Genomic DNA, 265096 nt, shown 5'->3' with positions numbered 1-265096 from the left:
CCCAGCCCCTCCCCTGCTGTCCCCCCTCCCCCGCAGCCACACCGCCACGCGGTGCAGTGCTCTGGGCAGCAGGGCTGCAGAACCCAGCCTGACCCGTGCTCTGCGCTGCGCGGCGCGGCTGCCTGGCCTGGTGCAGCCATGCTGCCAGCCACCGGTGCTCCAGGCAGTGCGGTAAGGGAGCCAGGAGTTGAATAGAGGCAGGGGAGTTCGGGGGGGTGGTCAGGGGTGTGGATAGGGGTCGGGGCAGTCAGGGGGGGGGGGCAGGGGGGTTGAATGGGGGCAGGAGTCCCGGGTGGGGGCAGTCAGGAAGGAGAAGAGGGGTTGGATGGGATGGTGGAGGGCAGTTAGGTGTGGGGGGCAGTTAGGGGCAAGGGATCTGGGGTCGGTCAAGGAGAAGGGGTGGTTGGATGGGGCAGAGGTCCTGGGGGGCAGTCAGGAAGGAGAGGGGGAGCTGGATGGGGCAGCGGGAGGCATTTAGGGGTGGTGGGTCCGGGGGCAGTCAGGGGACCAAGAGCAGGAGGGGTTGGATGGGGCAGGAGTTCCCAGGGGGCCGTATGGGGACGAGAAGCAGGGGGGGTTGGAAAGGGGGTAGGGGCCTGGCCAAGCCTGGCTGTTTGGGGAGGCACAGCCTCCCCTAATCAGCCCGCCATACAATTTCAGAAACCCGATGCGGCCATCAGGCCAAAAAGTTTGCCCACTCCTGAGTTAAACCAACCTAATTTTGTGACGTAGAGCAGCCCTTAATAAGTGAGTTGTCCAGAATTAAAACAAGTGCCACTCTGTCGTATCAACAACATAAAATGCTTTCTCCCATTTAATTTCTGGATTTATGAACTTCTACAGAGATAGGCCACTGCAGGTGACTGCCTCCCACCAATTCCCCAGTAAAGAAGAATGGATTTTTTCCAGAGAGGTCACTCCCCTTTATTCCCCCCCCCCCCCCACTATACTCTAAGGGGGCACCTTTTAGCAACTATCTCTCCAACCAAAGAGGGGTGAAGGTAGGATCCCTAACCACAATTCTACGTGTTAGCTATAAAAGAGGTATTATTCAAAAAATATGTGAGATTCTCCCTCCTCAGGGACTGCCTAACATCCTGCCTCTGCAGTGGCAGACTCTCAGCCCAGAAAGGAGGTACTAGAACACAGATTGTGCATGTCAGAGTGTATTCTGCGGCTCATGAGTCAGTGAAGCTGACCCCTGGAAGGGTAATTTCTCCAGGGTACATATAACAGCTGCTGTATTCAGACTAACCATCACCTATTCTTTAAAAGTCTTTATACTGAGGTCTCGAATGAAAAATATAATGAACTTCACTTAAATGGATCATATTCCAGGATAAATTTGAGGTTACATGGAGCCAACTAAAGACAACTTTAAGGTTTAGATATATAACATAAGAAATGGAAGAAGAATAACCCATAAAACTTCAGCAAATAGGAAGAGCAGAGAGGGGGGAAGTTTTGCCTTTAAGAAGGAGTGGTGACACTAATGATCCAAAACTCCAGTTTTGGGTGCAGTAGGGTAGAAGTAATCAGAGCAGCTCTTATTTCCACAGGCAGTTCCGTAACTATGAGCAGCTCAATGTATTGTGTTCATTAGCGTAAATTTCTGGTTAGTGTGTAGTATTCTTTGCCTTCATAATGTTTTTATGGCTATGTTCACATGTGCAAATATGCGTGTAAATAAATCTTCCTTTTTATGTTGCACTGTCTGAGAGTTGCTTAATTGGGAGGTGTTAGGGAAGCAGATTTAGTTACAGCATGCTACAGGATTAGTGAGAAGTGCAAGAGAACTTCCCTCACTGACCTGAATAATTATATAACAGTGAATCAACTAAACATCTTCCAAAAGAATGTGTTAAACACCCATAATACTAAAAAGAACTATGAGAATGGGCCCAATCCTCCTGCCATTGAAATCAATTACAGAACTTTTATTGACTGCAGTGGGAGTGAGGTTTGGGTACCTAAACAACCTAAGAGCCTGAATCCCATTTTCAGAAGTGATTTAGGAGCCTACAACGCAGTGGGATGTAGGCTATAGCTTTCAGAAGAAGGATTGGAGAACTCAGAGAAGCAGGATAATGGATTTTTTTTCAGAGCAGCTCTTATCTCATTAGGTAGTTAGGACTTAGGAGCTAAGTTTCTAAATCACTTTTGAAAATAGGACTGAGGCTCCTAAGTCACTTTTGGATATGCTTCTATTGCATAGTATATCCAACCTCTGACACATGTGTAATCCCAGGTACGATTGCAGCTCAGGTAGAGAGACTGGAGCTAGCTTTAATCTAATTAACTTGAGTCCTGGGAGCACGTGCTTCAGCATAGGATAGCCCTGTGAATAGTTATCCAGAGTTTGAGGCGAGTTTGCATAGCCTGCGCTGAAGTGCACGCTCCCGTGGCTTCAGGATTGCAGGATCAGATCTAGCTAGATTCAAACTAGCTTGGGTATATGTACAGAACCTGCAGTTGCACTCTGTGATTGCAGTATAAATATAGCTATAGGGACTTTTGACATTTTTATCCTGGGTACAGACCAATTCCAACGGAAGTCAAATGGGAAGTTTCCCAATTGATTTAAATGAGAGCTAGATCAGGCCTTGAAAGAATTAACAACAAATCTGAGCAACAGCCAAATGTTTCCTTGGGTTACATGTTTTATAACTCTGGATTTATTTTCTTTACATTAGTTTACTTTACAAAAAGTAACCAGACTACCATTCTCAACCCCGCCCCCACCCTAAAAGAACTATACCTGAAGCAAGGCCCCATAACCAGGGAAGAGTGAAGAGTAGAAGACTCAATGGAGTCCATCAATGACCTTGCATTGCCAGTCTAATAACATGGCAGGCACTTAGGCTCAGGTTGTCAAAGGTATTCAGGTGCCCAATTCCAATTGATTTCAAAAGGAGTCGGGTGCCTTAATACCTCTGAGGAGCGGGTGCTAGTAAAAAATAATCTTAAGTATATAAATAAATAGGATGACTACATTTGATTTTAAATGGTTTATATAAAGAATACAGAATTGCACCAGATTTTGCATGTTCTTGCACTACAGCCTTTTTACAGACATGTATGTAGAGGCAACATGTACAAATCTCTAAACAATTTTAAGTCCTCGATGCGTATATTTCCTTAACACAAATTCCATGACTGTAGATTAAATGCGGAGACAATAAATGGCCAAAACAAAATGTAAAAAGATTACAAACTGTTTTCACAACACCACATAGAAACTCCAGTGTTTTCAGCTTTCTGGGAAATTTAGGAGTCTAATCCTGCAAATGTAATGGGATCAGACTGTTATAGTGGACCCATTACTGGCTCAGTCTTGACAGACCTTTTCTAGCATTTTAATGCTGTTTTCAAATTAAACCAAAATATCAGTTGCTGATTTTCGTCGAGAGGCCATTCAAGGTAGGTCTTTGTGTTCATTATTTTCCTCAGTTTACAGAATCTTTTGGGAATTGTTTGCTCCTGAATGGGCTCCAAAAGGATCAAAATTGCTGAATCATTATTCTCATCAAAGAGGCGGAAGTGCGAGAACTCCAGCTCATACTTGCACCACTCGCTCTGCACAAAGTGCTCTGACAGCACAAACAGAGTTTTATGACTTTTTTCAATGGAGTCAATGATGTTGTCAATGATCCACTTCCCAGGCACAAAGTCCCGTTTATGAAGGCACAGTTTAAATGGGGGGATAGCGTTCTCAAGTTCCTGTACCATTAAGTTTTCAACCCATTCTGAGTCTCTTTCACTGTAGGAAACAAAAGCATCATAGCAGAAGTCCTGATTGTATGCTCTCTTGGGTTTCCTTTTTGCTTGAAGCCAAGCCCAGGTCATTTTCATGTACCAGATCACATGAAGTTTGTAGCCCAGGATCACAATAAGCAGGTTTACCAAGATCACCAGAATGCAAATTAAGGACACGGCCAAAGTTCTGTGACATTCAAACAGCGAAAGCCGAGCAGCTTTTACCTGCTGTCCTCTCACAGAAGACGGAGAGTCACAGATGTAGTTTTCTGGCCAGTTAGCCAAGACATTAGCTATTCCCTCCTGGTATTGAATGAAGGAGAGAAATTCACAAGAACAGATGAAATTATTGTCACCAGCATCCAGTGTCTCCATTTTCCTAAATGATCCAAACTCTTCCTTAGAAAAACTGGTTAATTTGTTTCTGCTGATTCTCAGGGCTACTACGTTAGGAATAAATGGAGCATCTGGCAAGGTCTTTAATTTGTTTTTTGCAATGTAGAGTTCTTTAAGATGTGGTAGCTTTAATCTAAAATCATTGAGGTTATTACTACTAACATCCAAAACTTCAAGAGTTTGAGGAATGCAGGTTGTTACTTTGGGTATTTGAGTGCCTGAGATATTTAAATATTTCAGGTTTTCTGGCCATTGACACGATTCTGGAATCTCACCAAAATTGTTTTGGCTAATATCTAGGTGAGTAAGGTGTTTTAGATGAGATAGACTTCGACCTGTCATTTCTAAATCACCCAATGAATTTTGACTTAAATTGAAAGTTTGCAGCAAGGGCCATGCACCCTCACAGGATGAATGTCCTAAATTTGGATCTGCAAGCAAATTTTCACTGAGATCAAGATAAAGGAGTGAGGAAAAATGTCTTGAAATGCTGCAAGGCACCAAGAAGACTTTGGTATTTACAACTGTGATTTTGGTAATGTTACCTATAAGATTTTTCAAACTGCTAAGATCTGAAAACAAATAAAATTTTTCTATAGTTAATCTCCGTATTGTCACGACTTCCATGGGGCTTTTTCTCTTTATTTTAATTGGGTCTTGCCAGCGTCCCGTTCCCTGCAGTACACAATTGTCCAGCTCCAGCTCCAACAATTGCTCAGCGTGCACCAAGATGTTTAACATTTTGCCAGTGCTTGCGTCTGTAAACAAAACATTTTTAAACACAAGTTTCTCCATGACAGAACGACTCATTGGCTCCAGTAATGAAGATTCAGAAGCTGTATTGAAGGCTATATGTCTCAGTTCTACACATATTGCAGAATTTGTAAGATCCTCTAACATCCCTGATAACACCTGAACATCATTTATGTTCATGATGACATGATTTATGCTGTTAACTGTTGTCAAACTCCCTGACTCGTATTGCTTGAGCCTTTGACCGTCAATCTCAAGTTGCTCAAGAACTGTAATTCCATCAAAGTCTTGCTTCTGTATAGCAGAAAAGGATTGGTTATTCCCCAGGTGCAGATATCTCAAATTTTTGAGATTAGAAAACAAGGGATTCTCCCCCAATGTTGTATATAAATTACCCCGTATGTTTATGATTTGTAAGGAAAAAAGATGTCTAAACCAAATGGGTGACAAGTGAGTCAACTTATTATTTGATAAATCCAAATGCTCCAATTTTCCAAGGAAAATAAATGATTCCTTATCTATTGTCCAAATTTGATTAGATTGCAGCAGCAGCACTCTCAGATTCACACCTAGCAGCAGATCAGTTTCTCTGATATATTTTATGCTGTTGCAGGAGAGATTTAGCCCCGTGATATCAGTTGTTAGCCCTGAAGGAATGGTGCTTAAATTCATTGAAGAACAGTCACAGAAATGAGTGCCGTCACAGGAAGGACACACCTGCGTTGTGGCTTTTTCTTCAGAAAGATTTGCCGTTATGACCAGGTAGATGATCCACTCTTTCCAGAGTTGGTTAGGCATGATTTTACCTAAAATTTAAGAGAGACAGAATAAGCATAACATGAATGATTAGTGTTAAAAAAGCCAAACTTGAAAAATAGTCTCTACTGGCCTATCTTCAATAAGGTGTTATGGATAGTTATTGTTTGTAAAGCCCTTGGAACATGAAAAATATATCAAGTGTTTAAAATATTACATCAAGAAAATCAGATTGTACATAAATGTGCTAGAATGATTTCCTGTTTGGCTTTCAGTTCCTTTTTCTGTTCCTGCTGTGTTTAACTTTGGAATGAAAAACATCAAATTAATTACTACCTGAACCAGTCTTTCACAGATCAGTGAATACTTTAGTCAAACATTCATAAACCTAATAACAATGTAATATTTACTGGCCTTGTCCTTTTTATGCTCAATAAATAGCTAGGTACCAACAAATTGCTTTTTAAAAAAACACCCTCTATTCCCCCCCACACCACAAATCTGCAGATTTCATTTTGTGTACACATTTTGAGCTGTAGGGTGCTTACACTTTCTGTGCACTTCAGCTCCCATTGAAGTCAATGAGAGCTGGGGACAATTAATATCTTGTAGAAATAGCTTATTGAATAGTAAAATTATTTTCAAGATATGTCACTATTTCTGCATAATGTTTCTTTGAAAATGAAGAAAAGGCATTGTGTGTGTTGTAATCCTTTCCCTCAACCTTCAGCTGGCTTTTGACTTTTTAGCTTGTGAAGTCTTGGGCACAGGGACTGCCTTTTCCTAGGTGTCTGTGCAGGGCCTTCATTACCATATTGTATATGGACAGTGATGACAAACCAATATTTGTAACTATTGACAATAAATCCCTGAGAGGAGGGTTCAGCACTGATGCAGCACTGGTTCCTACAGACCCTCAGCAGAGAGAAGGCTATGGTGACTTTATGCTGCCAGCACCTCTTCCTCTGGTGGATGTTCTGGTTAGCACCGCTGACAGCCGCTCTTCCTTGTTCATTGTCTGCCCCACTTAGGCTCTCATTTTTCAGCTTTTTTACAGGAAATGACCAGCATTGCAAAATGAGAGTGTTTGTGGGTCAGGAGTGGCATGGCTAATGTACTGCTAGCCCAGCCTACTGTAGGCCCTGTCTGAGCAGGTAGAAAGAACACTGGTAAATTCTTCGCCGTCAACAGAGTCCTTTGTTCTGCCTTCCCCAGCTCCACAGTGCAGATGGCTATGTCCCCCATTCTTCTTTCCTTCTCCCCCATCTAAGGCTTGTCAGCGGCTACATAGCAGAACACCAGCCATAGACCAAAAAGAAACTAGGATAGGGTGCTTGGAAAGAGGCTACCTCCACGTTTTCCCATAGCCCTTGTGAGTACAACAAGAGCAGAGAAAAGGTTACCAGGGGATTAAGAAAGCAGCTGCCTAAACCTTCACCTGTGCTGTTCCTAAATAGTGCTAGTCTTATGGTTATTTAAAGGGATAGAATCATCAGTGTTTGTGCATTTATTTTATATATTGGGGGAGGGTACATTTCTTCAACCCCTCCCTTCAACCACCACATCCTGGCCCCACACTAGGACACTCTCCCCACCCACGAGGCCCCCCACCACTCTCACCCATCCCTCCTTTTTTCCTATTATTGCTGCTTGCTAGAACTTTGGCCACAGAGTGGAAATCATGGGGGGAGAGTCCCGAGATATGACCAGTGGTGAGCTGGAGCCGGTTCGCACCGGTTCACGCGAACCGGTTGTTAAATTTTGAAGCTGGTTTAGAACCGGTTGTTAAAGGGGTGGGGAAACTCAGGCAGGACGGACAGGATGTGGCCTGCGGGACCGTCCTGTCCGTCCCACCTGAGCTCTTGGCTGGGGAGGCTCCCATGTGAATTTTTACTGACCCGGCGGCGCTCCGAGCCTTCGGCGGCACTTCAACGGCGGGTCCTTCACTCGATCCGGATCTTCAGTGGCGGGTCCTTCACTCGCTCCGGGTCTTCGGCAGCATTTCAGCGGTGGGTCCATCAGTGCCACCAAAGACCCGGAGGAACTGAAGGACGTGCCACCGAAGTGCCAAAGACCCGGAGCGAGTGAAGGAACCGGTTCTTGAGCTTCTGGAGCTCATCACTGGATATGACTACATCATTCACGCTTCTCTAGGCTCAGCTATGCTCCTGATACAGCCATGGAAGTCACAACAGCAAAGAATACATAGGGCCAACAAGCTGGGGGGTATCACAGGAGCCGCTTTCCCCTTTAACTTTTCCCCTGTTCTCAGCCCAGTTGTCTAGTACTTCTGGAAAAGGAGCAGGTCAGCACTGGGGCTTCCAGCTTTCCCTACCCTCTGCTGTGACTATGGGCTTATCTCAATGATATTAGGTTGCTCAGTCACTACAGTGATGGGGAAGGGGCATAAAATTAAAAAGCTGGATTACAATCAGACCCTCAATTTCATGAATCCCAAATGTACCCAGTTTATAAAATGCAGAAAGAACCCTCTTTGCCTCTTAAATGGCTGAGGAAATTCAAAAGAAAACACTGAGTAATGTGGCAAATATGGGCAGTTATTCACATGTAGAAAATTCTGGACAAAAAAAAGTAAGGAAATGGCTAGCTACTAGGTGGTAATCTCTAGTTGACTCAACTACAGACACCATGCTCCACAGTCACCAGCATTTCTTTGGTCAGTAGCCTAAACTGAAACTTCACTTGGATGCACTGTGGAGCAAATTGCATGGAGGGGAAAGAATTATTGAGTTACTTCTCATGTATTTGAAACAATCAAGCTTTTCTTTAACATGCATTATGCTGGGCACTTTTCCCAGTCTTCTGCTCTCGGCTGTGTTATTGTGTGAAATGCCAGGGAAAATCCCATTCTCATTTGTGTTCAATTTTTGCCACTACCCTCACTTTCGTATTTCTGGCTAGTAATTAAATTTAAGATCTTGACCATAGTCATGGCTTTTTTAATGGTTTTTCCCGGTCAAGGTAACAATGTTATCTTGCCCCTACACAGCATCATTGTTTTGGAAAGAAATCCATGCCATTAAAAAGAACTGTCAGGTAGAAATTCAGAAACAACTAGCAGCAATCAAATATTTGCAGGGAGAGACACATTAATGTCTGTACTGTAAACTTGGTATGAACTAACTTTGCAATTTGCAAGCTGTTGTACAGACTCAAGACCTGATTCTGCAGACATGATTATCTTCACTCACTCAGTCTAACTGTAATTATTGTGTGATTCTTCTTTCATACGGCAACTTGTGTGAATAAAGTTAAGCAAGTGCATGAGTGTTTACAGGTTTGAATATCAATGACATCATAGCAGAATTTTCAGAAGCCTGCACAATCCATCACTAACTTAGGACACTCAGCAGATGACCACCCAGTGATCTGCCACACACCATCCATGCATCTCCTTAGTGGTCGTCCCCTACTACAAACACCACCACTATTCCTTCCTTAATAACTTTCTCAAGATGATTTCCATCTCTACACCTAATGTGACCAATGTGCATACATTTGCATCTGCCGATTTCCAACATCAAGGTCTGCTTCTCTCCACCCATACCTCCAACACAGGACATTCATCTTTTTTTTTTCCATCCAGGAGATGTGCAAGAGTCTTCACCAGCACCCACATTTCAAAAGCTTCAGTTTTTTCTTATCAGGAGTATTAATTTCACATCCATAAATGGCTAAAAAAAAATTAGGCTTTTCACCATTTGCACCTTCTTACATTTCAAGATGCTATAGCTTTTCCATAGTTTCGAAGGGGGTCATAGCTAAGCACACCATCCCTACTCTTCTTCTTGTTTCTTTGGAACAGCCTCCTTTGCTGGCTATATAGGATCCCCTATAATTCAACTCCCTCTACAGCTTGTCCGTTGGTCGCAATGTCTGCTTACATCCTGGTTTTGTTAGCTGCGTCAAGATACATTCATTATGTTTTCACCACATTCAGGAATAGTCCATACCCCTCACTAACCATGTCTTCGGGGCCCTATAAGTGCTCATATCAATTAATAACTATTACAATAAAAATGAAATGTGCCGACGTTCCGCAAACTAAATATAGTACAGGAAACTATTATTAACCTAAACGTTTAAAAATAAATGTTAACCGTTCTATTAGGGACCCTGAAGCACTGAGGTCAATGGAAATTTTGACATTGATTTCACAGACACAAGATCAGGTCCTAAAAGGGCTAGTATAAATTGTTACTATTCAACTAGAGCATCTACACTAAAGTTGTATGGAGGAGAACTGCTGACATACTTAATACGGTTACATTCATCATACAAACATGCAAAGGCCTGAACCAGTTGGGTCTGACCACGATGGGCACGGCAGGAAAAACGTCAGATAAATAAAGAGATGCCCCAGGGCCCAACCCGAGAGAGATTATTATTTCTACCTTACCTAGGCAGGCGTGTGATTCACGCGGCACCTCTCCTCAACTCCGGGCTTCTCCGGGCGGTGATCAGAGGTCTAATAAACCAATATCCCGCAGAACAACGAGCTCCTACAAACCAGGTGCCCATCAACCAATAAGCCAGGGCTGTAAACTGTCCAATATGGCCCGCGGGGAGCCCGTTTTGTGGGACCCAGCAAGGCCGGGACCAGACTCAACCCCAGGGCAGAGGCTGCTTTACTCTTTCCCTCTCTGACCGCTCCTCCCGCCTGGGGGCTGCAAGCCCTGGGGACCCGGGACCCGCCTGCGGCCGCACTGGGTGGGTAGCGGGGGCGAAGTCGTCGCGCTGGCTCCCTCCTCGCCCTCAGCCTCCTCCGCGCCGGCCGGCCGCGAGCGCCCCAGACGGCGCCCGCTCGCGCTCTGGCTTGTCCCCGCGGGAGGGCAGGTGCAGCGGCGGGGCCGCTCGGGCGCCGCAGGGCTCCGGGAAAGCCCCGCCCGCGCGCAGAGAAGCCGCCTGTCCGGTCGGAGGGCCCCGAGCGGCGGGGGGTGGGGGGGTTGGTTCGGCAGCGAGCCCGGGGACATTCGTTAGGAGGGCAGAGGAGACAGTCATGGCCACCAGCACCTCCCCCGCTCGCTGCCTGCATCTTCCCTCCCCGTTCCCGGCATCTCCTCCCGCCTTCGCTCGCCCCCTCTCCCTTTTCTGACAGTCTGCCAGGCGAAGTCAACTGTGGCCAGGCACTGGTTGTCCTCCCACCCAGCCCGTCATCACTCTGCTTCCCGTGTAGGTGGCCCCGAACCCTGCTTTTCACGGGGACTGCACTCAGGGGAAAGGCTTCGCTGTATCTATTTCTGTGTCTCCCCTTTCACTCGCCCCATGCTCTTCTTTACCTCCCGGAAGCAGCCATGGGCTAAGAGGGAAGGTGCTCTCAGGGACCGAAAGCTCATGCTCAAATAAATTGGTTAGTCTCTAAGGTGCCACAAGTCCTCCTTTTCTTTTTGCGAATACAAACTAACACGGCTGTTACTCTGAAACCTGTAAAGATAGGAAACAAAGCCGAGGAATAAATGGTCAGTTTTCAGAATGACAAGAGGTAAAGAGTGGGGTTCCCCCAAGGATCTGTGCTGGGAATAGTGCTGTTCAGTTCAACATATTCATAAATGAGCTGGGGAAAGGGATAAATGGTGAGGTAGCAGAGTTTACAGACAATACAAAATTTCTCCAGCTAGTTAAGTCCAAAGCTGACTGCAAAAAGTTACAAAGAGGTCTCACAAAGCTGGGTGACTGAGCAACAAAATGGCAGATGAGATTCAATGTTAATAAATGCAGAGTAATTCAGAGTAATGCACATTGGAAAACATAACCCAAACTGTACATATAAAATGGTGGGATCTAAATTAGCTGTTATCACTCAAAAAAGAGATCTTGGAGTCATTGTGGATAGTTCTCTGAAAAGATCTGCTCAATGTGCAGCAGCAGTCAAAGAGCTAACAATGTTAGGACCCCCCAGGAAAGGGATAGATAATTAGACAGTAAATATGATAATGCCATTATATAAATCCAGGGTACACACACACCTTGAATACTGGATGCAGTTCTGGTCAACCCATCTAAAAAAAAAGATATATTATAATTGGAAAAGATACAGAGAAGGGCAACAGAAATGATTAAGGGTATGGAACAGCTTCCATATGAGGAGAGATTAAAAAGACTGGGACTGTTCATCTAGGAAAAGAGACGACTAAGGGGGAATATGATTGAGGGCTATAAAATCATGATTGGTGTGGAGAAAGTGAATAAGTGTTATTTACTCCTTCACACAACACAAGAACCAAGGGTCACCCAATGAAATTAATAGGCAGTAGGTTTTAAACAAACAAAGGGAAGTATGTCTTCACACAACACACAGTCAACCTGTGGAACTTGTTACCAGGGGATGTTGTGAAGGCCAAAAATATAATAGGGTTCAAAAAAGAACTAGCCAAGAAGGTCAGGGATGAATCCCCCATGCTCTGGGTGTTCCTAGCCTGTTTGTCAGAAGCTGGGAGTGGATGACAGGGGATGAATCACTTGAATGATCGCCATGTTGTGTTCATTCCCCCTGAAGAACCTGGCATTGGCCACTATCGGAAGAGAAGATACTTAGTTAAATGGACCATTGGTCTGACCCAGTATTGCCATTCTTGTGTTCCCTTACCACATGCTCCCACTCCTGGTCTCTTTTCTCATCCCAATTTTCTTCCTTGCAAAGAAAATACCTTTTTAAGCATTAGATAATTAACCTGTCTAATTCATTATCCAGGGGTATAATTGATGAAGATTTTAGTTTAATAAAATTCCAGAAGGAATTAACACACATGAATGAGAGGAGCTTCTCTAGTTACGCTGGCTATGCTAAAAATATCACTCCTCTGCTTTAGAGCATAAGTTCATCAGCTGGAGTTACTAAAGATTTGCCCCAGTTTCCTTCCACAGTACCCTGCTCAGGTGAAAGTTTGATCATGATTAGCTGCTATGATGGGGAACATGATTTATCCTGGTCTACAGCGACTGCTTAATCATGTTCAACATTATGTTAATTAACACCATTGTTCACAACCACAGGAAAACATGGTACATTTATCAGGGGCAGCGGGTTTGTATAATTTTTGGTGGTGCCCAGAGCAGGTCCAAGTCCAGCCCCACACACACACCGGCCTTGTAAGCCAATATACAGCAACTCCTCACTTAAAGTCGTCCGGTTAACAGTGTTTTGTTGTTATGTTGCTGATCAGTTAGAGCTGTGGCTCTAAAACGTTTTTTTCCGTGGACCACTTGAAAATTGCTGAGTGTCTCGGCGCACCACTTAATGATCTTTCCAATTGTTGTTTGTATCATTAGCTAACTATAGTAAAGCGCTTTGGATAAAAGTGCTATATATATAAAAAAGCCTTAATAATAATTAACTTTGTTTGTTCTGCACATAGAAGCACACAACTCATATTTTAATATCAGTAGTCTTAACCTTTCTAATGCGATGGATGTGCCCTCTCCCCCCACCGCAGCGGCCCCCAAGCTGGGGCTGGGAAGAAGGGGGGTTCTCTCCTTCTCTCCCCCACCGCAGCAGTCCCTGAGCTCGGGCTGGAAAGGAGGGGGTCTCTCCCTTGCCACAGCAGCCAGAGAGCTGAAGCTAGGAAGGAAGGGGGTCTCTCCCCAGCAGCCGCAGCCCTGGAGCCTCTTTCTCTGGCCACCATAACCCTGCACATCCCAAATTCCCCCACCCCCTCTTCTCACACCACTGCCCCCTCATACCTACCCCCTACTCCCCCCAAGGCCACCACCTCACCTTACATGTGAGTCTTCTCCAGGGTCCAGGCACCTAATTAGTGGAGCCACACCTGCACGGCTCCACTAATTAGGTGGGTGGCCCTTCATTCTCTCATGTGCGGCCGCCCAGGAGTGCACCGTAGAGGGAACTATCCGCGGACCACCTGAATAGAGCTCATGGACCACTGGTGGTCTGTGGACCAGAGTTTGAGAACCTCTGAATTAGAGAACATGCTCATTTAAAGTTGCACTATGCTCCCTTATAGTGTTGTTTGGCAGCCACCTGCTTTGTCCACTGCTTGCAGAAAGAGCAGCCCATTGGAGCACTAGTGGTGGGGGCTTGGAACCAGGGTGGGCCGACAGCCCCCCATCAGCTCCCGGTTCCCCTAAGTTCCCTGTGCAGCAGCTGCCCAGCTGGCTATCAATTGCTGGCAGTTCAGCTGTTCCTCCCCCCACTGCCATGTGCTGCTCCTGCCCTCTGCCTTGGAGCTGCTCCCATGAACCTCCTGCTTGCTGTGCAGGGGCGGAGGGAAAAGAGGGGTGCTGATGTCAGGGTGTCCCCCTCCCTCGTTCCTGCTCCATCTCCACAGAGCAGGGGGAGACACGACAGGGCTCACAATGGAGGGAGTTTGCTGGCAGCAGCAGCTGTCTCAAAGTCTCTCTCTCACACACAGGGTGTGTGTCTCCATCTCTCCCCCCCCCCCCTCCGACCCCCCATTCGTGCTGCCTTATAGAGTGTGAGGCTGCATTAACAAGTGTTAACCCTTAAGGGCTCAGCCGAGTGCTAGTTTATAAGTTAGCAGTAAGGCATCCCTTGGGAAATATCCCACCCTCTGACTTCACCACCTCAACCAAGCTTCACAATCATCATTGCTGTGTAACAGTATTAAATTGTTTGTTTAAAACTTATATTGTGTGTATATATAAAATATAGTCTTTTGTCTGGCAAAAAAAAATTCCCTGGAACCTAACCCCCCTATTTACATTAATTCTTATGTGGAAATTGGATTCACTTAACATCACTTCACTTAAAGTAGCATTTTTCAGGAACATAACTACAACGTTAAGCAAATACTGTATAGTTTTAAAAATAATGTAAAAATGTGAAGGTTCTGGGGTGGGGCTGGTGATGAGGGGTTTGGGGTGTGAGGGGCTCAGGCAGAAGGCTGAGGTGCAGGGGTGAGGGCTGTGGATGAGGGGTTTGGGGTGTGGGAAGAGCTCAGGGCTAGGGCAGAGGGTTGGGGTGTGGGTTCTGGGGTGGGGTGGGGCTGGGGATGAAGAGTTGGGAGGGGCTCAGGACTGGGGCAGAGGGTTGGGGTGCAGGGGGTGCGGGCTCTGGGGTGGGACAGGGCTGGGGATGAGGAGTTTGGGGTGCAGAGAGGCTGTCCTGGGGCAAGGACCATAGAAGAGGATTCCCCCCAGCCCTTTCCCTGCAGGCAGCAGCAAGCTCCGGGGGAGGGTCCCCCCACTTTCCCACACTCACCTTGCACCACTGTCACTGCACATGCTCCTAGAGCTCCTCTCCGGTACAGGAAGCCCCCTCACCTCCCCTGTGGTGGGTGCCAGGGGGGCTGCCATCACATGTGCGCCTCCTCCCCTGTTGCTGCCCCACACTGTAGCCTCACTAGGGGTGGAGGGTGGGGCTTCCCCTTGTCCAGTGTGGGGCAGGAGCAGTGACTGCGGGGGAGGGGGCGGGGGGGGAGCCTCTTGTGCTGGTGGAGGGTCCTGCTGGAAAATGAAAGATTCTGAGGGGGAAGGGCAGGCTCAGGGTCAGCCTGCCCTGGCAGTAGTGGATGGCGGGCACTAGGGCCCTGCGGCAGCAGTTGATGCAGGGAGGCAGCATGGAGCTGCAGGGGAGAGACAGGGATGCTCTGCTCCAGGAAGGCCAGCATTAAGTGGGAAGGGGCATTAAGTGGGGGCCTGGGGACACTTGCGGCAGGCGGGGCCAGGGGAAAGACCTGGCCCCGAACATTGGTGGAGCTGGGCGCCCAGGCCCTGAATATTGCTGGAGCCCGGACATCACGGGCCCATAAAACTCGCTGCCCCTGTACATTTTAGTGTATACCAGGCTCAAGACTACTGCAGATGTCAGCAGAAACTGTGTAGTAGGGTTAAAGCCCATTCACCAAATTCCTTTGAATCACCCAATTCTAAACAGACTGTGACCTATAATCCACGACCAGTACAGATAAAGTTGCTGGCACATGGGCATTCCAAAAAGCAGGTTGGTTTCTTCTGAAAACCCAAATCATTCTAACTATTCAAGAGTATTTTTAAAATGCTGTTTTTCTGGTGCAGTCCCGTAGTAATCTGTTACAGCTGTCTACACAGGATACCTGGAATTCCTTCTAGAAAGCTTATGTGAAGCCTGAGGTGGAGTTCCCTTCAAATCCAGATCTTTGAATTGGGTGCAAGAGCCCATTTCTTTCTATTTCTAGTCTACTTTAGAATTCTCATATCTGTTGCTTCTTCAAAGGAAATTGTACGGGGAAATCCCCCCATGGATTTCCAGAGTGGAACCTAAACAGGGTATCTCAAGCTGTGACAAAGGCACATAATATTAAAGTTCTGAAGTCAAGCACTTAAAAGTTAGGTGATGAGTGAGTAAAGGTTGTTCATCAAATGAGCAACTCTTCAATATTTCTTTTCTACCTCATAATTCAATGTGAGGCCTTGTGCCTAATTTACTGTACACCATTTAATCCCTGCACTGAATACAAAATTATTCATTTCCTCATAGGATTTTCCATGGTGCTTGTCATCAAGGTATTTGGTGCCTTACAAACATTAATGAATTTATCTTCACAACTTCTCTGGGAGATGCTACTATTGTCCCCATTTTACAAATGGGGAACTAAGGCACAGAAAGATTATGGCCAATCTTTGCAATAATGTTTACTAATTTGAGGTGCCTCAGTTATGCAAAATGACAAACTACAGTGGGTGCAACTCACTTTTTTACAACAATGTGGTGTCTGCCCATGAGGTTTGCACTGGTGCCACTACATAGGTGTGACTACATCCATGCAACAAATCCCATTGTAAAAAACCATGAATCTACTATACCTATATCTCAGTGGGATAGGTAGAAAGAAAGAAGGGTAATATTGGGACAGCGATTGTGAAACAGATTAGCTGGGGCACATGGGAAGAGGGAGAGGAAACCTAACAAAGACGCATACTTAACATCACACACAAGCATTTTGTCTGTTGTTTAACTATTTTAGGGTAAGCTACTCGGGACAGGGATTGTGACTTCAGTGTTTTTATAGTGCCTACAACAACATAAGTAATAAACACATAGAAATTATAAAGTACATAGACCATTAAAATGTACACATAGCAATCCTGTGACTTTTGAGATTGGACACATCTCAAAGTTCTCACACCAAGTATCTGACATATTTGTCAAGCTGCTTCATTCTTAAATTGCTGGGCCACAAACAATCCTGGTATAAATCCACTGATTCCCCTGGAGTTACATATTTAGTCTATTCTCTTTGAAAGGTATTACCTGTGGGAAGATCTGGCTTCAGAGATCTTATTTTTATCTAACTGGGCAATTTCTACTTTTCCACTGCATTTTTGTTGAATGACTCTAAATAGTGTGATGGTATCTAAAACAAACAAGACTATGTAATCAATGGATCCTGTGGTATGTTTCAGCATGTTGGCTCTCTTTTTTATGAGAAAGAAAGAGAGAGAGCGCTCTAACTGCATTTGTTTTGGAATGGTTAAGAGACTACAAAAGCATACCAGATTCAGTAGAATCTCTTCCCAAAAGCATTTTTACAGACAGGGATGCTTGGGTACTTATTAACAAAAAGGTCAGAAGACCAAATAATGTCTAAAACAGTTGGATGTTCTCAGTTGGTATCCTTCATTTAACAAAGCTATAATTAGTTTAGTGTGCAGTCCAGTCAAGCCTCCACAACGCTGACATAAAACTCAGCATAACAAAATATTTCTTAACAGGAAAAAGGCTTAGCAAATGTTCTGCTTGGAAACGTAGTGTGGCTGAGTTACTGGTTCAGCCTTAAAAGTCATCATAGGATTTTAATGCTGTTTTCAAGTTATTCCAAAATATTTGCTGCTGATTTTCGTCAAGAGGCCATTCAAGGTAGGTCTTTGTGTTCATTATTTTCCTCAGTTTACAGAATCTTTTGGGAATTGTTTGCTCCTGAATGGGCTCCAAAAGGATCAAAATTGCTGAATCATTATTCTCATCAAAGAGGCGGAAGTGCGAGAACTCCAGCTCATACTTGCACCACTCGCTCTGCACAAAGTGCTCTGACAGCACAAACAGAGTTTTATGACTTTTTTCAATGGAGTCAATGATGTTGTCAATGATCCACTTCCCAGGCACAAAGTCCCGTTTATGAAGGCACAGTTTAAATGGGGGGATAGCGTTCTCAAGTTCCTGTACCATTAAGTTTTCAACCCATTCTGAGTCTCTTTCACTGTAGGAAACAAAAGCATCATAGCAGAAGTCCTGATTGTATGCTTTCTTGGGTTTCCTTTTTGCTTGAAGCCAAGCCCAGGTCATTTTCATGTACCAGATCACATGAAGTTTGTAGCCCAGGATCACAATAAGCAGGATTACCAAGACCACCAGAATGCAAATTAAGGACACGACCAAAGTTCTGTGACATTCAAACAGCGAAAGCTGAGCAGCTTTTACCTGCTGTCCTCTCACAGAAGATGGAGAGTCACAGATGTAGTTTTCTGGCCAGTTAGCTATTCCCTCCTGGTATTGAATGAAGGAGAGAAATTCACAAGAACAGATGAAATTATTGTCACCTGCATCCAGTGTTTTCATTTTGCTAAATGATCCAAATTCTTCCTTAGAAAAACTGGTTAATTTGTTTCTGCTGATTCTCAGGGCTACTACGTTAGGAATAAATGGAGCATCTGGCAAGGTCTTTAATTTGTTTTTTGCAATGTAGAGTTCTTTAAGATGTGGTAGCTTTAATCTAAAATCATTGAGGTTATTACTACTAACATCCAAAACTTCAAGAGTTTGAGGAATGCAGGTTGTTACTTTGGGTATTTGAGTGCCTGAGATATTTAAATATTTCAGGTTTTCTGGCCATTGACACGATTCTGGAATCTCACCAAAATTGTTTCGGCTAATATCTAGGTGAGTAAGGTGATTTAGATGAGATAGGCTTCGCCCTGTCATTTCTAAATCACCCAGTGAATTTTGACTTAAATTGAAAGTTTGCAGCAAGGGCCATGCACCCTCACAGGATGAATGTCCTAAATTTGGATCTGCAAGCAAATTTTCACTGAGATCAAGATAAAGGAGTGAGACAAAATGTTTTGAAATGCTGCAAGGCACCAAGAACACATTGGTATTTACAATTGTGGCTTTGGTAATGTTACCTAGAAGATTTTCCACACCACGAAGATCTGAAAACAAATAAAATTGTTCGATAGCTAATCTCTGTACTGTGATTACCTTAAAGGCGCTTTCTCTGTTTACTTTAATTTGCTCATGCCATTGGCCAGTCCCCTGTAGTACAGAATTGTCCACTTCCAGCTCCAAAAATTGTTTAGCATGCCTCAAGATGTTTACAACTCTGATAACACTTGCATCTGTAAACAAAACATTTTTAAACACAAGTTTCTCCATGACAGAACGACTCATTGGCTCCAGTAATGAAGATTCAGAAGCTGTATTGAAGGCTATATGTCTCAGTTCTACACATATTGCAGAATTTGTAAGATCCTCTAACATTCCTGATAACACCTGAACATCATTTATGTTCATGATGGCATGATTTATGCTGTTAACTGTTGTCAAACTCCCTGACTCGTATTGCTTGAGCCTTTGACCGTCAATCTCAAGTTGCTCAAGAACTGTAATTCCATCGAAGTCTTGCTTCCGTATAGCAGAAAAGGATTGGTTATTCCCCAGGCGCAGATATCTCAAATTTTTGAGATTAGAAAACAAGGGATTCTCCCCTAATGTTGTATATAAATTACTCCGTATGTTTAGGTGCTGTAAGGAAAAAAGATGTCTAAACCAAATGGGTGACAAGTGAGTCAACTTATTATTTGATAAATCCAAATGCTCCAATTTTCCAAGGAAAATAAATGATTCCTTATCTATTGTCCTAATTTGATTGGATTCCAGCAGCAGCACTCTCAGATTCACACCCAGCTTCAGATCAGTTTCTCTGACATGTTCTATGCTGTTGTAGGAGAGATTTAGCCCCGTGATATCAGTTGTTAGCCCTGAAGGAATGGTGCTTAGATCCATTGAAGAACAGTCACAGAAATGAGTGCCGTCACATGAAGGACACACCTGCGTCATGGCTTTTTCTTCAGAGCGATTTGCAGTTATGACCATGTAGAAGATCCATACTCGCCAGATCTGCTTAGTCATTGTGTTTGGTTTTCTTTGGTTCAACATCTTAAGAGAGAGAGAGAGAGAGAACTGAATATAAGGGAATTGAAATCCAGTGTAAGTTTAGTTCTGAAGGAATTCACATTCTGAATTTTTTCTTGTAGTGATTTCTGTTGGATTTTTTCTCCCATTCCCGCTGCTTTATTTTGGAAGTATGAGAAGTCTTTGAAGTGAATTTATACTATAAATTAAATATTCATAAAATTCACAGGTGACAGACCTGGTCCAATTTTTTAACAGACATACCTCTGGATGTTTGAAAATTCTGGTTTAAGTCAGGGAGGGATTTTAATAGCCTTTAACTTTGTTAGAAGTTTTAACATGATCAAATGATGCTAATGGTATATTCCTAAAATTCTGAGACCTCCCCCACTTCATTAACTATAAGGTGCAATTACAAAAAGAAAAAGTGCTTATATGTATATCATAACACTATATATATATCCTTGTCTCCCCAATGTCCTCCTCTATTTTTGTACAACAGCTAACACAATGGGACCCTGATGTTGCTCAGAATGTCTAGTGTAACGGTATAAGCAATAAAGGAAAGGATGAGACACATCTGTAAATTCTGCAAAAGGCAATTTAGTTTATTTTTTGAAGTTAGAGTCTGATATCCAAACAAGTCCTTTCTGCATTCTACATGTACACAATATAGGTACAAGTAATACATTGCAATGCTATACATTACATTCCCCCTGCCAGAACAGCAGTTTAATTCACACAGGATCTGATCCTGCTGCCACTGAAGTCATTTGCCCTTGACTTCAATGGAAATAAGAACAGGCCCACAGTTATTAAAGTTCACAAAAATATCTTATAGGAATCCTAGGTAGCCAGACATGAAGTACTTATCTTTCTTACTGAGGCTTACAGCTCTGGTGCCAGTGTTTTGTGTTGGTCTCATGCATTAGGATCCATGGTGTCTTCTCATCTGCAACATGTCAACAGAAGTTGGAAATCTTTTGGCTGATAAACAATGGAAGGACGCAGGTCTGATGCTATGCCAGCTCTCAGGCTGGCAAATACTTTGATCTGTCCTGCTTAGTCAAAGCTTCACGCTAACAATTTCCAAATGTTCCTTAACTCTTGCACTCACTCTACAAATTCACTGATTTTGGAATGAGTAGGATTGTTCAATATTCCCACTGTACAGCTAGCTACTCTGCACTATACCATCCTTTGTAGTCAAACCTCTGCCACATTTATTTTTGTGCTAGAAAACGGATACAGAAGTTACTGTTTATTCTTGAAGTATCTTCTCTGTATGCTGCAATTCAGCAGTAGGTCTCTTTTCTTTTGCTCGGTCAGCTCTCATTGGTGCAACCACTGACGCAATGCTTTTGTGCAAATTTTTCTTTCACAATCAGTGACTGCAGCACTAACAGGAATAGTAGTTTCAGTACTTTTCTATTCCCAGGCCTTCCATTTAAATCTATGCCCTATTATTTTTGGATTAGGAGTTGGGTAATTTTTGTCTTAGTTTACTCTTTTGAGAATGGAGCATCTCAGCTCACATAAAGTATTTTTTATATAGGTCCCCCTGAGTTGAAAGTCTTCTGTTCTATAAACCACTGTTTATATATATAAACTATTTTTCTGGGTCAAGTTGTTTAGTCTGGAAAAAAAAAGGGAAATGTTATTTAGAGTTTTTTCATTTCCCAAGACACTGTATTCAAAGACATTGTCTGAAGTGGACTTTTATTATCAACGAAGATTAAGTTAATAGGCAACAGTTCTGAAAACTGGATCAAGATCCTGTATCCAAGACAGAGAATTTTAATGAAAAGGAATTTCCAGTTCTCACTGAAAAGGTGCATCTAAGTAAAAGTCAGCATGGAATTTGTATTAGGAAAAAAGAAATTGTAAATTTTGCATTCATGCCACTTCTGAAGGAGAGGATGGACTAAAAGTGTTTGTTCCTCACCACATTACCTGACCAAAAAGATGTTACACAGCTGCATAAATGAAAAAGGTAGAAGTGGGTTTTTTTTTACCAGACCTGAAAGAGGAATCTTTTGGATCCTAAGCACCAAACTTTTAAAATATGCTGTGCATTTTTCTGTACACATCTTTGCATGTACACTTTTCCAGGTCAACCACCTATGAGTATATGTGATAAAATTTACATATATGGAAAAAAATGAGGTTCATACACTAAAATTCTTATCATCTCCATTTGCATGTGGCAGAATGTGTGTGCAAATATTTGTGCTCCCAAGGTTGCACAAACAGAAGAGGCCTGGCTGCAATTTGATCCTATTATGTTGAAATTAATAATTTATATCAACATGGCAGCTAGACATTTTCCAGAAATGATTTAAACGTATTATACCTGCTTAAATTCCCAGCTGATCACATTTTGTTCATACTTGAAACTGATTATACAGGGGAAAGAGGGAAGCTCTTTTTTCATGAAGTTCTGTCATATGCATACAGCAACAAGCTAGAAAAAAAAAGAGATTTTCCCCTCTAATTCCTTTCAACTGTAGCAATGTTAGACAAAATATTTTTAGACAGACAATGAAAAACAATGCAGGATTACTAGGTTTTTTTATTTTATTTTTTTACCCTTTAATAGCTTTTTTGTAATCAAGAGGAAAACTGCTTCACAAAGCTAGAATTAAGTTTGTAGAGCACTTTGAAAATGAAAAAGTATGAGATAAGCATTGTATTTACTATTTAATTCTTTTGCTATTGTTTTGTTTTTTCAGATTATCCACCGCTCTTTTGATAATTACATTTGTGTATCATCTGGAACTGGCGTGATCTGTATCGGGGCATTTAATGAAATATTGACTCTGTCCTGACATCCAGGACCAGCCCACTATCTAAGAACACACCTTTGTTACACATAGCAGTCATATTCCCTCAATCAGAAGGGCCAAAATAAGTTACATCAACGCTTCTGACTGCTTCTCCAACCCACCAACATTGTCTCAATCTTGTCTGGATTAAGTTGCAGCCAACTAGCCTTCATCCAAACCCCACATTCGTATAGACAACAGATTATTGGTTCCATTGTTCTGGCTGAGTCAGAGGTGATGGAGATATACAGCAGGATGTTATCAATATACTGAATGCCTCACAGCCCATGTTTCCTCATCAATACACTCTTCAGCCTCATATGCAAGTTGAACAGAAAGGTTGCTAGGATAAACACTATGGGATCAGGCAAGACAGTACCCTTGGGTATAAGAACAATTGTCCACAATTGTCTTTTGGGTTCTCTCTAAAAGATCAGAATGGAGTCACGCAAGAACAGCTCCATTCACCCTTACTAAGGTCCACAAGTGAGTCAATTCAATTCAAGAAACTGCTGACAGATCTAGAGAATCAACACAAACACTTTATTTTCATCCATCAGTAGGCAGAAATCATAAGCTAACACAAGCAGCATAGTTTCTATTTCATTCCTATAGCCCAGTGGTTCCCAAACTTGTTCCGCCGCTTGTGCAGGGAAAGCCCCTGGAGGGCCGGGCCGGTTTGTTTACCTGCCGCGTCCGCAGGTTCGGCCGATCGCAACTCCCAGTGGCTGCAGTTCACTGCTCCAGGCCATTGGGGGCTGGGGGAAGCAGTGTGGGCTGAGGGATGTGCTGGCTGCCACTTTCCACATCCCCCATTGGCCTGGAGCGGCAAACTGCAGCCACTGGGAGCTGCGATCAGCCGAACCTGCGGACGCGGCAGGTAAACAAACCGGCCCGGCCCGCCAGGGACTTTCCTTGCACAAGCGGCAGAACAAGTTTGGGAACCACTGCTCTAGCCCAATCAACAGAGGTCAAGAAAATCTTGGGGACTGAGACAAAAGCCACAATTGCCCTGCAACAATCTCCTTGGTAACTTTTTCCTAAAGACAGAGATTGAGTCCTGGTCAATGGGTTAGACAGATTGTCAATATCTAGAGTTGGTTTCTTGGGGACTGGCTCAAATGCCATCCTTTGGAACCATCTAGCTTTAATAAAGAATCATACTCAGTCTGAATGTGTATTTTTGAAAAGCAACAAAATACTTACTCTAATTTCTAGCTAGGAGAAGCTGATGTTTAGTATTTATCAAAACAGATATGCCAATATGTCCAGTAAGTGTATGTGCCCTTTAGTGTAAAGCAATGCTCTTTCTTCCTCTTTTGTAAAGCTTAAAAAAAAAGGAGGTGGTGGAGGGGTACATTATATTTCTTCTTTCCAGCATAAGAGCACAAAAGTAAATCCAGCCTCTGCTTGTGAAACCCTAGCTTTCCCAAGCATTTACGTCAAGCTACAAATTATTGCACACATGGCAATGTTTTCAGCAGGAAGTGAGCAGAAATACAGAAATGCAAGATAGCAAGATGTGTGGCGATATTTGTGGGGTTTGGTTGTATTACATGTCACACGCCTGGGTGCCCAACTTTCTTTCTTCTTGCTCACTGTGGGCCCTGGCCTACCCCCATGTGCAGACTGAGTAGCATTTATTCTTAAATTGGCTCACTGCAGCCATAGGCACTAATCATGTAAGTGCTGCACAGCATGAGCAATATCACCAACTCTCATCATTCTATCATGAGACTTGTGATATTGAGTATTTTTCTTAAAGCCCCAGCTCCTGGAATCATTTGAATATATGAGAATCTCAGCTTTTTTTTTTTTTTTTTTTAAGAGTAAGTTTCTAGGTCTCATCATTGTGTAGTAAAACATTACCCCTAAAGGTTCAATACACAGAAGGCAAATTAAAAGTATCCAATATTTGTTTGTCTTAAAAATAATGAGATTTTAAAATCTCTCTCTTGATTTTTTGGAGACAGAATACTGAAGTAAATGGACCACTGGGCTCTGATCCGGTATGGCTATATCTATGTTTCTATGCAGGACAAAATTCCAGAGAAACAGACATCAAGATTTTTAAAAAAATTAAATCAATATTGTTTGTCTATATTGGTTTGCCCACCATAGTTAATGATGCTGCTCCATCAGTTAGGTCTCTCCTGTCTCTGCATTCTGCTGCTGCCCTTTACTCTTTTAGGCCAGATCTACACTAAAAAATTGGGCTGATCGAGCTACATTGCTCAGGGTGTGAAAAAACGACATCCCTGAGAGATGTAATTAAGCTGACCTAACCCCTGGTGTAGACAGTGTTAGAATCCTTCTGTCGACCTAGCTACTGCCTCTCAGGGAAATGGACTGACTCCAGAGACAGGAGAACCCCTCCCATTGCTATAGTGAATGTCTATAGTGAAATGCTACAGCTGCAGCACTGCAGCTGTGCCACTGTAGCAGTTTAAGTGTAGACGTAGCCTCAGGTTTATTTCCTCTTTCCATTTCTCTCTCTCCCTCCCTCCTTTATCCTAGCCTTTCAAACACTATTTGTCACTAGCCAAACAGCATGGAATACCATGGAGGAGTCCCATTATCCTTCTCTGAACTCATTCTGAGCAGTGTGTTCATGCTAAAAGTGACACTGTACTGCTTCTGTCTTTCAGACCTCCAGTAGCAACATATTCTGTTCTGGTTTCCAGGCCCTTATGGAATTTTCTCTCTGCTGAAGAAATTGTCACTGATGCAATACTGAGGTGCCTTGATATAAGGCATTCCAACTATATTGTTATGTGGTAATTACACCAGGTGGCTGCAGTAGGGTTGCCAATTCTCCAGGATTGTCCTGGAGTCTCCAGGAATTAAAGATTAATCTTAATTAAAGATTATGTCATGTGAGGAAACCACCAGGAATATGTCCAGCCAAAATTAGCAACCCTAGCTGCAGGGCCAGAGAAAAGCAATCTGGAACTCTAGGCACACCACTGAACACTTAGGCTCTGCCGGGGCTTGTCCCTCCCACCCCCAAATGTGGTGACAGGGACCACTCGAGCCCCCTGCTGGACTATGAGTTTTCTTGACTGGACACCAGCCTCCACCCACCTGAGCAGTGAACTTTGGGGAGGGGGTGGGGACGGGACGTGGTACAAGAAGTTTCCACTGCCACCATCCTAACAGAAAGAAAAGGAGTACTTGTGGCACCTTAGAGACTAACAAATTTATTCGAGCATAAGCTTTCGTGAGCTACAGCTCAGATCCGATGAAGTGAGCTGTAGCTCATGAAAGCTTATGCTCAAAAAAATTTGTTAGTCTCTAAGGTGCCACAAGTCCTCATTTTCTTGTTGAGAATACAGACTAACACGGCTGCTACTCTGAAACCCATGCTAGCAGACAGTCCTATGAGGTGGGAGCTGCCAACACCACCAGACCTGACCCAGAATGGGATGGCAGCAATGAGGGCAGTCCTTTTGTGTCTTTCTCTACCCCCTCTTTCCTTCGGTCTATCCCTTCATCATTCCCTCTCCTTCATTCCTCCTCCTTCCTGCTACACTCTGCATTCATTATTGCTTCCACTGCCCCACTCACTCTGGAGTGAGAGAGACTGAAAGGGTCAGAGGTGAGAGTACGTGGTGGAGAGAAGGGAAGACAGACCAGAGTGATCAGAGAAGGCACTTCATCCCAAATGAGAGGTAGGAATACCTGGGGTTTCCCTCCATCCCCTGGTGAGCGTGGAGCAGCAGCAGGAGATACCTGCTGACAGATCTAGAGAATCAACACAAACACTTTATTTTCATCCGTCAGTAGGTAGAAATCATAAGCTAACACAAGCAGCATAGTTTCTATTTCATTCCTATAGCCCAGTGGTTCCCAAACTTGTTCCGCCGCTTGTGCAGGGAAAGTCCCTGGAGGGCCTGTTTGTTTACCTGCCGCGTCCGCAGGTTCAGCCGATCGCAGCTCCCAGTGGCCGCGGTTCACTGCTCCAGGCCAATGGGAGCTGCTGGAAGCAGCGCGGGCCGAGGGACGTAATAACAAATTTATTTATTACGAGGGACGTAATAACAAATTTATTTGAGCATAAGCTTTCATGAGCTACAGCTCACCTCATCTGGCCCACCTTGATTATCATTACAAAAGGTTCCCCTCCCCCCTCTCACCCTCCCTCCCCCGCTCTCCTGCTGGTAATGTCTCACCTTAAGTGATCACTCTCATTACAGTGTGTATGGTAACACCCATTGTTTCATGTTCTCTATGTATATAAATCTCCCCACTGTATTTTCCACTGAATGCATCCGATGAAGTGAGCTGTAGCTCACAAAAGCCTATGCTCAAATAAATTTGTTAGTCTCTAAGGTGCCACAAGTACTCCTTTTCTTTTTAATAAAATAATGTCTTTGTTTCAGTGAGTTAAATATGTAGTAATCTGGAATGATTACTTTATGAAGGCTTAAGAGTACATTTAAGATATAAAATCAGCTTAGAAATACTGATTAAGAAAATGTAAAACAGAGAAGAGCTGCATCATGTCTTCCATAATATTTAATATTGTATTCAGCAAGACAGCTGACTCGCCCTTACTACAAAGTTTTTGCAAATAAATTTCTGACAAACTTCAGGGCATATCAAAAAACCTGTGACTGACATTTTTTATTTCCAAGTTTAGTGCTTTTAATTAGGTACCTTCTGTATGTCCATTCTGCATGAGGGATGAGGGTACAGGGGTCTATGCAGGGAACTGTAACTCTCCGCCACCATGAGGCGGGCTGGGCATCTCGCTATCCTTTGCTGCCTCATCCCTCCCCCCACCCCCAGGGCTGCAAGCCCAGGCTGCCGTCGGGCATAGGGGCACCAGTTTAATAATACTGTGTAGGGCCCCATAAATCCTAAGGTCGGTCTGATTACTACATCTCTGTCATCCTTCTGGAATCATAGAATGAACTCATCTGTGAACATATGTTGCCTGCTTTAACCTGTAAATAATTCTCTCATTTATTAATTAGTTTACTATAGGATTGGCTACCAGCATTGTATTTGGTGTGAAATCTAAGGTACAAATTAGTCTCAGGTAAGTGACTGGGAACAACCTGAATATTTTATGATTTTTGATATAAGTGACCATTTATCACTAATTCCAGTTTGCTTGGGTGGCAGAACAAACTGGAGAGCCCAAGAAGACTGTCTGTGACTCCTTGGTAAGACTGTTACAGTGAGCCAAGTGTTCACATTTGTTACTGGGTTGGTGAAATCTAATTATAGAACATACCAGCAGTTTGGGGTGTCTGCCCTACTTTTGACTGTCTGCCATGACCCACTCCAGACAGTGTAACAATCCTTTTCAAGATTTATTGGTTCATAGAGGTCTGTGTGTATAGTTTATTTTTTCTCTAAGTAGAAACAAAGAATAAATCTCTTAATTAATAAAAACATTTTTAATGCCTGTTTAAAAAATAAAAAGTCTTTGGCCAACTTTCCTCATAGTATTCAGGTCCTCTTTCACTTCAAATCTCCTAGTCATTTTTGTTAAGTACTATATGCATTTAATCAGTCCTACTAAATTTCTCCTCCGGCCCTGTTTATTTTTCTTCCTCTTTTTTGACCTTCCTTCACTTTATCAATATCTTCCTTGTAATGAGGTGTTTGGGTCTGGACACAATATGCCAAGTGTAAGTGCATTGCAACCATATAGCGATGGACAACGGTATCCTTGTTCTGTAATGCACTGCCTCTGCATGTGTCTTTACTACTATATCTGCAAAAAACTAACTCAGGAGATCAACCCCCTGCAGAAAAGTACTTTCTGCTGCAGTTAAACACATACAGCTAGGTGTGCTTCAAGCTATGGTATATGGTAACAAAATAAAGTTACTAAGACAAGGAATATTTCAGCAACAGTGCAGACATGCTCAAAATGATCTGGAAATTTTTGAACCAAGTGCAGTAAATCTAAATGTTCACAATACTTCCTTGCAGCGCTCTATTTAATTTACACTATTTGCTTGTGGTGAATTATTTTTGCTCCTGGAAGCTTTCATGTTTCCAAGTTTTATTTCATTCTGTTCTTTTTTGTTAGGTTATTTGGGATGGGGGTGGGGAAAGGGGAAATAGGAGAGTTCCTGAGTGGGAAGTGAAAGGGAGACTAGTCAATTTTACTTCCACAAACTCCACTGTGATTTAAATGGAAAATATTGAGACAAATTACCCTGTATTTAAAGGAATAATTCTCATTTGCATCTTCCTACTGACTATGTCCTGGTTTAAACTATTTCTCTGTCCTTGATGTGCAAACCACCTCTCAGTTTAAAATAATCTGCAAATGTCTTTGAAATGTTGTTTTCATCCTTTTGCAAATCATTAATGAAGATGTTATATAAAATGGGACCAATCCTGGGTTTGGAGGAGGAGCGGAGTTTGTTGGTCTCCCTGTATTTAAGGAATCTAAACTTTCATTAAAAATTTTAAAAAAGTAAGGCTCTCAAGCAATTTAAAAAATGAATCACAATTAATCGCACTGTTAAACAATAATAGAATATTTATTTAAAGATTTGTTCTTGTTTTCTACATTTTCAAATATATTGATTTCAATTACAAACATAGACTACAAAGTGTACGGTGCTCAATTTGTATTTATTTTTGATTACAAGTATTTGCACTGTAAAAAAAACAAAATAGTATTTTTCAATTCACCTAATACAAATACTGTAGTGCAATCTCTTTATCGTGAAAGTTGATCAAATGTAGAATTATGTACAAAAAACTGCATTCAAAAATAAAACAATGTAAAATTTTAGAGTCTACAAGTCCACTCAGTCCTACTTCTTGTTCAGCAAATTGCTCAGACAAACAAGTTTGCTTACATTTGCAGGAGATAATGCTGCCCGCTTCTTGTTTACAATGTCACTTGAAAGCGAGAACAGGCATTCTCATGGCACTGTTGTAGCTGGCGTTGCAAGATATTTACATGCCGGATGTGCTAAAGATTCAAAAGACCCTTCATGCTTCAACCACCATTCCAGGGGACATGCGTCCATGCTGATGATGGGTTCTGCTCGATAACAATCCAAAGCAGTGTGGCCCAAAGCATGTTAATTTTCATTATCTAAGTCAGATGCCACCAGCAGAAGGTTGATTTTCTTTTTTGGTGGTTCGGGTTCTGTCATGTCCGCATTGGAGTGTTTCTCTTTTAAGACTTCTGAAAGCATGCGCCACACCTCTTCCCTCTCAGATTTTTGGAAGGCACTTCAGATTCTTAAACCTTGGGTCGAGTGCTGTAGCTATCTTTAGAAATCTCACATTGGTACCTTCTTTGCATTTTGTCAAATCGGTAGTGAACATGTTCTTAAAATGAACAGCATGTGCTGGGTAATCATCTGCTATAACATTAAATATATGGCAGAATGTGGGTAAAACAGAGCAGATGACATACAATTCTCCCCCAAAGAGTTCAGTCGCAAATTTAATTAACATTTTTTTAACGAGCGTCCTCTGGAATAGTGGCTGAAGCATGAAGGGGCATACAAATGTTTAGCATATCTAGCATGTAAATCAGACATGCCAAACCCTCGAAAAAAAAAAAAAAAAGGCAGAAATTAGGCTTGTTTTTGACTTAATTGGCTTGTGAGTTGCTTGTTGGCTAGTTTTTGGCTTGTAGCTTGCTGTAGCTTTGTTGCTTCTTTTTTTTTTGATCAGCTTCCGGCAAGCAGTGGCAAGGGACAAGCAGGGACAAAGGGAGGAGAGAGTCAGGGGTGCACAGTGATCCCAGACTGCATTCCCGGGGGGATCTAGTCACAGAGAGTGCTAGGGTTTTTAGGGGTTGGCTTGTTTTGGCCTTGTTTTGAAATGGAATTAGCTTGATTTTTGTCTTATTGTGAAAGTCAGGGTGCTTATTTACTGCGTGAAAGTTGGCAATTGTGACATAAATACCTTGCAATGATGGCTACAAAAGTAGCTTGTTCTCACACGTAAAATGCCTGTTCTCACTTTCTGGTGACATAAAGAAGAGGAGGGCAGCATTATCTCCTGTAAATGTAAACAAACTTGTTTGTCTTAGTGTGTGACTGAACAAGAAGTAGGACTGAGTGGACTTTTAGGCTCTGAAGTTTTACATTGTTTTGTTTGGGAGTGCAGTTATGTAACAAAAAAAATCTACATATGTAAGTTGCATTTTCACAACAAAGAGATTGCACTTCAGTACTTGTATGAGGTGAATTGAAAAATAGTGTTTCCTTTGTTTATCATTTTTGCAGTACAAATATTTGTAATAAAAATATACACTTTGATTTCAATTACAACACACAATACAATATATATGAAAATGTAGAAAAATATCCAAAATATTTAATACATTTCAATTGGTATTCTATTGTTTAACAGTACAATTAAAACTGCGATTAATCGTGATTAAATTTTTTAATCACAATTAATATTTTTGTTAATCGTGTGAGTTAACTGTGATTAATTGACAATCCTACAAAAAAGTTTTAATTCTAACCTTTATAGTTGCAATGATAACTTTCCAAATGGAACTGATGCGGATACAATTGTGTATCTTGCATGGGAGATAGGAACAGATTTAATTTATTTTAACTGGCTGCCCAGGTAAAACATAACAAATAACTGAAACCAGGAAATGCTAAAAAAAAAAAACAAGCTCATGCATGCAGTGAATTTCTCTCTCTCTTTCTCTCACTGAGAATCATTGGTTAGACTAGATCTGACAGTCTTCACACAAGCGAAAAGGCCATGGAGAACTATAATTGATTAAGCACATCGTTAGCAAGGAAATCAGCCACAGATCCATTAATCAGGGAATTGTTTTGTAATTTACAGCTGTATCATCTTTCCACTATCCGATTTCTACATTTAGTAACATCTCAGATTGTGCAACCACCAGTCATCCTGCCACGCCCTGTTGCTCAAATATTTGCCCCACAAGAAGACGAGAATCTTGTGGTTTATACTTTGTTTTTTTAACATTATATCTGCATTTCATGTTTCAGAATGTAGTTAACAGAATTTCTCTGCAATTTTGATTTTTATTGTTCACTGAAAAAAGTGTCAGGACAAAGAAGACTCTTTATGCACAAATGTTTGAATGTAGTGATGCTTGTACTTTGCACCTGGCACAAACACCAAATATACCTTTAGCCTGTGTTTACAAAGGAGTATCAAGGGGGTATGGTGACACTCCAACGTAAGCCCAGGGGTTAGTGAGCCTCAAGTCCATGGACAATGGGTTTGAAAACCCAGGGCTTGAGGGGCCAGAGTCATTGGTTATACTAGGTTACAAAATTTTGAGCCCACGCCCCACACCCAGGCTACAGTGCCCACACTGGGATGAGCAGCCCTGAGTCAAACTACCATATCCCAGGCTTCCTAGCAGCCTCCTGAAATGTGGCTGCTCTAGCCCTTTGTTCATAGGTGTGGGTGTGCCATGTGGGAAACCTTTACATGCAGCCCAAATGTTACATCCTGCCAAGCTATCTTTTGGGTCTGCATGCGCCTGGAAACCAGAGCCAGCAACCTGGCAGAATCACCGTTTGAAGAACTTCTCTTGCTCGGGCTTTCATACTGCTGTTTCCAAAAAAGAGCAGAGTTTCTATGAGACTCTGGTGGATATTTCAGCAGCTTTTTCTGCCCTCCTGAATGCATCTGACAGAAGAGGAAGACAATACAGGCGTGGACAATCAAACTGGGTGATGCTGCTCATGACTCTCAGTATAGACACTGATGTCCTTTACATAGACCAGCACTTCTAGAGCAAGGCCAAAAGCACAGACTGGGTGCGGGAATCATATCATCATGCAGAGCTGGGAGGAACAGCAGTAGGGCCAGAATTCTGGAGTTCTGTGAGCAGCTTGCCCCAGCCCCCCAGTGTCATGACACATGCATGAGGGTGGCCATACAGGTTCATAAGCAGATTGCTAAAACCATCTGGAGCTGGATACCCTGGACTGCTACAGTTCTGATTCTAACCAGATCGGTGTTGGAAAGTCAACTGTGGAGGTTTATGAGGCAATCAGGCATACGGCTTACCCCAAGGTGGTGAACATAAACAATATTCCCAAAGTAATTGCTGGCTTTGAGCAAATGGGATTTCCAAACTGGGCTGGGGACACTGATGGGACTCACATGAGCAAGGAGTACATAAACCTCAAAGGCAGGCCCTTATGGACAACAGAGGCTGATTTTTGCAAGCCAGTGTGGGCTGCAATGGAAAAGTTCATGATGCCAAGATTTTCTGCTGATCAGGAGTCTACATTCATGGACAGGCTGGGACAAAGAACATTCCCACCAAAGAACAGTCTCATAAATGTAGTTACTATCCACACTGTTATTCTGGTGGACCCCATTCTTCTTTAGCTTGTAACCAAATCCTGATCTCAGAAGGCCTGGCTAAAGAAAGTTTAATTACACTCTCAGCTGGTGCAGAATAGTGATTGAATGTTTGTTTGGCTGACTGAAATTCTGCTGGCGTTGTCTACAGAGCCATTTGGATTCCAGTGTCATCAGTGCTGTCTGCATTATTGTGGCTTTCTGTGCTCTTTATATCTTTGTGAAGCCAGAGGTGAGCCATTTGCCCCTGAATGGACCTATGACAGTAATGGATTGCTGAACCAGTACACTCAGCCAGAAAGTGCACCTATCACAGCTGGAGCAGAAAGCTCCCGCACAACAGAAATCAGGGATGCTGTGTGGACTTGTAGGGGCAAAGAATAGTATGATTTTGAATGTGTTTATACAGCAATGTTTACAGTAAATAAGGTTCTGCCACATCACACAACAAAATGGGGGTACTGTCACTGTCTGCAGAGAATGGTGGGGCAAATTGATTGTCACAAATTGTTATTATGGATGTGCTGACTGCTTATGAAATGGAGGGAACTGTGGCATATACTTGATGGATTCATGTACATGTATTGAGAAATTGTGTACAAATACAACTTACCAGTTGTGCCTTACCATGTGTTTCTCTTTAGTATTTGAAATATACATTATATGATGTGATGTAGAGATGGCAATAAACTTTCTTAATAAAATAAAAGCCCTTTATTTGTGAACATGGCTGTATTCCAAAAAACCAACCAACCAATATTAAGTATTGCTAGGCAGGCCAGCTGCCAATAGAACATCTCAACAACAGAAATAAACCAACACTAAAACCAGTAATAAAGTGCATAAACCAAACACTGAACATGCAAAAAGTGCCATAAAAAATCCCCTAATTTTGTGTGATGCCTGGTCCCCCCATTCTCCTTTCCCTTTCTTATGCCTTTAGCACGCACTTGATACCACTACATGATAGTGGAGACCTATCAGTTCCTTTGTCTATCCTGCTACTTGATCCCCTCACTTCAACCCCATCCCATAATACATATTAAAATATTAAGTAAAATCTCACCCCAAAATACAAAACTAACATGATGCTTGAGGGACGTCATGCTGATCACACTGCTAGTATGTCACGTCCCTTCATCCCTGCTCCCACCTTCCTCCAAACAGTTTGCCTGTGTTATTCATTTATATCCCAGTCCTCATAGTCAGAAGTCTCACTGTCTTTTTCAAAGCCCCTGATGGAGATACAAGGTAGCCCATCTAATTAATATATATCATATGCCCACAGAATAGCTCTGGGAATTTAAATGTTTCTTTATCTCTGTCCCCACTAAACTTATCTATCAGGTATTTTATGGAGCTCATTTCGGGGAAGGGACATTGGAAAAATTGCACATTGGAAAACATAATCCCAACTATACATATAAAATGATGAGGTCTAAATTAGCTATTACCTGTCAAGAAAGATCTTGGAGTCATTGTGGATAGTTCTCTGAAAACATTCACTCAATGTACAGCGGCAGTCAAAAAAGCAAAAAGAATGTTGGGAATCATTAGGAAAGAGATCGGTAATAAAATAGAAAATACCATATTTCCTCTTTATAAATCCATGTTATGCCCACATCTTGAATACTGAGTGCATATCTGGTTGCCCCATCTCCAAAAAGATATACTGGAATTGGAAAAGATTCAGAAAAGGCCAACAGAAATGTTTAGGGGTATGGAACAGCTTCCATGTGAGGCAAGATTAATAAGACTGGGACTTTTTAGCTTGGAAAAGAGATGAAGAAGGGGGGATATGATAGAGGTCTGTAAAATCATGACTGGTGTGGAGAAAGTAAATAAGGAAGTGTTATTTACTCCTCCTTATAACACAAGAACTAGGGGTCACCAAATGAAATTAATAGGCAGCCTGTTTAAAACAAACAAAAGGAAGTATTTCTTCACACATTGCACAGCCATCATGTGGAACTCATTGCCACTGGATAGTGTGAAGGCCAAGACTATAACAGGGTCCAAAAAAGTAGATAATAAATTCATGGAAGATAAGTCCATCAATGGCTAGTAGCCAGGATGGGTAGGGATAGTGTCCCGAGCCTCTGTTTGCCAGAAGCTGGGAATGGGTGACTGGGGATGGATCACTTGATGATTACCTGTTCTGTTCATTCCCTCTGAAGCACCTGGCATTGGCCACTGTCAGAAGACAGGATACTGGGCTTGATGGACCTTTGGTCTGACCCAGTATGGCTGTTCTTATGGACCATCTCTTTGTCCTGTGTTTGTACACCACCTAGCACACGACTAGGGCTCCTAAGCACTACAGTAGTACAAACAAGTAGTATCTGAGTGTTTCCTGATCTTTAATGTATTTATCCTCACAACACCCCTGTAAGGTGGGGCAGTGCTACTGAAATCAACAGGAATTAGGCATGGAGACATCTAGTGGGATCTTCAAAAGCTCCTATCTGTGTCTTTAGGCACCAACTACATTTGTAGGAAAGCTATTTTCTGTAAGAATGCAAGTTGAGCTGGGCAATTTTTTTGCACAAATTTGGTGAATAGTTTAATAAAAAAAATGGGGGTTAGGAATTTTGGAAATGTAAAATATTTCATTTCAACCTTTTTAAAATGAACCATTTCGACATTTCACTTCAAAACATTTTCAGAACAAACTGCCATTTTGAATCAATATTTTCAAAACATTTTGTTCAACTTGAATGATTTTTTCCCCCCATTTTTGTTTTGTTGGGGTGAGAACAACAAAAACAATTCAGTTTTGGTTGGAAACAAACCAATAGTTTTTCATGTTCAGACATCATACGGAAATAATTATTCACTCAGTTCTAAATGCAAAGTCATTAACACTGTCTAGAGACCTACTCAGAGTGCAACCTGGTCATACTAAGGGTTACAGAAGATTTTTGGCATCATCTGCCGTTTATATCAGAAAATAGATTCTATCTTTAGGCCCCATTGGAATTAGAGTAAACAGTTTAACCTGTACAGAGTCTCCTTCTTAAGGATTCCAAAGTACCTCACAAACAACATAAGCACAATACGCTACTATGTTGTATTTATGATTCAAAGAAAGCACCACACCCTCTGCTTTGGTTTCAGTTAGGCTTTTCTATTGATAGCATGAACTTCTAGCAACCCACATTGCAAGTTATACTTCCACTGTACACCTAGGTCAGCACATAAACAAATGCCAAATAGTTTAACCAAGCTAACCCCCTTTAACACCACTGATTTTACCTTTGAGAGCTCTTTCCCTGTAGGTCTGGTTGTCCTTCCTCCCCTCTTCTGAAAGAAGTTACTTCAAATCCCACTAGCACCCAGGTAATAAAGTTCACCTGCTCAATTGATTATGTAGGAGGCATCGCTCTGCTTCCGTTCCACAGCTTATGTGGTTTGCTCCAAAGGAGCAAGAGGGATGGTAGACGCCAGCCCACAGTTATTTCCTGGTAGTGCCCTAATGTCCTTGTACCACAGTCTGTTTATTGATTTTACACGCCTGAAATACTGTCACCCTTGTTAAAATCTGAACCTGTTCCAGAAAGTTTAGATAATCCAGATAGGATGCATAGACCACACCTCAACCTTATCTTTAGTACAAAAGAGGTGCGTCTTTACACTGAGGTACCTTCTCTTCATAATCCATACTAGAGACCACTTGGAGAATACTAAGAGGCTAAGATAAGCTTCTCTATGAGTAACGATCAGCCAGAGAAGTTTGCTTCTTTCCTACTAACATGGAATGCTCATTTTAAGAGTATCTTCCTGTTATACAGCAGAAAGCGTAATCAACCATATACAAAAGACATTTTTTAAAATAGGGGAAACCCATTATGGCCGAGGCCTTGTTATTAATATCATGTATCAGGACTTCTTCCAAATATCATGTGGTATGTAAAGCAACAAACATTTTTTTTCTCCATCTCCTAATGCTAGAGACAGGTTTGTGGCAACTTTAACTGTAAAAAATATAAACTTCAGGCCAAATTCACTGCTGGCATAAGTGGATGCATTTGACATTAGTGGATTGCACCCATTTATGTTGCAGGTAAATTTGATCTATCATCTATAAAAATGCATTATTCTGCTCTGCACTGAATGTTTTAAAGTTGGCCCTTTAGTCTTTATAAAGATCAAATATAGCTGTAACTTTTTTTGTAACATATAAGAATACTAGGTACAGTATTGCTTAAAGCTATTTCGTTTCTGAAGACATTGGGCACCTGTTTCCTGCTTCGGATTACAGAACTGACAGAACATTTTGTTTATTCTCTGGGGGCTTCGTTAATAAACCCACACTCCTGCATGTAGCTACCAACTTTATTGCATCTACCAAAACAGGTAAGAGGGGAGTGCCCTCCTGCATGAGAGGTTGATGGGAAGAACTGATACTGAGGAGGATGAACAACTGGAAAAGGGAAGGAGATAGAAGAGGAAATGGGAATGAAGGGAGCAAGAAGATAATTTAAGACTCTTCTCTTCCATGCTCCCCTTCAAGCAAAGCACTGTTTTGGTTAGTTTTTCAGATTTCACGATCTTGGGCATAAGATGTTTTAGATACTTGTAACAAAAAACAAAACCAACAAACACGTAGCACATCAGATTTCATTTGCTTAGGTCATGCTAAAGGAGACACATTTCAGAACACAGTGGGCCTGATTCTCATTTACACCACTCTGGCCACTTAAAGGGACCGCGGTGTAAATGAGAAACAAGCCCGGGATGTCACAAAGACTATACTCCGTGGTAAAGGAGTTTCCTTTGTATTATGTATTCCCAGGGCTGCATTTAACAAACAAGAATTAATAATTATTAATACTGATACTTTACACATTTAGCAACTTTCATTTAAGGCCCTGTAAGTTCTTTTACAAACAATTATTTGGGCCTTGACAGCCTTGTGAGGAAAATATTACTCACTCTACATTACATTTGCTTGCTGTGAATCATTAAAGTATATTCAAGGTGAACAGAAATATTTTTTAAGAGCCCAAATCAATACCCTTAAAAAACTACAGATGAATACATTTCAAATTATTTCCTTCTATATTTACCTGCCAAAAACCTGAGTGCAATGTTTAATGTTCTCCTGCAAACAGTGAGGTCACCTAAAAAAGTAAAAGCAATGCACTTCCCCCTCTATTTTGGATGTTAGTGAGGTGTTAAACTGGTACAAGAGAAACAAAGAACCTTGAATTTAAGTCTTGGCAGCAAGAAAATCTTCACACTTCATTTGAAAAACAGTTGTGAAAGGCAAAGGCAGACATGGGCTTAACCTCTCAGGCAATCCCTCTCCTGTATTGTCTTGCTGGTTAGGACTGTAAGAGACCTCAACAGTCATTTTCATATTATTATTTATTTGTATTATTATAACACCTAGGAGACATATACATTCTACTCAAGTTGTGCTTGAGATCAGGGATATCCTGAGCCATAGATGAAGTGGAAGGCATGCTTGAGCTGGCTGTGAAAGTGCACTAATCACTTTGGTATCACCAGGCATGCAGCAAGGATTCAGTGCAAGCCAATCTTGTGGTAGTGGCTTGTCTCATATCGGTCACAAGGCCCATCATCTGAGGGTGCTAATTGTTATGATAGCCAGGTTAGGGATAGAGTTGCCTTAGCAAGTACAGGAGTCTAGTAGCAGTGGGGATCGGGTGGAGAAGCTCCAGGAGGCAGTAGGAAACAAGGGGAAGAGAGTGAAGATGAACCCACAGAACTTGAGTGGTGGGGGGCTGTGCTGGCTAGTGCATTAGCAGCAGTGAGGGAGAGCCACAAAGGAGGCAATTCTGAAGTCATGGAGACAGAGAGAGCCCTGGCTAATTATTAGCAAAGGGTCTTCTGAAAGGGCTAGGCCTCAGGGCTACAGAGCACCTTAATTGGCTGGGTATGGAGGCATTGGGACTAGAAAAGAGTCATTTGCTTCTCCATTCAGTTGAAAACCCTTTAAAGGGCTGTATGCATGATTTAAGGATTGTTAGAAGATGCATGCTCTGTAAGGAGCAGTGACCCAGTATACCAGAGAGAGGCACTCTCAACCTGTTGAGGGGCTGCCATCTGAACTGGTGAGAGATCACTAGCCATTTCCTATAGAGAACGACCCATCCAGCCCTGCCATGAGGCAGCCTACAGCCTCAAAAGTTGTTTAAACAGCAATTTGTTGAAAAAATGGATTGTGGCCCCAGACAGCGGTGGCAGACACAGGAGTAAGTAACCGCACTGCAGGAGAGATAGGGCAGCGATGAGGTCATTCTTCAACTCTCTCACACACAATTTATTCCTCCCAAAGCCTCCATATGCAGTTGTGAGCCAAGCTTCATGAAGAGTAATTCACCCTGTGTGCAAATAAAAAGTTGGTAGGAGGAATATTGCAACAATCCCTCATCTCTGATTTGAGCTGTACTGAAAAGAAGATTTTAGCCTAACTGACCATGTCATCATACCATCTACTTGAGAAGACTGTTTGGAAGGAGATGGCATTTTTCTTCATCAGACTTTACTTTTATTTCACTCCCAAAAGGCTCCCTTGCCAATTTCAACATCTGGTTGGACTGGTTCTATTCTTTGGTATTTCCTTCTCTACACAGAAAAACACCTTTCCTTAACAAGCCAAGCGAATTATGTGAAACCATTTATTTCAGTAAATAATGGCCAGACATCATAACAGACCCATGTATAATGTCAATTGTGAAGTGTTTCACCGCTGCAGCCTGAATGGTTACATTCAGGGAAAGTGAATGAAGTATTTTAATTGTTTGGGGATGGTGGGAGGAAGAGAAATCAAGTGAATGTCTATCACCCTGCACAAAGTAATTTCTGGAAGCCAAATGAGACAACGAGAAAGCTTCCTGTACACCTGTGCTCACACAGAAGTGGGAAACCAACCACTTCCCTTCAAAAACTGTAAACTCAATAAAAATAAAATAAAATGAAAAAAAAACCCAGAAATCCAAATTTTGCCACTACTGGTTTGAGAAGCGAAGTCTTGCATAGCTTGTTATTTGGCATGAACTTCTCTAATATGTGCCCCCATGTTCCAGAAAAAGTGGGTACAACCACAGTATTTTCTGAAGTCTGAAATGGCAGTATAAAAGAAAAGAAGACTGCTGGAATCAGGGCTTGTTCTGCAACGGGGTTGCACCAGTTTAACTAAAGATGTGAAGTTAAAGCAGCGTAAACCCCAATATAGACATTCTTATTTTGGTTTAAGAGTGGCTGTTTGCAATGTAGCTTAAGTCAATTAGGAATAGATTCATGCTCGACTTTTTTGTGCTGATTTTAAATATAAATATATTATATATATATAAAATAGTTTTATATAAATATAAAAGTTATATATATATATAAAAAACTTTTCAATTTTTTTCTTATAAGAAACAGAACAAATTCTAGAAGCCAAAGTATGGAGCACATATAAAAATACCCTACACTAAAAACAAGGGAAGACCACACTATTTACATAATGTTTGGATTTCCATGTAGTAACTGCAGTATTTCCAGCCACACATTTTTATGGCACATAGCAAAACAAATTAAAAAAAAAAAAAAAAGAACAGCAGAGAGCTCCATGCAAAGAGAGAGATGGCAATAAGTAAGAAGCCAAGAGTGGTCACAATGAAATTCAAAAGTGTCTGAGTGGTGCTTTTTTAAGAAGCAGAAAAAAAATGAATTAAGTCTGATGCCGAAGGGGAGTCAGTTCCACAGCCAAAGTCCCACTGCAGCAAAAGGGTAATTTCTGTCAGCCAGGATGGTGGGGAACTTTTAAAGAGAACTACACTAAAGTGATCAGATGGGAGTAGGAAGAGCAGTACTAGTCAGTCTGTCACAGGAGGGCCTCTGCACCATTTACTAAGCTGTGGAGCAGAGACACACAAAATCTCCAAAGCTGCATCATGCTGCTGCTTTATAGCAATGTGACAATGATTCCTCATCTCCCTCCTGACTTCTCAATAAAGGGAGAAAGTAGAGATACCCACAACAGTGCTGTTCAGTGATCACTCAGTGCTTGCAAGAACTCTGCTTTATTCTATGTCTTTTTCTAACTGACTGTGTGCAACAAGAGCTTCCCCAAAACCCCTCCAGACTCTGTCTGGGTAACTCAGTGCTTACAGGCCAGTTCCCATCACATCGTCCCTGCCAAACAAATCTGAGTAACAGAAACATTACAGCCCCCAGGATTAATACAACACACAATTAACAACAAGACTTGGACCTGTGCGGCTCACCTAGAACAGCAGCACTCCTGCTTTCTGGAGGCAGTAAATCCACTTCTTCTTAACTTGTTCTTGGTGCCTGCCTGAGACGCTCCTGGGCAAAACGGCAGACTCCACGCCACTTATCTCCCTCCCTTCTGGGGTCATTCCTCTGTAGCTCATGTCCATCTGGGGTGACAGACGGCAACCTCTTGTGACACCACTTCCATTTTCAACCACTGTTTCCCATCAGAGAGATGCACTGTGTCATGTTCATGAAGTGACGGCAGCTCCCAGGTCCCCAAATCACACTGAGTTTTTGTTTTCCTTTATCTGTCCCTTTACCGTCTGCAAGTCCCCAGTGGCTCTGATACCAGTTTCCAACAGTGCAGGCATTCTTGTTTTCGGTTTTCTTTTGAACAAAGGGTCAGCAGCAGGGGCAGAGACCCACGTTGCATGCTTTTCTTCCTTAGTTCTCTTTTCTTGTTTTGGATTTTTTGTCATGTCCACCTCCACCTCCAGTAAGCTTCACTCTGAACTGGAGGATTTCATTTTCTTGGCAAATGCTTATTGCTTTGTCAAGGATTAACTCGACTCTCCCTGTCTCTGAAGTTTGTGTTTCAAATCTCAATCATACTTTGGTCTCTTCTCAGGAACTCAGACCCCCAAAATTTCAAGATTGGCTCTTCAGTCTTAGATCAGTCACAAACTCTTCTTTGGTTTCGTCTTCTTTTTGCACTCCGTTTAAAAACATCTCTCTTAGAGGTTTCATTTTTATGTGGAGTGCGGTACTCTTCAAATGTCTGTACTATAGTTTCATGTTTCAGAGTAGCAGCTGTGTTAGTCTGTATCTGCAAAAAGAAAAGGAGTACTTGTGGCACCTTAGAGACTAACGTTAGTCTCTAAGGTACCACGAGTACGCCTTTTCTTTTTACAGTTTCATGGCTGGCCTCCTCAGCCTGAGTTAACTGAAATCTATTATACACTTTGAGTGCATCGGAACCAGCTATTGCAAGCACTGTATGCACTGAGCAATCACCCCTACACAGTACCAGGAGCAAAATGAACTAAGAAAATACCCTGAGTGGAAGAATGAAGAAGTTCAAAGCCCCAGCAGAGTTGAAGCTCTCTGGAAATGTAAAAGACAATTCGAGAAGGTTTAAACAGCACTTCACTCTGTATGTGCAGAGGTAAGTGCCACATGTCTTCCTTTTTGGTGGGCTAAAAAGGCGCATGATACTACCACTATCCTCCTCCTCTTCTAGCCAGTTAGTGCCCAGTTCTCAACATGAGCTGAGTGTTGACCGGTAGCACTGACTGGGCAGCAGCTTTCACAGTCATCACTCTTGAGGTACCCAGATGGAAAGAAAAAGTCCAAACATTGGAGACAAGCTTCTGGTGCACGAGAGGTAGAGCCGCAGGACAAGAAAAAAGCATCGGGCAAAGTGCAAGATAACGCTCAGGGGAAACAGAATCTGAAAACACATACGCTACATCAGAGGAAAAAGACTGAGAGAAGCCCAGTGGTCACATAGCTGGGAAATTAGATGGAAGTTTACAAATGACATGGTTTCCAAAAAAAAAAAAAAAAAAGCCAACGCTGTTTTGGGTTGCAAATGCAAAGGCATTTCACTAATCAGGGCAGTATTAGTCTTTTTCTATATGGCTCTGAAGTGACCACAACTGGAGTACTATATTCAGTTCTGATCAGACTTACCAGCCTAAATACAGGCAAATGGAAAAAATTTAAAGTGTAACAAAAAATCTCAGGGGGATGAAGGACTGATTTAAGATGCAAGACAGAAAGAGCTAAGGATGTATAAGCTTGGCTAAAAGATGACTAATGAAGGGACATGGTAATGTGCTATAGCACTACTGGAAGGCTAAAATCACTTAGGACGGAGAAGAATTATGTAGAGTGGAACACAGTGCTGTCACGAGGAGTAATGCAGTGCAAGTAAAAAAAAATTTTAGGATGAATATCAGGAAAAACCTCCTGACAGTGAGATGTAGCCTGTGGAACAGTTTGCACTGGAGGTGTAATGGAGGTCATAGAAGCCGTAGGACTTTTAAAACTGGCTAAAACACTAAAAGACACTGCATGGGAACACGGGAAAATAGACTGAATTATCTAATAGGTTTTTCTAGTCTCAAACTTCTATGATTCCAGAATATATTCAAAAGAAATATAGAATTAATGTCCCTCTCTGCCCCCTTCAAATTTTTATCACTTCTTCCATCCAGTGCCCTACTGAACCCACTATGAATGTGTGCTACTGAAATCATCTCTTGCATTTACTGATGAGATTTCTCTAAAATAGGCTCTCTTCTCCTGTTGCAAACGCAAAAAATACATTTTCAAAATGGAAGACTAACTAGTGCAGGAGGTGGTTATTATAGTTAAAGACAACACTACAATACTTTTCACTGTGGGACTGAAATACCCACAACACGCATCTGGTCCAAATGCAATAACCACATATGTATGTTCATGATAACTGGTGAACTATTCTTCGCAATTTAGCTTGCATGTCGGCACTTTCTTGTTGTTTCTATGCAGGCTTAAATACAAGCTGGTAATAGCTTCATAGTGGTATGTGAAGAGCCTATTCCTATGAGCATAATTTCCTGATATGAGGCAAGAAATTACATATAATATTGCTCAACAGAAATGAGATTTCCTTATCATTAATTTGGACTTCTGACTCTTTCTTCTCACTGAAGTATAAAATCACTTGGGTATGAAGAACCAGTGGTAGGTCATCTACTCCACCCCCCATTGCAATAGGAGGAGTGATTTAACTGGCCATGACGACGACTCGTTGAGCCTTGAATGTCTTCTGGGGATGAAGATTCCTCAGTCTTTTTAGCAGCTTGTGTCATTACTAAACGGTTGTTACATTTGTAGTCATTTGTAATATTTAGGCTAATATTACCAACTTCCCACAAGAACTGCTTCTTTTTCAGCTCTCGTTTGACTAATGAATGTTCCCTTTTTTAATAACATTCTTTTATGTATTTGTAGTTTTGTATGACCTCTCAACTGTCTTGTCTTTGGCCAAAATATGGCCAGTGCTCGGTATCCTTTCCTTGGAGTCTTGTTTTCAAACACTGAAATTTTTGCTGCTGCCTCCTGAACTTTCTCTAATGGATTTGTTTTTTAGACTGTGCATGTGGTGCAGAATACATAACTCCAACTAGAACCTAAATAGGGCTGAGCAGAGACACCAAATCATCAGCGAGGGTTTCTATCTGCAGTTCAATGTGAGTGCAAGAAGGCCATCTGCCTAAAGCAGGGAGCAAAATCCTGGTGCCTGTATTCTAACTAAGCAAAAATTGCATTATAATACGTGTTATCGGGATAACCAAAGAGAAAACCAGGCCTCTCCAATCCCATGAACATCATTAAGTTAACAGAACTGGCTGCGTATAGCAAGAGAGTGTGGCTAGGCTTTTGCTAGATATCTCTGCTGACCGCATCTCTTTGCGGTTCAGCAAGGAATGAACATGGTATAAAACAAACAGCGTTATCTGGGAGATCAGGGACTTCACTGCATTAGAACCTATCAAACTAAATGATCACTGGTATTCTTCACGCATCTGTGTTCGTACTCACAATATACATCTTTCAAAATCTCTTGTCTTAACATGCTGTCACAGGCTACAAAGACACAAAGGAATGTTAAGGGTGACATCTATTTCTATAGGCCTGGCACTCATTTCTGGTATACCAGCAAAATTGAATTGAGAGAGTCCTATAAGCTATTACTTCTATGTCCACAGTCAGTGGGACAGTCCAGCAAAACACACCAGAAAAAAATAGCACAGCATGTGAGGGCTGGTTACCAGTATAATAAAACCATTAAACACAAAAGGTGGGATTTTCAAAAGTGCTCATCATTGGCCTAGCTTTGGTCTCATTGAAATCAATCTGAGTTTTACCACTGACTTTGGAGAAAAACATTTTAAAACAAAAAAGGTGAGCTGTAGACATCTCCTTAGATTTAGCAGAGCTTAATCAACTCCTGCCCACTTTGTGACATACCAAGGGGACAGGGAGAACTGTGTATGTCCATGCCTGAGGAGATGACTCTTTACAGATAGGCTGCTGACACAGCTTGCATGAAGGATACAATCAAGAAGGGGCTGGTTCCTTTCTTGGTAACCTTTCCAACTTTGAAGATTCAGCTTTCATAAAACAAACTGAAGTGTTGCTGTTCCGTTAATCCTGATTTGCAGAAAAGCATAAACTCACTGCTCAATGAAAAGTATGCCCCAATTTTAAACAAAGGAAATTAAATACACCAAAGAATGCTCATGTAACATGAAAGTAAAAAATGCATCCAAAAATGGTACTGCAACATGAAAGTTAAGACACAAAATATCAGGAGGTACAAAAAAGAAAAGCTTCTCAAAGAAGCATGGACTCTCACACGTTGCACAAATACATTATTATCAAATTACCAGTTAGGATTTTAAGGCCTGATATACAGCCAGGGCATAGCATCCACAAATAACTGCTTGTAGAAGCAGAATTTGGACATCTAAATATCTGCAACTGTAATTGCAAACAGTTAGATGGCCAAGTGTTACCATTTGCTGCAATTATTTATAAGTGCAATTTTGTGCCTGCAAATTTAGAGGCCATTGCTGAAAATCAAACTTTATATGAAATATGTGAAATGAGGGTGAATATATTGCTATGAGAATCTGATTTTTTTCCATCTTTTGAATATTGTGTTTTAATTTTTTAACCTTCACGTGATGTTAACATAACATTTTGTACAGAATATTTATTAATTCTTAAAAAGTACTTAATACACAGATTTCTGTAAAAAATTTTTATTGTCCATATAAAAGTGCCAAAATATCCACCAACACTGTAATCTAGTTCAACAGCCAGCTTAATCTAGTAATCAAAATTGCAAGCATCTTTATTCACATTTTTCAAATCAAATTCCTGTCACATGTTTCCACAGTAACCCGAGTCCCTAGAAAGTGGAAAATTTGCATTCCGGTTGGCTGTTGTAGTCCATATGTCCAAGTTCATATAGGCACGGAATGGGTTAAACCTTGGATAATACTCCTGCTTACACATAACAGCCTGGTTCTCAACATGAGCTGAGTGTTGACCGGTGGCACTGACTGGGCAGCAGCTTTCATAGACATCACTCTGTGGTGCCCAGATGGAACCAAAAAGTCCAGACATTGGAGACAAGCTTCTGGCACTTGAGAGGTAGGGCTGTAGGACAAGAAAAAAGCATCAGGGCAAAGTGCAAGCTAATATGTTGGGGAAAACAGAATCTGAAAACACACACACTACATGGGAGGAAGAAGCCCGGGGAGCAGAATTGCTGAGAGAAACCTAGGGATCATATAGCCAGGAAATTATAGACAGGAGTTTACAAATGACATGGTTGCAAGAAAAAGGCCAATGCAGTTTTGGGTTGCATATGCAAAGGCATTTCATAAAGCAGGGCAGTATTAGCCTTCTTCTATATGGTTCTGATGTGACCACAACTGGAGTACTATATTCAGTTCTGATCAGGCTTCCCAGCAAAAATATAGAGAAATGGAGAAAATTTAAAGAGTAACAAAGAATATCATGGGGATGAAGGACTGATTTAAGAGGCAAGACAAAAATAGCTAAAGCTGTATAAGCTTGGCTAAGAGATGACTAATGGAGGGATGTGGTAATGTGCTACAGCACTACTGGAAGAACAGAAAGGAACTATTTAGAATGGAACACACTGCTGTGAGAGGTTTCAGAGTAACAGCCGTGTTAGTCTGTATTCGCAAAAAGAAAAGGAGGACTTGTGGCACCTTAGAGACTAACCAATTTATTTGAGCATAAGCTTTCGTGAGCTACAGCTCACTTCATCGGATGCATACTGTGGAAACACAGTGAGAGTAATGGGGTCCAAGTAAAGAGAAATTTTAGAATGAATATCAGGACAAACTTCTTGAAAGTGAGATGTATTAGCCTGTGGAACAGTCTGCCAGTGGAGGTGACAGAAGCCTCAGGACTTTTAAAACCAGCTAAAACACTAAGAAATGTATTACAGGGAAAATCCTGTTCTTCAGGAAAATAGACTGAATTATCTAATAGGTTTTTCTAGTCTCAAACTTCTATGATTTCAGATTACATTCAAATAAAATATAGAATTAATGTCCCTCTGTGATCCTGCAAATTTCTATCACTTCTTCCACCCTGTGCCGTACTGAATCCACTATGAATATGTGCTGTTGAAATCATCTCTTGCTTTTACTGATGAGATTTGTCTATTAAACTCTCTTTTCCTATTGTAAACACAAAAAATACATTTTCAAAGTGGAAGATTTTCATCCCAGTGTAGGAGAAGGTGATTATATCTAAAGACAACACTACAACACATTGCACTGTGGGACTGAAATAAACATGGCCCATCCCTTCCTGTTCATCTGCAGGTGACAGGAATACTCACTGAAGAGTTGACGTAACTGGCTTGTTCCCAGGTAGGCGTCATGTTGGGTGGAGCGCTCCAGGTAGACTGACAATTGTGATCAAGGAAGGCGGTATTTTGCCCCTCTGCAGTACATGGGAAGCCATTGGGGTAATTCATATTTTCTGCAGTTGAGGAGAGATGGAGAACAAAATTAAGCTTTTGCATTATAAATTCTATTAAACTTTCTGCGGAGGGGGCAGGGGGGGACTGAACTGTCCCAGCATGAGAGACATTACAACTGCTAGCCGGCTTTCACCAATCCAAGGTGATTTCCTGGCAATACAGCAATCACCCCTTTGTAACATTTACATATTTCCGTGCATCTTTCAAACCTACAATGTAAACAGGATTATCGTTTCTTATTAGCTACTACTGGGGCCATTAGCCAATTGCTAGCAAGGGGATGGGTAAAGGCTACATAAAATCTTTTATCTCTGGATTGCTGGAGATTGAAATCCTCCACTAGCCACAAAACAGGTAGAGCGTGGACAACATTAAGACAAAACTTCCCCATCCTTCCCTGCCCACATGTCTCAGCCCTAAACTTCCAAGGGACTACTGGGATTCAAAATCCTGTGCTCTCGTAGGTTCATCTTTAAATATAGCCTACCTAGTAGTACAGGTTTCAGAGTAACAGCCGTGTTAGTCTGTATTCGTAAAAAGAAAAGGAGTACTTGTGGCACCTTAGAGACTAACCAGTTTATTTGAGCATGAGCTTTCGTGAGCTACAGCTCACTTCATCGGATGCATAGCATATCGTGGAAACTGCAGAAGACATTATATACACACAGTATTCCAGGTAACTGTGAACGTGCTCAATGTGCAAAATAAATCACATCCTGGGGGAAAAAATGGGCCACAAGAGACATTATGTTGCACACACTAGTATACTGAGCTCTGTCACAGGGTGCACAATCTGTTGGGATTTCTACTTTGAGAAACCTGGTCTTTGCATAGCACTTTTAAGTTGCCTTGTTATTTCCCACATGCACACACAACACAATACTGTATAGTACTTGGTGTCAAAAATTTAAATTTGAGTAAACAACAACTTCTCAAAAGTTTACAAACAAATACTTTTCAGGCTTTCTATTCATAGATTTGTTTCAGCTCCCTTACTCTCCACCAGTGAGTACCGACACAGTTGAGGTCTGAGATTCATGAGTGGGGTGCAGAGAAGGAATGGTAAAAAGAGCGCTCTGGGCCTGATAACTCTGCTGGAGTTAATGTAGTCCCACTCGTAGAAAACTGATGTACGTGAAATCAAAATCAGGCCTTTAGGAAGCTCGGCAAACCAGGTTTTGGGTGAGTGGGTCAAAAACCTCATTCGGGTTGTCCCAAGTCAGGAATTTAACTAAGGGTGTCTGAAAAACCTCATTCTAGAGAGGCGCGAGGACCACATGGTTAGGGCATTAGAACAGGAATCAGGAGACCTGGGTTGTTTCCCTAGATCTGCCACAGACGAAATTATTTAACCCCTCTGGGCTTTAGCTCCCTAACTGGAAAACAGACATAACTGCACTTTCCTTCTCCCATCCTTTGTCTGTCTTGTCCAATTAGATCATAAGTTCTTTGGGGTAGGGACTAACTCTTGTGTGTCTTCAGCACCTCGCACAATGGGCACCTCATATTACCTGGGGTCTCTAAGCACTACTGTAAATACACATACATGATGATAACTAATTTCTCCTCATTTATTTTACCCTAATTAAAAGAATTAGCAAGCTCAGCTCTCTAACAGTCTAGTGCTAGTGGTTTTAAAAGAAAAAATGATATTAATTACCTTGCTTTCCAAAGGAAGAGAGAAAAGAACATGCTTAGTGATATTCTGGAAGTTTAGCAGCACTCTTACCTTCTGGAAAAGCACTGTATTCATTCATCTCTAATGGGCAATACATGTTGGGAAACTGGCTATCGCAAGTTGCATTCCAATCAATGAAGCTATTACAACAAAACCAAACAACAAAAATCAAAATACAGTACAGGGTTTATGAAAATACTTTAAAAACACTAAGATACTGTAAAACTATTAGATGACAATTACCTGAAATAAGTGATCGCACTTCACACATGCTGATTACATAATAGTACAGAACAGTTATTAACAGCAATGGTGTGTGTTAAAATTAGGCTAATTCTTATACTGAGCGGGGTGTTGTGGAACAATTTTTACAATGGGGTGTGCTGAAAGCCATTGAATCAAACTGTAAACCCTGTATATGATGGGAACCACTTCAAGCCATGGGGTGCAGCACCCCATGCCCCCCTAGTTCCAGCATTTATGATACTGAGCATTTTTTAAAATCTTTTCCCCATAAGGTGGAAGAACAGACTAGTGGCTAAAGTACAGGACTGATAAGAAGATTATCTGAGTTCTGTTTCTGGATCTGCCACAAACTTCCTGTATTACTTAAGCAAATACAAACCTGCTGGGATTCAGTTTCCCCATCTGTAAAAAAGGAATTACAGTATGTTCCTACCACATAAGTGTCTAAGGAGGCTTTATTAATTAATGTTTACATTAAAAAAAAACCCCTCAGATTGCTTTAAGTGCTATGGAAATGTGAAATAGCATTTGATTGTGTTTAATTAATACAAATTTTTCCTAAATCCTAACCCTGGTGTTATAATCAAGGTTATCTAAATGTTTCTGTTCATAACTGCTAAAAATAGGGGTTTCTGCCTTAATCCCTTCAAATCACATTAGGCTCCTGGCAAACAAGTTGTCCTCTCGTATTTACTTGGATCTGTTATTGTATTAGTTTTCAAACTAAAATGATTTTAAATCTTTCAAAAAGGTTTTCTAAGAGTAGTTCTTAAAGATACATCAGAAATTAAACAAGCACTACTGATGAGTGAATCTGAAGAGCCCCAAGGACTCAGTCTGGATAGGCTAGAAGGGTAAAACAATTTTACTACTCTGAGGTTGTGTTAACCCTGTTATAACATCCAGGCAATAAGAAACCAACATGAGTTATTACAATTTAAAAGCAAATAATTGTACATAATTTTCATGTATAAATTTATGTCTAAATAATACCAAAATTATGACATGAGCCTTTCAAAGCAACGCAGTTTAGTATTAGAACTGCCACATATTACCATTAACTTGCTCTGCCTAAAAATTACAGCCTCAGAATACTAGTTACTGTTGCTTCCCATTAGGGCTGCAATTTTCGGACACACCAGGTTTAAAATCAGATTACTTGGCTGCTTTAATTCAAAATGTCATTGGTTGGGGACATCTGAGTCATCACTCTGATGTCATATTTGCCCATAGCTTGTGAAGGGAAGAGTCAGTGGTATTTTGCAGTTTGAAGAGGACACAGTAAGATGCAGTGTGTTTGTTCCTAGTCTTCAGGGCCACTGCACCATGCATTCTAAACTATTTTTTCCTGCAATTTACAGGATGGAGATACAGTTGTGGGGGGAAATGATCTTTCCTGCCTGAGGTTCACTGCTGTAGGAAAATCAGTGCCTCAAGTCTCGGGAAAGCCTGAGAAAGTGAACCCAGCCTGTATTTTTATACTATTTTCAACCTGTGAATATTTGATTTTATCTTTCATGTACCCTTTTATTTATTTATTATGCATTTAACATTTTTACCCAGGACTGGATTCATGACTATAACAATAGGAAAGCATACATAAAGAGGAGGCACCCATCTCCATCAGAGGGAAGAGAGAGAAATCAAAAGCTTTCCAAGAATGATTTGCTTAAATTTGTGAGAAATATGAAGTTTTGAAATACCTACATACGAGTGAGGAAGCTGGTCAATTTGTACTGACAATATTAATACCATGTGCTGAAAGCTAACAAACAGCTATAAACAGTATGTCTACAGTAAGATTTTTGCTTACTAGATCTTAACATGCAACCATAGCATAGAAACTGTTTAAATGGCACATGCTTAAACATTGCAAGATAAGCTCAGATACATTCATGCTGTTAAGGCCGTAGGCTGAACAATGCAATACCAAAAAGTTTAAGCAAAAAATAACTTGCCTATTTTGAACAGAAGGGGTTTCCTGGATCATGCACGGTACATTATTCTCAAGGTTATAGTTTAAGCTATTTGTCAAACAGACTGGTTGAGCAGGCCACAAGTCTCCTGTAGGATAAAGACCTAGAACGGCAAAGAGATCTTGATTGCAGTGTATGAAATGCAATAGTACAGAAATGAGGATCCACCAAATCTTAGTACTATGGTGAATCTGATTCTCAGATCCCCAGTAAAAAGGTTGTATGTAAGAGAGAGAATCCAGCCAGAGATCTCGCTTTATAGTTTTCACAAAGGACAGTACCTGTCCCTCCCTCCTATATTACTACTTGAACCCAAAAAGAAGGGCTGTCAGTATAAAAAGAAACCTCACTAAAAGACTCCAAGACAGACCAACTGTCAGGGCCAGATCCTACAGCTGATATAAACTGACTCAATGGAGCTAGGCTAATTTATACCAGCTGAGGATCTGTCCCTAAGAGTGTATGTCACTGGATGAAAATTCCTAGGGAAGAACTTATTGACAAATGTTTATGTTTGATGGAACTTGCTGTGCAGATGAAAACAAAATCAGACACTTTTCTATTGGTTAAAAAAAGATTGAAGCGGATTCTGAAATTCAACACAGCAAAAGGAAAGATTCCTGCAGAAAGTACATGTGATGTGGGAATGACATCAGTGATGAGAACTGGTACTTGTACCTTTCATCATGGGAGGATGGACTAAATGAAAATGAGTCCCTTCCCAAGACTGTTTTCACACTACATTTGAATACTGACTACATGTTTGTGTATTAAAACGTCTCCTCAGGAAGAGACTCTAGTTTTGAAGAGAAGAGCTCACGCTGCTAGACACATTAAAAACTGGAACAAACTATAAGTGCACATACTTCTTAAAGGAAAAAAGACATTAAAAAATGAGAGAGAGCAAGCTTCAGATTTCCTCTCTGATTCACAATTCTATTCTACAAGCTCTAATTTATCCTGTAATCTTTTACTTCACAATTTGTTAATCCCACCAAACAAATGAACATTATTTCCATTTGAAATGCAGACAAACGAAAACAACCACATACTTAAGAGCCCAAATCATCACATCATTCATTTTGGAGGGAGTAAGGTCAAAAAGGGCTGAGGACTTTTTCTCAGTCATGACTTAGGAAATTAGGAGAGAAATAGCTGATGGCATTAACTGTGTCTCAACTCCACTTAAGACAAGAAGTCAGTTCTTTTGACCTCTCAATCATGCTGGTAACTGTTTAAATGTTACTCTGCAGTCAGGGTGCTTAGTCTGTGCAAAGCATGACAACTGTCAGGAAAGAATACAGAAAGTGTGAAATGACACCTGAATCCTGCCTTTTTTCAGTGAGAATGCCATAAACAAAGTCTAGGTTATAACAAAGAGTAGTGATAGTAAAGGAAGTCTTCTCTGAGTCCTTTTATGTTGTCAGGAAGTTTAAAAAAAAAAAGTGAAGTCCTCAGCAACGCAGCCCAAACACAGCAGTCTGACAGTAAAGCCCTTGTGGGTTTATACATAAACGTAGTTAAGAAACATAATGTGTGGTACTTACGTGTACTACTGTACAAACAATAGCCCAAATCTGCTGTTGAAAAAGTAACTAACCTGTATTTTTGTCAGGATCTGCAGTTATGTCAGCGAAGTTGGGACATACGGTTTCTGGATACTGGGGGACAGTATTTATGTCTCTGCGGAATGAAGACAAAGGACTTTTTAAAATTTTGGATTATCAACATTAAAAAATGCCCTAGTGATTCTTCTCCTGGAAAAGAAAATTCAAGGAGTTTTATAGGTTTTTTTCATGTTGAAAATGTTTTGACGGATGTCTCCAGAGTGGAAGATACTAAACGGAGTGATGGAACGCTAAATAATAGCTGATACTGTAGGGAGCATGGAAATGGCATCCCTTTGCTCCACAAATTAAGTTTTTCCTTTGCCTATTCTCCTTACTCTGAGCTATCGCATACCTCACAATCTTATCATTTTAGTGCTTCTTACATGTGGAAAACACGTAAAATACTAATTATCTTAACTCTTTATTATCCATATTTCAGATGATCTGAAACTCATACAGGAGCCAAATTTCATATATCAAACATTCTGATTACCTGAAGGTTTCAGATGTCCCCCAAGCCATCCAGATAATCAGAGTTTACTTTAAGATAATATATATAACATATTCCATATTTTAATGTATGTGTATTCACATATTCCATATATATCTAATTTAACTGGAACACAGACTGTATTGAAACTAAATGAGAGCATAGTTCATAGGTTCAGACTGAGATTAAGTTTGTTTGGGATGAGCTTTAGCTATTAGTGATTGCTAAACATAAGAGGTCCTCCCACATCTTTAAAACCAATAGGTCAGCTTTCCATATACTGTACTACAGAAATTTATTTCTCAGAATAATGTCACCTGCACAAGAGGAAGAAAAAGCTCTGCTCACTGAGAGCCCAACTCTTCTTTTTGGGCACGACCTCTCTCCCCGTCTGTGACATTTTGGGCTGTATCTCTCTCCCTGCAAATATCAGAGATGGTTCCCAATTTGTTGTTGGAGATACAGGCTTTTGGCCATGGCTCTTATAGCCCTACACCAGATGAGTATTTCCAAAGCTGCACTGAAATACTCCGTTATCAGTAACCCCGGGGAAAAGATGTAATGGACTCTATCTAGTAGCTGAATCCGACTTGTCTCAAACTGGGAGTGAGATGAAGATCCAGATCACGAAAACTTTAGATGCGGCACATATTATAGTACGGGGGAGGATATGTCAGAGAAAGAAAAGGAACAATTTTCGAGTTGTCTCAGGACAGCATGATTCTCATAAAAAGAACCCCATCAACTTAAAAGTGACACATTTGTCTGATCTTTTGTTACCTAAAAATTAGCACTGAAAACTACTAGAATGGGAAGATAATACAGAAAAAATAACTTCCTTATTTTTCTTATGCATCCCATGTTTCCCCTGCATAACAAGCAAGGTTTCCCTATCATTTGGGTAGGTTTTTTCATAAAGCTACAGGGAAGAGAGAAACATTTTCAACACTAGGAAAACATGACTGTACTACCACAAAAATTAGCAGAGAGAATCACAAGCAGGTGTAGGACCTGCAACTGTTTTTATTTTAATTCATTTTAAAAAAACTAAAAATATTTCAAGTTGATGGAGTTCCTTTAATATTTTACTGGGGTAGACTTAACAAAAATTTACCTGGTATTGCAGATGTTATGAGACAGATTTAAAGTGATGGGAGTTTCAGTTGGAAAATCATTTTGTGAAATATTCTCCCCTAAATAAAACAATGATTGTGAATCAAAAAAGATTTTGAAAACAGGAACATACACAATACACTTACCAATGGTGTGTATGAACTTACTTCTCAGTGTGGAATGTCAGTACCAGCACTTACCATTTCAGAATGAATTTATTAAATATGCTTATTCATAAACCCGTCTGAAATCTATACAGGTGTCATGTATTATATGGACTCTCAACCTGGAGACCATGACCCCTTCTTTTTGACTAGCTAAGAGGAGGGCCCAGACATTTTTTTTCTTTTGCAATATGGGCCCAGGATTTGGAAAAAGATTGAGAACCACTATTCTACCAGAAGAATAAGTTCTTCTGTGGTGTCAGACTTTATGAAAAGAAAATACATTTATTTATGCATTGTTTTTTGTGCAGTGTTCACCTTAACAATTGTTACTGACATTTATAATGTTAATTATTCATTCCTACTTACTATCAGAATGACTCTATTTGAACAGAGTTACGCTACATTATGAATACATATGGTTGCCAACTTTCTAATCACACAAAACTGAACACTTTTGCCCTGCCCTGCTCCTGCTCACTCCATTCCCCCCACCCTCACTCACTGGCTGGTTCAGGGGGTTGGGGTGCAGGAGAAGTGTGGGCTCCAGGCTGGGGCCAGAAATGAGGGGTTCAGGTTGTGGGAAGGGGCTCCAGGCTGGGGCAGAGGGTTGGGGTGTGGGGGGGGGAAGTGAGGGCTCCAACTGGGGGTGCTGGCTCTGGTGTGGGGATGAGGGGTTTTCGGTACAGGAGGGGACTCTGGGCTGGAGCAGGGGGTTGGAGTGCAGGAGAGGGTGTGGATGGATGGAGTTTGGGTGTGTAAGAGGGCTCACAGCTGGGGCTGACCAGACCTGCCTGGGTCCCTTTTCGACCAGGTGTTCCGGTAAAAAACTAGACGCCTGGCACCCTATGAATACACAGAAAATTATTCCAAAGATAATTCATCTCATTAGGTCAGAGGCACAGCTAATCTTTCCTGACTCTGAAGCCAGGTCTGTTGATATGTTTTTACTCAGACACTAAATTATATTCATATTATTCAAAATAGCATTTAGAGACATGAAATCAATTTTTCCATCTCACTAGAGAACATTCAATATAAACTATTTTTAAATTCTGTTAATTATTAATGCTGCAACAAGCTACCTGTTACTAATATTATTGGTCTAAGGATTTTCACTGTTCTTTTTAATATGGCACAGCAATGAAGCATAATTGTGCCTTCTGGTGTTTGTGACATGCTTTGGGCTTATTGCCCTTTACAAGCGCATGATTCTGGGGTATTTTCTGTAATTTTTTGAGCTGTACATCTGTGCACTTTCTTAATTACCCACAAACAAAGATATCTTTTCACTATTTTGCCACTTACAGATGTAGATCATATATATTACAACACATAACATATCCATTGTTCCACATGTAACAATAATCTAAAGGTAAGGACTAAATTAAAATGTGAGCAGAGTTAGTAGCTCTCAGTTCTGCAGTCTTCCCAAAAGTGACTAATTGTACAGCTTCCTTAATTTCTGATGTGGTACTTTTTCAGTTCACTTCCTCATCCACATTTTCTCTTTCCCCTTTCGCTTTTAGTGTTGATGGCTATTTTCTCTACTTTCTAAGGTGCTTTTACTCTCATATGTTTTAGTTCACATTTGGATTTGTATTATTCCTGCCTAAACTAAGGTCTATGAAGCACTTGCAGGTAATCTGTGTAGAAGGGGCTGGTCACATGCTGTATACTCTTCTCCCATTATCAAGTTGCTTATACAAGTGCCCAATCCCTTCAAAATGAAGAAGAGCTGAGAGTTCTGTAGAAGAAGGTAGAAACAAAAAGGGGGGTGGGGGGGGGGGATGGGCAGACAAGCTGCCTCTACTAGGGGCTGCTGCTAAAGAAAAGGAGGGAAAACAGGAGCTGTCCTCAGGAATCAGAGCCACCAGTGAGATGGAGCTTCCAGATAGAGAGGAATGTCTGGGGGAGAAGGGAGAAGAAGAGAATGAATTGGCTGGGAAGCAGGGGGGTGGGACGAGACAGCACTAGGCTGCACAGAAGGCTGTTCAGGGAAAAAAGGAGGGGGACAGGGTTGAAAAGAGAGTGAACATGAGCAACCGAGCAGACAGAAGGAGACGAAATGAAAAGCAAAGTGGACAATGCGATTACACATTTCAGAAGGGACCCCACTCTTCATTGTCAACAACTTCAGTACATTCCTAATAATACTCCCTCATGTAGAAACACTAGGTAGTTGCCAGGGGTGGTTACCTGGGGAAGAGGTCCACAGGGCAATCTATTAAGACACTGCAGTGCTATAAAAAAGTTTGTGCCTGTGCATAAAACAGGAGTAGGCTTGGCCATACCCACACCAAAAGGCCGCTTTGTTCCCTCTCCACTGTACATTCTCGCTCTTTGACTCCTACTTCAGTTTTCATTTAAGAAGGGTTTCTCTCCTACATTCCCCCTCCCTCTACGCAGAGCCCTAAGCATTACGGCTGGAGCCCTTTCACTCCAACTCACCGTTCTGTTCCCCACAGGACGAGATCACCAGTGTCTGGCAATATCAGATACCTTTAACATAAATCCTGTGAGGCTCTTGTATAATTTGGTTTCAAGTCTCAGGGACTTTTCTTAGCAGGGAACCAAATCACTATGAGGTGGAATACAAAATTCCACAGCTAAGTCTGAACTGTGGCTTCAACAACATGGCCCTTCCACCCGCCAGCAAACCTCCCTAACAGAAAACAGCTACATCAAAAGAGAAAACCTGTGCATGTTATTTTTAATCTTTCCTTACTCACTTATGGTAATTAGAACTCCTATAGCAACTCTGCCTGCAGGCACCGCCCCCGGCCAATGGGAGCTGCGGGAGCCCTGTGTGGAGGTAGCACATGGAGCTGCCTGGCCATATCTCCGCCTAGCAGCTGAACGAGCGGGATGTCACCGCTTCCTGGGAGCCCCCCCCAGATAAGAGCCACCCAGAGTCTGCCTCACCCCGTCCCGTGCCCCAATCCCTTGCCCCCTCCCACACCCAAACTCTGCCGCGGGAGGTGTGGGTGGGGAGACTGCCCCAGCAGCGACCGGTATGACTGGCACAGGAGCCGTCTGAGCTGCCCCTGAGTCAGGTGCACCAGCCGCTGCAGAAGTCAGGGAATCCGTGACCTCCATGACAAAATCGCAGCCTTGATGATAATACATTGAAAATTTTGTACGTCACTTTCAATCATTGGATTATATATGTACAAAATACTATTATATTGCAACCAGGCATCTTGAAGTGCCTTGCTAACACAAACGAATGAATCCTAACAATACTCCTGAAGGTACAACAGTCAACGGTTGTTAGACATATTTTACAGAGGGAAAAACGGAGGCCCATGCTGGCCAACATCACACAGTGAATCAGTGGCAGAGCTAGAAAGAGGACGGGAGTGCTGACTCCCAGTTCCTTACTCTAATAACTAAAAGACACTGCCTTTCTACGTTAGAACCCAACTGAACTAAATACTACAGATTAGACTGCAAAAAGGGTCAAATCAGTTTGGAAAGGTTCAGACATGATGACAAGTTACTTCTTAACAGTATAGTCTTCTAGGCTCAAAACTAGGCTTTCCCTCCCAAATGTGATACCACATGTTCCTCCAGCCTTTCCCGGTATTCTTAAATGTATCTGAAGCATTTACGAAAAACTTACTTTTCCACCTATCTAGAGCACTAACCACAGTAGAAGAATGAGTATCATACTGCTGATCAGGCAGAAAGTAAGAGTTTTTCTAAGACTAGTATGACAACAAGAGGACAGAGGAAAGAAGTTCACATGGTTATTGAACATGGAAACAAAAATATATCCATGGTTAAGTAAGAAATTACTAGTGTACCTTGCTAGAACGGGGAAAAAACAAATATATTTTATAAAGTCATGTTTTACACTACAACCCAAATGTACAACAGACCTGCCTATTACAGAAGAGAAACGGGCAATTCCCTAGAGAAAACAGCATGAATTATCAATGTGTCCCAACAAAAGTAACTTAATAAAAGGTATTTATTCACCTGTGATCTGATGTGAAAATTCAGTGTTCAATGACTTTCAAAGACAGACTATTACCCCTGTATAATGTAATCCAGGAAGTTTTCGGAAAATGTAGGGGACAATTTCCTGGTGCAAGTCCTGGAGGAACCAACTAAGGGCAGAGCTCTTCTTGACCTGCTGCTCACAAACCGGGAAGAATTAGTAGGGGAAGCTAAAGTGGATGGGAACCTAGGAGGCAGTGACCATGAGATGGTCGAGTTTAGGATCCTGACACAGGGAAGAAAGGAGAGCAGCAGAATACGGACCCTGGACTTCAGAAAAGCAGACTTTGACTCCCTCAGGGAACTAATGGGCAGGATCCCCTGGGAGAATAACATGAGGGGGAAAGGAGTCCGGGAGAGCTGGCTGTATTTTAAAGAATCCTTATTGAGGTTACAGGGACAAACCACCCCGATGTGCAGAAAGAATAGTAAATATGGCAGGCGACCAGCTTGGCTTAAAAGTGAAATCCTTGCTGATCTTAAACACAAAAAAGAAGCTTACAAGAAGTGGAAGATTGGACAAATGACCAGGGAAGAGTATAAAAATATTGCTCGGGCATGCAGGAGTGAAATCAGGAAGGCCAAATCACATCTGGAGTTGCAGCTAGCAAGAGATGTTAAGAGTAACAAGAAGGGTTTCTTCAGGTATGTTAGCAACAAGAAGAAAGTCAAGGAAAGTGTGGGCCCCTTACTGAATGAGGGAGGCAACCTAGTGACAGAGGATAGGGAAAAAGCTAATGTACTCAATGCTTTTTTTGCCTCTGTCTTCACGAACAAGGTCAGCTCCCAGACTACTGCACTGGGCAGCACAGCATGGGGAGGAGGTGACCAGCCCTCTGTGGAGAAAGACGTGGTTCGGGACTATTTAGAAAAGCTGGACGAGCACAAGTCCATGGGGCCGGATGCGCTGCATCCGAGAGGGCTAAAGGAGCTGGCGGATGTGATTGCAGAGCCATTGGCCATTATCTTTGAAAACTCATGGCAATCGGGGGAAGTCCCGGACGACTGGAAAAAGGCTAATGTAGTGCCCACCTTTAAAAAAGGGAAGGAGGAGGATCCTGGGAACTACAGGCCAGTCAGCCTCACCTCAGTCCCTGGAAATATCATGGAGCAGGTCCTCAAGGAATCAATTCTGAAGCACTTAGAGGAGAGGAAAGTGATCAGGAACAGTCAGCATGGATTCACCAAGGGCAAGTCATGCCTGACTAATCTATTTGCCTTCTATGATGAGATAACTGGCTCTGTGGATGAGGGGAAAGCGGTGGATGTGTTGTTCCTTGACTTTAGCAAAGCTTTTGACACGGACTCCCACAGTATTCTTGCCAGTAAGTTAACGAAGTATGGGCTGGATGAATGAACTATAAGGTGGTCAGAAAGTTGGCTAGATTGTCGGGCTCCACGGGTAGTGATCAATGGCTCCATGTCTAGTTGGCAGCTGGTATCAAGTGGAGTGCCCCAAGGGTCGGTCCTCGGGCCGGTTTTGTTCAATATCTTCATAAACGATCTGGAGGATGGTGTGGATTGCACCCTCAGCAAGTTTGCAGATGACACTAAATTGGGAGGAGAGGTAGATACGCTGGAGGGTAGGGATAGGATACAGAGGGACCTAGACAAATTAGAGGATTGGGCCAAAAGAAATCTGATGAGGTTCAACAAGGACAAGTGCAGAGTCCTGCACTTAGGACGGAAGAATCCCATGCACCGCTACAGACTAGGGACCGAATGGCTAGGCAGCAGTTCTGCAGAAAAGAACCTAGGGGTTACAGTGGACGAGAAGCTGGATATGAGTCAACAGTGTGCCCTTGTTGCCAAGAAGGCCAATGGCATTTTGGGATGTATATGTAGGGGCACTGCCAGCAGATTGAGGGACGTGATTGTTCCCCTCTATTCGACATTGGTGAGGCCTCATCTGGAGTACTGTGTCCAGTTTTGGGCCCCACACTACAAGAAAGATGTGGAAAAATTGGAGAGAGTCCAGCGGAGGGCAACAAAAATGATTAGGGGACTGGAACACATGACTTATGAGGAGAGGCTGAGGGAACTGGGATTGTTTAGTCTGCGGAAGAGAAGAATGAGGGGGGATTTGATAGCTGCTTTCAACTACCTGACAGGGGGTTCCAAAGAGGATGGATCTAGACTGTTCTCAGTGGTAGCTGATGACAGAACAAGGAGTAATGGTCTCAAGTTGCAGTGGGGGAGATTTAGGTTGGATATTAGGAAAAACTTTTTCACTAGGAGGGTGGTGAAACACTGGAATGCGTTACCTAGGGAGGTAGTGGAATATCCTTCCTTAGATATTTTTAAGGTCAGGCTTGACAAAGCCCTGGCTGGGATGATTTAGTTGGGGATTGGTCCTGCTTTGAGCAGGGGGTTGGACTAGATGACCTCCTGAGGTCCCTTCCAACCCTGATATTCTATGATTCTAATGGTTTACTGCTAGTTCATGAGCTTTAATTAACACACAATAATACTGACTGGTTCACTGCCTGTATGAGTTCTTGGTTTGCCAGGTGTGTTTCTTTCTTTCCACATTTATAAGCAGCAGCATACCTGCAAACTTGAATTTGCTTTATGCTCAAGGACCCAACACTAGAATTACTGCCAATGCCACAGGCATTTATCACTAAAACAGGTCAAAGAAAGCACAGAGTTGGGTATGGTATCATGGCAACCTGAGTCACTAATGCATTCACCCTAAGATACTCTCGCAAAATGATTACATGTTTTAGACACATTTAATAAATAGGAGACCATTTTTCCCCATGAAGGAGCACAAAAGGTGTACAAATTAACTGGAGGCAACTAGATGCCTTGACTAGAGTATTAGGGAGCACTGAATGAATTTTGAGGTTTTCTAATGTTTACAAGGAATTTTCTAAATAATATGTTTTCATATTGAAACAGTCAAATAGCACATTTTCAGATGCAGGAAAGATCTCAGCTACTTCAGAGTGTGCACAGGTCAGATATTTGAGTCCTGGATCATTTCTAACCTACAATATTATAATGGTTATGGAACAACAAATACCGCAATTCTGCATCTTGGAGTCTTTTAACTCCATTGTTAGTTTTTAGATTTCCTGAATAAACCAGGTTAACCACGAGTGGATGAATACAAAACCCCTTTGTGTTTAGCAACTGGTAAAATACTTTCTGGTCCCTCACTCTGTAGAATTCTATCATGAAGACTCGATTCTATTAAGCCATGGCAGCTGGGCAGACTGCATAGGCTATACACACTCTCCTGGTCACTAACTATCCAAAAAGAAGATCTACATTCGGCATGTACTTGTGCGTATTCTATTTCCAACACTTACTTGATGGAAGAAAATGCCGGGTAGTAATCATGGGCTTTTTATCTCCATCGGAACTGCTTGTGCTACTCCAGCTGCCCCAGCTACCACGACTGGCACGTACACTTCCTGAAGAACTTCCACAGTCTGAGCTTGAATCAGAGCAAAACTTTTCCAAACAATTCTTCTTAGATCGTTGATAAAAGATTTCTGAAGGAAGTTGAAAAAAAAATTAAAAATATTACATTTAAACTCAAAATTAAATAAAAATTGTTTTTGAAATGTGTTATATTAATCCTTTAAACCTGCTGAGCAGAAACAGGAAGTATTATTTATAGATAGCGTCACTGGCATGTATGGCATTTTATGGGCATACAAGATGACAAAATCCCTGCCCTGGAGGAGCTTACCATCTAAGTTACACCTATAATACAATGGGGGTGACAACAAACCATGGCCTATAGGGGCTGAGACAGGTGGAAGAAATGGGAAGTGCATACTGCTCTTTAAGCAGCATAAATTTTATTGTAAACAGAGACCTTATATAAAAGACTTTGGGAACATGCACATTAAAAACAAGAACAAACCTAACTGATAACTCAGTAGTGAACTATGGACTTTCCCCTCCTCCTCATTTTAACGAGAATAAGAACCACCACTATATAAACTCATTTATCTTCCTAACATACCCTCTTCTCAAAAGCTGGGGAAAACAGACAGACTTTGAGGAAAAGTGAACAGGCCCTGGATCCGTGGACCAAGGCAGGAAACAAGGTTCAAAGTTGATGGTTATTCACTGAAAATGCCCTACCCATACCCCACCTGATGCTATTCTGGGGGCTGTCACTTTAACTGATCTCAAGTAGACATGATAGATAGGCATGTCCCAAACAGTTTAATGCAGTGTTGTTCCCAGGATATCAGAGACAAGGTGGGTGAGGTAACATCTTTTATTGGACCAAATTCTGTTGTGAGAGAGACAAGCTTTTGAGCTTATACAGAGCTGACCTAAAGAAAGCTCTGTGTAAGCTCAAAAGCCTCTCTCTCTCACCAACAGAATTTGGTCCAATAAAAGATATTACCTCACCCACCTTGTCCCCCAAACAGTTTAAGACATTACAGTTTCATGCTCTGACATGTCTTCTTACCTTGACTATGGGATATTGTGGAGGAAATGCGTTCAGCCCCTCAGAGAAGGAATACTTTTTGGTATTTCTTGGCATCTCAGCAACCATGCTGACTGGCTCCCAGAGGAGCTATAGCCCTCATTGGCCAGGATGGTCACATTAAGGGGCCCACGAGGGCAAGGGAAATAAAAGTCCCCAAGGGAAGGAATCAAAATATTGTGGTGTCAAAAAACTACACATTACTTTTTCCCAATGCAATCCCAATAATGATTACATACCTGTTTCTCCCTGTGTAGACAAGTGCCCAACTTTTTGGTCTGTTTTACAAGTTTCCCTTATGCCAATGTTAGTTCTTAGTTCAGGCCTTTCAAATTCATTGCACATACGCTTCAACTCATTCTGTTCAGGAACCCTGAAATAATCACAAACCAAAATGCATTTACATTTTAACTATCATTTTCCCCCTTCCAATTACTAAACATTTTATTAGAACTCTGTCAAGGCAAGATCTTGAGCTGGGAACAGCCTCAAAACTCTTGTTCCTCAGGTTGGCTGGGTCTGTGAGTGAGACAAAGGTGACAGATACCTTCAGAGCTCAGACTGGACAGTGTGGGTGCAAGAATTGGCCGCATATTTTCAACAACTTGGGAGCTCACCAGAACTACCACGTGCTTCTTTACAAACATTGTCACACCTTCCTCTCACTGCCCCCTACCTGTGAAGCACAAAGTGATCCACAAAGCCATTACCCTCTCCTCCAAGTTGTTCCTCAAAACACACTTCTCCTCTGATGCCTACAAGAAAGTATAGGTTGAGGGACAGTCTGGGATAGTTGAAGTATTGTCACCCTTTTTTTAAATATAAAGATTGTATATCTTCCAAACAATCTCTCCAATGCTATATATTGTTTGCCTTCCTAGACTCCAATCTTGCAATCAAATCCATTGAAATCAAAGTATTTCTGCAGAGCTGTAGAGTCTGCCAGGGGGATCTGACTGCAGGATCAGGGTCTAAAATTGTTAGTTCCTTGTGACAAGGACCTAGATTTCCAGCGCACCCTGAACCTGATTTGGGCTCCTGAACACTAACACAATAGATCATCATCATCAAAATAATAAGCAGAAGAAAACCCACAACTGATTCAGGAAATATTTTTCTCTTTTCAATTCTTAGCTAGTAGGAGCCAACATTTCTTGATCTAATACATTATCAGTCAGATCCATGTTAAGGGAAGCCCAAAACCAATCAGGTGGCAGGGTGAATGCAGAATAGAACTACCCTGTGGAAACATCAAAAATTTGTTATCTTTAGTATTATGTATTTCAGGACTAGTTTGACTAATATTGGAAATGACAAACATTTGAGTTATTATTTTTATGGAGAGTAGATGGCCACATTTTAACGCCTAGAAAGCAATGATTGTTGAAAAGTAAATAAATGAACAAGTAAGAGAAATAATACTAGACAAACATTTCCCTTCCATTTTTGTTTCTCTTATCTACACAGACCTTGATCCTGTGCTGAATTCTATGTATTGTGAGTAGACTGTGTTATGCAGGATTATCACAATGGTCCCTCGTGTTCTGGCTTTACAATTGGTTTTGTCTAGTTACACTATTTAAGAGTCCGTTAAGTCAATTTAAATCTTTTCAGGATTGTGGTCTGAAATCTAAGCTGTTTGGGGGGAAGCACTTTCTCTTATTGTATTTTTGAACATTGTCTAGCACAATGGGGCCCTGATTCCAAATGGCATCTTTAGAAGTATTGTAATAATAATTTAATAATGATAAACAACAACATGAAATAATAGGAAAAGCTTACAATTAATTGACTCTTAGAAATTATTGAAGTAAACTTATAAAAAAGTTTTTAAAATATTTCTCAGGATCTTTTCATATTTCTGTCTAATATTCTGATCTAACATTCCTTTAACTTACCACAACACTTGGCAACAAACCAAAAAGAAGTCATTTAGTCTGAATGTCCCAGGTATCCCAGACTTCCTCTTTTAAAAGTTTATTTTTAAATCACTACACTTCATTGGAGAAATGCTGGCTTCTTCATAAAAAAAAAAAATTCTTCTCTTCCTCTTTATACTGTATTAGAAGATAAAATTGCTTCCAACTAGTTAAGAGATGATCTGATTCACATGAAGTTGGAATCATTTCAAAAGATTTTTCTTTGCTGCAGACAATACATTCTGGATTTTATCCACTCGGAACAGAGTGGAAAGGAAACTAACCATCAGGAGTTTTAAAGCAGGCAAATTTCCAGTCTATAAGGAGAAGCAATTAAATACTGACCAGGTTGTAAATTCAAACTCACATTTCTCCATTGCTTGTTAGTTTAAAGTCTGTCTACAGAGGACATATGTGTTCACAAAAGTGCAGGTGTACCATATTTTGCAATTATAAAATTAGCATTATTTTATTTGTTATCAGGCATATAGGTTTCTGGGTGATTTGTTCCTTTAATCTGAAGTGCTCAGCAAGAAACATTTTACAACTCAAGAATAAATCAAAGAATTAAAGTAGTGACTTCCCCATGAAAATCCTCCCATTCTCTGCAATTGAATCCTAAACGTGGCTCTGATTCTGCAAAGAGATCCATCCAGGTGACCCTTTGCAACCACAACAGGTCCCACTGAAATCAACAGGGCACCTTACAGATTGTTTTGCAGAATGGGGAGTGTACCTATACACACGTGGGCACACACACATTTTCCTGTGTAATATAGTATAGTATGTATTAAATATGACAGTTTTAGCCCTGGATTATATTATCATACAACAACCTGCATACTGTACGACACAAAACCTAAAGAGAGACTAAAAACGCAGAAATGAAAGCATTTCCAGTTTCAACATGGCATAATAAAACTTGTGATTATCTGAGGATGCAGCACACACCTTGGAGATATATTGACATTCTTTTTCTTGTTTTTTCTAGATGTTCTATTTCTATTCCAATTTATATTTGATAAATTGCCTTCTCTTTTCTCCTGAGATCTCTTCTTCCTGAAAGCATCTTCTTGCTGAAAAGGTAAAAACATGAACTAGTGAGACAACGTGTCTATTATCAATGAAGTAACTTTGGTAAATTCATGTCAATGGTTTTATCTAGGCAAAGAACATTCATAAAATGACACTTTTAGTGGAAGATTTAGTGCCACTTTCCAAGATCACCACTTAATCTACCTACCCAAGATTCAGACCTTCATATCACCGGTAAATGTTGAGAGAGAAAAGTTTCTGAATCCCCATTGTGCTAGCATTTCCCCCCTTTCCTTCCCTGCCCTGCCCCTGAGCAAAGTAGGGAGTGCAGAGGATGATAGGGGAAAATGTCTATACAATTCTTAATGGACTAAAAACTAGAAACATCTGCCTGATTTGTGACCAGCTTGTGGGAGAGTTCAGCAGCAATAAATTCTCTCTTCCCTCACTTATTGGTGGTGTCCCCTCTGTTTATCTGACATACTACTGAAGAAATAATGGGGATAAGTAAAACAGAAAATATTAGTAAATTTAAGTTTTAATTTATATTGGACTTAAAACAAAATAGACCACCACCAGAAACGCATGAAAAGCGGCAGAACATGGCCACTTATAACTGCATTAACATTTTCTCAAAACAAGACTAGGATCCAGCAAATGTTTTCAATATGTGCTCCGGAAGTACGACATGTAATTTATTATAAAGCTTTTCATGAACAGATTAGATAGAACCCATTTCCGATTCTGCCCTCTGCTCTATCAGTGAATTTAGGAAGCCACTTAAACTCTCTGTAATGTAAATACAATACTTAGTGTTTGTAAAGCTTTTGAAATCTTTGGACAGAAGATGCTATCTTGCAGGTTTCTGGTTATTATTACTATTTAGCAATTTGTGTAAATGAATTCATCTTTTGTCATGCTCAAATTCAGTTTCTGGCACAGAGATTAGTCATAGGTTCCAAGGCTCCTGTATAACACAGGCCCCAGAACTTCCCCAAAATAACCAGAGTGAAAGATAGCAAGATAGCTCTCTAACAAGGGTTGGAGGAGGGAGTTTCCGCACAACACTACTGATGCTGACACTTGGTGTTAGATTTAAGTCAGATGGTGTGAGACTGTGTGTTTGTGCCTGCACTAATATTAATTACATGGAAACAAATGTGTTTGTGACATAGCCCACATTACATATAAAGCCTACTTGTGAACTCCACCAAAACATTTTGTATCCTTTTATAATCCAGTGTTAATACATAAAACTAGGACACGTAGAGTATCACAACCTGGGGGTTCTACTCATTCATTAGATGATCAGTAAAGTGATTTTAGGATTTATTCTTTACAGAATGTTTCTCTCTCTCTTTTATTTTAGGCATTTTAAATATGAAACTGAGAAGGATAATTTAATACAAACCTCAACTGAAGCAAGTTCCTGTTTTCCACAGCATGGTGTATCCTCCTTATGTCCTTTACTAATCTTTTTCTCAGTGGAAGGCTTTGTGTTAATCTGCTTTTTCAAAGTCTCACAGTTTTCTATTTCATTCCTGAGAGGCACTTGCTGGTTATTCCCTGGAGTGAAACAATACAAATAGTGTAACTTTGTACATGAGGCTCCCATTCCCTTCCCTGGTCACTCTACCTTGGCCAACATTTTCAAATTTGGATGCTTCGCAAAACACTACGATTATAAATCATTTTTGTTTTGCTGCTTATCCCAAAAAACCAAAAATACAGAAGTTAACACTGCTGTGTAACACTTCTAAAACCAGCTGCAAGAGGCAGTTTTATATATAGCAATACTAATATACACTTCCCCTACGTACCAACCTTGATATAATCACCCTACGTCAGTTGGTTCTTTAGTCCCTATGTACAGTTAGGGCCACACTGGAGGCACACTTAGCTAAAACTCTCAACCAGGCTCTCATCATCTTACATCTCAATTGCTACAACATCCTTTTCTCTGGCTTTAATAAATATAAGCTAGCCCCATTCACATTTATTCAGAATGCTACTGCAAACATCATTCTCTTAGTCCTCTTTTTACATCCAGCCACTGGCTCCCCCTTTCTCTATCACATCAAACATAAGCTACTTGTTTTACTTTCAAGGCTCTTCATAGCCTATCCCCACCCTACCTACCATCTCTCATTCACCATTGAGATGTCAGCTTCCACCGCCCACTGCCCCATCAGGCTTCCATAGACTACCTGTTACATTTTCAAACAAGCACACTGGTGCTCTCTCCCTTGCTGCCCCTCCCCACAAACATCCACAAAGCTAGCATCTTGTCTACAAAGGGAGTTACTCTGGAAAGGCTATGTCTGATTAGCTCCATTTGTGGATGCTCTTATTCCACTTCTAACACGGATTAAGAAAGTGGATTAAGATAATTCAGAATAATGCACTCTCATTCTGGAATAAGAGTGTTCACACATGGAGTTAATCTGAAATAGTAAATCCGCTTTAAATTCACATTCTGCCTTATTCCAGATTAACTTTCATATGTAGACAAGCCCTTATTCACTATCTTCCTTCAAAACCCTCCTTAAAACTCCCTCTGCTGTGATCCCTACAAAAAACTTGTCCATGGTTAGGCTGCTAGTGGGCTGAGATCACAGTCCATCATGCTGCCAATGTTGCCATTGCTTCCTTATGCTCCCATCTATTTGTCATTATCTGTATGTCGCACCATACTTAGATTGTAAGCTTTCTGAGACAGGGATCTTCTTCTTTTGTTCTGTGTTTGTACAGCAGCTAGCACAATGGGATTCTGGGCCATGACTGGGGTTCCTAGGTGATATGGCAATATAATTAGCAAATAAAAACAACAACAACAACAAGGATGGACTTGGGCGAGGATTTTTGGTTGTGCAACTCTCCCCTAGAAGTCAGCCAAGTTTCCCTCACTGGCCGCTTTTAGGTAACTTAAGGTTCATTTATTCTGTTTGACCTATTATCAGGCTGGCTGGATCTTTTATTTTTAATTTTAACGTTCTGCACTGATATTATTGTACAATACTTAATTGCATTATAAATGCTCTGAATTCTTCAGCTGCAAAATATTAAGAAATACAGACATTTGAGATTACCCTGCGACCTAATGACAAGGCTTTTGGCTGCACTGCACATGGCATGCAAAAGGAACAGGAATACTAAGGTCGTGACTATACCACCGATCAAACGGCAGTGCTGATCTTTGGTGGGAAGGGTACGCCCGTCCCAATCTCATTCTTCAGTGCTCCTTATTAGCCAGTTTACTAGCAGTGCCTGCAACCTCTGAGGAACTCAACCCTCCCTCCTTTGTGGCAGCATCACAGTGGCAGGGGCATGGATGAGCATGGAGGGGATAGGGAGGAGTAAAGAAGCATCAGAAAACAAAGCAATGAGCAAGATCAGAGACTGGAGCTGAAAAAACATGTTACTGGTCTTCTAAAAAATGTGTCACTGCTTTCCAAGATATAACACACAAAGTAAATTGTTTCCTGCTGACTTCTTGGTGCCACAAAGATTCTCTATAATTAACAGTCATGAATGTTTCAAACTGGTATGATTCAGATTTAATTTATAGTCCCAAACCATCTACAAATTAAACCACAGAACTTTGGACAGCCAGCAAACCCTGAGAATGCCAGGAGTCAAGAAATAACTGAAACAAACAGCTTGTTTGTTTCACTGTTTGCTCAATTTAATTCTTAAAAATTTGATAATTAAGCAACCATGAGAACTCTGGAAATGTTCTATGAAGGAGTTATATTCAAAACAACAGACTTTAAAAAACTCAGAGCTAGTAGGTAAGAAAGAAAATCTGGAAAGAAAATCAAAGGGAAAAAGGAGTTTCGGAGAGAAGTTTCTCAAAGAAACAATATTAAAGGTGCAACAACTGACTATCCCAATGTGAAGGAAAGATAGGAACAACTGTAAGAGGCCAATATGGCCCAATCAGGAGCTCTTTCATGACCATAAAATCAAAACGGAATTCTACAAAAATACATATGGTTAAGGATTTACAGTAGGAAACAGCTTGGTTTAGGTATAATGCATGATCTCTCTGAACTGTAACTAAAGATATTTTCCCATGTATTTGGTTATGTTTAAAAGTTTAATCAATGTTTTTCAACTTTATTTAGCAGCTTCTGAAAATATAAACAAGGTTAATAACAACACTGTACCTCTAGAGCGTATGAAGAATTTCAAAGAACTTTATAAATATTAATTAAATTAGTTTGTCAACATGTCTGAGATGAGTAAGTAGTAGTACCGTAAATCCATTTAACAGATGAGGGAATACACGGGGTAACTGACTGGGTCAGGGTTAAATAGTTAGTCTGTGGCAGAGCTAGGAACAGAACCCAGATCTCCTTATTCCCAATCCTATGTCTCAACCACCAGATAGCATAGAGTTATCAAGACTTCAACAAAAACAGACTTGTCAACTGCATATTTGGGATTCAATCAATGGATTTGCTTTTGCCACAGTCTCAGTGAAAACACATGTCCACAAGAAATATTCCTTTGACTTCCTAACCAACATTTCTCCTTAGTGTTCTTGTGCCTCTTCCCCAAGGCTAGTCTTTCAATCTAAAGTCATGAGCTAAATATCTCCTGAGTCTCTGATGGAAATGGCAACTTGTAACTCCTAATAATGTGAGAATTTCCAAATACCCTGGTGGCAGCTTCTGGCCCTTTCAGGTTACAATATTATTACAAAAGCCGGATGCCTAACTTTCAGAAATGCTAAGCACAACTCCAAATGAAGTCTTTTTTTTTTTTTTTTAAGATTTAAATAATTTGAATATCTGACCAAGGGCAAATTGTATTTTAATCATATCTGTGATGAAAACATGTCTCTTAACTTTGTTTTAACCTTTATAAATACTATGGTGTGAATTTACGCACGGAAGCAACTGTGAAGTCTAAAGTTTTATCATATCCATATGATATGAAACTTGCTTTCAGTTTCAAACTTTCCCTTGAAGTTGCATCTAAGCCGCAGCTTTGATTTACAACCCAAAGGAATTTTTCTGGCCAGATCCTCTTTCTTGCAAATCTGCATAAACATATCAAAATCAAGAGGCATGAGTAAAATATCATCACATAGAGGGTGAAATCCTATCCCCACTGAAGTGAAGGAATGTTTTGCCATTGACTTCAGTGGGCCAAGATTTTCACCCAAGACGACAAATTTCAAAATGAATTATGTAAATGGAGAGATTACCATTATGTTTCCTGGAAACGTCTTGCAATTCTGGCTGTTGCTGAGGTGAATTTGACAAGTGACTTTCGGGTAGCTTCTTAGATGTCTTCAGAGGACAGAACTCCTGTTCTTTGAGCTCAGTTATATCTTCTGAAGTTTTAAGGTTAGTTTCCTTAGGAAACATACATGCTTGAAGATCCTCCTTCAAATCACACTCTGAAGAAGTACTTTTCATGAGAACTGTGTTTTTCAGTGCACTTTCTTCTTTATCCAGAAAATTTCCTGGAAGAGTTAAATTCTTCTGCAGGTTTACATTTATGCTATTTGCATATTTTAGGTGTAGCCAGTTCTCACTAACAATATCAGTGCAAATGTCCTCTTTTGGTGCTGAGATTTGGTTCTCTACAGTCTGATTCTGCTTTTCATCAGTAGTTGTAATGGCACTGCCAGGTATTGTGTTTGCTTTTTGTTTACTGTAGTAAACTGAACATTTGTGTTTCTTCTGAGAGTGGCTATAGGTTGCTGGACTTCTCTTTGCAGCATTCTGGCTTCGGCTGGATGGAGTGCCTACAGAAAGGAAGCCTTTTCCTTTGCCTTTATCAGAGGTGCTACAGGAATCCATAAAGGTCTTGCAGCTGCCCCTGGATATGAAATAAAGAATTGTTAGGGTGTTTTTTAAATATTTATAAAGCCATCATTAAATTACACCTTTTAAAAAAGTATTCAATGAGAGGCAGAGAGAAATGTTAATGAAACATAAGAACTGGATTTCTACCTTCTTTCGGTATAAAACTCAGGAAGGGGCAATTTACCCGCTTCTGTCCTAACAGAAAGGAGTGCTCACAGTGTAAAGATTTCACTTAATGGCTATGGATTAAATTCTCACCCAAATTGCATACATGGCTCCTACTGTCTTCAAAGGCACCCACAAATGTGTTTCCAAGCGGAGTCAGCCCGAGGTATGTGCATCTTGTTTGGCCGCAGAGGGATTTGCATTTTTAATCACATCTAGATTTCAATAATAGCAATGATCCCTACACAAAGGCTCTGGGCACCCTGATATTTAATTAAATATTACAATTTCACTGTGATTTAAGCATGAGCTTAAGTGCTTCGACCAACTCCAATACACGCTCAAATGCTTGAATGAATTCGGACCTAGGTTCAGAGATTTGATGGCCAACAAAGTGCTTTCCATTTCTAACTTCTGTGACTGTTAAATATGAACATGTAATTCCCATCACACAGTAACAGTACAACAGCAGCTTGGTAGTGTGTTTACATTACCCACCTTACATTTCACTATCTACATATTACTAACAATACACAAAAGTAGTTATTCTGAGTTTTGTTCATCTGTCATCTGTACAGATTAAAACACCAGAGTGCACCTGATTTTGTCAGAATGCTGAAAACTCACTGAAACGAGGTTTCTTGGAACAGTATCTTCCTAAAGGAGTTCACAGTAATATCATAGTACAAAGATTTAGAAAAGGCTATTCTATGTTAAACAGAGTGCAGATGAGAGCACTTCAGAGGAAGAAGAATTCTTACTTGTAGGAATCAGAGCTGATTATATCCACAGGATTGCTGTTTTGCTGTGATGAAGAACTGGGATTTGGTCTCTGTCTTGATTTAATGAATTCTGCTAAAATGTACTGTGCTTGTTGGAAGGCTATTAGAATCACACCCAATAGGGACAAACTGCAAAAGAAAACAATAGGTTTCACTACATGCATGTCTTTAGACTAATGAACAAAACAGATCAATTCCATAGCAAGTATTGTTTTTCAGACTATGTGTTGGTAAATTCCAAATGCAAAGATACCTAACATTAAATTGGAGTAATGGGGTATGGTACAAACAAAAAGTTTCTAGAAGTAATAATTTTTACTCTTTTATTTTTAAGTTTCTGGAAGCTATGATTATTTTCTGACAAAACAATTAAACTATTCATTTTACAACAAAAACAAAATTCAAACCTAAAACAACAAGATAATTTGAAGATTGAAGCTAAACTGAGGACAGACATATTTTATTTTGCTTAGATATAGCAGAGATCTCAAAACAATGCAAGCTGAACAGGGCATATTGTAATAAACTACGTACTTCACATATATGGGATATGTACATGTATTTGCAGGAAGACAGACAGGATGATCTATTAGATCCCCTCTCACTCAAACGTCTATGATTCTGTGGTGTTATTATTTCATAAGCACTAATAATGCACTCACTGCTACACAAGAGACAAATAAAAAAAAGAGAGTCACTCCCCCAAGCAGCTAACGAGCTAAACTACAGACACCGATAAGACAAATTGCACTCTGGAGGCCCCAGAGGGGAAAAAAAAATCTCTTTAAAAAAAAAAATTCTCATGCCTTTCTAGAGTGGATGCTAACATAAAATTTATTAGAAATATCAACCTTCATTCTTCTGGGGTCAGTATTTGAAGTCAAAGGATTTTTTCTGTATGGTATATAATAGCATGGGTGAATTATGGGTAATTTTTTGCTACCTCCTGAAGTAGTCTATATACTATTATTATCAGGAAGCAAAATACGTAGACTAATGGAAAATGGCTCTATTCCTATGTTCTTGCAGCATCTGTTAATCAGGCTTTTTCACTAAAATACTTTTAGTTTGTATACAATGCAAACAGAATTAATTTGGATTTCCAGGCCACAGAATAAGCATGCACTGACATGTTATAGTATTAACATGACATTTACATTCACATCCTATCAATTCTGAAAACTAAGAGTGAAACTATTAGGATTTAAAGATTTGTATGAAAATGGCACCAGAAATCACCTATATTGAGAACAGTTTCTCACTTACATTATACAATATAAAAGGTAGAATAGTGTGCGTATGTGCACGCACGCACAAACACACACACAAACACAAATTACAGACCCAGAAGCTTATCTGTTGTAAACTGGCATAAGTCCACTCACTTCAACAGAGGTAAGCCAATTTAAACCCGCTGAGGATCTGACACACAAAATTAGCTAATGCACATACGCTGAGACACCTTTCCACCACAGCCTCTTCAACAGAATTTCTTAACAAAAATCCACATTAAACAAGAGTATGTTAAAAAACGAGGATCTGTTTATTTGTTTTAAAACAATGTCGTTAAAACCTATGTAAACCTACCAGAAATGCTTAGGGTAGATTATATGTCCATACAGCTCCTTTTGGTCTGCTCAGGTAGTGACAGAAACCACCCACATCTACTGCTGGGGATTTCCACAGCATGGAGGAGTGCTCAGTGGGATAAAGTGACTCCTGGGGCCAGAGGTGCTGGAACAATTTGTATAGTGTTGGGGGCTGAGAGCCACTGAACCAAACTGTAAACCCTGACTATGATGGAAATCACTTCAAGCCAAGGGGTGAGGTAGCACCCCCACACCCCGCATCCCTAGTTCCAGCACCTATGCCTGGGGCATACATGAGGCAGGAAGGGGAAACGGCTAACGCTTACTCTGCTCTAACTATCCCCAAGTGACATATGGTCCCATCGGGCTCATATTCACCTAGCACAAGTTAGAACATTTGGATGCAACAGAGAATCTGTCCATAAAATTTATGACTTTACTAATAGCTTAAACAACTTGTATTTGCATCCATGCTAACCATCTATAGTTATCTAATAAAATACTGCCATAGGTGTGTATAGCACTTTCCAGGCAGGAGAAGACATGTTCTTTCCCCAAGAAACTTAAAAGTTATAGGTCCAATCCTGTAAAATCCTGAGCATCCTCTATGTTCAGCACCTAGGTCTTTGAATCAGACCCTAATTACACATCATGACATTACACATTTCTCTAAAACTGACATTTTATATAAAGGTAGCAGCTGCTGACATGTAACTCAAAGAACCAAAAGCAACTATAAATCTTTGATAGATTGATTTTCTTTTCTTTTTAATTTGGGTGGGGAGTGCACAGCACAAGAAGCAAGTATATTACCTAACAAAGAGAACTGTGAGCCTCCAGAAAGACTCTTCCCAGCTAGGTCCTGGCACCACATCTGCACACAAGGGTAACAAATGGTGAGGAAGGGTCACGTTGAGTGTGAAGTGGAACTCTACATCAGCAGCAGTCACCAAAGTAAGCTCACGGATTACCCACGAAGAAGTAAAATCAGGCGTAAACCTGTCAACAAAATAAATGAGGCCAGTGTTATTTTTCTATAGTAAGATTTAGTTTTATTAAGATGTCATTGATTTAAAAATACTAAACAGTGATCATAAACAGCTTCTAATTTAATATGAAAAAAAGATGAGAGACAGCTGCTTGCTTCAAGATTGCCTCCTGCTGACCAGTTTATGTAGTGATGTTAACAATTACCTCAGAGAAGCACTTGCCTGCCTGCTTTACAACTGTAATTGTCTTGGCATTCTCTATGTGATACACTATAAGGTATTATTTAATTTTGATGTTTCCTCCTGGAAAAGGAGAATGGATAATCAACAAATACTAAATGAAATTCTTTGTACAATGCTAAAATGCACAGACAGTTGAGAGTGCACTGTATTTGCTGTACGCAGAAGCACAATTACTGCATTACAATCATACCCCTTTTTCCTTGTGTTTAAAATCTTGAGTTACACTTGCATGGACATTAGAAAAAATATTTAAAATATGTATTGGTAGAAGCACCTGACTAGCTGGTACTAATGACTGTGATACGCATAGAAAATCAGCAAACAAATGATAAAACCATGAAAAAAAAAAAAGAAAATATATGTTGTTCATTTGTCCTGACAACCATTCAACTTTAATTTAGTAATACTTCACAGTGTAGTAATAAAAATACCATAGTATGCTTTGTAAAAATAATCTAATTTTACTATAGTACTAGCTTTTAATGTAACATTACTGAAAAGAGGAGAGCTTTATATGTCTATTCAAAAGAGACTGAGCTTCTTCTGTGGACTAATGAGGTGAGGTTCTTCTGCCATTTCAAATTCACACTTACATTAACTAATTTCTTGGTTAACAATCAATGCTTACACAATGCTGATCTCCCGCGAAGAGTTCTGAGCCAGGAAAAATTCCTGACAGTCTAACACTTCAAACCCATATCCTTGGCAACTGTACCCATTAATCTTCATAGATGATACAGTTATAGGAAGAGGCCCAATATTCTCCACTTTGAAATTCTTTGTGATAGATAAAATTTGCTTGCTGTCTTTCAATTCTAAAGGAAACAAAATTAGCATTTAGTAACTACACAGCACAGAGAGTAATTTTACTTTTAATATTATTTTAGAAATTACTGCTTATAGTTCACATTATTTTAAAATGTTCCAAAACTGAGAGTTAGATTTTTCATTTGATAAATTGCATTTTGCAGTAACATACGACAGAATTTGTAAGATCATCAGGCTTGTGTTATGACAAAACAGAATCTGCATCTGTTTTACTACTGCGCTGTCCAGTTTTACTTTGACAAATTCTATTTCATTAAATGCTGTGGGAGTATTAATGATAGGAAAAAATTAACAAAAAACAAATTAATTTCTATGCTGCTCACATTCTTTTTACTGATACCAAAATATTGTCCAAAATGCTTTTTACTCAACGCATGAAGTGTTCTTTATCATTATGTCTACTGTCTGCACTAATATATATGGAGGTGATTTCTGAATTACAGGAAGGTAGTGGGGGGCATGCTTGATGGAAATGCTTTTAAAAGATGATTCTCTGACCATCTGGGCTTTTTTGTTGATGTCAATACATGTAACTTACAGAATCCATTTCAGCCATCACAGCTAATCAAGGTTATGATTTTTCCCCTTTATGCTATTTCTGTGTAACACCAGCATCACTATAGTCACAAGCTAAATGGAGCATAGTAATGCGTTGCTACAGGATCAGAGATCTGTTCTTTGTTACTCACGTCGTCTGCAGTCCATGAGTGTAGCTTCTGGTACCTTAAATCTAAGTGACCCTCCTGCACCTGGCAGTCTTCCACCTACTTTTAATAATTCTCTGGCTCCAAAGCCTTCTACATTGACCACATCCAGAACAGTCAAGTTATTTCTGTCATAACATGAAAACCATGTAATCAGCTTTTGATACAGAAAAGATAACTCAGCAAAACCATCCCACTTCTATTACAATCTTGGTGCAAGTCCGTCACAGTTCCCACCTCAGCAGCTGCAGAGGTCACACAGCAGCAGAATCAGTGTGCACATTGTGGATCAAATTCACACCCATTCAGCAGGTCAGCCCAAGGCCTGTGCACCACTGAAGTCCCACTTAGGCTTTCTGAGCAGAGGTGATTTTCACCCCCGTGCAGTGCAGAGCCAAATTCCCTGGAGACCTTCCCCAAGATAGTGCGCATGGAGCAGCTGGGAGCCAGAGGGTCTGCCACTGGATAGCAGCTGCCTCAACTGGTTAGAAGGGTGGGAAAAATTCCTCCCTTCTCTGCACTCTCTTCCTGCAGAGATCCCAGTACACAGCCTGCTATTTAGGCTGGGCTCTGGGTCCCTGGATTGGTCCCATAAGAGCCAATGTAGTCTACTTGATCACACTACTAACATTACTTGGATTCCTAACGTCAAGGAGTTAGATGAAAATCACGTTTTAGTGATAAGAGCAAAATTAATAAACCTCTTCTTCTATAGTCACAGGAACAAAACTGATGGGAAATCGAAGGTATTATTCAGCAATGTCAACCACTGGAACTGTACATTTTTGTGTGTTTTTTAATATGCTTATCACGTACAAAAAATCACTTCAATTAGAACTCTATTACAGTATCCACTTCCATAGGACACAAGTGCAAAGTGTAGATCAGATTCTGAAAATCTCTTAAAGTGAAATGGAGGTATTTAAAATGGAAATGTGGTGTATTTGTCTCTGCTGCAGTATTTGGCAAAATTATTTTCTTGAAGCTTATTTGTTTACTTATTGCTTACAAAAGCTAGGTTAAATTCAGAAGCTGGCCTACCTGATTAATATAAGGGAGGCTACTCTTTTGTAGTCAACTGGTGTAAAAACTACACCAACCCTTTGGGTTTCCAATGGTTGTAAATGTAACTGAAGCACCTCAGAACTGGATTTCGTGTTAGTAAGGTCCTCCTGATGTGCATCCTGATAAACAAACATGCATTTATTTATTTATTTGGCATAACACATTAAAAAAACCCCATCCCAGTAAAGCAGACATTACATCACTGCTCAGCACTGTGTAAAAACATCTCTGGGTAAGGCACAATTACTGCCATTTAGCTTATTTGTTTTATGAAAATTATTTCCCATCTGACAGCATAAACCCCATCAGATAAAGCTGTTATTTGATCAAAAGTTCACATGACAGCATTTCTTTTATTATGAGGAATGTATTATTTTATTTTTTTTTAATCAGATTTTACTTGCTAATATGGAAAAGTATTTATTTTTGTACAGTGGCTTTCATATTAAAGGAATCCCCAAATCACTTTACAAAGCAGAGAGAGTGGTAGTGCACTGACTGTACAGGAGAATGTGGCAACCATTATGCACATAGCACTGGACATTACAACTTGATTTAATTGATGGAGGGACTGTTGGCAATTAGTATGATCATTTGAGCCACTGGAAACACACCACAGAGAACTCCTTAACATCATACCACCACCACCACCTATACAGTAAGGCTGGAAATATGATCAAGTTAGGGGTTTTTTTGGAAGGTCATTTATTCTTTTTCACTATCTAAACAAAAAAACAAAACAAAACACACCCTAAAAGCTTTCTACGCCAGCACCGGGCCTCTCCTCTGACAAAGAGAAGAACATTTAGCCACCTATAGGACTAAAAGATACATAAACAATAGTAAGGAAATGGGCTTTTAGTTTAAAGATCGCACCTGGCCAATCTTTTTTTTTTTTTTTTGGTTCAAAGTGTTTTTACGCTTATAAACCGAAAGATAAAATTACAAACCACAAGACATACAATTAACAGCTAACATTTATGAGAAGAAAAACATATGGGGCACATTTGCAAACATAGCCTATAATTCTATACATGCAACTGTGTGCATGTAACCAGGTGTGATTATAACAACTGGTTACACAAACACAGTATTTAGGCACATTATGACACATTCAAAATTTGTGCGCACATAATTAATGACTGGGAAAAGGAAAAATTAAAATCTGCCCCCTAGTCTTATATAGAGAATAGCTGAGTGAAATTATCTGGCCTGCATCAGGCCATAGGTCACACTTCTGGCCTTAACATCTCTAGGTGAAATCCTGGCCATACTGAAGTCCATATGAGTTTTGCCATTGACTTCAGTGTGGCCAGGATTTCATGCTACGACTCTATCTGCAGTTTTAATAATAAATGCACTGTTACAGCTATGTTCTCTTTTTCAATACTTGCTTAATGACTAGGATATGAGAAATGTTCCTTCCACCCTTTCAAAAGTTACTTCTGAAGCATATGGGGAAAATCAACTCCTAAGTAAAAATGGAAACTAAGGCAGAGAAGTTAAATGATTTCTCCAAGGTCTCTCAGCAAGTTGGGGGCCTGAGATGAGGAATCAGAAATCCAGATTTCTGGTCCCCTGTTCCAATTACTAGACCAATTCAATTTTCTTTTATTATAAAATTATAGCCAGCTCTATAGGGCAGAACCCCATAAGTACATGGTCAACATTAAAGCTAAACACAAATTTAGTATATGATTTGAACCCAGTGCCTTTTTGAAAGCACAAAGATTCCAATTTAAAAAAACAAACCCTGAAAAGCAAACTCGGGAAAAAGATAGAATGTCAAACACAGAATCTAACGCAAGATGAAAAAACATGATTGAATTTCTATAAACAGCATTCAGCAGCAAATGTAAATATAATGCAGCTAGGAATATATGTTTATTTTTCTAATTTGTCAGAAATTTTTTCTGTAAAAATTAGACATCTTACCCTGTGTGCACACTCCTTCATGAGCCTAAATTCAGTGGTTGTGAAATTAATAGCTTGCACATTTGTGCCAAACCTAAATAAATCAAGACAAGAATTTAAGTATTTAAACCCAGTTTGTCAAACATCATTGCATACATTTTTGGAGAAATTACAGTATTGTAATATGTCGGCACTTATTCTTAGGGCAAGACTACTTCTACCATTGCATTTTGGCAGATGTGGAATATTACAGAAACAAAGAGATCTGCATATTAATGGACTCCATGAAACTTAGTTGTAATGCATATGCTGCTCCCTCACAGAACAAGGTGACCTTTTGGCAAGGTCAGATTTTTTCTCCCCACAATATAAAATATTATAATCAAAGATTATACAAGAATCAACAACTGAAATTCCTAAGCAAGATGTAACAACAAAAGCAGAACACCCTTGGCCACCCATATAACCTTTAGGAAACATTTAGTATCAGAGATCAGTGAAAAATTCAGAACGAATAATTTATTCAATAAATGTTGTCCCTCTTTCTCTTCATGAATTCCCCAGGAACAGATTTGGTTTTCTCTAATTTATTTTTAATTTGCAAAAAAATGTTGCAACTAATTTTTGATCTGTCTGTGAACAATTCAGTTGCAAGTATTTGATATTTGTCACTCAGGCTGTTTGGAAAGGACACATAACTTACGAAACAGATTTTTGTTCAATGAGGATAAACACTGCTCTCAGAAGCAAGCATCTCATGTTCAATATTCATAAATATGAATTCAAAACTCACTTTCAATGCAATTCTGCAATATTTGCTTAAATTAAATCACTTCAGGGAACATTACTTCCAGCACTTACTAGAAAATTTGTAGAGAGTAAATAAAAAAGGGTGCAAATGCAAAGAACATTTGTTAAAAAATTGGAATGAATATTTGTGGACATTCTTTTCTAGAATTCACACAAATATAGCTATTAGTTTGAATACATTTAAAAGAACTATGATGTTCAGGAAGCAATTACAGAAGGATCTGGGCCTTGACTCAGCAAGGTACTTAAATAAGTGCCCAACTTTAAGAATGTGAGTAATCCTAATGATTATAAGAATGTGAGTGAGTAGTCAAACTGACTCAAGTCGGTCCCTTTCTCCCATCTCTTCCCCCTCTCCACACAGCTTATACCAGACAAAGAACTCATATGTCATCCAGAGAGTTGGCTTAATTATACTGACAAAAGAACTCATTTTGCTGATATATGCAGCATCTTCATTTGGGGGCTCTGCCAATGCAGCTATACTAGCAAAACCTTTGAAGTGCAGACTAAACCAGAGAGTCTTTCTGTGTAGAGCAGTTCCCATAACCCTCCTACTCCTTTGAGTGTCCCTAAACTCTCCCTCACTGAATTCAGGCTGCCTTTATTTCTCCCAGAAGGCCGAATTCTGAGTCACATGCCCCCATTACAGACCCCTTGACTCCTAGCCTTCACCTGGGGAGGTAAGGCTATGTCCCAACCCCCTGAAAAGGCCAGCTCAGACTCTGGCAGGCATGTGTTTGTTGAATCCATGCCTTGGGGTTTATCATATAATAGCTGTATCCACAAATTCAGTCATATAACATACAACCAAGGTAGATTCGACGTGACGATTATACAGCATCAAAAATGGGATTTAAGATTATGGGGAACCATGCCTCCAGGTAACTTATGATTTTTTAAAAAAGTTAAAACAAGTGCTGAGTAACAACGCTAAGAGATAGAAATAGATCACTAATAAGGAATATCAGTATTCTGAGATAACATTATATTCATTACCATTTGCTGAGCAGACTCAGTGATGCTTGGGGATCAGGATAGTAAGACAGAGGCAGAAGTTGTAGCGTAACTGGGAAGGATGAGGGGTTTCTTAGCACAAAATATTTTACCTAAACAGTTTGGGGGGAAAAAAGTTAAAACTACATACTTGTGTGCTAGAATTTTAAAACAAGGTAAAATAATTCAGCATTGGTAATACTGGCCTCATTTTCAAAGGAGTCTCAACCCGACTTCTCTTTTTGCACATTAGAATTTTACATGCACAAAACTACATGCAAAAGCTGCGCATGTGTGTACAGTGTTTCTATGCGCAAAAGCAAATGATAGTGCTTGAAGAACTACACACGCAAAAAGGGAGGCTACCTTTTTATTTTCATTCAGTATCAGGTCACGCTGGTAGACAGGAATAAAATTTCCCCAAAGAAACAGGTGAAGTGTGTAAGACGCTATTCTTCCTCACTTAGAAATATGAATGATGGGGGACTACCTGGCTCATGCTATTGATTAATAATTTAACATACATAAATTGAATATTAAGATAATAAACAATATTTGCATATGAAGCCTTTCATCTCCATATGATAGGTTCTAACCAAGGCCAGGTTAGTAGTGACCAAAAGTTGCCCAATGAGAACTGAGTTGCTGGGGACAGTCTTGTTCCAAGATGACATACATCACCTGATAGTCCCAATCTGGGATATTTCACAAGCATAATATTCACTCTTAAAAGATGTATGCACGGTGTGATAAAGATTAACAGGAAATTATAAACATCACTAATAGTAAAGATCATCACAGCCGGGAGCAGCCCTAGATGTTTTGCTGGCCAGCATGGAAAATGTTTTCAGGCCCCACGAGCGGTCAAGAAAAACAAACAAACAGCTAATCGGGAGGGAAGGGGGAAAAAAAAATGAGTGGCACAGTTCAGTGTCCCCTGAAAGCTGGTGTCCAGGGTGACTGCCCTGTTTGCCAGCGCCTAGAACGAGCCCTGATCACGGAATAGCCAAACATACCGTTCCATGTTATTCATTAGTTTTATAATAAGCTACTCTACGCTAGCTGATGAAGGCTTCAACAAACATTTCAGAAGGTGAGATCTACTGTGTATTGTTTTAATCCTCAATGTATGTTAATGTATTAAACTAGATACTTCGACAATTTAAACTGTCCTAGAGCCAATCAGATTATAAGAAACTGGTGTTTTGAGATGTACTGGCATGGAGTTTTCCAAAAGCCTTTTTCAAAACCAGTTTGAAAACAATATAACACTGTGTATTAATAATGTTGAACTGGAATCTTAATAATTTAAACTAGCTAAAATTATACACATTTAGATAAAGCTTGAAAATAGTTATCATTACCATACTATTCTTAAGTGCAGTTGCACTGAAGTTTAACGTCAGGCCAGGCTCTGTAATCAAACGTGGCAAAAAGAAAGCAAATGACTCCTCTTCGGGCTTCTTTTGGTGAGCAATGCGAGACATTCCCAAAAAATTCCTCCTGTTTAATTGGTGAAAACAGAAAGCTTTGTTAAAACCAAAAGAAACTGAGTTTAGTCTCTGGACATGAATTTTCCAGGAGCACTTTGTTATGGTAGATAACCTTTTCTTGGGGAAAAAAAAAGTCTTTAACAAAGTAATGCCCATAAGACTGTGACCCTGCATTAACCATCAATTTAAATCTATTTGTCCCTTACTCCTCTGCTTTCATACCTGTGACATGACTCCCCCCTGCTTGTACAGCTCCATTTTCTCATGCTGGAAAGGGGCTGATGTCAATGCTTCACCAACTTGACAAGGATTGCTCATGCACAGACACACACTTTTCCCTTCCCCATGTCCCCAATATGTCGCATCCATTAGGCAAAGGAAAAAAGAGCTTAAAACCTATTGAAAACCCCTGACCCTGAAAAGGCTACTTTTCAACCTGTGGACAGAGAGGATTTGTGCAGCTACCATATCTGATCCTGTGACACACGCTTTGTCCTCTTTCAGAGTGAAGTAGCAGTGGTGAGGTTACTACAGTCAAAATGTTATTTACATCCAGTGTTCAGGTATTTAAGACAACTATTGACATTGAGTTAAAATGGGAGATGAGGTGCTTAGCTGCTCTGAATCTCGGAACACCTAATGAAAAGACTAACTTAAGGCACCAGAGTCTGAAAGTTTTTGCTCTTATTTTCAAGTATACTACTATAGCACAGCAAAATTTGTTTCTTATAATACAATATGAAGTTTACTACTAGCTGCTGGAATTAAGAACGTGAACAGTCTTTGTACAAACCTGCAGGCTTCCCCATGTTTTATTTTCTGCCATCTTTCATAAAGCTCACTTGCAAGTTCGGAATCCACATTCCACGTAGAATGGTCCAGAGACAAACTCCCTTTCCAAAACAGATTTGCTAAAATGATAATAGATTTCCCATATTTTACTACCTTTATCACTCTGCCCCATAACTTGAAGAACTGGTATCAATACAGAAAGCTATTAAAAAAAATAGGTACGTGTGTGTAAATAGGATATTTATACAACTAGTTGTGCATGCTTTTGAACACTCAAGTAGGACTTTTTTTTTGCTGTATCTTACATTTGGAATTTAAGGGCTATATTTCATCTCAGATTTTTATACAGAACTCTTAACTGATGTCAATGGGATATACGTATCATAGTTCAATATCTCTAACATGGTGCAAAATTATGTTATAGCACCTGCTAGTAGCCAATAATCATTTCCATTTTAGCTCCCCTCTTCCAATTGCTGATAATTTTCTCAAACAAACAAATTCCATTAAAGTCAAAAATATATTTTGAAAGTTAGAACTGGTCCAAGCATTTTTGAGTTCTGTGAGCAGGAATTAGAAATCTGGAATATTGTGTTTGCTACACATTACTAAAATCCATGCAGAGGAGCAACAATTTAAGAAATCAGGATATTCTTAAATGACATAAAACTTACTCGTACTAACCATATATATATTTGTACTACAAATCCAGCAACAAACACAAATATTTTTTAGCTACTTTTTCTACATTACCAAACTGCTAGTAGAGGCCTAAAAATAAAATAAACCTACCTGTATCAGACTTTCCCAAGTAACAGTGTATATCACAATGTGCTACGGCTTCAAAATGAAGATCCCCCTGCAGAAAAACAATGCTTGAATATCTGACAAAGCAACACTGTAAATAAAAGAAATCTAGATACATTTAACCAATGAACATTACAAACTCATCAATCAAATGTATTCAAGAACAGAAAGCCTGAAACGTTGTAGCCCTTGTTTTGGATGGATGATACACCGCTGTATGATTCTGCATGAATGGAGGTTGGATTGAGCTCCCTTTGAAAATCTCACTCAGTAGATCCTTCCCATCCCTTATTCCAGGGGTGGCCAACCTGTGGCTCCGGAGCCACATGTGGCTCTTCAGAAGTTAATATGCGGCTCCTTGTATAAGCACCGACGCCAGGACTGGAGCTACAGGCACCAACTTTCCAATGTACCGGCAGGTGCTCACTGCTCAACCCCTGGCTCTGCCACAGGCCCTGCCCCCACTCCCTCCCTCCTGCCCCCTCCCCTTCTATGCCCTCATTCCTCCCTCTCCGAGCCTTCTGCACACCACAAAACAGTTGATCGGGAGGGGAGGGGAGGCGCTGATCAGTGAGCAGGAGGTGCTGTGTCAAGGTTCCTTCCCCACTCTGAACTCTAGGGTACAGATGTGGGGACCTGCATGAAAGACCCCCTAAGCTTATTCTTACCAGCTTAGGTTAAAAACTTCCCCAAAGTACAAACTTTTCCTTGTCCTTGAACAGTATGCTGCCACCACCAAGCATTTTAAACAAACAACAGGGAAAGAGACCACTTGGAAAAGTCGTCCCCCAAAATATCCCCCCAAGCCCCTACACCCTCTTTCCCAGGGAAGGCTTGGTAAGAATCCTCACCAATTGCTACAGGTGAACACAGACCCAAACCCTTGGATCTTAAGAACAATGAAAAATCAATCACTTCTTAAAAGAAGAACTTTAACTAAAGAAAAGGTAAAAGAATCACCTCTGTAAAATCAGGATGGTAAATACCTTACAGGGTAATCAGATTCAAAACAGAGAGAATCCCTCTAGGCAAAACCTTAAGTTACAAAAAGACTCAAAAAGAGGAATATACATTCCCTCCAGCAAAGCTTATTTTACAAGCCATTAAACAAAAGAAAATCTAATGCATTTTCTAGCTAGATTACTTACTAACTTTACAGGAGTTGTAAGGCTGCATTCCTGATCTGTTCCCGGCAAAAGCATCACACAGACAGACCGACCCTTTGTTCCCCCCACCTCCAGATTTGAAAGAATCTTGTCCCCTCATTGGCCATTTTGGGTCAGATGCCAGTGGGGTTACCTTAGCTTCTTAACCCTTTACAGGTGAAAGGATTTTGCCTCTGGCCAGGAGGGATTTTATAGCGCTGTATACAGAAAGGTGGTTACCCTTCCCTTTATATTTATGACATACTGGGAGCTCCCGGGGGGCTGCTGACGTATTACTGTGGTTCTTTGGCAATGTACACTGGTAAATTCTGGCTCCTTCTCAGGCTCACGTTGGCCACCCCTGCCTTATTCTATGATTTACTATTCCCAAAAAATCTAATACCTATTAATGAAGATTACTAGGCTCTAGAAACAGTAAGATCTAAAAAATCCAGAACCTTAATTATGCTCCTTTGAGCATACACATGATACAATCTTTAATTACATAATCATCTACTATTTTCCATTGGGCCCCTACTTCAATCAGTGCATAGGATATGGACATACCAAGGGGAAGTATTAAGGTGGCATGGGCAACCATAAATCTGTCATTTCCCCACTTTTGAGCACCTGGTTTTGCCAGCTAAATAACGTTAACATAGTTTTTTGTATGCAATATACAAACAAGTCAGTGGAATACAATACCTTGGACAGAGTTGAATAAATCCGTAGAGGTATTGCAAACATCACTCCTACATTTGTAGCCAAAAATACGTTGGAAAATACATTTATTACAGTGTCTTTGACACTGAGCTTCAAAGAAAATACATTCCAACAGCCTGGAGGTAGAGTCAAGGGTTCAGCGAAGTTCAGAATCTAGAAGGAAACAATCAGATCATATTGGCCAAAAATTGTGGGGGTTTTTAAAATCAAAACTGCAAGAATTATTTAAGAGTACTTTTGGATATGAATTATATATTTCTAAAGGTGATATTTGCTCCTAATTGTTTTGCTTCTACTATCATGAAATTCTTAACTCCTACATACACATACGTAAAAAACATTGGTCATGAGGGTAAACTATCAGGACACTAAAATACCTTTTTAAATACAACTGCATTTGATTTTTAAAAATTCTAGGCACGTGCATTTGTACACCTAATTTATCTTTGAAACTATTGTGATTTTACAGATGAATCTGGGATCTGAGTGCACAAATGGCTAATTCTATGCCTAGTTTGTCATTTGAGCATGCACACATCAGCGTTGTTTGTTCTAATGAAGCAATTACATGAAAAATTTTGTCTAAACTTCTAAAAATATGGCCTCTCTTTTGTAAAATCTTTAATAACTTTGCACAAAGCTCATCCATTCACCAAAAGATTTCCAATATAGCCTATGAAGAGAGTTTCACCCCTAACATGTACCAATAGCATAAGCAGCAATTGTGAGAACATTTACTATGACAGGGCAAAATTCTGTACTTTAATGCACATGTACAACTGCCACTGCAGCCAGGATTCACTCTAACATATACTAAAACAATCACACCGAATAATGGACTGTAGTCTTCTGGAGCCTGATAAAGGCACACAGCACTTTTCACTAACTCCCACCAAATTCAATATGAATTGAGGACACTCAGTTCCCCAAAGAACTTGCTCAGCATTTTGAAGGACTGAACCCTTTTACATTAAGGAAAAGACATTTACAGGATTCTAAAATAAAACTTACCTTTAAAATGTTCTTAGTCTCTCTGGCTACAAAGACATCATTTAGTTCAATGCTAAAATCAAAATTGTTTGTAAACCATATAGACCAAAATCCTGAAGTATTATGATGTGGCTCTATGTGAAATAATGCTGCAGCAGGGTCAACTCCAAAATACCTATAGAAAAACACAGATTAAAAATGCATGGGTCCTTGAACATGGGAAGCCATTCAGACAGCCTGACAGATAAAAGTTTCACTGTTGGGAAATGAGTGTTTTTAAGGACTCTGGAGGAAGAACAAATTATTATTATATTAAAGATCAGAAGACAAAGTAACTCTAAGAGGGATGGATAGCTAGTCATACTTCTGTCTCGCTACTTTAGAGTACAATGCTGCCTAGTGCTTTCCCTCTTACAATGTGGTAGCTGTGATAACACTACTGAGTCAAGACTAGAAAAAATGTTCAATTTCCAGTTTTCCATTACAGTACTGTTCTTCTAAAGTAGGAAAAAGAGAGCTGTAAATTTATCTCAGATTCTAAATCAGGCCTATGTGACCGTAACTGTTTTGATTTCTTCTTACTGAATCTTGAAGGTTCACGTGTATGAAATACAAAACTATTATATGAAATGCCATGGGGTTTTATTTTGTTGAAAGACACAGCAACGATAGGCAGCAGTCTGTACACTTGTGCTTAGTACCATTAAGTGAGAAAGTTAGCTTGCTTTGACTCTACAGCATATATTTGAGCACATTTTACAGTTTCCTTACAATTCTAGCGAATGTTTAAAAAAATCCCACCAACAACCTACCCTTCCATCACAGGATGGGAAAGACATGCTTTTAGTGTTGTTGTGCCTTCTAATGGATTCATCTTCACATCACTAGTATAATGGCTTTCATTGTCACATGATGCAGCTTTATAAAGGAAAAGTAAACATATATATTTGAATAAAATCTCTGTAATAAAAATGCCTTTCATGTGAGGATTTCAAAGATCTGTACAAAGGAAAGTCTGTATCAACAGCTCTATTTTACAGAGGGCAAAATCAAGGGATGTGAACGTTAATATTCTGATTTTTAGATGTGCTGAGTATTGACTTAAGACATTCATGGGTGCTCAGCACTTCAGAAAATCAGACCATAAAACTGATTTGTCCAAGATCAAACAGGGAGTCAGTGGCAGAGCTCAAGTCTCCTGACTCCCCGTCCGCTAGCCTAGCTACTGAACCAAGCTGCTACCCTCAAGAAATAAAAGGCATGCCTGGGAAAATAAAAAACTCACTCTACTTCTCTACCACTTTCTTTGCCTGCTCTTTCTTAGAAGGATGAGTCCCACACTCATTATGAAGTAAACTCTTTGAGCAAATGTATTTTGTCGTCCCCATCACCACTCCCAAAACAGACAGACAAAAAGAAAAAACACATGTTTTTATAAGAAGCAGAGGAAAGAATTTGGAAGCACTGATCAGGAGGGCGAAAGCATAACAAAAATGTATAGAGCACTACAGAGTACATAAGTGACAAAGTTTGCATGACAACAGTGATCCGAGTCACAGAAACTAAATAAGAATTTCAGTAATAATGCAGGTTTCAGAGTAACAGCCGTGTTAGTCTGTATTCGTAAAAAGAAAAGGAGTACTTGTGGCACCTTAGAGACTAACCAGTTTATTTGAGCATGAGCTTTCGTGAGCTACAGCTCACTTCATCGGATGCATAGCATATCGTGGAAACTGCAGAAACGATATGCTATGCATCCGATGAAGTGAGCTGTAGCTCACGAAAGCTCATGCTCAAATAAACTGGTTAGTCTCTAAGGTGCCACAAGTACTCCTTTTCTTTTTAGTAATAATGCAGTAGATCAGCAGTTCTCAAACAGTGGGTCACGACCCTGTTTTAAAGAGGTCGCCAGGGCTGGCATTAGACTTGCTGGAGCCCAGGGTCAAAGCCAAAGCCCGAACCCCACCACCCAGGGTCAAAGCCAAACCTCAAGGGCTTCAGCCCTGGGTGGCGGGACTCAGGCTTCAGTCCCCCTTCCTGGGTCATGTAGTAATTGTGGTTGTCAGAAGGGGGTCACGGTGCAATGAGGTTTGAGAACCCCTGCAGTAGATCATCGACATGGTCTAGTGGTAAGAGCATGGGGCTGACTGGAAACAGCAACTTCTAAACGTTAACCCTAGCTCTTCCACAAACATGCTTTGTTGACTCAGGCAATTCTCTCAAACCATCCTTACAAAAACTGCCATAAAAATGTACCACCCAAGCACAAAGTGTACTATTTAAGATTTTTAAAATAAAAGAATCATCCAAATGATTAAAGGGAACCTAAAAGGTACATGCAACAAATGCTGACAATCAGCTGACAATCTTATTAGTCACCCACTCTCTCTTCCTGTTAATATGGCCTGTACTGAATCTATGATCAGGGGTGTGTGTATGTGGGGAGAGAGAGCGCACACGTGTGAGAGTTACAGAATGATACAAAATAGGACGGAAATAAAATAAGTACAAAGAATTCTTCCTCCTCCTAGCCCAATATGTTTTAAGAGAGCAACGCTGCACAGACAAGTTCGTCTTGAGCCTTTTCAGAGTACCTTATAAGTACCTCGATATGTACCTCATGTAATCATATTATATACATAAAATATACATACTGTACCTTTGCAAACAATGGAAGCAACTTTTGTAAAATTTGTGGTTGAAGAAGGAAGTTGTATTGGCTCAAACTGCACAGATGATGTATCCTTTTGTGAGAAACGCTGTATGTCCTGCATTAAAATGATGCATTACCAATCCCTGTAGCACTATTACCATTATTATTATATTTTTAGTATTTAATTCATCTTCTTGACAAACTTAGAAGGAACTGTCATTTATCGTATGTGATGAATAGTTTTGTGGCTTTTATTTAGGTTAACGGGTACATTAAAAATCATTATCTGAGCTGTCGTTTACAATCTACAAATGCTGCTGGACACGTATACAAACTTAAATGTGGTAAATGCGTCTTAAAATAAAGAAGTGTGCTATTTGGCGACAGCAAAAAAGTAAGTAGTAAAGCTAGTTAACATCCTAATTAAATTCAATACCTCCGAACAGGATTGCATGAAGAACGTAATTACCTGTATCTGTAAAACGCTGTTCCCTGAATGCAATACATACATGTTTACTGTGGAATCATCTGTCCAAAAAAATGAACATCCAGATAAGTACCAAAGATCAAAGTACTACTGCTTTGTCAGACAGTAATATGAGAAACAATATCAAACTTATTTAAATGAAAATTAGGAGATAGAATAAGTCTATGTGAAAAAATGTCTCTTGTAAAAATTAGAAGTTAATCACACATTGGGCCTGACTCTCCTCTCACACCATTTTATGCTGGTGTAAATCCACCATGCCATATCTTTGGCCCTAATTCTGGGGACAAAAATCAGCTAGAAAGCTGGCATTATTACCAGCTCCTAAATTCCCAGCTCGCACACAGCCCTATCCACAGAGCCAGCATAGCCTCCCTTTTTCCAGGCCATGGTATAGGGTAGCCCATAGGGATAGGTATTTGCCAAGTAAGACGGGGTATTAAGTTAAGGCAGAACCATTACAAGGCCTGTAAAACAATAACTTAGGTAACAAAGCATAAGGCCCAAAAGCCTTAGCATACGCAGTAACTAGGAGTAACCCTAGGTTATAAAAGAGACAAGACAGAATGCAGTAAGAACTAAACTGCTGACAGGTAACCACAAGATGCCAATTTATACCAGCTTGGGATATTTTAAGTAAGGTACATCAGCAGAGGTCTGACCACAAGAGTACCATGGTAATTAACAAGCTTGAAATAAACAGGCTAGTGACCTATGGGAGAAAGGCACCCCAACATTAGTAGGGCGAGGAAATACACATAAGGAAAAGAGGAGAAACCTCTACTGTGAATATGCATTAGGCATAGTGGCAGTTTAACACATTATAAAAGTTGCATCCTGACCTGTGTGGGAGACGTAACTCTTGGGAGACCCCAGGGTGGTGACCACTGGCAATGATGGTGAGTCTGATGATGAGGATGATAACAAACACTTCAGGTCCTTTTGCAAGGGACGGTCTGAATATATGGATGCTCAGAGACACATTCTGAATTATCTCTATCCACCTTGCTGGTCTGGAGTGTTTGTAACTTTTCTCACTATGTTAATAAAACTATTACAAACACAGAAGGTTCTTCCGATGTGTGAAAGTTGTAACCATGCACATCGGGGTTCCCAACTGAACAGTAATTTTAATAGTGGGCATGACCTTGGGACAATAACCTATCAAGTCTCAAAGTGCTGGGAATTCTTAAGTAATCAAAATAATTAATCCAAAATCAAAAGATCATCAAACAATAGGAAGTATGGCTGCTGGAGAGGGGTGTGGATAAAACTGCACTAAGTTACTGTAGGAGCCAAAGTGATCCCAAAATCAGGGAGCCACAAATGTGCTATAAAGCCTCCTTTGCGCACACACATACATGAACATACACCCCAAATTTGCAGGCCACAGAACACATGATCTGGCTTACTGACTTGAACAGAGTTACTCTCGATTCACATTGGTGTAGCGAGAAGAGATGCAGACTCCAAGTCTCTCTTACTTAAGCACATCAACATAAAGAAAACTAACAAACATTATTATCTGAAGTTGAAAAGCTGCCCACAGGAACCATCAAGGCAAAAGATCTATAACTTCCCACTGCCAGCATCATAAAGGAATTATGATGGGCCTTTACCCTAGTGTATAGGGATTTATGATTTGCATTATATTGAGGAAGTGTGTAGCTTTTTAAAATGCTCTTCTATCACCTGAATCCATTAAAAAGGATGTTACAGCCATACCCCTGGACATGACAGATGTGAACATTTATCCACAAGTGTAAGAATAAGTATGCTTCCACAAGTCAGTGCAGCAAAACACTGCTATCTCAGATGTGAGGGAAAATAGATTTACTGTGGACATATCAGCTCCATCAGTCAAATGTAAGTATCACTCCACTAAACTACCAACACTTCCAACCACATAGCAGGCTCTGGAAGAACAATAAATGCGTTTTGCACCCAGACCTTGAAATATGGTTAAAACGATAACTGAATCATTTATCTGTTTTCACAAGTTGTTTTTTCTTCTAGCAGACAGTACAACTGGTAGAAAACCTTATTTTTGTTCTAATGTCCCAAAAAACCTAAACAATTATAAAGGTGATGGTGTGCTATAAATTATTAAAAATCAAGGATATCTAATCCCTTGGATTTGGAGAAAAATTACCTATTTACCCAACAAACGTATGATGCAAAAAATGTATGTAGATGGTTACTTCGCTTGTGGAATTCTAGCCTCCAAAAATGATGTTATGAAGATCCTTTGTATTATATTATCACAGTAATTTCCACAATGCCTGCTCTTTCTAGGTCCTGATTTCTTTGCAAGTCTAGTTCTGTTAATCTAATTCCTTGGAAATTTGAATACTACAGTATTCATCAATTGCACTTTTGCTGAAAGGCGAAAACAAAAGCAAACACCACCACCACTACCCATTTTGTGCTATTTAAACAGACACCTAAGAAAAGGACATTTCTGTTCCATACACAAATCTTAAGGGAAAAAGAAAAGAATGTCACAGATGTAGTTTACAACTGCAGATGGATGCTACCTCTTTCATTAAGAAAGACCACCACAGTAATTCTACATTAAAACACAAAATGTCAAACCGTTTCATTTCACTAATCTGGCCTTCTCATTAAACAGCAAAATAAAGAGGATGTCACTGATATCAATATATTAGTGAATACCAGATTCTGAAGTGTATATAAAAGCAATTTCTATTAAAATTAATAGTCACGTCTTGGATTTACCTGAGGTCTCAGTTTTGTCCATTGCTACATAAACTACAAAAAGATTCTCCAGTAAGTACTGTCTGTGATCCACAAATTCTTGCTGGGAGTTTTCCATTCTTAGTACTAAGCTCATTTTTAGCAGCACTGGATCGTCAGACATAAAACAGCAACTCTGGAGTGACAAAGGAGGAAAAAAGCAGGGGAAATTTCATAAAATAATCCGATTAGAATAAAACATACTGAATTGATGGTCTCAGCCAATTTCTAATGGACAAACGTTCTATGCACATCAAAGGTACCAATCCCAGGGCAGTAATTAGAACTTTTGATGGAATTCTCAGTAGAGGCAGAGGACTGCACAAGTACAGAAAGCAAATTCCACTCGAACAGGCACTTTCGGGGGGCAACGTGGGGAAGCCTTCCCCAGCAACACTGCACCTCTTTCTGGATAAACAGAAGATTGCAGTCTGCAGGGTGCATTCAGCAAACACTCAGTTCATACACACACCTACACAAAAAAGTAAAACCAAAGCATAGCACAATGGGGTCCTGGTCCATGATTTGGACTCCGACGTGCCACAGTAATACAAGTGATAAATAATAAAAAAACATTAAAACGACATTAAGGGTTAAGCCTCAAAAGAATCCAGTTAACAGTAGTTTCAACTGGAAGGTCTGGCCTTAGGGACTGTAAAACATTTTCATTTGTAAAATCCTTCACTCTGAATAAGGTGTACTATAAACAGACTAGGGGAGTAAATTCCAAAGGTGGGGAACCTTCAAATGTGCAACAAAGAGTGTCCAAGTTCAGGGATTGAGAGAAAGAGCATCCAGTTGACCTTAAATAGTATGGTGAAGTATAAGGTAAGAGACGCAATCTGGATCCCAGACTTCTCACAGCTGTGAGATTCCAAAAGATAGAAGTGGAAAACATCCAAAATAGTTATATAAATAGTATTCTATTATTGTTTAATGGTGTGATTAATCGTGATTAATTTTTTTAATCGCTTGACAATACTTTGCATGCATGCAAACGTCTGTTCTCACTTTCAGGTGACATTGTAAATAAGAAGCGGGCAGCATTATCCCCTGCAAATGTAAACAAACTTGTTTCTCTTAGCAATTGGCTGAATAAGAAGTAGGACTGAGTCGACTTGTAGGCTCTAAAGTTTTACATGGTTTTGGTTTTGAGTGCAGTTATGTAACCAAAAAAAATAAATAAATAAAAATCTGCACTTGTAAATTGCGCTTTCATGATAAAGAGACTGAACTATGGTACTTGTATGAGGTGAACTGAAAAATACTATTTTTGTTTATCACTTTTTCAGTGCAAATATTTGTAATAAAAATAATATAATGTGAGCACTGTACACTTTGCATTCTGTGTTGTAATTGAAATCAACATATTTGAAAATGTGGAAAAATACCCAAAATATTGAATATATTTCAATTGGTATTTTATTGTTTAGTAGTGCAATTAAAATTGTGATTAATCGCGATTAATTTTTTTTTTAAGTTAATCACATGAGTTAACTGTGATTAATTGACAGCCCTAATTTTTATACCTAAAACCCTGGTCAATGTTCCATTACAATGAAATGTATATGTCATACCTTGAGTTGTTGGCACACACTGTTATGTAAACTGCATTCAAGATGAACTCGTAAGAGACTGGCATTCGTAGTTTCTGCCTAGAAAAGTAGAAACGAAGACAACAGTTCAAAGAGTTTGATTTAACAGATTCTATCCAGTGAAATTAGGCCCAAAGTTTACATTTTGTAACTTTTTGTAAGGCCAATTAAAAACTATTCCCATTACTTTTCTATTGAGATTCCAAAAGATACAGTGTTTTTTCTCCAAAATGTAGGCTTTTGAAAGCCAAGCTTTTACACAAAATCTAACATTTTCATTTGTTTTTAAAATCCATAAATCTAAATCACTGGTTTTATACACGTTTTTGTACAATACATGACACCCAAACATTGCATCACTGAGAACCTCCAGGTGAAAACTGACTATAAATGAGTGTGAAGTTGACTTCATTATTTTCATTGTACTAGCTGAAGGAAACGCAAAAGGCAAACCAACAAAATAGCAAAAAACAAATAGCAATGTTGTCAATTCTTTCAATTTCAATAAAATGTAATCCCGGACAGTAACATCAGCAAGGTGATAAGTTTAAAAAAAAAATTATTTTTTTTAATTTGACTATTATTTTAGCGTAACATGGCTGCCAACCGTCACTGCTCAATGAGAAACTGTATCATTTCCAGTCCTACTTCCATGTCAAACTATTATTATTATTAATAAACATTTTATACAGTAGCAACATATGATGAACTCTTATAAATCTTAAGCTCCTACTCGATTTTCTCCTATAATGCTTTTTTTACATACAATAAAGGCTTCCTTCCTTGTCTTCCTGCGTATTTTCTTTGCTGCTTGTAAAGCAGCATATTTGAAAACCTGCTGGGAGGCTAAATTTGTGGTTAGATTTCCTGGATGCAACCCTGACGTTCAGGCCTCACACCAAAGCAAAGAAATAAACTACCACGAAATGATTTTCTGTTGCTTCACCTTTTTATCCATTTGAAAGAAAAAAATGAATGTGTTTATTTTGCCAGCTTCTAAAATGTTCATGCAGGAGCACTGTCTAAAGCCAGACATAATGCATGCAAACCATGTAAAATATTGTAATACATAGTTTGTCATACCAACAATCCATAATAGTTCTGTGCTTCTCCTTATCAGTTATGGTCAATTATGCCAACTTACATGATGGTTTGGGGACTAATTTAAAATCACAGTCAGTCAATTTTTCAGTTTTGACCTCACTCAAATTTGAATCAAGGTCTCCAAAGGTGCAAGGAGCCAGTGTAATCTACTAGATCCTTCCCTTTAAAAAAAACTGAAATAATTTGAAGTTGAAAGAGGCAGAACTGTGAAAGAAATGTTAAAAGTTGCCAAAACCTATTGCATATTTTTGTCTCTGATGAGCTTTTGTATAAAAACCTCACAGGAAATCTATTACATTATTTGCTCAGGGAAGAGACATGCATTTAAAATCCTGAAAGAAATACAATCAGGAGGAGACACTTTGAAGCCTTTTTCTACTGATAAGGTGGTGGTTTTATCACACAGTAAATTCACCACATGCATAATGCTTCTTTTATAATGTAATATGTGACTGCGTAGAGCACAACAAAACAAAAAGTCAACATGCTTTCTTTGGTATTAACTCAGTTTATATAGCAAATATTGCAGAATCCCACAAGGGGGAGTTCTAACACCTCCAGAGTTTAATCATATAATTTAGTTTTAAAAAAAAACTCCTTTTCTAGCACAGCAGCACTCTTGAGGAATGGGAGTCTCAACCAATTCATCTCTTTTTGCAATTTCACTTTTTTTTGTCCTAATCAAATTATTCAAGTAGATCAAGCTCTCAAATCCAATATATGCACCATTAATTAACCTTCCACAGCTATTACTGGCAGTGGGGTTTCAACAAGACAATGGGCTTATGTGAGCAGACCACTTACAAGTCAGCTAATTGGTCTGATAAACCTTACCCAACTTAGATTTCCCTTCTGAACCTTCCTGGAAAGAACTATATTTTTTTCACTAGCCTATACATCACTACTTTATGTATTCTTTTCCTTTGCTCAAAGTGCTTAAGACTCCTTCAGATTTTCTCCAGATAAAGGTCATCTAAATGTAATACTCTGAGTCAAGTTTTTCTATAGCTTTCTTTGAACTACTTCTCTCTCTACTTGGAGTAAAGGCTATTCTGTCTCTTAGTCATATATCTGCTACTTTGGAGGCTTTTCATGTCATGTTCCATTTCTCATGCCTCCTCTCCAATTACGTATCAAATGTGATTTAACAACTTCTTATAGGATGAAGTTTATCCTAAACCCTTAAATCAGGGATTAGGTGATGAGGAAAGCCTTATGAAAGCCCTACGTGCTTTGAGAAAATTTCATTCTTAATAGGAGTAGGATTCACAAGATGATTTGCTGTTGTCCCAGATTTTTGGTCTGTAACAGGGTGCTGGCTAGGTGATCCAAGCCAGGCCCCTGTTAGCCCAACTCCAGTTAAAAAGGGAGTCAGTTAGGGCTGGCCAGGGAGGCCACGCCCTAATCACCTGAGCAGCTACACCTGCGGGCCTGAGCAGCCAGCCTGCTATATAAAGCTGGCTGGGAGGAAGCAAAGGGGAGACGGAAAGGGAGGAGCAAGAGGCTCTAGATCCCAGCTAGCAGGAGAAGCTAGCGGTCTCCCAGGGTGTTGGTCTGTAAGATACGTAAATAGTAGGTGGAGGGGACAGACACGAACAATAAAAGGACACTGGTGCATGTAATTTGGAGAGGTCTCCGACTGAGTTTGTGGAGGGGCCGAGGAAGGCACTGTTACACAGTCGTAATGACTTGACCTGTCAATGGAGTTTTATTCCCCCAACTTTTATGGTGATTACTATATTTCTGAATTTCACTCTGTCCAGTCTAGATTTTAAATGCCTTACAGCAGGGGATTCTGCCTTCCTTTTGTTGCCCACAATTGCTAGGAGCACAGTAGTCAAGTAGCCAATCTGGTGCACCAGTTGACCAATCCCAATCATAATGGTTTTGTTTTGAATGCCCCGGATGCTGTACTTTGGTATTTTAAAGGAGTGAAGCCACTAAAGGGAAAAAAAATTCCAACACACACCTGTATTTTATGTTCATCTGCTGTCTATAGGGATTTTTTAAATGTACAAAGATAACTTCAGAAAAGAAAAGGGTTCTTCATTCTGCTATGACAGACAATATACATCGCGTGTCAAGCCAAGTGTCTTACATAATTGACAGGATGCATATATCACAGAAGTGAGGACAAAATAAGGAATCTTAGAATCAGTACACTGTCAAAAGCAGAGCTTCCATGAAAAAAACCTTCACCACCTTCATCTGCAGTTCTTGATTGTGTAAGTATTCTGTCCTATAACACAGAAAACTGCTACGGCATATAAATCATAGCAGAATGTGAAATTATACAGTGCCTTGTTCTCATAAGAAGCAAAATGAAAAAGCAAAAACCCATGTCAAAAAGATCTAGAATGAGCCCTGTGTGACATGGATAATAGAACCAGTTTGGTTCCCTTCACAAATCTACAGTAGCTTTTCTATATATTTTATATTGAGAATACACACACACACACCCCTAAACAACTTCAGCTCAATGGTTTTTCATCAGGATTTGCCAAAGTCGAAAAATTCTGTGGATATGCTTCAATTTTGACAAAATTCTGTCAGACACCAGACAGGGTTCCAATGAAAACCTGTCTGGTTTCCTACCAGCATGCCATGCCTGCCTGGCTCCTGAGCAGCACACATGATGGGCTGATGGAACGCCCTGGGAGTCCCAGCTCCCAAGCTCTTAGGCTTACAGCTCTTCAGCAGCCCGGGATCATGGGCAGCCTGCCAGGTGAGGTGCCTCAGAGTCAGGACTTCCAGTAGGACTGGGTGGAAAATGGTAATTCCCTTTCAGGGAGAATTCTGAAACTTTTGGTTTGCTTTCTGAATTGAAAAGAAATCAAATCTTGAAATCTTCCCTGAAACAGAATTACCATTCTCCATTCATCTCTAAAACACACACGCAAACAAATATTAAAATCAACCTGGTCTTTAATACAGGGCCATTATACAATGTATACAATTATACATTATATTTGTATATTTTGGATATTCTAAGCTTCCCATCAGTCTGTAAAAATGTAACTAGAGACTATTTCATCTCATTAATTACTGTGGGTGAAAGGGTGAAATTACTGTGGCAATTATGAATGTTTGATTAAGTGGTTTGCTATTATGGACATTTTGTTTTGCTCTGAAAATTGTACTAAACATACAGGGATAGTAAATATAAAAAAGGGTAAAAATCGTCCTATAAGCAAGAAGCAGTTGGTTTGATAATAAAAATAATTTCCAAGAAAAACCTCAGTTTACTAAAAAGAACATTTTTAATGGCAAGATTAATGGGAAAGCAGGTGGGGGGACAGAGGGAGAGGAAGAGGTGTGCAGGGGTGGGAATAGAGGAAGAATGCTAATTTCTCAAAGGGAGAAAAGAACTGAGTAAGAGTCAAAATTACTACAAATCTTCAAGTCACTTCTTGGTTTGCACCAAGTAGAGATGGTACAGAGACAGAAACCTTCAAAGAAAGAACAAGAGATTGGACCAACTGACCTACTAGGCTCCCTTTCCAGCATAAAAGTTCAAGGATTCTACTTCACATTACTACATTCTGATAATTCATTAAAAACAAACAAAAAATCAGTCTGGTGGTTCTGAGTAACAATCATCATCAGCGAAGCATACTTTTACCCATCCAAACAGAGAAAACATCACAGACTGTTGGCTGGATTGTTTTCAAAATATTGTTCAACCAGCACCAGAGGGGTTGTGTGAAGCTTGAGAGTAATTTCCCTCTATGTCCACAACCAAGCCTAGATAGGGCCTCAATTAGACTGATTCTGCAAACATTTGCACAGAGGTGTGCTTGCTGGATCAGGGTTGTACTGTGCAAACTCTCTCCCTCTGAGGATTTTAGCTTTCATAGTAAATAAAACAACACTATACAATTAGCCTCCTCTGTGAGCCTGGCTGCAACTGGGACTTTCCTCCAGGATTTCCTCAGTCTTAAATCCCTAGTTCCCTATTCCTAAAGAGCTATTCCCTACACACACACACCCCTCTCCCCCTCTCACAGTGATTAAGGCAACGTTTTAATCATGCAAAAAGAAAAGGAGTACTTGTGGCACCTTAGAGACTAACAAATTTATTTGAGCATAAGCTTTTGTGAGCTACAGCTCACTTCATCGGATGCATTCAGTGACTTTCCACTTAGTCTCTAAGGTGCCACAAGTCCTCCTTTTCTTTTTGCGGATATAGACTAACACGGCTGCTACTCGGAAACCTGTTTTAATCATGGTTATTTTTAGTAAAAGTCAAGGACAGGTCACCGTAAACAAAAATTCACAGGCCTTTGACCTGTCCATGACTTTTATGAAAAATCTGCCCTGACTAAAACTTGGGAGGGGGCCACGGGTGCTCGGGGGGGCGGGGGGGGACACGGAAGAGGTCCAGGGGCGCCACTGGTACTGGGGGATAGGTGGGGGTTGGCGTGGCTTCCTATCCTGCTCCGTGTCCCTGCAGGTCCTAGGCACCGTCCCAGAATGATGTTTGCTTTTTGGCAACTGTGTTGCACTATTCACTCATATTTAACTTGTGATCCACTATGACCCCCAGATCCCTTTTGGCAGTACTCCTTCCGAGGCAGTCATTTCCCATTTGGTATGTGTGCAACTGATTGTTCCTTCCTAAGGGGAGTACTTTGCACTTGTCTTTATTGAACTGCATCCTACTTTCTTCAGATCATTTCTCCAGTTTGTCCAGATCATTTTCAATCTTAATCTTATCCTCCAAAGCACTTGCAACCCCTTCCGGCTTGGCATCATCCGAAAACTTTGTAAGCATACTCTCTATGCCATTATCTAAATCACTGATGAAGATACTGAACAGAACTGGACTCAGAACTGATCCCTGAGGAACCACACTTGATATGCCCTTCCAGCTTGACTGTGAACCACCGATAACTACTCTCTGGGAATGGCCTTCCAACCAGTTATGTACTCACCTTATAGTAGCTCCATCTAGGTTGTATTTCCCTAGTTTGTTTATGAGAAGGTCATACACGACAGTATCAAAAGCCTTACTAAAGTCAAGATATACCACATCCCACCACCCACAAGGCTTGTTACCCTGTCAAAGAAAGAACTAGGTTGGTCTGACACGATTTGTTCTTGACAAATCCATGCTGTTACTTATCACCTTATCTTCTAGGTGTTTGGAAATTGATTTATTAATTATTTAACTCCATTATCTATCTGGGTACTGAAGTTAAGCTGATTGGTCTGTAATTCCCCAGGTTGTCCTTATTTCCCTTTTTTACAGATGGACATCTACATAGCCTGAAAGAATTCCTAAGAAGGAAGAAGTTGTAAGGCCTCAGATTATTTTGGGACCTGTTAGAGAAGTTTAAGCTGCGTATGCTGCTTTGACTACTGTGAAATTCCAAAAAAAACTCCCTAAAAAATACACACACTGTGTATAAACTGGGGGGCAGGGGAGAACGGTGCAAGATGTAATATGACAAACCCAAGAGAGCATAGTGTCCCCTGCTCACTCAGTCATAGTAGTGGACTTGGCTCACTCTATGTCTGAACTAAGCAGAGTGAGTTGAATCCCACAGCTACCTGACCCTGCACATACATTCACTATTTAAAGTAAAACTGAGAATGAGGTGGACTGACTTCCTAAATTCAGAAGGGCCCTGCCCAAATCAGAAGACTGAAAGTCCAGAAGAAAAAGTCACAGGCACAAGCAAACCACAGAGGGAAAGTCACATTTTTAAACAAGAGGAGGGGGGAGAGGGAGGGGAGGGTTGGTTTTCTGTTTTTTTTTTTAAATTAAAAATACAGATTTGCTTTAAAATGGGGGATGAAGTATAGTTTTTTAAAAAAAAAAGGGGGGTGGGGACTTTATTAATGCCCAAACTGTCATGCCTCTTCCCCTGGAAGCTGCTAATCCCCCTCTCCCTTCTACACACCCTGCCTACAGGTTCCTGCTGACTTTCCTTTCCACCTTCCACCCTGGGAGTGTCCCCTTCCCTCCGTAGCTGCTGTCTCTGTTGACAGCTACTCCCATTCTCCTCTCTTTGGAAATGAATTATGCTAATCCAGCAAAACATATTCTGATTCCAGAATAAGAGTATCTACACATGGGAGTTTTTCTGGAATTGCTATTCTGCTTTAAATTCACACAGTTTTATTCTGGAATAACGGTCATGTGTACACAAGCTCTAAAGTAAGAGACAATGGGTCTGACTCTCGAATGCCTTGAATTCCTTCAAAGCAAGTGCAGTGTGTGTGCAAACGGTCACCATTCTGATACAGCAGCATTTTATTCAAACTTTGTGTAGGCACAAATAATTACACAAAGTTCAAAGCAGTGGCAAATAGGCCAGTAACTTTTTAAAATCTCTGTGGGCTTATTTTATACATTATTAACATGCAGAAAAGGTCACAAATACAATTTTTTGAACTCTGCAGGTCACCTTTAAATTAATAACTATTCTAGGGAGCTTTCACCCCAATAGTAGGCACCAGGGTTAAAAAAGAAGTTTAATCAAGCTGTAAACAAACAAACAAAGGTAACCATATAAACAACTGTTCATGCCAATTTTTTAATTTAAACTTTACCTCCTCCCATATTGTAATTCCTACCATAACATTACTATGCCACTGCACAAAAACCAGACAATGAGACTGTTAAGAGAAAGTAAGATTGACCAGTAAGATTCACCCTCATACAACGTGAAATGTAAAAATCTTTTAAAAAACGCATCTCAAGTGATGCAACTTGCAGTCAATTTTTGAAAAAAATTCGTTTGTTAAAAACATAAGTAAAGATTTTTAATGTGTTTTTATTTGCATACCTGAAAATAAAAATGTAAGTTCCTGTATTTCTAAGTTTATTAATGTTGTGTTTTTAAAAAAATGCATACTGTACCAGTGTTGGTGAAATCCAGATGTTTTGGATACTTGGAAGCAGTAAACAGGTATTCACTAGCTGCTTGTTAGAATCTTCTGGAGAGGTTCCCATAGATCCCATTCCAAATACCTGTTGTAAAAACAGTACATTACTCCAACATTTGATATTTAGGTAATTATCACAAACCATGAAACTTCATTTTGTTAGTAAGACTTCAAGAAATCAACTATTTTTTAAAATTACACTTTAAAAACAAAAGGTAACGCAGCATTTTGTGCAGAGAGTTCTACTCTAAAAAGTAATGACAGGTCTCTTTGTGCATTCATTCATTCAGACATTATGATGTACCCCTAATAAAAGGGCACCCATCAATGCAACATAAGTGTCTCCAAACAATTAAAAAAAAAGCAAATTCTCTGTCTTTCAGGCAATTTTAATCGACACACCATATACGTGGATGTTGCTGCTGCTTCTTGTGAACTGCACCATGATATCAGACACCTCCAGCCAACAACTCTTCTATCAAAAAGAACATTTGGGGAGAACACACATTTCATGCCTTCTTTACACAGAAAGCAGCAAAAGAGGGAACTTGTTTTAAAAATTCCATGTCATCTTTAAAATGTACCATGTAGACTCTGCTGTTCACAGACCACTGAGAAGAACGGCATGGGGAATGAGCGAATTCATACTTTTACTACTGATACTTGGCTGAACACAGTTTTCTTCAACGCTGCATTAGCAGAGCAGGAGCACACTGCATGCAATGTTGTATCTTCACAACAGAATAAGACTTTTTAAAACAAGCTTAACATCTGCAGAGAAATGCAGAATGGAATAAAAACATGAGGGGATCATACAGCTGCAAGAGTTGAATTTTTCTGCATCTGGGATAATCCTCTGCCCCTAATATTAAGTCAGGTTTTATTTAAAGATGAATTTGCTGATTGTGTTTCAATAAGGTATTTACAGTTTCCTTTATCCAGCCTGTACATCAGTGCCAGCCCATCAGCAGCCCCCAAACCGACACGGACCGTAGAAAGCAAAATGTGAAGTTCTCCTCACCCCCAGTGATGTCACAGGGAGGGCAGAGGGTTCATTAGTCTCTTCTAAAATCTTAGGTGCACACTGAACATGTTTTCAATCTCTTATATTGCTTTCTTATTCCTCACCCCCCAAAACTTTTTTCAGTGAAGAGCCACATGCTAACTTTGAAATGTATTTTGATTACTGGTGCAAAGAGATGTCTTTGCTATACACCTCTACCCCGATACAATGCAGTCCTCATGAGACAAAAAAATCTCACCGCATTATAGGTGACCGCGTTATATCGAACTTGCTTTGACCCCCCCGTTCTCTGTTCCATGACCGCCCCCTCCAGAGACCCCCGTCCCTAATCACCCCCAGAACCCCAACCCTCCTGCTCCCTGGCCCCTGACTGCTCTGACCCCTATCCACACCCCCCGCCCCCTGACAGGTACTCAGCGGCAGCAAGCGGGGCAACGCGGCCCCAGCCCGTTCCACTCCGCCACCTCCCAGCCACAGCCCTCTCTGCTTTCCTTGCCCCGGCCCCAGCCATGTCGTGGGGGGGGGGGGGGGGGGGGGGGGGGGGGGGGGGGAGAGGAGAGAGGTCCTGCATTCACCTGTGGCGGGAAGCGGAGCGCCGCAGCTGGGAGCTGGGGCAGGGCTGCTCCGCTTCCGGTGAGTGCGGGGGGGGATCCCTGAGCGACACGGCTGGGGCCGGGGCAAGGGAAGTGGAGCGGGCTGCTCTCAGCCCCCCGCTAATTCCCCGGGCCACTCTGGGACTGCAGAGCCCCCAAAAGTGCCCCTCCTAGAGCTCCTACCTCCCGAGACCCTCTGCCCCTTATCCAGTGCCCCGGCCCCCTTAACACGCTGCTCAGAGCAGCGTGTCGGAGCTTTACCACGTATGCAAACCCACGTTATATCGGGGTAGAGGTGTATTTTAAGGTTAAAAAAAGTATACTCATCCTCGTTTTCCCATAACTCAAAATCATAGTAATGGATTTTCCACAAGGAACATTAAAAAAATTTTTTTTTACATACTCACTGAAATATAAATAGGGTATAGGAACATCAAATGTGTTTTATATCCTTTATGCTGTCACAGTGCATCATAACGCCTCCTGCACCACAGAAGTTATGCCTACCCTAGTTGTGGCCCTGTTATAACTGGAGTTAAAGCTCTTACTTTATTCTCTTAAAGATGACGGCTGTAAAAATCTTTGCAGACTGGTAAAATCTTGCTGTAAGTTAGTAGCTCCACTGAAATTTGTATGTTACAACCAGGAATGAATTTCGTTTAATACATTCAGCCTCAGTGGTGAGTGAAATGACTGACCATTTTATAAAAACACCTTCCTACAACTTGTCCACAAAAGGACAAGGTGAAATGAGATGTATGAAGAACAACAAGCCAAATGAATGGGAAGAGAAGCTGGACAAAAAAGTGAGATGATAAAATCAGCATATAGTATATTGTTCTTCTAGTTTCCCAAAAAAAAAAAAAACCCCAGCCACAGTTCTGAGCCTCTACCCGAGCCACACACCAATAATGTGCATTATCAGGTATATTTTTCAAGTTAGTTGACCTACATCTCATTTTGAGACTTTTTTCCCATCGCAGTCTCAGGATGAGGGAGTGGGCAATGTGGTTCAAGTTGGTGTTCTTTTTTTAAATAATGGAAGAAAAGAATTTAAAAATTAATCAAAATGCAAAAAAAAACCCCCTGCAAATATGTAACTTCCCCTTTAAAATATTTTAATGTCAAATAAGTTAAGAAATTTGTGGTGAATTCTTCAGGTAACCAGATTAAGAAGAGCCTTCCGATCACCAACCATCGCTTACCCTTTTGTTTTATTTTTCAAGAAGCCTAAAACTGCTAAGACTTACCACTTCCACCCTGTGAGACTCCACTGCATCTATTTACAAAAGAACCCCAGTGTAGCTTGAAGACCACCTACACAGGACTCAGTAAGTCTGTTTCCTAAACACTTCTAATTTATGTTACATCCCAGCATAGTGCATGCTATGCTGCCACACGGTGCAGAAGCAGCTATCTGTGGCAGGTGGGCATGGACCCCAATCCTACAAACACACATGTGCTTAACTGTATTACTATGAGTAGCCCCAGTAATGAGAGTAACTGCATACAGTTGATAGTAACTGCCCAGTAAGTGCATACGTAAGTGTTTTTAGGACCAGGGCCTTAGTCAATGGCAAACTTTGCTCCCTTTTTCCTGGTTATGTCAGGAATTCAACATATTTTCAAAATTAGATTTTTAAGTTAATGTCTTTAGATGTCATTTTTGAAGCACGCATCAATTGAAAAGTTACCTGATATGAAAGTACTCCATGAGATGAGGTATTTATAAATAATGAACTTTCAATATTGCCTTCCTCTGTTGGCAGAAAGAGGACTCTGAAAGAAATTTTTCCCATTGCTGGAATCACCTAAAGAGACAACATAAAAGCCTGCTGCTCAATACAGCTAATTGCAGCTCCTTCCCTTTGACATCATCTATCATCAGACCTTTCTATATATGAATCCAGTTGCATGAACCCCACAAATGCTGGGCCCCATCCTGCCAGGTACTGAGCACACTCAACTCCCAATAAAGACAAGAACTGAGAGCACTCAGCAGCGTGCAGTGTTGAGCCCAGAATTTTTAGAATATCAAATGGTCAGTTTGGATTTTTTAACAGAACGCTCTAAAAGCTTGTCTACCTACACAATACCGATGTCCAAGAACTTTTCAGCCCAACAATCGGTTCTCTGTAGTTCAGTACGTACTGTGAAGTGAACCAATGCATGAGCTACATGATGCTTAATGAACTGAGTCACAGCTAAGGTTGGGCATACAGTTTGGCAACTAAATCTGAGCCTAATTCATAAAAACAGGATCAAGTTTATGTCTGGAAAATTCTAACTCGTCCCCATTTATGTGAGCCAAGTTCAAGCTTATTTGCTGAACCATTCATCCAGCCCTAGTCAAAATGCTGACTGTATATAAGCAAACGGGGGAAAAAATACCAGCATACCAGAAATCTGGGCTTTGTCAAATTGTGAGCACCGCAGTGTACTTTTTACATACTTTAAATGTTCTTAAGCTTCACAAAGAGTTTTAATTAAACAATTATCCTGAAGTTTGTTACTTTTATAACTGCAATCCAAGATCTTTAAAAAGCATTGTATTGTAAATCTCCTTTATAAGGAACATACAGGACTATACTCAAGAGATTGAGAATCCAAGGCTATAAACAGCTTCAGGCCTTTCAACTACTGAACTCCACAGAAGCACTATGGTACATACAGTAGAGTGGGATTTAACAAACCATCTTAACAATGACAAATTCTTTCCTTTCTCAGCCATCATAAAATGAGCCTCTCTTATTGTAGGAGGTTGGATTTCCCCCCCACATCTGTCCAGGTATAAAAGTGAAACAAAAACACAAGCTAACAAACACAGAGAAAGAATGAGTTGGGGTGGAGGTAGCATGGAAAAAGAGCACAGAACAAAAACTTTAGGCCAAAATAAACATGAAGTTTTGGCACACCGCCACTACATAGTTTCCAAGAGTACATCAACACTCACCCTGCTATGAACAGGAGATACATGAAAATGTCTAGTAGCTGTAAACACTGAATTCACTACAACTTCTCTATCCCTACTAGGGTTGTAAGCATACAGCATTTTAGATCTGGGCAGTCCCAGTAACCTAAGGGAAAAAAACAAAGTATTACTGATTTTATAAACATTGGTAATTTGCAAGAAAAATCAACACATTTTGGTGCTATTAAAACGTTTTGATATGTAACAATTTGTCAGCTTAACGTATTTGAAGATTACGCAACCCAGAATTTGACCCTTTAAAATATAAAGAAAAATAAATGACATTGAAACTTATCGGTTACACATAGCAAAAACCACATACAGTCACTAACAGTTTGTGAAACATTATATATAGAGTGGTCAGGCTGGGTTGTTTTTTACTTGCTGGGTACAGATTTTTGAGGAAACTAATAAATTATGTTTAAGAGAAGTAAAAGTCTTGCTTGGTCAGTTGACAAAATGATTCTTTTAGGCCATATATTTTTGGTAAGAAGTTTGAAAGCTGTTTCTGATGCAGACATTCTCTGCTTCTTCTAGAACATTCCTTTAGCTCACAAGGGGATTGTGCTTTTTGGTAACTGATGGGACAAAACTGCTAATCATTCTTTAAAAGCTTTCCTCTCGCCAAAACTTAAGCAGCACAGAAACTCTTACAGATTCTAGCAATGTGTTTGTTTTTTCAGAGATTTGATTTAAGTGTTAGTCTTGTCCGATAACAAGCCCACTCCCAGATCTACTGAGGCAACTTACCTCATTAAGAGGCCATCCAATGGTAAGAACCCATTTGGTACAGCTACAGTAATCACCTACAAATGCTGTTTACTCAATGTTCACTAGTTTCCTGTCTACAGTCACCAAGTCTCCTTTTAACATCGTGTTCTATTCCCAAACCCTGCAGCTACCGTTTTCACCTGACCCCCAATGATCAATGTTCCTCAAACCCAGGAACTTTACTGCAGCCAGTGGTGAGTCATATTTCTTGTGACTTGGGAGGAATGAGAAGAGTATCTATGTACCTTGTCTATACCACTCTTTTTTTCTGAAAAAAATTCCCTTTGTTAACACTAGCCCAGCTACGCGAGTGGGACAGGAACAGTCAGCGTGCTAGCGTACAAAGATGTCAGCGTTTTTACTACGACTTGCTCTGAGCCACACTGCTAGGTATCTGGAAGAAGGAGGGCTGCTGGGAGCCTGGACCCTGTATGACGATGGCCTCAATAGGACAATGTGCCTGGGGATCTTTCTAGGGAGACCACTAAGATGATTTCCTTCCTTTGAGACCCCTCTTGTAGGATCTCCCATAGAAAGGAATGATCTGGGCTAACGCTCTTTCATTCCAAACTTGCCCCAATTTCGTGGTAGTCCTATTAATTATTAATTAAAACAACAATAATCTAAGATACTCACTGCATTCCAAAATGCAGAACCGAAGGATGAAAATGTAAAGCCTTCCCATTAGGTATCTTTGCTGAGAAGCTGAAAAAGAAAAAAAAAATTATGACTACTTTGTTGACATGCTATTTTGAAACTGAGGCAGACTGCTACCTAATATGCACAACATGACATTCGTCTAGTCATTGTGCTAACACTGATGTGCTCTCCTAATTTTACATCTCAGGTACACTGTTCCACGGACTTTCATATATTCCTCTGTAGAGCTGCACTATCCACACTTTTATAAAAGATTTCTATGGTGTGGAATATACTGGCAATCACGACAAGTGAAATTATGACTATAAACCAGGCTAAAATATTTCTTATGTGCAGAAGAGAATTTGGACTAAATCACAAGGACTGTAACACCATGCTTACATTATCCACAATTATTTCCAATAGCAAATCCTAGGTTTACAGATATTGCTTTAGCATCTCTTCTCCAAATGTGTATTGAAGAAATAATGGAGTAACGTGTTTCAGTTGTCAGTTTACTCTTCTCTGCAGTTGGGAAGTTGACAAAAAAATTCCCACCAGTTCTCTCATATCTTCAGCTGCAGGTTACAGCCCTAGTGTAGACAAGGATTCCAGGTCTGGACCCATTTTCATCATTGTTTAAACTTTTCAACAATATTAAACATGGTAGTGAAAACTGGTATGGACCCCAGAGCCTTGTCTACAATAGGTATGCACCCAGTGTTAAATATATTTTAGAAAAGTCCCTTACTGTTGATGCAGCCTTTGACTATGTCTACACTCATGTAGAGTACAAACACCGCACCCGCCCCCAAGCATGGTATAAATAGCAGTGTGGATGGTGCTGCTTAGGCCAATAAAGACATTCAGGAACATATGCCCTACATAGCTCTCTACATGCCCAAGCAGCGCCTCTCTTGTCTACACCGTTATTTTTAACAGTGTAGTATCCCACTGTGGGAAACTTTCCATGCCAGAGTGAAAGACTCCGGCAGTGAGGAAAAGCTCTGGCGGGGAGAGCCAGCCAGGAAGGTTCCAGCAGCTCCCTGTGTTGGGAATGGCAGATGCTTTCACACAGCCTGCCTTTCACCACCGTGTGTAGCTACACATACCCTAAACACCTAGACAAGGCCTTTGTGTCACAGCCAGTGACCAGGTTCAGCCATACAGGGCAAAAGGCAGATACTTCACAGAGGGTGCAGCTAGAGAAAGAGTAGCATCAATCTGAAGATACCAAATACCTGAAACGATCCTGGGAATTATGTGACTTTAATTGTTGCAGTTTTGAAACAGGTTGGGATCAAAGATGGAAATTTGCAAATAGTATCATCATCCAAATCAATATTTATTATTTGTATCACAGTAGCACACAAAGTGATTGGGGACTTACTGTGTTACAAGCTGTACAAATAAACAGAAAGACACTCTGTGCCACAAAGCACTATCAGATTTCAAACAAGGTGCCCCAAGTAAGTCACAAATAGTAGTAGGCAAGGAGGTGGAAGGATGGAGTTATTGATAACAATACGATATTGTTACCTAGGTTTCTAGGTCCACACCTTCATGGTTCAAGAAGTTTAATATAAATAAACATGAGCTATCCTTGACTGCTATTCAGCCTAAACATCATTAACAGCCTTGAGAAAGAGAGGACAATGGCCTTTTTAATTAGCTCAGGAAATGGATTTTATGGCACACGGTAGGACAGTTCATTGCTCACCTAGTTCAAAATGCATACTTGTAATGTTATTCTTGAATAGTCGTATATATTTATGTATTTATTTATTTCGTATTCCAAATTGAAACAAACAAAAATCATCAATATTGGTAGGAAAGAGAAACAACAACATTGTTACAAGAACTCAACTTCAACTCAGTTAAACCAAAAACTACTACTATCATTTTTCTTGGCCCTATCTATTTTTTTAACAGAAGACTAGAAAATGGCACCCACGTTTGGGGGACTTAATGATTTTCTTCAACTGCAAATGTGTTCAAGAATGGACACAGGACAAAACTGCAACTGAAAAAGATATGATTTGTGCAAACACATTACACCACCGGTTCTTCTAGTTGTTCTATACTATCATTTCATTTAACAATTATTCAATTATCAAGAGCAGGCAAGGCCCAAGAGTACAACTAAAAAAAGAGAGAGACTGGAGGAGCGGGGAGAGGGAAATCCATTGCTTTTTCTGATTCTGTTTTTTAATGGGGAAAAAAGCACCATGACAAACCTCTGACGCAATCAATCAGTTTATATCCTGAGGACTACCTGCAAAAAAAAGGAATAGAGCCTTTCTAAATGAAAATATTTAATTCTCCACCATTTCTGGGCATTTTTTAAAATCTTCTGGAAGCCGGCAGAGCACTTATTTCTATTTCTGAGATGAAATACAATTTGGAAAGGCCACATCATCAGTGCCAACACTGCTCCTGGCTGCTCCAGCTGCACTTCTGTCCAGACAGAGAACCCGACTATGGATGCCTCTACCTAGGTACTGGTGTGGATTTGCAGAGACTGTGGCTTGTATTTCCCCATCACAGAAAACCAGGCTGGGGAGACCATCCAATGTGAGAGGTGTCTACCTGCAGAATCTTTCAGGAAGCACGTGGGAGAGCTACAAGAGGAGGTAGCTAGGCAGAAACAAATCTAGGCACATGAGGAATTCATTGAAAATACGCATATGGAAATCTCCAAAGCTGAGGAAGCAATCCAGCCAGAGAAGACTTCAGTAGCACCACCAGGAAAGGAGGAAATGGCTCCTTCACAGGGAGGGAGCTTGCTGCTTGTTACTGCTGGCAGCTGACAGTGCTCAACGCCTGCTCTCAACCCACCATCCACAGAGATAGGAGGAAAAAAAAAAAAAAAAAGAGTATGCTGCCCAGGCAAAGAGGGATGAGGAATCTCTCCCGAACATGGAGAAGGAGAAACCATGTACCCCTAAGGCTATGAGGATCGTGGCCCCACTTTTAAGAGAAAACAAAGGGTGGTGGTCAGTGACTCCCTTCTAAGGGGGATGCAGGCATCCATCTGCCAGACTAACCTGGCATCCTGGGAAGTGCGCTGCCTGCCAGGGGCCCATATGCAAGACATTATGGAAGGCTTGCCAAGGATCATCCAGCCCTCTGACAACTACCCTATGCTGCTTGTCCATGTGGGCACTAATGATACTGCGAGGTCTGACCTTGAGCAGATCAGAAGTGACTATCGGGCTCAGGGTGTGAAGGTGAAGGAGTTGGAGGCACCGGTGGCGTTCTGATCCAGACTTCCAATCAAGGATGGGGCCCGGGTAGAGACAAACAGAACCTGGAGGTGAACCACAGCTACACAGATGATCTCGCCAGGGGCGCTTCCGCTTTTTTAACATGGGATGCTGTTCTGAGAAGGTCTGTTGCGCAGAGACTGGGTCCACCTATCGAGGACGGAGTATCTTCGGATGCAGACTGAGGAGGGCTTTAAACCAGGTTCGACGGGAGCAGGAGACAAAAGCCCATGGTAAGTCCAGAACATGGAGATCTGGGTGAAGGGTCAGAACCTGGGGGGAACACAGGCAAACATAGCAAGGACAAAGGAGGGAATATGGAGGAGAAATCTAATGAACATCTTAGTCCAGTGGTTTTCAACCTTCTTTCTTTTGCAGACCCCTAAAAAATTTCACATCGAGGTATGGACCCTTTTGGAAATTTAACTTGTGGTCCATGGACCCCCATCATAGAAATCTTAGACTGAAAACTGACTGAACAGAATTCAACTATAAATGTTGCACATGTTCAGCACGGCATTTGATGCAGCATGAGAACGGGCATTAAACTGTGCGCTTTTATGGTAACAACAACACTTCTGGCTTTTGACCTGTAGGTGGGGGTATTCACATACTTTTGATTGATCAGAAAAACTGAATGCCTTTTCTGGGATCTGAAACTTTATTTTCATAGTCACCTTTCGCAGACTCAGACATACTCTGCGGGGTCTGTGGACCACAGTTTGAAAATTAGATCTCTTAGATATCTGTATGCTAATGCAAAAAGTATGAGGAATAAACAGGAAGAACTAGAAATACTAGTGAGTAATCATAATTATGACATAATTGGCATCATAAAGACTTGGTGGGATAATTCACGATTGGAATATTGGTATAGAACAGTACAGCTTGTTCAGGATGAGTAGGGAGGGGAAAAAGGAGGCGGTGTTTTGTGTACCAAAGATGTATACTCTTGCACGGAGGTCAAAATGGAAGTGGGAGGCAGACGTGCTGAAAGTCTCTGGATAAGGATAAACGGGGTAAAAAAAAAACCAACCACCAAAAAACCCCCCACGGGTGATGTCACTGTAGATGTCCACTATAGACCACTTAACCAGGAAGAAGAGGTGGATGAAGCTTTTTTTAAAACAACTAACAAAATTATCCAAAGCACAAGACTTGGTGGTGATGGGGGAGACTTCAACTACTCAGACATCTGCTGGGAAAATAATACAGCAGGGCACAGATTATCCAACAAGTTCTTGGAATGCATTGGAGACAACTTTTTATTACAAAGTTGGAGACAGCAACTAGGGGAGAGGCTATTCTAGATTTGATTCTGACAAATAAGGACAAACTAGTTGATAACTGAAAGGCAGCTGGGTTGAAACTGCTCATGAAATGTCAGAGTTCATGATTCTAAGGAATGGTAGGAGGGAAAACAGCAAAATAAATACAATGGACTTCAAGAAGGCAGAATTTAGCATACAGGGTATAAGCAGGTACGATCCTGTGGGAAGCAAGTCTAAGGGAAAAAAGAACTCAGGAGAGCTGACAGTTTTTTAAAGAGATATTAAGTGCACAAGAGCAAACTACCCCAAAATGTAGAAAAAATAGGAACTATGATAAAGAGACCACCTCTTGGCTTAACCAGGAGATTTTCAATTACCTGAAACTCAAAATAGAGATACACAAAAAAATGGAAACTAGGTCAAATTACAGAGGACAAATGTAAAAAAAAAAAAAAAACAAGCGCGGAGAGACAAAATTATAAAGGCCAAGGCACAAAACGACATTAAACTAGCTAGGCACATAAAGGGTAACAAAGAAACATTTTACAAATACATTGGAAGCACGAGGAAGACCAAGGAAAGGGTAGGCCCATTACTCAATGAGAACAGAATGGAAAACGCAGCAAGGTTAGCAGTGACCAGATGACGAAAGGTTATGTCTACACTATCACTTAGGTTGGTATAACTTATGTCACTTAGGGGCATTAATAAGCCAACCTCCTGAATGACATAAATTACACCGATGTAACCGACACAGCTACTTCTGCTTGTTGGGAACGTGAGAGCTCTCTCCTGTCGACTTAGAGCAGCTACACTAAAGAGCTTACAGCAACACAGCTGCATCAGCCTAACCTAGTGAACATCAGTGTAAATAGGGTAGGATGGGAGGCTAAAACAAGAGAAGAACAAGTTAAGAATTACTGAGACAAGTTAAATGTCTTCACGTGGGCAGGGCCTGACAAAATATGTCCTAGAATATTTAAGTAACTGGCTGAAGAGATCTCTGAGCCATTAGCGATTATCTCTGAGAACTGGTGGAGGACAGAAGAGATCCCAAAGGACTGGAAAAGGGCAAATATAATACCTGTATATATAAAAAGGGGGAAAAGGACAACCTGGGGAATTACAGACCCCTCAGCTTTACTTCGGTACTCAGAAAAATAAAAGAGCAAATATGCAAACAATCAATTTGCAAGCACCTAGAAGATAAGAAGTGATAAACAGTGAACATGGATTTGTGAAGAACAAATCATGGCAAACCAACCTAATATACTTCTTTGACATGGTAACAAGTTTTGTGTCTAGGAGGGAAGCAGCAGATGCTATATATGTCAACTTTAGTAAGACTTTTGATACTGTCTCACATGACCTTCTCATAAGCAAATTAGGGAAATGTGGCCTAGATGAACCTACTATAAGGGGAGTGCAGAACTGGTTGGAAATCCATACTCAGATCAGTTATCAATGGTTCACAATCAAGCTGGAAGGACATATCAAGTAGGGTTCCTCAGGGATCTGTCCTGGGTCTGGTTCTACTCAATATCTTTATAAATGATTTGGATAATGGCACAGAGTCTACACTTATAGTTTGTGGATAATACCAAGCTGGGAGGGTTGCAAGTGCTTGAGAGGACAGGATCAGAATTCAAAATGATCTTGACAAACTGAAGAAATGGTCTGAAATAAAACAGGATAAAATTTAATAAAGACAAATGCAAAATACTCTGTTTAGGAAGGAACAATCAGTTGCACACATACGAAATGGGAAATGACTGCCTAGGAATGAGAGTCAACAATGTAATACTGTTGGGAAAAAAAGCAAACATTCTGGGATGTATTAGCAGGAGAATTGTAAGCAACACACAAGACCTCAACTGGAGTACTGTGTCCAATTCTGGGCACCACACTTTCAGAAAGAGGTGGACAAATTGGGGTGGAGGGAGAGAAAAAAAGAGTAAAGGTCTAGAAAACATGACCTACAATGAAAAGATTGAAAAAAATTGGGTTTGTTTAGAATGGAGAATTGAAGATTGGTGGGGTGGGGGGGGATGACATGACATGATAACAGTCTCCAAGTACATAAAAGGTTATAAAGAAGAGGGTGATAAATCTTTCTCCTTATCCACTGAGGACAGGACAAGAAATAACGGGCTTAAATTGCAGGAAGGGAGATTTAGGTCAGACATTAGGAAAAACTTCCAAACTGTAAGGGAAGTTAAGCAGTAGATCAGGGTTTTTCAAACCGTGGGTCAGGACCCCAAAGTGGGTCACAACCCTGTTCTAATGGGGTTGCCAGGGCTGGCATTGGACTTGCTGGAGCCCAGGGCTGAAGCCAATGCCTGAGCCCCAAAGCCCGGGGCTGAAGCCGAAGGTTACAGGTCCCCTGCCTGGGACTGAAGCCCAGGGGCTTTGCCCCCCCGCCCAGGGCAGTGGGCTCAGGCTTTGATCCCCCCCTCCTGGGGTCGTGTAGTGATTTTTGTTGTCAGAAAGTTGTCGCAGTGCAATGAAGTTTGAGAACCCGTGCACTAGACCAAATTACCTAGGGAAGTTGTGGAAACTCTGTCACTGGAGGATTTTAAGAACAAGCTAGACAAACACTTGTCAGGGTTGGTCTATATACATGGATTCTCAGGGCAAATTTTTTGGTGGCCTCAGAGTGTGGCTGCCAAATCTTGCTGGTGGCCGCTCTCACACTATTTCCTAAAATACTTTATTAGCTTTAGGGAACACAAATTATTGTAATTTATTTATTGCTAGCTAGTAAGTCCGTTGTGAAAAGTGATATGGAGGCAGCAGGGGGCTAGAGCCTGAAGCTGTGCAACTGGAGCCTGAAGCCCTGCAGCCAGAGCCTGCCACCCCACCATCCCAGGGGTGAACCCCACCGCCCCTGGGAAGGTGGAGAACTCACTGGGTGCCTGCTCCTCCAGCGTTGTGCCCCAGGTGTCTCCAGAGGGAGGCAGGGCCCAACCTCTACTGGCAGACCCAGCAACCAACACCAAAGCAGGGCATCCAGGAGCAACAGGGAGGGGGAGTGGCTGCTAATTTGCCCCCTGCCCCCCCCCCCCCCAACCCAGGAGGCTTGGCCACAAGGAAAGTCCCTGGTGGCCACATTTGAGAAATGCTGGTCTATAATAATTAGTTCAGCCTAAGTGCAGGGGACTGGACTAGATGGCCTACCGAGGTCCCTTCCAGTCCTACAGTTCTCTTATTCCAGTAAGTTTCAAGTCCAGCAGTTTTTTAAATATGACACTGAAAACTGATAACAGGCATTTAAAAAAAAAAAAAAAAAAGTCACCATCTTTAAAAAAAAAAAAAAAAAAAAAAAAACCTGTCTCAGTAATGGATTCATCTCAAATTATGCCAGAACTTCTCTTCTGGCCACAGATCACATGCCCCAAAAAGTGCACACGGCCTTCCATGAAAAAGTTAGGGACTGGGAGAGAGACACAAATATCAGCCCAACAATGGAAACTCCGAAACAACAAATAGGAGTATAAATCCCTCTTAACAATAAAAATAAATTAGGTTTCCAGCTACTTTAAGATCTCCAATTCCTTTGAAAATTGACGAATATCATTGCTTTAAGTAATTGGCTGAATGAAACTAAGCCCTACATTCAACCTGATGGCATTTCTCCGTCTTTCTGTAACACAATAGCTTTTGCACACAGCATCCAATCAGTTCCAACATTTCAGGGAATGTTCTAGGCATCGGTGGGCAGAACCCTGCTGACTTTGGTGAAAATGGGGGACGCACACAGCCCCAGGCACGGAGGTGATGAATGTGGGACAACGTTATGGGGAATGGAGACCTACAGAGCCCCGGGGCATGTGGCAGACGGGATACGGAGATGGGTTATGGGGAGGCACACAAAGACCCCGGCACTGGGGGAGAAGAGGGGACTCTGGTATGAAGGGGGAAGAGAAAAAAGGAGAAAAACTTGAAAATATGAGTTCTAAATGCTCAAAACAAAGAAGGCAAATAACAAGAACCCATAATGTGTTATTTTAACATCCATAGGTGCTGGAACTAGGGTTGCTGGCATGAAGTCCACAGTATGCATCCGATGAAGTGAGCTGTAGCTCACGAAAGCTTATGCTCAAATAAATTGGTTAGTCTCTAAGGTGCCACAAGTCCTCCTTTTCTTTTTGCGAATACAGACTAACACGGCTGTTACTCTGAAACCTATCATATACGGTTTTTACAGTTTGGTTCAATGGCTCTCAGTACCCCCCCATACAAATTGTTCCAGCGCCCCATTAACATCTCATGATTTTGGGGGGTTGAGTCCACGACTTTTGAATGCTTGGGGTTGTCAATACTGTGTCACAAACTCACTACTATTCTTTGCAGTAGACTAGACTGTAATGTCTTTGGAACAAGGGCTCTTAGGCCTGGTCTACACTTACAAATTAGATCAACCTAGCTATGTCACAAATTAGATCAACCTAGTTACTGTGAAAAACTTCACACCCTGAGTGCTGTGGTTAGGTCAATCTAACCCACAACGTAGACACAGCTAGGTCGATGGAAGAATTCTTCTGACAACCTAGCTACCGCTTCGCGGAGAGGTGGATTAACTACATCCACAGAAAAAAATCCTCCACCAATGTAGGAAGTGTCTGTGCTACAGAGGCATACCTACTGTAGCAACTGTTGTGTAGACATATCCTTACTTTGTGTTTGCACAGTGCCTGGCACAATGAGGCTCCAATCTCAGCTGGATCCTCTAGCAACAGCTCCTGCAGCAGGGGCCAAAGCTGTGTTATCCATGATAAACGTGCAAGAAGTGGCAACCATATAGAACTGAATTCTGCAAAAACAGTTAAGTTCATGTACAACTTTGCAGTACCATTGATACAAGGACTTTGTAGGATTGGTACCTAAACCATTAAAGGGTGGCCAATTATGTTTTTTTCCTAATTACATCAGATTTGTAACGATCAAATGCATAATGTCTTGCAGCACAAACTTTAATAAACACCAGGCTTAACTATCAGTAAAATGCAAACACAAAGTTAAAAGTTAGGATCCTCTCCCCACCCCTGTAGCAAAAAATAAATATATACGGACTCTTGGGAAAACTGCCAAAAATGTTAGATACCTAATTTGACAAAATCAAGAGAATTATACACAATCCTAGTGTTGAAGACCTAAAGATAGATATTAAATTCTATAATGAATATGACAGTGACAGAAAATAGCCATCTCTTCCAGACATTTTTGTATATTGTGACGGGGCAAGGCCAGATGGCTATAGAAAAGTAGTGGGAGATACATATATTAGCTCCAGGCTAAACAAATCCCTGGTACCAGGATAAGTGAAATGGCAGCTGCTCCAGGTCAATTAGGACACCTGGGGCCAATTAAGAACTTTCCAGAAGGCAGGGAGAAGGCTAGGTTGATTGGGACATCTGAAGCCAATCAGGGGCTGGCTAAAACTAGTTAAAAGCTTCCCAGTTAGTCAGGTGGGTGTGCATGTCAGGAGCCATGGGAGGAAGCTGCGCTGTTGGAGAGGCTGAGTAGTACACACCATATCAGGCACAAGGAAGGAGGCCCTGAGGTAAGGGTGAAGTGGAGCTTGAGGAAGTGAGGGCTGCTGTGGGGGAAGTAGCCCACGGAATTACACGTCATGTTTCTAAAAGGTCAGCTACCATAGCTGATACTATTAGGGTCCCTGGGCTGGAGCCCGGAGTAGAAGGTGGGCCCGGGCTCCCCCCCACTCACCTTTGCCCCCCTGATTAATCACTGAGACTGGGAGACAACAGAGACTGTGCAAGGAAGGATAAGTTCTCCTCACTTCCCTCGCTGGCTTATGATGAAAATGGCTCAGTAGACTGTGACCCTTGTCTCTAGAGAGAGAAGGGTTACGTGCAGGGCACGGTGAGCCTCTGAGGCTAGTGAAATCCGCCAGGAAACGCGGGACCCACAGAGGCAAGGACAGAGCTTTGTCACAACTGGTGCTAGCAGTGGGATATCGTACACGTGGCGGAAGAAAGAGGTTTTAAAAAAAAAAGTACACTGGGGTTTTGGATTTTTTTTTGTTTTAGTTTGTTTGTTTGCTTTGTACCACAATGGAGAAGGTGGTAAGAGCTCTGGTATAAGCCACGGCAGCCCAGCAGGAGGCCACCCAGATTCAGGCAATGGCACAATTGGAGTCTATGCGGCTACAGCAGGAAACCAATCAATTATTGATAAGCCAGGCACCCAAGATTGTGCCCTCTTGAGAGAGGTGGTGGACCAGCTGAAGATCCTCACCACCCAGGCCCGGGGGTCCGACGGGACGCGAACCCCGAGGGCCACTGGTTGTCTGCCAAAGATGACATCAGGAGATGACATAGAGGCATATCTCCTCTCATTCGAAAGGACTGCTCAGTGTGAGGCGTGGTCCCAGGAGCAGTGGGCCAGCATTCTCGTCCCTTTTTTGTGTGGAGAGGCCCAGAAGGCCTACTTTGACTTGCCTGCCACAGATGCCACTGACTATACCTGTCTGAAGGCAGAGATCGTAGCATGATCACAGGTAACGGCAGCGGTAAGGGCCCAGAGGTTCCATGAGTGGAAATACCAGGAGAACAAACCCCTGAGGTCCCAGCTATTTGACCTCATACACCTTGCGCGGAAGTGGTTACAGCCCAAGATATGCAGGCCAGAGGAGATTTTGGAGACCCTGGTCATAGACTATTACATGCGGGGACTGCCGCTAAGATCTCCGCAAATGGGTAGGCCAGAACGATCCGTCCACGTACGACGAGATGATCACACTGGTAGAAAGACGGATGACAGCCAGGGAACTGACCCGACTACCCAAGGAAGGCCCCTTTCGAAGCAAGCACCCGACCCCAACCCTGGAAGGTTGGGCAGCCAAAGCCCCGGCGAGTCCTAGGTGGAAGAAGGGGGGGCCGAAAACCAGCGGGGACCCCAGAAGGAAGGGATTGGCCTGAGTGGGGGGAACCCCAGGACTAAACCCCCTAGCCCCCAGGATAGGGAAGTGATTAAAAGCAATTATAGATGTTATGCATGTGGGGAGTGGGGACACATAGCAGCACAGTGTCCCAGCACCGAGGAGACTATGCAATGTAACTTGGGGGATTGGGAGGTCCCATGCTCCCTTATCCACCTCGCGGGGGTCGCATTAGCCCCGCATAATTACACCAGGCCAGTGAGGACAAATGGAGCAGAGACTACAGTGCTTGTGGACTCTGGGAGTGCTATCACCCTCATATCGGGTGAAATGGTAAAAAGCAGACAGCTGCTACGAGCCAAATGCATAGCAGTGACGTGCGTGCATGGGGCCGTGAGCCATTACCCCACCATCTCAGTGGAGACAGAGGTTCAGGGAAACCCCATTGAGGTGACCGTGGGCGTAGTTCCTAAACTCCCATATCCTGTAGTCATTGGGAGGGACTATCCAGGGTTTGATAATTTACCTCCCCCGGAGAGGCTGGAGGGAGGTGGGGACCCTGAGGACAGCGACTCGTCACCGGGGGAATGTCAACCCCCGATGTTCGCGGAGATTTCTCAGGATCTGTTCTCAGCCCCCCGGAAGACAAAAAAAGAGAGGAAGGCCGCGAAGGCCTTGGGAACCCGGATCCTGACCCAGGGCCAGGAGATCTCCCTAGTAGGCATATGGACACGAGCAGCCAACAGAGAAACGTCCACCACAGAAGGTGAGCCAGAAGCCGCCCCCAGCCATGACAGCAGCGAGCCGTTGGAAGAAGCAAAAGCCAGCCCCTGGGAGCTTGGGTAGGTTAGTCCCAGGAGAGAGACTTTTGGGCAGGACCAGGCGGAGGACCCCAGATATGATAACGCCAGGAAAGAGGTGGCCGAGATCGATGGGATACCAGTGGATGGGAAGGTCCGGGTCCCAGACCTTACTTTATAGTGAAGAAAGATCTCCTGTACCCCATGGTGCAAATGCAGGAGCAAGAGATACAACAACTTCTGGTGCCATGAAAACATCAAAAGCCATATTGAGTCTCGCCTACAGTCACCTGTTTGGAGGACACGTAGGGGTAGAGAAAACCCAGACACGGATCCTGCAGAGGTTCTTCTGGCCAGGAGTACATGAAAATGTCCGGCGATACTGCACCTCTTGTCCGGAGTGTCAGTTACCTAGCCCTCGCCCGCACTTGCGGGCTCCTTTGATACCTCTTCCAATAATAGAGGTTCCTTTCAAACAGATAGCCATGGATCTGGTAGGGCCCCTAGAGAAGACAGCTCGGGGCCACCAACATGTGCTTGTTGTACTGGACTATGCAACCTGGTACCCGGAAGCTGTTCCCCTGCGCAACACAGCTTCCAAGACAATAGCTAAGGAGCTAGTACAGATCTTTGCCCGGGTGGGGCTACCCAAGGAGATATTGACTGATCAAGGGACACCTTTCATGTCCAAGTTGATGAAAAATCTCTGTTCACTGCTCCATGTACAAGCCCTACGGACCTCTGTATACCACCCGCAAACAGATGGCCTTGTGGAAAGGTTCAATAGGACCCTCAAGACCATGATCAGGAAATTGGTGAGCCAGGATGGGAAAGATTGGGATACCTATTGCCTTACCTCATGTTCGCCATCCGGGAGGTTCCGCAAGCCTCCAAGGGTTTCTCTCCATTCAAACTACTATATGGGCGCCACCCTCGGGGCATATTGGATATAGCCAGAGAAGCCTGGGAAGAGGAGCCAAATCCTGGAAGGAACATAGTTGAGCATGTACTGCAGATGAGAGATCGGATAGCCCGAGTTACGTCCATTGTACTTGGAGAGAGCACAGGAGACCCAACAAACCCATTATAACCACCAAGCGAAGCTTCGATGGTTCCAACCAGGGGATCGGGTGATGGTACTGGTGCCCACAGCAGAAAGTAAATTGTTGGCCCAGTGGCAGAGACCCTACGAAATAATCAAAACCGTGGGAGAGGTGAACTATAAGGTGCAGCAGCCAGGCCGCCGGAAATCGGAGCAAATTTACCACATCAATCTTCTAAAACCTTGGCATGATCAAGAGGCATGCTCATGCTCATGCAGGAGACCCTTCCCCAGGAGGATAACTTACACGAGCAAGTGAGGATATCATCCGACTTGACGCCGATCCAAAAGATCGAGGCAGCGGACATGGTTAATCGCAACCGAGATGTGTTCGCTACAAAACCAGGGCGGATGACTGAGACCTATCACCATATCCGCATGATCCCCGGAGCCAAGGTAACATTGAGACCCTACAGAATCCCAGCAGCCAAAAGAGAAGAAATCAAGGCAAAAGTAAAGAAAATGTTAGAATTAGGGGTTATTGAAGAATCTTACAGTCAGTGGTCCAGTCCCATTGTTCTAGTGCCTAAACCTGACGGTACCATGAGATTCTGTAATGACTTTCGCCGACTGAATGAAATATCCCAGTTTGATGCATACCCCATACCACGCATCGATGAACTGGTTGACCGACTGGGTAGTGCCCGATTCTTGACTACACTGGATCTGACAAAAGGATACTGGCAGATTCCTCTGACCAAAGAAGCTAAAGAAAAGACAGCATTCTCCACCCCAGATGGGCTATTCCAGTATACCGTCCTCCCTTTTGGACTACATGGGGCCCCAGCCACATTCCAGCGCCTCATGGATAAGCTGCTGCACCCCCATACTAGTTATGCAGCTGCATACCTAGATGATGTCATCATCCATATGCCAGACTGGGGAACCCACTTGGAGAAAGTTGAGGCAGTACTGCGCACCTTAAGGTGGGCTGGCCTCACTGCTAATCCCGCTAAATGCGCCATAGGGCTAGCAGAGACTAAGTACGTGGGATATATTGTGGGAAGGGGCATAGTGAAGCCCTAAACGAATAAGCTAGAGGCAATTCAAAACTGGCCCTGGCCGACCCGAAAGAAGCAAGTCCGTGCGTTCCTAGGCGTGGTAGGCTACTACCGAAGTTTTATTCCCCACTTCGCCACTAGGGCAAGTCCCCAATGGACCTGGTGAAGGCCCGAGGTCCAGACATGGTAAAGTCAACCAACACAGCAGAGGGGGCATTTACAGACCTTCGGACGGCCCTCTGTAATGACCCCGTACTCATAGCCCCAGACTTTAACAGGGAATTTATTTTACAAACAGACGCTTCCGAGGTGGGGTTGGGGGCAGTTCTATCGCAAATGGTGGGAGAAGAGGAACATCAGATCCTCTATCTAAGCAGAAAGCTTCTCCCAAGAGAACAGAAATACGCAGTAGTCGAGAGAGAATGCCTTGCTGTCAAATGGGCTATGGAGACACTGCATTATTACCTCTTAGGCCGGCGATTTACTCTTGTGACGGATCATGCACCCCTCCAGTGGATGCAGCAGAATAAGGAAAAGAATGCAAGGGTCACCAGGTGGTTCTTATCCCTCCAACCATTCCAGTTCCACATATGGCACAGGGCTGGATACCACCATGGCAACGCTGATGGTCTGTCATGAGCATACTGCCTGGCGTCCCAAGTTGCCCAACTCTATGGTGTTGAGCCGGGGGGGGGGGGGGGGGGCCATATGTGACGGGACAAGGCCAGATGGCTATAGAAAAGTAGTGGGAGATACATATATTAGCTCCAGGCTAAACAAATCCCTGGTACCAGGATAAGTGGAATGGCAGCTGCTCCAGGTCAATTAAGACACCTGGGGCCAATTAAGAACTTTCCAGAAGGCAGGGAGAAGGCTAGGTTGATTGGGACATCTGAAGCCAATCAGGGGCTGGCTAAAACTAGTTAAAAGCCTCCCAGTTAGTCAGGTGGGTGTGCATGTCAGGAGCCATGGGAGGAAGTTGCGCTGTTGGAGAGGCTGAGTAGTACACACCATATCAGGCACAAGGAAAGAGGCCCTGAGGTAAGGTTGAAGTGGAGCTTGAGGAAGTGAGGGCTGCTGTGGGGGAAGTAGCCCACGGAATTACACGTCATGTTTCTAAAAGGTCAGCTACCATAGCTGATACTATTAGGGTCCCTGGGCTGGAGCCCGGAGTAGAAGGTGGGCCCGGGCTCCCCCCCCTCACCTTTGCCCCCCTGATTAATCACTGAGACTGGGAGACAACAGAGACTGTGCAAGGAAGGATAAGTTCTCCTCACTTCCCTCACTGGCTTATGATGAAAATGGCTCAGTAGACTGTGACCCTTGTCTCTAGAGAGAGAAGGGTTATGTGCAGGGTCACACTGAGCCTCTGAGGCTAGCGAAATCCGCCAGGAAACACGGGACCCACAGACGCAAGGACAGAGCTTCGTCACAATATGCACACACGCACAAAGTTTGTTTCAGAAGAGCACCAAAAGGTATAGGTCTACAGTAAAACATGCTTAACAACACAGTGCAAGTACAAGTTCTCTCATAAATCAACCCCCACCATCTGAAATAACGGATTATTTACTGATGGTCGATAAATAAAAAAACACGACTTTAGAAGCATCTTAAAAGTAATTTTAAATATATTTCCTGAAATCTCTTCTCCCAAAACAGTCTTTTGTCAGCATGATTCCATTTAACCAGGGTGGAATGATTTACATTAAAGTTATTTAAAGCATTGATTTTAATCATGATTTAAATCAGCAAGCAGGAAACCTTGATTTACATAATGAATTTTAATCTTGTTTTATACATATACACTTTTTATTTTTACTTTCCTAAAGAATGGCCAATTCTCATTTGTTGGTATAAGTTGGTACTTCTCTTGGCTAACCGGAATGATATACTATAACTATACACATTTATTTAAGCTATTTTTATAGATTAACATATTCTAACTCATTCTTATTTTTATAGGGTTTTTTTCTTATGTTAGATAATGGTGCATGATTAAGGCCCTACTTAATTTGCGATATTCTGGAAATTGTGGATCCCACAATATTAAACTTCCACAACCATTTTGATTTTAATTAACTTACTTTACACAATCCACAATTTTGCATACATTTTGAGGTTTGCAACACACACATTTCCCCATTAGCACAGTCAAACCCCATTTATCCGAGCTTGTAATAGCTGGGGATCAGGCTGTCAGCCTCACACATGGTGAGGCTCCCACTATCAGCCCTGTGCATTAATGACTAATATAGTTGCAACGGGCTCTAATATAGGGTCGGGGTTGACGGATTTGGAATGCAGGAGGGGACTCTGGGCTAGGACCGAGTGGTACAGAGTGCGGGAGGGGGCACTAGGCTGGGGCAGTGAGTTGGGGTGCGGGGGGGGGGGAGTGTGAGGGCTCTGGTTGGGTGTGAGGGCTCTGGGCTGGGGATGAGGGGTTTGGGATGTAGGAGGGTGGTGGGCTGGGACTGAGGGGTTTGGAGGAGAATCAGGGCTGAGGCAGGAGGTTGGGGGTGTGAGGGCTCCGGCTGAGGGTGTGCGCTCTGGGGTGGGGCTGGGGATGGGGGGGTTGGGGTGCAGCAGGGTGTCTGGACAGGGACCAAGTGGTTCAGGGGGCAGGAGGGGGATCAGGGATGAGGCGAGGGGGCACAGCGGGGGGTGAGGCTCTGTCTGGGGGTAGAGGTGAGGGATTTGGGGTGTAGGAGGGTCCTCAGGGTTGGGATCGAGGGGTTCGGAAGGCAGGAAGGGAATCAGGGCTGGGGCAGGTGGTTGGGACCCAGGAGGGGGTCAGGGGTTCAGGCTCCAGGTGACACTTACCTCAAGAAGCTCCCAGAAGCAGCGGCATGTCCTCCCTCCGGCTCCTACACGGAGGCGCAGCCAGGCAACTCTGTGCACTGCCTTGTTCGCAGGCGCTGCCTCCACAGCTCCCACTGGCTGCAGTTCCCAGCCAATGGGAGCTGCGGGAGCGGTGCTTGAGACAGGAGCAGCATGCAGAGCCCGCTGGCTGCCCTACACGAAGGAGATAAAAGGGGGGACATACAGGCTGTTTCCCAGGAGCTGCGCAGAGCGGAGGCTAGAAGGTAGCCTGCCAGCCCCACTGCGCGGCGCCGTCAACCCGACAGTCAACAGTCTGGTCAGCAGTGCTGACCGGAGCTGCCAGGATCCCTTTTCAACCGGGGGTTCCAGTCGAAAACCGGACACCTGGTCACCCTACCTAAAGGCTCAGAAACCAGAAGGCAAATAAAAAGACCTCCAAGTTTATTATTTTTAAACCATTTGCGATCTGAGGGGAGAGAGGCTTGATTAATGAATTTTGAATACTTGGCATTGGCAATACAGGTCGCTTTCTGAAATCTCAGACCACTTAAGGTGACTCAAGCTATGCCCCCCAAACACTAGTTACTTTTGAAAAGTTAAAAGTTATTCATGCAGGAAGTATCTCACATCAAAATATTCAAACCTGGGTACATGCAAACAACCAAATAAATAAATAAATAAATTGGTCTGATCTTGAAAAACGCTGAACACTCCCAACTCCCATTGGCTTCACTGGGAGCTACCAAATACTCTGTACCGCTGAAAGTCAGCCTGTTTATTTAGGTTCCTAATTTTAGCAATGAGCTTTGAAAATACTGGCCTAGTTCTCGAGAATGTGGTACTCTTAACCTGTTTCTTAAGAAGAATTATAAAAAAGTGAAATACTTATTGTACACAAAACACGTTTTTACAACGTCAGCATTCATCTTTCTTAGGCTAAAATTGTATGTAAGACATCCTGTTTATAGGTCTTAATAATACTTTGAATTTCAATAGTACCTCTTTATCCAAAGTTCACAACAAAGCGCTTTACAAAAATTAACCAAACTGCACAACATCCTTGTGAAATAGATAGGAAAATATATTCTTAAGGAAGCAGAATCACTGATCAACTCACTGACTACATTGTACTTTATGCTGATCTACATGCATTCTTCTAAACCAGAATATAACTTATTTCAACATTATTCAGCCCTGTTTACACTGCCCAAGAAAGCTGTGTTTCAGACAAGAGCTGTTTTTAAACCCAGTTCTGACTAACATGATTTGAACTCTAGCGTAAAAAGACCCAAAGAATAATGACAAAACAAACATTGATTTTATCCTGGCTGCCCTTGTTAAATTCTCTTGAACACTACAATAAACACATGTTAACAGGAAAAAAGGTGAAAGTTAAAAAAGAAAAAGAAAACTGGCAGCAAATGGAGATGAGAGGGTGACAGAGTTGAAACATCTGGTCATTACAATAGGTTTTACATAATTTTATTAGAGATTGGGGGAGAAATGACCAAAAGTTGCGGGAGGGTTGACCAAAAGCTTTTCGCCAGCACAGTTTATTTAAAACTTTTCCCTATGCAGAGCAGCCCATTTCTGGCAATTCAGCAGCCCTGCTTCAAGTGTTTCACTTTCATGCATAAGTGTATTTTAATATTCATCTTGCACACAACAACTAGCTCCTCATTTGAAAGAATGGGGGAGGAGGTTATTGACAGGAAACACAATGGGCCTGCAAAACTCTCAGAAATAGGAAGTTACATTCTTGTTAAATATCATTACATGCAACCATTTCCTTTTTCTATCTACAGCTGCGACCAAAAATTTTCATCTTCACAAAAGCCATTTTAAGCTAGCCCGGAACACTTAAGCAAAAAGTATTTAAAAGTTCTGTAGCAGGTACAAGCCTAGCCTATTTAATTATTAACATGTATAATCTTCCTGCAGCTGCTGCTTTTTGCTGTTGTTTTAAGATAATCCAGGCCTTTCAATTTCTTTTTAAAATGACAGGGCACAGACCTGGAAACACCCATATGTAGATCTGTATGACCTTAAATGGATCATGAGAAGGCTTTACAAACGTATATGGTAAATATTAAAGCCTTCACGAAGTCCCCTGCCCTCTCTCTTCCCCCTGAAACTAACATAAAAAGGAACACTAACTAAAAAGGAAACTAAACAAATGACAGAAATCTAGAGCCATGACTTACAGACTCACACTCTAACTTTAGCTTATTCCCTTGAGTCTAGATGTTGCATCTGAGACAGCTGGCTCCTGTCGGGGCCCACAGAACAGTGGGTGATTTCACATACCATATGAGCTGCAATACCCAGCCACAACTGTTTGACACAGAAGTGGTGAGTTTCAGCCTGGACTTTGAATTTCCTGCCTTTTTATATTTCAGTCAGACCTTTAAAACCATTATTTTAATTATGTTTACGGATTAGCTAATAAGGAACACTAAGTATATCTGTACTTCTCAAATGCAGTTTTTGGTTTACACAACTATATGAAAACACAAAATGAAAATAGGCATGCAAAACTACATACAGCTACTTACACCGTATCAGGATGAACAGAGTCTAACGTTATGTAAGCTACAGAAAAGCAAATATTGCAGTATGTTGTGCAGATGGACCCAAGCAGTGAAGCATTTCACAGTCCTACAAGACAGTGGAAACAGAGTGTCTCTATTGAAAGCTTAAGCAAATATACAGCTCTCTTTTTTCCAAAATCATTTCACAAAATATTTACTAGAGAAAAAAAAAACCCCACCACAAATCCAATTTTCTCAATGCTATGGAAACTGCATTTTTATTAGAAAAATTTTATAGCTCCTACAGCTTGCCTTGCTTATTAAAACTCATTCTCTTCTCCAAGAGAGGAAATTAAATACAATATTTCACGGCATGTGCAGACTAATCAGAATTTAAAGCACATAGATAAGGTTTCTAATAGCACTCCACCTTTCATATCATTAAATAGTATTTCTGTAATTGCAAAATTTCAAGTAACACAAAATCTACAGAGAAAGAGTAGTGCTACACTTTAGCCTATTTGTACTTTACCTGCAGCACTGCTGCAGGGTGAAATTGACTATGGTTACATAATCCTACTCAAATTCAGTCACAACAGGAGCCATGGGAAAAGTGCTGTTATGCTTGAACACAATGCTACTCTTCCTCTGCAGGTGTCAGTGTGAGATCTTAAAGAGTGCTGAAGGGGAAAGACACAAAGAAAAAAAAGGGAGATAAAGCCATAAATATAAAAAAAGCAGTAGTCATGCTCCATGTAGCCATGGTCCAAAATCCTCTCCCTCCCCCCCCACTTTACGACCATATTTTTTTATATGGGATTATGTCTTTGCTCTCTCTCAAACAAAGTTTAGAAACGGCTTAACCAAGCTTTTTTTTATTTTCGTACAATAACACACTGGATTATCATGCTACAAATAAATTAATTTACAACTGTAATCATACTAATACCACCTTATGTTGCAGTTGTGATTTTCTACAGAAATTCGAAGAGCTTTCTTTGTAGGGGCCTTTACAGAAGTATACAGTATTTTACAGTAAATAGTCCAATACTGATTACAATAATATTACATTGCTTTGATCCATTACAGAATACTATATTATTTCTTTATACGTATTTTATTGTTTCCCAGCTGTGCGTGTTTTCATCTACCATATACTCCAACAAACAAGTAATGTCTATCTACTTTCAAAATAAAGTGTTTATTCTCTATATGCACCACATACAGCCAGCTCACTCCTCCTATTATACTTCCCAAGTATATCCCCTTTCTTTTTCTATTCACAGAAAGAGGAAATCCTGAATGCTGCATGCTATGATCATTTCCACATCCTGACCCAAAGTAAGCCAACCACTTTAATGCAAGGACACTGCAGAGATAAGGGACTGGGAGAATTTCTCTAGCTACATCTTTTGAAATATGTAGCTTGCAAGCCTGCTTTGTATCACTCAGCACTTATGGTCATGGTATGCAAAAAGAAAATACCACAATTTAGTGCTATTCATAAGAGGAAGAAGCCCTTTTCTAGTATATCCTTGACCTACTCTAAGTGTGACTGCATGTGTTATACTTTGTGAAATTCCACTGTTAAAGAATACAAATGTACAGTATGAAAAAACTTACACCAGAGCAAATCAGAAATTGGCAAAAAAAATAAAATGTTTGCATTATCAGGATTAGTAAAGTTATAATGGTCAGTGCAGAAATTTGCCAAATCCTTACAAAAATATCTGGGGTCTGTTGACATCAGTATACACCTTGGGTAGTAGTTCACAGAACCAATTCTTCTCAGGCACTGAATATTGCAACCCACGGCTATTAAATAAAGCAGAACCATATGAAACAAACACTGTTCCATAGACTTGTTAACAAAATGTCTTCCATTCCTTTGCTTGAAAAAACTCATGTATATCATGGCTGGGATGCCAACTCCCAGAGTTTAGCTTCCAGACATCGACGTCCTAAGTTAAGAAGCTAACATTTGTATACCTAACCAGAATAACTTCTTGCTAAGATTTTTAAATTACTGTTTCTCTCAGAAGTCAGCTTTGGCTACTCTGAAATCAGTTCAGCAAAAATACCATAGTAAGGTACTGCATCAAGACTTCACCTTCTTTAGAATCTAGTAATTCCTCCTCTGTTCCAAAACAAGGAAAGCTAAGCAAAATTAGCTAATTTTGCCACTGGCAAAAGATTGCTCTATAGTGTGGCTAAATACAAGATCTGGACTTCAATTTTTTCTCATAGTGTTTTTATTCTATTTTATTTTTTAAATATAATATCAACACCCAAACAGAGGCCATGATCCTGCATAAGAATCCAGTAGCATTTACCTCTACCCATGCAAAATCTCATTGAAATCAACAGGACCCTGGATGGGTACAGGAATCCATGCTAGTGGATCATGATTCAGGACTGAAGTCTAAACTATGATGATTATTAAAATGTACAAGAGTGCTTTTCATGGACTGCCACATGTGTGACCTCTGTTCATTGCAAGCCAGTTTGGCAAGAGCTGGCAATGTATTCAACATACAGAGGGATGCCTCAAGCAAGCCCTTGAGCTGGTAAAGCAGCAGTGTTGTTGGGTTATAAAGGGAGCTGCATTTAGTTATCTTCAGATGGAAGAGTGGTGGCTGTAAATGACGCTCTGAGAGATCACGAAAGTTCAACAAGGAAAAGTAGAGGACGTGGCAAGAAAAGTAGGAAACAAGAATTCCCAGACTGGATTAGACCCATGCTCCATCTAGTCCAGTATCCTGGCTCTGACAATGACCAGCATAGAGCAGGGGTTCTTAAACTGGGGGTCGTGACCCCTCAGGGGGTCGGTAGGTTATTACATGGGGGGTCATGAGCTGTCAGCCTCCCACCCCAAACCCTGCTTCGCCTCCAGCATTTATAATGTTATTAAATATATAAAAACGTGTTTTAATTTATAAACGGGGGAGGTCACACTCAGAAGCTTTCTGCGTGAAAGGGGTCACCAGCACAAAAGTTTGAGAAACCCTGGCATAGAGAGATGCAACCTCCCCTCCCCCACTCCCAATACAGTTAAGGGCTGAGTAAACACCTATTCCAACACAAGATATATTCCAGTTGTTTGTAAACTGTGACATTTGTCATTCCATAATAATTGCAGTACAACAGTATCTTCTATTCAGAATTTAGGAAGATAAATACTGTGGTACAATAAGTGTTACGGGGAAATACTGGGGTAAATTTAACAACATAAGAACAGCCATACTGGATCAGACCCAAGGTCCATCTAGCCCAGTATCCTGTCTTCTGACAGTGGCCAATGCCAGGTGCTTCAGAGGGAATGAACAGAACAGGTACATCCCCTGTTGCCATTCCCAGCTTCTGGCAAACAGGCTAGGGACACCATCCCAGCCCATACTGCCTAATAGCCATTGATGGACCTATTCTCCATGAACTTATCTAGTTCTTTTTTTAACCCTGTTATAGTCTTGGCCTTCACAATATCCTCTGGCAAAGAGTTCCACAGGTTGACTGTGCATTGTGTGAATGAATACTTCCTTTTGTTTGTTTTAAATCTGCTGCCTATTAATTTCATTTGGTGACCCTCAGTTCTTGTTATGAGAAGGAGTAAATAACACTTCCTTATTTACTTTCTCCACACCAGTCATGATTTTATAGACCTCAATCATAACCCCCCTTACTCGTCTCTTTTCCAAGCTGAAAAGTCCCGAGTTTTATTAATCTCTCCTCATATTAAATCAGTATTTTAATTATGCCCACTGTAGGTCTTTCCCGTTTGTGTGTTCTTACAATAGTAGTTTAAAAATTAGAACTTTCCCTTCCAAATTTCATCACGCTGCTAGCATTAAACAATCCCTTTGAGATTATATTCATGGTGAATCTGTATTTTTATTGCCCCAGCTATTTGTTGCAAGATATGGCCAACCACACACACAATACTGATAGGATAAAAATGTGACGTGTCTTCTCAGCTCCCCATTCCTCATGATCCGTTCGCTTGTCTCTCTCACCAACAGAAGTTGTTCCAGTGAAAGATGTTTCCTCACCCATCTTGACTAACATCCTCGGACTAAGACAGCTAAAACAACACTGCATGCAAAATCTAGGTCAATTTGTGGGGGTAAGGACATGTGCACATTTTCTCAAAACCAAAGTCAATGCCACCAATTTAGCACTCATGACCAACACAACATCTAACCAAAGTCAGTCCTAAATAAGGACCCAAGATGATGGTAGGGATGAGAGTGGCAAAACAAAGACAGGGTTGCTGCGCAAATTGCTGCTGATGTTGGCTAGGCAGTGCTGCGGCTGCTATCACTTTGACAGGCCCCCAACACCATCTAAATTACACTGGGTTCCTCTCCAATCCCAGAGCAGCCCCAGATCAGGAGCGCACAAAGGTGGCTTAAAGCTATGTCAGAGGGTCCCAGCCTCCCTCTCCTTAGACTGGGAGATCTGTGCTGCACCTCCTGGATGCACAGCACAGTATCTCAACCTTACATTGTGCTTATACTCTGGAAAATTGTCACTATGAAGCACCATGTTTACTTTCTCATAATAAACGTCTATATTAAATTTGCACAGTCTACAAGTAAAAAGAGAGCTTTTTCTAACTTTACATGGAAACTTATCATAAAATCAGAAGTACATGCTCTATTCTTTCTAATTCATGTACTGTCACCCATAATAAAGACTGTGTTAACAATTCCATTGACCATGTCAGAGCCAGAATGCACTCTCGAAAAGCTATGCTGGCTGGGTAGTGTGAAACATATTATTTTTGTCAGAGAAGGAATCAAACTGGACTCTGAATATATTCAGACCAGATCATCTGAGTAAGGACATAACTTCGCTAATCGCAACTATGCATCTGCAAAATCAGCCACACAATCTGGGTCACTTTCAGACACTCATATCCACAACCACATGAGCTAGAAATGCTTTCCCCCCCTTTAAATGGCAGCTTAAATGCTGCAGAAACTAAGGCCTTGTCTACACTGGCACTTTACAGTGCTGAAACTTTCTTGCTCATGGGTGTGAAAAAACACACCCCTGAGCAATTCAAGTTTCAGCGCTGTAAAGTGGCAGTGTAGACAGTGCTACAGCGCTAGGAGCTACTCCCCTCGTGAGGGTGGGTTTTTTTTTTTTTGTTTTTTTTTTTTGTTGTTTTTTACAGTGCTGGACTAGCTCTCTCCCAGCACTGGAGCCGTGACTACACGGCAGCGCTTTAGCGTTGGCAGTGAAGACATACCCTAAGAGGTCTCCAGCAGGCCAGAAAAAATACCTGTGGACAGCAGCCTCATGCATTAGGTACCACAGGCTTGCAGCACAGGACTAGGGTGCCCAGACAGCAAGTGTGAAAAATCGGGACGGGGTGAGGGGGGAGAGAGAGATAATAGGAGCCCATATAAGAAAAAGACCCAAAAATCAGGACTGCCCCTATAAAATCAGGACATCTGGTCACAGGACTCACATAAACAGTCACACCAAGACAGAAAGTAAACAAACAAAAGCTGTTGAGGAAAAGCAGTTAACCCCACAAAGAATGTAAACCATGGGTCAAGGAGTTGGTCAAGTACAGACCTGTTCCTCCTCCAGTTGCCAAGAATTAGCATTTATAGATGCCAAACAGTGATGCACAGTACATGTCCCTCCAGCAGCAGGAAAGTGGACAAATAAAACAGGTACATTTTGTAGATTTAATATGAGGAACAACAAAATGCACTCCAAAATATCACAAAAAATATTTTCTTTCAAAGTGCCATTTAATGTTTATTATAGTGCCAAAATACAAAACAAGAGGCATTTTAAGTTTAATACAAAGATTGCACAATAAAATGCTAGAATGCAACTCATGCGGTTACCAACCAGACTCAATATACCAGAAATGTATGTAAGCAAACACTATTTTAATCACATAATAAATGTTGTAAAACAGAACTAAACTTGCCAGGTGTGATTCTCCACTGCCTTGTAAATTAGCACACAAAAAACAACAGTGCAAAGTGGATGTAAAACACTATAACCAGTATGAGTGGAGAATTCTAAATCAGTAGCATTTTACACCCACATTGTATGGAGGCAAATGACTATACAAGTTGCAAGACAGTCGAGAATCATCCGCCCCTATGTCTGGTATCTTCATCTCTCTCTTTTCACTCATTCAACTTCCTTTACTTTTACTCATGTGCAACTTTTCTTCAGTCTTACACTGAAATCTGTATTTTCCCTACACTAATTCTGTAGTGTTCTAAATTATTTTAAATTTCATTACTTTTTCTACCAGCATCTTTCATTTCTCTCTCCTTTCTTGGATTTTGCTCCCTTTTCCTTCTATTTTCATACTTTACTCCATAATTTTAATTATTTTTGCTTCTCTCCATTCTTTCCTTGTTTTCCCTCTCTAGCCTTTCTATTAACTTCTGCTTTATTTCCTTTTCCCATTCAAAATTCTATTCCATTCCAGATGGGTTCTTAGACCAACCTCATCAAAATGGTATCTCGGCTGCTTCAAGTATGGCATTAAGCAACATGACTAATATTTGTCACACATGGTGTGTGTTCTCTCTTCCCCTCCCCCAAGGGAGAATTAGAATGTTTTCTTTTGGTGGGGTTTTGTTTTAAACATACATACTACTGTGTGTTTATATGAAAGAAAGCACGTTGAAGAAGTGTACCTTGTAGTTAGAGCAAAAGACGGTGAGGTTTGTGATAACTTCCACAGGAACTAAGGTCCTCAGTCCATCGTTTCAGACCAGATCCCAAGAAAGTTCCATTTCCTGCACAAACTTTACCCGTATGGTAGAAAGTTCCATAGTGCCTGAGGAGCAGAGTTGTCAATCACAGTTTCTGTCCAATAGCTGTAGGGAATCTGCTATATACCCTGAACCAGGCCATTGAGCAACCTGAAGATAAGAGGTGAGGCCTTCAACTTGACTCAATATTCTGCGGGATGCCAGTGTAGAGGATGGAGGACAGTCTTGATGTGCTTATGGTAACCTGTGTTGCCGAGGAAAAGCGCTGCAGAGTTCTGTATTAGTTGGTATTTCCTTAAAGCTGTTGACTTCATGCCCAGATATATTGCATTGGTATAGTGCAGCTGTGAGGTTACAAAGGTGTGCATAACCAGTACCAGGTCATCATCCATCACCATGGGAACAGAGATGGTAGAAAGAGTTATTTGCAGATGCTTCCATGTGAGAGCTTAGTGTCAGTAAGGAATCCACAAGCACTCCTAACCTACAGACTGAATAGACCAATTGTTGTGTGTATGTCTTCAACCAAATGACACTTCACTGCAGCTGCAAAATCTAAGTGCTTTCCTCTGCCCACCAATATCATCTCCGTCTTGCTCAGTTTCAGCTTCAACCAGCTGTTCTTCATCCATGAACTAATCTGATTCAACCACCGGGCATTCTTGATGGTAGTGTTGTGGTCAAATGTTGTGAAGGACAGGTAGAGCTCTGTATGTCATCTGCATATTGCTTGGCACTTGACTCCATGTCATCTGACCAGTTCACCTAGTATTTGCATGAAAACATGGAACAGCACTAGAGAGAGAACTGATCCTTTTGGGACTCCACAAGTGAGGGGTCTTGTGGCGAAGATTCCTATCACTACTCTTTGGATGCATCCCTCCAGGAAGGACTTAAAACTTTTTCATACATTCCCATGGACCCATGCTACCTTTCTCAAGCAGAAGAGCAGTATCTCATCATCAATAGTATTGAATGTTGCAGAGATGTCCACAATCCATTCACAGCAAGAGATCATCCATCAGTGCCACTAACACAGTTTCCATGTTTAAACGTTCCTGTTTCAGCCTTTCTTTTCCCATCATCGGCACTTGAGTTTCTACCCTCTTTCTTCATCCAGTGCAGAGCATTAGAAAACCAAGGCGATCATGTGGGCAATATGGAGAAGAGGCCCTCAGGGGCCAGTGTATCGATGGGTGAGGCTAGTATACAATAGTAATGATTCACCAGGTCCTTGACTCCTTGTCCCGTCGGTGGAGTGCTGCTGTCTGTTAGCACGCTTGGGAGTTTTATGGAGACTAAGAGTCCCCCCAGGTCAAATCAGGATCATGGGTCTTGCTGCCTGGGAACTGGGAGAGCTCTGATCAATGCCTTAATGAGGTGATGGTCTGTCCAAGACAGTGGCTGGATTGTGATGCCCACAATATCATCATCTAATCTGAGACCAGGTCCAGGGTGTGGCCTGGCTATGAAGGCTGGACCACAGATGACCAGTCAGAGTACTAGGGAAGCAAACAAAGAATGACTTGGACGCAGGGGAAAAAGGACCTTGCATCTGAAGCCTAAACATGAATCTCCAAATCTGAGTGTTTCACCACCATCGCTGGCAAGGGATCAGCAAACTCCTATTAGAGCCCTTTTTATTTCCGTTTTCTATTAATGAGCATAAAATCAATCTTAGCATTAGCTCTAGTTTCTACTGTTAGATGAAAGAATCTGAATGTACTCATCTTACCTGAAAGCAGCTCTTTCTGGATTTGCTATTTGAAGAGAAGATAAATGCAGCTGTCTGGGTCTGTGATAGGGCAAGCAGTCAGGGGCATAGCATGAGCTAGGACAAGGCTCATGGTGTCATCCAAGAAAGTGCCTATGATGTAAGCTATATGGGAACATGTATTGATGAGGTCATGTACTGTTTGTGGTTGACGGATCTTGCATTGATCAGCATCAATTTTAGTTCAGGTAGCCACCTTCCTCAGGCCCATACCTGTGCAGCAGATAGGTAAAATGTGTCTGCTCTCTTATTTCCTTGGAGAGTTCCTCCCAGTTTGAAGTATGATAGGTGAAGTAGCAGGTTGTATCGTAGGATGCTCTAAGCTGAGGAAAGGTTGTCTGGTTCATCAAATGCCATGGGCAAAACAGGTCTGTTGGGATACCTTTTGGCACTATGCCCTGGTTGAGTCCTGGGAATGGGCCGACCTGGAGCAGAGTGTTCCTGATGTAGTGGTGGGTGTGCTGGAAGCCCGGTTGCATAGCAACAAAGGAAATAATAATAATAGTGACTATAATACTAGGTAGGGTCAAGTCCAAAAAAAGGGCTTAAAGATCTCAATGATATCAGACATTCATTTCCTTGAAATAAGTTGTCTGGTTTGTCATATCACCCATGTTGTACTTTCCTGCTTTGTGGGAGAGGAGAAAGAAAGGGAGATATATAGTACTTACTATTTAGGACTCAGACTTATGCCCATCTTCCCTTCCCAAAACAGTTGCTTTGTTCTTCTCCAGGAAAGACCAAAGATTCTGTATGTATAGATTCCATTAGTCACGTGTATTCACTGTTAATTGTTTTACTGATCAGCTGTTGAATACACACGCCCTAAACAAATCTGAACAGCACAAAAATTAAGAATATATACACATTAGTAATGTGGCACACAGAACAGGAGGTAGTTTACCTTGACACTTGTCTGCCCAGATTCCAAGAAGTACTGTGGGACAATCAAACGGTCACTAACTATAAACTAGAGACTCATTTCTTTCTTCTTGTTCTGCCTCCGGCACCCAGGAATGCCTTAAATAAGTAAGATAATGCTATTCTCTCCTTAAATAAAACCTTACAGTAACTTTATCTAGTGTAGATTCACTCTAGTATATGCAGCAATAACATTCCTTCCTAACCTGCAACCTCCTTCCCAAGATTTTTGGATGAAATGCTTATTTTGTGTATGATGGTAAAAAGAATAATTATGCTGGGGGATGTTGTTATACGTCCACTGCATGTGTGTAATGGGCTCATATAAACCAACTCCTTCCGCATTTAATCAAATACTCCACCCCCAGCATGTACAGTAGAACCTCATTTTGCTAATCCATGGTATGTACCCTCAAACATAATACAGGCAACTTTTGCAAAACACTTTTGATTTCAATGTAATATATGCTTTTACATTCAGGGTATTACAAAACAGCCTTTTATGTATTTTTCTATAATAAAAATGAGATAAAAGAATTAATTTACTTATTTAACAGGTTTATTCAAAGGACGGGAGATCCTCATCACTGATCCTACCAATATTTTTCATAAGATTAAATTGAGAAATTAAGAGACAAAAGTATATATATTCTCCCAGAACAGCACTTAAAAACTTCTATCCTTTACAAAATACTAAGTAACATAACATGGGTGAGTCTTCAGAAAAATATTAATATTTGATTTGTTTTTGCATTATTATTATTCTCTTTTTAAAAAAAGATGTGGATCGCGCAAGAGTTATCCATACCTAAGTAAGCTTATTTATTTCTTTTAAGCACCCAAAATTGTATTATCCTTCTCTAAAACGCTTATAATCCAATTTAAGGTGCTGTTCCCGCAATCTGTTTGGTTGAAGATGCAGTAATCTACCGGCATGCAACAATTTTTCAGGACTGATGCTTAAATTCTGACATAACAGCAAGGGAGGCCTTAAAATGATTAAAAAAAAGGAGAAACTGGGCCCTGGTCTACACTACCAGCTGAGGTCGAATTTAGCAGCGTTCGATCGATTTAACCCTGCACCCGGCCACACGACAAAGCCATTTTTGTTGACTTAAAGGGCTCTTAAAATCGATTTCAGTGCTCCTCCCCAAGGGGATTAGTGCTGAAATCGACATTGCCAAGTCGAATTTGGGGTAGTGTAGACGCAATTCGACAGTATTGGCCTCTGGGAGCTATCCCAGACTGCTCTATTGTGACCACTCCGGACAGCACTTTCAACTCAGACGCACTAGCCAGGTACGCAGGAAAAGCACCGGGAACTTTTGAATTTAATTTCCTGTTTGGCCAGCGTGGCGAGCTCATCAGCAGAGGTGACCATGCAGTCCCAGAATCTCAAAAGAGCTCCAGCGTGGACCGAATGGGAGGTACTGGATCTGATCGCTGTATGGGGAGATGAATCCGTGCGAACAGAACTCCGTTCCAGAAGACGAAATGCCAATATATTTGCCAAAAATCTCGAAGGGCATGATGGACAGAGGCTACAACAGGGAACCGCAGCAGCACCGTTAGAAACTTAAGCTCAGGCAAGCCTACCAAAAAACCACAGAGGCAAACGGCCGCTTCAGGTCAGAGCCCCAGACATGCTGCTTCTATGATCAGCTACATGCCATTCTAGGAGGTGCCCCTACTACTAGGCGGGAGTCTCACGCAACAGGGATGAGGATTTGGGGGGGAGGGAGGAGGAGGATAGCGCACAACAGGCAAGCAGAGAAACCGTTCTCCCCCACAGCCAGGAACTGTTTATCACCCTGGAGCCAATACCCTCCCAAGGTGGGCTCACGGACCACGAAGCCGGAGAAGGCACCTCTCGTGAGTGTACGCTTGTAAATACAATACATGGTTTAAAAGCAAGCGTGTTTAATGATTAATTTGCCCTGAAGACTTGGGATGCATTCACAGCCAGTACAGCTACTGGAAAAGTCTGTTTACGTGTCTGGGGATGGAGCGGATATCCTCCAGGGACATTATTAAGGGGACATTCAGGGGTGGCCGTTCCTGCTGGGCTGTTTTCCTGTAGCTGAAAAGAAATCATCCCCGCTTTTAGCCACACGGTTGGGGGGGGGGGGGCATTCACGCTGAGCTCTTCACGTTTGGCTGGCAGAGATCTTCCCTGATACTAGTCATGCGGTGGGAGGAGGGGTGAAGCGATCATCCCAGAGAACTGGGGGGGAAGGGAGAGAGTAGTTGGGTTTGTGCTGCACGTTAACCCGAAAACCGCAGCCCCTCCTTTTAAATGGCCAACCCAAAGGGTGCTTGGTATGGGAAAGGAGGGCGCTGCTCTTTGAAACCATTCCCACATGTTATGAAGGTTGAAGAAGCCGAAAGACTGTGGCTACCATGGCTGCCTGCAAGCCAAATTCTGTTGCCTGGCCCTGCGTGTGTGATCTCTCACACCAAATCAGCAGGCCCTCAATATAATAGGCAAAATGCGACCTTGTACCGAAAGCACATGTGCTATGTAATGTTAACAGCTCGGTTCACTGTGAAAGAGTCTACCCATTGTTCTCTAAAATATGTCTTTTTAAATACTACTCTCCCTTTTTTTTCTTCCCGCAGCTGCAAATGTTTCAACATTCCCCCTATCATCTCCGTCCCAGAGGCTAGCGCAGATACGAAGGTGAAAAAAACACACTCGCGATGAAATGTTCTGAGCTCATGCAGTCCTCCCACACTAAAAGAGCTCAGCAGAATCCGTGGAGGCAAACAATGGCAGAGTCCAGGAAAGCAGAAAATGAATGCGAGGACAGGAGCAACGAGCAAGATGAGAGGTTGCGGGAGCAAGAGGAGAGGTGGCGGCAGCATGATGAGAGCAAGCAGGATGCAATGCTGAGGCTACTAGGGGATCAAACTGATATGCTCCAACATCTGGCGAAGCTGCAGTAAAGGCAGCAGGAGCACAGACCACCACTGCAGCCCTTGTTTAACCGTCCGCCCTCCTCCCCAAGTTCCATAGCCTCCTCACCCAGACGCTCAAGAACACTGGGGGGGGGGGGGCCTCTGGGCACCCAACCACTCCACCCCAGAGGGCTGCCCAAGCAACAGAAGGCTGGCATTCAATAAGTTTTGAAGTGCAGTGTGGCCTCATCCTTCCCTCTTCCCCTGATCCACCCCCCACAACCGGTGCTTCCCTCCTCCCCCACCCCTCGCGGGCTACCTTGGCAGTTATCCCTCCTATTTGTGTGATGAATTAATAAAGAATGCATGATTTTGAAACAACAATGACTTTTATTGCCTCTGCAAGCGGTGATCGAAGTGGGGAGGGCGGTTGGCTTACATGGAAGTAGAGCGAACCAAGGGGATGTGTTTTCATCAAGGAGAAACAAACAGAACTTTCACACCGTAGCCTGGCCAGTCATGAAACTGGTTTTCAAAGCTTCTCTGATATGCAGCGCGCCCTGCTGTGCTCTTCTAATCGCCCTGGTGTCTGGCTGCGCGTAATCAGCGGCCAGGCGATTTGCCTCAACCTCCCACCCCACCATAAATGTCTTCTCCTTACTCTCACAGATATTGTGATGCACACAGCAAGCAGCAATAACAATAGGAATATTGGTTTCGCTGAGTTCTAACCGAGTCAGTAAACTGCACCAGCGCGCTTTTAAACGTCCAAATGCACATTCTACCACCATTCTGCACTTGCTCAGTCTATAGTTGAACAGCTCCTACTGTCCAGGGTGCCTGTGTATGGCTTCATGAGCCAGGGCATTAAGGGGTAGGCTGGGTCCCCAAGGATAACTCTAGGCATTTCAACATCCCCAGCCGTTATTTTCTGGTCTGGGAAGTAAGTCCCTTCCTGCAGCTGTTCAAACAGACCAGAGTTCTTGAAGATGCGAGTGTCATGTACCTTTCCCAGCCATCCCACGTTGATGTCGGTGAAACGTCCCTTGTGATCCACCAGTGCCTGCAGCACCACTGAAAAGTACCCCTTGCGGTTTACGTACCGGCTGCCAAGGTGGTCCGGTCCCAAGATAGGGATATGATGACGAAGATAGGGATGATGGTTAGCACCGTGCACATTTCCCGAGGAAGAACACATGTACCCAGGAGGCCGTGACAGACAACATGGAGAAATTCACTATTGAGACAATAGCAGCAGAGCACAGTTGCAGTGGAAGCAGTGGTCCTACTGCACCATCTGCTGAAAGCAGTACGGCGTCCGCAAGGAAAAAAGGAGCTAAACGATTGTCTGCCATTGCTTTCACGGAGGGTGGGGCGATTGACAACATATACCCAAAACCACCCGCATCAAAGTTTTGGCCCTATCAGGCATTGGGAGCTTAACCCAGAATTCCAATGGGCGGCAGAAACTGTGGGATAGCTACCACGGTAGTGAGGAAGCACTCCGCCGACTTAATGTGCTTAGTGTGGACATATGCAATCAACTATATAAAAGAGACTTCTAAAAATCAACTTCTATAATATCGACCTAATTTTGTAGTGTAGACATACCCTGGGAGAGCAGAGACAACAGTTACAATAATAAGGTAACAGAGGTACTCTGATATGTACACATCTTGCCTGATAGTTCCGTTCTGGTTTTTTTGGGTTTTTCTTTTTGTCTTTTTTTTTAAAATATATTTTCTCACAGTCAAGGCAGTTTGATCATTGTTTAATCACTATATTGAGCAGCACCTTCAAACCATACAGAACTTGCAGGTAGGGCAGAATGTGGTGGCTGTTTTATTAAGCAGCATTTCCTGTGGACAGCTCATAACTCCAGTGCTGTATGAGCTGCACGGGCTGCTAAATGATGCTTGGATTGAAATCCTAGCCCTGTGGAAGTCAACTGGAATTTTGCCACGGACTTCAATAGAGTCAAGATTCCACCAATGGAGTTTCTGACCTCTAAACTGTTTCTATATTCCATATCCTTCTAAAAGATATGAGAATAAGAATCCATTATTATCTAGTCTGATCTACTAGAAAACCGACAATACAAGTTTTGCCAGTAATTCCTGCATCAAGCTAATAACTTCTGGTTGAGCTAGAGCACATCTTTTAGAATGACATCTCATCTTGATATATATTGTAAACTATAAATTTAATTTTAAATACACTGCTTTGAAAATGACAATGTATCATTAGCAATAATCATCAATAAAACTATGAGTGTGAGCAAGGAAATTTAGAGCAATTGGTTAGACAATAGCAGATGACAGAACAGGTCTCAAGTTGCAATGGGGGAGGTTTAGGCTGGATATTAGGAAAAACTTTTTCACTAGGAGGGTGGTGAAGCACTGGAATGCATTACCTAGGGAGGTGGTGGAATCTCCTTCCTTTGAAGTTTTTAAGGTCAGGCTTGACAAAGCCCTGGCTGGGATGATTTAATTGGGGGTTGGACTAGATGACCTCCTGAGGTCCCTTCCAATCCTGATATTCTATGAATAACATCAATGGCTTTCGAACAGGCTACAATAATTTAACCTTGAATAAATTAGCTCATATAACACAATATTTTAATTCAATAATGCAGATTTGAGCAACTGTGATCTTATCTTGCAATTCTATTGGGCTTTGACCCTGGATTTTCAATAAATGTAAACACCAGTGTTGATAAGACAAAATATGTGGTGATGGTTTGCGTGTTGACTGGCATATATAGTTGACCCTCTCCCCACCCCCATGAAATATACAGCCAGGAAGGCAGTGGGTGACTGACAATTTCCATGTTCCTGTTGAGCAGAATCTTGAAAATTGGGTACACTTCATTACGCGATGCTGAGTACAGGAAGAGACCCACATTTGAACACTCATCTTTCTGGCAGAGGTCATCAAGAAGGTCCAGAATTTTCTCTTAGAAGATTTCAGCCATTCAGGTGCCCTTTTGAAATACCTTTTGCAGCTGCTTGTGTCCATCATTCCATGGAACCTGCATGCTTTGCTCAAGAATTACACAATTGGAGAGGTAGAGGAGAGTAAAATATAGTGGAGCCTTTAGGCTTTGGAAGGGATGAAGAGGATTCTCCTCAAAAAAGAAAAACAAACACAAACCATCTGTTTCACTCTCCCCAGAGCTAAACACATCACACTAACACTGCTGGTTCAGGGTCATAGGAGTCCCAAAGTCCCTCTTCACTCCGGGTATCCTCCCAATGGCAATGGAGCATACAGTACTACTCCTGCAGCCCTGAGCCAGAGACCAAAATGCCAGATACGACATCCAATTCAGTAGCACATGGAGTTTAGTTTCAGCTTGACTCACGAGGCTTGAACCAGTTTCTAATCATGCTAATACGAAATAAGCATCTAAAGCTCACACAACACTGAGCAGAGAGTAAAACTCTTAAGAGTCTGCCTGAACATTCCAAACATGTAAGCAACTTAAATAAGAAAGTCTTCACCAGGATTGATAGGAGAGACATGACCTGTTGGCAGAATTTCAGGTGCCTGCATGTTCAGGGAAGGTTATAGGATTCGTTTTACAATCACAGTACCAAAGAGAATTGTGTTATTAGTTACTGGCAAAAAATATAAATAAAGAGAAACTTTATTATATCTTTACAGCTCAGTCTTGCAATCTGCTGTGCCTCCTCCACTATGAAGTAGGAGCTGAAAGGCCTCAGCACCTTCAAAGTCAAAAGCCCAAAATAACTCTAAAAGTCCACCACAAGATGTTGGTTTTGAAAGTTTGAGATTCGTGCATGAAAACTATTCCTGTGCCTACTAAGTTACCTTCTCCCCAACTCAAAACAAAGAAATATATCCACATCTTCAAGAAGCCAGGAGAGGAAAGTGAAGCTGTCGGGAGCATGGAAGAGGATAATACAGTAAATGTTAGTGTTGCTAGCTATCCATGTGATTAAATGTCAACGTTCCTATATAGCTATATCATCATAAAGCTAGGAAATTCCCACTGCACACTCCTAAGAAGAATATGTGGGTAGAGGTGGAAGGTAGTTGAGGCTGAGAAGAGGAACTGATGAATAGGGTATAGCTGGTGTGCAGAATGACTTAACTGCTTATTACCTTGCATTTTACAGTTCGTGATGTTGAGGTCTGCTATCTACAACCTTAATTCAAAGTTGGGGGTGATGGGTTGCATAGATATATGGTTTAGACATACTATTATCCTACAGCCTCTTAATGAAAACAATCAGGTCTCAGGAGAAACAAAAAAGAATAATGAATAGCAGCAAATGAAAAATTAAACACAGAAAAAATACCAAAAAGTTGCATCCAAGATCTTCTTTAATACTTAGCATCACTTACTCTATTTCCTCCTATACCGTACTGGAATTGTTCATGTTTCAGGAAGTCTTCCCAGGCATTTTAAAACTGATCAAATTAACATTAAGACCAGACCACTTTTAATCCTTAGGCCTGCGCATGAACTGAAGTCATTTATGTGAGGTTTGGCTACATTATCACAATTGTCACAATCCCATCATCCAAAGGAAATGTTTCCCAATCAGTCTATGCTTAAAGAATATCAAGCTATTTTCTGTATCTTCCCTTAAGCAGCACGTTGTTATGAACAAATGTATACAAGATTTTAATAAAACTTCTTTTCATGTTAAAAATCTCATGACTTCTTCTAATATAAAAAACACAGGGAAAATGTGAATGAGGCTGCACCCAACACAGTACAAACTGCACTATCACTGTTCCAACTTTCTTCTCACAGTTTCTACTTTATTAGAACTCCTTGATGTGTGCTGTGAAATTTTATAGTTATGGACTTGAATTTTGCATGTGGGTGGATGAGATGGTAAACAGTTGAACAATGTTAATCAAGAACTGCAGCAGAACCCCTGGGCTAACCAAGAGGCTACCACAGAGGAGACCAGTCTAGATTGCTGCACTACCCCTTCACAGAAAAACATTCTTCCCCGTCCCCCCTTCTTTGTTTTTTTATTTTTGAGAGCAAGGCAGGGCTTACAGTGGTTGGCTCTAGACTGGAAATTCCTGTGCTCAAAACAGCATATTCACACTGATTGCTAATAAAAATGGAAACAAAGGTTATTTTGTACACAAAATAATCCACGACTTCTCTCTCTCTCCTACTTATATTTCCATTATTCTTCCAAAAAATTACTATGACAAAACTGCAGCCCTGCTCACATTTACAGTATATGTATAGTCGAGAACCTTAAGTACCCTGCAGCGACTGCTCTGAATTCTGCAACAAATTTAACAGGGTAAGAGTAAAGTGTAATAAGCTAAAAAAGTGAAGTTTAAAATAAAAAAAGGTTTCACTGAATTAAATAGGAAAATACTACAACAAGTATAGTATTTCCTAATATCATTTTGCCACTATCCAAGTTAGATGTGACTGCTGTGACCAAAATAATAAGCTGACCACTCAGTAGTAACTTACTATCACAGAAGAACTTTCTTTCCTAACTAGCTATGGGGCAAAGTGGATACAAGTTAACATTTATCCCAGTTTAGCTAGATATTTAAAAATTTAGGTTTGACTTTATAATTAAGGCTACACTGAAAGTAGTAAAGAAACAAATGAAACAAGCACTTCACTTTTTTGACCACATTCTATACTCAAATTACCACGGCAAATACCTACTTATTGAAGCGGTTTATGCTGATATACTTTCTACACCTAGCCACCCTTGGTACAGAGACCATCCGCTGGCTGACCTTCCACTTGGCTGGAAGAAGTCACTGAGCCAGCCACCCAGAGGCACTTGGTTAAAGCGGGAAAGTAGGTTTTGACTTCACTTGAGTTTCCTGAAGGGGAGGAATAATATTTTCTTCATTTGGATTAAGTTAGTCAACATGCAATAAACTAACTGATATGGGGAAGCAGGGAATGTAAGCTTCCTGTTTTATGCTAATTTTATTACACAAGTCAAGAGATTTCAGATAGTTTGATTTTTATTAGTTGAAAATAAAATTAGCATGGTCTGTTTTAGTAATTTGTTGATTTCAGTTCTAATAAAACTGACTGGGCTTCTAGACAGCTGCTGAATAAATAAGTTATATTCCTCTGGGGGTTTTTTTTTTTAAAATAATTTGCCATTATTTGGTGGAAAAGTGAACAATCTTAATAAATGCAATGTAGCAATGTTCATTTGTCCCTATCTGAACACAGTTAAAACTACCTAGCACTGTAGGCACCTTTAATTTTACTGCCTCCGATCCACATTTGGATTTATGTACCAACTAATCAGAATTACATTTTCTTTTCAAAGGAATCCAGAAGTCATTCTGAATTAGTGATGTAAAATCAAAGCATTTGATATCAACCCATCATATGGTTATTTACCCAAAAAAATCAGATGGTGGAGTTTGGGATTAACATGAACATTTTTAATGTAGGGTTCTTATGCAATAGTAAATATAATAATAATAATTTACTGTATTTTCTTGTGTGTCTAAACAGCCCTTAGCACATTTTAGGTTCTTATGCAATAATAATGAAATGTGCTAGGGGCTATTTAGACACAGAGGAAGAGAATCTCTGGACTGACCAACTTACAATACAAAACCAGCAAATAAGGATAAGGGAAAGAAAAGACAAAATGATCAGAGTGATGACAGACGTGTCATGTAGTAGCATTTTTTCTGTATGTTCTTTTTCAAATGTAATCTATCCCCTGCTGTCCCTCTACCCAACCAAACCTATTTCCTTTGTTTAAAAATAATATATCCATTCTATTTATCATTATTGTTCCAAACAAGGTAGGTTAGGTTTAACAAGATACACATTTTGTTCCAGGGATCACAGAATTTAACATGTACATGATGGCCTCGCACAGCATTCAAAGTGGGACAGTATGCAGTCATATGGCACATTGAATTGGCACTATGTCAACTTGTCTCACTGCTGTATAGCGACACTAACAGCCTATAACACTCTGAGGGCTTTCTCTGCTCTTGCTTTGGAGCCAGGGCCAGAACCAATGCAGACCCAGAGAAATTGAGAAAGGATGCCCCTGACCCGTTGAGTAGAACTTCTCAGGCTCTAAGGACCATGAACTCCAGGTGGGCTGGGTCCTGGAGCACAGCCAGATGAGTCTATGAGGGATCAGAAATAAGCCTGAGAAAAACTGCACACAGATTGGCGCGCGCACACACACACAGTTTCCATACGATGACAAATAGCGCGGCCCACTATTCAACTTCCTTCATATCCACCAGTTACTCCAACACAAATATATCCACCCTCCTTCCTATATCAATTTTACATAGCCGAAACACAGCATCCATTCTCCATCTCCACCCCTCATACCATCAGTCCTCTCTTCCCTGATCTCTCCCCATATCACATCGTTCCTCCTGATCCTTCTTACCACTATACCTTACCACTGTCTCCAGTAGTCCGGGGACTGAGCTGCTCTTCACAGCAGCAACAAGCACTGACAAGGGTTCTGCTGTTATTCCCCAGCCCCTTGCTCGGTACGCCCTGCCCTCAGGGCAGCTCCCCAACTCCCTCTGAATCGCTCAGATAAGATAGCAGGGCAGCGAGTGAACCCTGCGAGGAGAGAAGAGGCAGTCTCAGCCACCACCAATCCACCCACCCCGGCAGCTGGCTGAAAGGGAGGCAGGAGATGCAGAGACCAGAGGCTAGGCACGGTTGAGTGCAGTTGCAGCACAGAAATCAGCAGGCCTCTATCTAGCCGTTTATACTGTGCTCCTCAATGTGGCATCTGAGTGCCCAGGCCATGAAAAATGCTCCAGGTGAGCTGAGTCTCAGAATACACAGCAGCATAAAGTCCAGCGCTAGCCTGAAGAATTCACACTCCACACAAACAAGCGGTGGAAAGGCAGGAAGAGCCTTGTCACAGTTTAGGGTCAGTGCATCTGTATTCCCCTTTTGTGGTCACAAAGAGCATTCGCTCTTAGGCTTCCAGCTCCCCCAGCAAATCACCTCTCTTGGAAGGAGACCTGCATCCTTCCCCCTGCTCGCCGAAGTTTTTCCAGACTGCACCGCCCCCAGCAAGTCAGATCGCCTAAACAGGCCTGCTTTACCTTCCCAGAGGCCACAAACAGCATAATTGCCCACAGTTGTCAGTTACCGCAAAGCTTTTCCTAAGCAAACACCTTTATTCTTAAGGTGACAGCTTTACAGAGAACACATACAAAAACAATAAGAAAAACTACATACAGGCTAATAAGCTTACCAAGGATCAGCCTTAACCCTGGTAGGGATCAGCCCTTCAAACCCCACAAAGAGTTTGTATGTGGTTACAAGTTCATAACTGCCTTGGCTCAGAACAAGCACACCTAAGAATCTCTGAGTCACTCCTTTATACAGTTTGGGCTTCTGATCTTGTCCTCACCTAACAGATGATTAACAGATCAAGGTCCCCGCCTCAGGGAGAAGCGTCAAAAAGCTGAGTATCTGCATCACCAAAGGGGGGGAAATCTACATTCGCTTCCCTCAAGAGATTTCCTGGTAAACCCACTTAATTTTAAACATTCACGTAGTTTCAAATCGTCCTTTGAAGCTCTTAACAACTCCCAGGGTTTACACCAGTCACGTCTCCCTATTTGAGATGTTACATACAATAATACATAAACATTTGCATTTTAAAACAATGAACTCCTAAAATACTTTAAATCAATTCAATAAGGTTTGTCCAGTACACTCCAGCAAATTGCCATATCTGTCACCAGACTGACCAACTGCCATAGACCCGGACAGCGAAGGACTGGGGGTGGGAACTGAGATTGATAAGGAGAAGGCTAGAAAGACAGGTAGACTCAAGGAGATGGATGAAAGATTCCGGGGGAGAGTGTAAGGGGGAGAATAGAGGAAATAAAAACAATAGAAAAAGAGAAAATAGAATAAAGGAGAGAGAGGGGAGACAATGAAAATAAATGAAAGAAAATCAACATTATGTTAGAAAACTGCTTTATTTATGCATATATTTAAAACGCATTTCATACTGCCAGAAGAGAGCAGATTTACAGTTTAGTCCATATACAGCAATATAGCTCTTGACGTATTCAAGCAATACCCAGTTAACATTCACCTATCTGGTAGGGGTGTTGTGGGGTTAAGTGCATTCTACAGATAGGGAAACTGAGGCACAGAGGGAGGGAACTGGCTCAAGGCCACACCTTGAGCCAAGTGACAGAACCAGGATTAGAGCTCAGGAGATTAACTCCTTGCTTGTTTCTCCAGAGTGGGCGGTCACCCAAGGGGGCTGAGAAAGTCCACTTTAAGCTTATGTGAGAAAGTAAGTCTACAGACCAAGTGTGCCCTGGGATGACAGCATGTATCTTCCAGCTAATTAAAGTTCAGTGTGGTGAGAGAGGCGCATAACAGCATTTATTTTTCCAACTCAAGTACTGATTCTGCATTTTTCCCACGCTATCACAAAAGCTAAAATTCATTAGTAAGATTACTTTAGGTGATTCATCACCTGCACAGTGTTTCACCAGAATATCAAACAGAATCTAAGATGAGGGTAGGAGTTTGGCAGTTTTTTTCAGACTATGGTGGATGGACTCATATTCCATTAACTGTAGTTCCTAGAAAGGCATGGAATTTAGATGTACAATCTGGCATACAACAAAATACAAATGGCCTGAACCAGTGTTATAACTTCTGACTTTGATTAATGCTCTTCAAAATGGGTTGGTCAGATGACTCATTTGTTAGCATATAGCACTGCCATCCAATACATTTTGGGAGTAACTTCAGGTCTCTTGTTCCCCAGGTCAGCAGACATACCCTGTTTTTAGCAGATGAGCCCTCCTGTTTGTAAATAAGTTGTGAAGTACTCTATGAAATTCTAAATATAAATATATGGTAGCCTAAAATGAAGCAATGGATAAAAATGCAAGGCTCTCTGGACCTGCTGGCATCAAGGAATGAAAGACAAACCAAGTCAGATCAAGCAAGTTTTTCCTAGGCAGTAGTGGAGCATTTAAGACACCTATTATTAATGGACTTTTTTCTTCTATAAGAGTGGTTCCCAAACTAGGAGTGCTGCTTGTTCAGGGAAAGCCCCTGGTGAGCCGGGCCCATTTGTTTACCTGCCGCGTCCACAGTTTCGGCCGATCACGACTCCCACAGGCCGAGGTTTGCCAATGGGAGCTGTGGGAAGGGTGGCCAATATGTCCCTCGGGCTGTGCCGCTTCCCACAGCCCCCATTGGCCTGGAGCGGCGAACCGCAGCCAGTGGGAGCTGTGATCGGCAGAACCTGCAGACGCAGCAAGTAAACAAACTGGCCCCGCCCGCCAGGGACTTTCCCTGAACAAGCGGCACCCCTAGTTTGGGAACCACTGTTCTATAAACACCATATAAATCCTTCTATATGCCTTAACAGGAACATCATCTCCAAGATATTTTGGAGGAGGGGTGGGAAATGGCGGAGATTTTTATTAATTTAACATACAATAAAAACACAACAGTAAATTGTGTGGGCTAATATGAACACAAATAAAACAGTGAAAGTAAGAAGCACATTGTATGTATGGTTCTCCAAAACAATTACAGTACGATAAACAGTTTGGAAGAAGGACTGTTTTTGATACTACAGCTGTGCAATCCAAGGTAAAGTTCATCAGTGACTGAATTATAAAATATGAAAGACAAAAAAGCCCTATAAAAGAAAGAAGGACCGAGGAGATGCCAGATTGCTCACCATAGCTACCGCCAACTGAGGAAGCCAGAAAGGTGTGTAGGTGTTCTAGAAATGTAGCTGCCCTTCACTGCCATCTGTTTCTCCATTATTAAGATATACCGTACTTTTGCAAACCACGTTGGTAGTTTTCTCCAGTGAGCAGCAAAAGACAGTCTTCCAGTCAGCCAAACCTTGTGAGCTTTTCTACTGTATTAGCCCAAAGAAGTAAACAGCAGCAAAATAAAGAGACACCTCCAGCTGGAGCTCCTCGGTAAATTTTACAAATTATATCCAAAATAACACTCCAGTTTAGCTTAATTTGGAGGAGTAACTCCACCAATTGTAGATTAAATCCTACTTTCCTCCACATTGGCTCCAGGCATCTATTTAAATCTTTCTGTTCAGAGAACATATATACACACACTGTTTTTGGTTCTTTTAGAAATGTTGTAAAACAAAATATAACTCTGAAATAACCCCTTCACTCCAGTGGTGGTGGAACTGAAATTACCGACTCCCTGACAATTTGGTGGGGCCATAAGGAGCCTGCAATTGCTACTTTAAAAAGGAAAAATTAACTGATGAGATAATTTTCTGCTGCTCCCATACTATACCACAAAAGCTGAATTCATTCTGTATATGCTGGAGGCAATTTTCGATTTGCTGCAACTCCAGTTAATGGAGAGTAAAAAGGCTTAATCTTAAAAACAAATTAACAGCTGCATTTTTTATTTTTAGTAATATAAGAAAGGTTTGTTTATTCTCTGAGTAATCTATATAGAGGAAAAAAATTAGTTCCAAGAGGCTGTTATGAAGATTTGAAGTCTGCTCAATATCTTTCCCATGCTTAAGAGTGTATTACAGGTTCCATGCCACTATCCCTCCCCCACCAAAAAATGGACCTTTAGGAATTAAAATATCAAGGCCAGGAGTACCTGTCCCTTTTATTTTTTAAAATACATCACTAGCTACCCTAAACTTCTTGCCCTTCTAAATGTATTCACAGATAATCTGAACTGGGTCTCAGCACTATAAATTTGTGATTATGGAATAGATGACTTGTCTTTGGCAACATATTCATTTACAGGCTAGCATATTAATATCCAAATCAGCTAATGTGAAGCATGCCAATTTTTCATGTCTTCTTTTCAGTATGGAATTACAACTAAATTGCATTAGTATCTGTGCATATATTAATCCTCCAATACTTCATTGGTTTCTCAGTCCATCTGAACTACTGAGAATTTAACCCCCATCTTATTATCCCTCAGGATGGCAACTGATAAATCATCTCTTATTCAAAATTCATTTAAAACCCTTCAAGAATACCAAACTCACTATACTTTGCTAATATAAACTAAATCTCAATGACCAACTCCAAGAAAAATTAAGTGACAGCAACATACAATACTACTTTATTATTCTCTCCTCCTATATTTATCTCTGATGCCTTTGCCAAGGCTTAGATGGTATTACACAGATAAAGCAAAAACCAGTATAAACAAGAGTATTTTTCCTAGACAAGTTAAAGGGGTAAGAATTCTAACTACCAACTCTTACTCTAGCCACTGAATTCTTAGGTAGTTTGTAAACAATTCAAAGTCCATATCTTCAAGTACAGTAAGTAGTCCCACTCCACCAGGTCAAATTGCCCTCTCAATATCCAAGGGAAAAAGTTCATCACAACAAAACTGTTTGATTGAGATAAGTGGATCACACATGACTTTTATTACGTTATCTGAGCCTTGTCGACACAAAACAAAGATGCCTAATCTGTTTAAGTGGGTAAAATACCTTCTATCCTATTTGCTACTACTATAATATTGCAACAACAACAACAAATAGATCTGTTTGCAGTCCTTCCCTTTCTCTATTGTGTGCCTTTATGACATAAAAGTGTACAGCAACATTCCTTCTACACACACTAATCAATGAGAGAGGTAATTTTAGGGCAAACTTTTCTATAAAATCCCCAATGAAAAACTGTAAGAGCAAGAAGCCTTTTCTCCTTCAAAGTCTTAGAAGACTCAGTTTTTAAAATAAATCAATGAAAAATTTCTTCCTTTTTCCCTGTAGACTAGCTGGAGACTTTGTAATGGACATTTAGACATTTCAATGATGTCGGTCTCTGTTTATCATTTGACTTTCCAATATCTTTGGCTACTCAATGTGCATGTTCTAATGTGAAACAACTGGGTAATAAAAATAAATGCAGTTTAATCCTCATAAGCAGACTATTCTAAAAAGCCTCTGATCCTACAAGCTGAGGTCTTTCCCTCCCCGCAAATTATAGGAGTTTGGCAGGGAAAGCCTTTATCATAGCTTGGTTTATCATGTAACCTCTTTCAATAGTTTCAACTTCACTTTCTGGTTTTTCATTTTTACCCTCAGCGAAATTAAGCCTGGCCACAAGATCCGTCACAGCTTACTGTACTCGATCTTTCTCTATTTGAGCAAATTGGGCAGTATTACAGGCGTTATCTTCCTTCAGTTCAGACAAGCAGTACTTGCTCGTCCACTTTCAGCTGTTCAAACTCTGAAGTTTCAACAGTTTGAAGAAATAACTGTCAGCACTTGTCATTGATTTTCTTCTGCTGGTAACAGCCTATGCCAAACTTGTTTTTTGTTAGAGAGCTTTCCCTCCAGCTCTACAAATGCAGGAGATATTTTTTAATAAACTTGAAACAACATAAAAGGTTATTTCTAAGTAAGTGAATCTTTTAATTTGGTTTAAGAATGTATTAGAAAAAGCATGTCCAAGCATCTAACTACACATTGTCAGCATTTCCTACATTGACCTTGATCCAGGTAGCCATAAAACACTGCCCAGGAGAGTCCAAGCAATCAGGGAAGCAGGAATTGTAACCTAGGTAACTAGCAACATCTTCCTCCCCTCCCCACTAGTCTTCCCCCCCGCCACACACACACACACTTATGCCAGGCATCTGCCAGCCCACAGAACTCCAAACAAAGCATTTCTGACTTCTCGGTGAAAGGTTCTTTCCAAAACTTATGACAAAATGGCAACCCTCTCCATATTTTTTTTTAAATATGGTTTTGGCATTAGCCTATGTAGAAAATTGGGTACAATAAATTATATCTATTCCTTTTATACACACAACACAAAACACACCTCAAATGGATGTTTCTGAGATGCACATGTACAGGAAGTCAGTTAATACAGTTAATGCCTTAGTGATCATTTTTCTAAAATTAGATTAACAAGCTCCCAAAAGAACCCATTAACTTAGCATTAGACACTGCAGACTATGTAATGCTTTGGGAAAATCTCTCTGTGTGTGTCCCAAGATCCATAACTCTGTCTGCTTTCTTCAGCATTGGAGACCGCTTTAATTCACTTTCACCATTAGCTTCTGTTATACTTGCTACTTTTAGCTTGGGTTTTTTTACCCATGAAAGCTTATGCCCAAATAAATCTGTTAGTCTTTAAGGTGCCACCAGACTCTTCATTGTTTTTGTGGATACAGACTAACACAGCTACCCCTCAGATACTATTCTTATTACTATCTTTCTCAACTATCTTTTCTAGCCCTTATTCATAATGTTCAAATAACTATTGCATATGCAGGAAAATATAAAAAACAGCTTAAAGGACACATGCAAATCGAGAGCTACATAGATAGATTTCCCAAAGCACTCAAGTATGAAAACAGTTTAAGCGTGCAGTACAGCTGACAAATTTTACTTTCACAACAAAGATCTATATTCCAGATGGATCAGCCATTAAGCTATTTTAAAACATCTGAGTAGCTAAAAATTGGTCACAGGACCTATCACAATCTCAGGAACTATTTTAAGCTTTTACCAATATTTTTATTACCAGTGCCCTTTGAGCCAGCCACAGAACCTACAGGGAAAAGCAAACATCAAAGGATGTTTTTTCTCCCCAAGCCCCATGTTTCTGGCAACTAATTAGAAGTACAAACACCATCTTCAATTGGTCCTGACTTCATCCCAGCAATGCTTCGAGATGCATTAAAAACCCTGCATGGAAAAATCTTACAGGCCACAGGCACGAACAGCAGGACAAAAACCTCAGTCCTTATCCAGGCAGAACTCCCACTGTTATCAATGGAAGTTTTGCTTGAGTAACAACTGAAGGATCTGGCCCTTCTTTGGCGGGAAAAACAAGGTAAAGTTATCAACCATATTGTGACTAGGAATCACATGTAGTACATGGGCAGGAACTTAAGCAGCAACTGGTAGAGGTACCAACAACTGTGCTATTCCATTTCAAATGCCAGTTTTACCATTCTCTAGGACTTGAGAGAGAACAGAGATAACAGCTTTGATTCTGTCCTGGATTAGGCAGGCTCCTGACTGCATATCCTAGGCAGCTGGACTCCTGATGGAAAAAAATTTACCTGGAAGAGGGCTGCGGTGGGGTGCAAATCACCCAACAACCCCTGCTCCACTAATAATTAAGAAGGTAATGAAATCCTGCGTTTGCCCACATTTAATCACTGGCTGAATGAAACAAGCTTTTGTGGATAACTGCAGCTATTAATATATTGTTGCATTATATCTAAAACATTTGTTTATTTTAAGTCCTGTGATCTGTATGACTTACATGGCACTGAAAGATGTGCCTACACTAATATGTACCAAAGAAAAGAACTGTTTCACTGGTAGATTTCCAAGTATTTTAATCTGGACACTTAGAGAAAACAAAATATGTGAAAAAAATTGTGTAATATTTAGGGTTGTGGGTTTGTCATGGTGCTAAAAGTATTATTGATACTGTTACTTTTCTTTGTGTCAATGACTTCAATAAAGCAGGTTTCAGAGTAGCAGCCGTGTTAGTCTGTATCCGCAAAAAGAACAGGAGTACTTGTGTCACCTTAGAGACTAACCAATTTATTAGAGCATAAGCTTTCGTTGGCTACAGCCCACATCATTGGATGCACAGAATGGAACATACAGTAAGAAGATATATATACACACACACACACACATACAGAGAAGGTGGAAGTTGCCATACAAATTGTAAGAGGCTAATTAATTAAGACTAGGAGTGGCTGGGTCATTACACATATTGAATCTATTTCCCTATGTTACGTAACCTCACACCTTCTTGTCAACTGTCTAAATGGGCCATCTTGATTATCACTACAAAAGTTTTTTTCTCCTGCTGATAATAGCTCATCTTAATTAATTAGCCTCTTACAGTTTGTATGACAATTTCCACCTTCTCTGTATGTGTATATAAATATCTTCTTACTGTATGTTCCATTCTATGCATCCAATGCAGTGGGCTCTAGCCCACAAAAGCTTATGCTCTCATAAATTTGTTAGTCTCTAAGGTGCCACAAGTACTCCTGTTCTTTTTAATAAAGCAGCATTTCCCAGACAATGGTGCATCGCCGGCCCCGTACAGAGGGAAGGCCCTGGAAAGTAAGCCCACACCAGCCCAGTGAGGCGGGGAAGCCTGGGAGGAGGGCCTGGAGAGCGCATCCATCCTGCACTCACCCCATGGCAATGGCTCCTGTCCCACAGGGCTGGGCCTGGCTTCCCTGTCCTGGAGCATGGGATCGTAGCATCACTCACTTAAATTTTGCCTGGCCACCCTCCTGTCATAATGACAGAAGGGGTGACTGGAGCAAATATGCATGGCGCTGAGACCCTGTGCACCAGGTCACAACACCTGGAGCGGGGAGCTGGACCCAACCCTATGGGACAGGAACCACCAATGTCGGATGAGCTTGCTCTTCCATCCCCCCTGTCCCCCAAGGGCTTCTCCTACTCACTGGGCTGGGCTCATTCTCCAGGTCTCTTCCCCCACACTTCACAGGGCCTCCCCTCCTCATCAGGCTGGGAATAGAGTTCCAGTGCCAGGGTGGAGGTTGCTGCTGCAGGTGGTCAGTTCACCTTTGGTAGGGTGAGGAGGCAGCAGCATGGAGAAGAACACAAGTGGTGACCTCCCATGAGTTTGTATCCTGGGTGGGTTTTTCCCTGTGTCAGTAGACAGACTAAATGCAATATACATAAATACTTCCACAGTAAAGAGACACAGATAGTTGAATGTTCATATCCATGATTTTACACACCATTTCCCCTGAACCCGTGACTTAAACTAAATTTACCGTGACCACTCCATGACTTTGGATAAGTATGCTGTGACAAATCTGCAGCCCTAGATACTACCCAACCCTTTAAAATGGAAGGACTGACATTAAAAGAAACAGCATAGTTAAGAGCTACATTTCTTAAAAACTTTATTGTTTATCTAGTTTCAGGAAACTGAAAGTCCAGGAAATATATGGATCTATAATAACAAGGTGAGACTGTTTCTCTCCCCCACCAGCTCTTCTATCATGCCTATCACTGTAAATATACAAGTGTTAACAACACTCACAACATTCGCAACACTGTGAGACTATTATAATTTACAACTGAGATTTGATCCATTACAAGTTCAAACAACAGACACACTATGAAAGATACATAAAGTCCACTTTCAAATGTAAAAATCTTTTGTGCAAAAACCATGAAAATCAAATACAACTACGGTAAAAAATTAGGAAGAAAAGAGGCAAGAGAGTATTTTTCTGAGCCTGGTACATATTGTGCTTTACATCTGGCTTCACTGACAACAGTTAGTTTGTATTAACATTAATTAACATTAACAATGATATAAGTACTGTAGCATTAATGTCATGGACATTTCAAGTTTATTATAAAACACAATGTAATATGTCAGAATACTTTTATTTTTAACTAATCTGTCCAGTGACACCTGAATGCGTTTTAAAGTGTATAATGCAGTTTTATAAACTGAAATGAGCTCTAATATCCATGGTTTAAGTTGGGTTTTGCTTACCTTTGCTCTTGTGGATGCTCTTCCACATCCTCCTCAGAATCAGCCTAATGAACAGAAAAAATACTGTGTAAGGATTTAAATATCATTACAGTGTACAGTGGAAATGTACTGTGCTTCTAATCCCACTGAAACTGACACAATCATGATTCACTAGTAAAAAGACAGAAAGTATAAAATAATTAAGTAGCTCCATTCAGTACAAAGAAATTCTACATGCTTAAGTAATTAAACAACATCTAACCAAGATTTAGGATTTTATTGCCACTTAATATCATTAATCCATTATCTTTTCTAAACTTCCATCTACTGTATTTATTTCCGATTGTACAAATGCACCTATTCAGAATTTTATGCAGATGTACAATTCAAATGATTAAAAGCATACAGAAAGAATTAAAGATAAACCAATATCAACATTAAACACTCCCAAATCATAAAGATCAATCAGTTCCCCTCAAAGTACTGGTGATTATTCAATGCATTCATTAGCCAAAGCCTGAGAAAACAGACCATAAAACACTTTGAAGGTCGACAAACGCTGGCATTTGTCTGACCAAAGGCAAGGAAGCAAAGTCCTAAATCTAGGACTCTCCAATGAACACAGAAGCCCACAAACATTTCTAGGGCCTATGAGCTCAAGCATCACAGCTGATCTCAACTGCTGAAATAAAACATGAGAACAGAGATGGTCTCCAAAACATACATGGCACAAATCATGATAATTTGTAGTTCAAAACACTTTGAATTGCATACTGAAGTGAAATAGAGCTTTGTTTTAATATGCTTGTTGCAGGAAACCCCTTTAAATGGGCAAATAGCTATGTTCTGAACCAGCTGGTGTTTCCAAGTGGTCTTCAGGTGTAGTGCAAAACAGGGTGCAACCATCCAATTTGCACTGACCAAGTAAAGGACAACATTAGTTAGAGTAACATTTTCATGAACAGATCAGTCATCTTGCCAAGCACAAATGATATGAAGTTTTCTTGGTTACTGAAGCACCAGTTTAAAGTCCCACAAGATACTCAACTTGCAAACCTGAACAGCAAAAAGTAGGAAAACGCCGCACAAAGAAAAGATAGAACTTTTATGACTTCCTCCAGCTGTTTTCCCATTCTACCTCTAACCCAGGATGAACCTCTAATTCAAGCTCCAATTTTGGCTAGACACTGGAGAAGTGATTAACTATCATCGAGGTCCAATAAAATGGAAACTCAGAGCTGCGGGGCAACAAAGCCCACACAGCTTCACAAACCTACTGAACAATGGATGGCAGAAAAGAATCCCTGAAGAGATGAGCAGCTGCTCAATATTAGCCAGGGGACTATGAAGAAAGGAAAAAGATAAGCACTCAGATACAATTCTATCTTTGCCAGGGTCAGCAAATGCATCAATATATCATTGGTTAATGGCATTAAAAGCATCTGATAGATTTTTTTTTTTAAAAGGCAGCACAGACAGCTAATCTTTGTCCATCGCCAGAAGCAGATCACGAACCTATGAGACAAGTGCAGTCTTCATATCATATCCAGGCCTGCAACAAGACTGACAGGAATTAAGAAAATCTGAGGACTTCAAAACCGTTTCATAAACTTTCCTTAAAAAGGGAGGTTAGAAATTCACAACCTCAGACGGTTCTTCAGCATCAGCGTAACAAGAGAGGTTAGCATCTGAAACTCCTGAAGAGGGGTTGACAATCTTCTCTGATAAATGAGCTAGCATCTTCCCCCACTAGACTTAACCAACTAAGAGGGAGATAAATCCAGTTTCCCAGTGTTCCCTATGCATTTCAGAACCTCCACTTCAAATTTTAATCTCCCCAAAATAGCTATGTCACAACAAAGGCTAGTAACCCAGTCTGATTCTAAGTGCTATTATCCACAACCTTTAACAAGCGTGAAAACCTAAAATCTGATTCTCCGTTGTCTCATTCTGTATCTCCAGGCTCTTCACCATTCTTTAACAGTTCTACTGCTCAGGACTTCACATTCACTATGGTGTGGAGAAGATATCCTTCCACATCTGTGGTACAGCCATGGCATAACACCTCAAACATTCATGCCTTGGAACATGCCTTCTAGCTCTAATACTATTTTCCTTCCTCTAGCTGTCAAAGGCTATCAGTATGGTGAATAAAAATCAATGATTTTTAAAAAAAAAAATTGGATTTTTTTTATTTAAATTGGATTTTTTTGATAAAATGCTTTTTGAGGAAAAAAGCAATCTAAAATATAGTTTTAATTAAGATACATTACAGCTCAAAAATATCTCATCATGGAATAGGGATTATAAATTCTAATACTATAGTATGAGACAATATAGTCATGTAATGTTTAAGAAAAATTTTCTAAATAAGTTCCAATAGTTCATGGATTAGGGACCCAATTTTACGGGATTTAGGTTAATCTTTCTATCTACCCAATGGAACTCAGTGCTCAGTCTAGAAGATACCATCAGAGATGCTTAATTTTGCAGTTCTCAAACTGTGGATTTGTATCTCCAGAGATAACATGCTTGTTAACAGCAAGAACGTTTTAAATAAATAAATAAATATATAGATGTGAGAAATAACAGATCTCAACCCTACTGTCCCTCTGCACATTTGTGTACACAGAGTTAATCCCTTAACTCTCTCTAAAAGTGCAAAGTTTCAAAAAGTTCAACAAATAGAAGACTGTTGGGGGCAGAACAGATCTGGAGATAAATGTGAGAAGGGAGGGACAGGCAGGAGAAACAAAGTGAAACTGTTTGAGCAGCATATTCCAGAAGTCTTGAGGTCTCTCTGAGTGTAGCTTTCATTGATTTGAGATCTACCATACCATTCTCTCACTAGAAGGGAAAACCTATAATGGCAGCAGGCCGTAAAAGAGACCCAGTTTGGGAATAAGAACCATTCAAGAAATATATGTTTGCTGATGATGTTTTAAAGAAAGGCACACCAGTGAACTGGTGTAAGTCACTTAAGCACTTGGATTCAGAGATTGTTGAAGTAATAATCTCACTTTTAACAGCAGTAGCTTCTTCTGCCAGTGTAGAAAGAATATTTTCTTCCTTTGGACTAATTCATTCCAAATTGAGAAATCGTTTGGGACCTGAAAAAACAGGAAAGCTTTTTTTCTTTTCCAGATTATGAACAAATGGGAAAATGAAGGTGAAGACTACTGAGTTAGCTGCAGAAGCCAGTATTTTAAGTTTCTCATGTTGACCTGGCTGACATAGTTGATTTAATTTTTGTTTTTTTTAAATATTTCATTTAACTATTTTAAACAATTTTAACAAAAACAAACCTGATTTTAAAAAACCTGAATGTTTAACTAAATTCAAAAATTCATGCGCTTGTTTTGTTAAAATGTTATATGTTTGCTGTTGAAGAAAAAAATCCCAGAATACATAACGTTGTTTTAGTTAAATAAACCAATTTAAATGTGCGTCTGGTGATGTTCTCCTCCTAATACAGCATGGCAAGAAAATCCTCCAAATATTAATGATTAACCTGTTGAGTTGGAGATAGTTCACCTCCCAATGACTTCATAAATATCTGCTTCTATTACCTTTGGTAAATGAAATAACCAAACAATCATTCACTTTCTGATATAGCTGTAAAACTAATCTGAAAAGTTTTCAAAAGAAATCACTTTTGAAATGTATAGTGTGTACCTTCTAAAAATGAAACCTACATCTATCTCTGAGTTGTGAAAAATATGTATTAAGGTTATAACAACCAACAAGAATGCACTTTTATGTAGAAATCCATGATTAAATCGAGTCTTCCTGACTAGTGATTTAAATCATGATTTAAATCAAATCCACCCTGTATATCAGCATTATCTGGGAGAAATCAGGGAATGAGTAACTCAGCACCACTTCATTGACAATCTAGGATAAAAAGATAGCCTGGTAGGACAATATGTTATCTGGGGAGTTGCCAGTCTGAACAGCCATTTCCTGACAGCCATCTGAAATCTAACTTGTTCTGGAGGTAGATCAGGGGTCAGCAACCTATGGCACACGTGCCAAAGACGGCACACAAGCCGATTTTTAATGGCACGCTGCTGCCCGCCGGGTCCCAGCCGCCCACCCCGCTCCCGAACCCAGGCTGGGACCCCGGCAGGCAGCAGCGTGCCATTAAAAATCCTGCCCGCCCCGGCCCGCTCTTCTCCGCCCCCCACCCCCAGAGGGGGCAGGGTGAAGAAGCTTGGTCCTGCCAGCTGCTGCTGCAGTGCAAGTGAGCTCCCCACTCCCCCGCCCCTTCCCCCAGCATGCTGCGTTCCTGCCCCTCCTCCTCTCCCTGCCCCCGATCAGCTGATGTCCCTTGCGAGGGAGGGGGAGAAGTGGGGCCGCAGTGTGCTTGCTGCTCCGGGGAGGAGGCGGAGAAGAGGTTAGGACGGGGTCTTGGGGAAGGGGGTGGAATCAGGGCATATCCCCTCCAGCCCCCTGCCGTGAGCCGCTCTGGTCAGGGGGCTGCAAGCACCCCCACGACCCTAGCCCACACCCCCAGCCCTCTGCCCTGACCCCTACACCCCCACACACACACCCCAACCCTCTGCCCTGACCCCTGCACCCCCCACAACCTCAGCCCTGACTCCAGCATCCTCCACACATACCCAGCCCCCCCACACCTCATGCCCTGACTCCTGCACCCTCCTCACATGCCCCGAGCCCTCTGCCCTGACTCCTGCACCTTCCTCACACACCCGCAGCCCCCTGTCCTGACTCTTACACACCCCATACCCTGACTCTTGCACCCCCCACATTCCCACCCCCACCCCTCGCACCAAATGGGAGCTCCCCAGGTAAGCACTCCACACCTAAACCTCCTGCTCCAACTCTGAGCCCCTTCCCTCATTCTAGCTCCTGGCCAGACCCTGCACCCTAACCTCCAGCCTGCTCCTTCACCCCCAGCCCTGCGCTCAGTGCACTCCCACCCTCAGCTCAGTGCAGAGAGAGAGAGGAAAAGAATGTTCTAGAACCAGGGAGAAGGTAGGTACCCACTCTACGTGGGCAGGGCCGGGATCCCAGACCGGCAGCGGGCTGGAGGGGCCGGCTGCCGGGACCCTGGCTGGCAGGAGCCAACGGATGGAACCCCAGACCGGCAGCGGTCTGAGTGGCAGCCGGCTGAGCCGCTCAGCCCACTGCCAGCCCGGGGTTCTGGCTGCCAGCCCGGGGTTCTGGCTGCCAGCCCCTTGCCAGCCGGGGTCCTGGCCACAGGCCCCACTCAGCCTGCTGCCAGCCTTGGTGAACGGAACCCCAGGCCGGCAGCGGGCTGAGCGGGCCGGCGGCATAAGATCAGCATTTTAATTTAATTTTAAATGAAGTTTCTTAAACATTTTGAAAACCTTGTTTACTTTACATACGACAATAGCTTAGTTATGTAATATATAGACTTATAGAGAGAGACCCTCTAAAAAACATTAGAATGTATTACTGGCACGTGAAACCTTAAATTAAAGTGAATAAATGAAGACTCGACACACCACTTCTGAAAGGTTGCTGACCCCTGAGGTAGACCAACAAATAAGAGGTGTCCTGACCTCATAATGGAGGTGGCAATGGTATTGTCCATGACAAGAGTGCAATCTCTTCCCTCCAAAACTCATTCAAAATCAAGATCCAGTGTATACACAGCTGTGTGTATTAGGCTAGAAAGCACGTGGGGGAGTCCCATATTTGGCAGGGCACCCATGAGATTCTGAGCTAACACTGGATAGTTTCTGTATTATCTGTATAAACAATCAGTCACAACCACTCCAACACTGCATTAAGAGGAATACAGTACAGCAGAACCTCACGAGTTAGGAACACCAGAGTTACGAACTGACCGGTCAACCACACACCTCATTTGGAACTGAAAGAATGCAGTCAAGCAGCAGCAGAGACACACACACACACACAATATCAAATACAGTAGTGTGTTAAATGTAAACCACTAAAAAAATAAAGGGAAAGTTTAAAAAAAGATTTGACATGGTAAGAAAACTGTTTCTGTGCTTGCTTCATTTAAATTAAGATGGTTAAAAGCAGCATTTTTTCTTCTGCATAGTAAACTTTCAAAGCTGTATTAAGTCAACGTTCAGTTGTAAACTTTTTAAACAACAAACAACGTTTTGTTCAGATTTACGAACACTTTAGAGTTACAAATCTAGAGTTTGTACTTTAGAGTTACAAACACTTTAGAGTTACAATTCCTGAGGTGTTCATAATTCCGAGGTTCTACTGTAATTCTCAACCAAGGTCTTTAAGAGTAGGCTGCACATCCACACAAGTCCCTCTGTCTCAGATTGAGCTGTCTCAGGGTACACCCACACTGCAAAACAAAAAAAATAAAATCCCACAGCAGCAAGTCTCAGAGCCTGGGTCAACTGACTCAGGCTCATGCTATGGGGCTAAAAATAGCGGTGTAGACATTCCCGCTCAGGCTGGAGCTTAGGTTCTGAATCCCAGCCCAGGTGGGAACATCTACACTGCTATTTTCAGCCCCATAGCTCAAACCCCACAAGCCAGAGTCAGTTGACCTGGTGTCAGACTCACCGCTGCATTTTTTTTTCTTTTTTTTAAACAATGTAGACATAACCTAAGTTGAATACAGCTTTAAAGTGGGAGACCTCATACATTCCATCTGTGCTTTAACTAACTTATCTGGGCTAATGACATACTGCAATGTCACCCAGCCAAGTCTCAGTTACACATGTAGCACCAAAGGCTTCATCAACCCTCTAATCAAAGATGGCAATGAACTTTATTAGCCACAGACACTACATTAAACAACATGAAGTGAAGTTAGGACCCTACCATCTGGCAGCCTGTGCACCAAAAATCATCATCATCCCCCCAGACATAACCAGGGCACCGATATTAAACTACTAGCACCACTCTGTCCCTGAGACACCATCTCAACCTGCCTAGTCTCCCACAGCCGTACTTTAATAGGCTATAAAAATGTGTGAATATCATTGCATTCCCTTTTATCCGAGTTTATTCCAGCATCCTGAAAATGTTCTGTGTAATTTAACATCACTATTTGTGGAAATCTGCTAATACTTGTAAATACAGCCAAATCCACACTAGCAACATCTTTTACAGAACATCCTGCGGGTCTATTATACTTAAATTATGTCCACAAATGTGACAGAATATAAGCTCCCCCACAATTTTAAAGTCATTTAAGATTTTATATATATATATATATATATATATATATATATATATATATATACACGCGCGCCACGGACACCACAAAGGAAAAGTTCAGTGCAAACTAGCAGTGCTTGATGACTTAATTGCTGGCATCTTCAATGTTTATAGCCATACCCAGGATTTGTTTTTAAATTGAAAAAAATATATTAACCCCCTCTCTGAATCTATGGTGGCTAAGAGGGTTATTTTTGTCCTGGGGATTTCCAAGTCACTCTTCCCATCATAAAATTCCCTTTAGTAACAATATACTGAGTCTGCCTTACAGAGTGCCAATTTTTAATTACCATGCCATTGCGTTTTGGATTCTGGCAGAAACTAACAAAATATACTTGACCTTAAGAGCAACTACAACAGTGATCTCCTGATACTTTTTCAAAAAGTGCCTGTCAACAAAAACAAGTTGCGTTAAGAGTCCCTGATCCTTCTTTTTGTGTACAGATATAAAGAAAGTCACATCCCCCTTCCTTAACCCACTCCCCAAAAAATTACGTACTTGTTTTTTATTTTAGAAAAATCAGAATGCATTTCCCTTTTTCATTGGAGGACTCAAGAGCCTGTGTGCATATCTGGGGCTTTTTCAGCCCATAATTGAGAGGATTATGCTCAATAAATGCTGAGTCCTTTACAAAAGAACTTTTCTTTCTCGAGTTTTAGTTAAACAGACATTAACAAATTACAAACAAACAAACAAACTCAGAAAATTACAAAGTCTAAACAAAAGCCACATCTGCTCTCAACAAGTTTCCCCTTCTTGGTACTTATGAAGTCAACATTCCACTAGTTTTCCATTCATCCACAGTCTTTCTGGATAAACAGGACCTACATTTTTAATGTTACAAACAGGTAGGATTAAAAACAAACAAAACAAAACCAAACCACCTTGTTCTCCTGTGATGCACAAAGAAGGCCTGAAAGCAAAGCATGAGTCCAGTTCTCCCATCCCTTTCCTTCCACACACTGGCAGGTCACCTTAAAGAGAGACTAAGAAACCAAGAGAATGGTGCTGCCCAAGTCAGATTCAGAAAGCAAATGATTTCAAAACAAAAACAAAAATAAACCCCAGGTGAGATGTCAGTATTGGCGATTGCTGCAAGTTATTATTTATGGAGGGCTGTCAGCATGCTGGATACTGAACCTAAAAGAAGCAGTTAGACATTACGCTTCACACACAAATTATGGCTCAGTCTCAAATATTGTGTACATTGTGCATGAGGAGAAGTCATCACTGAGAGACTTAGTGGATCAAATGTTTTAAAAAGTTGAATGGAGAGAAGAGAGTTCAAGCATAGGGGGCAGCATTGAAGAAAATGTGAGGGAAGTTGGGAGGGGCTTAAGAGGAGTAAAAACAATGGGAGGGAAAAGCAGGAGGAAATGGTTAGAGGAGTTTGAACTTGATACATCTCAGGTAGGCAAGAGGAAGCTAAGAACTAGGGACTGTAAAGCAATTACAAGCATTTAAGTGGTTTGTGTAGTTTCTTTCCTTCTAACTTGACTTCTTTCTTTTGAGTCTCACAGCTCTGGAAAACGAAATCAAGGCGGGACTTAAAGGTTAAAAAGCTCAATATTCCATTCAGCAATCAACACTCCAACTCAAATCCTGCCCACATCAGCACATGCTTAAAGCTACCATTTGATGGATCTTTGGTGGTATATGTAAAATAAGATGGTTGTGCCAAGCCACAATCCACATCAGAAAACCATCACTATAATTAGCAACATTGTTGGATACCTCCGCAAAAAGACAAAGGACTGAACAGACATACCTCTTCTGTCGCTATTAGAGCTCGTTACACCAAAACAGAATCGAGGTAGAGCAACACTGTAATAGACTGTCCTTTCCAGGTGCTTGATAATCACTTTATTTCTCTCAGAGTTACAATGTAATCTTAAATGTGAGCACTGCTGGCTGCTACAACCCTGGCAAGGTGCAGTCCCAAACACACACCCTGCCCCTGAACCTGAAGCCATTATGATTCATGGTATCACATGGGGGACTTGTGCACTGTTGCCAGGTGCAGTGGTCACACAGTTTGTTTGCAAGGCAAACTGACATTAGTAGCAGTCACTGCTGCTGGGGGCTGGCTGTCCAAGCTGCTTCTGCGCCTCCCTCTATACACCCCTCAGTGCTGTCAACATATCTCCTCACCTGAGTGGGCATCAGCAGTTCCCCTTCTTCAGCTTGCCACAGCTCCACCACGCTGGGGATTGGGTCAATAGCTAAACAAGCCAAACAAAACAACACACAGTAAAATAACTAATCACATTTTACATACAGGAGAAAGCTCTAACAGCAGCATGTCATGTTTCTCTTTTCCCCAATGCTGAAAAAAAGTGTCCATATTAAAAGCAGCACGGGCTGGTGACATCTAAAGTGGGCAGGCAAACCTGGTGCCTTCCGAGCGAATTTGCAGCAGCGAGTAAAGATCATGATGTGTCTGACTCAAAACAGGGGGTGGGTTAATGCCTACCCTGAGGAGCCTCTACTGATTAAAAAGGAGGGTCTCTTTTCTCTGCAATGTCAGTGTGTGTGTGCAGCATGGCATAGCCGGGGGAGGGAGCCACAAGGATGTGGGGTTGGGGAGGGGGAAATTCATGCCTTATTTCACTGTAACGCTGGCTCGCAGTTTGTTACAAGGTTGCAACTGCTTCTAGCGTTAAAAGATGGGCCAAACCCGAGCACTCCAGCCACAACAGCAGAGCCAGAAACAATGCAGCAGGAAGCGGAGTCCTCCTCATTCTTCTCCCCTCTGTCTCAGGGCTGGGAACCATTACAGCCAACACAAAGCTAGGGGTTGTGCTCGAATCGCACGCACAAAAGGATGGAGGGAAAGGGAATGGCTTTGCGATCAAAACCGATCATGTTAGTCGGTGCTCGAGCAGGGCTTTCGCCTTTGCTTTGCCCATGCACAGCCCCTCTGCTCTCCTCCACCACCTTATTTACAAGCAACAACCCCTTCCCCCCCATCTGCGAATTCCACCAGCCCCTTTCCCTTACGCTGATTCACCAGCGCTTACCTTGGCCCTGCGCTTCTCCCGGGCGAAAGCAGGGTAAGAGGACCTGGAAGACGCCTAGCAAGAGGTTCATGGCCGTGGCTGCGCGGCAGTAGCTGCCTTGCTGCGGGTAGCGCAGCCCCGCCATGCTGGTGCTCTGCTACTGCGCGCGGCTCCGGCAGTGTGGGCTGCAGGCTGCTACTGCAGCCGCCGCCTCGCTCCGCTCTGCGCGTGTGTGCCACAGAGATAGGGAGGGCTGGGCGCTGCGCGGCCCGGGGTGGAACGTTGACAATGAGAATGCAGCCTGCACGCGGGGCCCCGCCCGGCTGCCGCCGCTCCTGCAGAGCACATGGCAGAAGAGGCCGGCCACAGAGCTTGGGGGACGGGAGGGGCGCGTCGTGGGAGGGGGTGCAAGGTAAATCTTCAGCCAACACTGGCCCAAATCCTGCGCTCCTTACTTCGGCTCGCTGAGTTCAGCCGAAGCCGTGCCCGAGTCAGGAGACCAGTATGGGGCCTATTGTCTCAAGCTTAGGGAAATACAGTCGCTCAACCCTGCTCTCCATGGGGTTTTAAAATGTTAATACATGCAGCCCTTTTACCCACGTCCGTATGTCCATGCACACATTTATACACAGGCGGAGTAGTGTGTGTGTGTGCGCGCGCGCGCGCATATGTGGGGAAACACAATTGCATCTAAAAATGGGGTGTCAGTACACTACAACTGCATTTGCATTCCAGCTAGTGGAATATATAAACAAATCATCACCTTAGTGTGTGTGTGTGTGTGTGTCTCTCTCACACACACACACACACACACACAGAGAGAGTAATTTGCTTATTCACTGTACCACTTTGAAAGCAAATTGCATTCTGGCCTGATGTGGTGCAAGCCACATGTTACAAGCCAGCACCAGGTGACAGCCCTCAGTACTAAATTATTCTGCACACATTCCTCCCAACTCCAGTCTCCAATCGCTAGCAGAGGGGTGTTTAATTTTGTGTGTATGTGTGCATGCATGCATGTACACACATGCTACAGAGAATTTTTATTGCCCACAAAAAACACAATCTGCATAGAAAGCATTAATGGAATGGTGGTTAAAACATATGGGACTTACGGGAAGGGGAAGGGGAAAGGGAAGTATATCTGTATGGCCTCTTGCCAATTGTTGCAGTGAGGATATCCGGTGAATTTGACAAGCTGTCACTGGAGGTGACAAGACACTGACTGCTTCCAGAGGCCTCAGAAGTCTGACCTCAACATAATATAAAAAGGGGGACACCTCATGGTAAGGCTTCAGCTTATAACAGGTGTTGACAGAAATAGACTAATGCAGAGCTCATGTGGAATGTGGACGACCTCACTGTCAGATGCAAAAGCCATGGGAAACCCTTTCCTTCAAAGTCAAACTACAGAGACTTACCCCATTTCCTGTTAAATAATTCAGAGAAAACAAATCATGGTGGTATTTTTCTATGGAAACCAACCATTTATTTATTTAACTATATAATAAATTCTGGATTGCTCTACAGTTTGTTTACATGGTCTAGGAATAATTCTCAGTGCCTAAACTTCTGATCCTGATGCTGTCAGACACAGAGGATGCTTGAAAGTCAGAATACAGAAGTGATGCAACTGCACACCTGTCAAGCAACATTAATTCTTAAACTTAGGGCTACATAAACACTTCTAGTTTTATTACCTTCTTGACTATTTTGAGGATCAAAAGCTCAACTAATGTTGTTTGAAAAAATGGATCAAAAGAGTGGGCAGAGCTAAAGACAGTGAGAGGCTGGGGAGGGAAAACAGAGCACTAAGAGGAAGCCGGGGAAAAAACCCTCCTGATTTAGCCCACATCTGCTGACCGTCAGGACAGATATTCTGAAGAGGGCTGCTGAAGAAGCAAATATTGGATGTGATATTTAGAGAAAAAGTCAAGAATTTGGTTTATTTTTGTGTTACTTAGCATTATTACATGTAATGGGGTTGTTCTAGTGTATTTTTTGTTCTAGTATATTTTTGAGTAACTGTCATAGGCAACTACAGTATTCAGATAAGGCCCTCTTATCTTTATTTAAATCTAAAGCCTACATAATGTATAAAATGCAGTTCAGATATTGTTCAGAAGTCACCCTTTTTAACAGTACATAGCTTCCAACCTGTACTCTAATCATACCACCACATAGCATAGCCTTTCCTCTAGCTAGTAACACTTTAAAAAAATATTTTCCAAATTCAAACTAGTTTTGCAAATCTTAAAAAAAACCCAAACACCCAGCTAATAAGTGCAAATGTGGTAGTTACTTAGAAAAGACATAAATACAGCCAAACAATTTACAAGATCCTTCTTCATCTCTTGACCCAGGCTCTGTATAAATCCCAATAGGAACTCCATTAGTCATTGCTATCAGTAATAATTCTCAAAGGGGTAAACAACAAACTGTTATATATGGCCATCTAGATCTTTGTACTTGCTAGTCATCAAATGCTTCTCAAATCCATGGGCCTTTTGGATAGCAACTTTTCTAAGAGTTCATGCCTGAAGTTTATTAAGTGTTTCTACATTCGCTGAAAAAGCAACATTGGATCTTGACAAGTTTGTCCCCAAGTAAAACAGAAGACTTTTCCTTTTGCCTATATTGCATACAGACTCTGTATGCTAACTACATTTTTTACCCTTACTTATTTCCTCCTCTTCCTTCTCCCTCTATTTCATTTTTTTCACTTTCCCCGTTCTCTTTCTGTAATGCTGTTCTTTTTCAAACATCTTTCCTGTCTTCTGTTCATTCCTCCAGCATCACTAATCAATTGCTTTTCACATACTGTACACTCTTACATTCCATCTATTCTAGGAAACTAAGGCCTCATTTACACACAAAAGCTGCACCATTTTAACTATACTGGTATACCTGAAGTAGTACAACCCCACCTCGTGTGAATGCAGTTAGACCTGTGTAAATGTACTTATACTGGTATAGTTTATTCCTGTACAAGAAGGGGAATAAATTATACTGGTATAAGGCACCTCTCTAGCGGTGTATAACTACACACAAAATAGGGGCTATACAAGAACAACTGTTCCATGTTAACAGTGTAAACCAGGCCTGCCAGATTTGTGACAGTATGGGCATTCCTACAATGGGGAAATGTTCTAAACTGGTTTTTATAAATAGTTCAGTTAACTCAATTTGAAAACCGATGAGATCCATAACATATACCTTGTTTTAAATGGTTTAAGTTTGCCTGACCATATTTTACTGGATCAGTTTCAAGACCAGCAGATGATTTTTTCCTTTCTACTCTAGAAGTTAAACCACTTTCACTACCTCTTCAGAGGGACCTGTTGCTGACAACAGAAACGTGCCCAGGTTGAAATTTCCAAACCGGCTCTAAAACCAGTTCAGTTAAACAGATTTGAAAACTGGTTAGAGCTGCTGTGTAGACCTGGTTTTAGGGGATTTAAGGTGATCTAACCTGTTTTGACTGAACTGGTTTCAAGACTACCTGAAAAATAATTCCTAAGAGAGTGAAGGGATGTTGGGTGTAGGGTTGTTTCCATGGATGATATCAAAGGACCAACTCTGTGAATGGAGAGATTGTATGAGCGTCTGTGGGGGTTGTAGTAGTTACGTATTGCTTCAAAACGTAGATATGACTGAGCAGGATTGGAGGGAAATAAGGGTTAAGATAAATAGGTACCATTTCCTGATGTAGAGAACTGTATTGCATAACAGAGACATCAGCAGGGAATAGGCAGTGTAATTATTTTCTCCTACTCTCATGCCTGTGTCAGCTGTGCATCCCTTTGCCAGTAAAAATGCTGAGGACTGTTTTTCATGCATTAAATGGTAAAACAGAATGAAGTGTGCTTGAAGCTTGAAAGAAGAGCAACATATTACTTAGATGCTGTGGTAAGTGTATGAGCCAATAGGCACAAGGTAATACAAATGTTTTAGCCATAGTGCCCAGTATGTAATTTATTGCCACTTGAAGCTTTTCTCTTTTAGTTCTTACAGTGCAGTTACTGATTCCAGCCCCTGTCCAACTGTCTGCCATTCTGAGTCCATTTTTGCAGCATGGCACAGCCAGCCACTGTGCACTCTAAGCCAGGTACTTCTAAGCAGTGAGTGGGAGCAGCAGCTCATGTAGGTGAAAAGGGGAGGCTGATCCTGGAGAATAATGGGAGAACCAAACTAGGTAATCTAGGGAGAAGCTTGACAGCTGCCACCTCTACTGTGGAAGCGGAGAGAGGACAGAACAGTGAAGGCAGGGGAAATGGAGGTAGATACTGTCACTTCCTCTTGCACGTGAGTCTATATCTATCTTACACTAATAGCAGCATTCATAAAATGTTGGAAACCCACCCGGGCCCCAGACTACAAAAATCAGCCCCTATTGGCCAATCCAAAAAAGCCTGCACCCCTGCTGGAAAAGCCCCTCATCCCAGATTCCTCCTCCTTCCTGAATCAGCTCAACCCCAGTCTCCAGGTCCCCTTCTTCCCGCCTACCGCTCCCCCAATTCCTGGCAACATCTCTGGCATCTTCCAGTCTCACTCCTCACTCTGTTGTCCTGCCTGGTTCATACAGCCATTGTTCTCCATTTTCAGTGTTTTCATAATGTATTTAGATTAGTCTTACTTCCTCAAGCATTAGGATTTGGGAGTGGCACAGAATTTAGAGGGCAAGTGTATAAAACAGAATGCCATTATCCTTTAGTTTAACAGTCATATGTGTATATATAATACCGCAGTGTTCTGGCTACATCTGCAGCAATTTCACAGCCAGCTCTCTAGCTAAATCTGACCTACATAAGCTACCTCCCTCACTAGAGTTGCATTATTTTATTTTGAACACTGTCTCACTCCAGCAGCCTAGTTGCAGCCAGTTAAACAAGTCAGTATGCTTGTCTCCCTGTAAATATAGTCTTGTCAGCAGCTTGCATAAAATGGTCACAGTTTCTGCTGCTTCCAGGTCACTCCCTGTATCTACAGTAAGGCAAATTTTGAAAGCACACTTTGTATTTGAATGCCTTCAGTGATTCAGAGGTGGATGGAGAGTGGGCTTGAGTGGAGAGCGAGTGCAGGAAGACAGAGAAGAAAAGCCACTGGCCTGACCTTAGTAGCCCTTTTTGATGGGCCATCACACTAAGTAAGTGGCTCTGTATCTGAGAAATTGGTTCCTAATCTGCAGCCAATAGATGCACTTTACTTATCTTGGGGAAAACAAATACTATTAAAGCATCAAAATACAGAACTGGTTAAGTGATATAGAGAGAGACTTGCTCCAGGATCCTATAATATAACTGGGTCCATGAAACTTCCCCAGGTTATTTATTAAATGCGTTAACCTGCTTTCAGAGTTCCTGTATTTAGAGATCTATTGACAATTTTATGTTGTCCACAAGGAAAAAAAAATTTATTTTGAGACTAGGCCTGTACTTATTGTTCATCTGAAGAAAATTTCCAAACTGGCATACTTTAAGATCACCTTGACTGATTGTTCAGTACAAGATAATGCACTGTTGAAATATTTGTTTCTACTGTTTCCCTTGTCCTTGAACTACAATGAAACTATGCGGCATTTTACCTAGACCATCCTGAAGTTTCTGTTGTAAAATATTGCAATTTATAAAACAAATATCAATAATGAACCCAGTCTTGCAATTTTCCTTCAAGTAAAATTCCCCTCAACTTCAGTGGAGGATGACCACCTACATTTCAAGAAGATAAATGACAGCTATATGAACAATATTGGAGAAAGCTAGTTTTTAAGAGACTCTAGCCTACATGTTTTATGCAAAGCAAAAATCATTTATTTGTATCACAGTGTATTGCACTTTGCATGACTATTGCTTGAAAACATACTGATCAACTTCTTAGAAGCTCCTAGAAGCTAGTTGTGGAACATAAGGCATAGTTCCTTAAAAATACAGGATGAGTGGCCAACCCATTTCAGTTGGAGCTTTTCCTAAATACAGAATACAAGTCTAATATCCAAAATGGAAAAAAAGATTCAGAGGCGATAAGAGACATTATCTGACCATATCCCAGTCTAACCCATATTCCATAAAAATGACAATGTTTTGCAACAAGACGGTTATGTACTATTTCTGGTCTTTGGTCTAAGGAGGAAGGACAGGCTTGTAGTTAAAGCACTGCAGAAGGACACAGACTAACAGGGCTGCTACTCTGAAACCTGTCAGGAGATCTGGGTTCAGTTACCAGCTGTTTCCCAGACTTTCTGTGCAACCTTGGACAAGTCATCGAGGGCTCGATCCTGCAAGGTCCTGATCCAGCAAAGCTTAATTTTAAGCACGTGCGTAGTCCCATTGCAGTCATTTGTCACTGAAGTCAATGAGACTACTCACATGCTTGTAGTGAAGCATTCGCTGTAGTGCTTTGATGGGCTGGGACCAAAGTGCTCAGAACCTTGCAGGACTCAGCCATAAAACTCTCTGGGCGCAGTTCCCCATCTGTTAATGGGGATAACAACATTCCCTTTCCAAGCTTGTCTGTTTAGACTACAAGCTTTTCAGGTCAGAAGTGATGCCTTACTATGTGTTTGTACAATTTCTCTTGGGGTCTCTTTGCATTAGTGTAATAACAAAATACAACAGCAAAAGTCTCTCTCTTCCCCCCCATCCCAACCCAAAGTGACCATATGATTGTGCCTTCCTGTCCTCTGCCCCACCCCCCAAAAAAGTTTTTAAAAAAGATGCGATCATTTCTTGTTAGCAAAGTTGGGAAATGTCGTTTGTGGTGGGCTGGTGGTAATTCTTTTGAGCACTAATTCAGACTGATAAGACTGCATGAGACAAAACCAGCTCTTGCAGCGTAATTAGAGAAGTACAAATTGTTTCTAAAGCCTCATGCTGGCAGAATTTTTACAATTAATGAACAGTTGTCACTGTTGGGGCCTGCTCGAGAGAAATTGCTCTTATCTTACAAACACTAACTGGGTCAGCAACCAATCATCTGTTTAAGAAAGGGAAAGTAAACAAGCAAATCTGTGCTACACGAATAAACTGTTAATGACACTGAGGCTCATTACTGCAAATGATAAATCTCGCACATTCGTTTATAAACAGATTTTCTTTTGCCAGTTTCCTTGGACTCTTTTTTTTTTTTTTTTAAACAAGACTTCAGTTAAATGCATGCAGATAAATAGCATACTTACCTGTCCTATCTTTGTCTTTTCCCTTATGCTTCTTTCATAATAAATCCTCATAGTAAAACAAACCTCTTACCCAGTATCTATCTACATGATCACACTGAAGACTTGAAGAATATAGGACAATTTTGGATTATTTAGATGCAATAACTTATATAGTATTCAGAAAATTATTATTATTCTTGGTACTAAGCAACACATAAGCAAGCACTTGCTTTTGGAATCCCCATTAAGAAAAATATATCTACCCTAACTTCTCTGCCTATTTTTAAATATATTTTAAAACATTTTAAATATTTTTAATTAAAAAAGTCAAATCATATACTAGGTAATTCAAAGTTAGCACGTGCGCGCACCCCCCTCTCCTCCCATTTTCTTGTCCTCCTCTCCCTAAGTTCTACAGTATATCAAATGGATACACTCTACAGTGTAGTTGATCCTTACACACAGCAGGATTTTGCAGGTCCCACCATGTTGCGATAGCGTTCAAAGCTTTATAAGGTTCATTTAGTTTCAGAAAGTCTGTTTGAGTATTGTCTGTGCTTAAAGAGGCATTTAAAACTAAAGTGAAGCTTTGAAAGCTTCAGAGATAACGACGCTGGATCTAAACCCCTGAGTTCCCCATCAGTTTTTGAAGTGATGGCACCATGTAGAAAACATTACATGCTGATCTCAGAGCCCTGCAGTACATGGGCACAAAAGGGAGAGTTAAGAGCAAATTAGGAATAGAGTTTCTGTCTTTGAGTTTATATTACTGAATCATGTATGTGCACCGAGGAAAGAAAAGAATCCTTAATTTGGAATTTCCTCCTCCATTGGATCTTATCCATACATTTATCTTCTCTTTTTTTCCCACAGATTATTAGGGCATGACTATTGTTATATGCCTTTTAAAAACTACTATGAAGGGGGGAAAGTACACCTTTTTTAAAAACACCAAAGGGTGTAAGATCCACACTCTGGAACATTTGAAAGAGGTGTGTGAGTTTAGGAGTTCTATAACTAATCATTTCTATTTCTACCTCTATTTTTCTTTCTGTTGTTTGCACACATCACTTCTAGTTGATTGAATGAATTGGTTTGAAAATATTGTTAACAGCCACCCCCCGCCACAAACACAACTATACAGTCTATAAACTGAAAAAAAAAAAAAAAATAGCCTGGAGAGAGCGGTTGTTAAATGTTATATTTTCTTTAAAGTACTCATTTTAAAATTTACACATGTGCCTGCTACAACTTCTAGGCATGTACACCCCCCTTTTATACAAGCACATAAATTAAACACAAACTGATAACATCTCAAGTCAAGAGGAAAATACTCCAATCAACTAAAGCCACTGCCTTCAGGCAATAGTCTATGTTAATAGGCAGGCTTTGCCATATGTGCTTTGAAAATCAACACAGTCTAGTTCTGTTGGACCAACCAAGGAACTGAATTTTCTCACTCCACCCATAAAAATCCATGAATCAGGCCCAAATTATTCAAATATGGGCAGTGTCAGCAAGAGCTTCCCATCTGAATTCAGGTGTCAGGATTAGGGTGACCAGATGTCCCGATTTTATAGGGACAGTCCCAATTATAGGGTCTTTTTCTCACATAGGCACCTACCCCGCACCTCCTGTCCCAGTTTTTAACACTTGCTATCTGGTCAGCCTAGTCAGGATGGAGGATCCGGAAAGAGGCCATTGCTGCGATAGCCAAGGGCCCAACTCATGTAGGGCTTTATCAATCAAAATCAACTCCTTGAACTGTACCCAGAAACAAATCAGCAGGCAGTGCAATCTATAGAGAACTGGTGTTATACTGTCTCACTGGTGTGAGAAGCACCACTAATGTTTCTGAGTCAACACGCTGAACACATTGCAGTAATCCCACTTGAAAGAAACAAAGCTCTGGATAACTCTGCCAAGGCCTGCAATGCATCTAGGATGAAATGCTAGGGAAGGTGAAAAAAAATCCTGGCTATGCTGCTATCTGGGAATTTAGAAGCAGACAAAGAGCTAAAATCCCCAGATTAAAAATCGTATTGATCAAAGTTGGGTATTTTGACTGGGGAAGTACAAGCCACATTCGGGTCATCTCTTCTGGACGACATCCTATTCCACAGCGTCACCCGTGTTTCATTTTGAGTCAGCTTCAGGTTAAAAGCTCTAGATAGTGGTAAAGAGGAGACAACATACCAGCTAGGTCAGTAAAAGAGACTAGAATTTATTCATTTTTAGTTTTCCACTAAAACGGTTGTAAAAAAAAAAAAAAACAGTGGCGCAGGGAAAATATATTTTCCTTCCTCTCATTCTTGGAAATAGCTGGATGATTTTCATAGAAACTTAAAAAAACAAAACAAAACAAAAAACAAAACAAAAAAACCAGCCTGAAGCAGACACCTGGCATGGGAAATTTTAGTCCAAATGATTAAAGTTGGGCAAAGTTGTAAGCCACTGAAAAGAGGGTCTTATGGAAATGTTGGGAAACCCTAACTAGAGGCAGTTCTACCAGCTCCAAATATACATACACATACCCTTCCCCCCCAATCAAAAATGTTAAAAGAAAATTGAGATTGCAAAATAAAGCAACTGAAAGTTGGAAATACCAGTGTTAAGGTTACTTATGCAACCTGCACAATACAATGGGGTTCTAATTCTGTTTAGGTACTACTGCAAAAGAAACAATAGCGAAAACTGATAATAAATAATAATAAAATAAATAACACATAATAATAAATAAGAATAATAATGCAAAACTCCCAATCAAGTTACTGGCGGAGAGGTAGATACACTGGAGGGTAGGGATAGGGTCCAGAGTGACCTAGACAAATTGGAGGATAGGGCCAAAAGAAATTTGATGAGGTTCAACAAGGACAAGTACAGAGTCCTGCACTTAGGAAGAATCCCATGTACTGCTACAGGCTGGGGACTGACTGGCTAAGCAGCAGTTCTGCAGAAAAGGACCTGGGGATTACAGTTGACGAGAAGCTGGATATGAGTCAGCAGCATGCCCTTGATGCCAAGAAGGCCAATGGCATATTGGGCTGTATTAGTAGGAACATTGCCAGCAGATCGAGGGAAGTGATTATTCCCCTCTATCCAGCACTGGTGAGGCCACACCTGGAGTATTCTGTCCAGTTTTGGTCCCCCTATTACACGAGGGATGTGGACAAATTGGAGAGAGTCCAGCGGAGGGCAACAAAAATGATTAGGGTGCTGAGGCACAGACTTAGGAGGAGAGGTTGAGGGAACTGGGCTTATTTCGTCTGCAGAAGAGAAGAGTGAGGGGGGATTTGATAGCTGCTTCAACTACCTGAAGGGGGATTCCAAAGAGGATGGAGCTAGGCTGTTCTCAGTGGTGGCAAATGACAGAACAAGGAGCAATGGTCTCAAGTTGCACTGGGGGGGGAGGTGTAGGTTGGATATTAGGAAAAACTTGTTCACTAGGAGGGTGGGCAAGCACTGGAATGGGTTACCTAGGGAGGTGGTGGAATCTCCTTCCTTAGAGGTTTTTAAGGTCAGGCTTGACAAAGCCCTGACTGGGATGATTTAGTTGGGGTTGGTCCTGCTTTGAGCAGGGGGTTGGCCTAGATGACCTATTGAGGTCTCTTCCAACCCTAATCTTCTATGATTCTATGATTTTGCCTGAGTAACAATTCAGGATTGGATCCAGAGTGATTTAAAAAAATCATAAGACAGGATCTGAGGTTTTTGTCTGACATTTGTTCCCCTGCATGCAGTGAAAGTTGAGCATGTTTATTTCTTTAGTGGTTTAATTCAGTGAGAAATTATAGGCACAGTCCCCCAAACGGGAAGTTGTAGATTGACAGAGCAATAATTTCAATGGACTAGAAGACTACCCCAGGAATCATTTCAACCAACTGAACATGGCCATCTCTGGAAGAAAACATGGCAACAGTTTAACAGCGCAACATACAGCTAGAACAGGAAGTGAAGTTTCATATCCACCTGAAACTGCTGGGGGAATTTAGATAAACCATAGGCAGACAATAATTAAAAGTACCATGGGATTTTTCAGTGGCCACAGGTGGTCAGCCTCTTGCCTTTAAGCCATCTAAAACCAGCCCTTTCGGTAGTAAAGTGCTCCTGCACACAGTGCTGGGGTATTGGTTATGTATACACTCAAAATGGAAAGGACCATTTACCAAATCGACCTCACTACCTCCAGCACTCAGCATTTTTCTTGGAGACGTTCCTTTAAGGTACTGAACCTACTCAACACTACTTGCTTTGAGAGATCGACAAGGATCACAGCCTGTGGATCCAGGGAAAAATTCTTCTTGGGGATTCTTACAGTAATATTTATCTTCAATATTCTGCTTTCTCTACATGTACTGAACTCTAAGGGACATCAGTGGAAGATCCTCAAATGTGGGAGAAGCAGAATTCACAAAATGAATATTAGGATGATCAACTGAAGATTATTTTGTCCATAGGTACATAGGACACTATTACATATTCATCATTTACCATCCCACAGGACTTGCATCTCACCTTACTGTAATATTTTGTATTCTAGACATAGAAAATACTGCAAGTCCCCCAATAAAATTCCTGGTAAATGTTGAATATTTAATGGCAGTCACTGTAACAGAGAATGAGGTTATTGAAATTCTCCTTAGTTGGTTCAATACCACTTTTATTGAAATTAATGAGTTTACTATTAACTTTAATAGGTGGAGAAGTGGGCCCAGCACATAAAAAATGAATGAAACAAATATTTGCATCCACCTTTTGGCAGTATTAACCATTTCTGACAAAGATGGTCTGTGTTTGTAGACTCCAATGTGACGCTCAGTATAATTTTTAGATTTTAACAACATTGGTTATTTTTAAATTGCTTGTTTCTAAATAGTCTTTTATAAAACTCAGTAGTAACCCACTGAAAATATTTTAGCTGTTAAAAATATATAAAGCACAGTAGCATCTAATTTTCTGGATAAGAGGGGCACAAATGTTTTCAAAGTATCAAAGATGCAATAGATGATACTCCTTACAAGTCATTTGTATCCAACTGTGTCTAACTTTTGTCATTTCCATCTCCAATGCAAGGAATTCACTCTTTCTGCAGGCTGGTGCAATGCAGGAGACACCATTCTAATGCCCAGGTGTGGGAGAGCTGTGAAAGCATCACATTCAGCTTTTCCGGTGAAACTGTGTCACTTTATTCAATAGAGGGTACCTCTATCTAATTATGGAGCAACATTAATGGCGGCCAAAGAGAGTCTCTTTTGATTTTCATTGGATGGCGGGCTCAAAGATGTGTTGTGGCCATTCAGAATGTGTATGTTTGAGGAAGCAGAGATATCCTCAACTCCCTCTAATTGGGAATCAGTCTAGAAAAATTAGACATTTTAGCCTCTTCCCAAAGACACGTGTATATACACACCGTATGTGTAGGTCTCAAGTAGAACTTAGATGATTATGGTATTTTGAAGGTTTTATTGCCCAGAAATGTATTATTTCTTTTTTTAAAAAGTTTGTGCAAGTCAATGTAATAAAAGTCTCTTTTTAAAATGGCATTTTCACAGCTATAGCTTCATTAAAAATAGCTAAGTACACTGCACTTCGTAAGAGAACTAATTGGTGATGCATTTTGTTTGACTTCATTGGTCCTCTGCCCTCCCCCCACACACTCACTAATTTGTCATACCAACAGTTTTGGGACGATATCCATTTGCTCATCAACGTTATTTTCAATAGTACAGAAAGGACAACTGGACAGAAAGAGGTACGTTTTCAGCACAGTGCTTGGAGAATTAGACATACAACTCCTATTTACTACAGGAGCCATGTGCCTAATTCCCTGTGAACCACACTGAACATTTACTCCACTGTGCCCAAAGGCCATACAATGGCACTGGGGATAAAGGGTAGCTGTGACATTACTTAACGGCCCTAGTAAAATGTCAAGCAAGGAAACTGCTGAAAACTTCACCAGCATTTCCCCCACTTAACCCTACAAAATTTTGTTATTGTTGTAAATTACTTGTTTATATCCAGAACTGCTCTAGTTTCAGGCAAGAAGAAGAAAGAAAAATAGATCACCAAAGTACATTTTTTTATGTCCTCAATCTATCAAAACATCTAGCAGTCCATTTTACAAATATTATATGTGCAGGATAAACTTCTTATGTCATATGGAGGACCATCTTACATACAAAAATATCCTATTGTTTATACTGACCTATATATACACAAAGATTTGCAGATGATGAAAATAGTTCTGTAAAAATATTATCCGTTTAACATGTAACTTTAGGTCTTTGTGCACTCAGCTTTATAAAGCATTATACATTATGCTGATTACACACTTGACTTACATGGTTTCTTATTTTTTGGCTCACTAGAGCAAGCAGTTAGCTTTTACCTCATTCCTGAGGGATATCAGGTTACAACTGATGTTTTCCACTCATATATAGTTACCCAGAGTCTTATTAAAATGCATATTTTCCATTTGATTTTCACCTCACCAGAGTCACTTGTAATGCCACTTTTCTTTCCCCACTTATAAGATACTGTTAACAAACTACTAGTTTAGTCCCAAATATAAAAATACAGGCAACACATACCCTGTGTTACTGAATTCAGGATAGTGTTCAACTTAATTGTGGATATAATCATCATTGGTTACAAAAGTGCCAGTCCATTCTAATTTAGTAAATATATAATGTATCCCTGAGGCTAGAATTATTTTTAATGAATTAATTTTTGGAGAGGTAGGTAAGACTCCATCCCAGTGAGAGTCACCGTTAATGTGAAAGCATAATACAGCTGCAAGCATTTCACTGGTGCTGATCCAGAACATGTGTTATCTCATACCATAAAATGTCTCCAAATCTCTACCAGCAGGGTATGGTATGTACTCCAGTATGGAAGTTCTTATATAATGAATTATGTCTATGAATTTGCTAGCCCTTTTCTGATCAGAGATGAGAGAAATCATTATTAAGGCTTTTGGGGGTTTGTTTGTGGGTCGTCCCCCCCTCCCCGAACTCTCTACAACCATTCAGTAAGTTGTACAGGTTTTGTGAAACCTTACATTTACTCCATCTCTGACTGTAACTGTCATGACTCCTTTTAGTACGTTCATCTCATGTTAGAACTTGTTCTTGCAAAAATATCTGCACGCATGGGCTCTTAGCTCACATGTAGCAACCCAATAAGGGCAAATCTAGGCACCCACTGATGCTGCTTTGTACTGCTCCTGCAACGTAAAGTAGCCTTAAACCTACCTGGGGATTCTTTTGGTACATAGCCAGTATCTCTCCATGACACCTTTTTCTGCCCTTTGCAGGGCATGGGGAGTGTCCAGCACTGCCTATGCCCTGTTGTGCTATGATCAGAAAATTGTGAAACTGTCCTCCTGAACTGCACCAAAGGGCTCCTTCTGAGAATCTGGCCCACTGACATTATAATTGAACTGTACCCAGGAGAAAGGATCTGCATGTGACGTGGGCAGGATCAGGCTCCTAGTTTCTAAACTCTTCAGGTCAGGGATTAGTATTCTTGTAAAGTACCATGTACATTTACTCTGCTCTATAAATGTTCATCAGTATTAAATAACACTATTCATATTGTCTGAACTCTTATTGCAAGTCAAATGAAGCTTAACAACTAGAACTGATGTAAAAACACCAGCAGACTGATGCATTCCTGAATGATATTTATTTGCGGTAGTAAAAACAAACTATTTGGTGCTCTGCAGAGTTTTATAACCATAAAAAGCCTGAGGGGCAGTTTATCATTTTCTCAGAGTACCCTGAAATAAGAGAGAGGATTTCCAAACCATTATACCACCAGCATAAAAATGATGAAAGCGCCTCTCTGCAATTATATCTGTGGCTTACTAATTGCCCAGCTTTGGAGAGAGTGGGGCTGAGGGTCTGGCAGTGCAGAGAGAGTCAATTAACGAAAGCGAACATTGCACTCAAAAATGACTGACCATTTCATTTAGAAATGCTATTTAAAAGAATTAAATTGTTTGTTGGCATAACATTTTCTCCACCCATAACGGAGTAAATAAAGAAGTGGTCCATTATTAAATTCAAAGTTCTGAATTGCTTCCCCATTTCTTGACTTTACCTGTGGCTATGAAGTATGGATAATCACAAAATAATTAAACACCGTCAGTGAGTAATGGTTCCCCCCATAGAAAGACCTAATAAACCAACAAAGGCAAAGCAGAGCCATGTATTTAAAAAGCAGGAGAAAATTTTATAGTCAGTGTTATTTATTTATAATACACAGGGAGGACAATTATAATTTTTAAAAGCAAGAAGTAGGAGGTGAATAAATTTATTTTCTGTAAACAGTGAGGTGATATATGACTCAGATACATGTATTTCATATCATACTTAATCCTAAAGACTGGGGATGGGGACTTTAATGCATGAACTTTAACTCTTCACCTAGCTAGCGACACGTATTAGGGTCCATGCTAGCTCATATGAAACTTCATTAAGATATCTAGCTAATGTTCCTTTGCTTTGTGCAAATGCAGTATTGGAACTCAACATATTTATGAAAATTCAAAGTAAATTAAAAAGGGTCTTAATCTATTTAGCATGAACCAACACATGGGGAAGAAAAAGAGGATACCCAGTGTAACTTTGGCAAGAGAAGACAGGATGTGGGGCACAGCAATCTCCTAATATCGTATCAACAGCAACTAAAAAGACATCAATCTAGTCATTTTCCAAAAAATGAACTCTTAACTAGTTTCCAATACTGCACCTATAGTCTATATAGCCCTAAATCAATGTTGAGATCATTTTGATCATGTTAAACTACTGTGGATGTAGTCCAACTTGATCTACATCAGTACATCCAATGTCTTGACTGCGTCAAACATATAAAATGAGTGTGTGATGTAAAGAAAAATGAGATTTTTGTAGAAGAAAAAGCAAAGCTGAATAGTTCCAGTGTATGGGTCCACTTTAATCCAGAGCCTTCTTTAATATTAGCAGGCACTGTTCCTCCAGTAGGGGATAGGATGTTTACATTTCTCATACATGTAAAGATGGTAAAGAAAACTTGTTGCATTTCTATCAAGAACATTAAAAGCTGAAAAACATTAGTCACAAACTGAAAAGAGAGTCATTAGTTATTATTTTGGAGTCATTAAATCATAGAAGTATTGGGCTGGACAGGATCTCAGGAGGTCATCTAGTGTAGCACCCTGTGCTGAGATGGGACCACGCATACCTTAGACCATTGCTGACAGATGTTTGTCTAACTTGTTCTTAAAAACCTGCAGTGACAGGGATTCCACAACCTCCCTTAGAAGCCTATTCCAATACTTAGCTATCCTTACAGTTTCAAAGTCTCTTCCCCCCCCACCGCCCCCGCCCAATATCATAACCAAATCTTCCATGCTGCAGATTAAAGTCCATTACTTCTTGTCCTACACCAGTGGACGTGGAGAACAATTGATCACAGTCCTCTTTATAAACAGCCCTTCACATGTTTTAAGATTTATCAGCTTCTTTCATCAGTCTTCTTTCTCAAGACTAAATATACCCAGTTTTTTAACCTGTCCTCATACGTCAGATTTTCTAAACCTATCATCATTTTTGTTGTTCTCCTCTGGACTCTCTTCAGGCTGGTCATACCTGAGAACCAGCGCCTAGTAGAGCAGGACAATTACCACCCGTGTGTTACCTACAACACCCCTATTAATACATTCCAGGAGTAGATTAGTCCAGAGGTCCCCAAAGTGTGGGGCACACCCTCCTAGAGGGGCACAGAGGAACATCTGGGGGCATGGCAGGGCCTGGCCCAGCCCCCAAGGGGGCGGGGAAAGAGCACCACCCAATCCCCAACTCTGCATCAGTCTTGCCCCCAGCCACGTCCCCGGCTCCCGTCCCCAGGTCTGGCTCCATCCCCAGCATCGCTGCAGCTCTGCTTCCGGGCCCATGGCAGCCCCCAGCCTCGGCCACTGGCCGCAGCTCCGTTTCTGGCCTGGGGCTGAGCCTGAGCCTGGGGGCAAGGCCAGGAGCAAAGCTGCAGCTGGCTGCAGGCCTGGCTGCTGGTCCCCACCGCAACCCTGCAGCGGCTCCACTCCCGCCCCCAGCCTCAGCCCTTGGCCGTAGCCCTACTCCTAGCCCCAGACCCACCCACAGCTGCAGCTCCAGCCTCAGCCCCCTTACCCCTGTCTGAGCCCAACCCCCCGCAGCTACAGCCCTGCTCCTGGTCCTAGCTCCAGGAGGGGCAAGGGCTGTGGACAGGGGCAAGGGTGGGGGTGCGACCCTCAAAAGTTGGGGACCACTGGATTAGTCTTTTTCACAACTGCAGAACATTGTTGATTCATATTCAATTTATAATCCACTATAACTGCCGAGTCCTTTTCAGCAGCATTACCGCATAGCCCCATTTTGTAGCTCTGCATTTGATTTTTTCTTCCTGAGTGGAGTACTTTGTAGTTGTCTTTAGGGAATGTCATCTTGTTTATTTCAGTCTAATTCTCCAGTTTGTCAAGGTCCTTTTGAATTCTAATCCTGTCCTCCAAAGTGCTAGCTATCCCTCCCAGCTTGGTGTCATCTGCAAATTTTTAAGCATGCTTTTCACGCCATTATCCAAGTCAGTAATGAAAATATTAAACAGTGCTCAACCCAAGACAGACCCTTCCGAGATCCCACTAGATCTGTCCACCCAGTTTGACAGCAAATCATAGATAACTACTCTGAGTAGTTTTTCAACCAGCTGTGAACCCACCTTTATTTCATCTAGACCACATTTCCTCTAGTTTGCTTATGAGAATGTCACATGGGACTGTGTTAAAAGCCTTACTGAAATGAAGATATATCATGTCTACTGTTTCCCCCCCCCCCATCTACTAGGCCAGTAACCCAGTCAAAAAGGGAAATTAAATTGGTTTGGCATGACTTTTTCTTGAGAAATCAATGTTGGCTATCACTTATCACTCTATAATCCTCTAGGTGCTTACAAATTGATTGTTTAATAATTTCTTCCAGTATTTTTCCAGGTATCAATGTTATGCTAACTGGTCTATAATTCCCCCGGTCCTCTTTGTTTCCCTTTGTTTTAAAGACAGGTACTATGATTCCCCTTCTCCAGTCCTCTGGGACCTCACCCGTTCTCTATGAGCTCTTGAAAATAATTGCTAACCGTTCCAAGATTGCGTCAGCTAGTTCCTTAAGTACCCTACGATGAATTTCATCATGCTATGCTGACTAATTTATTTAAATCTTCTTTAATCTGTGCTTTCCCTATTGTGGCTTGTGTTCTTGATGTCATCGGTTATTAGATCTTCTTCGGTAAGTAGAGCGCCTACACTTTCCTTTGTCTTTCTCTTGCTCCTAATACAGTATATTTATAGAACTTCTTTTTAATGCCTTTTATATCCTTTGCTATGTGTAACTCATTTTGTGCCTTAGTCTTTCCGGTTTTGGCCCTGCATGCTTGTGCTAGTCTTTTGTACTCATCCTTCGAAATTTGTCCATGCTTCCACTTTTGTAGGTTTCCTTTCTGATAGTCAGCTTATTAAAGAACTCCTTCTGGTCTCTTATGATTCGTCCTATCTTTCCTTTGTACTGGGATAGTTTGCTGTTATGCCCTCTCTTCGAGAAACTGCCACCTCTCCTGAACTCCTTTTTCCCTTAGATAATGTCCCATGAGAAGAAAACCTACCAGTTCTCGGAGTTTGTTAAAGACTGCTTTATTGAAATCCAATGTCCTTCTGCTGCTGCTCTCATTACTTCCTTTCCTTAGAATCATGTAATCGATCATGTCATGATCAGAGTCACCCAAATTGCCTTCAAACTTTAGATTCACAACAAATTCCTCCCCGTTGGTCAGATTCGAGTCTAAAATGTCTGTGCTGTCCCCCTTCCCCCCATTTCCTCTGCTTTCTGAAACAAAAACTCCCCATTACACTCCAAGAACTTATTCCAATAATACTTATTAGGAAAGAAATTTACCTTGAACATTGATATTAAAGCTCTGATAAAGATACTAGATCCAAAGGAAGGTATTTTGCCTCTGATAGCGGCCAGGATGCAGAGGTGGCATTTAATCTTGGGTACATCTCATTACTGTATCCAGAACAAGGCTTCCCTGTAACACAATAAGGCTGATGCTCTATCCTTTTGCATCTGAAAATAGCAGGCAGAATCAGTGTACAGAATCTCTTTTTTTAGACAATATTGTAAGCACTTTGGGGCAAAGACGGTCTTCAAATATTTTTGTATTACATCTAGCACAACAGGGATCTTACCCTGATTGGGACCTGAATGCTACTTTAATAAAATATTAAATAACTTTGCAATTACAGTAAGGGAGGCATAGAAACAGAAGAAATTTTATTTTGTTTAATATACTCTTCTGTTTGACTAAATCATATCAGGAATTCGAAATCCTGTCCTTATTTCTTAGATAAAGTGTATAATACAATGAGAGTGGTAATATACTATACATTAGATCAGCTGTTTATCACCCACCATCAAGTGGGTTAGCAAAACATTTTCTGTGCAGACACTCTAAAGGACATTCGAAAATAATGAGGGTATAGCCTGGCAACATTGTATTACAAATTTTCTTGTATTATAAGACCACAGACCAGCTACACAGAACACTCCAGTAAAGTTATTTAGTTTATATAAGAATTAGATGTGATTTGACAAGATTTAGCCAAAAGATAAGGTGAATATACAACAGAGTAAGAAACCCATAACATAAATCTCCTAGATTTTTATTCCTGAAGCACAAGGCATTGATTTGAAATTACGGAGGAAGAGAATAGAATATTGGTGTTGCAAGAGAGGTAACAGGGTCTGGGACATACTTGACTCAGATAAATGGAGAAAGAAATAGACAAACAAACAAATGTATTGATCAGTGATAAATAAAGGTTCAAATCAACAGGGAATTTAAATGGACACAAACCACGGAATTATTAAGAGAGAAAATTGTTTTTTTTATTTTTCATTGATTGTTTTGATTGTATTGATTGTTGCAATGACAGCCTTTCTATAGAAACTGAGTTGAAAAATAAAGAGGTTATTGCAGAAACTGATTCTTTAAAGGTGAATGATGAACAAGTAACAGCTGCTCTTCCTGATTGGCACTTGTGAGAGAGACTCCAGGACTACCCAAAAGACTAAAATCTCTAAGCTATAAAATGACATGGGGAAAGTGTGCTATATGGAACTTTTGTGACATTGGGAGATCACTTTTCAGACCGGGAACATTCTGGATACAGAATTCAAAAGAAAGAAGTTGGTTGGAGACAATTGCAGCTGGAGGTAGTTGAAACAGACGAGCCTAACAGTGAAATAAAGCTGGATGTAGCTTGTAAGCAAGCAGGCTTCTCGCTGTGCTAACTTGATTAGTTTGTTACTTTTATTTCCTTTTCTCTGACCAAATTAAAGTCTCATCTGTGGTTAAATTAAAAGGCATAATTGGCCGATTGGGTTTTGAGGAACATAAAATGCCTGAGAATTATTGTAGTTTTACAATAGTATTTCCTGTTTTTCTTTCCTCTGCTGTGGGGGTGGTTCTTTCATGTAACAACATGGGAAACTGACAAACTGACTATATTGAAGAAAACATTGAAACTGACTGCACACAAAGTAAATCGAATAGAGAACAAAGTCTGCTCTTTTCTCAGATATAGTAATCTTAGGTGTTACATGTAAAAATAGGAAGTTTAAAAATTCAGGGAGAGGAGTCGTTTTCTAAAGTTGCTAGTGTCTTTTTTAAACAACTAGATATAGAGACTTACTTTTTCTTGAACAGAGGCCCTAATAACGCTATTAAAATTAATTTAGGCCCTTCTCACTGAGACAAAACTACTTTGTATCTCTGGGTTTGCAAATGAAAAGATCTGAAGTGTCTGATCATGTATGGATGGAACAGGGCATTTTGTGATCCCTGCATAGGTTGCCTCATCACCAGCACAGCTGAACTTTCAGGCAACTAATACAAGGGCATAGTAGAGGGAAAATTTTTTTTGGTAACCTGGAACAACCAAAAACTTGGTCCCAACAAGTGAAATGTACTTACTGCCCACCAAAGTAGGACTTACCTACAGCACAACTTCATTTAAAAAAATATTTTGGTTACAAAACTAATTTACTAAACAAAATCCTAGTTTAATGGCAGACACTCAGAACTGAGACCTAAGTTGTTTTTGCACAAGTGCTTTTAACAACAAATATTTTCCTAGCCTTCAGAGTAAACATTTTCCTAGCCTTGAGACTTTTAGAGAAAACATCTAACTGAAAAAAATCCACAACATTAAGCAAACAAATACTTGATACTACCAATCTGATGATCTACTCTAGCTGGAATGGAGGCGGAAGTCCCAAAGTCCTTGCAACTCCCCTTATGCATATAGGTGAGGAGTTGTTTCATGGTGCTGAGGACTGCAGAACATGTAATTCCAGCCTCTAGCCAGCTGAAAGAGCACAGCAGTGCAGTTATCTGTCGGAAGGGCCTATCACACCATCAGGTCATTCTTTACAATGGTGGGGATCAAAAGCAGATTACTGCCAGTGGTATCTCAACCCACCCTAATGAATGAAGACAAGCAGAAACATCTCCTAAAAGTAGGAGACCCACTTGGGACCTGAATTGGATAGCGCCTCTCTTCCTTCGAGTTAAAAATCCATCATGAGAGTATTTACAGCAAGTATACGGTCATCAATACCTAAAAAGAAACCCTGTCAATCCCAGACTCACATTAGGTCTCACTAGATGGAAACAGAAGGAAATCTACTTGTCAGCATTCCCTCAATGTACTCCACACTGGCAGTAGGCTGTGGAAGACAGCACAGCTATAAAGGGAAGAGACATTACTTCCGTAAGAACAGAAGAGCCTGTCATGGATAGGTCTGGGAATCTGTGCCCTAGGCAGGCTTAGGGAAAAGCATTTTGCCAGTAGCTTGAAGCCTGGAAACTTGTTTTCAAAGTAGAATCTTTCTTCCTCTGTCTTCACTCTACTTTGCTTTTTCCTTTCATTTTTGTTGCTTCCATCACGGAGGGCTAGAGAGAAGAGAGAAATGGAGAACTAAGGCATGTACATGCTGTATGGTTACAGGTTGAAAGAAGCAAAAGTAACTTAAATAGGTAAAACCAGCCTTAACCAAGGTAGGTAATGCTACATTTTGTATTTGCATGAAGTCTTTCTTCCAGCAATCTCTAAGTCCTTCATAATCAATCAGGGAGGTATTTTCTGTTTTTTTCACTAAGTAAATTAAGGGTCGGTATCCAAGATAACACAGAAAGTAATTTGCAGAACTGGGAAGAGAATCTAATAGTCCTGACTACCAGACCCACGCTCTAACCACCAGACTTGGAGATATTAGAGCATCTGAAAGGTGGAGGGAGTAAATACTGCACCTTGCTTCTTTGTAGGACAGGAACAGAGGCAATGGATGGAAAAGTAAGTCCAATCAGGTTTTGATCCATTTGAATAGATTCCAGAATCTAGCCAGCCTGTAAGACAGGCAGCCATTTTACAGAAGTGTTGCTTTTTCTACTAGGCTAATTTTTTGTATAGAGTTTTTCCTTCAGTGCCTTCTAGAGCACTCAGATCTGGCACAAACACAGTTTAATTTTAGTAAGGACTTAAGCATCTGTCCTAACACTTCTTCAATAGCTCAGAGGAAAGAGGATAAAAGATTAGTCTTCCAATTACTTTGGCTCAGTGTCTGACAAAAATGGAAGGCACTGAAACATACCGTATTGAAAAACTTACATCTTCACACATATACATGCTGTTATGAAAGGGTTTCTATTACGGGTTCGCTCCATATTTAACATATAAGCATGTTCTCTGGGTTCAGTTTTTTAAACAAAGTTTTAAATGGTTGTTCATCTAGTTACATATCAGTTGATTACCCAGAAAATTCATATTACAGTGTAACTACTTACCAACCAATTGCCACAGGAGAGGACTGGCTAGCAATGCTGTGTCACAGACAGTAGGGCGCTCTCTCAAAGTGCCAGAATAAAGAACCTCTATTAATATATAGCTCTAAATAAACTCTTGCAAGTGCTCCTTAAACAGAGACTACTTCTTGCAAAGACCTTTATCAATCAGGGAGAGGAAAATGCCAACTACTTAAAAAAAAAAAATCTCCACGTTTCATACAGGCTTCAAGACACAAACCAAAATGTGAGGAAGGTGGAAGGTGTTGGAATGAATGAAAGGGAGGTGCTTGTCAGGGAGTTCAGGGTATATGACACATTTGAGTAACATTTTAGTTGTAGTTCTTGGATCTCAGTACAAACACAGGGCTCAGACAATTCCATTACACTGTTTCACGACTGAGGTGATAACTTCTAAAAGATCAGCCCAAAACAGGAGCAAGATCTGAAATTAAATTCCTTTTTTCTCATCTCCTAAATTGTCATCAAGTTAGATGCAGAGTTTTTGCACTAGTAGCAGCAGCATGTAGGATATGCATAAATGGAACACTGTATGAGAATCAGAGTTTGTATTATTAGAGAAACAGTATAAAAGGGATGAAAATAAGAGGATGTCCAGTCTAAAAATTCAGTGAACGAGAGGATGGATAAAGACCAATGACGGAGTTTAATCTCTTACAAGAAGCCACGGGCTAATGGTCCCGAGTACAAAACCAGGAGCTAGGAACTATCGAATTCTAAACCTGGCTCTGAAAGAGACTTTCTTTGTTGTCACAGGCAAATCACTCAACCTCTCATCTTCAGCTTCCCTATTTTTGAGGATACTACTCCTTACCTGTCTCCAAAGAGAGCTGAGAAAATTAATTAAGGAGTGCAAAGTTCATTGAAGAGGTAAAGTGCCAAATAAAAATGTTAAGGTTTTTTTTTTTTTTAAAGTGTCTTTACCCCTCCTCTGGTCTTGGATACCCTCATGTTTACTGTACAGTAAGAGATGATGCAGGAGTCCCTTTATTCTATCCCCAGGCCACCCAGCATCCTTGGCACAAAGAGATTGAGAGAACGTGGGATGACATATATAGAGCTGGTTCCTTCCCTCCTCAAAAATAAAGTGACAATAATTGTATATGAAAGCTCAATGCACCACCTCTCCCAGACCAACACAGTGGGTGCCTTACTGCAATTTCACAATTATGGCACAATTGAAGCTGTTTGAGAAAAGACCCAAAACAGCCTTTTTGCTATGGCCATAAAAGCAATCTAGAAGAAGCAACTGACATGGTTAAACATTTATTCTAAGTCCTCCACAGGAGTTAACCTATTGAGTCATGAAAACCAATGAACCCGTTGGAATGGAACAGGTGTAAGGGATCATTTGCTCTGTGGATAAGGGTGACAAAAGAAATCTTCACTTGGATGGTTTATGGACATTTCAAGATGGTGGGATTCCATCAAGTAGATTTCCTTTCACAAAAAGGTTACCTACGCGCTCAATGCCAATGTGTGCACAACAGCAGAAAAGCTTATGGTTTTCTTTTGGAAAGGCAGTTTACCAGTCCGCACCCTGAAGGGTTGTAACTTCTCGTATTGCCGACATGAGTAATGCCTATGCTTGGGGCTAGAGGCCTCAGTAATTATTTTATTTGTCAAGCATCTATCATCCTGCTTAGACAAATAAACAACACTTTAGAGACCAGCATGAAAGCGGATAAAATACTTCAAAAAGCCAAAGGATGGGGTGTCATTAAAAATCAACTTTGTTGCCCTCTTGGTATAAAATGTGCTTGCCTCTCTATTAAACAAGTATCTTACAGTTTTCAGAGGCAAGTGTCTCAAATTACATTTTTAAAAATTTCTTTCCTTGTGGTTTTTTTCCTCTTGAAGAGACTACAGTAGTGGGTCTCAAGTCCCTCAATGCCCAAGGATTCCCCTTCTACTTGTATCCTTTTGTCTAGTCTCCATTTTCAGAAGGTCCCTAAGCCCTGGTCTACACTAGGAGTTTAGGTCGAATTTAGCAGCGTTAAATCGATGTAAACCTGCACCCGTCCACACGATGAAGCCCTTTTTTTCGACTTAAAGGGCTCTTAAAATCGATTTCCTTAATCCACCTCTGACAAGTGGATTAGCGCTTAAATCGGCCTTGCCAGGTCGAATTTGGGGTATTGTGGACTCAATTAGACGGTATTGGCCTCCGGGAGCTATCCCAAAGTGCTCTATTGTGACCGCTCTGGAGAGCGCTCTCAACTCAGATGCACTGGCCAGGTAGACAGGAAAAGGCCCGCAAACTTTTGAATTTCAATTTCCTGTTTGCATGGTCTCCTGCAGCTTGCCACGCTGGCCTGAACTCATCAGCAGAGGTGACCATGATGGAGTCCCAGAATCGCAAAAGAGCTCCAGCATGGACCGAACGGGAGGTACGGGATCTGATCGCTGTATGGGGAGAGGAATCCGTGCTATCAGAACTCCGTTCCAGTTTTCAAAATGCCAAAACATTTGTCAAAATCTCCCAGGGCATGAAGGACAGAGGCCATAACAGGGACCCGAAGCAATGCCACATGAAACTTAAGGAGCTGAGGCAAGCCTACCAGAAAACCAGAGAGGCAAATGGCCGCTCCGGGTCAGAGGCCCAAACATGCCGCTTCTATGATGAGCTGCATGCCATTTTAGGGGATTCAGCCACCACTACCCCAGCCGTGTTGTTTGACTCCTTCAATGGAGATGGAGGCAACACAGAAGCAGGTTTTGGGGACGAGGAAGATGATGATGATGATGAAGTTGTAGATAGCTCACAGCAAGCAAGCAGAGAAACCGGTTTTCTCGACAGCCAGGAACTGTTTCTCACCCTGGACCTGGAGGCAGTCCCCCCCGAACCCACCCAAGGCTGCCTCCTGGACCCGCCAGGTGGAGAAGGGACCTCTGGTGAGTGTACCTTTTAAAATACTATACATGGTTTAAAAGCAAGCATGTTTAATGATTAATTTGCCCTGGTATTTGCAGCTCTCCTGGATATACTCCCAAAGCCTTTGCAAAAGGTTTCTGGGGAGGGCAGCCTTATTTCACCCACCATGGTAGGACACTTTATCACACCAGGCACGTACTCGGGAATCATTGTAGAACAAAGCATTGCAGTGTATGTTTGCTGACATTCAAACAACATCCATTCTTTATCTCTCTGTGTTATCCTCAGGAGAGTGATATCATTCATGGTCACCTGGTTGAAATAGGATGCTTTTCTTAAGGGGACATTCAGAGATGCCCATTCCTGCTGGGCTGTTTGCCTGTGGCTGAACAGAAATGTTCCCCCGTTAGCCATGGGGAGGGGGCTGAGGGGCTAGCCACGTGGTGGCGGGAGGCAAAATACGACCTTGGAACGAAAGCACATGTGCTGTGTATGTAATGTTAACAGCAAGGTTTACCGTGAAAGAGTGTACCCATTGTTCTAGAAAATGTGTCTTTTAAAATACCACTGCCTTTTTTTTTTTCTCCACCAGCTGCATGTGTTTCAATGATCACAGGATCTTCTCCTTCCCAGAGGCTAGTGAAGATTAGAAGGCGACAAAAACACACTCATGATGAAATGTTCTCTGAGCTCATGCTGTCCTCCCACACTGACATAGAGGTAGACAATGTCAGAGTGGAGGAAAGCACAAAATAACTGGGAGGAGAGGTGGTGGGCTGAAGAGAGTAAGTGGCGGGCTGAAGAGAGGGCTGAAGCTGAAAGGTGGCGGCAGCGTGATGAGAGGAGGCAGGATTCAATGCTGAGGCTGCTGGAGGATCAAACCAATATGCTTCAGCGTATGGTTGAGCTGGAGGAAAGGCAGCAGGAGCACAGACAGCTGCTACAGCCCCTGTGTAACCAACCACCCTCCTCCCCAAGTTCCATAGCCTCCTCACCCAGACGCCCAAGAATGCGGTGGGGGGGCCTCCAGCCACCTGGCCACTCCGCCCCAGAGGATTGCCCAAGCAACAGAAGGCTGGCATTCAATAAGTTCTAAACTTTTAAAGTGCTGTGTGGCCTTGTCCTTCCCTCCTCCACCACCCCTCCTGGTGCTACCTTGGTAGTTATCCCCATATTTGTGTGATGAATGAAAAAAGAATGCATGAATGTGAAGCAACAATGACTTTATTGCCTCTGCAAGCAGTGTTCGAAGGGAGGAGGGGGAGGGTGGTTAGCTTACAGGGAAGTAGAGTGAACCAAGGGGCGGGGGGTTTCAGCATGGAGAAACAAACAGAACTTTCACACCGTAGCCTGTCCAGTCATGAAACTGGTTTTCAAAGCTTCTCTGATGCGCACCGCACCCTCCTGTGCTCTTCTAACTGCCCTGGTGTCTGGCTGTGCAAAACCAGCAGCCAGGCGATTTGCCTCAACCTCCCACCCCGCCATAAATGTCTCCCCCTTACTCTCACAGATATTGTGGAGCGCACAGCAAGCAGTAATAACAGTGGGAATATTGGTTTCGCTGAGATCTAACAGAGTCAGTAAACTGCGCCAGCGTGCTTTTAAACATCCAAATGCACATTCTACCACCATTCTGCACTTGCTCAGCCTGTAGTTGAACAGCTCCTGACTACTGTCCAAGCTGCCTGTGTATGGCTTCATGAGCCATGGCATTAAAGGGTAGGCTGGGTCCCCAAGGATAACTATTGGCATTTCAACATCCCCAACGGTTATTTTCTGGTCTGGGAATAAAGTCCCTTCTTGCAGCTTTTGAAACAGACCAGAGTTCCTGAAGATGCGAGCGTCATGTACATTTCCCTGCCATCCCACGTTGATGTTGGTGAAACGTCCCTCGTGATCCACTAGTGCTTGCAGCACTATTGAAAAGTACCCCTTGCGGTTTATGTACTCGCTGGCTTGGTGCTCTGGTGCCAAGATAGGGATATGGGTTCCGTCTATAGCCCCACCACAGTTAGGGAATCCCATTGCAACAAAGCCATCCACTGTGACCTGCACATTTCCCAGGGTCACTACCTTTGATATCAGCAGATCTTTGATTGCGTTGGCTACTTGCATCACAGCAGCCCCAACAGTAGATTTACCCACTCCAAATTGATTCCCGACTGACCGGTAGCTGTCTGGCGTTGCAAGCTTCCACAGGGCTATTGCCACTCGCTTCTCAACTGTGAGGGCTGCTCTCATCTTGGTATTCTTGCGCCTCAAGGCAGGGGAAAGCAAGTCACAAAGTTTCATGAAAGTGCCCTTACGCATGCGAAAGTTTTGCAACCACTGGGAATCGTCCCAGACCTGCAACACTATGCGGTCCCACCAGCCTGTGCTTGTTTCCCAGGCCCAGAATCGGCGTTCCACCACATGAACCTGCCCCATTAGCACCATGATGCCCACATTGCCATGGCCCATGCTTTGAGAGAAGTCTGTGTCCATGTCCTCATCACTCACTACCGCACTTTATTATGCTTCCCAGGCATCCTTCACCTACTCAAAAAATTTCCTATAATTCAGGTATTCCTTTTGCAAAGTATAGTGAATCACAATCATGCAACAGATAAGAAAAATCCTTGACTGAAATTTCTGGTGGAGAACAAACTACAAAATCATCTTTCATCCGCCTTAAAAAAAAAAAAAAAATCCAGAACTCTAATGTGACATGTCTAATGCTGATATTTTGCATGGCCTGTAGGGTTGAAGTCTATATTTTTGATTTTTTTGGAACAAATAATGAGAATGCAAGCAACAAGCACCTGTGTCCATTAAAAACAGTTATCCTGCAAGATACTCTAGGAAACAGAAAACCACAACTCTTGCATCTCTATTCAAAAAAAATCTCCTCTTTTACCCAGTCTTCAAAACTGCCAGATGCTCAGTTACCACAGGGCCACATAAGTATCTAGAAACAGGTAGATGAGCAGTTTCAGAATTAAGAAACTTAAAAAGAGATGCACCTCAACTTTTGACATCTTGTCAATGGTAAATTCACAGCCTCAGAATGGTGTCTATGTTCAGACCACTTTCACTTCCAAAACACCTTCTCCTTTCCCCAAAAAAGCTACCCAGGGTTTTTTATATACCATAAGCCCCCACTAATCTTTTACATCTTTTCCCCAAAAGATCAGAGCTTTATCATGTTTCATAAAATACAGAGTAGGCCCTCAAAACTGGAGCTCTACAAGCCATCACATGAGGGCTGGCCAAAACATTTAAATCAAAACTTTTTTCCCCCAACAGAAAATGAGGTTTCAACTACATGAAAATATTCACAGAAACTGTTTGCTTTCCCCAAAAATATCTGATTTTTTTGTTGGAAAGATGAAAACCAAAAGCTGCCTGATGAAAATTTTTTTGGTTTTTAGCTTTTGTGTTTTTTTTTATTTGCTTGTTTGTTTTTTTGGGGGGATCGGAGCGGCAAAAATGAAAACAATTTCTGACCAGCTCTACCTTATGGTATTTGGTCAGCATATCACTGCTTCATCTACAAAGAAAAGATTACATTCATTTGTTCAGGGAGCATTTCAAGGCTTTTAAAAGACCTTGAACAGAGCAGTGAGTATGTATGTTTGTTTTCTCAGCTGCTTTCATATATACGCCCTGATTTACCAAGTTTCTAGTTGATCTCTAACCTTACTGACATATAACCTTCGGTATATACAATTTTAAGAGACTCGTTTTATTTTTGTATGTACTGTGTCCTGATCTGTGTCACTACCATTTCTACTGAATCCAATATGTTGCTGCTTCAGTCTACTAAGGATATACAATTTCTGATAAGTAAAATAGAGAGAAAGGGAAGAGAGAGCAAAAGGAGGGAGGAGGGGAAAGGTAGAAGGGAAAGAAAAGGGAAAAAGATGAGGCAGAATGAGTAGGAAGATGAGGAAGAGAGAAAGGAGCAAGAATGCCACTTGTAATGGCACAATCCCATAAACTCATGAATATTTGAGGGAATATTATACCCCGCTAATCATAGCAGCAGGTGCTTACAAATTCTGCAGAATCCAGTGGTTTGTGAGAGATTTAACATTAGCCCATATATCTGTACAAGCTGAGCAAATGAGCTGCTCCTGGTATACTCTGTAGGGTTGTTTGTAAAACCCTGTATAAACTTACAGTGCTACAAAATTACTGCATAATAATGAAAGTAACAAGTGGTCAGTTCGCCTCCATTCTTAGAAATACCTGTGGGATGAGTCTGGGGGCAGGAAACTCCATAAGAATATCCTCAGCCAATCTTCCATAAATGATTCCATGCTAGAATGTGTGGCCTTTGCCTCTCTGAAGAATGAGCCATAGTTTTCTCATGGGCTTCATTTCCAACTCTGCTACTGATTCACCACATGACTAGGGACAAGCCATGCCTCCCCGTGCTTCAGTTTCCCCATCTGTAAAATGGGGACTATTACCCAAGCTTTGTAAAGGGCTTTGACATCTACAGATACATCACAGTATACATATAATTAATAATAAAAATTGAAAAGGAAATTAATACATTTACCTAAACATGCATTTATCTCACAGTATCCAGCCCTGTTGTCCGTACTCAGGCCAAACCCTTTGATTAGAATATTTTGATGCATGCTGGGGGAAGGTTTCCTGTATAAGGACTGCAAGATTCAACCTCAGTACTGTGCAAAGGTTCTGTGTATGCTTAAAAGAAAATCTGCGGAAGCACAGATGATTTCACAGACAACAAGGGAAGACAAAATCTTTAGCTGGAGAACACTGTGGGAACAGCAAACTTTAAAATATGTATTCTGTACCTGGTTTTGCCTCAAAGTGTCTGTTCAAACTCAGTGTGAAGTAGGTTTACCATAAGTCTGTATCTCCTTTTGCACTAAATTGTCACTGAGCCTTACTTTGAAAGGCTGACTCAACATTATTACAGATGTGTGTAAATATGATTGGAAGCCCTGATGAAAACACATTTGATTCTTACATGACAGTGCCAATAGCTGTTTAATTTTAAACCTGAATCACAGTAAGGGCTTGACCTGCTGACTTTGCTACAGCAGCTCAAAATATTTACCTTACATGGGCAAAGAAACCTACAGTGCAATAAAAAAAAAAAAAAAAAAAAAGAGGAAGACTAATACACAGTACAGCAGTGACAGAACCACAAGGGTGACTGCAGGAGTGAGTCTTTTTTTCACTTTCCTCTCATGTTAGACTGTTTGTTTAAAAAACCCTCGATATTCTCTTAGAAAATCTCAAGGAATCTAACTGGAGCTCAGGATTACACCTGGCTACGTGTGCTAACTTTTATTATGAATACAATGAATATAGTCCAAAACCTTTTTTCTTTTCTTTCTTTGTTTTGGGAGGAGAGGGGGCGGGGAGGAGGAAATAATTGTAATCATGGTATGTTCAGTGATTTTAAAATCAATCATCAAATATCCTTTAGAAAATGTTCACTTTCCACAATGCCCTTTCGCTAGATCACATAGTCATCATTCAGACATTAATGTGATTTACAAGCTGACTGCCTCTCTAACAAGAAAACTTTCCAAATGTGAGAAGAAACAGTATTACCTCAAGCCTGCAAGCAGTTTGGGACAAGTGAGAGGTGTAAATTATCCCTGTTCATCCCAAGCAAGTTTTGATTGACTTTTATTACTGAAAGGTACGTACATCAGAAATGCAGATCACAGAAAAATAGTTACTTGCACTAAAGAAATGAGCATTTTAGTTTTCTGCATGCATAATTTGTCCCTCTTATTTTAGGTCTTTGTCACACATTGCATCCCACATTTGGGCATGAGCGAGTTGAGTGGTGTGCTTCCTCCCTTCTTCTCTACCCTCACAACTTCGTCTTGTTCAATAGTCGGTTAGAAACAGGTCTCACGCTGCCTGTAACTATCCATCCATGTTCTATCCACTACTATATCTGTGCAAAGCAAAAAAACTATTTTGCTAGGAACTACTCAAGCTTGCACCACTTGAACAAAGCCTTGCATGCACTGCACATGCAACAGCTGTCCTTGATATCTAACAAGCACTGGTTGTAATGGCAGACTCAGAGTAAGCTTTTATCTCAAACACAGCTAAACTGATGCTATCTGTAAGGATTTCAACCTCCGTCCCCCAACAGGAAACCACAAAGCATTGTGGTTGCATCCATTCTGCTGGACTTCCTAAATTTCTTCTTGAATTTAGAAATTACCCAAAAGCACCAAAATTATTTAAAAGTCCCTGTTCCCAGCAACCTTGATAGGCATTATGCAATAGCGGCTTCGGGTGTCCCAGAAAGTTCTTGCACAACAACTTACAAACCATGGGGACGCACCAAAACTGGCAAAGTAAGGGCATTAGTGTGTTCAAACTAGACTACTGTGCAGATAAGCAATGTAAAAATCAACATCCCTTAGTGCCATGGTTCCCCCTTTAAAAAAAAAAAAAAGTGTCTCCCTTACAGATATTTTAAAGCTTCATGGCTTCTCACAACCAAATACCTCTTTTTAAAGCAAAAAACTGACTCATGACAGATTCAAGAGGGACACAAGAGTTTGGACGATTCTGTGATTTTATTCAAATACACAGTTTATTTAATTATGTAATGTGATCTAATCTAGGTTTTTAAAACTATTAGAAAAATGGATTTTTATTAATGCAAATGTACAGTAACATGTTAACATCCTACATTGTAAATTACTTATTCAGGATCAGGTTAATATTCAAAGAACCTGGCTAAAGATTCTGACGTACTGGATTTTTTGACATGTTTGGACACAGCCAAAGATTTGAGCGAGAAGAACAGGCTTGTTTCTAACTGCATAGCTGCACAATGTTTGGTGGAATCTCTGAGAGTGCCAGACAGAAGTTGTTTTTCAACATGATATTTAGTTTTAGTTTTCACAGAAATCAGTGCTGAAAACTAAGGCTCAAAAGAGACAACTGGAAGTGAATGGAAGAGCACTTTCATAGTTTCATCACTGAATTCTCCGTACTCTCCTTTAATGATAATCCAGAATTCCAAGTTTGTTAGATTTGAAAATTTGGTCTTGTGTGTAATCACTTAACAGTTTTAAGAGATTTTCTTGTGCCAAGATACTTAAGGTTGGAACAGCATCAATGGTTACCGAGAACAGGTTTTGATCTAGCTGGTACCTGGAGATTCATGTTCAACTCCAGGAAAATATTAATCAAAATGAGACTACAACTCAGGCAAATGAGTTAATATTTGTTCTTTAATAGCATTTTGAACACTTTCACTCTGTTCTTTGAAAAAAGTCAGATAACCCTGGAAACATCTTGTTAATCCCTTTTCAACGTGGTGTCTCCAAAGACAAAGCTTCTTCATGAATCCCTCAATTTTCTCTTTCATATCTATTATATCTGTATTCCTACCTTGAAGTTCACTGCATTAAATTTGCCAAATATGTCCACTAGGTAAGCTAACTTAGAGAAGAAGTCCACATTACACATGTAATCTGCAAGGTTTGTTTTCCCAAGGAGGAACATTGTCATCCAATTCAAAGACATGTAACACTTTCCCGTGTGACAGCCACCTGACTTCACTGTCAAACATAAGCGGAGTGTGGTCAGATACCATATCTCTTCGTCCTGTATACTAAAACGATGCATGTTCACTGCCTGGGATTTTATAAAATTAACAAATTTAAGAACAATATTGAAGGCCTTCTATACTTCAAGTTGCAATTTCTTTGATGCCAAAGCCTGGCAATGAATTCTGCAGTGAGCCCTAATTGCTGCTGATGTCACTTTCTTTCATTGTGCTGCAACCCCACTGTTCTTTCTGGGCAAGGCTGCTGCCCCAGCAGTGCACAGCCCCACATCAAAAGCCCAGTTAAGACCTTCCTCCACTATGAATGGAGGATTATGACCATTTCCTCAACCGTTGTTTGGGCTGGGATTTTTTTTGCAAAGTAAATATTCTTCACCTATTGTACCTGCTTTGACAAATCTCTCAAAACACAGAAGCTGAGTCATAGAATCATAGAATATCAGGGTTGGAAGGGACCTCAGGAGGTCACCTAGTCCAACCCCCTGCTCCAAGCAGGACCAATCCCCAACTAAATCATCGCAGCCAGGGCTTTGTCAGGCCTGACCTTAAAAACTTCTAAGGAAGGAGATTCCACCACCTCCCTAGGTAACGCATTCCAGTGTTTCACCACCCCCCTAGTGAAAAAGTTTTTCCTAATACCCAACCTAAACCTCCCCCACTGCAACTTGAGACCATTACTCCTCGTTCTGTCATCTGCTACCACTGAGAACAGTCTAGATCCATCCTCTTTGGAACCCCCTTTCAGGTAGGTGAAAGCAGCTATCAAATCCCCCCTCATTCTTCTCTTCCGCAGACTAAACAATCCCAGTTTCCTCAGCCTCTCCTCATAAGTCATGTGTTCCAGTCCCCTAATCATTTTTGTTGCCCTCTGCTGGACTCTTTCCAATTTTTCCACATCCTTCTTGTAGTGAATCATATTGGCTATGTCTGTGGATTGCTCAAGCTGCAATACTAAACACTGACTTTTCTTAACTTGTTCTGTCTAGACGTTTTCTGCAAGGTCATCAATGCATCAGCGGATGGCATTATTTGGCAGGAATATTGTCAGTGCTAGGACTGCTTGTTCCCCAATTATAGTTCTAGATGTCTATTGCTGCTGGAAGTAGTAGTGTCTCACCAATGGTGTGTGCTTGTTCGCATTTTGCAATTAGCACGGCCACAACATAAGCTGCTTCTAAGGCTTTTTGAGAAACAGTTGCTTCTTTAGACATGCCTGGTTAATTTGCTGCTTTAAGTTTGTCTTGTTTCTGATTGAAAAAATGCAGCTCTTGTTTACAGATCCCAGGAGTTTGGTTTCCAAATGTCACAGTCATTTCCCTGGCCTCATTTACTAACATTTCCAAACAAGTGAAATTATGGCTGTGGACTTTCCATAGTAATAACAAGACACAAAAACCCAAACATAATGTAACAGCCATCATATTGTCTACTGTTCTTCCTTTTCTGTTTATCTTTATGAAAATCATCATTTCTTCAGATGCATGTTGGCTACATGTAGGCTTAGCCCTTGGTAAAACTCGTTTCATTAGAAAAATAAGACACCTGTGTCTCCCTCAGCCTTCATCCCCTATCTGCAAGTGCCCCCGGCTGCTGGCACTGGGAGCCTCTCTTTGCCGTCTGCTCTAAGAGGGGGTGTTCAGCAGAGACTTCCTGCTGAGGTAAACATTCAGCAGGTTTCAGAGTAGCAGCCGTGTTAGTCTGTATTCGCAAAAAGAAAAGGAGGACTTGTGGCACCTTAGAGACTAACCAATTTATTTGAGCATAAGCTTTCGGCTGTAGCTCACGAAAGCTTATGCTCAAATAAATTGGTTAGTCTCTAAGGTGCCACAAGTCCTCCTTTTCTTTTATTCAGCAGGAAGTCTCTCTGCTGAGGGCCCTGTGCAGAAGTAGAGGGCACAGAGAGGATTCCAATCCTGGGCGCAGCAGCAGCAGGACAAGATGTCAATGATTTCTAAGCCTAGTTTAATAGTTTCTTAATTTGGAAAAAAAAGTGAATATCAATTAAGTTTTGTCCCCAGACACTCAGAGCTCCCCTCTGAGCCCCTTGTGACTCCCAAGGGAGCCATGGCTCTCAATTCGGGACGCAGTGCCTCAGTAAACACAGATCTTTTGAGCCGTCATTCATATGGCAGATAAATGCTCTTAATTATGGAATTAGGAATTATGCCAAACTACTGTGACACCACTTAGGTTTAGCAGTAGAGAACAGTTTTACATCAAATTGTGGCATTTCCCAAGTAAGGATATCACCTTTCAGATGAATTCATGAGCTATTTTTCTTACCTACTCTTTAATCTCTCAGGTTTCAGAGTAGCAGCCGTGTTAGTCTGTATTTGCAAAAAGAAAAGGAGTACTTGTGGCACCTTAGAAACTAACAAATTTATTTGAGCGTAAGCTTTCGTAGCTACAACTCACTTCATCGGATGCATTCAGTGGAAAATACAGTGGGGAGATTTATATACACAGAGAACAAGAAACAATGGGTGTTACCATACACACTGTAACGAGAGTGATCACTTAAGGTGAGCAATTACCAGCAGGAGAGCGGGGGAGGAGGGAACCTTTTGTAGTGATAATCAAGGTGGGCCATTTCCACCAGTTGACAAGAATGTCTGAGGAACAGTGAGGGTGGAGGAGGGGGAATAAACATGGGGAAATAGTTTACTTTGTGTAATGACCCATCCACTCCCAGTCTCTATTCAAGTCTAAGTTAATGGTATCCAGTTTGCAAATTAATTCCAATTCAGCAGTCTCTCGTTGGAGTCTGTTTCTGAAGTTTTTTTTGTTGAAGTATTGCCACTTTTAGGTCTGTAATCGAGTGACCAAAGAGATTGAAGTGTTCTCCAACTGGTTTTTTAATGTTAATTCTTGACATCTGATTTGTGTCCATTTATTCTTTTACAAAAAGCCAGTCTGACTAATGTACATGGCAAAGGGGCATTGCTGGCACATGATGGCATATATCACATTGGTAGATGTGCAGGTGAACGAGCCTCTGATAGTGTGGCTGATGTGATTAGGCCCTGTGATGGAGTCCCCTGAATAGATATGTGGACACAGTTGGCAACGGGCTTTGTTGCAAGGATAGGATAGGATATGTTCCTGGGTTAGTGGTTCTGTTGTGTGGTTGCTGGTGAGTATTTGCTTCAGGTTGGGGGGCTGTCTGTAAGCAAGGACTGGCCTGTCTCCCAAGATCTGTGAGAGTGATGGGTCGTCCTTCAGGATAGGTTGTAGCTCCTTGATGATGCATTGGAGAGCTTTTAGTTGGGGGCTGAAGGTGATAGCTCATGGCGTTCTGTTCTTTTCTTTGTTGGGCCTGTCCTGTAGTAGGTGACTTCTGGGTACTCTTCTGGCTCTGTCCATCTGTTTCTTCACTTCAGCAGGTGGGTATTGTAGTTGTAAGAATGCTTGACAGAGATCTTGTAGGTGTTTGTCTCTGTCTGAGGGGTTGGAGCAAATGCGGTTGTATCGTAGAGCTTGGCTGTAGACAATGGATCGTGTGGTGTAGTCTGGATGAAAGCTGGAGGCATGTAGGTAGGAATAGCGGACAGTAGGTTTCCGGTATAGGGTGGTGATTATGTGACCATCGCTTATTAGCACCATAGTGTCCAGGAAGTGGATCTCTTGTGTGGACTGGTCCAGGCTGAGGTTGATGGTGGGATGGAAATTGTTGAAATCATGGTGGAATTCCTCAAGGGCTTCTTTTCCATGGGTCCAGATGATGAAGATATCATCAATGTAGTGCAAGTAGAGTAGGGGCAGTAGGGGACGAGAGCTGAGGAAGCGTTGTTCTAAGTCAGCCATAAAAATGTTGGCATACTGTGGGGCCATGCGGGTACCCATAGCAGTGCCGCTGATTTGAAGGTATACATTGTCCCCAAATGTGAAATAGTTATGGGTGAGGACAAAGTCAAAAAGTTCAGCCACCAGGTTTGCCGTGACATTAATCGGGGATACTGTTCCTGACTGCTTGTAGTCCATTTTTGTGTGGAATGTTGGTGTAGAGGGCTTCTACATCCATAGTGGCCAGGATGGTGTTTTCAGGATGGTGTTTTTAATCTCTCAGTGTCCCACAGCACAAGGAAAATCCAAGAAAAAGGAGAATCACTCAAAGTCCTGTAGACACAAACGGTGTGTCATCACTTTGTTTTCGCATCATTTCGTCATGATCAATAGCATGACACTTATGGGCCTATATCCAAGCCTGGAGAGATCAATTGCAACTCCAGTCAAGTCAACTGTCCTTGCTTATTCCAAGACTGAATTTGGCCCAACGTAATTAATAGGCAAAGTGTTACATACTAGTTATATTAATAATAAAATCTAATCTTTTAGATTTTGAGCTAATGAAGAGAAAAATGTACCCCTCCCCCATTTTTAACTTTAATTAATCCCCAGATTAAGGCAACATTGTCAATTTAAAAATCTCACTTCTGTCTGAAAATTTCCCACCGATCTTGTCGCTTATCACACATAAAGTTACAATAACTGAAATACTTTTCCCAGTTTGTTTACTTTGTGCTTTTGACCACACTTGGATTCAAATTAATTTCAGTGTTTCACTGTAGTTGGTTTTGCCCAGTTTGTCCAAGTTTTCCAAACAGCAACAGGGAGAATTTAAAAAAAAAAAAAACCACACACACACACTCACTCTCTCTCTCTATATATAAACGACCAAACCAATTAGCAGAGACCTCAGGGGCAGATGTACAACTGGGTATTACATTTAACTGTTGTTTTATTTTCCTTTTAAATTGTGAGTTAACAGCATCTCTAAGTTACACAGGAAATACACACAGGTGTTATGTGAACTAGAATGCTTCAAGGAAACTGCAAATGGACATAACAGAAAATGCATTTTTGCTCATTATACAGTGTTTTTTATAGATCCATTTTTCACTCATATACAAAAACTCCTGTATTACTTAACTTCTCAAAGACTGATTGAGAACTTTGTTGCACCCCAATTTTAGCTACCAAAAATACCAGACTATTAAAAAAAATTAAAACACAATGTTTTCACAGAGTTAAAATGAAAAAAGGTCTTTAAATTAAAAATATAATACATTTCTAGCCAGAGCTTCTTTGTTATGGAAGATTTCAGCTTAAACATGATCGTATAGCTAATAAAATGGGAAACAAAATGAGAAATCTATATAAAGGTACTCAAAAAGCTGGTCTTCAAAGAATATTCAGACAGATGCTTCAATTTGACATTTTAAGCAAAAAGTGTTGAGACAGTGACATATCACTGTGTCATATCACATAACATAATGAAAAAAACAAGCATGAGAGCCCAGACTATGAAAATGATGCCTGTCCCTAGGTTCAATTGTCAAGACACTTGCATGAGAGATCAGAGCCTCCCTCTAGGGAAATGATACACCAAGTCTGAAAATGACATGTTTGCAAGCTCCTCAGACTCTAGAGGGTATAAACTACTAATCCCTGAACGGAACTAACAGCTGACTTAGTCCCATTACGCTCCTTTGTGGGTAACCTGCTCAGAAACACATAGAAAAGGAACTGGTTGGAAAGATCATCCTTTGCGTCAAGTTGATCCTCCCTCAAAACAGAGTCCAATCAAAGTTTCAACTACAGGGCCCCGTCACTGACGCCACGCTGTTTCAAGCAGTGCTGACATTTTCTCTGATTATGCTCAGAGTTCTGAGGAGACACCAGTAAGTTTTTGGCTCAGGTTGTGGCACAATAGAGCACTTGCATAATCTGCTGTAAGGCTCATCAATTTGTGTCTGGGAGACTTACCACTGACCTGGGAAACCAGTGAAAAGGTTTGTGCCTCTAGTCACTGTTTTGTGCTGCAGAAACAGGTGCAAATGTTAACTGTGCTCCCTATTTTCTATCAAAGGTGCAACTGGGATGTAAGGAACACCCAGTTATTGTTGCACTTGCCAGGAAGGAAGTATGAAGGGATGTCCAAAAAAATCAGTATCTACCCGTGGAATTTTAAACAACTGCACTTGGGCACAAGTGGACACCGAGCCTTTTGCACCTCACTTTGCACTGCATATCCCCATTAACCATCTTGTTTGAAGGAGCAAATGGAGGGACCCCAGCTTCCACTGTTGCTTCACTGATGCACTGCACTGGGTTTATTACATGACAGTATGGGGTTATTCACAGTGCAGCTATATCAGGTACCATAAATGGCTATGGAAGAGAGAGAGAGAGAGAGGGGAGGAAGAAAAAAGGTGTCCTCTGCCCCCCCAAGGCTCTGGCCTCCTACAGGATCAGGCTTGCCGTAAGGCCTATGGGCTATGAGTGCGGTTCATGGAGTTAACAAATTACTCTTCATGTTCAGATTTAATTTAATTTTCAAACCAGCTACACTTCAGAGGAGGATTTGGATGAGCCAGACACAGAGGAGCTGTGCCCCAACCATGTCGCCACCACTCTGGGGACCCTGGCAACAGGAAGCTTTCAGAGTTCTGGGGGCTACCACATGGATCAGACAAGTCTGCCACCTCCAGCTGCATTAAGCATTTCTCCATGGTATCTTCAGGAAAGGGTTGTAATTCTCTCTGGGAAAGGCTGCAGCACCAAGAGAGTCCTTTGACATTGCAGTTTCTATATCTCCTGTATCAGTGACTGCATACATAGTCTCCTTCGGCCAGGGTATGTTCAGCCAGCAAGGTCACCTATAGGAAGAAAAAAGGTTCCAATCCAATTAATATGTATATCCTTGGCAACACTTATCACATCATTAGGGCCCTACCAAATTCACAGCCATGAAAAACGTGTCACGGAACGTGAAATCTGGTCTTCCCCTGTAAAATCTGGTCTTTTGTGTGCTTTTATCCTATACTATACAGATTTCATGAGTGAGACTAGAGTTTCTCAAGTTGCAGGTCCTGACCCAAAAGGGAGTTGCGGGGGGTAAGGAGGGTCTCACAAGGTTATTTTAGGGGGGGGTCATGGCATTGCCACCCTTACTTCTGCACTGACTTCAGAGCTGACAGCCGGAGTGTGGTGGCTGTTGGCCAGGTGCCCAGCTCTGAAGGCAGCGCCCCACTAGCAGCTGGGCAGCCGGACAACAGACACCGCTCTCCAGCTGCCAGCTCTGAAGTCAGTGCAGAAGTAAGGGTGCCAATACCACACCAGGCCATCCTTACTTCTGCACTGCTGCTGGCAATGGCTCTGCCTTCAGAGCTGGGCTCCTGGCCAGCAGCCACCGCTCTCCAGCTGCTCAGCTCTGAAGGCAGAGCCGCTGCCAGGAGCAGCGCAGAAGTAAGCATAGCAGTACCCCATCCCCTCCCCCAGTAACTTTGCGCCCTCCCCCACAACTCCTACTATTACAACACGGTGAAATTTCAGATTTAAATAGATGAAATCATGAAATTTACAATTTTTAAAATCCTATGACCATGAAATTGACCAAAATGGACTGTGAATTTGGTAGGGCCCTACACATCATCTTAGACAAAATTGCCCAATACCCAGGAGCATGTCTTAAATCCTTCTGTTCTCAGACACTCTGGGCTGTTTGGGAACATTGACTGGACAGATCACTGGAGACTGGCTTCTGACCAAGTACCCAGATTAATGTCACTTTTCCAGTAGAACTCTCGCTAAAGTTAGCAATTTAACCAAGGTGGAGACAAAGAAGACTATTCTCACAGTACCCACAGGCAGCTACACAAAATAGAAATGAGGGGAATGATCATACAAAAATAGCTGTTTATATTTCCTTAAGCTTTCCACCCCAGCCTCTCATTCTTTTCTTTTGTATTTGATGCTGAGGTCTCTGAAAAAGCAATTCTGAAACTGGCTACTTTACTCACTCTCAACGGGTTGCGTTGGCTCCTTAGGGGCATGTAAGCCATCCTCTACAACTGATGCTGCACCAAGATACTATTGTACACTTGACTCATGAGGGTAACTACCATGGAAACACATGACCTTACAATCAGGAGCACATCTGATGGTCTGGGATCAGTCCTTTTTTGTGGCCAAGCAATGATACATCCAATGGTCTATCACCAAGCTCATGGGTCATTCGATATAACACATGTGCTGCTTCCTCTCAGGTCTTTTCAACAGCTTGTGCCTGTTGCATTTCAGGAAGCAAGTCAGGTCCCCAATCTGTTTGTCTCAAGGACTATTCATTGTCCCTTTCCAGTTCCACCCTCCCTCCTACATTACTTCCCACAATCAGCCCCGGAACATTGTCCACCTTCTCTACCTCCAGGATGATTAGTAGTTTTGGTCATTATTTCTTTGTCATCATCCAGATCAGTGGAAACCTCCTTCCTTCCAAGTCCTCCAATGTTATTCTCATTCCACAGACTCTTCAGCAGAATCAAACTGCTGAACATGCCTAGATGGGAATTCCTTGGAGATTTTGGCTCTCTCTTGGTTGGGCTCCTGCTGGTTCTTATGACAAGGAACCAGAAGCATGAAGACCAGGACCTTATGACAACTGCCTTGCACAGCCTTCCCTAATACTTGGGCTGTCTCATCCTGGCACTGGCTGATTTAGAGTTCAGGAAGTAATGGGGGGGAAAAAACAAAACCGACAATGTATTGTTTACATTTTATTAATATTAATGAAAAGTGCAAATAATACAAGAGGGTGTTTGGTTTGGTTTTGAAAAGCAACACAGACAAATGTCAGCTGAGCAATATTAAATAAGATATGTATACTTGTGTCAGTAACACATTAATCAATATAGTCAAAGTCTTCTGGAATCCCAAAACTTTTGTCAATTCTGTTCTCTTCAAATCCAAATTTCCGTTTGGCCCAAGATTTTATTGCAAAGATATTATCTGTGAACAGAGTGAAGAAATGTTTCAGTTCACAAGCAGAATGGGGGCACTAGAGTCCTCACTACCGTAAACCCTTCACCACCTCTGGAAACATCTGAAAAAGCACAGAGCTGCAAAGTTTCTGAATATAATTTACTAGGTAGGGCTAAGAGAGGAAAGAGGAATCAAATGCTTGTTCTGTTTTTATGAATAACTGAGCACTGCTACAAATGCTAATGAGACAAATAGGGTTGGTAAAAATATGTGCATAAAAATAAAAATTATGCTCAAAATGAGTTTTTAGTCACTATTATGTCCTTAACTATAAATTCTGTAGCTATTTTATTTTGTATAGTTAAAATACTACTTAAAAGATTAGAAAAAATTGGGCTTGTACAGTTATTTTGGGGGGGCTTCTTCACGGTTTATGAACAGAAACTTGAAAAGGTGTACGCTTTCAAAAATATTCCTATCTGATTATTTTCACCCAAGAAATATTAGCAATATCAAATCTGTTCTTCCCTGATTATGCTGAGGACCTGCTGAACATCCTAAAGAATGTGCATTTTCTGTGAACTCTCACAGCTTAATTTGTTAAAGTGTTAATCATTGAAGCCAAATAGATGTAACAAAACCAAACTGAAGTGTTTCAAACAGTCCGATAAAGAATCCTTTCTCGTCTCAATTATCCAAATGCCTCTGATGAAGTAATAATTTTACTTGATCTCCATTCATTTTAGGGCTGGTGTAGTCTAGCTTGTACCTGAGCCAGCTGTACTGCACTGGTGTAAAGGTAAAAAGTTCAGTATATCCACACTGAATCATGTTAACAACCTTCGCAAGTTTTGCCATGCACCTGCAATGTGCTGTTCTAAAAAGTTACAACGGCAATGCCGTGAGGGTAGCTACTTCACAGTTCCCAGCCTCCAGAAGCAGTGTATTCTGGGTGACTTTTCAAAAGGCCACCAGTACACTGTGGGGCACTAGGCAGAGGACTAGTCTAATTAGTGGTCTTTTGAAGTCACTGAATACATTCTCCCACTACTATTGAACAGTTGAATAAGGGCTAGTCTACACTGGCAACATTAAAGCACTGCCGCAGCAGCGCTTTAACGTGGCGGGTGTAGTCGCGGCGCAGTGCTGAGAGAGAGCTCTCCCAGCGCTGTAAAAAAAACCACCTCCATGAGAGGCGTGGCTCCCAGCGCTGGGGCACTGTCTACACTGGCGCTTTACAGCGCTGAAACTTGCTGTGCTCAGGGGTGTGTTTTTCCATGAACCTGAACATGATTTGCCCTGCTACATGTTGACTGCGAAGTCCTGGTCTGTTGTATCATCTAGCTTGACAGAAGACAACTGTGAACAAATACGATAAAATACTGTAACGTAGAATATGCATCTATTGTCATAAAGTAGCAAAGATGACATGTCCACGGTTTTCGAGTTTTAAGTAAATTCCTGGAGTCAAAACTATGTAATTCTTTAGTACATGTATTTTAACCATCAAAGAATGTGGTGCTAGTGCTCTATAAGTTAGTTAACTGTAGAATTACTGATAAATCATAAAGTAATTTTAGAATTAGTGATAAATCTGCTCACTGCTAAAGTCATTATTTTACTTACAACAAAGACAGACATTTCTTCTCTTTTTGGGTTGCATAATATGGATTTAGTTTGAAAAAAATTGGGAAAAATAAAAGTGCACTGTGAAATACTTAAGCTTTGGTAAGTGGTTTTATTTTGTATTAGATTGTTTTATCATAATTATTCAGTATCCTTGAATTATATTATACATTACATCTTCGAGTAATATAAAACTGATTATTTGATTGTTACGCTAACCTCTGTAATTGCACAACTGTTTAGGTTGGGGGAAATTATCTATCAAGCTACTCTGTGACTATGTATCTTTGAAGTAAAGTTTTTACCAACAGATATTTGATTATAAAATTGCTATTGAGCACAGATATGCTACAATATGGAACCAGGTTTACAGATTAGATAGCAAAGTACAATCTCTTAAACACCTCTTACAAACGGAAGTCTTGGTGACACTCAATACCCACACAGAAATTATCTTTAAAAATAAATACTTTTTCCTGTTTCACAACGGGGCAGTAACAACAACAATTCTGTTCAACGATAGGATATAAACAACAAGAAGAAATAATCATTAAAAGATCTTCTTTTTCTATCAAATATGGAATACAATTTATCGCCTACCACTTCTCTATTTCTAGAAAAGACTGGGCTATTCATTTACTATACTGTGAATACAGACAAATTCTCAATAAATGTAATTTACAAACACAATATTCCCACAAATTAAAACTCAAATGAAAAACACACATATTGTCTGCTCTGCAAAAGGGCAATATATAACACAAATCACCTGCAGAGCAAAAGGGAGGGGGAAATAATGGGGAAAATATTTCCATAAGAACCTAATACAGTAACCTTCTTCAAAACTGCAACAGTTTATAGATTTCATCTGTGACACTGAGCAAATGAACTACTTACTCTAAGCAAGAATAATTACTTTATCACTCCACATATATATGCACATCTGCATGCACACCAGCGACAACAAAACCTCTATACAGCACTGTAAATTTTAAACATTCAAAAAATGTAAATTAAGATTAAATTAATAAAATAATCCATTATTTTCTATGCATCTTAAAAAGTATACCAGTGCCAACCCCATCACAAACATTAAGGAACTCCTGCTATTGAAGTCTCCTTATATCAACTGTAGAAATTAGCTCCAGACTGAAATTTGGCAAACCAAGTTTCTACTAGGAGAGGAAGTCTGCTATGCATTTTGAAAAAAATTAGACTGGTAGGTTGTTAATTATATACGTGAAACACACCCATGACAGTACATTTCTAGGGGGGTTATTTCCCTGCACTTCCAGAATCAAGGCTCATTTTAGTTCAAAAATTACATATAATTTAAAAGCCCTATAAGTCACTGAGCAGAACTTTGAGTTGAGTTTCGCTACACTCAGGCGCCATAATTAGGAATGTTGTTGAACACTGTAAATGCATACCCACCAGTCCATCTGTTGGCTGCCTCCTTGGCAACTTTGTTTGCTTGACCTGAAAGAGAGAAAAACCATGTACATACAAGGCACAGTCACATAATTTAACAAGTGCAAAACAGTGAGATGTTTATATTGACACAGTTCCTATGAACCCACTGACCATAATGAAGATATTCACCTGTGGCTTTCAAATATGTCTTTTTTAAGATTAACCTAGTTTTGGGGCATTGTTGAATAAAAAATCATTAACAAAGGACCATAAAAGATACATTCTTAAAAATACTTTTGACACTTCAGATGGTATTTTAAAAGAAAATAATTCTGGTTTAGCCCGCTTGGTGGCTCAGCAACAGTGCTCTGCACAGCTATGTGGGAGATCTGAATTAGGTTCATGGGCTGGAAGTGCTGCAGGGACAGCTGCCTATTCTCTGAGAGAGAATGCTTGGCATTACTCAGGAGCAATCTCTCTCGCCTGTAAAATATTCTTATTTCTGTAGCATCACAGGTGTGCACGACTCTTTAGAGAAAAAGTACATAGCAACGGTAGTGGCCTGTGAGGTAAATCCAGTGTATCATGTGCCTTAGAAGAGGGAACCAGAAAGGTTCTCAGGACTTCAGAGATACTAAAGAACCCTTTGATGAGACACAGAAAGAACAACATTTCTGGATAACAAATGCAAAAATAAAGGTTAAAGCACTTTTTTAAAAAAACCCATCTCCACTGCAAGTAGCTTAAAAAGAGTTTCCTATGACACAAACCAGTTTCTAAAAAAGTTTATTAAATCTTCTTGTCCTTATTGGTGTAAAAGCTGTATCAGTCTGGGAATTTATTAGAATCATCATATTTCTCATACTTACATATACCTTGACCATTTCCAGTCAGCCTTGCTAGTGCTTGCATGATAATATTCATTTACAATGGTCAGCATGAAGTACAAAGTTTGTCTCTAGGGGTACTAAAAATGAATATGAGATAAAGTGTTCATCGTCATGGATTCTACTGTAGGCAAATGTTAATTATCTTGTAAAATAAACTTAGCACATGCTAAGTCATTATTTAACCTTATGTGCTGCAGTCAGTGATGTGAAGAATGATTAGATAATAGTAAAATGTAGTGGTGAAAGCTCTGAATTCTTTAAAGATGGTCTAAAAAGGGGGTGAGGGGGGAATTGGACTTGTGCCCTTTTTGCTTCTTTATGATGTATGAAGGCAAAGAGAGTGTGTTTTTTATATTGGAAATTCAGGTCATATCTGTCCTGAGAGACTCTATACTCTTCTCTGCACTGGCATTTGTTCCGAGAATTTTCCATTGTTGCTTCCACTGGTTCAGCAGCTCCATCGATGGGAATGCTAGCCCTGACAATGTACTGGCAGCATCAGCATTTTAAGCACCGTCTGGCCTAGCCCTGCTCAGAGCAGGTCTACAAAATAAGGGCTTGTGTAGTCTAGGATAAAATGTGCATTTTTAAAATGTGTTAGCTAAACCATTTTAGCTAGCATGTTTTAAACCCTAGTATAGCTAGGGAAAGTTGTATCTGAATCTAGGGCTTATCTATACTTGCTTGTGTGTGCTAAAAATATATACAACTTGCCCAGCCCACACTAGGATTTTAAAACATGTTAGCTAAAATATTTTGAAAATGCACTTTTTCTCGTAGCCTAAACAAGAGCGTATTGTATAGACCTGCTGTGAGCAGGGTTAGGCAATGTAGTACATAAAATGATGGTAGCCAATTACATTCTCAGCAAATAGAGGATAAATAGGTACTTACATATTAAACTACTGTTTATTCAATTCCAAGACAAAGTACATTCACCTGCAAAAATCACAACGTGTCCAATTTCTTTTAAATATTAACATTCGATAGACATGCTTGGTTTGTCAAATATGTGCAGAGATTTTACTTATTTTAATAATATCACCAGAAGCGTATCATGGGTACTATAAAGATTCTCACTCTGTAATATGGTAACACCCTGTGAAATGGGAAGATTGATGATTATATTGCGGTTTTACTATATTAATATTTCTCTAAACAAAATCTCACTGTGGTAACAATTATTGTTTTGTCTCTGATATTTACATGGCATGGATTTGTAAACCTTATAAAACTTCCTAAATAAATAGTTACCAAAAAAAGGAAGAAAGCTGGTAGCTGCCTGGAGCCTTGCCTTTGCTAGTACTCCCACTGGTGGAGCTGAAACATTGGTAGGCAGCATCTTCTGATCAGTGCTTAATTTGTAATGAAAGAGGTGCTGGAGCTCAAGCAATTTTTTTTACTTTTATAACTGATGTGGCAAGCCCAGAGGTGCCAGGGCTATGATTGACACGCCTAGAGGTGCTAGGGCTCAGCCCTGGTACAAATTAAGCACTGCTTCAGATTGTAGAAGGAGAGAAATAACATCACAAGAGTTGGAAAGTGAAGGTTTAACAATTAAGATGGGAAAGGATTTTTAGCCACACTTTCTAACTTAGTTTGTTTTGCTAAAGCCTATTCAACTTCAATGAATGGTAACACTGTATAGAAAACTAATCTTTGTCAAAGACTAAACAGTTAAGATGTGTGAAATCACAGTGTACATGCTCCAAGACATCCAGTAGATCCCTCCAGCAGAACTAGAGTTGACAATGACATTCTTGATATTTTTATGGTTAAAAAACAACAACACGCATTTCTTTTTAAAAGCCACTTTCAGGCTCTCTTTAGACATAAAGCAGCAAAAAGGGACACAAGTCAATTTTTTGTTTAAAATCACTCATTGTTCATCTCTAAAGGGTTACTGTAGCAACAATGACCCAATAATGTTCAAAGGTGGTCCACAAAGGTAACACATCCAGGCCCAGCAATCTTACTAATAAATGCTGAAAACTCTCAGCATCCAGAACCTGCACATTGATTTTCTTCCTTCAAAGTTTTTAGGTGGCAAAGAAAGAATTGTACTGAATTCCCTTTCTTACCCTGACTTACTTTATATTTCCAGGCCATCCTTAAGGCTTATCTTAACATTTTTATGTACAAAATAAGATCTCCAAAAACAAAAAGGAACCTCAAGATCTTGCCCATGAGAATAATGAAATGCCAAGTCTCCCAAGACAAAGTAGCTAAATTTACAAAACAAGTAGCAGCTGGTGATGGTGTGAGCTACCATACTAACTCAGTAAGCAAGTTTTATGGATTTCTTCACTGAAAGGATCAGAGATTGCAGAGAAAACTGGCAACCTTTCAAGGATATAGTTAACAATCAGCCTGCAGAACTGTTACCAGGTAATGCAAAATATCACTAACATCTTAAATATTTTTGGGGTAAAGTAACTTTTATATCTTGAAGTGTAATTCTGTTGTATGGAACAGCAGCAGCTGCAATTATTCTCACAGGCTAACAAGCACTGTTAGTTGCGGGCTTCCTAGTACTGCTCATGAAGGGAGGTCTCTGTAAATAAGAACCCTACAGTTACCGAAATGGAATTCACTCAGTCTCCCTTTGTATATAGTTACATTTAAATATCAAAATGGTAGCTATAGTAAGAATGTCTGTGAACCTTAATCTTCTATACTTCTTCCTACTGACAGAAACAATTTTGTATAGAACATTTTCTACTTCCCTGGGTCTAAGGCCTCGGCTGTTGAGAAATTCATTAAACATTTCCCTTACCCCTCCAAGCACAATAGGCCAGATTTTCCTCACCCTAATTCTTGACCTCTCTTGGAGAAGCCTCTTTAGGCTATTCCTGGGAGCTACGTGACATAAGAAGATGCCTATTAATGAAAATGTGCTCAAGTTCTGAGTTCACGTTTATTAGGAATGCCACTTCCAAGACCACTGGTCATAGGTGCATTGCAGAACTTACACACTTGGCATACAGGAGAGCACACTGCTAACTTGATTGCCTAGCAATTCCTGCTGACTCATCCATAGATCAACAGTGACAGTGGCCTTGGACAAGGTTCTGCATTTTGCCATCAGAAACTATTTGTAGCAATGAGAGGGAGATCAAAAAAGTTAATGGAAGAGGCAGCCATCATGAGAGAGAGAGCAGGGCAACAGCTCATATGTGAATGCCTATGCAAGTTGGGGTCCACAAGACTCTACCAGCAGACTCTATCAAACACTGAAGGAAGAAAAATCCAATTGTTCGATAGCATTGGGGAAGAAATGGATGCTCATAAGAAGGTTCCCTCATAATCAGAGTGAAGAACAGGACCCATGACCAATGTTCCCTCTAATTTTTGACAGGCCGTGTGCGCAAAAAATTTCTTCTGTGCAAACTGTTATGCTTCTGTGCAAATGTTTTTGCATGCGGTGTTTTACCAGGTGCGTAGGGGTTAGGATCTGTGTGCACGCGCACAGCTTAGAGGGAACAGTGCCCATGACCCCAGTGCTCTGCTTTACCAGAATTCTTTGCACTGTTTCAGCCAAAATATCAAATATGCTGTAACAGTTTTAAAGTTCACTACACCATAAACTGGATTAAGTGTACACATTTGTCATTTAAATGATACATTAAATATCTTGTTTACTGTAGCTATTTACATTGAGAATGTTATCTTCACAACAAGGGCTAGAAATGTTTAAGTGAGTCTAGACTCTGTAGAAAATTTTGCAATTACTAGGAAATTCACCTGAGAGTCACAACTCCTAGCTTAAGATCCACTATGTGTTAGAATGTTTTTGAAAGACATGGAGCATGACAAAGTGCAAGCCATCTGCGATTGAAACCACCATGTGTATGAATTATATTAGCATTGCTTTCTCAAAAAATGAAGAACTTGTGCCTGAAAAGAACCCCTGTGCAAATGCACACAATAGTTCTAACTCTCTCTATATGGTGAGACACACTAGCACATACTAAATTATTGGTAAGCTAATCCCCTTCTCTGGGAGTATGTTTTTAAAGTGTCTAGGATCTTTGTCAGCCTATTAACAAAAAAAAAAAGGACTCAAGTTCCATCAGTACAGGCTCCCTATGTCCTTTATGAAAAGGTTAGACTGTCAAGTCTCATCAGTACATTTGTAATGTGTCTTTGAAAAACGTCTCATGTTTTGTCATCACTGGTAATAAAAGATTTCTACAACCCACACATACACATAATGTACAGTGTCATGTACTCACACGTACCATATTGTGTATGCATGCACGCACACACGCACACTATTAGCTTTTAAGAAAAAATATCTTAAAAGCTCCCACTCCTTAATTCTTGGTCTCATAACTCTTATAACCAAAAATACACCTCTTCTATTGCCCAAGTAGACAAGAGCTAATACAAGCAGGAAATAATGCACCTAACAAAGAGAAAGTGACCACACCAGCTTAGGATCTGATCCAGTGTTAAGCTGCAGCTCAAGCTCCGAGACTATCCCACCTCGCAGGACCCTAGAGCCCAGGCTCCAGTCCGAACACCACAATTAAACAGCCCCTTAGCCCGAGCCCCGCAAGGCAGAGTCAGCTGGCACAGGCCAGTCACAAGGTGTCTAATTGCAGTGTAGACATACCCACAGTTGTGAAGTCTCAGGAACTACATCTCCCGACACAGGCAATTCCTTACTGCCCTCAGAGACTAATCAATATTTGTATTAAATTACTGCATCTAATTTGTATTTGTCCCCCAATATTTTCATAAGTTACCTGCATTTGATGTTATCTGCTCCTCCCTCATGTACTTTGCAGCCATGACACTAGTCAAGGAGAACATCAAGACTTTTGTTCTGTTATACTATATTGAGAAACTTCCATAGAGCCTCAAAGTTATTCCATATCCCTACATTTTGGGGTGTCACAAATCTAATATCCTGATCATCCCAGTAAAGCTGACCTACAAAGGAGGGAGGGGGAAATTACATCAATCCTCCTGTGTACACATGCACCACGTGTAGGACAGGGCTTGCATCAGTATAATCTACCCCAGTACATTACTTGCGTAAGCTGCACAGCTGTGTCTCCACATTATGAGTTTGCCTAGTCTAGACAAACCCACAGTTATAGCACATCTAGCTCTAGTGAAGACATGACAAAGCTCTCAATATATATGAGACTGCTGACACATTTTCTCAGGGAAGAGGAGACTTGAAAAGTCCTAATATTTTAACATAAAAGCAGAAAGAAGAATTTAAAAATCCAAAACATTTCCAGGTCTACTTTATACTACATGAAACAACAAAAAGGGCACAAAACCAATATTTTAAATTTTCCTTTTCAGATCACCTTTAAACAACAGTCAGCAATAGCTGCATCAAAGAGCTGAGTGAGCTGTTTAGTGGAAAGCCAAATAACCAAGGTTGTTCCATTCCTCTGTTAAACAAAGGAATGGGACAGTACAAATGATGCAAGCAGGCTCTCTCTCAAAGTAGTCTCAAACATCTGCTCTCATTTCTTTAGGTTTTTTCTGGTAAATGCTGTAATGTTTCCATGTAATCTTTTTAAGACATCACCAAGTGAACTGCTGCTTATTCCGTGACTGAGAAGTGATTGCAAATTGTGATGCTCCCCATTTAGTCACCTGTAGCCATTTGCCCACATCACAAAACTGATCATGTGTTCACCTACCCATTATATCAGCTCCACAAGACTGTTTTGAAGATTTACCAGCTTACGCACTAACCTACCTACACTAATTTCACTCCCCATCTTCCTCCTCCATCCCTCCCCTCCCACATTTTTTCTCTTAAAATATAACTGTAATTTAAAACAAACAAACAAAAAAAAACTAATGATCCTTCCCCTTCCCGTCCAAAAACCAGTTAAATACCAGGCAAGTACAATTATTCAGGGTTGAAACAGAGAGCGTTGCAGGTGCTAGTTAAAGGCCTGATCCTGCAACTAGACCCATGAAGGTGAACCCCTATCCTGTGTTGAATCTTCTGAAGTGCCTATGTTGAACTCCATGGACAAGATAATTGCAAGATCGGTACCTAAAATTCTGAATGAGCCATTCTATTATAAACCCTTGTTTTCACTTGCTCTTACAACTTTTGTAAAGATATTCCTTACAGGATTACATTTCTCCTTCCTTCTCTCAGAACAAAGAGAAAAAAGTTTTTGGGGTTTTTTTCCTGCTCTAAAGCTGGAACAAAATATATTGAGCCAGTCATTGGATATATCAGTGTGGAAGAAAACATATGTTCAAGCTTTTAAAACTGTTTTTTTGCTTAGCTAACTAAAACAGCTTCATTTTAAAATAAACTTGGCAGAGATACAAGTTCTCAGAAAGGACTAGTCACTTGTTTGAATTTGTCTGAAGTGTAAATACCATGTATGCATCTATACTCTCAGATTCACAGTAGCTGTCACATTAGTTTTTACTGCAGACTGACTGGAGCAGACGTGAAAGGTGTTCTCTAGCGCTTGAATGTGCACAAAATCAGACAGCAGTAGTTCAAGGTTCTCCATTTCTGTGAAGAATTTCTCTATTTATTCAAACTTGACTTCTCTACTGAGTGTGCCAACAAAAACTGCAATTACTTGTGATCTATAATATCTTCACCCAGGTTTTCATATATTAAAAACTAGTGCATTCATGCACAATTATACTCAGAAATTAGATTACCTAAAAATGACACCTGCTTACCAAATTGGTCTGTTCCCTATGTATGTTCAGTGACATCTGTTTATTTCACTCACAAAACAAGACTTCAATTAACCAGTAAAGCCAGTACCAATGTGGGTGGATTCTACTACGGCTCATGTTTCTTCAACGGAATTGTTAACTAAATTCCAGCTGCAGAAGCTTTACTACTGGTGTCGGTGCACAAGGCACAAAGAACACAACTGAACTATTGGATATCAGGTGCATATTGCATGGCTGGTAACCACAAAACATCTATTTATTAGCAAAATGAGCACATTTGATCTGGAAGTTGTTGGAAAATAATATCTTGCTATGGGCCTGGTTCAACTCCCATTGACTTCAGTGGGCTTTGGACTGAGATTAGAGTCATTTGCACAAACTCGCTCTTCTAAGTATAACTGCACCTTCAATAAGTGTGCCATGTAGCTCCTCACTCCAAAACATATATCCACAAATCATGCATTAAGGTATTTTTAAACAAAACACAAACACACACACACACACACCCTCAGAGAATATACTTTCCAATTTTAAAAAAAAATGAAAACCTTAATAGTTATGTAGATCATTTGTATTTTGGAGAATGTTACATACAATTTACTTACTTCACTCATTTTTAAAGCCTCTCCATTCCCTAAATTCATTCATTCCCCTTGAGATTCCCTACTACCTTCTTCCCTCTGGGAATAGTAATTTTGTGTTAAAGATAAATCCAATACTTGGTAGAACACAAATCCAATACTTGGTAGAATAATCAAGTTTTTCTATCTTTAAATCTTGTAATACTTTTCTACATGGAATGACATTTCAAATTAATCCAAAAGCAATGGCTTGCCTAAAGCACATCAGCTAGATGCTTCTACTCAAAGGATCGGTAGTGAAATAGTTAAATCAGCAGCAGCTTTCAGAGTTAGTTCTCAAAATAATAATGTGCAGTTCACACCTCTCACAATTACTGTTTCATTCTGTTAGTAGACTCAGCAAGATAGTACTGCTTCCTTTCACAAGTGGAAAGTTGTCTTCACTACCAGAGGAGTTAGAACTACAATTACTCACCTTCTTGTAACTGTTGTTCTTCGAGATGTGTTGTTCATGTCGATTCCAATCAGGTGTGCGTACGCCACATGCACAGTCATTGGGAACCGTTTCCCTTAGCATTTCCCGTCAGGTCGGCTAGGGAGCCCCCTGGAGTGGCGCCCTCATGGCGCTCAATATATAACCTTGCCGAACTGACCGCCCCCTTCAGTTCCTTCTTGTGGGCTATTCCAACAGAGGGGAAGGAGGGTGGATATTGAATCGACGTGAACAACACATCTCGAAGAACAACAGTTACAAGAAGATGAATAACCGTCTTTTCTTCTTCGAGTGCTTGTTCACGTCGATTCCAATCAGGTGACTCCCAAACTCTCCTACGGGGGTGGGGTCAGAGTTAAGGAATCACTGATTGGACAATCGCCCTGCTGAAAGCTGTGTCCTCTCTAGCATGCTGGGTGATAAACGTGTGCACTGAGGACTAGGTTGCCACTCTGCAGATCTCCTGGACGGGCACCAAGGCCAGGAAAGCGGCGGACAAGACTTGAGTTTGTGTCAAGTGGGGTGTAATATCTGGGGCTTGGACCTCGGCAAGGTCGTAGCAGGTATGGATGCAGACTGTGATCCTGGAAGAAATGCGTTGTGAGGAGATCAGAAGCCCCTTCATCTGGTCTACCACCGCTACAAAAAGTTGGTTCGACTTCCTGAAAGGCTTTGTGAGCTCAAATGTAGAATGCTAGTGCTCTCCGCACATCTAGTGAGCGAAGCTTCTGCTCTTGTGCATTAGCATGTGGCTTGGGATAGAAGAGTGGAAGAAAAATGTTTTGGCCAATGTGGAATTGAGATACCAGCTTGGGCAGGAAGGTCGGGTGCGGCCTGAGCTGTACTTTGTCCTTATGGAAGACTTTGTAGGGGTGGGTCAAAGGTTAATGCTTTTAAACTCTGACACCCTCCTGGCTGATGTGATGGCAACCAGGAATGCTACCTTCCAAGAGAAATACAGAAGTGAACATGTAGCCAGTGGTTCAAATGGGGCCCCAATTAGCCGAACAAGGACCAGATTGAGATCCCAAGCAGGTACCGGTGGTCAGGACTGTGGTTATAGTCTTTCCATACCTTTAACAAAACGGCCCAACCTAGGGTTGGCGATTACCAAGCGCCCCAACTCTCCCGGGTGGAGCACCGAGATGGCCATGAGGTATACTCTGATGGATGATCCAGCCAAACCTTGCTGCTTCAGATGCAGTAGATACTCCAGGATGAATGGTATAGATGCCCGAAGTAGAGGTACATGCCTCTGCTCACACCAGCACAAGAACCTTTTCCACTTAGCTAGGTAAGTGGCCCTGGTGGAAGGTTTCCTGCTACCAAGCAGCACCTACCTCACCCATTCCGTGCATTGGAGCGCCATAGAGTTTAACCATGAAGCTTCCAAGCCATGAGATGGAGGAACTGGAGGTCCGGCTGAAGGAGGGGACCATGATCCTGTGTGATCAGATCGGGGTGCAGCGGCAGTGTGATCAGGGTGTCCACTGACAGCTCCAGAAGCGTGGTGTACCAATGTTGGCGTGGCCACACAGGGGCCAACAGAATTATCTTCGCCTTGTCTCTGCAGATCTTGAGCAGTACCTTGTGGACGACTGGTATCGACGGGAAGGCATATATTAGACAGTCCCCCCAGGATAGCATATACGCATCCGAGATAGAGCCCGGACTGTGCTTTTGGAAAGAGCAAAACATTGGACACTTCCTGTTGCTCCTAACGGAGAATAGGTCTACCCAGGGAAACCCCAACCTTTGGAAGATGGAATGTATGACATCAGGACGGATGGACCACTCATGATTGCGGAACGACCTGCTGAGGTGTTCTGCAAACTCGTTCCATACTCCAGGGAGATAGGATGCTCCCAGTGAATGGAGTGGGCTATACAAAAATCCCACAGCTAGAGAACCTCCTGACAGAGAGGGGAGGAGCAGGCTCCGCCCGGTTTGTTTATATAAAACATTGCAGTGTTGTTGGTCAGCTCCGCCATGCACTGACCCTGTATTCTGGTCCAGAAGATCTGGCAGGCTAGTCTCACCACTCTGAGCTCCTTTATATTGATGTGGAGCGGGATCTCAGACTGTGATCACCTGCCCCGAGTTTATAGATCTGCTAGGTGGGCCCCCCAACCCAGTTCTGATGCATCCGTTACTAACGGGGTGAATAAACAAAGATTTTTTTAAAAAAAAAATTTAAAAATCAGATTATTTTTTATTTAAATTGGATTTGTGTATGCAGAGATAACATGCTTGTTAACTGCAACAATGTTTTAAATAAATAAAATAATATATAGAGATGAGAAATAACAGACCTCAACCCTATTATCCCTCTGCAAATCTGTGTACACAGAGTCAAACCCCTCTCTAAAAGTGCAAACTTTCAAAAAGTTCAATGAATAGAAGATTGTTGGGGGCGGAATAGATCTGGACAAGAAGAAGTCGTCTGGAGATAAATGTGAGAAGGGAGGGACAGGCAGTAGAAACAAAAATGTGAAACTGTTTGAGCAGCATATTCCAGAAGTCTTGAGGTCTTTCTGAGTGTAGCCTTCATTGATTTGAGACCTACCATACCATTCTCTCACTAGAAGGGAAAACCTATAATGGCAGCAGGCCGTAAAAGAGACCCAGTTTGGGAATAAGAACCATTCAAGAAATATATGTTTGCTGATGATGTTTTAAAGAAAGTCACACCAGTGAACACCGGAATTCAGATACTGTTGAAGTGATAATCTCACTTTTAACAGAAGTAGCTTCTTTTGCCTGTTTAGAAGGAATATTTTCTTCCTTTGGACTAATTAATTCCAAATTGAGAAATCGTTTGGGACCTGAAAGCAGGAAAGCTTGCTTTTCTTTTCCAGATTATGAACAAACAGGTGAAGATGACTGAGTTAGCTGCAGAAGCCAATATTTTAAGTTTCTCATGTTGACCTGGCTGACAGTTGATTGATTGATTTATTTTTTAATATTTAACTATTTTAGTTAAAAACAATTTTAACAAAAACAAACCTGATTTTAAAAATCCTGAATGTTTAACTAAATTCAAAAATTCATATGCTTGTTTTGTTAAAATATCATATGTTTGCTGTTGAAGAAAATAATCCAGAACACATAACATTGTTGTTTTAGTTAAATAAAACAATTTAGATGTCTGTCTGGTGATGTTCTCCTCCTAATACAGCATGGCAAGAAAATCCTCCAAATATTAATGATCAACCTGTTGAATTGGAGATAGTTCACCTCCCAATGACTTCATAAATATTTGCTTCAATTACCTTTGGTAAATGAAATAACCAAACAATCATTCATTTTCTGATAAACTAATCTGAAAAGTTTTCAAAAGAAATCACTTTAAAAATGTATAGTGTGTACCTTCTAAAAATGAAACCTACATCTATCTTTGAGTTGTGAAGAAAATGTATTAAGGTTATAACAACCAACAAGAATGCACTTTTATGTAGAAATCCATGATTAAATCGAGTCTTCCTGACTAGTGATTTAAATCATGATTTAAATCAAATTGATTTAAAATCAAAACCACCCTGGTTACTAAGGTCATGGACAGTTGAGGGGTGCTGAACGGGACTCCTTCACAGACCATGCAAAGGCCCAGCCACCAGCACAGGGTATCTAAGACTCGCTCTGGCACTGCTACTACTGAGTCCAAACTGTCTCGACCTGGGTGATAAGCTGAGGCGAGCCACACGTTTCAGGCACACTAGAAAACGCACTGATTAAACAAGAATGTTGATGGTCTTCCTCTAAAAGCCTGCCCTCAAATGTGAACCTTTGTGTTCAGCCTATACATAATTATTGTTGAGATTAACTATACTATGCACACACACAGAGTAACCAAGATACAGATGCTGTGAGATCCATAACTAAATATCCTCAATTTTGTTTCAGTTACCAACTATAAATGTTGTATTAATATAGTTTGACATTAAATTTTCCTTAAATCAAAAGATTTAAGAATATGAAATCTTGATGGACAGGAAATGGCTATAGTTGCTTTTGTGTGTGCGTATCCAGTGCTTCACACCGTAAATAATTCCCTCCAACCCCGTTTTTAGACTTTATTGTCTTCACAGTAAATAGTAGGAGGAAAGAGATGAGATTTGATGCACAAATTCACTTGGAGCCACTATTTCAAGGAGCTGAGCGGTTCTTGAGATGCCCTGAGCACCCTCAGCTCTCTGATTTCAAGCGTGTGTCAGGAGTAAAGGATCACTGCTAGCCTGCTTCCCTTCTAGCATAATCCCCAGCCAGTCTAATGAGTAGAGCTAGGCCCCAATTGAGCCTCCTCATAGCCCAACCACCCAGATGGCTGAGGGAATTGACAGACCTGCTCTTAAGCCAAGCAGCAGGGCCCTGGCTACTCAAAGCATTTGCCCGCAGCTGCGCTAGCTCCTTCTCCTGCCTTGTTCCTGCTCTGCCCTGTCCCAGCCTTGGACCCAGCCCTTCTCCTGCCTTCTCTGACTCTTGGTGACTCAGTTCTGAACTTTGGCTCCGATTCCTGACTCTGGCCTCTGGCTCTGACACACTCACAATCTGTTTCCTTGCTCCCAACTCGTTCTCTGACTACCAGACCTGACTGCCCATGTCCCAATCCCTTTATCAATAATGAGTTATAAATAAAATAGACTAGAAGCAGTAGCAACCTCTATTTAGGTTACTTAACACTCTTGATTATAAAATAAAATGTCAGAAGAATTTTTAGAGCTTTTACAACTCTTTGGTTTGCAGCAGGAACTTGATATTTGGCAGAGGAAGTCTGTCTTTTGTGCCCACATGAAAATCCATTCAGCTGTGTGCGAGTTATGAGCTGTTGAAAAGCTCCATTTTTCCTTCTGTGTTTGGTTCTTTTTGCGAAATTTTAACACATTAAAGCTATACAATATACAACTTACGGATTTCTTCAACAACATCTGGATCACATTCTTTGTATTTGTCTATTTCTGCTTTTAGGTGCTCTTTTTTCTGCCGGAGAGCAGCAAGTTCCTTTATTAGGGCAGCACGTTCTGCCTGGGTTCAGAGCATTTTGGGAGAAACCAACAGTAAAGAAAATTAAATAGGCAGTGATTATACTACTACTACTACACATTTATGCCAAATGCAAATATTATTTTACTCTCCAAAAAAATATGATAAACTGCCGGGTGTTCCATTTCCTAGTATTTTAAGGTAGGCAAACCAATCCTGCACTTCATGCACATTCAAAATGCCCTGTGTCAAAGTGGGTCTTCAGTGCATAATGAATGCAAGATCAAGGCAAAGTGGTTAAACAAATCAAAATTATTCTAAGTAACCAACCTGTTTGTTCCTAGTTATACACACGGTTAAATAAGGATTGGGACCACATTTCAGACCCTCACCACCTATACACATTACGATCATTCATAATCATAACTAGCAATTGTTTCTTTAGTGTACCTGACTGCTTCCACTGTGCCCTTACTGTACTGTAATCACACTATTATATGTAATCTTGATAACTATTTAGCAATTAAAAATATGCCAGCTCAAGTATACCAACAATGAAACACCCAGTTTCCAGTTTAGATTAACTTGTGAGGCAGAAATATAAATATAGTGAATCAATTAAATGCAGTACTCTGTTAATTGAACTTGAACTTTATTATGATAGTTGAGAATAGTGTAAATGAGAAAGAGAATTCTAGCTTAATGCTAAAATCAAAACACATAATATTAGAAGAGCCACACACTTCCATTCTAAACACTTTAACACAGGGGTTCTCAAACTGGGGGTTGGAACCCCTCAGGGGGTCACGAGGTTATTACATGGGAGGTCGCAAGCTGTCAGCCACCACCCCAAACCCTGCTTTACCTCCAGCATTTATAATGGTGTTAAATATATAAATAAGTGTTTAATTGAAAAGGAGGGTTTGCACTCGGAGGCTTGCTATGTGAAAGGGCTCACTAGTACAAAAGTTTGAGAACCACTGCTTTAACGTGGATATAGCATCTCTCTGAGAGAGTCTCTTTCTTCCTACAGTAATTGATTACTCAGAGTACTGAATGAATAATAATAAAATTTAAAATATAGCCCATTTTAAAGAAGAGACTTTACATTATAATTTTATCACCAAAGGTACCATACAGTAGACCACTTAGCGAGAGTAACAAAAATCTATTACAAAGTTATACACATGTATTGTAGGCTGTAGAAAAATTGTATTATGTTATTTGAGAACTAGCATGTGGTCATGTAATTCAAGATTACAATGTGTATCGTAACACATTAATCCTTAACTTTCACATTTTCTGATACCCAGATACTTGATTGTGCAATACTAACATTCTCGATAGTTTTTTTAATGGAATTATTGTTTCCATAACAAAAACCTTACCTTTGTTTCACATCATTTTGGGGCGGCAGCAACCTCCCAAGTACAAAAACTAATTCAAATATTTCAGATCTACACTGTCCCTCCGAAAAATAATGTAACATCATCTACTTCAAATATACTACTGATCAGTAAGAATCTAGATTTATCTGTCCCAATGCTCAGTTTAGCTAGGATACTGTATGAAACACATTTCCACCTAACATGCCTATGAAGTGGCATGTTTTAAGTTTAGTTTGACAGTGTTCCTTCAACAGTTTCAACATAGAAAGGATCTTTGTTAAATTTAGCCAAATTAAAATCAAGATACAAAATTTTAAACAACCACCTAAATTCACAGATAACTAGGTTTATTTGGCTATTCAGCAGCCTCTGGGCATTTCAGCACATACCTATGATTAGGTTAGTTTGGGGGTTTGTTTGTTTGGTTTTCAATCTGATCCAGGTTTATGAAGAGCAGCTCTGAAGCAAATCACAAAATTTCCTACCCTGTGAAACACCCAACCTGGTACTCACCACAGATCAAAAATCAGCTGTGAATCAGCAATGAAGGAAAGGGCTGTCTAGCAAGCCTGATATTTTCCCCCTCCCTCATCCTCTCTTCCAATATTTAGCCATTCTATTAAGATTTTCAATGATTTTATATAAAACTGTAACATGTTAACATCTACAGATTGTACATCCTCACAGCAAGATTCTTTAATGAAAAAAATGGACAAAAACTTACAGTCTCTTGGCGTCCGATTTTTGATTTCTCAATGCTTTGCTGTAACCTCTCTTTCTTCTGGCTACTTTCAGCCAACTGAGGAAGGAAAAACAGAATCCAATCAACACATTTTATTAGCTATTTAAAGGTTTGATTTTATAAACGTATTCATAGACCGGGTGTCATATATTGAGTTTTCCCCTTCATGGCACATAATTTTGCTACCTCATTCCATCACCAGTAACAGCCCTGTTTCATAGCAAACCCAAGAAGCAAACCTTGGTATAAGAGGCTACATGATACAGGAACATAATGCTGCTATTACCTCTCCCACCACTGCATCCCTACTCCATGCGAGCAATGACTAATGTGTGCATATTGTGACAGATCCACCTGCTGTTTCTGACCCCTCCCAAAGTCTGGCAAGTCCTGGGCACTGCCCCAACCACCTGGTTTGTAGTAAGCCCATGGAGTGCAAAGTTGTGGTCCCCAAAATTCTGCTCCCCTGTTCTGCTAAATTGCACTGATGATGCTACGGCTGGAGCAGTCTGCCTGTATGCGTGTGGGAAACTGCACAACTACTCACTTATTTATATAGCACCCACTTTCAAATATTATTTCCTATTCTGGACAAGATTTACCAATATACTGAGCAACTGTAAACATACTCTGAAAGAGTGGAAGTTTCCCCCTCCCCCATTAACAGTGATCAATTTATATAGAAGTTACAGTAACAAGTAAGGCACATTTGGGTGAATTAAGTCCAACTACTCCCTCATTGCTGTCAGTGAAAATAACCATAAGCTCAGTGAAGACTTGAAAGAAAATTATTTTCAGTGCTTATGGATCAATGTCCTAATAGCGAAAGCACATGATGGGGTACTTGGTGGTGTCTGCCAAGTCCACCAAATCACACCAGGGAACAGGATGACCGGCCCCTTGAGCACTTATCTATACTGTTTATGAAAAAAGGTTGCATGATCACGGTGGGGGACTTCAGTCTGAGTCACATATGCTGGAGGGCTCATGCTGCCAGTACTAAAATGTCCTCAGAATTTCTAGATATTACAGATGACAATTTTCTAACTTAAGAAGTGCTGAATACAACATGGGAGAATTCTACAGAAGACCTCAAACTAAAATTTGGTGGTAGCTTAGGTACAAGCGATCATGACTTGATCACATTTGTTATGTGCGAACAGTATGAAGTCCAAATAAGTACTTACACTCTGGAGAAGAGCTCTGTGTGGCTCGAAAGCTTGTCTCTCTCACCAACAGAAGTTGGTCAAATAAAAAGGTATTACCTCACCCACATCATCTCTCTTATATCCTGGGACCAACACAGCTACAACTACACAGCGCACACACACCCCCACACACACTGCTATAAAACTGCCAATTTCTCAAAGCTGAAAACAATTATGAGCCAAATCAGGTGGAAGAATTTAAACAGAAAAATATGAATTATAATTGGGAATTATTTAAGAACATTTTACTAAATGTCCAAAAAGCCTCACGTGAGAAAGGAGGCCTCACTGGTTAAAAAAACAGCCCGTCTTAGAGGAGTAATGAAAGCAACAAGAAAATATATATAACAACTATAAGAAAGGGGAAGTTGATAGTAATGAAATAAATCAGAAGCTAGGAATTGTAAGAAATTGGTAAGGGAAGCAAAAGGATACAGGGAGAAATCTATGGCCACCAGCAGTAAAGACAATAAGGAGGAGGTTTTTTAATTAAAATTTGGCTATTTGACAGTGAGGAATCATCATCAGAGAACATGTTTCTAGTGGGGTCCCACAGGGATCAGTTCTTAGCCCTTTGCTACTTAATATTTTTATCAATAATCTGGGGAAAAAATGAAATCAATCGATAATATTTGCAGATGACAAAAAGTTGGAGTGGCGGCAAATAATTAAGAGGACAGGTCACTGATAGAGAGCAATCTGGATCACCTGGTAAATTTGGTACAAGCAAACACTTTGTGTTTCAATAAAGCCAAATATAAAAAGTCATACATCTAGGAACAAAGAATGTAGGCCATGCTTACAGGATAAGGGACTCTATCTTGGGAAGCAGAGATTCTGAAAAGGACTTGGGGGGTCAGGGTGGTAATCAGTTGAACACGTTGTTCCAGTGCAACCACTGTGGCCAAAAGGGCTAATGTGATCCGTGGATGCATAAACAGGGGAGTAGTAAATAGGAGCCGGGAGGTTATTTTACCTCTGTATTTGGCACGGGTGCAACCGCTGCCGGAATACTGTGTCTGGTTCTGGTGTCCACAATTCAAGAAAGACATTGATAAACTGAAGAGGGTTCAGAGAAGAGCCACAAGAGTGATCTTCAAGGAGCTTAATCTGTTTCATTTAACCCAGAGACAGTTATGGGGTGACTTAAACAGAGTCTATCAGTATCTCCAAGAGTAACAAATATTTAATAATGGGCTCTTCAGTCTAGCAGACAAAGATATAACAAGACCCAATGGCTGGAAATGGAAGATAAACACATTCAGATGGAAAAAAAAGACGTAAATTTTTTACCAGTGAGGGTAATGAACAACTTGAACAATTTACTAAGGATCACCAAGTGATTCCCCATCACTGGCAATTTTTAAACCAATATTCTCAAAAACATGCTCTAGTTCAAATTATTTTGAGGAAGTTCTAGAGCCTGAGTTATAAAGTTGTTCAGATCACAGTGGAATCTACCGGCCTTAGAATCTATGAATGTGTACTATCAGCACACTCAGGGTATATAGACCCTGCAAAAAAAGATGTATTCTTAACTTGAGGTTAGGTAACTTAGATTAAAAATAGAAGCAACGATACAGCAACTCAGTCTTTAACTCAGGTTGGTAGCTTGAGGTAAAGCCTTTTGGAAAACCTAGGGTTGAACTCGAACTGATGACATGAGTTGCCATGCCTTCACTGCTATTTTAACCCAAGTTAGGACACACTTTTTTTTTTTTTTTTTTGGGCGGGGGGGGGGGGGGGGAGGGAGGGAACCACAGAAATATCCTCATTACTGTGGCTGGCCACTGGGCTAACCCCTTAGGCATCTCAATAATTCCAATAAAAGTTTGATAAAGGAACGTTAATCCCTGCCTTGCAGGGAGTGTTGGGGTGACCAATTATATCATGTTTGTTCAGCACTTTGGAAGAAGTACTATTGTCTACCTTCCAGTTCAGTTTGTAATAAAAGGATGCAAAAATAAATGGACAGTGAAGATTTACAATATATTGTATAAAGGTCATTGCTAGGATTCTATTGAGTCGATTCACTGATATATGTATGCTTTGAAGAGGAACATTTATACATTTCCCCTGCATAAGAACAGTAGTTTTCACAGTTTCACACCCCTTGCTCTTCCTTGTGGTGCAGTCAAAGACTGAAACCTTCCTGAAATCTGTCCCAATACATGCATTATCTTAAAGTGCTGATCTCTTATTTTTCAGAGCAACAGTGAAATTTTCTTGGATATCTTCCTTCTAGATCCCAAATTCTCAACCTCTCTAACCACTAATATCCCTCCAACCATGTAACCTGCCTTACTATCACATTAAAAACAGCTATAAATCTGCCATAAGTCATGCAAACATAGACTCCAGTGTGTATACTGGACAGAAATCAAACCAAAGGTCCCATATGCCAACCACCAAGAGCATTTTTCAGCTGTTACACTGGTATCATTTTGGTCTTTAAAAGAAATATCATCATAGTTGGTTTTCTTTCAGTCAAGAAACCTAACCAAAGATGGTAAGACAACATAATTACCATAGCAGGTGGGGATAGTGCACAAGATAGTTACCAAGTTCCAACAACCATTCCAACGTCCCTTTTTCAGACACTCATAATTTAGTCAAATTAATGCCTTCTGGGTTTAAATTCTCCATGCTTTGTCTCAGTCCAGAGGTTAGCACTGGTGTGCTTTTTAGTTTGAACAAAAAGCAGACTGTTTTGTATAAAAAAACTGCATGTATAAAAAAATTATATGCTCCTGTCTATATTATAGAAACCTTCCTCATCACTGAAGAGATTAGATAAACTGGATCTCAGAAGGTACGAAGAAGAGGGTAATTTTACAGCATTTATTACGCTATATTTTGTTCTGATCAGCAATTATATGGAAGAGTAACTCATCAGCTGAAGGTAGAAAGCAGTCTAACAAAATATAGATATACAGAACAGAGTGGAATCTAGTGAAATTCATCTAATAAAACATTAAAAATAGACAAGTTAAAAATCATAATCCTTGCACTAAAACAAAGTATATACAACACTACAAAAATAGCACTCTCCAACTATTACTAACTAAAGCTATTTATAAAGTAGATCAGTCTGTAGGCCAAGTCACTGTACTGAATTGGTTTCTGCTGTACTACTAGAGTTACATTGAACTGCAGACTCAAAGGTCTGTTGATACAATTATTTATCTTATACATATATAGTTCCAATCACACACTTGCTGATTAAAGCAGGGTACAGATATTTAAGATATATGTTTGCTAGCTAATTACACTGCCAGGAAACTCACAACAGAAGCAGTGCATCTGTGATAAAAAGTGTACCAGACAGCTCTTTTGCTCTGCTCTCCAGAGATCACCGATACCGAAGGCATTATCATCATTCACAAAGTGCCACTTAGGTACATAACACTGCACAATAACTAAACTGAATCCAAGTAGGAACAGGTCCCACAATGACACACTGGATACAGAAAAAACAGTTTCAGGGAAGGACAGAAAGAATGGGACATGTTTATTATATACCACATAATGTCAAAAAAATAGGTTTTTAAAGAAGTTTCTGACATTGAAAGGAAAAGGAGAAACTTGAAATACATTAATTGGGCAGTTGTTCCAAGCCTGCTGAACAGCATGAAAGAAGGGATAGAATCTGCACCTAGTGAAGGAGTCAAAGAAAGCAATCAAAATAGTGAAGCACAGGAAGTATAAGAGAAGATGAAGGCAGAGCTATAAGAAGAATCTTGACTCCAGACAATGGAATATGCATAATAGGCTTCCATCGAAGGGAAAAAAAACATAAGAAGGATGACAAGTAGAATGGAAAAATGGAGAACAGCAAGAGTAAGAAGCAAGAAACCAGTCCCACTACATTTCTAGACTCCTGAGGGAAGCCTCTTCTTTTGGGGGATGGGAGAGAAAGAGAGAGCACTCTGTACAAAAGCTCTTTTCTTTTTGCATATATCTAATTGTACCATAAAGAGACAGATTAGCTCAGTTGAATGTAATCTTTGAAAGAATTAATTTAAAAATCTGGAGAAAAATAATCAATCCAACTTTAGCAAAAATTTCATACTAAAGTTTTCTTACACTGCTCATAGTGGAAGAGTGGTACACAAAACAATTTCTCCTGAACCTTATTTTTAAAACTGCACACAATATATTTCTTCCCCAACACCAGTGAGATTTGTTACTATTGAACTGCAAAGGATTTTTATAATTGAACAATTATGGTTTACAACCATGTTTCTCAATGATAAAAAAAGTGAATGCTTTGGACAATTTAAGGATAATTAATCATATTTAAAACACCTATTTTGTTCTGTGATGTTTTACATTACGCATTTAAAATAAAGCCAGCATGAAACAAGCGGAATGGGTCAAGTTGGAAAGTAATAGTAGTTTTCAGCAGTTCTCCATTAAATATTTTTTGCAATATGATGCTTTTAGTCAGTTTCATTTTGTTCCCTGTTCTTAATACTAGTTCCTAGAAAAGCAAATATCATACGCTTTGAAAAATATAGGACGATTGACTAAAGAGCTGTATTTTATATCTGAACACCTACTACTTTCCTCAGACATTGATTAGGAGTTGGAAGTATGCACTTTTCCATCAGCAGCAATCCTTGCGTTATATACTGCAGTGCCAAATTCAGTAAGAATTTAGCTGTTGTTAGCAAAAAGTGAAATACCAGGTAACAAGTTTGAAGAAGCTTTGACTTAAACAGTACCAGGTTTAAAAAAAAAAAAAAAAATTCAAAAACAAAGTAATTACTAGCACTAGTTAGCAGAACTGGAATTAATAACTTGGAAAATAATGAATGAAGAAATATTGATGCTAGCTGAATAAAGGAAGATATTTTTGCAGGGAATCGTGATTGGAAAAATACTTGACTCCTTTTACAAACATATGATGGAGAATTGTCAAGACCATAAAACTGGGTGCCTAAAAAAGTTAAGCTCCAAAGCGGCCTGAATTTCCGTAGCACTGAGCAGCCATGAACTCCTCTTGAAGTCAACATAATTAGTACTACTGAAAATCAGGCCCCTTATTTAGGCACCTAACGATGACTTAGGAGTCTAATATTAAGTATCCGTTTTTGAAATTTTTGACCTACGTCTCCTTGCCATAGATACAACAACCCTCACACTATTAACTGAATTACAATACTTGAAAGGAAGCAGTTTTTAATACTGTAATTTTAATCTGGGATTAATTCTAACACATAAGTCATTAAATGTTTCTTCAGAGAAAATATTTTATTTTTATTTATTTTGTTATCTATCTGTAATGCCAGTTGTAAACTCTACAGTTGGGAAACAGAAAATAATAAATCCAGACCAAGGTTTTTTTAATTAGACAAAAGATGGATTTGACAAAAGATAGAATGAGGACTTGCACATGATTAAGTGGAAGAATTAAGTTTCTCGGACTGCTTTCAGAGTTGGTGTAATTGGCAAGACTTCAGGGACAGATGGCTGTTTACTCAGATATCAAGTATGTCAAATCAACCTGAACAAAAATGAGAACAAGCAGAAATGCCTCATTCCTTATCCTCGCTTCACAACTGCGAGCAATCTTACAGTAAGAGCTGAAACAGCAATCAAAAATCCATCAGACACATCTGACAAAACAGTGCAAGTTTTTAACATGTGCAATTCCCCAGAAACTTTTGTCACTGTTTTTCTTAGTGCACAATTTAGAATTTGCTGAACTGGGAAATAAGAGAACAAGTGGGGATTAATAGTTACCAGGTCAGTGGACAGCAGAAAGAATGCTGAAGAACATTATCATTAAAAAAAGGAAGTCTTCTTTTGACAACTTTTACCTAAAAGGCTTTTCAGTGATTGCGGTTTCTAACCAGCTAGGACACATACTGTCAGAAAGTTTCAGGGACAAAACACAGACAATCCCAGACACTGTATGTGTTACTCAAAAGGGACTGATATAAATTATACTCTATATCCAATCACTCTTTAAAGAGAGCACAAAAATAATTCAAGTCATTATTCTGGAAGCTGAATGCACAATAAGTCCAAGGTATACATTTAAGTATTATAAGCGTACTAGAAATCCCAGAGTGGAACACACACAGAGACTAAATCTAGCAATTTGATAGCAGCCTTTCACAGCTACATTTGTTACTCTATGTTGATTTCATAAACTAGAAGTAATGTTCAGTCAATCAAGTCACTTCTAAAGTCACCTCTAATTCTAAGTACAGGGTACAGACTGTAAAGGAACTATATGTACTGTAACAATTAGCTGTCCTATTAAGAATGTACGCAGAACGCAGGAGACTTTTTTTTTCTTAAAATAAGTATCTCTGCTTCAAACCAAGTTTTGAAATTTAGCTTTACTGAAATTGGAGGATGCTTTATTCACAGATCAGACAAGTGAGTGGCCTTAAATTCTCCTGTGTGAACTTTTCATGTGCCACTCATTCCAAAGAGGGGACCTCTGTCCTGTGAGCTTCCAAATAAAAACAGATTTAAAAATTTTATTAAAGCTAATGTTAAAAAATTATATAATACACATGTTAAGAAAAGAGTGTCTGTACATGTTGGTATAGTGCTTAGATTATCCACACAATACAAAGTTTGTTTTTAAAGTCATAAAATACATATAGTGCATAATCAGCAATAACCCAAATTTAGGTGAATAAATTTAAGAATACAGTTTAGATATTCGCATCCAAGTATTCAGGTACTTATACAGAGAGTTGGTTGTGGAAAGCAAATATAGCAATGAGTGAAGATTGTCCCTCAGTAATTGAGAATTTAGGATACGTTGTCCATTTAGAAAGTACGATCCATGAGGAAAGTATTTCAGTTACTTTCCCGACGACGCTTCTCATCGGCACTCCAGCTCATCCCTCCTGGTATTGCCGAAGTCTGATGATGTGTTCTATGTAGATGTCCCTCGACCACCTGATAGTGTCTGAAACCATGAGTTGCCGCATCAACCGAGCGTAGCATTGACCGATTCCACATTCTCTTAACACGCTCGTTACTGGGGTCACATGTGCCGAGGGCTCCGACAATCAGCGGGTGTGTCTGAACCTGGTAACCCTTAGCTCTCAAGGTTTTGGCCAGAGGGGTGTATTTCTCCACCTTTTGAGCTCGGGCGTCATGGAAAGCTGGGGTCCTGTTTTCAAAGGGCACTATGACGTCCACCATCATGATCTTCTTCTGGTCCTCATTGGTGATGACGATGTCTGCTCACAGTTGGTTGTCAGTTCCGGGGATGGCGGAGTTCACAGCCATCTTCCCTATGGGTGGTGGGATGGCTCTGACTAGTTGATGTTGGATGGCGTTATGTCGCAGCTGCCAGGCTCTGGAATGAGGCTTGCAGCTACACAGGACATGGGGGAGTGTCTCATTGGCATAGCCACACTTCCTGTATTGTTTGTCTCTATTCCCGTGGCAGATGGCCCCTTTCAGCGGAATGCAGACGAGCCAGGCCCAGGGGATGAACCTCCAGTCAGCAAATTGGGTGAAGCTGCCGCCAGGGAGGAAGTGGTTGCTGGCGTCCCACTTGCACGCCACCTCGAAGGCCTAAAGTACCATTACATTTGTTAGAATACTAGGAGTTCCTCACTCAGGACCAGATTTTACCATCCTCAGTCACATCACCTTACTCCACTGATTATTAAAATCTGCTTATTCAGTGGTCAGTGGGACTTCACTCATGAAGTAAAGTACTATTTAATGCAAGTTTCAGAGTCTGACCCAAAATAAGTTTCCCCACAGTCAGTTCACATTGAAGTCAGGGGGACTTTTGCCTCAACTTTAGCATGAGCAGATGAGGCACAGTTTTGGGCCAATAATTCTTCGAAAGAGGTAAAAAGAGAGGGAGATGCCATTGTGTTAAAAATTCTGCATTCAGTTTCAGAGAGTCTCTCTAAAAGGCTGATATTTTTCCTTCAAAAGATAATCATGGAATATACAATACAAAATAAGGTAACACACGTTTTTAATTTATTTTTATTTTTTTAAATCTAGCCCGTAATCCCTCTATAATTCACATAAAACCAGCTTTAAAAAAAAAAGTTACTATAAAATCACTCGAATTCTATTTTACATCAACTGATGGTGGGGGAATCTATACTTCACAGACACACCATCAATACTGGTTACATATCAACAGCTACTAAAAGTGAAAGCATGAAATTCCATTAATTAAACAGAATTAGTAGTTTGCGCTGCTGTTGTGAGCATTGAAAACACCTTGTGCATTATCCTGCAGTATGTGCAGAACCTGGCTCGGAGATGCTAGCACGAGGACGATTGTGAGGAGGACATGGACACAGACGTTCCTGAAAGCAGGGGATGTGGCAATTGGGACATCATGGCAGCAGTGGGACAGATTGATACAGTGGAACATCAATTCTGGGCCTGGCAAACAAGCACAAACTGGTGGGACTGCATGGTGTTGCGGGTATGGGATGATTCCTGGTGGTTGAGAAACTTTCGCATGCGTAAGGCCACTTTCATGGAACTTTGTGAGTTGCTTTCCCCGACCCTGAAGCGCAGGAATACCAAGATGAGAGCTGCCCTGACAATTGAGAAGCCAGTGGCGATAGCCTTGTGGAAGTTTGCAACACCTGACTGCTACCAGTCAGTCGGGAATCAATTCGGAGTGAGCAAATCTACCGTGGGGACTGCTGTGATCCAAGTAGCCAATGCAATCACTGACCTTCTGCTAACAAGGGTAGTGACTCTGGGAAATGTGCAGGTCATAATGGATGGCTTTGCTGCAATGGGGTTTCCTAACTGTCGTGGGACAATAGACGGAAAGCATATCCCTATCTTGGCATCAGACCACCTTGCCAACCAGTACATAAACAAGGGTATTTCAATGGTGCTGCAAGCACCGGTGGATCACAAGGGACATTTCACCAACATCAACGTGGCATGGCCGGGAAAGGTGCATGACACTCACATCTTTAGGAACTGTAGGCGGTTCACACAGCTGCAAGAAGGGACTTACTTCCCAGACCAGAAAATTACCATTGGGGATGTTGAAATGCCAATAGTTATCCTTGGGACCCAGCCTACCTCTTGCTCCTATGGTTCATGAAGCCATACACAGGCAGCCTGGACAGTAGTAAGAAGCAGTTCAACCAAAGGCTGAGCAAGAGCAGAATGGTGGTAGAATGTGCCTCTGGAAGTTTAAAGGCTCGCTGGCGCTGTTTGCTGACTAGGTTAGACCTCAGTGGAACCAATATTCCCATTGTTATTGCTGCTTGTTCTGTGCTCCATAATATCTGTGAGAGTAAGGGCATTTATGGCGTGGTGGAAGGTTGAGGCAAATCGCCTGGAAGCCGATTTTGAGCAGCCAGACACCAGGGCGATTAGAAGAGCACAGTTAGGCGCGCTGTGCATCAGAGAGGCTTTGAAAAATAGTTTCATGACTGGCCCGGCTGCGGTGTGACAGTTGTGTGTGTTTCTCCTTAATGCAAAACCACCCCCTTTGTTGAATTTATTTCCTGTAAGCCAATCCCCTCCCCCGCAACCCCTTAGACCACAGCTGGAAAAGGAAATAAAGTCTCTATTGTTTTGAATCCATGCAGTCTTTATTTATTTTTAAAAAAATGGGGGAGCTCACTGACAAGGTAGCCTGGGTGGGGTGGGGGAGGAGGGAAGGACAAGGCCACATTGCTTATTGTAGCCACACTACAAATCAAAGCAGTTTGAATGACAGCCTTTTGTTGCTTGGGCCATCTCTGGAGTGGTGTGGGTGGGTGCCCGGAGCCTTGCTCCCCCACGTTCTTGGGTGTCTGGGTGAGGAGGATATGGAACTTGGCAAGGAGAGCAGGCGGTTCTACAATGGATGCAGTGGTGGTCTGCGCTCTTTTTGCCTTTTCTGCAGCTCCACCAGACGCCTGATCATGTCCATTTGCTCCCCCATTAACCTCAGCATCTCCTCCTGCGTGTTCTGATCATGCTCACTGAATGCTTTTCTGGCCTCTGCCACCGAATGCCTCCATGCACTTAGCTGGGCCCTATCAGTGCAGGAGGACTGCATGAGCTCGGAAAAGAGGTCATCGCAAGTCCATTTTTTTCAGCTTCTAATCTGCGATAACCTCAGGGACGGAGTTGATATGGAGTTGATCCCCACCTGCAGGGGGGATAAAAAGGGAGAGTAAAATTTCAGAAGATATATTTCTGAGAACAAAAGGGAGACTGTCACAGTGAATCAAGCAAATCACAGCAGACAGTACATGTGTTTTAGGTACAAGCTCGCACTTTGCCTTTTATATTGAGTGCCTGCTGATATGGGCAAAAGAATTCAGTTTCCAGGCAGCCAGGGTAAGCCAAAGGGTACGCAGGGTTGGCTTCTTCCACCTTCATAACATGTGGGAATGGTTTCAAACTGCAGCGCCCTCCTTTCCCATAGCAAACAATGCTTGTTGGGTTTGTTGTTTAGGAGGGGCTGCGGTTTTGGGTTGGATGTGCAACACACCCCACCCCCTACCGCATAGCTATTCTCCGGGATGATCCCTTTTAGCCAAGCACAAACAGCCCAGCAAGAATAGGGTCCTTTTACTGTTCCCTTTCAAAAATTCCCCTATTTCAACTAGGTGACCATGAATGATATCACTCTCCTGAGGATGACACAGAAAGATAAAGACCAAATGTTGCATGAATGCGACCAAAACCCAGGACCATTTGCTGCTGTGCTTTGTGCTGCAATGATTCCAGACTACTTGCTACTGGCTTGGCATGGTAAACAGTCCTACCGTGGAGGATGAAATAAGGCAGTCCTCCCCAGAAACCTTCTCAAAGGCTTTCAGAGTACCTCCAGGAGAGCTTCATGAAGATGTCCCTGAGGATTTCCACTCCATCCCCAGATACGTTAACAGACTTTTCCAGTAGCTGTACTGGCCGTGAATGCATCCCAATTCTTCAGGGCAAATCAAACATTAAACACAATTGCTTTTAACCCCTGTAGCGATTACAAATGTGCACTCACCAGAGGTGCCTTCTCCACCTTCAAGGTCCGGGAACCTGCCTTGGGAGGATATTGGCTCCAGGGTGATAAAAAGGTCCTGGCTGCCAGGGAGAACGGATTCTCCACTTGCCTGCCGCACATTCCCCTCCTCCTCCTCTTCCACAAAATCCTCCTCTGTGTTGCGTGAGACTCCCCCCTTGCAGGTGTCCACGGACAGTGGTGAGGAAGTGGTAGGGTCCCCCCCTAGAATGGCATGTAGCTGATCATAGAAGTGCCATGTATGGGGCTCTGACCCAGAGCAACTGTTTGCCTCCTTTGTCTTGTAGTAGGCTTGCCTGAGCTCCTTAACTTTCATGAGGCACTGCTGTGTTCCCCGGATGTAGCCTCTCTCCACCGTGCCCTGTGTGATTTTGGCATATATATTAGCATTTCTTCTTTTTGATCGGAGTTCTGCCTGCACAGATTCTTCTCCTCATACAGCAATCAGATCCAGCATCTCCTATTTGCTCCATGCTGGAGCTTGTTTGCGATTCTGGGACTGCATGGTCACCTGTGCTGCTGAGCTCGCCATGCTGACCAAACAGGAAATGAAATTCAAAAGTTCCCGGGGCTTTTCCTGTGTACCTGGCTAGTGCATCGGAGTTGAAAGTGCTGTCCAGAGCACTCACATTGGAGAACTCTGTGATAGCTCCCGGAGGCCAATACCGTTGAATTGCACAACACTGTGTCTGCACTAACCCAAATTCGACCCATCAAGGTCGATTTTAGTGCTATTCCCCTTATCGGGGAGGAGTACAGCAGTCGATTTTAAGAGGCCTTTAGGTCAACGGAACAGGGTTGGTTGTGTAGCCGCATTACTTAAAAAAAAAAAAAAAAAAAAATCGACCTAACGCAGCTAAATTCGACCTAACCTAGTAGTGTAGACCAGGGCTATGATGCAAAAAGGTAACAAAAAATGGGAAGACACAGTTTAACTTTAAACAAAAGCAATCTCAGCATCTTGCAGACTATTCCAGAGCACTGAATTATACAGAACTTTATAAACCACACTAATGCCAACATAAGAAGATACCATCAAGTATATTCATAGCCCTAGTATCACAATAGGACAGCCAATAGCTACAGTACACATAGTTTCGTTACTGGCCCAACCATGTGCCTAATCTGCTCACACTGAAGTTTAGGCAAAAGTTTTAATCCATTTAATATGTATAATGTTAATTTTGTATCATTCTAGTCATGTGGTACCAACTTAAATACCCTACAGAAGTCTAAATATATAACATCAACATTACCACCTTAATCAGCCAAACTTATAATCACATCAAAAAATACCAAATTAGTTTGACAAGATTTATTTTCCATAAACCTTTGCTGATTGGCATTAATTATATTAGTATCCTTTTAATTCTTTATCAACCAAGTCCCATATCCCTATTCCACTATTTTGCTTTGGATCAATATCAAGTTGACAGATCTATATTTATTCAGGTTGTTCCATTTATTCTTTTTAAATATTTACACATTAGCTTTCTTCCAGTTCCCTGAACTTCCCCAGTGTTCCAAGACTTACTGAAAACCAACAATGATCCACAAAACTCCTTGGTCAACTCTTTTAAAATTCTTGCTTGCAAGTTATCTGGACCTGCTGCTGGGAAAAGTTTGGAAGAGAATAAAATTTTTTGTCTATTCCCATCAAAAAAAAATTGTTTAGAAAACAGTTGTTCAACTCTGTCAGTAATCTTTCTCTTGGCAGAGAGATAGAGGTTCATTTGGTACTACTTATTCTATAAGCTATTGGAAACAAGATTTGTTGCAGAAACCATGCGATTGAAGATGTTTGCCAACTTTATTATTCACACTTCTTCTTGTGGTTCTCAAGAGGGAAGCTGGGTTAGAAAGCAGTGGTAAAATCCTGACCCTACTTAAGTCAATGGGAGTTTTGCCATGGACTTCAACGAGGCCATGATTCCACCCTGGGTGTTTAGCAGAAAACCAAGAGCAAGATGGGAAACTAAAAAACAAAAGCACCCGAACAACAGTGACACCCACAATGAAAAGGGAATTAAAACCAAAGTTAATTGCCATGTTGCTGATTGCACAACAGGATCACTGCCTAGACTGTACTCATGCTGTTCACTAAGAACTGAGAAAAAAGGATGGGGAAGTGTCTACTAAGTGACCAAAGGCATTATGACTTTTTTTTTTTTTTGGGGGGGGGGGGGGGGGGGAGGGGGGAGTTTCTTCAAAGAAAATATCCATTTAAAAACAAACAATGATTTAATCCTGAACTCTTTACGTGATTACTAGAAAAACAAGCTACTTTCAAGGGAGGCCAAAATAAAAGTATTGGAACAGTATTTTCTGCTCTCTGTGGACCTTCTAGTAATTTATAGTCACTGCACTGAATTTGGAAATGCTTTGAAAGAGGAATATTTAAGTCTTGCCTACCACTAGCGTTTTTGAAGAAATCGCACACTGTTGCAGGTCCACCAGCGACAGCAAAGTTAAAAGCACAAATATAGAATTCCAGCATTTTTACTACTGTGTCCCAACATCACTTTTGATAATGCAATGGAGTTTTCCTGAAAAAACAAACGTGTACATAGCCGTAATGAAAGGTGAACCACAACACTGATATATCCAAGAATAAAGTTCCTTATTTTCTTGGTTCTGAATAGATGAGTCAGACTCCATTGCTGGTGATCAGCTGAATAATTTGGGTGTGGTTTAGTAATTCCTAAAAGACTGAAACAAGTGTTAAATTGCAAAAGCAGTTGTTGAACTGACTGCACCTAGGCTTGTCTTCACTAGGATTTCAAAGTGTGTTAGAACATGTTAGCAAACACCTATTCTAAAACTCTAGTGTAGACTTTAACATATGCTAGCTGGTCAGGCTGAAGCATAGGCTTAATTGTCGAGTTACACCAGGGAGGAATTTAGCCCATTGTTTCACATTTACAGACACGTCTGTGTCACAACTCACTGTTTGTTTTGACTAATAGAAAGGTGTGTTATTAGATCATCCTAGTTAACACATTCTAAAGCTGAAGAAAGAGGTTTAGGCCAGGTCTACAGTACAGACCAATACTGGTGTGAAAAATCCACACCCCTGAGCTATATAGTAATACCAACCTACCCCACCTGTTTTCCCCTCCACCCCCATGTCTTCCTCTCCCACGTTGGCAGAAAAGCATCTCCCACCAACATAGTTACCATCTCGTGGGGAGGCTGATTAACTACGCGAACAGGAGAGCTTCTCCCGTCCTCACAGGAGTGTCTTCACTATAGGCTACGCTACAGCTGTAGCAATGTATGTGATGAAAAGCCTTAAGCTCTCCACTTGAAAAATTAGCAGTTATATCCTGCAAGTCTTCAGCATTAACACTTCACTGAAGTAACTGGGGGTGAAAGAGTTCAACCCCGTCACACAACTATTTATTCAGGCTCTCTACAAACAAAGGTCTTATCTACATTAGGAACACTAGGATACAAAAAAATCGACCACTGACAAAGCTCTTAGAGTCCTATCTTCACTACAGCCATATTTGTTACTACCAGCAAAAAATACAAGTCCTATATATAATTTTCATAGCACTAACGCAGCCAAAGACTACATAGTGTCAGTTAAATTCAGCACACTTGAGAAAGGTTCACCCTCTACCAAACCACTAACTATTTTTTCTCCAATATGAAAGCCTACATTTTTCAGATTCTGAAACGGATGAGGGGAGGGGACAATAAATATTACCATACAAATGGACCTGGACAAGACAGACAAAAGGGAAACATATCACACTGCACATTGTAGGCTGTATGACTATAATCAAAAGTGTGTGATGTGCTAAAGAAGTGGGATGATAACTTACAATTTGCTGCTTTACATGTTATGACATGAGAGACTTGCTGACTGGATTTGGAAAGCATTAAGAAAACATATGCAAGCGCTCGTGTAAGGAAGAATATAAACACTTAGATGTAAATAATTGTTTTAAGTCTGTAATCATAGACAGAACATTTCAACATCTAGTAAAAATAAGTGTCCAGAGAGCTACTGTTATTGAAATGCAAATTTTCTTCAGAAAGGCCTACTTACAGAATAGTGAGGATCCAGAAGGAAACAAGCAAGTCCACTTGTCTTTTCTAACTGAAGTACTATATAATTCCCTTCCCCTTCAATAACTCAGAATAATAAGTCGAAGAAACCTAAAGAATGTCTTAGGCCCAGCCTATGCAGTTTTTGGACCAGTATAATTGCATCAGTTAGGGGTGTGATTTTTTTCCTGACGTAGTTATACCAGTACAACCCCTATTGTGAATGCAGGTATACTGATATAAAGGGCTCATACCAGTGTAGCTTATTCCTCTTCCCATATGAGACTAGCCATACTGATATAAAGCACCCTTATATTACTATAACTGCATATACACTAGAGTGGCAATATCACTTTAACTATACCAGTAGAGTACAACTAATGTATGTAGATAAGATCTTAAATATTCAGTGTGATTTTAATGCAGCTACTGCAGGATATTCCAAGGATAATATTCATCAATATGAGAGAGAGAGATAAGATAGGCCAGAGGGCAAAATAATGACTATAGCATATCAATTTCATTGTTCAGCTAGCAGGCTATGTGTTCTTTTAAATAAATTATACTCAGTCAGACTTGAAATGACATGTCCAAAAACAAATTTACATTCAACAAGGCAGTTGTAATGGTGTGTTTGGGTGAACAAGGCTGGAGTTTTGGCACACACTGATTTGGTTGCTCAGTTGCTTATTTACATTGTGGCAGGTTTTTCAATTGGTCAGTTTGTAGATCTCCCAAGTTGCCTTGTCTCTGTCTTATTTGGATGCTCTAATGAGGTGATGAATTTTACTACTTTTGCTAGGAACCTAATTCCAAAATAGGTCAGTGGAGGAGAGTTAAACTGATCTAGTTTTTCAAAGAATTAAAAACCTTGTTAAAATGTCAGACAGGAACCAGCACAGTGTTACTGCCCTGCGGCAAAAATGGATTTAATTTCCATCCCCCGCAGACTCTCAGCTGGAGGCCACACCTGGAAATGCTGCAAGGTCATCCTGCTGAGGATAGCGGAAGCAGTTCACGTTATAATTTGCACTCACATCGTGCCTTTCATTTGACAATCTCAGATGTCACACAAGGATGTGAGGCTTTACAAACATTAATGAGGCCACACAACATAGCTGTGAGGGAGCTGTTGTTTAAACTCACTATAAAAATTGGTTTCAGAAGTGAGCTGTAGCTCACGAAAGCTTATGCTCTAATAAATCTGTTAGTCTCTAAGGTGCCACAAGTGCTCCTCTACTATAAAAATTGGTGATCTGAGGCACAAAGAGGGTAAGTGACTTGCCCTGCAAGGTCAGTGGCGGAAACAGGAACAGATATGAGGGCATCATAGTCATGTTAGCATCCCTTCCAACTCATCCAAAGCACCTGCCTACATGACTGCCAATACATCTGGAACACCCTGCTCCTATTAGTGATGGTCAGGATTACAGTGCTTCCTCCATGCTGCCTTACAGCACTTTGAAAATCACGCTGGCTTGTGAAAACCAGAGGAATTATGGGATATTAGGAAAGGAATCGTGGGAGTTTGTGAATCTGACCCAAATCTCAGTAGGTTCCAATAGCTACCCTACAATGCATCAAAAGAAAAATCCCAGAATACATAGAGCCTGGCAGCAAAACACTGGACCCGGGGTGCCTGCCCAGAATGTGGTGGGCCTATTTTAAAAAATAAGAGCAGTCTTGTGTGGATGCTGAGATTCACAAGGGAAACAGCTTAAACCAGTTTAGATAAAGCTGAGTGGATGAAAACTACACTGAGAAAACTCTCATGTAGACAAGGCCTCAGCTCATTCCACCTTTAGTTAAATAAGTAACATGCTCTGAAATAAATACATTTTGTATTCATAACCCATTCACTGAAGAATCAGTTAATTGTTCCAAATCAGGGAAAGAACAGATTAAAAGAAATGTCATGTGATCAGACCATGAAGTTGCTTACAAAAAGTCGCCCTCTGAGTTTTGGTTATATTTATACTCTGAATAAACAAAACTGACGAATAGAAGTCTTTCCAGTGAACAGCAATTCAAACAAACAAGCAGAATAATTGGGTTTATTTAAAAAACAAATAGAAATAATACTGAAAATATAGAATAACAACGTTGGCTCAAAAGAGAGTCATGCACTCATCTAGAACATTGTGACCAGTTTGGTCGACTCCCCTAAACAGGAGTGCAGGGTTGGTTTGACAGTGTACCTGAGGACTAAAGCTACCAGGCAGAAACAGATACCCAAGTTAAGGCAGCACTCTGCTGGGATGTCCATTTTAGTCCTCAGAACAGGCAGACACTTTAGAACATCACCCAGCCACAACATACAGTGGCGTAAAAAGGAAAATGCATACTGCCCAATAATTTAAAGATAATTCCCCAGGTAAAAATGTTTTGAATCAAAAGCAAATGGGCCACAATTTTTTTCTGCATCAATGGAACAAAAACACAAAAAAAAAAAAATCTTCTCAACCATGGCAACATTTTTTAAAGCATCTGTGTTCTGGCTCACGAATAGGCTCTTTTTGATAAAACGGTAAAATAGCAGGAAAAAAAACTTTATTAGCTGGGTGAAATGGACCTACTGGCAGCATGTCCTGTAACAAACTGAGATAGATATGGCAAGGACTGTAGGAAAACAGAATGCTAATACCATTCAGACAAACAAGTGCTTTTCGCAACACAAATATACCTGAGTCTCCAGTGCTTCCAATTTACGCTTCCTGGCATGAAGAGCTTTACTTGGAAAAGCCCAAAAATAATTGGAAGTTCCAATCCTATCGGTGTCCACCATACCATCATCAACTAAACTTTGCAGGATCTCCTTTACCGACATTGCGGCTAACAAAGAAAAAAAAAGTCACTTTTTCTTCAGTGTATGTGTTAAGTGGTTATACTTTATTTTAAAATATGATTGCAAAGCAAGTATGTCAATGTAACAGACAATGTACTAGATCTATTTTCATTTTCACTGCAGATTATGTTATCTGTAGTTCTAAGCAAAGCACATAATCCACAAACACATATTTCTGAAAAGCTTATTCCTTTTTCACAAGCTATCTGGAAGACACCAAAAATAAAGATCTTGTGCCACAGCCACTCCATGCAGAGAATCCCTTTCAAGTCAATGGCAATATCATGCATAGGATAGCTTACAATACGAAGACAATTTGTTCCTGGATATTTTCCATTCTGGGTCCTGACTTTTCCCCTAATCTAGACCAGTTTGGAATGTAGCAAGCAATAAAGAAAAATCATCAGAGCAGGTGAGATTAGCAATCCCCTTCCCTAAAGTACTACTTTATAGAGGGAAAACCTTCCTACAAAAGGACACTTATGTGTAAAATTGCAGGTCAGGCCTGTAGTGCTTAGTAAAGGTGAGGGGGGACCAAATGGCAGTCTCACAGTTACTTCTGTGGTGGCTGATGCTCTTTTGGTCTCTGAAACTGCCAAGGATCTAGTTAAATGGGCCATAATCTCACCTAGGATAGGTTTATCTGTGGCTAAGTATGCCTCCAGAATGCTGTTTGCATTATGCTATTTGTTTGAAGTTCTCCAGGGCCTTAGATTATTTTAAGATTCAAAAACATTTTTAAACCACCTATACATTTGTGGGAAGAAAGAAAACCAAAGAGGTGGGAGACTGCAGGGCAAAGCTTGACTAAATGAGGCAGTGATCTGCAGGGATCTGTGAAAAGGAGTATCACGAGACTACGTAATTAAAAGACTGTTGCAACACATACAGACAATAGGGCAAATTAGAAGTTGCTGGGCAACCTTAATTCTAGCATTTCTTAATGTTTAATTTCTTAATTTTGCATGTAATTTTTACTCTTGGTGAAGCTAATCAGCAGTAGAGGTACTGGAGCTCTCTGCCTGCAGACTCAAGAGGACAACATTGAATTAGTTTATATTCAGTTCACATATGGAAGGTTATCCTCCGTAATCAAAAGGTCCAGAAACATTTAAGTGAATTAATGTTTATTCTTGAAAAGCTTATGCCCCACACTTGCCAGGGAAAGCTTCCCACTCATCATAGGAAAGTGGGTTTTTTCAAGCATTGTAATTATAAAACAATTAAGCTAGCAAGTAAACTTCTGTCGACTTGAAATTGTATCATGTCAGCTTCTACATGATTCTATTGGCAAAGTATTCAGTTACAGGTGTACAATAAGGGATTACAAGAGAAAGTGTCTACAGAAATATTTTTAATAATTGTATTTAAAAATTCTGTGAATACAAATGAACTTTCTTTGCTCAATATTTAAGATTTTTAAGGAATGCAAAACATAGGAACTGCAAGTATGTTGAGAAACCAACTGAAACCCTATCTTGTCTCCATAGAGCTTTTACAAGTGCCTCTATTCTTTGCTGACATTTTTTTAAAATGTATTTCACCACTAAATATTTTTCGGGTTATAGCTGAGCTCCCTGCAGCTCTTACATCAAAACTACTTTTTCGTTATCCGTTATTGGAGCACGATCATGTCACAAAGATGTGCTGATCAAGGAGCTGAACATTTGTACACCAGTACTAAAACACAGATCTAAAGAGGAGAAAACATACAAAGAATATAGGAACAGGACTGGAAGTACACAAAACATATAAAGTCATCTTGGTCCTGATCCAAAGCCAATGGAAGTCAACTGAGAGACTTCTGTTGAATTCCATAGGTTTTCGACCAGACCTTTCCTGCATAGAATAGTCTTGCAACTTTGTTGGAGAAATACAACAGAGTTTGATTGTGTACATGCATGGACCAAAATTTTAAGATGTGGGTGACTGAAGTTGGACTCCTAAATCCTTAGTTAAGCACCTAAACATATGGCATGATTCTCAGAGATGGAAGCTGTGGGTGCTCAGCAATGACTTCAGTAGGTGCTCAGCTCCTTTGAGAATCATGCCATGTATTTAGGTAGCTAACTAGGGATACAAGTTCCAGACTTTAGACATCAGCACTTGAAAATGTTGGCCTTAATGCCCAATATAAGTTACAGCTACTAGTAACATAGGTTGGGATGTGCTTGCATAAAATGTACAGTTTCTAAATTTACACTTGGTTAGGCCACCACGACAAACCAGTACCACTTGCAGCTAGGTATTTTTTTCTTTTGTTTAACGTTACTGTTATAAAGATCATAAAGTCAGTGTTATGTGAAAACATGAAAATGCACACAGTATTACTAGTCCACAAAACAATTCTCAATGTCTAAACAAGTTTTAGGGGGGGAAAGCATTAATACTCACTAATTCCTTTCTCTTTGGGAGCAATCTTCTCCATATCCTTTAATTGGAACACATCTTTCTGTTCAAAACACAAAAGGCACGTCAGCTCTGAATGACAGTCTCATTTACGTCATGTCTACATTCTTTACTAAATTAATCCCAACAAAAATACAAGTACCATATCTAATGTATTTTTTCATTTCTCCAGGAAAAATACTGCATGCTCCTCAAGATAGAGCTAAAGTATTTGAAAATAAAAAGTGATTTTATTTTGTTGTAGGCTTTGTTATTTCCTCCAGTTTTTCTTTGTTACTTTAATTAATTGCTTCATGCCTAAATTTAGACTGCTAGCTCCTCAGGGAAGAGAGCGCTGTGGCCAGATCCTCAGCCCCTAGTCTAGCTGCTTTTGCACTGCAGCATCACAATAAATTAATTTTAACAAACAAAATAAATAATATTTCAGTTACATCACAAACACAAAGGTGTCTCTGAGTTGGAGCTCCATTTCTCTTCCCCTTCCACTGCCCTCTTTTGGGTGCATTCTCATCCTTCCCTTTCCTATTTCCCAGTTTTATCCCTCTCCCATACTGTCGAATTTGAGCATCCCTAACTACCTCCCTGCCTTCTGTGGCAGCACAGTGAAACTGACGAGATTTGGAACCTAAGGAACAAAGCAAATACTGAAAATGTCCCAAATTCCTGTTTAATTTTACTTTGCTGCTCCCTCACATATGGGCTGGAGGTTATTAAGGTACCAGGTCATGCGGCTTTGTGCATCCACCTCCGTTACACATGCCAGTCCCTTTACAGGAAAATGTTTGAGAAGTACTACATAGAAGTACATAAAGCACAAGCATGTCAGCAGCAATTACTGATGTTATGAGAAATCTAACTTTGGATTTCCTGACTATTGTACCTAAATTTGAAACCGTTGCACTACATGAAAAATAAACCTTTTTGGTTTTCGACTTAACTGTTAATAACTTATCCACTGCTGACAATGGAATCAATAAAAGTTCAGTTGAACTGGTGCCGAACAATTTAACTAAAAGAGCATCCAAAACTCTACTTAGCACAAGCTCATCTGCACCTCTCACCAACACCTTTGATCAGCAACTGATAGTTTCACAAATGCAAGTAAGGCCACTGTGTCCTAGGAAAAATAAAGCTGGCTAAAAATTTAGCAGTTTGATGGAATCACAAAGGTATTTTCCCCCTATGGTACATTAATAAAGAATGGTAATATACTGCTTTTCATTTAGTCACTCTCAAAGAACTGTATAAAGGAGATCAGTATCATTATCTGCATATTACACATGGGGAAACTGAGGCACAGAACAGGGAAGTGACTTGCCCAAGGTCACCCAGCAGGACAGTGGCAGAGCCAGGAACTGAACCCAAGACTCCTGAATCACAGTCCAGTGCCCGAGCCACTCAGCCTCTCTGGCTCCTTATGGGTGCTCCCAATGGCTCAGTGGTTTGCGCATTGGCCTGCTAAACCCAGGGTTCTGAGTTCAATCCTTGAGGGGGCCATTTAGGGATCCGGGGCAAAACTTGGGGATTGGTCCTGCTTTGAGCAGGGGATTGGACTAGATGACATCCTGAGGTCCCTTCCAACCCTGATATTCTATGAAATATACAAAAATTAAAACACTTACTGTTTCAAAAAATATTTCCATCATACGAGTTCTCTTCTCTTCAACACTCAGTCCCCTTTTCTTGGACTACAATAGAACATGTATTCAGTACTTAGAATTAACATTTCATTCAGAATTCACATCTATTTACTCTAGAAGAACCATTTCCTTGACATCTCCCTTAATACTGTCCTACATCACAATACTCCCTAAAACAGGACTTCTTCACAAAGGAAAACCATGCCGGGCTAATCCATTCAAAATATATCAATTGTTTCAAAGATATTAAGTTTGGTACTGATATGTTGTATAATCTAGTTCATCCCCTACCTCACTGCAAGGTAGTTTTCAATGTGTTTTACTGCATCCCTATAGTTCCTTGTCTGTCTTGCCTTACTAACTCTAGAAATGGCAGTTCCAGTCTCTCTTGGTAGCTGGTACCAATGCCCAATTGTCCTTAAAAAGTTATTTCTACTATTTAGTCTATAGTGCGAGACTTCTGCTTTTTGTCTGACTCATTTATTTCTGTGAATATTGTTCTTTCCTTCTTGTTAAAATGACGTAGCCAATGTGAAATCTAGACCATTTTAAAGTATAAGTTAGAGTAGTTTTCAGATACTGTATCTGCCTTCAAATCACCTTTCCAATGCTGTGGATTAACAATCACATTATCTTTATTAAAAACATAAGAACAGCCATACTGGGTCAGACCAAAGATCCATCTAGCCCAGTATCCTGTCTTCCAACTTGTGGCTATTGCCAGTGCCCCAGAGGGAATGAACAGAACAAGTAATCATTAAGGAATCCATCCTGTCACCCATTCCCAGCTTCTGGCAAACAGCGACTAGGAACACCATCCCTGCCCATCCTGGCTAATAGCCATTGATGGACCTATCCTCCATGAATTTATCTAGTTCTTTTTTAATTCTGTTATAGTCTTGGCCTTCACAATATCCTCAGGCAAGGAGTTCCACAGGTTGACTGTGCACTGTGTGAAAAAATACTTCCTTTTGTTTGTTTTAAACCTGCTGCCTATAAATTTCATTTGGTGACCCCTAGTTCTCGTGTTATAAGAAGGAGTAAAACACACTTCCTTATTTATTTTCTCCACACCAGTCATGATTTTATAGACCTCTATCATATCTCCCATTATTCATCTCTTTTCCAAGCTGAAAAGTCCAAGTCTTATTAATCTCTCCTCATATGGAAGCCGTTCCATACCCCAATCATTTTTGTTGCCCTTTTCTCAACCTTTTCCAATTCCAATACATCTTTTTTGAGATGGAGTGACCACATCCACAAGCAGTATTCAAGATGTTGGTGTACCATGGATTTTTACAGAAGCAATATGATATTTTCTGTCTTATTATCTATCCCCTTCTTAATGATTCCCAACATTCTGTTTGCCATTTTGACTGCCACTGCACATCGAGTGGATGTTTTCAGAGAACTATCCACAAGGACTCCAAGATCTCTTTCTTGAGTGGCAACAGCTAATTTAGACCCCATCATTTTATATATAGAGTTGGGGTTATGTGTTTCAATGTGCATTGCTTTGCATTTATCAACATTGAATTTCATCTGCCATTTTGTTGCCTATTTACCCAGTTTTGTAAGGTCCCTTTGTAACTCTTCACAGTCTGCTTTGGACTTAACTATCTTGAGTAGTTTTGTATCATGTGAAAATTTTGCCCCCTCACTGTTTACCCCTTTTTCCACATTATTTATGAATATATTGAATAGTACTTGTCCCAGTACAGACCCCTGGGGGACACCACTATTTACTTCTCTGCATTCTGAAAACTGACCATTCATTCCTACCCTTTGTTTCCTATCTTTTAACCAGTTACCAATCCATGAGAGAACCTTCCCCCTTATCCCAGGACAGCTTACTTTGCTTAAGAGCCTTTGGTGAAGGACCTTGTCAAAGGTTTTCTGAAACTCTAAGTATACTATTATTCACTGGATCACCCTTATCCACGTTTGTTAACCCCCTCAAAGAATTCTAGTAGATAGGTGAGGAATGATTTCCCTTTACAAAAACCACGTTGGCTCTTTCCCAACAAATTATGTTCATCTGTGTGCCTGACAATTTTGTTCTTTACGATAGTTTCAACCAATTTGTCCAGTACTGAAGTTAGGCTTACCGGCCTGCAATTGCCAGGATCACCTCTGGAGCCCCTTTTAAAAATTGGCATCACATTAGCTATCCTCCAGTCATTTGGTACAGAAGTTGATTTAAATGATAAATTATATATCACAGAAGTTCTGCAATTTCACATTTGAGTTCCTTCAGAACTCTTGGGTGAATACCATCTGGTCCTGGTGACTTATTACTGTTTAATTTATCAATTTGTCCCAAAATCTCCTCTAAGGACACCTCAATCTGGGACAGTTTCTCAGATTTGTCACCTAGAAAGAATGGCTCAGGTTTGGGAATCTCCCTTATATCCTCAGCCATGAAGACTGATGCAAAAAATTCATTTAGTTTCTCTGCAATGACCTTATCACCCTTGAGTGCTCCTTTAGCATCTCAGTCATCCAGTGGCCCCCTTGGTTGTTTAGTAGGATTGCTGCTTCTGATGTTCTTAAAAAAAACTGCTATTACTTTTTGAGTCTTTGGCTAGTTGTTTTTCAGATTCTTTTTTGGCCTTCCTAATTATATTTTTACACTTCATTTGCTCGAGTTTATTCTCCCTTCTATTTTCTTCACTAGGATTTAACTTCCACGTTTTAAAGGATGCCCTTTTGCCTCTCATTGCTTCTTTTACTTTGTTGTTTAGCCACGGTGGCACTTTTTTGGTTCTCTGTTTTTTAATTTGGGGTATACATTTAAGTTGAGCCTCTATTATGGTGTCTTTAAAAAGTTTCCATGCAGCTTGCAGGGATTTGACTTTTGGCACTGTGCCTTTTAATTTCTGTTTAACTAACTTCCTCATTTTTGTGTAGTCCCCTTTCTGAAATTAAATGCTACTGTGGTGGGCTGCTGTGGTGTTTTCCCCACCACAGGGATGTTAAATTTTATTATATTATAGTCACTATTACCAAGAGGTTCAGCTATATTCACCTCTTGGAACAGATCCTGTGCTCCGTTTTTCAAATATTTTTCTTTTCATCATGTGTCAAACAATTAGCAGGGGAAACTGATTGAATATACATGGAAACACTGGAACGGATTATATACATATATAATACAGAAAAGTAAAACTGAAAAGTATTTTCTTCTCCAATCTCTGTCGATTATATTGAGTGTTCATAGATACTAAGGTCAGAAGGGACCATTATGATCATCTAGTCCGACCTCCTGCACAACGCAGGCCACAGAATCTCATCCACCCACTCCTGCGATAAACCTCTCACCTATGTCTGAGCTACTGAAGTCCTCAAATCATGGTTTAAAGACTTCAAGGAGCAGAGAATCCTCCAGCAAGTGACCCATGCCCCATGCTACAGAGGAAGGCGAAAAACCTCCAGGGCCTCTTCCAATCTGCCCTGGAGGAAAATTCCTTTCCGACTCCAAATACTGCAATCAGCTAAACTCTGAGCATATGGGCAAGATTCACCAGCTAGATACCCAGGAAAGAATTTTCTGTAGTATCTCAGATCCCACGCCATCTAACATCCCATCACAGGCCATTGGGCCTATTTACCATGAATATTTAAAGATCAATTAATTACCAAAATCATGTTATCCCATCAAGTGTTACTTGTAACAACAGGATATAAAATATTTCTAAACAGAAATGTGACTTTTTAAGTTGATAGTGTCCCTTTAAAGCCCATAGGAAGAAAGTGGTAGCTCAACACATTATGTACTGGAAAAATATGCTGCATAATCCTCATATACTAAAAAGAATCCTTAAAAACACTCATCAGTGGGAAAGTGAATTTGGGGAGTTCCTAGAAAAGGTAAGTAGCATTCAGGGACACATAGAGCTTTGAAAGGAGAGGATCATGTCTTGCCTCAGCTATTCATAGCATATCAAAGCTGCAGTAGATTGAAAGTGATGGAACTCTTGTCAGTTTCACGGCTTTTTCACTTTGAAACAGGTTATATGCAAGAGCAACAAATGTTTGCATTTATCATCTGTGGTCATGGACAAGGGCCAGATTGCTTTGGATTTTTTTTAAGTTATATTGTACAAAATTTTAATTTTGGAAGATAATTTATTCAGCAGTCACTTATGCATCAATTTAAAACAATTAACTCACTGTAATAAAGTTTCTTTGACTAAAGCCTTGTTAAATTTTGTATTTTTTTTTTACATAAACTCTTCCCATCTGATTTATTCAACTCTGCCACATACGTATATTGGTGACATCACAACTAGTTATTATGAAAGAGATTTTGATGTTACAAACACTTGTATATGGCACTGCTGTATAAATAAGAACAGCAGATTGACTAGAAGTTAATAAGGGTTCTATTTTTCCCCAAATATCTTGGTAATCGGCAATGATGGAAACAAAAATATGTAAATACAACATGACATTTTAAATAATGTTTTGGTAGCATGCAGTATTATTAAGTTTACTCAAGTTTACTTAAGCGTGGAAGTCATTCTTGATGTTCATGGGGCTGTGTGGATAGTATAACCACAATCAAGCTACTATAAGTTCTGTTTACACTTGGATGTATGGGAAACTGTCCATGTAAATCCCACAAAACCCTTTTGTGTTCCAATTTTGGCTATGCTACTCATCACTGGGCCTAATGGATCAGTGTTCATGCTGCACTCCCCATCAGTACCCAGCCCAAAGCCAGGTAAGCTAATGATCCAACCAGCAGACCAAATTCAGTGATGAATCCTGGTCACGTGCCATCTGAGGCACACTGCACATATGCTAAGAAGACTGGGCCTAGTACAAGTTATTTTTACATGACTTGTTATAACGGTGGTGGCCTCCAGCTAAAATTAGTTTGGTTCACATGCAACTAACGGGGAGGAAAAACATAAAACAGATGCAGGTTTAAAAGATTTTATTGGAAATATGGAGTGCAGCTAATCAATACTGCATTGACCAGTGCTACAGAAACATAAATTAAATTAGAATTTATATGGGAACAATCCTGACATTTAAATTCTTGAATTCACCTTTTAGACAGAGAAGGATTAAAAGTAATTATATGAAGCTGTTATACAAAAACACTACCATCCATTTTCAATAGAAGATGGTATGAGAAAATTACTGGGAAAACTTTACCTCATCTCAAGTGGCAGAGAAAATAGAGAGATGAAAAGCAACATGAAGGAGACGAATCATATGTAGAGAAACAAAGGCCTTACCAGAACACATTATTAACAGTAAAACCTATCAGATCACTATCACTTTTCATCAACAGGTCTCAAAACACTTCATAACCTTTAACATATTTATCTTCACAAACCTCTGTGAAATAAGGAAATACTATTATCCCTATTTTACAGCTGGAACTGAGGCACAGAAAAGCTAAGAGACATGCCCAAGGTCACAGAGGAAGTCTTGTGCAGACCAAGGAGCTGAACTAAAATCTCCCAAGACCTAGGCTAGTTCTCTAATCACTGGTCCACTCCTCCCATTGGGTAATGAGGCCAGCATCCAATAACCTATATCTGATGATTCAAAGTTGATAGAAGAGCACTATAATGCACCTACCCAGCTTTGTAAGGTTCAACTCTCAAAGCCTCTAAGATCCTCTCATGATTCAAGTTCAGTTCTCTCCACATTTCTAGCATGCCTACATCTCTGCTCTTTTCTCCTCCTATAACCAGTTCTTGCTCCCTACAATCTATCCAACTGTTTCTCTTTACCACTTCCTTTGTCATAACCCCAATCCCAGCTGCAACTCCCAGGAAACAGCAGCTGGTTTCATTATGGAGAAAATCCCCTTCCCTAACAGGACCTCTGAATTATTTTAAGCCTATTTTAAACTCTACATTGAAAGCTTGTGATGTCATTAGTAAAGTTTGGAATTTTGAGCCAAATTCCAAGCAAAGGAACATAAGGATTTGCCATACTGACTAATCAGTCCATTTACTCCAGTATCCTGTCTTTGGGAGGGGAGGGTACCAAATGCAGGTACAAAAACCCAGTAATGGACAATCATGGGATAATCTGCCCATGGTGGATGTTTCTTCCTAACCTCTGGAAAGTGGTGGCTATTTCATGCCCTACATAATATAACCAGGGACACTCTTTATCCCTATAAATGTGGAGCCCCCTTTTTTTTTTAATCTTGTTAAACTATTGGCCTCAATGAGATTTTGTGGTATTGAGTTCCACAAGTTAATTACACACTATGAAATCCCATTAAAAGTCAACATTTTTTAATGGGTGAAATCAATGGGGTTATGCAGGATTTAACTCACTTCAAAATTGGAGCAGTCCGCATTTTCTCCTCCAGTACAATACCTGGTGTTTAGGTATTGGCTAATATAGTAAACTTGTAGAGACTTGGTTCTTGTCTGAACCACTCCCCCCTTTTTAAAGCCGACATAAAATGACTAAAGAAGCTGGCCTGGAGCCCCTACGAGTGAGCGGCGGCGGGGGGTGGCTGCAGGCGCCGCACGCGGACCGGAACACACCGGGCCCGGGCCAGGGCCTGTGCTGTGGGGCCACGGGTCGGACTCCGGGCACCTGCAGAGGGGCCGCGCCGGGTGGCCACGGCTGAGGGGCCCAGCAGGATCGGGGGCGGGGCGTGTCTAGCAAAGCCCAGCACAGACCAGGCAGCTACGGGCCCCCCAGTCACCCCATCTGCGCGCCCAGGCCATAAACCGAGCAGCGCCTCGGACAGGCTCGGTAGCGGCTGGCTCTGGGGAGGGCCCCGGAGCTCGGTTCCCTCGGGGGGGCCCGGACAGCCGCTCGCCGAGGGCCCGCGGCTCCCGGGCGGGGGGGAGCCGGACCGGACGCCGCTTACCATGTCGCCTCCTTCCCGCTGGAGCTGGGAGTCCGGCCCGGGGTGACGGCAGCGATGAGGGCCCGGCCAGGCGCCGAAATTTGATTTCCGCGCCGCCGCCAGGAGGCAAAGGGCAGCGGGAAGCGGCGGTGGGGGTGGCTCCGCTTTCGCAGCTTACAGCGCCGCCTGGCGCCTCCAGAGCGGGCCCCCTTCCTTTCGCTCCGTCTGCGTCTTCCTGCCTTGTTGAACCTGCCTCTTCATCTCTCCCTGCCCCTGCCTAGGCCCCTGGGTGCAGCCCCACAGCCAGCTTTTTGCACACCCCAATTCAAAATGGACATCACGTGAAAGTTGCCGGAATTCATTTCCCTGACTCATCTCCCTGCTCGATCTCCCGCTGTAGGTCTCCAAAAATTAAGCAGAGCTCCCTGAAGGTGCCTCTGTTTTTCATAGCCAAGAATGCGAAAGTGCCTACAGTAAAACTTTTTATTAAAGCTAACGCTGAAATTATCTAATACACAGGTTAAGGGAAGAGTGCCTACACATTTGGGTATAATGCTTACATGATCCGAAAGTACAAAGTTTGGTTTAAAAGTCATAAAATATATACATAATCTGCAATATCCCAAATTAAGGTTAATAAATTTAACAATACAATTAAAATATTAGCATCCAAATATTCAGATACATCATTCATAAAAATTTATACTCAGAGTAGCTTGTGGAAAGCAAATAGAGCAATAGTGACAGATTGTCCGTCAGTAATAGAGAATTTAGGGTAGGGTGTCCCTCAGTAAATACATGATCATTCTGTCCAGGAGCAGCCAAATTACCCCCTCTGTTTGCATCAATTTATACTTCATCGTTTGTATAACAGCTTTTTATTGAAGTCACATCCATTGATCTGATACAACTCAAGCTAAAAAGCAAAATTCAAATTTAAGATAATAATAAACTAGATGTTCCAGCTGACCCACCCACAGAGAAATGTTCTGAGGATTTTGGAGTTTGATTCCTTGTACGTCAAAGAACAGCCGATTCCAGGATTCTGGATTAATTTTTAAATATTTCTCAAAAGCATATGCATTTTTCAAATTTCTTTTAGAAGAGAAGATTTTATTAACAGATCCAGTTGCTGCATTTGAATAGAAATATAATTTCTATTTTTAACTAGCAATGTATCAGTTTCTAAATAAAGAAATGACTAAGAGGGGCTATAATAGAGGTCTATAAAATCATGACTGGTGTGGAGAAAGTAAATAAGGAAGTGTTATTTACTCCTTCTCATAACACAAGAACTAGAGGCCACCAAATGAAATTAATAGGTAGCAGGCTTAAAACAAAGAAAAGGAAATATTTTTTCACACGACGCACAGTCAACGTGTGGAACTCCTTGCCAGAGGATGTAATGAAGACCAAGACTATAATTCAATGGTTATTAGCCAGGATGGGCAGGGACGGTGTCCCTAGCCTCTGTTTGCCAGAAGCTGGGAATGGACGATGGGATGGATCACTTGATGATTACCTGTCTGTTCATTCACTCTGGGGCACCTGGCATTGGCCACTTTTGGAAGAGAGGGTGCTGGGCTAGATGGACCTTTGGTTTGACCCAGTATGGCCATTCTTGTGTTCTTATGTAAATTTTAAATCCACCCAGCTAAAAAACAAATCTGAAAAATACACTTACCCCCAATCCTTTCCCGGTGTAATAGTGGTTCTTCCTTGGAACCTTCAAGTAATACCCCATATCTTTTACCCAAATTGGCCAGTGGCAATCTTGTTTTTCCTTACTGTAAATTGATGAGACATGAAATGTAGGTTACAGAATATATTATTAATGCTCTAGAAATTCATCCAACCTTACATAAAGTTTCTTGCACTCTTATTTTTCTTGTGTATCTCATTTCATTATTTTGCCCAGTGTTTGCACCTTGACAGGTTGTTATCACATATAGTGAGGCTCTCCCTAGGACTTTCAGATACTCCCAGTTCCTTCTGGCTCAGATGAGAGAGACCAGGAGCAGAAAATGAATATGAATTTCCTCTCCAACAGAATCAGTCTGGTTTTCTATTTTTTTTTCTTGTTCCCACAAAGAGACATGTTAACCCTCCTTCCACCCTGACCCCGCTATGAAGACCCAGTAACCTTCCGTCTCTGTGCCTTCCCTTGGGCCATCTCCCACAAATAATTTTTCCTTCATACCTCCTCCCACAGTTTCTTCCCCCCCACTCCCCGTCACAGTGGCCTACACTATCCCCACTGAGCCTTATTCCTGTCCACTTCATACCCCATAATTAAATGTAGCTTTCCTCCTGTGTTTACCACTCTAAAGCCAAAGGGGAAACAAAGCAGCTGAAGCAGGAATGAGGAGCTGCTGCTTCATAGAGGTGCCATGAAGTGCTAAGCATCAAGTGTGAGTAGCACAATGGGTGACTAAACTAGGGAAGGCATTGGCAATTGGGGAAGAGGGAGGGCATTGGAAGTAAGTTGTGTCAAAGGGGCACCCACTTTAAAGCTGTGCTTGGGGCCACATCCATAAATCATGCTGTTGAGTTCTTTATTTAACCACACAGTAGAAAGTGGCAGACGAAGCTTCCGCATATTGCCCAATTACATATAGTAGTTCTGGCCTGCAGGGACTCCAGAACATGAGCCTTTCAGATAACCAGGGTAGCACCCCCCTTATAGCAACAACAAGAAAAAGCCATAGGAGCTTTAAACTACTGTACCAAACTTTGGTTTTATGTCATTTAACACAGTGATTCTCAAGCTTTCCAGTCTACTGTACCCCTTTGAGGAGTCTGATTTGTCTTATGTACCCCAAGTTTCACCTCACTTAAAAACTCAGGCTTCAGCTTCAGCTCTGTGTGGCCTGGCTTTCTGCCCTGGGCGCCAGCAAGTCTAACTCTGGCCTGGTGACCCCGTTAAAATGAACTCACCCACACTTTGAAAACCACCGATATAGTATATAGAACCATGTAAACAAGTCATTGTCTGTATAAAATTTTAGTTAGTCCTGACTTCACTATTGCTTTTTATGCAGCCTGTTGTAAAACTAGGCAAATATCTAAATGAGTTGATGTACTCTCTGGAAGACCTCGGTATACTCCCAGGAATATACATACCCCTGCTTGAGAACCACTGATCTAACAGAATAAACATCTAACATCACAATGCCTGTTAACCCTATTCTGGTGCATTGGCTCAATATCGGCTCACAAGAAGCACCTGCGTGTGTCACAACCCAATCCACTAAGACTCTTAGAAATGTTACAAGATCACATTCTTGGTGGCGTGGCTGCAGGGTTAGAAACTTTTTCTGGCTACTTTCTCTGGAGTAAACCTACTTAATCCCCAACCAAGTTTGCTGGCCTGAGCCCTGGCAGCCATAGGCCCCTTCATGGACAAATCATTAGATCAGTTTTATCTTGTAATGAAAAGTTCTATTAACACATCCCAATTTGTCAATGCCAGATTAAAACTAAATTAGAAGAGCACTGAGTAGGGAGCAGTGGATCCAAGCAGAGTGAAAATGCACAACAGAACTTCAGACATGGACAAGTGATTACCATTTCTCACAACTGGTTGAGTTAGCACAACTGCTCCTTTTACACTTCAGGTAACAGCCTGTAGCTTTGGAGCTGACAGGCCCATTTGAATTTTTGAAGCCTGTAAGTATGTGATTAGCTGATAAGGCTACTATTAAGTGTACAATTATTATCATTACACTATTATTGTCAGACAAGTTAAATGATGCATAGTAACATTATTATAGGGGGAGCTGATCGGCAGCCTTCACGAAACGCATAGCTAACAATTTCCATTATAAGCCTTGAGTTGCCTAGAACTTTCCCAAATTTTAACTAATTGGGCTGGAATTTTCCATGTCCAAGGCTGAATTTTTTTTGTTTTTGTTTTTGTTTTGTTTTTAAGTTTAGTCAAAAATGGTTCAGCTGTTTCCTAGAACAAGATTAGAGAAAAATGTTGTTTTGTCCACTTTAAATTCTTACAACTATTTCATGAAGATACTCCAGGGCCTTCATGCTTTCGAGCAAGATCTTGAAATTTGGAGGGGGAAATTTAGTATCTGTCCCTGTCAAAATCCACCAAAATTTGACCAAGTTCTGAACTTCTGAAAAATCTGTTCACTTACGCTCAGTAGAGATTTGTTAGATGATGGCAGATTGTCTGAAGATTCTATCAGTAGGGTGACCAAATAGCAACTGTGAAAACAGGACAGGGGGTGGAGGGTAATAGGTGCCTATATAAGAAAAAGTCCCCAAAAATGGGACTGTCCCTTGAAAAACAGGACATCTGGTCACCCTATCTATCAGTCTTTAGTATGCTCCAGTCTCCAACTGAGCAGCCCTTTCTTTGTAAAAAAGAAAAGGAGTACTTGTGGCACCTTAGAGACTAACAAATGTATTAGAGCATAAGCTTTTGTGAGCTATAGCTCACTTCATCGGATGCATACCCTTTTC

The 265096-nt window shown here is 41.0% G+C and overlaps 4 protein-coding genes and 1 long non-coding RNA gene across 22 annotated transcripts; 1 reads left to right on the top strand and 4 right to left on the bottom strand.

Annotated features, from left to right (window-relative positions):
- Positions 1-2993: 2993 nt before the first annotated feature.
- LOC102944187 (toll-like receptor 2 type-2) lies at positions 2994-10022 on the bottom strand. Its single transcript, XM_037897441.2, has 2 exons — positions 9230-10022; positions 2994-5711 (listed from the first exon to the last, which is right to left on the bottom strand). The coding sequence occupies exons 1-2, from the start codon at positions 9243-9245 to the stop codon at positions 3349-3351; spliced, it is 2379 nt and encodes a 792-aa protein (XP_037753369.1). The 5' UTR covers positions 9246-10022; the 3' UTR covers positions 2994-3348.
- Positions 10023-16626: 6604 nt separating this feature from the next.
- On the bottom strand, positions 16627-43728 carry LOC102943966 (toll-like receptor 2 type-2). Of its 7 annotated transcripts, none has more exons than XM_027833477.3 (4): positions 41148-43728; positions 22125-22235; positions 20645-21407; positions 16627-19796 (listed from the first exon to the last, which is right to left on the bottom strand). In XM_027833477.3, the coding sequence occupies exon 4, from the start codon at positions 19793-19795 to the stop codon at positions 17414-17416; it is 2382 nt and encodes a 793-aa protein (XP_027689278.2). In that variant the 5' UTR covers position 19796; positions 20645-21407; positions 22125-22235; positions 41148-43728; the 3' UTR covers positions 16627-17413. The 7 variants fall into 7 exon arrangements, with proteins under 7 accessions (XP_027689278.2, XP_027689279.2, XP_037753366.1 ...); XM_027833478.3 differs by having other exon boundaries at positions 16627-19795; positions 20654-21407; XM_037897438.2 differs by having other exon boundaries at positions 20645-20723.
- A 2212-nt stretch (positions 43729-45940) lies between these two features.
- TMEM131L (transmembrane 131 like) lies at positions 45941-170158 on the bottom strand. 11 transcript variants are annotated; one of them, XM_027833414.3, is made up of 36 exons: positions 169550-169868; positions 168681-168751; positions 159344-159387; positions 109760-109828; positions 108335-108458; positions 107076-107192; positions 103739-103849; positions 95749-95826; positions 94154-94307; positions 92257-92319; positions 91397-91455; positions 90934-91042; positions 89087-89192; positions 88296-88449; positions 87267-87437; positions 85402-85468; positions 84611-84728; positions 83689-83827; positions 82328-82437; positions 80540-80612; positions 78581-78723; positions 77525-77667; positions 76636-76822; positions 75589-75774; positions 73166-73315; positions 71633-72252; positions 67829-67983; positions 66334-66458; positions 63703-63836; positions 62322-62507; positions 54837-54915; positions 53223-53305; positions 51605-51725; positions 49452-49540; positions 47579-47721; positions 45941-46356 (listed from the first exon to the last, which is right to left on the bottom strand). In XM_027833414.3, the coding sequence occupies exons 1-36, from the start codon at positions 169671-169673 to the stop codon at positions 46078-46080; spliced, it is 4884 nt and encodes a 1627-aa protein (XP_027689215.2). In that variant the 5' UTR covers positions 169674-169868; the 3' UTR covers positions 45941-46077. The 11 variants fall into 11 exon arrangements, with proteins under 11 accessions (XP_027689215.2, XP_043401789.1, XP_043401791.1 ...); XM_043545854.1 differs by having other exon boundaries at positions 53223-53309; positions 54838-54915; positions 169550-169821; XM_043545856.1 differs by lacking the exon at positions 107076-107192 and having other exon boundaries at positions 53223-53309; positions 54838-54915; positions 169550-170158.
- Positions 170159-207785: 37627 nt separating this feature from the next.
- On the bottom strand, positions 207786-260977 carry MND1 (meiotic nuclear divisions 1). Of its 2 annotated transcripts, none has more exons than XM_037897433.2 (8): positions 260639-260977; positions 253762-253827; positions 252125-252182; positions 249569-249717; positions 230611-230685; positions 228426-228540; positions 214886-214930; positions 207786-209724 (listed from the first exon to the last, which is right to left on the bottom strand). In XM_037897433.2, exons 1-8 carry the CDS (start codon positions 260639-260641, stop codon positions 209708-209710), a joined length of 528 nt encoding a protein of 175 aa, XP_037753361.1. In that variant the 5' UTR covers positions 260642-260977; the 3' UTR covers positions 207786-209707. The 2 variants fall into 2 exon arrangements, with proteins under 2 accessions (XP_037753361.1, XP_037753359.1); XM_037897431.2 differs by lacking the exon at positions 207786-209724 and adding an exon at positions 211608-211852 and having other exon boundaries at positions 260639-260934.
- LOC122465667 lies at positions 222151-240732 on the top strand. Its single transcript, XR_006290663.1, has 3 exons — positions 222151-222162; positions 225992-225994; positions 240300-240732. It is a non-coding gene; the product is annotated as an uncharacterized LOC122465667 (long non-coding RNA).
- Positions 260978-265096: the final 4119 nt, after the last annotated feature.

The sequence above is a fragment of the Chelonia mydas genome, chromosome 4 (genome assembly GCF_015237465.2).
Source record: "Chelonia mydas isolate rCheMyd1 chromosome 4, rCheMyd1.pri.v2, whole genome shotgun sequence".
Lineage (NCBI taxonomy): Eukaryota > Metazoa > Chordata > Testudines > Cheloniidae > Chelonia > Chelonia mydas.
Note: the sequence above shows the minus strand (reverse complement) of the source record. Positions and strands in the feature narration are given on the sequence as shown.

What these genes read in the sequence shown, in the direction of transcription:
- MND1 (XM_037897431.2), bottom strand. An exon ending in TGGAAATATTTTTTGAAACA is followed by an intron (nt 252,183 to 253,761) that starts GTAAGTGTTTTA and finishes TGTTTTGAACAG; the next exon opens with AAAGATGTGTTCCAATTAAA. An exon ending in AGATGTTGTTGAAGAAATCC is followed by an intron (nt 214,931 to 228,425) that starts GTAAGTTGTATA and finishes TCTCTCTTTCAG; the next exon opens with GTCAAGCAAACAAAGTTGCC.
- TMEM131L (XM_043545854.1), bottom strand. Translation starts at nt 169,673, where the DNA reads ATGGCGGGGCTGCGCTACCCGCAGCAAGGCAGCTACTGCCGCGCAGCC. An exon ending in ATGGAGTACTTTCATATCAG is followed by an intron (nt 103,850 to 107,075) that starts GTAACTTTTCAA and finishes TTTTTACAACAG; the next exon opens with GTATTTGGAATGGGATCTAT. An exon ending in GAGTTACGTCTCCCACACAG is followed by an intron (nt 91,456 to 92,256) that starts GTCAGGATGCAA and finishes TTTTTTGGACAG; the next exon opens with ATGATTCCACAGTAAACATG.
- LOC102943966 (XM_043545862.1), bottom strand. Translation starts at nt 22,205, where the DNA reads ATGAAAAAAGAGCTTCCCTCTTTCCCCTGTATAATCAGTTTCAAGTAT. An exon ending in TCAGCTGGGAATTTAAGCAG is followed by an intron (nt 19,796 to 22,124) that starts GTATAATACGTT and finishes CTCTCTCTTAAG; the next exon opens with ATGTTGAACCAAAGAAAACC.